General features: G+C 42.8%; 3 protein-coding genes across 3 annotated transcripts; 1 reads left to right on the plus strand and 2 right to left on the minus strand.

Moving 5' to 3' along the window:
• Nucleotides 1–5,285: 5,285 nt before the first annotated feature.
• CFAP91 (cilia and flagella associated protein 91) lies at nucleotides 5,286–38,755 on the plus strand. The gene is made up of 17 exons (XM_061988732.1): nucleotides 5,286–5,428; nucleotides 8,329–8,474; nucleotides 11,185–11,268; nucleotides 12,403–12,459; nucleotides 13,320–13,501; nucleotides 14,201–14,378; nucleotides 14,726–14,883; nucleotides 16,107–16,289; nucleotides 16,402–16,544; nucleotides 22,577–22,693; nucleotides 26,741–26,812; nucleotides 28,693–28,839; nucleotides 31,477–31,698; nucleotides 33,511–33,659; nucleotides 34,871–34,962; nucleotides 38,192–38,469; nucleotides 38,559–38,755. The coding sequence occupies exons 1-16, from the start codon at nucleotides 5,405–5,407 to the stop codon at nucleotides 38,449–38,451; spliced, it is 2,214 nt and encodes a 737-aa protein (XP_061844716.1). The 5' UTR covers nucleotides 5,286–5,404; the 3' UTR covers nucleotides 38,452–38,469; nucleotides 38,559–38,755.
• Nucleotides 38,756–47,500: 8,745 nt separating this feature from the next.
• On the minus strand, nucleotides 47,501–203,358 carry GSK3B (glycogen synthase kinase 3 beta). The gene is made up of 11 exons (XM_062005361.1): nucleotides 201,976–203,358; nucleotides 146,175–146,368; nucleotides 118,589–118,672; nucleotides 102,948–103,058; nucleotides 99,987–100,117; nucleotides 97,906–98,012; nucleotides 88,907–89,004; nucleotides 78,368–78,463; nucleotides 65,117–65,303; nucleotides 59,502–59,600; nucleotides 47,501–52,928 (listed from the first exon to the last, which is right to left on the minus strand). The coding sequence occupies exons 1-11, from the start codon at nucleotides 202,061–202,063 to the stop codon at nucleotides 52,861–52,863; spliced, it is 1,263 nt and encodes a 420-aa protein (XP_061861345.1). The 5' UTR covers nucleotides 202,064–203,358; the 3' UTR covers nucleotides 47,501–52,860.
• Nucleotides 203,359–224,220: 20,862 nt separating this feature from the next.
• GPR156 (G protein-coupled receptor 156) lies at nucleotides 224,221–239,606 on the minus strand. Its single transcript, XM_061988733.1, has 9 exons — nucleotides 239,502–239,606; nucleotides 236,879–237,015; nucleotides 234,413–234,548; nucleotides 233,517–233,627; nucleotides 232,065–232,190; nucleotides 230,981–231,076; nucleotides 227,999–228,235; nucleotides 226,006–226,164; nucleotides 224,221–225,384 (listed from the first exon to the last, which is right to left on the minus strand). Exons 1-9 carry the CDS (start codon nucleotides 239,604–239,606, stop codon nucleotides 224,221–224,223), a joined length of 2,271 nt encoding a protein of 756 aa, XP_061844717.1.
• Between the last annotated feature and the right edge of the window lie 14,818 nt (nucleotides 239,607–254,424).

A 254,424-nucleotide genomic window follows, 5' to 3' on the forward strand; every position in this document is an offset into this window, starting at 1 on the left:
GAGCAAAAAGTCAGTGGTGACTGGAATCCCTTCCACCCCCTGAAACATCTCCCATGCCCCCTCAAGTTCCTCACAGTTACAGCTGCCTCTTGCCTTCCTTTCCTCCCTCCCTTCCTGCACCTGGACTCCCTTTTCCCAGTCAGTAGGTTTTCTCTCTTCCCCCTAGCTCAACAGGCAGCTATGAGCAGATATAGCTGTGAATTCATTTACTTTTAAAACAGACAAACAGAAGATAAGGCTGAGCCAAACCCTCATGAAAAGCAGGCATGGAATCTGATCACAACCCAGCTACAGGCACATCTCTCATCTAGATCTCCACAAGCAAGTAGTTGGATTGCTTTGAAGATACAAGCTCAATCCAACTTCTAAGCCAGAAATAGGGGATGAAATCTTGTCTGTTAAGTCCATGCAATATTCCTCTTCATCAAATTGTTCCCCTGGTTGTACTCTAACTTCTTGTGCTGTGACTAGAATGTATCATCTCCCTAGTGGGAGGAGTGAGAACACTAGGATTTCACTAGTTCCCCAAGGAGTTAAATCCAAGGGCCTTTTCCTACTAAGGTGAGATAACAGCATTCCTGACTTCAGCCTAGCAAATCATCCAAATGTCATCACTGTTCATTAAGAATCTCATCCAAAGCTCATCCAAGTGAAGTTAAGTATATGAATGTCCTTCAGAGGACGCCTGAAGTATTGGTAAACTTGGGGGTTTGTCTCAAATTGGACTTCTCTGAACCATGGGCTGAAAATGCCCTTAATTCTATTTCCTTTTTTTTTTAAAGTCTTGATCAAAACTATTATATAAGCCTTTCAGCAGGCTTTGAAGTGAATCTTTTAACTGTCATCACAAGGTACTATCCTTTCCTTTGAACTCGGACTTTTTACACTATTCTCATCTGTAGATTGCTTTTAGTACAGGAATGTGCCAAGTCATACTAAGAAAAGCAAAGCAAGAGAGAACAGGTCTCTCATAAAGACTTTTATCTGTGTATTGCAGTGGTTGTCTCTCAAGATGCCTCTCTTAGTAAAAACAGCACAAAGAAACCAAAGACTTCACCTTGGCAAAGCTCCATTTACCACAATCTGTACTCCAAGGCCATTTTTACAAAAGATGTCCTAAGTTACAAGTGAGGTGTATGCCACAATGGGTATCATGCCAAAAGCCAGTTCAGAGATAAGGCCTCAATCCACAAACATCAGATTTCACAGCATTTGTCTTCTTACATCTTTTTGAGACTTACCTGTGCTCACTGTTTCTGGTATGAATAGTGACCACATCTTCCTCCTCTCCCTCTCTTCCTCACTGTCCTTCACCATCTATTCTGATGGGCTAGGAGGAAGGCCCTCTTCCTCTGGATTAAGAACCTAGCAACCACAAGGACTGCAGCCTTGTGCTGCTGCTTTCCTATTCCTTCTGAACCCCACAACAGGAAAGAGGAGTTTATTATACACAACTAATAAACTTTGTGAAGATCCGATGGATGAAAATTAGGGCTTACGTCGGATGGGTCCAAGGGCCAAGTTCATTTTAAGTATCATGTCACATTTAATGAAAGCGCTGAACCGGCACCACTCAGGTTTGAGACTCTGAAGGACCATGCATGGAGAAATTGTGACATCCCGTGGCAAGAATGGGAAACGGCACGCTAATGGTTCCTAATTTAAAGGAGATTAATTTCATTTCCTGCCAACAAAGCCTCAGCAGTCCTTTTAATGCTATAACTTTGTTGTCTGTAACTCGGATTTTTTTTTTTAATAACTAGAAAGAAGCCACCACGGAGCATTATGTGCACCCAGCACAACAGGGCTGTCATTTGACAACTGCTAAAGGAGATAAGGAAAGGACTATCTACATAATTAAGGTTAAAGTCAGATGGATGTCACCTTGCCACGTGTTTCACAGATCCTCGTAGACTGCAGAGGGAAAGTTACATTCAAGAAACTCAGTTCCCTCTCAGGCTCTGGAGGACGAAAGGAAGACAGAGCAGATAGACTCATCTTCTTTTTTACTCAACTTCACCTTTGTCTTCCCCAAGTCCTGTCTTTCCACATCCTTCCTCACTTTTCCAGCTTCTCATCGGGGTCTCCCATTTTCTTGTCCAGACCACTTCAGTTCTGCTCCACTGGCTGCTCTCCCCATCTCTCACTCCTCCCCCTGCACACTGGTTCTCTACCACTTCACTCTCCTACTAATTTTGCTTCGCTCAGCTAGCCAAGTTTCACATCTAAAGCCACATTTCCACATCTAATCCATCTCTTTGTCCGGCTGCTATTCTGCCCTCATCTAGTGCCTAATCCTACCCTCCTTGTCTAAATTTTCCACTTCTCTCTGATTTTACAGTTCAAACACATCAGCAAGTCATCACAGCGTAACAAGGCCATCAACAGAGCAGCAGTAATTCATCTCATAGCAAATTACACCATCTTACCTCAAGGTTAATGTGAGGTAAAATGCATTTGGCTAAGCCTCTTTCATGGGCAGCTAAACTGCAATTTTGCAACATTCTAAGCACTAGCACAGAGTTAGTCCACTCAGTCACTGCACAGTAACTCACAAAGGTATGGACAGTTTACTCATACACCTGAGGACTTGGTGTCCCTTCAGAGACAAGTGACTATAAAGAAAAGAAAAACATCAGGTAGACAGCACCCCAGCTCACCTGCACATTTCTGTTCTGGAAAAACACTGAAAAAAACCCAACCAAACAAAAAAAAACAACCTAAAAAAAAATTAATCATACTACGGCCAACAGATCTGAGGAGAAAGCCCATCAGTCAAGTTCTTTGAAAAGTATAGCTAAGAAACAGGAATCTTTTTTGATTGCTTACAGTTTAGTTGCCTTCAGCTCACTTTCACCAGAGCAATAGGATGCAGCCTTGATGTGGACAAACTGACCTGCCAGATAGGCTTTGAATCCTTTTACCAAAGTTCTGGTCAGAGATGAGGTAGCTAGAGTTTATTACCTAGGATCTAACATTTCCTCAAAGCCTTTCATGTTTTGGAATACTTTTATTTGGAAATGGCTGATCTACATTAAAATAAAGACTGATTCAGACCAAATAATCACCTCTTTGACATTGCAGTGTATTCCACAGCACACACCAGCATGCCAGGGGCCCTGGCCAGGTTTCACTCCAGCTGCAGGTCCACAGGAATACGAAAACTTCAGGGAAAGAACATTCTAGATAGTAATAATTGACACACCTTTCAACACTTCCCAGGCTGTTTGCTATCCACAGCTGTAACTCAGAGAGACTTCTCAGAAATGTTATTTAAAAATAAGACAATATTTCACACACACATCCCCAATTTAATCTAAGCAAGCTCTGTGAACCTGAACCTTGAGCTTTTTCAGCTCAGCCACATATACCTGTCACCTCCTATGAGCAAGTACTAGTCTTCAGGCAGCCATGCAACAACTTGAAAACTTTTGTATTTTCTGACAGGTTACTTTTCAGCCCCGTTAGTCTCCTGAGATGGTTCCCCACATAGTCTTTCAGTTGCTAACACCAACACATCAGAGGCAGTGGGGCCAGGCAGCTCATGGTGAGCAAAGAGAGTGCAATTTAATGCAGTTCAAATTAATAATAGGACAGCACCTTTTTGATCTTCTGCAACTTCACATCTATTGGATCATGCCCTAGCATTTTGTTGTAGTCTGTCAAGAACTCATATAATTGTTCCTTCTCTAACTGGGTTCCATCCGATTCCTTTCCACATCAGGAAAACCATGGGCCACCTGTATCCAGCCATCTCTGAAAAGCTCAAAATGGAAAAAATGTGAGAGGGTGGAGCAGACAAAGAATCATATTTTGGCCAATGTACAGTTTACATACTTTTTACCTCAAGGCAGATGTCCAGCATGGAAAAATTTCAGCATGGAAATTAGGGAGTTCAAATTAAAGGAGATTAAAAAAATGGAAAACTGAACTTGATCATAAGAAATGCTGGGTAACTCTACTAAATAGTGACTTTTGCTCCTTCAGTCAGTAATTATAGTAAGGTGTCACTTTGTAAAGCTTTTTAGTAAAATGAGGGCCTTTACAGCCTGCTGGGTATACATTGTGGGAAGCAGCATCCTACAGAGCTCAGTCAGAAACAAAGCTGTGACAGCACTGCTTAGTTTGGACCCACATCCCAGTCTCCAGTTGACCCATTTTGATCAACTACCCCAAGAAAGAAGCTGTTGCTTCAAATGAGAGACAGGCCTTTAAGAAAGTAAACCAGCACTCAAAGTTGAATTCAATGTCTGCATGTAAATTGCCAGAGCCAAGGAATTTGGAACCACAGTCCAAATGTTGCTCTCCGTGATGAAGCTCCAAGGGGCTGATATTTCATGTCAGATGTGCCAAACTGTGAATAATTCTTTGTTATACAAAGTTTTCCATACAAAATAACTAACATAAGGGACCTGATTAGACGTTATAGGGAGAGGAGTGAATTCATTTGCAATTCCACTGCTCCAAAATTCTTGGCAGCATTACCTCCAAATCAACTTAGGTTGACAAAAGCATTAGCCTTTCCTGTTTAACAACATGAAGAAGCTTCCAACTTTGTTCCTTATAGAAGAAGACAGCTACCTCCTTGCAAAAACAGCAATGTTTTGCAAAGTGTAATGTTTATTTGTAACGCTTCGTGCACATCTCCCCAAATGCTTTACAAATGCAAAAACTACCTACAGCCTCTCTCTGCAGTAGATAGATACCAAGCCTATTTTCACTCGTCTACGGCTGCAGAAGTCCTAATCAGTAATGGGCAAAACCAGGAATGAGAATATCCAGGCTTGAATCCAGTCTCCAACTGTAATCACTAGTTTTAAGTGTGGGTCCAGGGCAACCGGAGAGCATCACACCAAACAACTCCAGCAAGAGCTCTTGAAAAGCCAAAACACCTAAACCCTGCTCCCCGCTCCAGTTGATCACTGCCTGTCCTCAAACTACAGACAAGCTGCCTCTACGCCTGTTTCACCGAGCACCCCCTGACACGGGCCCTTCGTGCCTCCTCACTGAGGAGAGAGCCATCACTACTTGGGCAGGGAGTGAAGCTGAACTCGGGGCAGCCGCGGGGACCAGCGGCGGGGAGCGACGAAAGACCTACGTCCTCACACTTCCAGGCGGCAGGAGGAGCCCTGCCCTGCCCTCTCCTCCCCACGGCCGCTGCCCTGCAGCCTGCCCGCCCGCGGCGGCACAACATGGAGGCGGGCAGGCCCCGAGGGCTCTCCGGCAGGCTACGCTCGCGGCGGGAGAGGCAACTCCCGGCCACGGGAATTCGGAGGATGCGGTAGGGGAAATCCCGAGGGCTGGGCCTGTCCCCAGGGAAAGGCCCGAAAAGGCCCGGCTGTGCCCGGGTAACGCCGCGCCGTAGGAGCCAGGAGCTCTCCAGCCCCGCCCGCCGGCCGTCGCCATGGGAACGGCAGCCGGAGGCACCGTGAGTCGTACCTTGAACAGCGCCGCGTGAGCTCCGCTCCTCGGGGATGGCTGCTGCGCCGGCCCAATGGCTCCCGGCTGGACTTTCCGCTGCCTCCACGGTACCGCGCCCCCTGGCCCGCTTGCAGCCACCGGGGCGGCCAGGCAGGCCGCGTCCCGCGGGGCCGGCCGGGCCCGGGGCTTTAGGTGCTGTGGCGGGAGGAGGCTCTGCGGGTCGGGAAGGGGGTGGGCTTACCCGAGCAGGCCTCCCGCCGCTCCCCAGGCTTGCTCTGCCGGAGCGGGAGCCGAGGTGCACAGGCTGAGCTGTCCGAAGAAGTGTCACTGGGCGACCGGCAGCTTGCTAGGCAGGGAAAGTAGGTTCGGACCCGGAGGGCTGGGTACCGGCCCGGGAGCGGTGCAGGGCATAGTGGTTAAAGCATTAGGATAGGCAGCAGTAACGGAGGAGCGAGGAGAGGCCATAAAACATTTGCGAGCTGGAGGAGAGACAGCACTAGCTCTATATCCCAAAGGGATGAGTCCTATACAGTGTGATATTTCCGCCGGTTGCCCTTCCAACCGTGCTTTCTGTATTCTGTTTCATGTCTTTGTTTTCCATTGAAGTTGGAAGTGCTTCCAAAAAAAAAAATGGGGTTTTTTTATTTAGTCATGAGCATGTTCCACAAAACAGTAGTATTTCAGCTCTGAGACTCGTGTATGTGATGGTGGATATGGAGACACGCATTTCCTTTTTTTTCTTTCCTAGTTTGTTTTATACTCCCTTATGGACAAAGAGTCAGGCTCCACATCCCCCTTTTAAAGAGTGGGGTGGAGCCTGGCAAGTCATACTGATTCCTCAAATATGTAGCTAGTTCCATTTACCTTTCAGACCCTCTTGTACACACCGTCAAGTGAGAAGGACCATTCAAAGTCAAATGTCCATGTTCAGCTTGTTGGCGATAAAGTGGTAGGTGTTGGCCAAAGGTAGCTCACATTTACACCTTATATTTCTGGGTGTAGGCATACACATATATAGCAACCATCTCAGTTCTAAACTACTCCCTTAAATTACCTAAAACAGGATTTAACATAGAGATTGCTGATAGCAGCAGCCTAGAAGTGCCCAGTTTCACGTCCTGAGTAATTTCCTTTATTGTATGACAGTATTTTTAATTAGTATCTCCAGATGCTGTTAACAACAGTTTGAATATGTTATTAAGATCTAATAAAAGAACCAGCACTGTTCTTAAAATGTGCTGTTTCACACGGTGCCTTCTCTGTAACCTCTACAGGTAAAGATAGTATGCTTAGACAGTTTAAAACGAACTAGGTAGCAACAATTAAGCAGCTTGAAAAGACTGCAAACCCATCCTAATTCTTCATACTGGGTTAGCACAATTTAACTTCCTAGTTGTGCCCTTAGCCTATGCTAGTTAGCTCTCCCTTGCTATCAGTATTCACTATAGCTAGTATTCAAACCAGCTTGGGCATACCTGTGAGTGCTGCAATCATACCATTAGACAGTAATTGACTGATGGCTGGACAGGCTGTGTATAGGTAGAATGCCAAAAGGGAACAGACAGGGTACAACTGGACACTGATTTGGATCTTAAACAGAGTCCCACTGAAGCTATGTATTTGAGCAAGGCAGATACTCTAAAAGTCCATTGCTGTACAGTGAGGGGAAAATCATCGGGCAGCTTTCCACCAATGGAATCAAGAAACATTTTTTCTGAAGAATGTTTCTGGATGTCTCTTACCCCATTTTCTCAGGCTCTTTCTTCTATCTACATGAAAAAAAAAAAGTGTGTTTGCCTGCCTTTCTGGAAACATTGCCTGTCATCATAAGATCCTTGCAACAATATGGGTGTGTTAACAGTCCAGGCCAGACAAAGGAAGCAGGCATGCTGCCACTAATGTCACATCATAGGTGTAACATTGTGAATGGGATATTATGGTGACAGACTCTGACTTGTTTCAAGTGGAAGCGTAGGAATCAGCAAGTGAGAACTGTGGAATTCAATACAATACAACTTTAAATTCTTAATCTACAGCATCACAAAATGGGGTGTACAGGAGTTGTGATAATAAAGAATTCATATGGTTGGGTTTTTTTCTAAACTCTCAAAAGTTGAATTCCCTTTGAAAACAAGTAAAACAAAAAACGCAGTTTCACACAAAGCAAGCAGCTACTCACAGTAGTCCTTAAGTCTTCATCATCTCAGATTCCCTTACACTCTGTTGAACTAGTGTACTTGAAATATCACCACTACCATACGAAAGGGGCAGTTCACAATTCAAATCTGATTTCAGGCTTTACAAAAGCTTGAGCCAATACCACTACATCACTTACACCTGAGTCCCAGTTGCAAAGACTTATTGGCAACCATAAATTTCAAGATGTAAGGCATATCTACCCAGGGAAATTAGTGCTTAGAAGGAGGAGTGTGGATTTTTAATGCTATCCTTTTTGTGTGCTAAGTCTTGTCAAGGTATTTTTAACACATGCTAAACCTGTACAGTATAAATGAGTGTAACTTTACTCTGGAAGTGGAATATTCATTTCTAGAGCACATGAAATAGGAGGGAGTTACATGGGGTAGTGTTCTAGAAGTTCACATCTACTGCACAGTCACAGTTACTACACAGTAACTTCTTTATGTAATGAAGCATTAGACCCTTCAATTCTAAGTGTAAGTCTAGGTACTGGAAAACAGCCAGAAGACATTTCTGTGCATCTGCTGCTAGTCTGCTGTGCTCCACATCTTGAGAAGTCCCATCTAACCAGCTGACATCATTAGCATACCTATGCCGCCTTCTTTGTGCAGTACTGTAAATCACAGCAAGCCGAAGTTCTGATCTCTTTAATGCTGTTTGGAATCACTAAATCCTTGCTTCTCTTCTTTGTGTCCACACAAACATTAGGTAAAAGCACCGATGTTCAGAAGTACGTTTAATAACTTGATCCATTTCCCGGGCTTGGAGGGTGAAGATCCAGCCCCTCCATTTATTGACAGAAGATGGAGAGGGAGGGCTCAGCAGTGCCTGGAGGCTCTTCAGCAGCTCGCTGTGTAAGTGTTCTATGGTTGGGGAATTTAAAACAAACATGCAAACAAAACCAACAAAAAGCCATGCACACTGGAGATGACTGCAATTTGTTCCTACTTGTGTTTCCCTTGAAATTGAGAGATTGCAGCTGCTGTGGAGTATGGTTGCCCATCTGTTTTTTACAGGGTGGATGTTGCACATTCCTTCATCCTTGTGCTATCTGCTTTACAGCGGTTGCTGGGGAAGAGAAGAGAGTTATTTCAATCTCTTATAGATCAGATAAGTTACAGAGACTTTGAGTGACTCATGTGTGTTACTTCAGCAGGAGCGGTTTCCTTTTGGTCCTGTGAAGCTGCTTGGATTGTTTTTAATGCGCATTCAAGGGTGTATGGGGCCTGAACCAGGCCTGATCACATTTTTAGTGCTGGGCTTTCTTAGTTGAACTTGCCCCTGGTGTCACAATTTGGGCTTCTGATTCTGCAAATACTGAAAAAGAGTTTTCTGTATTTTGCCACTTTTAGATTCTTCTTAAGACTATAGGCATCAGCCTAGGCAGTTGTTTTCAGAAGTTTTTGCTGCATTACCAAGCTGACTTTAGACCATAAACTTTTCAGAGGATGCATGCTCTGGACTTGCTGGTAACCGAGTTTTCCCATGTGCTTGACAGTAGTTAAGAGTGATAACCACAGATTTCACACCTGGTTTTGTTCAGTTTTGCAAGCCCATTCTTCTCATTTCTTGAATAAAATAAGAACATTTTAAAAGGCTCCAAATTTTGTATTATTTTCAGCATTTCAAACTGTCCCCAGCACATAAAAACCAAAATGGTTTCTTGTATTTTGCCTGTTATTTTGTAACACAAACTTACTTGGTGCCTGAGCTGCTTTAAAATGAATTTATGTTTCATCAACATGTATTTGCAAAATGTCTTGCAATTAACAAAAAATGAGAAGCACAGCCCCTGTGTTTCGACCTGCACTGATCGACAATGCTGCTGATACAGAACATAGAATATTTCCCAGCTGTCTTCTCAGTAGTTGCATTGCCTCTGCAAGGTTACCAGGAATAAATGCTCGTTTATTTCAGCAAAGTCAGCAAAAGTAAGTCAAGGACATGCAAGAGGCAGGATCTGTGGAATAAAAGGGCATATTTCAATGGGTCCCCATCGTGCCTATAACTACACCATAATAGGATGAACAGCTTATGCTAATAAAGTTAGATCATAAGAATAAGTGCCCACCTGTGCTGAATGAAACACAAATCCAGCTGGATGGAGCAACAGTCTGATACATAAAAAGTCAGCTAGTGGAACTAGCCATCAGCTCAATTAACTCATTTGAATGACAAACACAACCTCACAATAATAGACTGATTAGTGCTGAGCAAGTATCTCAGGTTACTGCACTGCATCTCCGGAGCTTCCTTCTCTTTTGTTATGTGATATGACCAAAAGCACCGGGAAGAGATAACTTTAAACTTACCTTGACAGTAAATTATATGTCAGGGGAGGTTAACAAAGCATCCCTCTATAGGCTTTGCTTTAGTGGGTGGCTCCTGGAGTTCCACAGCACAGCTCACAGGGCTTATATATGAGGTCTTTGAAGACAAGTGATCTCAATATACAATCCTTTGTTTTGATCCCAGCTGTTGAGCAATGTTATTTATTGTTAATTGCATCTCCCTAAATATACCTCTGTCTTTAAAATTTGGCAGCTGCGACCAACTCCAGCACCCACAGTCCCACATATCTGAGGTCTAGGTTCTTAAAGGTGCCAAAAACAGTCTTGCAAAACACATGACCTTCAGGACTTGCTCTATATATAGCTTAAGGAAATGAGTTACCTTCCTTACCTTAACGGTGTGATACGAGCTTTTTTGTTCTTTTGTGAAGATGTTTCCTTTTTTTAACCACCTGGCAGGATGAGACAAGTAAGACTGGAATGTAAAGTGGTTTTGAAATCAAATAGCAATCCTCATGCATAGCTTCCAAAGGTCTCAGTTCTACCCATTCTCTCACTAACTACCTTGATGAGGTCTACCTCATGGTTTCCCAAGGTTTTAAATTAAAGCTTCAAGATGTTACAATGAAAAATTTAAAGAATCTACCTATTTTAAATTCAAAATGAGGGGAAAAAATGGAGACTGTTCTTGCACAAGATATACTTGTTCCAGCACAGGTTTTGAAACCTGTGGTCATCCTAATTTTTCTCCTTTATTGGAAAATTCAAATTGAAATTGCTGATTCTAAAATTTTCCACATTCCCTCCCAGTCTCTTTAGCTACTTTTGAAAGGTAGAAAGCAGCAGTCTTCTTCTTTGTTCATTCTGCTCCTTTACACATATTTTCTGTTATGGAAAGTTTTTCACTCTTAAGGAAATGAGCTTGCTCCCCTACGCCCAATAAAAGTAGTTTACAAGGTGAAGCATTTACAAATGGCCAATCCTTTTTCATGACAAGCACAAAAGAAAGTTTTATGAAAGGTATTAAACAACTACTTCTTGCCCACACATAGTGGGAAATATACTTAAAATGTCAAACTGGTTTTCTATAGTATGAGTTTGAAAAAAAGCAAAATATAATTGCCTGTGTAAGTGTGGGGGTTTTGTGGAATTTGCAGAGTGCATGTCTGATTCTGCAACCAGAGAAGCAAAGAGAGAGATTGGAAAGAAAAATAAAGAGTATAAGAAAAAAAAAATACACTTCTTAAATGATATCCTGTATTTTGGCTTTTAGAGCTCCATCTTATCTTCAGCTACCTCAAATTGTGTATGAAGATCCCGAAGTCAGTGGAAGGAATCGCTACAAGTATTTTGCACAGTAAGGAATGAACTGATTTGAAACAGAGTTCACAAGCTTGTTTTTGTGCCATTTAAAAAGCACCTGAATAACTGCTAGAGCTTTATTTTTCCTGTCTTTTCTGTCAGTTCTTTGATCTATGGAAAACCTAAATAGTAACCAAATGTTAAACCACAAGGGCTTTCTAAATTCATGCTATGTGAAAATTTTCAGGTAATGAGTTACCAGGTAAGCAAATGTTCCAGGTGTTCTCTACTTAGTAATCATTTGTAGAAAGCTTTGAGCTTCCTACATGTATGAGGAAGATGCTCACAAAGTGACTGTGGTTCTCTAGACTCCTGAAAAGGTACCACTTTAAGAAGGAACCTTTTAACTCCAGGCTTCTGCCAGGAGCAGAAAAGGAGTCCTTAATTAACTTTTCCTCAATGTCATCTACTGCAGGACTGTTCTGCCCCTTCTACAACGACACTGCAGGTCAGCAATGGACTCAAGATCTGAACCAACAACTGGCATACAAACATTCTCAGTTTAGTCACATATACTTTAAATTACACTCACTATTACCATCAGCAGCTATTGGCCAGTGTGTCCACTTTAAATATTTTAAAAATGCCACATTTAGTAAAATTAAGTTCTTTGTGGCTCCTTTAACAGCAATTATAAAAGGACTATGATGATGTTATCTTCTGCAATTTGAAATGAAGCTTTAAAGTCCTTCAAAAGATAAGAGAAATTGGCAGCAAATGACAATATGTAAACTCCAAAAATGCCTAACAAGGCATTAATATGTTGTTAAGCCTCTATCACTTTTTAAAACTCTCTCAGAAGCTTGAAGTGAAAAAATCAACTGAGTAGTGAAACAGACAAAATGTTGTGAGCACACTCAAAAATAATTTTTAATTGTTGTCTTGTTTTGCAGTTCCACTTTCTGCTTTGACAGAAGAATAACACTCAGTCCTACTGGTGAAACTTTCTCTGTTACTCCTTAGCTATGAAAAAAATTATCTGATATTCAGGCACAATTCTTAAACATGCAACTACAGAAGTTGTGTAGAATTGTATCTCCACTGAAATTAGCAGACTGCAGTTTTTCTAAACTGTAATGATCTTTTTTGCTCTTGGCTGATGTCTTACATCTGCATTCTCTCTTTTCAGACCTCTCGTCCCTTCTATTAAGCTGCTTCCACTAAATGTTGCTTACACAATGGCAGAGTAAGTAGTGAGTTCTGGGACATTACTGGTGTAATGGGTGACATCTCACCACAAGAAGACTGAGAAACTGTTTAGCTGATGACCAATAATTTTCATGATGAACCAACAGGAAAACCTTAAGTGGCAGGGGTTTGTTGACCATCCAGAATTCCTGAGGAAACAGGTGACTGGTTCAGAATTTGCTTACAGTAGCTGAGAAGTGTTTTGTGGGCAAAGGACATGTGCCTCTAATGTGTTCTGTGAAACAGAAAACCAAGTGTCTCCGAGCCCTAGAAGAGACACTGATGGAAAGAAGATTCTCCAACACAGCAACATTGTTGGAAAATCTTCTGATGTTTTGTTACAATCTCTGTGATAGTTGCAATACTGTTCAGTGGTGCAGAGCGTCCATGAAGTAGTCTGAGGAGGTTTTCAGTGGGGATCAAATTTAGAGGGGACATAGGAAGATTCAGTTCCTAGCAAAGTCAATGGAAGTTGCACATGCTCACATCAGAATTGAATTTTTGTTCTGGAATTGTTGGAAAGACAAACATGTAGGCTCAATTGAAGCAGTCCTGTTTCATTGTACACTCAAACATTACTTACTTTTGTGCCCATTAAAAACAAAGCTTTAGAATGGATACATAGGGAAGATTTGTATGTAATAACTCCTGGCCGCTGAAGTCAGATTTCTGGATTCAGAGGATACAGCGTGGCCTCAGCCTTCTTTTACTAAAGATAATGAACTTAACATCAATGTTAAGATAAAACAAAACCACACTGGGATATCCTACCTTTGACAAGGTATTGGGTTTCTGGTTTGTATTATTTTTTTTTAAATGAATGTGACAAATATTCTTCCATCTTGTGTCTATTTTTAGGACAGAGCCCTATGTCCATTCAGCTACAGAAGACAGCAATGTCTTTGTTCCCAAGTCAAGAACTTTGGGCACGCAGACAGATTACAGGGATGGTGAAGCCCAGACAGATCCCTATTCCCCTGAATACATAGTTCCCTTTGGCTCAGTCCCTGAACTTCTGACACTTGCTACACTCACTTGGGGTGAGTTGTGAAGTCAAGATAGATCATAATAAACATGTTCAGGAGGTTCTTTTATTCAGTGTCAGGTTTCAAGTCTGTTGCCAGCTTTGGCAGCCCTTTTTAGTTCTCCTTTGGCGTGCATTATTTTGTCTATTTCTAAAATGGGTATGAGATTTTCCTACTTAATAGCACTGTTCTGGGACATTTCATAAAGAGTTTTGAGATCATTCAATGTGAAGAGGTCATGTGTTTTACAAATACAAACTCAGAACAGCTTTTCTATATACTTACTGCTCTGCAGCCACTCAAGAGTTCAATATCAGTGAAAAACCAGTGTGAACACTGCTGCCCTAGAATATAGCTGTGATACTCAACTCCCAGTGTCGCACCCACATTAGTGGTGGACACTGGACATGCCAAAGAAAGTACTTATTCCCAGAAAGTATCGTCTTGGAACAGTTTTTCCTCCTTTGCAGCCTGCAGTAGAGGAATGAAATGCTATTGCTAATGTCAACTAAGCTATAGCAACTGCAGGTCCTACCATTCCTCATACTGTAGAATTTTACTGACTTTAGAAGTGTTTACTTCTGGCTATTGCCAACTCTGCTTGTGTTTAACATATAGGCTTGTGCCCATCCAGCCCTCTAATGCATTATTAGTAGTGGTCATTTGCTGGGTTCACCATTCTTCTAAAGAGCTACTTCTTCTTGCCCTTGTAAGGTCGGGGTCTACCAGCAGGACTAGCTGAAGTGGAGATGATTGAACGTGCCAGAGAAAAACGTGCGTGGGAAGCAACTCTGCCAGCAATGGACGATGCCTCAAAAATCGCCAAGAGGAGGAAAATGATGGATGACATGGAGAGGAAGGAGTGGGCCTTTAGAGAACAGGAAATAGAAAAGTAGGAGTTCAGTTATCCTCTTTCTTTCTTTCATTTATCAGCTGAATAGAGAAGAAGCAGGAAGGTTTAGGGGATTAGCTGAAGACTACAAGCCTTTTATTTCTGTGAAAAATCTCCTGAGTTTGGGAAGGAGTATTTTTGGTTGAATTGGATTTAAGAAACTGCCATCACAAACTTTTCACCAATGGTGAACTCTGGTGTAAAAACTTCATTTTTATAATATAAAATACGAGATATGCAATATGAGCTATGTGTAAAGTAATCAGTTTGTGTGTAGGGCTTTATGATTGCAGCATTACATAGAAAACTGAAGAGTACAGGAGGTTATACCTGGCCTTTCCTTTCAGGTTGCAGGAGATTCGACTGCAAGTCTTTAAGAAGATGCTGCGGAGGCGAGAGGAACATCAAAATGAGCTGGATGCCAAGCGCTTGGATGACCACTGGCAAAATCATCAGAAGGCTAAAGAAGAGAAAATAAAAAAGATTCAGCATGACTATGCACTGAGTAAGTTTGAAAACCAGGGAGAGAGTAGTTCTAGACTCAGTTTTCAGACAAGCCATTCTTACTTTCACACGGTGTCAGTCATTATTAAAACCGAAGTACATTGCATTTGCAATATAGATATGCATGGGCAGCATTTGCTCTGGTCAAACAGGTCAAGGTTTTTATTAACCAGCAAAAGGTCTTGTGAATTTCTGAAGATGGGGCTTTTGTATGTGTCTTGGTTTAGGCCCATCAGAGAGCAAAAGACTACAATTAACCTCAAGTACCAAAGACCTGAGAATTGCCAAAGGGCAGGGAGAGCTTAATTGCCACTTATGGTCCAGGACAAAACAGACCAGGCTACTCGGCTTGGGGAACAAAATAGAAAATAATTTAATGCAACATCAACTAAAACATAACTTTAAACCCCCAAAACATAACCAACACAAAACAACACAGAGTGGTACAACGATGAAGAGTACAACCAGCCCTGTAAGACCACCTTCTCCCCACCCCTCCCCTCTTCCCAGGCTCAGAGCCCTGATCCCGGTGTCTTTATCTCCTCCCCTACTGAATGGCTCAGGGGAGGCAGGGAATGGGGGTTTCAGTCAGTCTATTCTCGATGGTTTCTGCTGTTTGCTCTGCACCAGTCCTCCCTGCACCTCCGCAGGGTCCCTCACACACACAGCAGCTCTGCACAGGCAGTTCCAATGTCCGTTCATCCCAAAAGCTGCAGCTCCTCTTTGCCTCTCGTGTGGGGCTGCTCTGCGGCCCGCAGGCTTTCCAGCACGGCCTGTGCCATGGCTGCATCCCCACACAGTCTCTCGCCCATCTGGGCGAACTCACACGGAGCTGCTGGTAACTCTCAGTCCTGCCATGGCCTTGCATGGGTTGCAGGGGCACAGCCTGCGTTCTCACCACGGCTTGCAGAGGGGGCTCTAGTCTGGTGCTCCTCCTTCCTTCCTCCTTCTCTGACTGTGGGGTCTGAGTGATCACCTCCATCTTGTATCACTCTTACACCTCCTCCCAAGCACTTCAAATTCCTGTCCTTAAATAGTGACAGCAGAGGCGCCAGATTGGCCCAGACGGGCCGGAGGTGGGTCTGAACCCAGGAGCTGGGGGAGAGACCGAGAACTTTACTGGGTCTTCACTGCAGCCTGCTCCCCCTGTTACCAAGCAAAAGCTGCTCCTTGCTAAACCATGACAGTATGTAGAGCCTTCTCTCGTTTGAATTTCTTTTTCAGTGCTCAGGAAATTGATAGCTAAGAGGAAGAACATGATGGGGAAGCTGGAGAGACGAGATATCATCAAAGAGTATACAGACTTTGCATCACAAACGTATGCTCCTTTGTCCAGAATTGGTTGTTTCCCAGACAACCATTCTGAGCGCTATGTGGTAAAAAACTTCTATCTTAACACGTTTGAAGGTAAGGCACTTTGGAAGACTTTGTCTGTATGAGATATTTACTTGAAATCTTAAGAAAACTCAAATTTCTCTCTCCACCACTCCATTACTTAATCGCTGTTTGTGTTTCTTAGGACTCTGTGAACTGGAAGCATCTCTCCCAGATTCTGTCACCCAGGTCAAAGTTAAAGCTCCAAAACCTAAGTACACTATCACTAAGACTGGATTTATTAAACGATCAGCAAGGCTAGAGGTGGAGCTGGCACAGGTTCACCAGGTATGGAGCTTCATCCAGCAACATGTCAGTTCCTCTTAGATTTGAACTGCTCAGGAATGCTATCTGGAAGACACATGTGTAAACTTTCTCCCAATTTCCTGTGCTAAATTCATATTTCCTGAAAGACAACTTCAAGAACAGAATGGATCAGATATTCAGAGTGTTGTAGGTATGACCAGTACTGCTGTGGAACTCAGTCTGTGTGTTTTCCCTCTCTGTTAGATCTGTCCTTCTATTCTAACCCTATAGAAAACAAGCATAGATGCTTCTATCTCCCTACAGATCAGATATTTGGATTGGAACATATGACATCAGATTGAGAAAAATGGCAGAAGAAACTGTCTTTCCCATTTCTCCCTTGCACAGGTGGCAAGCCTACTGGTTATACTGTCAAACTACTAATAGTTAAATAAACCTGCAACCTGACCTAGGTGAACCTACTTTAGCAGGGGTGTTGGACTAGATGATCTCTAGAGATCCCTTCCAACCCCTACCATTCTGTGATTCTGTGATTCAGTGAAACTAGATCTGAATTAATATTCTAAAACTTCTGTACATTTCAAAAAATGGACGTTTTAAAGTATGTAAAAACACCTGCAGCAAAGCATGATTAAAATGACCTCACTCAGAAAATTGGATGAGAGTGGTGGATGCAAATCACTGTTGTTCCCTAACAACAGCATCTGATTTGCAAACATGCTAATAGTGTTTTGCATATCTTAATTTATCACAACTGTTTACACAGAGGAGGTGTCCATAGATGAGATTAACCACAGGTGAAAGAAGTGCCTCATTTACATCTACAATCACAGTATTTGTAAATTACATGTACTTTTAAGTGCACTTCTTGTGATGCTATTGAGTGTGACCTTTTTTTAAAATCAGGCCTGTTCTGGGCTGGCTGCTGTATCTCTGAAAAATATTTAACTTCATTTGTAAAGCTTGGCAACTTTCACTTCTGCTTTCTTTAGTGAAGAAATATTTCATAATTGGAAATTACAGATATATAGCTTTCTTGATTTAGTGTAATTTATTAATACTCTCAACCCAGACAGTAACTTTCTACTAATGAATTTTAAATTGAAAGCTTGTCCTGAAAAATCAATCATATTACCCCAAAGTTAAATTCCACTGGATCTTGTAACAGCTGAAAGATTGCATCTGATTATTATCCAGGAGGAAAAATTTCAAAGAAAATCTTGAGTGCTACAGGAAATGTTCAAGAACTAAGTACATTGATTACAGTTTTAGAGAAGATGACACAGCAGTATTGAAGGGGTTTGAGTTTGGGTGCTTTTTGCATAAAATTCAAGCAGTGACTATATATAATGTGGATCATAACGTGGTTCTCATAGGCAGCAGAGTGTCAGCCCAGGCTTTCAGAGCTGAATTCCAGTTACAGCAGTTGTATTCTCTTATTCAAAATACTTCTCATGGTTTGAAAGACTATGGTGGAGTGTCTGTTATGGAGAAGGGGTATGCCCTAATGTTGTCTGGTCACACAATAATGTGTCTTCAAGGAAGAATTGGTGGGCAAAGGGAGATGGAATGCACAACAAAAGCAGACAATTCTGCACGTTTTCTTTCTTAGATCAGTGTAGGTCACTTGGTCTACTATTTACAGCAATGGAGGAGCAAACATAACTAACACTCATTTCCCTACCACAAGAAGATAAAATGTATGTTCTTTTAAAACCACAAAGCATTTCCTTTGCAGGTAAAGATGGTAAATCTACTCTGTAAAATTTAACTCCTGGTTTTAGATATACAGAAGTAGGTACCAAACAAGTTGGTCCAGACAACCAGAAAGTACCAACACTGTGAAACAGCTTAGCCAGTGTTAGACTTACACAAACTTTCTGTTCAGAGCAATGAGAAATTGCTGCTCTAATTAGTGCTTGAGCTCTGTGATGCTGTTACTGGTCACTTCTATCAGAGGCTTTTGTTTCTGAAGTTTTGTGGTTATAGCATGTTCTGTCTCTGACAGGTCCACCCTCATTAGCTGCTGGAGCTGTCAAGAAGAGGGCAGTAAAGGATGCAAAGTACTTGAGTTAACAGAATCTAGCACTTGAGAGGACAGCTGTCTGACCGCTTGGCATAAGCAGTCTCACTCCTGCCAACAACCTCCATCACACACAGTATGAAAGAGGTTTAAAGCAGGCAATTAGGGATCATCTCAGAAGAGCTCTGTGTTGCTTTGCTTTCTTTCAATGGCTGAGCAGCTAGACCAGTTTTCCCTTCAAAAGCCTCTTCTTAGTGCTGTCCTAGCACACTTAATGTATACCTTTTCTACCATAATCCTAGAAGCAAAACTCTAGACTAAGGTCAGATGGGAGAGTACACTAGTGATCTGGTTCTAGAAAGAGTTGCTTTCGTTTTCATTGCATAATCTGTGGAAGGAGGTGACAGGTAGAGGAGGAATACTATAATTTGGCCTCAGAATGAATTCATTTTAATAAAGGAAGTTTCCAAGTCTTGCTTCTCTGGCCAAGCACGTGGCAAGATAGATTAGTGCTCCTCATTGGTTTGCCGTGTTGAGGGTTTTCCTAAGCTTAAAGCTTGTAAGAAGGAACAAGCAATTATCCAAGAAACTACAAAAAGATTCTGTGTCCTCTTGAGAATAAAACTTGAGTTTCACACCTGAAACTGGGCCAAAAAGAAGTGATTTTTAAAAGCAGACTTTTTGAGGAGCATCCTGAAACCTTTTGCAGGAGTATTATGTACACTCTGTAATTTTTGAATGATTTCCTAAAACAAGAGAACATATCAAGAGATACCCAGGGTTTACAGTAAAAACAATAATCTGTTTCTTAAGTGGATCTGTAAAAGGGCACTAAAAGCTAGTTCCTAGCCAGCACAAGATGACTGTGCTTTAAGGAATGTAAGGGAGCCATTATATAGACAGCCTTGTGTGAAAATCCAAGGGGACAGCATACTGATACAGCTAATTGCTATTCAATAGAAATGCAACTAGGTAACTGAATACCCCAAGGAACAGAGGAGCTGCTAGAAGAAATCCTAGTTCAGAACAACGCATTACTTTAGGCTGGCACTCTTTGCCCTGGTGGCTCGAGATGGGCGAAGCATCAGGTAGTTTCAAAGTGCTGGATCAAGATGATGTCAGAGCAAGGAACCTCTCACCTCTGCATTAAGTGCAACTCTCATCACATCTCTTTTCCTTTATCTGGTTACTGGAAGAAGGTGGAGAAGAACAGAGGCCAAGAATGACTCTGGAGAAAATCTCTGCCAACTGCAAAGCACAGGAAAACCTGTCCAGGCAGTTATTTCATCAAGAACAGATCTCTAGCACGGTGTTAGTTGGCTCATGCTCAGACAAGCTCTAAGAGCTATTTTGTCAGTCATTATCAGCCAAGATGCAGCAGCCATACTGCATTGCAAAGTAGGTAGTCAGTCTGTCCTTGATGATCTCACCTCCTTCATGCACAGGCAAAAAGGAAGAAAGAGAAACATGACTGTATGCTCCGTGCTCTACCTGAAAATAAAATGTACCTAGTGTCTTGTAAAAAGGAGACAATCTAAGAGAAGATAAGGAAGTAATCTAAAGAATGGTTTCTCTGAAGGGAAAATTGTTTCTCGAGCCACTATCCTGTCAAGTGTTCTGCTTCTAGCAAAGAAACTAAGGTGTATAGCCCAAAACATATGTGCTGCTTGTTGTTTGCTGCATTTGCCAGGAAAACGAAATGGAGATGAATTGGGTGGTTCTTCATTGTTCAGTCCAACCAGATTATACCATGTCTCTGAACCTACCGCCTGAAAAAAGTAATGTAGTCTGCCTCAGAAAAATAGAGGGTGATATGTAGGCAGTAACATTTGAACTATGTTGTTCAGAAATCATATAATAATTTCAGTTGGAAAAGACCTTTAAGATCATCAAGTCCAGCCACTGACCTCACTCTGCCAGGTCCATCACTAAACCATGTCCCTCAATATCCCATCTACACAGCTTTTCATTATCTCCAGGGATGACTCCACCAACTCCCTGAGCAGCCCGTGCCAGTGTCTAACAACCTTCTGTCCTATCACTCATTACTTCAGAGAAGAGTCTGACCCTCCACCTTGCTATAACCTCCTCTCAGGCAGTTGTAGAGATAGATCTTGTCTCCTTTCAGTCCCCTCTAGGTTAAACGTCCCCAGCTCCCTCAGCCACTCCCAATCAGATTTGTTCTCCAGGCCCTTCACCAGCTAGTAAACATAGGAGCCACTGTTTTCAAAAGGATCACTATTACTGCAGCTTTTTGCTTTCAGTTTTCTTCCTCATCATGCAAAACACCTTATAAATCATAGCAAGCATAATCTTCGTTCTAGAGAGCTCTAAGGTCATCGAATACAAGAAACAGTTCAGAAAATCTTTCAGCATTTTTGAGCTTTAACCGTTTCACGTGGCTTTTAAGCAGTTTATAGGCTTTGATTCTTGCATTAGTAACATGGTCCATGTCAGAAGTTTTCAGTAATAAAGCGTTTTATCCCCTCCACTTAGAAATCTCTCTCCTTTTCTGGAGCAATTAATTTTCCTGGCCTGAAAGGTCAGTGCCAATATGCAGGAAGAGTTTTGTATAATGACCACTGGAGTTTGAAAGCTTCATAAATTTCACAGTTAAATTCTGTGCAAGTGCCACCAATTTCCTATTCCTGGAGAGAGAAATTCAGCATGGTGGGTTTTTTCTTAAGTTTTTCTTTGGTTTCCTTCCCTCACAAAACACTTGATTTGAACATTTGAAAGAGAGAGAGTGAGAAAAGTGCATGTTTTTTTCCTCACTGGACTATGTCAGTAATGGATACTACAGATCCAACCTGTCCAGTAGGAGGTTTATCATTTTGAAGGAGCTTTAAATGTAGGTACTCTCTTCCTTTTTCTCTGAGAGCCAAAGTGGGATGCCCTACATTGCTGGGCAGTTGGAAATTAATATCTTGAATATCTTGTTCTAAGCAGCTTGTGATGGGGAGTTGTCAGGACTTTGGCTTTCTGAGTAGTTTGAAAATGTTTTGAGAGTTGAGGCTGTGGTGGCATTTTTTACCCCCAGCCAGCTTTGTCTGACAAGGCTTGGCATCTGCTACTAAACAGCTGCAAGCAAGATAAAACCCACTCCCAATGGGCTTGTGGATCCTCTTGGTATAAGGAATTTCTCAGGCAAGTCAGTTTCCCTTTTGCCCTTAGTCCATTTGTACAGTTGCTCTGTGAGTGCTAGCAGGCTGCTGGGCAACTGCAGATGAGCAGATTCATCTTTGAATGAAGGGGAAGGGGAGCTGGATTGTTTGGTTCAACTCAGACACGGTAACAGAGCATCATACAAGGACATTTCATCAAGGAAGGGCCAGAGAACAGTGACAATACACTTTTCAAGTGACTCCCTTCATAAAATCTCCGGACCACCTAACATTTCTAACCTGCAGGGACAAGTATAGTTATAGTTAAAGGCAAAGAATGTTAAGGGTTCTGTAGTGATAGGTAAACTGTAGTTAAATTATGATATTCCTACACGTTTTTCACATTTTGAAAGAATTTAACCTCTACCTTGTAGGAAAAAAATTGTCTTTGTCATTGCATAAGGAAAGTAATGCACACAACTGCCTCTGCCTGCATGTGAATGAGTGTTTAGTTGATTCAATGAGATCCCTATTTTAACATGAAAAAAGCAAATCTGAAATACTTAAGCTTTTACTTAAGAACTCATTTAAGTTCATACCAATATTTGATTCTTTTTAGGTGACACCCTGTGAAATGGCTGATGACTTCTTTGTAAATGTAGTAAAACAATCCTTGAATCCTTCTTACATATAATTTTGAAATTCCCGTCAGTATCTTCTACTGATAACTTCTGGCCTCATCTACTGACCATATTCAGTTTTTCAGTTGATGTGCAGTAAGAAATAGAAGCCACAAGCCTGCAAAGTGCAAAATTCTTTTGGCTTGCTGCAGCCGGTGTGATCAGCAACAGCCAGCATCCAGAGGACTGGCCTTATTGCGTTGTTCTGCCTAGCTCAGTTGTGATTAAATTGTATGTCGATTCCAGGCTCTACTAGAGAAGAAGAATAAAGTCAAGGAGCCAAAGAAGCCCCTCCGTTTCCTTGAGAAAGTAGAAAAGCCTATTCCTCGGCCACCCACTCCAGTCCTGGAAGAACCATTAACTGTAAGTGGGCTGTAAGCACTTTTTTTTGGTGCTGATCCCTAATTGTTTCCCACACAGATGTTGGCCAACATCTGTTGGCCAAAACCTTAACTAAACTTTATTGTATAAAGATACAAATTAGTAGACATGTTGTTCCCTTGGTCTTGAGGAACAAACCCACAGATGATGATGATGATGATTATTATTACTATTATTAAGAGTCTTCCAACCTCCTGGTCTGGCAACACTATCATAATCCAGTAGAGCAATTAAGTTAGTCCCACTGAAACCAGTGAGACTTCGGGTGCTTAGCACTGAGCGGGCGCTTTGTTAAATTGCTGAAGCTCGTCATCATGCAGGATGTAGTCTTTGATGAGCCTGCTCCAGTTCACAGAAAATTATCCTTCTGCAGAAATTGAAATAGCAGTAATGATGTGCTGCGGGGGATGTGATATGCTCTAGGAAATAAACCAGCTTTTTAGGGGAGCTGCAACTTCTTCTGCTTTCTGAAAGTAGCATACTTAAGAGCTGGTTACCCCAGTGGATTGCTTTGTCTGCTTATTGACACTATTTTCATGATGTAGTAAGAATCAAACCAAATTGCCATTTAAACTTTTGAATTTTAAGAGCCACACAACCATGAAAGTGAGAGAAGGTCTTATCAGATCATCCATACAGTCTTCCTTTGATGTCCTGTGTTTTTCGCAGTCTATTATAAGATGACTGAAACAAGAATATGTCCTTGAGAAGAGCTTTTCCCAGCTTTCCTAACTCCCAAGTATCTTTCTATAGTAGCTAGCGACAGGACAAAGGGTAATGGAACACAAAAGCTGGAACACAAAAAGTTCCACTTAAACATAAGAAAAAACTATTTCACTGTTCAGGTGAGGGAGCCCTGGCACAGGCTGCCCAGAGGGGTTGTGGAGTCTCCTTCCCTGGAGGTCTTCAAGACCCACCTGGACATGTTTCTATGCGACCTGATCTAGGTGAACCTGCTTCTGCAGGGGGGTTGGACTAGATGATCTCTAAAGGTCCCTTCCAACCCCTACTATTCTATGATTCTATTGTATTGCAGTAGTGGATTTACACTATTTAGATTTACCAGTTTAGCAGAAATCTTAAGTACTTTCAGGTAACATGGAAATAAATCAGAAATGTTTATCCCTCAGTTGTAGTCTCTCTTCAGTGTGTTTACAGATTATAGGGATTTCTTTTAAGAGTTCCAATATGACAGCATTCCACCTAAAAAAATTCTGTCAATATTTGGTTTATTTTCAAGTGTCTTTATGTGTGAATGTGTAAAAAGAGAGAGGAGCTCTCCAGTGAAGCTCCATTTGTAAAATCAGGCCACTTCAGCCACTGAAAAGCAGCACAAACATCTCCTGCTTGCAGAATCCAAGGTTTCTCTTACCAGCTGGAAGTGGAGCACTGAAAGCAAGGCTCTTCTCTGTTGATAGTGCTCCTCTTGCTGCCATACACACATGTATGTACCAACTGCTAAGTGTACCAGCCTCATCCCGCCAGAGCTGAGGATCTCAAAAGGATAGTGTGCCAGAATGACAGGTGGCTGACATGGACCACAGGTATATTAAAGAAAGTGGACAGGAGACACTACTGCAGGCCTCCTCAACTCCTTTCCCCTGCTCACTTCTTATGCATTTACTAGCCACAACAAGCTCACAGAGTGCCTCTGAATTCTTTCACTGCTTTATCACTTTCTCCCAGCCCCCTCTAATTTGCATTCTGCTTCTAGATCCTTCCATATCCTTAATTCCTTTGGTTTTGGTTTTTTTCCTTTCCCCTGCAGGGTGTGATGGGCTTTCCATCATTCTTTCCTGCTGGTCTGTAGCAGGCATATGAAGTTGATGATTACCCTTGTTAAGGCATCATTTGCAGCACTGAACAACAGAAGTACAGAAAAATGCATCTCACAACAATTCAACCCAAACTGTAATTTAGATAAAACCAAGTGGTTTGGCCTACCTGTCCAGTATATGTGCCATCTCCATTTCCAAAACTCTGTATTGAAGGGCTCCCATGCTGTAGCCAGGTGACGTGGTACAGTTTAGTGCTTTAACTGGACTGGAAATTCATCCCTTCTTTCTGGAGGAAAAGAACATACCTAATGATAAGGCAGTCCTTTGGCTAGTTTTGCTTTGTTCCTCCTTGGTGGTGGTGTGGAAAGGCAGGAATGCTTCCTTTTGCGCTTGGAAAACTTAATCTTCAACACCTAAGAAAAAAACAGATACTAAGATTCAAGCCCACACGGCTTCTCTCATCCCACGCTCTTCCCTGTTTTTCCAGCACTCCTGAAATACCACATTTCAATGCAGACCTCATAGGCTCTTTATTAAAAAAAAAAAAAAAACAAACCAACAAAGCTTACTTGTAATTTTTAGTTTTCTTTTTATCTTTCCCAGGCACCCAATGGGCTTTTTCCTTTAGTCACTGTCAACTCCAGACTAGAAGACACCTCAGCAAGGAAAAATGCTGCCAACTGGGCTTCCTCTATTTAAAACAAGCCTCTTTATTTTCTTTTTCCTCCTATGGTCATGTTCCCTTTCCCACTATGTTCATAGAAGCATAGAATCAGAGAATCAGAGAATGGTAGGGGTTGGAAAGGACCTTTAGAGATCATCTAGTCCAACCCCCCTGCAGAAGCAGGGTCACCTAGATCAGGTCGCATAGGAACATGTCCAGGTGGGTCTTGAAGACCTCCAAGGAAGAAGATTCCACACCCTCCCTGGGCAGCCTGTGCCAGGGCTCCCTCACCTGAACAGTGAAATAGTTTTTTCTTACGTTTAAGTGGAACTTTTTGTGTTCCAGCTTCATCCCATTACCCCTTGTCCTTTGCTAGCTACTATAGAAAAAAGGGATGTCCCAACCTCCTGACACCCACCCTTTAGATATTTGTAAATGTTAATAAGATCTCTCCTCAGACTCCTCCAGACTAAACAGCCCCAGGTCCCGCAGTCTTTCCTCATATGAAAGATGTTCCAGTCCCCTGATCATCTTGGTGGCCCTGCGCTGGACTCTCTCCAGAAGTTCCCTGTCCCTCTTGAACTGGGGAGCCCAGAACTGGACACAGGACTCCAGATGAGGCCTCACCAGGGCAGAGTAGAGGGGGAGCAGAACCTCCCTTGACCTGCTGGCCACACTCTTCTTGATACATCCCAGGATGCCATTGGCCTTCTTGGCCAAGAGGGCACATTGCTGGGTCATGGTTAGTTTATTATAAACCAGCATTTCCAGGTCTCTCTGCAGAGCTGCTCTTCAACAGTTCGACCCCCAGCCTGTACTGGTGCATGGGGTTGTTCCTCCCCAGATGCAGGACTCTGCACTTGTCCTTGTTGAGCCTCATGAGGTTCCTCTCTGCCCAACTCTCAAGCCGGTTGAGATCCCGCTGAATGGCAGCAAAATGTTCAGTCATTCTCCTAAGTTGGTATCAGTCACACAACACTAGGCCAGTGAAGTTCTCAAAGAGAGAAATCACAATGTAATATAATTAAATCTGCTTCCAAACTATCCCTTTCTGTGTTTTATATTCACTGACTTACTCTGATAAAGGTCACCACCAGAATAAATATCAAAAGAAAAATTGTATATGCTCCCTTTTAATGTAATCCCTTTATTCATGGTTAACAGGCCTTTTGCACCTGCTTCAATAATTCCATCCCCTTAGTGTCTTGACCTGTTAAATTACTGTAACTAGTGCTTGATTTGCAAACTCAGATTCAGTCAAGCCACAAATAGTATTTCTAATGCATACAGGAATTTTCTCCATCAACAACTCCTTACTGTTAAATACTCATCTCTACAGCCCCTCTAAAACATCCAGTAGAATCTAACTATACAGCCTTTCTCCCCCATCTCTTGTAAAACATGGCAGTACATATTATTCTGACTCACCTTCCTTTCCCTAGAAATTAGAAGAATGGTGTTCAGGAACAACTGAGAAAAAGGTGGATATGAGTTAGACTTTTTGATAGTTAAATTGATAACCTATTGAAATCTCACTCTCCAAAGAAGTAATTAATTATTGTGTGGATATTTGTTGTGTTTCAGCAGGAGGAAGAGGAAAGAGAGCTGGCAGTGATCTGTCTGCAGAAGTTGCTCCGAGGCAGGGCTATCCAGAACATGGTATCTAAGTCTCTTTGTTCATGTCTCTCATCAGAACGATGGTGGCAGTGATGGAAAGTGTGTTTGCAATCTTTCTTCCACAGTACTAATCAAGGGTAATCAGACCTCTGCAGCCTATCCTCCTGTATGTTATCTGGGGTCCTTCAAGGCTGCTCTCCAGCCCAGATTTCCTACAGGAACTTCTAGGTTCCTACACATGTCCATAAGCGTCTCCCTGTTCCTGCCATTCCCTACACTCAGCTGTTTAGTTAGAGGTTTCATACCAGAATTACTCATATGGCAAATTCTAGACTCAATCTGGACCATCAGTACATTTTGCCTTGATTATGCCAAGATCCCAGGCATAAAAAACCTCCCACATCCCAACAGGGCAACTTGTATTTTTCATACCATCCTCCCAGTTTCCTGTGATGGTGAGCTGAACCTTAGATGAGAAGCAACTGAAGCATACCACCATGATTTCCAGGAAGTGCAGAACCCATCATTCTGCTTTCAGTGGGGAAGTGGTGTATCTAAGTAAAAAATAATTGAGTAGCCATGGCTTGTGGCCTCATGGGCTTTATATTAAGCAAGTCTATCACTTTGGATCAGCCAGTACAGCAGGTTTGTTTTCATGCCTGCTGAGAATATAATTGGTATTCTGTCTTGCACTGATTATATAATATTTGTGAAGTGTGGGACTCTGACCTGAGCTTTAGCAAACAATGCAATACTGTGAAAGTGCCTTGAGGAGGAATACAGACTTCCTAAGTCCTCTCTGGTTCTGTGGCCATCTGTAAGAGGAATGTTTGATGCCATTGCAGGACTGTTGACTTTCATATCATATATTAAATGCCTCAGCATTTTAGGCATCTCCTTCCAGGTGCTACTAGATCAGAAATATATGACACAGTTGGAGAATTATGTGAGCAAGGTTGAGTGATCCTTTGTTGCCACTGGAAGTCCTGTTAGAAGAAAGGGAGAATGACAGAGTCAGGGAAGGGCTGGACCATAACTGCCTGAAAGGAGGTTGTAGTGAGGTGGGTGTTGGCCTCTTCTCCCAAATAACAAGTGATAAGTGAAGAGGAAATCACTTCAAGTTGCGCCAGGGGAGGTTTAGATTGGAGATTAGAAAGAACTTCTCTGAAAGGGCTATTTAACACTGGCACAGGCTGCCCAGGAAGTCACCATCCCTGGAGGCATCAAAAAGCCATGTAGGTGAGGTGCTGAGGGATATGGTTTAGTGGTGAGCTTGGTAGTGTGAGGTTAGTGGTTGAACTTGATGATCTTAAAGGTCTTTTCCAACCAAAATGATTCTATGATTCTACATAAACCTCGTAAGAGCAACAGCGGCAGTTTCAACAACCTCCCTATTTATTGCTTTGAGCTGTTGCTGGACATCCTCAAAACAAAGGTCAGAGAACAGCAGATGTTGAGGCAGGAGACATCTAAGCTTGGAGTGATAAAAATGGGAAATGCTCACCCTGGGAAGCTTTGACATTGAGGCTGATAAAACAGGATATCCAGAAGGCTATTGCCCTTCTCACTGGCCGTTGCCGACTGTCATTCCAGTGGTTTGAGTTCTGGATGAAGCCAAACAGAATAATGTAAAAAAAAAATATTTTAAAGTAAAGTAGCAAGGAATCCTCTGTTCTGCACAGCAGAAGGTCTCAACTTCATCTTCTGTGCAGGAGAGTTTAGGCAAAATTTACCTGACAGCTGTAGTGTTTGTCTAAACGCAGCCACTAATTTGTCACAGCGAACTAGGTCTTGGAAACAGCTGACCTTGGGACTTGGAGAAGAAGGGCGTTCTTTGCTGACAAAACACGTTCTGTATTCTCTGTTCTCTTCTGTTTGTATTCTTTGTTTAATATGCTCAGTTGTTTAACTTTATTTTAAAGATGTTTGAAGGAAAGGAGAAGCGTCTGGAACTGATCCACGAGCTGCGCACCACTCATGCGCTCCAGGAGGAAGAACAGCTGCTCTTGAAGGCAGAGGAGCAAATGACACTGGCCTTACAGCAGCAGCATGACTTGAAAATGCACAAGGTTTGCCTGCATAGATGGAAAGGCTGATTCACAAACAATACTGTCCTGACCAGGCGCTCCGTGCCTTTCATTTCTTTTGTTTTCCTGTTATCCACAGCACAGAAAACACCCCAAGGAACAAAAATGCTCTCCTAGCACAGCCCGAGCGTTGAATGCCTGAAGGGCTAAAATTGCTCTCTCACTGCTACGGGGACTCCGGGGAATCTCAGAAGCAGACTGAGGCGCCCGGGTCGCAGCTGCTACCCAGGCTGCACTTGCTTTGTTTGCAGACAGAGCACTTATTGCTATTTACAGGGCTTTGAACAAATTGCACTGTGAGATGAACCTCAGTTTTCCCACATTTCAATCCATTTGACTAGTGCTGTAACGTGGCATCGCAACACACGCTTGTCACTCACATCTGTCAGATGTTTTACTGAATGTGTGTCACTGCTCTGTCATTTCCCTCTTCCTTTGCTAGCTTCGCACTCTCTCAGGCTCCTCCTCAGTCACAAAATATCACAGAAGATGCCAAAGCAGACTTACTTTGTAAATCCTGCTGGGCTCAAGACTTCTTAAGACCTTAGCAATGGGGTCATAATTGTTGTACTTGCCACTGTTAATGGAGAGCAGAGAAAGTCTGAGCTCCATCCTCTGCCAAGGATCTAGTGACAGCTGAGGATGCAACTTCCCATCCTATTTCCCTGCAGGGCCACAGTCTTCCAGAGCAAAAAAGGCAGATGATGGGCTGAAACAGATCATAAAGAAATTTTATCCAGGCTTTACTGCATCTCAGATACCCACATTGTCCCACATTCCTGCAGGTTTTCCTATGGTTTTTGCTACTCTCCTGTTTTCTGAGTGACCGTGAGGCAATACTGCAGGTTCTGCTTACGATAACAGCATTCGCTGGCCAGCTGGCCTGGTGGACGTGAAACCAGACCACTGCTTCTTGCTGGGTGGGCAGCAACAACATTTCCCCTCAGATCTCAGTAAAAAAATGAGCCAGGTGACTGTGTTTTACTGTTTATAATTTCCAGATGCTCCCTCATACAGAGGGAGCCCAGGTGCGGAATGCAGTTTTTTCCTACTGAGGAATTAGGAGACAAATAAAAGCCTTAGGCATTAGGAACTTGAAATGCTCGTTCTCTTCTGGAAGCACAAGTGAGAATGAAGTAGAAAGCAGTTCAGACACCATAATGAAGCTCATATAAGAGAAGAGAGAGCAAATGGTAAAGATGCTGACCTCTGATGTCAGAATTTCCTTTTGGGAGAGCCACTATCCCCCTCTGCTGGTACCTACCTCCTCTACTCTTGCCTTTTTTAACTATGTCTCTAATGCAGAAAGTCCAAGGCTCAGGTCTTCAAACACTTTGAACTTAAAAACTCTCTGGAATGCATGTGCAGGAGTTTCCTATGCGTGTGGCTATTTTAAGTCACTTATGACACAGTTCTATAGTTTTTAGTAGTCGCAGGATTGGAGTTTTTTCAGGGTTTTTTTACCTTTTCAGTATAAAAAGAAGCATTTTTTGTCAAGAAATGCTTCCTGCAGAAAGTGGATGGCAACTCAAAATAAAATGGTCAAAGATGAGGAGACTGAAAATTTCCAACCTCATATGTAACAAAAGTCTGAGACAAGAGTGTTGCTGGGTCGTTCTCCTCCACATCAGTTTTAGACACATCACCTGGAGCAATAAAGAGGAAGCAGCACATTAGTTCCTTGTTATCCCTCCCTGTGGGGTGCTGCAGTTTACTGCTGTCCTCCATCTTAAACAGACATAGGTTGAAAAAGCTGATTTATTACTACTTGTCTGGGATATTTCAGCTCCATGTTGAGTTTTACTTTCAAGTCTACTCTGTTATTGCCTGTTTATTCCAGCAGAAACACACTGGCATCCCAGCCAGTTCCAGACATTCCCTCCTACCCAGGACTAGTCATAGCCCACACAGGAGATAATGTGCTTACCGTAGATATCCATTTCCAGAGTGCAACCACACATAACCAAGCCCTAAAACATCATGTGCTTGGAAAAAGGAGCAAATGGCACAGGAACACCAAACACCTCTCATGTAGTCTCAGCTCTGTCACAGACTTTTTGATTTGCAACTACCTGGAATTGGGAGGTCTCTTCTACACTTCTGCAAACTCAATAGAATTACTGGTGCTTTGTTAGCCTGGACACGTTCCTGCGTGACCTGATCTAGGTGAACCTGCTTCTGTAGGGGGATTGGACTGGATGATCTCTAGAGATCCTTTGCAACCCCTACCATTCTGTGATTCAGTCGTAACTTGTACAGTTTTAGGTAATAACTCAATACCTAAGACTGTAAGGACGCATGGTTGCTGTATTATCACTTCAGTTGCACCATGAATGTCCATCCAAAGATGTACCATTTCACTGACTCTGAACTGTAACAAACATTTTGTATCCTTAGCAGAGGATACAAATCTGTCAGTACTCACAACTGCAGCTTTCTAAATCCTTACTCAAGCTTCCTTCTCATAAAGATTGAGGGTTTAGTTTCCAAATGCTAGAAAGAAGCTTCACTTGCAACTTTTAAGCCCTGTAGTCCTGGGACTTCCAACAACATTCCTGGGGTTTCTAACACAATTCCTTCCCCTTTTTAATTTATTAATCTCTTTTTTTCCCCCTAAAGCTGTCATCAATGGAAAGCAGCTTGGCCCGCGAGGAGGGAAGGGCGCTGGGGAACATGTTTGATTTCCTGTCCAAAGAGCTGTTGAGGCTGCAGGAGGAACGGAAGATCCACGCTTTTGTCATGCTGGCTGAGAGGCAGAGGCGGATGCGGGAGGCGGAGGAGAGCGGGCGGCGTCAGGTGGAAGAGAGGCGGCGTCAGGCAGAAGATGAGCTTTTCAAACAGGCGAGAGAAGGGGCTTGGCGGGGCTGTGGGCGGCTTGTAGGAACTGCCTCTTGGTGGGGAGGTCCAGATGGGAGGGAGGGGCATCAGCTCTGACTTAAGGAATGGCTGAGTTTTAAAATTGAAGGGAATGAAAGGCTTAGTTGGAGAGAGGATGCTTCCTTCCTAACAGACTCCTGCCCATTAAATGAAGGGTGATCTGAGTGCCGCTACAGACAGTTCTGTTAGGCATATCCCGAATGGATGTAGGTTAATAAAGTCCCACAACAAACACCTGTGAAGAACAGCTGTACCTAGATCACCTTTAGGAATAATGTCCTGTCAGCACATGATCTGTCCAGCAGAACTATTAGGTGCTATCCCAGGAAGGATGTTTTCCTTTAAGGAAGGTTTTTGGAAAGACTTTGCCCCCCCCTCCCCCAAATGGACTGAAAATAATAAAAGGTAATGGTAATGGATGACATAACCTTGAAATCCAGAAACAAAAATCCTGAATTACCACATTCCATAACTATTCTATAGTCCTATTCCCTAGCTCCTGACTGCATGAAGCACATTTCTCCCATTTGAAAGGAATGAGTGGGAGCCTAATTAACTAAGCCAATAATTTTCAAACTTTGTGGGAGGAGGTTAATACCAAGAGAGTTGGGCATCATGTTTATTTTTCTTTTAATTTTAGCTTCTCCTCATATCTTTTCTGCATCTCTGAGCGGGAAGCAAAGAGGGTCAAGGTGCCATAAGCTTATGCCCTTCAGACTAGCAGAAAAAAACACCCAAAAAACACCCATTTCTAGAATCTCTGCTGTACAACCATTATAATGAAACCAGTAATTTAATCTTGGTTTTATTTACGTTTGACTGGCTTGATGGAACCTGTTCCTTCAGAGTTTGCTTGAATAAAAGCTGATTAATTTACTGCAGTTAATACCAATGAGTATTATTTGGCAGCTGTTGCTCAGGGGACTAGGAGGAAGCAACTGGCATTTCATTCACAGAACTAACCTGCTGCAGCAGAAGTTTTTCTTCCACCGCTGGTTCTTAGCTGCACTTGTTTCCATTCAATGAGTTCTCAGAAAGAATTATTAGAAAATAATTTTTACAAAATCACAGAATCACACAGAATAGTGAGGATTGGAAGGGGCTTCTAGAGATCATCCAGCCCAAGCCCCTGCAGAAGCCGGTCCACCTAGTTCGGGTCACACAGGAACATGTCCAGGAGGATTTGAAAAGCTCCAGAGAAGGAGACTCCACACCCTCCCTGAGCAGCCTGTGCCAGGGCTCCCTCACCTGAACAGTAAAAAAGTCTTTCCATGTGTTGAAGTGGAACTTTTTGTGTTCCAGCTTCATCCCGTTACCCCTTGTTCTGTCACTAGACACTACAGAAAAAAGTGGCACCCCATCCTCTTGATATCCATCTTTTAAAGACTTGTGTTAATGTCTCCAGACTAAACAGCCCCAGTTCCCGCAGCCTTTCCTCATATGAAAGATGTTCCAGTCCCCTGATCATCTTGGTGGGCCTGTGCTGGACTCTCTCCAGCACTTCCCTGTCCCTCTTGAGGTGGGGAGCCCAGAACGGGACACAGGACTTCAGATGAGGCCTCACCAGGACAGAGTAGAGGGGGAGAAGAACCTCCCTCGACCTGCTGGCAAGTTTTTCTTCCCAGAAAGCACCTCTGGAACCAAATCTCATGCTGGCCTGCCTGGAATTCAGAATTTAGTGAAAATCTGTTGTTCTTGCATCTTTAGAAATCTGCTTTCACCACCCTCTCAGCACAGCAACAGGCAGAGGAACGATATCTTGATGTTTTCTTCCAGGTGGTGAGAGTGCAGCAGAGCACTATTGACTGCTACTTGGAAGACGTTATCCTCAGCAGCATTGAGAACACAGCTGAAGAACAAGCCAGGGAAGAGATTCAGAGAATGGCCGTAGAAGTCAACAACATTGCTTATGAAATGGAAAGCCGGTAGGTTATTAAGTGGCACACCAGGAGGGGCTGTTTGCAGTAGTTTAGAACCTGCCCCACCACCTTCATCTGTGGTTATGTCTATAACCTAAGACATGGCAAGGGCAGAGCAACACTGTTTGTGATGGCTTGATCATAGGAACCCCGGTGTTAGTACCTGGTACACACATATAAACCCACCAGAGCCTTATTTCTATACAGCACGTGCCAGGTTTCCTTCAGAAGTCTCCCCTGGGACCTGCAAATCGCCCCTTTTAGACCTCTCTGTGCCAACGTGGTGCTGTGACCACACTAAAGCTGGGAACTGCCTAAAGCAAGCCCCATTCATGCTGGCCTTTTCATTTATTTACACTACTGCAGAAAACCCATTTGAAAGAGATGCCAAAAGATTCAGCCCTACAGCAGCCTTTCGTTTGGGGGAGGCTGCTCTTTAAAGAAACCACCAGTTTCCATGGGGGTCGGGTATATTGATGGCTGCCTGACAAGGCACTTTGGGCAGGGTGAGTTGTTTGAGAACACCACAGTCTTGTGTCTGGCTGGGGAATCCGCACTGAATACTTTTTAGGACCTGCCAAACCTCCCCTTGGGTTTCTGGGCTCTTTATTTATTTATTTATTTGAAACTGGAATGGAGCCATAAAAATCCCAATGACACAGTGACTCTCTTATGGTACAGGACAGCAGCTGTGTGTTTTGTAACCAGATGAATACAAACCAGAATGCTGGAATCCTTGGGGAGAAGGAAGCATAGATAATGCATGCAGCCCCTGGGCCAATTGGGAAGCCACCAAACACTGGCATGGAAAAAAAGCACGGGGAGCAGCTAAATGCAGAGTCACAAAGGGGAAGAATTTAGCAGACTCAGCAACGGGCCAAAGACTGAGTTGACAAAGGCACCAATCCTCAGAGGTGTCTATTTGTCACCAGTGAGAACTGGGCTCCTGAATACCCCCTTTGAGGAGAAGGAGGTTAGGCTCATCTTCTCCCCGCAAATGTCGCTCTCCACTGAACACATTGTTCGGTGCAGCACAAAGGGGAATAGCTACACTGTCACCTGTTTGTACGTTAGAGAGAGTCCCAGCTGATGATTACTGCTGTGACAGTACACCCCCTTGGAAAAGAGTGAGGCTATTTCCAAGGGAGTCTTGTGTTTCCAGAGGTGATCTGGAAAGAAAGCTAAAATACTGATACCAGTCTGCATCTGTTCCACAGTCGAACTCGCCTACAGTCAGAAGAGATTGTAGCAGAGCTGGTTTACAATTTCATGATTCCAGAAGCTGAGAAAATGTCCATCAGAGAGAAAGGTAAACAGTAACTTTGTTCTCATCCTGAACTGGTTCACCCTCCTCACTCCAACTCACTGAAAGACACAGTGCCGAGAGCTGCCTCAGTTCTCTGAGGTTCCTCTTTGGCACTCTGTAGGTAGAAAGTGAAGCGCTCTGACCCTTTTTCACCAACCTTTAGGTTTTTTAAATGGTGGCCTAAATTCAGACCTGGTGTACGTTTGATGTACCTGCAACCATAAAACATGAAAAGAAACAGCCCGTTGCACCTTCCAAAACCAACTGGAAAAAGTCTTTAGGTAGCATGGCTGTCATTTGTCTAGTACATGGCAATTTCTAAAAACTGTAGAAGTCTTTAACAGGCAGATTGCTTAAATATATGCCATTTGTGCAAGGAAGATCATATGCTTTCCTATGCTTTCCCCCTCCTCTCCAGCTGGTTGAGAGCTAGAAGCAAAGGTGGGGTTTTAGGGTTGGCTCTAGTGGTATCCTGTTTGAAGTAGACAATCTGGCAGCTGCAAAGGATGCTGCTGTTCAGCCAAAATGAAATAGTATCTATCAAAACACAGAGGGAAAGGCTATGGCAACCTGTGTATTACATTGAGTATCACAAATAAACGGCTGGGATGTTTCCTCTGACCAGCACACTCAGAAGACCATGACTAAACCAGTCATAGACTAAACCAGAGTGTAGAAAGTGGGTAGAACCTCAGCAAAGCAGTTGTATCACAGCAGAGCCCGAGGCAGTCCTTCCTGCAGCACGCTCCTCTGACTCCAGAGCAAAGGCACACACTTCATTGAGCTTTTTTTTTTTGTGGCTTTGTGAGTGAAAACACAAACCCTGCAAACACCTTGTGTGGTCTCTGAATTGTGCTTCCTAGTTTGTGTACTTGTCACAAGAATAGTGTCTGTTCAGCAGCTGGCAGCTCTGCCTAAGCTTAAACCAGCTCCTTTCTCCTTAGCCCTGCTTCTGCAAGCCTGCCAAAGCAGGTGATGTAATTTTAGTCAACGAAGCCTGCAGCTCAGGCACTACAACAAACGGGTTAGCCTGTGTCAGAAAGGAGAGAAAACCTGGAAGTGGCCTGGGATTCTGGACATACAGAGATACCACCAAGGAAGAAAACACATACCGGGCTTAAATGCAACGGCAGCTGATGAGCAAAGCACCTCAGAAGCGCTCCAAAGCAACAGAGGAGAAAAAAGGACTTCAAAATCTGTGACAGCTACAGTGGGTTTGCCTGAAAAGCAGATCCAGACAAAAATGCAAGTGTATCCTGGTGGAAGAGCTAGAGCAATAAGTGGTACAGGAGCTCCTTCAAATTCAATCAGGTGAAATTTGCCAGAAGTCCCTACATCAGCAGACATCAAAGGTCAGAAAGAGGCCTGGCTCATACTGTCTACTGCTACTGCTGAAGGGGGTTGAGGGGACTCCAAACATGTAAGAGAGCTGAATTGTACCAAATGTGCTGTGCTCTGATGAGCACACCCTTCTGTAAACTCCTGCACTGGGATAACTTCAGAGAAGCAGGATCAGTAACTATTCCACACACACCCAAAGGAAATAGTATCAAAGAATGGCCTTAGATCTCACGAGTGCATCAGCGTATTGCCTTTCAGTGTCTGCTTTTGAAGCTTTCCCTGTAGTGAGGCGGATTATTTGTTACAAAACTGTGTTTTAGCAACCTGGCACATGCTTGAGCATTACATCCTCCTTGAGCCTAGCAGGAAGTGATCTGAGAGTGCCTGGCAGAGGAGCAAATCCATTTGTAGAACAAAGATTTGAGGGCTTGCAAGTTCAGTCTTTGCCCACACCTCTTTCCTGTAAATGTCTGTCTTTTGCCATTACTTAGTCTTTTCTTCTCTTTTATTCTCTCCTCTTTCTTTGTCACATACCTATGCAAGAAGCAGGGATTATGCAATGCTGCCTCATCCTGAAACCCCTCTGCACATCACTCCGAAGCCTCCCTCAGTAGAACTGAAGGCGCTGATATGAAAAAAACCTGCTTTTAAAAGGAGAATCACTCACCAATTTGAGATGGCTTTCTGGTAGATGGAATTCACTGTGGCTGGAGGAAGGGACTGCAGCAATACCAAGAGAATATTCCCAGTACATCTGATGCAGTCCTTGCATATGTGGTTGAAACCAAAAATCCCTTGGGTACTGAAAGCTCTCCTGGGAACTGAGAGCTGGCTGGAGAAGCTTAACTTTTCATATGCAAGTGGGATCCAGTTGCATTCTTTGTTGACAAAATGACCCTGGGAGAGGGATAAACATAAAAAGGACAAGTTGGGTTGGTGACAGCACATAGAACTGTGTGACAGCTTGTGAGGCACCAGCGGTTCAGAGTCACAGTTAAGGCACGGCTCAGTCTTACAATGTAAACAGACCAACTGGGAAGTCTTGGGCCTGCACATGTTCCTGTGTGACCTGATCTAGCTGAACCTGCCTTTAGCAGGGGGTTGGACTGGATGATCTCTAGAGGTCCCTTCCAACCCCGACCATTCTGTGATTGACTTCCGCAGGGAAGTGACACGATGAGAGCCTCAGCTCGTTCCTCCAACATTCCCAATACTCCCCTTACAAGCACACAGTATTCCAGCTCCCATGATTGTTTATCAGCATTGTAAGTCTAAAGAGAAAGAGGGAACAAAGAGTAGTGAAGAGGAAGAAAGGGAATTGTAGGGTGAGCTTTGGCTTGGGTAATTGTTTCCCAAGAGGTGGGTTGGCAATGTGCACAAATGAGATCAGATGAAAACTGTAAAATGCAGTAAAGAACCAGGCTGCAGTAGCAAAAGGGAGACGATAAGGCAGGTGACTTACTGTGTCTGTACTGCCTCCACGTCTGTCTTGGAGCTCTGCAAGTTTCTCAGGGCAGGCAAAATGGTACCGCAGGAGAGAGCAGATGTCAGCTCCAGTCTTCAGGGCAAGTGCTGCGATTTTAAAGCCTGGTAACACATCCTAGGCAGTTCTGCCCTAAGCTGGAGAGGAAAACACTTCGGCTATGCTGTCTCCCCACTGTGAGGGCTAATCTTCAAAGGGAAATGCAAAGTTGACTGCTGCTATTAGGTGGCAGTAGAACGCTTTGAGCCAAAGTTAAAGGGCGTGATTTTTCTTCCCCGAGATGGGCTTTTCCCCAGCTGCGGGGAGGCTCAGAGCTGTCCCTCCCTTCTCCCCTCCGGAGGACACTTGGCTGCGAGTTTCCCAGTCAAAGCCTCACCTGTTTGGGGTTTTTTTCCCCTTTATGCACAGTGAGGCAGTCCCAAAGAAAACACATCCGTGCTGCTCATCAGATCATCCAGAGGGGCACAGAGAGGGTAATGGCTGCTCTGGAGCTGAATGGGGACACATCTGCCAGCGAGACAAGGGGAGATGCACCTGCTGGGACAGCCCACAGCACCGCCTCTGCCCCAGCCCCACGCTTGCCACCTGAACTTTTGTCCCAAGAAAGCCCAGGAGAGACAGCAGTCAGCCCTTCTGATGCATCAACCAAGGATCCCACGGCCACCTAGAGACAGAAGATGAGCCAGGTGAGTTTCCCTTCCTGCCCCCCACCCCCAGGACTGGAGCTCGGAGCATGGTGAAGGAGAGGGAAGCACATTATATTTACCTTTTTCAGGGCACTCAGAAGAGAAAATCCTCTCTCTCCCTTGAGCTGACCCTCCTGCTGCCTGCCAGTAGTGTTGTCCTGGAACCATTCTGTATGTATTTTTGTGTGGCAGCCCCAGTCCAGTCCCTTCCACCCCCTCCCCAACCAGCTTTGGACCTCGTGAGCTAATTTTCCTCTTTGAACTATTAAGCTTGAGTGAGAAAGCAGTGTTAGTATTCCTTGCTTGTTTTCTTGGCACAGATCAATAAAGACCTGCACCTGGGCTTTTGATGGTGTTTCTTTGCATCAATAATATTCAGTGAAAAAATACTCCAGCAGTGGGCAATTTTGAGTTGGGACCGTGCAGAGTCTTATCTTGAGCACATCCCACGATTTCCTTAGCGGAGTGAGGCCGACTGGCTTCCTGCATCAGCACTGCTGCTAATAAAGCCTTGAACTTCAATGACAACGAGCAAATATTGCATCATCTTTCCACACAATTAGTCCTGGCATAAAGAAAACGCACCTTTGAGCTCAACAGAGTGGTGCCTGCCAACAGGGCAGCGCTGGGCACTAACAACTAGGGCAGAGTGACACAGCAGGGGTGAGCTGATGTGGCTCACGCAAAGAACCCATTAGCCAGCGCTTATGACTTTGCTAGAAATGTTAGTCTTTGGGCTGACCTCCTATCAGGATTTTTTTATCATCCCAAAGGAGAACAGTTCTGGAAAGAATATTCATTTTCTTAGAACAGTGTTAGTCACTCTGGCTTTCCAGCTCCATGAAGACTGCACGGATCACAAAACCACACAATGGTTGGGGTTAGAAGGGACCTCTAGAGATCATCCAGTCCAGCTCCCTGCTAAAGCAGATCCACCTAGATCAGGTCACACGGGAACATGTCCAGGAGGATTTGAAAAGCTCCAGAGAAGGAGACTCCACATCCTCCCTGGGCAGGCTGTTCCAGGGCTCCCTCATCCGAACAGGAAAGAAGTGTTACCCCGTGTTCAACTGGAACTTTTTGTGTTCCAGCTGATATCCATTACTCCATGTCCTATCAGTGGACACTACAGGAAAAAGTGTCACCTCATCCTCTTGGCAAAAATCCTCAAGGCACTTAAAAGTGTTGACGAGGTCTCCCCTCAGTCTCCTCCAGACTAAACAGCCCCAGTTCCTGCAGCCTTTCCTCATAAGGAAGATGCTCCAGTCCCCATCATCTTGGTGGCCCTGCGCTGGACTCTCTCCAGCACTTCCCTGTCCCTCTTGAGCTGAGGAGCCCAGAACTGGACACAGGACTCCAGATGAGGCCTCACCAGGGCAGAGTAGAGGGGGAGCAGAACCTCCCTCGACCTGCTGGCCACACTCTTCTTGATGCATCCCAGAATGCCATTGGCCTTCTTGGCCAAGAGGGCACATTGCTGGCTCATGGCATCAGGTTTCTGTTTCATGGGTTGGGCTAGGGGGTAAGGCAAGAGAGAGAGGAGGAGAGAGGAGAAAAAGAAGTCTGAATACCCCCATATTCCACTATAAATAAGATCTGGAGAGAGGAAAGCGAGAGCTGCACCAAGAAATCACTGCTAGTCTCTAGGTCCCTGTACCAGGGGCATGAGGTGACTGGTAGAGTCAGGCAGCCTCTGCAAGTACTACACAGTCTGGCAGGAGTCAGAGACGAGAAAGGAGTTTTGGTGAGGCCTTTGTGAGGATGATTCCATTAGAGTTTGGGCATTTGGGAAAATCCTCAGAGTGTATATAGCTACTCAGTGAAAGGGATTTTGGCAAGTGGAAAAACATAGAAAGAAACACTCTGCTCAAGTGTGGGAGGAGAAGCCGGGCAGGGATCAGCTCTTTTGCCTCAGGCCACCTTGAATAAATTTAGCCTGGTTGAAAGAGAGGGGGGGGGGGGAATAACATGAATCACAAGATCCAGTGTCATAAGAGAGACATGGAAAACTTGATGCAGCAGAACAGTGGAGCAGGAAGAAAGACCAAGCGAGGCATTTGCTGTATTTCTGAGACAGTACATCGACATCAACATTCTCCCTGTGGCTCATCGCACAACTGGATGTGGTTCTACAAAGATAAGAGGTGTTCCAACAGGTGTGGGGACAGACACGTAGGTTGCAGCACTCTGCTCCTCTGTGGGGACACAGCCCTGTGCGTGACAACGAGGGGGCAGGGGACTCCAGATGCTATGCACAGGCTGAGCTATAAATGTCTTGGCTTCTGTTATGATCTCGGGGACACTGTCAGGGCAAAGCCATCTTTTCCACATGACACTGCCGAGCCTGTCAACTGAAGGCCATGGCAGGATTCCTGCTGGAAACTCTGCTCTAGAAACTGCTTTCAGTTGTCAGGTACAGGGTTGGGTTTTTGGTTTTGTTCTTTTGTCCAGGGTTTGCAGAATGTGTTTTTAGAGAGAGAGAAAATGAGCACAAGGAGAGGGAATTGGGATCATAAATAAACACAAGAATGAACCGAGTCCCCTCCTAGCAGGAGCCAGAACAGCCCCGGGAAGGAGCTCATACCTGAAACAAACATGGCTTCTGTACCTCCACAGGTGAACCAGCCTCTGGGGCCAGAATCCAGCCAGCCTCTGAGGTCACAGTGCTGTGAGAATGGCAACAAAATCATTCTCTTTGCAGCACGTGAACGGACACAAACTGTCCCAGGTCTTCCCTACCCACACGACTCCTGCAGAGGGGAAGGAGGAAATCCTACTGCAGAAACTACAGTTCAGGCTGGCAAAAATGGCTCTCTACAGGGCTGCTGGAAGCCCACATACCTCTTTTTAGTGGACACTTATTGTACCTATGTTTTTGCCAACGTCAGCACAGAACACACCCACGCTCTCCCATCCCTCCTGCCTCCCTTCACAGCAACGTGCCCGTCACAAAGCTGCTGCTGCAGACATGGCTGCGGTGCTCTTCAGAGAGTTCCCACTGCGTTCTGAGCGCTGCTGTCTCCTCTGCTCTTGGTCTCGCAGGAGCACAGCATCCCCCTGCTACTTTGCTGGGTTCAGTTCAGTCCTCACGTAAGTTTGGGCAGGGGGATAACCCTATGAGGCTGGCCCTCACGTGTCAAAGGCTTTCAACAAGGTACGACTTCACTAACGTCTCCTCCTCCCTGTCTTGTCTCCCTGCGTTCACCCAAATCCCACTCATGCAGCTTTGCTCGTGGTTTCCTGACTGGTGAGTCAGTATCTTCTCAGCACCCAGCAGCCTCCTCACCTCAGTGCCCTTCAGAGTCAGGCCCAGCTTGGAACAGGAGCTGTTGTTTCACACGTGTGCCTTCCACGTGGCCCAGAGAGGCAGCAGCAGTTGTTTTGAACATCTGCCAGGACCACAAATGCCCTGAGACATAATATGCATGCCTGGACTAGTAAATTCAATTTGCTTGGGACCACTCTGGAGCAAGGCCTTCATCTCTCCTCACAGTCACCGCCAGGAGCAGAACTGGCAGGGAAAGCATCTCAACAGACACCGTTCGCATGAGAGGGATGATCCCGGCGGGCCAATGGGAGGGTGTACACTGAAACCCGGGAGGAAGAGGCAGCTCTGGCACTCACTCTGTTCCCATCATGTCTTTCATCCCCTTTTCTCCCACCCATCATGTCAGCCCCACACTCTTCCTCCACCTCCTGTGGCTGGAGCCCAGGCCACATCTCTCAGCCTGTTCTCACGTGTCAACAGCCCACTCCTTCATGTTGTGCTCAGAAAGGATGTCCCGGGCCCTTGTTGGGCTGCTCATCTGTATCCACTTTATACATCAGGCCAGAGCTCTCGCTGGCCAGCCTGGCTCAGCTCACCATCCCCATCATCCCCAAGAGCTGTGGCTTGCTCCTGCAAATGCTATTGCAGCTGGCCACCAGCCTGTGGCTAGTTGGACCCATTGCATAGCCCAGCCCAGCTCGTGCACGGCTGTCTGAGATCTATCACATCGAGTTCCCCCAGTGGGGAGCTTTCGCAGTGACCTGCAGCTCCTGGCTCAGCGCTGGGCGTGGGGACGTTGATCCTGCTCCTCAGGGGAGGCGCTGGGTGCACGTGGCGCTACCTGCAACGCAAATTGCAGTGAGATAATTGCAGCTGCGCAGCGAGGACCCGATGCCGTTGCTCTTGGTGACGACGTCAGCGCCCAGCGTGAGCAACACCAGTGCTCTGAATACAGATGCAGCAAGAAGCCTGAAATATTTAACCGGTGATCTGACGTAGCCCCTCAGCTGAGAGCGCCCTACAGCTCCTCCTGCGCACCCTCCCCAGCCACCACCTTCTCCCTCACCATTTTACACCGCCAGCACTCGGAAAGCAGCTGCTCCCACCAGCATTATGGAGACTGAAAAGCTCCGTTCGCTCCTCTCTCCTTGGGTCGCTGCTGGATCAATCCTAAGAACGGGGCTCTCTTTTGTTTATTGCTGAGGCAGTGACAGCCAGCCCTGCCCTTCTCTTCCCCTGAAACAAATATCTTGAAGGAGGAATGAGGTGTAACTGAGATGGTCAGAAGGCTCCCCAGCTGAATAGTCCTCTTCATTTCCGAGACTGCTAACAAATGACGGCATCCCAAACAACATCATTGATCTCCTTAAGCAAAAATGCCCTCAGACAACCCAGCAATCACCATCCGCCTCCCAAGCACTCTTGCCTGGCAAAGGATTTGGTTATGGGAATGAGCTGCAGAAGGGAGGAGGAGGAGGAGGAGGAGGACAGGCCTGCTCTTGTGCTGTAGGAAACACAGGATCACTTAGGTTGAAAAGGATCTTTAGAAACATCGAGTCCAACTGTTAACCCAGCACTGCCAAGTCTATCACTAAACCATGTTGCATCTACACATCTACCACTACACCCTCAGCACCTCATCTATGTGTCTTTCAAGTATCTCCAGGGACGGTGACTCCACCAGGTCCCTGGGCAGCCTGTGCCAGTGTTGACACTTTCAGTGAAGACATTTTTTCCTAATGTTCAATCTAAACCTCCCCTGGTGCAACCTGAGGCCATTTCCTCTTGTCCTATTGCTTGTTTACTTGGGAGCAGAGACTGACCCTCACCTCACCACAGCCCCCTTTCAGGTAGAGAGTAATAATGGAGCGGCCAACAGGCACATGAGAGGAGGATGAGCACCTCTTGCCTCCTCTCAAGCTCATGTGCCATTCCCAGCAGAGGTGTGACCCTGCCCCACTCCCCACAGCCGCAGCCTCCCTCTGACAAGCCCTGCCAAGGGCTCCTGTGTCAGCAGCAGGCATCTGGACCCTGACAATGCTCACCATGTGGAGGTGTGTAAAGCATAGGGAGCTGAAGCAGCAAGCCAAGACGAACAGTCCCAAACTCCTCAATTCCACTAGTTCTAAAAATCTTTGCTTAGGTAAAAAAGCAAACAAAAACCCCACCCAAACCGCTCTGTCTCACTACTTAACAAGCCATTATGTACCCAGATGCCAAGGCTCTGCCACTGCATGCAGGGCCTGTGGCTCCTCTGCTGGGAAGGGGCTGTGCTCTGCCAGGAGCTGAGGTTTCATCTGCCCGCAGCTGCATTTTCCCACTCTGTGGCAAGTGATAGGACGCTGCACTGCCCCAGGCTGCCCTGCTGCGGCTCTCCTAACCAAGCACCCTGACCACAAATGCTCTGCTGCAGCCACTCTCAGGCCTCCACAAGGGAAGAGGTGGTTCATTCCCCACTTACCTCATGCCAGAGGACCCAGCCTTGCCTCTGGAGAGTGGGAGCAGAGATAGATGATGCAGAGAGCAGGGACTCCCTGAAAGAAAAGGCTTTAACTCCCCTGACTGCAAGGCAGACCCACCTGGCTGCATGCAGATTCTCCAGGGCAGCAGGCCATACCAGGATGGAAACATCTGTGCCAGGACATCAGGTGTTAGCTTGGTGTGCAACAAAATCCAGGACTATGTTCCTGCATCAGCCAAAGGCAGGTGTTTGCTTTGAAAGTCCTGCTCTCCCTTACAGCCCTGACCACTTCCACCTGCAATGAGTTTGTTTGGGGGACGGGTCTCTGCTCCAAAGCCTCAGCAGTCGTATGACGTCCACGCCAAGACACGAGTCTAGGTTACTTACACACCTTATATTCTTACCAGAGCCTGGATTTGGCAGCAGGTTGGGTCTGACCCTGCAGCCTTTGGATGTGACTGGTTTAGCAAAGAGGGAGCAACCCTGCCCTCACTGGGAACGCCACCCCCTAAGGCCAGCAGGGGAAGACAGGTCGATGACCCAGCCAAGCCCTTCCCGCAGCCAAGGGAGAGAAGTGAGGTTGAAAGCTGGCTAATGAGGTTGTGTACCATCTGCTGGGCTCACCGTCTCCAAGCAACTGGACTTGGTGCTTCAGACACAAACCACAGCGCTCCTGCTCTCCCCTCCGCGGTTTATGGCTTCGCTTCCCTCCTCCTTTGTTCTTCTCCCGCAGAAAGCAACTTGGACCTCGCCACCAGCAGCCCGAAAGCTGACACCTTCCAGCTAACAAATGGTGCCTGTAGCCTTGACACTGACTTTTAATTCCAACCCAGATGGCCAGACGATGGGTCAATAGAGACAAAGCGGGGCAGGGGCACAGGCTCCCTTGAGCTCCGATTAGCATTTTAAATCACTCAGAAGCGTCGGGCACTGTGACAACCGAGTAGATTTGAACCCGGCTTACAGGCAGCTCTCTACTGGGGTGTGGTGGTGTATCTTTTAAAAGGGTGACTGGGATGAAAGTATAGAAGCCCCATAGATAACACTGACAGGAAGGAGTGATGGATTAACTGCACAAGTGTAGCCTCCACACAGGAGGGTGAATGCACTCTTCATGTCAGGAGACTGGGTAGAGACACCAGCTGCAAGATGCTCTCTGGTGCCTTTATTTGACACTGGGGAGACTGTTATAAGAAACCTCTGGCTGTTTTCTGTACCCACCCACTGCTTAGAGGGTGTGAAAAAAAATCACAGAGAAAATACAGTTGGAAATTGTATTGTTCTGGTAATTCAGAAGAGAGACCCGAGACTGGAGCAGAGGGTGCATGTGCCAAGACAGCATAGAAAGAGAAGCCCACACCCCACATTTGGTGGCCACAGCAGCTCAGGACAGGGGGCCCCAGTGCACGTGTCTAGAAAAAAAACCAACAATGCCCAAGGCTAATAAACTGCCACTCCCAATTACCGAGGATCATGATGAACGCCCTCCCCAGCACTGGCCAACTTCAAATCAATCACCCGTCAGGGGCATCAGCTGTCCTGTCCTGGGTGTCTGCCCAGGCTGGGGAGCAGGGGACACCATGGTCCGCAGGAAGCACTGCCCTTCAGCCCCTCACACCATCAACACATTGACCAGCTTGGTATCTGTAGCCTCAGAGCCTGGAACATCTTATGAGGAAAGACTGTGGGAAGGGGGGTTGTTTAAGCCTGGAGGAGGTGAGCCTCTAAGGGTTGATCTCGTCATCACTTTTAAGTACCTAAAGGGCGGACGTCAGGACAGGGCAACATGTTTTTTTCTGTTGCCTCCAGTGACAGGACAAGGAGTAATGGGCACAAGTTGGAACAGAAGTTCCACTTAAATACAAGAAGCTTCTTTCCTTTTCAGGTGAGGGAGCCCTGGCACAGGCTGCCTGGGGAGGGTGTGGAATCTCCATTGGAGATTTTCAAGCCTGCCTGGACACTGTGTGACCTGATGGAGGCGAACCTGCTTTAGCAGGGAGTTTGGACTGGATGATCTCTAGAGGCCCCTTCTAACCCCCACCATTCTGTGATTCTCTTCTCCAGTCCCACCTGAATTTGGGCACAGGGGACTTCTCCAGTAAGCCAAAGCCTCTCCTCAGGGCAGCCATGTGCAGGCAGCTGTCCCCACGTGACCCAGGACCAGGCATGGGACACCCTTCCCTTCCCTTCCCCTCCCAGCTCTCCTGGAGCCAAGGGCCCGGCCCAGCGCCTGCCAGAGTAGGTTGCACGGGCACAAGAACAAACCACGAGGAGCCTCTTTGCAATATAAATTTGTTTTTATTGAAGCAGCAGTCACATGACCTTGCATCTAGCCTTTAGGATAGCGACAGAATGGATTCGGCCAGGTCAGCCAGCCAGCCCAAAAAAAAAGGAGTTTTCTTTTTTTTTTTCCTTTTTTTTTCCCCTTTTTTATTTTTTTCCCCCTTTTGCACTAAGAAGAGACATTTCATGTTTAATACAGACATTATCCAGTACCGGAAACCCAACTCAGAGATAGCTACGTGCTGATTTGCTGGAGGAACGGTCCACTGGACGTGGTCTCGACAAACTTTATACAGATCACCACCAAATAACATTACTAATGGGATCAAATGGTTTGAGAAAAGAAAAACAAAAAACCAACCCCAAAAAATTAGGTAAAACAAAAAAAAAAGAGAGAACAACCCAAACAACCATGAGTGCAGGATTCAAAGCCAGCAGTTTACACAGGTTCTTCAGTTCATATCCATAGGTGGACGGTAAAGGGAGATCGGATGGTTTTAAGTTTGCAGTGTTGATGTGTGCCAGGGTTCCTCTCTCCATCAAATCAAACGGTTACTAACCACAGACAAGCTGGCACCTCTTGAAAAACAGTGTGGAAGAAACACAGCCTGTCTAAGAAAACATGCTTATTTCCCCCCGTGGTTTTCCTTATTGTTACAAAGGTTCACATCCACCTACAGTTGCGGAGTGGCAAGAGGCGTGAGGGCAGGGAGGGGAGCAGAAGGGAGGGAGCAGGGGGGGAGGAGGAGGAGGAGGAGAGGAGGAAGGGGCAAGGGGTTTTTTTTTGTTTGTTTGTTTTTTTTGAAATAAAGACCACACACTTGGTATTTTTTTTTCATTTTTTTTTCGTTTTCATTTCCAGGCTAACCTACTTTTTATTTAATGCAAATTACAGTACCAGTTAACTATTTCCGAACCGAGTCACACAGAACAAAACGTATTTACAAGGGGCGAGGTGGGGGGAGGGTGGGGAGGAGGGAGGGAGGGGGGGAGGGGAAATAATAAAACATTAAGCATACTTTCCACAAAAAAAGTTTATATTTAAAATGAAAAAAAAAAAAAATCAGTCACAGAGGCATTCAAGTAGTAATAATGTTATACAGGTTTTGCTTTTTCCTTTAAATCAAGACAGATTTGCACAAGTGTATGCAATAGTTTGTATACAACCCACAGTCCTTAATATATATATATATTTTTTTTTATTCTTTTTTTCTTTTTTAGATTTCTGCTTTTAGGATGGAAGTGGTCAACGCTAATCGGTGTGTACAGGCCCAAGTGATCCATCAGCAACACGGTAATGAACGCAAATTTTACAGGCAAGCAAATTATATATATATAAATATATTTTATATATATATATATTAAAAATAAACTGAGAAAGACCAACACAAGGAAGCTACTTTTTCTCGAGCTAACCCCTTAGGTACTGTTTTCCTTTCCTGTCGTTTTGCCGTTATTGCGGTGTTGCAAAACGAAGCCAACTACCACCAGAACCAGCCGAGAGAGCCCCGTGGGAATCGGCTGCCACCACCCCGGGGGTACCCACTGGCAGGCTCCAAAAGGCAGAGCCCAGAACCAATACCCTAACTGTGCTTCCCCCTGCCCCCCCCCCCCCACCGGCTTTTCCTTTTCATTCTACCCTCCCCCCCCTCCCACCCCGTGGTGGCCGAGGTTCCTACTCACAGGAGCACTGAGTCTGATGGGCTGCTTGGCTTCTACTTTCCCAAGTACTGAAAAACCGGGGCAAGGGGTGGGGTGGGGGTGGGAAACTTTTTAAGTTGCGAGTTGCAGGCACCTGCCGTTATTTTTTAGGTAAAGCTTGGCTTTGAAATAAGGGCAACAAAGCATTTGGGGATCTCCTACCAAACAATTTTCTTCTGCAGGTTATTATTTTTGTTTCTTGGTTTCTATTTTGTTTTTTGTTTCCCCTACCAAGTTGATAAGTTTAACGTTAAAGAACACCAGCATCTTGAGGAGGTGTCCGTCGGGGGAGAGAAAGAGAGAGACTGCGATCGAGGCCGGCTCAGAGACCCACGCCAAGGCAGGGTTGACATCAAGGACAGATCAAGACCAAGACCAGACTTGGTTTAAAAAACAAGCCGGGAAGAGAGTTAAAAGAAGAGAGAGGACAGCTCTGAGCGGACTGTCGCCAAAAGCTTGGCATCACTGACCTTCGTGTCACTAGAAAGAAAGCGCAGCCTCTGCTTCACTGGAATGAACACGAGATGCTTCGAAATAAAACAGCAACCTTTGGTTTGGTAAAGAGTTAAGTGTTTTCCCATTCAAGACAATCTTATGTGGAATACTAACAAGGTAGTAAAACACAAGCAAACTAGTTTTAGAAACAAGGCCTTCGTGCTGGGCACAAGAAATCAAGAGTCATGTTAAAATTATCATCTCAAGAAAACAAAAGTGACATCGGGAAGGGGCGTGGTGGGAGGTGGCAGGGAAAAACAACAAACCAGGGAGAAGAAAGGGAACAGAAAGTCCCCACGGGCAGAAGAAACCACCGCGGCCTCCTCCAGCGACACCCTCATGCCTACCGGCTGCGAGGGCAGCACTCCCGCGGGGTTCCCTCCTGGGGGGACTTCCCGCTCCCCCGGCACAGCCGCAGGGATGCGGGCCAGGGCCCAGAGCCTCCCAGAAGCTGCTGCCGCCCAGACAGGCGTCTGGGCACAGGACTGGGGGGAAGAGACGAGCAAAGTCTAAGTGAGCTGCTTTAGGGCAAGTGTCTGAGCGGGAGGAGGAGGAGGAGAAGGCAGGGCGGGCAACTTGGAGACAAACCAGAACAAAGCCACGGCTCCAATGAAATGAAATGAAATGACGGTGGAGACGGTTTCCTTTCGTTCCGCTACTGATCAGGGTACCATCGAAACCTTACAGCACTCAAAAGAGTTAGAAAGCGGGGCGTGGAGGAGGGGGGAAGCAAAGATGCAGGTTTGGGGTGGGAGACGTCGTTAATAAAGGATGGGGGGTGGGGTAAGGGGAGAAGGGAAATAAAATTCAAAAAATCATGGAAGCGAAGGCACTCCAAACTATATAGATACACTATACATCGCTAGAGTTATTGTTACAATAATACAGGCCGGTACCTACTGTACAGAGTTAAAACTATATGGCTTTAAAAAGCTCGTCTACATTTTGTCTGATTATTAAACAGAATCACTGCCCTGAACGGTAACTTTTTGCTCATTAATAACAGTTCCTGGGTCCACATATTTACATACAAAACAATAAAACTCAAAAAAAAAAAAAACCAACCAAAAATAATAATAATGTACAAAGCTTGAATTTGGTGAGGAGCTTGGTGCTGCTGGGTGGGTTTTTTTTGTTGTCTTTTTTTTTTTTTTGCTTTTTTGTGTGTGGTTTTTTTTCTTTTTTCTTATTTACAAAAAAAGGTTATTCAAAGACCTGGATCTAACTTGTATAAAAGAGTGTGTGATCCTGCCATGATCCTTGAAAAAGAAAAAAACCAAACAAACCCAAAACAAAACAAAAAGAAATAAAACCAGAGGGGTGCCCCTGACCTTCCCCCCAGCCTAAAACATACACACACACACGACACATACAGACGCCAGAACAGTCACAAAAACGGAGAGAAATGCTCCTAACTCCCTCTGCCAGTCTTCCACAAAAATGAATTAAAAAGAAAAAAAAAAAAGAAGAAAAGCCACATTTCCTGGCACAAGCAGCAATTTTTCTTCCATTTTTTAACTACTTTTTTCAAGGCCCGTTCTTTTCTGCCTCCAAATAACAGCGTCTGTTGTGGTCAACGCCTCAGCGGCCTCGCCCGGTGCGGCGGGTCTGTACCCTGCCACTGACCTACTTTGTGAGTCTCCTGCCTCTGTTTGGATCACTGGGTCAAACCAAGCCCCTTCACTTACCTTTTGAGACACTGACTAGCTGAGCTCTCGCATTCAGATGCTCTTGGGCCCTTTCTATTATTGTGGCAACATCAGGATTTGGAAAGCCTGCCGTTTCTAAACATGGGTGTGCTTTCCTTTGCAGCCAGCCAGAACTGAACAATGGCAAAAAACCCCACAACCTAAACCTTTAAAACCTTTCTTCTCCTCTTTTGTTTTTGCCCCTCTGTGTGCCCAAGGGGTATAGCACGAGAGTTTATCGTCACTTCACGGTAGGTGCTCACTCGGCCTCTTAAAACAGCTCCCGTCTCCCCAAAACCCCGCTGCATTGTCAGGCAGGAGGGAGAGGACAGGGCTTTTCATCAGTCAACTCTGGGGCTGCCAAGAAACAGTTTCCAAAAAACCCAAAACCCCCCACATCAACGGCACAAAAGGTTCAAGAGGAAACGCACCGAGCTCGTGAGCAAAACGCCTGCTCTGCTGCCCAGGCCGCGGCGGCTGAGCTTGGCCAGGCCGCAGCGACCGGCCACCCACTCCCGGGGGCCGTGTGAGGGGCCGCGCGCCTTCCCGAAAAGCAATCGCTTGCCTGACAGGTCTGTGGGGTCTGACAACAGCTCGGTAAGCACCAAAGGCGACTGTGGTTTCTCCGAAGGAGGGTTAAGGCCAGGGGCGGGCACCAACTGCGAGCGGAACCTACGCCAGGAGCAGAGGTCTCCTGAGGCCCCTCGTTTTGCTACGCCGCGGCCGCGTCTGGCCGCTCGCCTGACCCTTTCCCGAGGGATATTGCTTTGACTTCAGGAAGAGAGACGCGGGGGGATGGATGCTTCAGGCCACGCGTCGCCGCTGCGGGGAGGGAACCTGGACCCTGAACGGATGGGACGGGGCTACGACGAGCGTTCGCCTCACGCTTCGGTCGGACTGTTTCGAGATTGTAGACAACATAAAAAAAAAGCAGTATTGTATCTATGTATACATGTATATATTTATATAATATATATACACACACACTCAATATATAGCCAGCTTTCCTACAAGTCAGCAGGTACAGAGTACTGTCGAGAGCGCTCGGATGTGTATTTTATTAGTATTCTACCGATGAAAAAACATCACGGCGATGTGGCGACACGCATCAAATAAATAGAGATCGGGGGGAAAAGAAAAAACAAAAGTGAGGGGTTAAAAAAAAAAGAAGATGAAATTAAATACAGATTCTAGCCGTGGATTTAAAATCAGAACTATCGGAGAGAGGGTGGCATCCTGCAAGTTAAAACTGCAGTTAAAAACATTACAAAATAAACCAGTAGACTGTTAACAGTTCACATTATAGACCCCGGTGTCCTTTGCCTGTATGCACCTTGGGAAAGGGAAGCCTGTTCAAACTGAGAGCCCTGGGCTCTGCGCAGGAGGATGGGGTGGGGGAGAGGGAGGGAAAGAAAAAAAAAAGAAATAACTAACCAAACTTTCACAGTGGCCACTTTGCGGAAAGCCCCTCGCCATCCCTAGCCAGGCCCCCCACCCCTCCAAGGGTTTTGTTCATCTGCTCTTCTCTGCTGAAGACGGGAGCCGACCAGCTGCCCCTGCCAGCTGCCTCGCCCTCACCCTGCCCCTGCCTCAGCCCTGGCCTGTGAGGAGGCGTGGGGGACAGGGGCTGCTTGGGCAAAGCTAACCGCTCATATTGGCGTATGTGTGTGTATTATATTATACAGAACCCACTCGGTGCAAGACTTTTCCCATAATGAAGCTGCAGGTTTCTTCATCGCTAGCACTGATTTTTAAAACAAAAGGCTTCCAACTAGCGGTTCAAGCCTTAGACACACGGCAACCCTCCCCCCCCACCCCAGTAAACTATCTTCCTACCACATCACCCACTCCTCACACCGAGCCAGGGCAGCTCTTCAGACAACCTGGGATATGGATTCGCTGACAAGGAACGCTGACCTCTGTTGAATGACCCCTGCCAAGCTCCCGACCAAATTCAAGCTGTGCACTACATCAAAGTCCAAAACTTCACTTAAAAAGAAAATAAAAAAAGAGGTTAAAAAAAAAAAAGAAAAAGAACTTCAGCAGAGAATGAGGTTTGGGGTTTGTTTTGCTTTGTTTTGTTTCCTTCTTTCTGTTGTGGGAGGGGGCATGAGGCAAGAGTCCTGGTTCTGAAGCACACAACAGCAAACTTCCAACATGAAGAGATTGTCGAGGGGAGAGACATTGGTGTGTTGTATTGCTCCGCTTTCCCTCCTCCCCCCACCTAGTCCCCTGCCCCGGACACCCTGCAGAGTGAGAATACAATGAAACTGGTTTGTATTTATAGATATTTTACAAGGTTAAATAAGAACAACAATAATAATAATAAAAAATTGAACACTAAAATGAACAGGTTGGTTTGTTGGGGTTTTTTTTTTGTTTGCCTTTTTTTTTTTTTCCTCTTTTTAATTTTCTTTCCAAATGTGACCAGTGTTGCTGAGCAAGACTCAAATTACTGGTGATTTTTCCTGTGCAGCTGGCTGCTCGGTACCGGTTCAGGTGGAGTTGGAGGCTGATGCTGTAGCTACACTATTGGTCTGAACTCGTTCTCCTGCATTAACATCTGCAAATGACAGGCGAGAGGAAGAGAGAGAGAAAAAAAACACAAACAAACAGCATTACCTCCAAAATACAGACACAACTGGAACAACAGCTACGGCATTCTCCACACAGGGAAACCTGCAACTCCCATCGAGATGCTGTTTGGTCAGGATGCTCTCCTGACTTCAGGGGGTACCGATGGAACACTTTAGTCTGGGTTGAGGGTGGGAAGATGGTCTTTAAGCAGGCCAATGGCAACCTCAAGGGCTGAGGGCTGGCAAGTGAACAAACACCCAGTTGGGCTCTGGCAGATTTTGAGGGTTGTAACGCTACCCATGTAGCGGCAAGGCGCCCACATGACAACCCAGTAACTCTGACTGCCAGGCAAGGCAAAGGCATCAACTATCTGCGGCCGCTAGAAGGTTCCACGTTGGTGCTGAAGGTTCATATCTTTAGGCCTTCTCGTAGCAAGGCTGCCTGTGAATTGTGTGAATGAGCGCAGACAAAGATCGTGACCAGTCTGCTTCCCTGGCAGGAACAGCTTGTGTGTCAATGTCTAATTCGTGCACTCGTTGCCTTGGAAAACATCTTTCAAGTCTACTGCCTTTATGCCATGGTTGCTCAACCAAATGGTCTCCCTCACTTCTCTGAGAGGGATAGAGCTCCACAGAGAGACAAGGCATCGGATCATGGGCATGCCCCAAAGCACATCCCAAGAAAACACAGTGTTTGCAAAGAAACACCACAAGAAAATTCATTGTGTTCTCATAGGCTGCGTGCATCAGGTAAAAAGACTTATTATCTCAGTACAGAAGAGGGCAGACTGGGCAAACTGTACACTTGAAAAGACTCGTGGAAAAAGGCTCATAAGAAGAAAGGATTGATTTCCTGACCTCAGACTGAAGGACAGTATGACTAGCATAAATCATAGGAAATATGAGGAAATAAAATTGGTGGGTGGTGGGGGTGCACTAACACTTCTCCATCCTGGAAGAGCTGTTGAGGCAAAGCAGCCTCACAAGGCTCAACAGTCCCCTGTTAACAAACCCCGCTCCTCTCCTGCTGCACGGACTGGGCCTCAGCTGCAAGTGCAGCCACCAGAAAAGGCAACACCAAAAATGAGAGCCTTGAGGTGGGCAGCACTTACCAAGTGACAAATTAAGTGATGTGCACAGACAATGGCAACAAAAATAGGAAATCAAACAAACAGCAGCACCCAGGAATACAGGGGACAAGTGGGAAGAGAGGATGATGCCTATTTGAACAGGAAATGCTGCAGAGTGTGTGTGGGAAGAAAGGAAAATCCTCCTGTGGGCAGAGGATGCCAGACAACTGCTATGGGAGCTTCTCATTCCCTTTCCTCTTGCCTCAAGCTAATTTGACCACTGTAATGAAGAAATAAAGCTTGTGCAGTTAAAGCACCAAGGCAGCATCATGACAACACCAATGTTATTTGGAAAGCCAGCCTTGCGTGCGAAAGACAACCTCCTACATGGAGAATTTCCCTGAAGGAACAAATCCCACACACATGCAGACCAACAATGACCATGGAAATCAAAAGTGACTCAACCTGGACAGCTAATAGTTTCCACACTTTAAACTCTCACCGTGCCTGACCTAGATTAAATTTCAGGTATGGATAATCTCCAGTTAAGGCAACATCTGCCGTGCCTGATGCGAGTAGTCCAGCTGGAGCCTGTACTGTTGGCAAAGGATTCCTCTGTATATGTACAAAAAGTGCTCGTATTTCATTTGCTGAAATGAAATATGCCTTTTGATCTCCTGTTCCCGAAGACAGATGAGGCCGAAGTCGTTATCATTACACTACTACTGAGCAGACATAACAAAAAAAAAAAGAGGGGAAGGAGCTACCTCATGTAACACATGTAACATATGCTCCTTTTCTACCATTACTCTAGTAGGGGAGTTCCTGAGCAGTACCTATGCCACGCGTTAAAAAGCAAATAACACAGGTGATGCAGCCCAAGACCGTTTACATGGTGCTTTTCACAACAATATATAAAAGCTAATCTGGGCTGGGATAGACTGCAGAGCCTGCTTAAGGCTGTACTGGCTCCAAACCAGCAAGAAAATGCAGTATTTTGATATTCCAGCTTGTTCCTTGACTCTGCAATGACAGGACATTTGGGGCTTGTTCCAGCATCTCTGCTGAAGCACCACAAAAAGAGTACAACTGGAGGATGACGTTCTCTGGACATTCACTTCCCCCTCCTCACTATGAGAAATCAGTATTTGGGCATAAGACAAAAAAATCTAGGCAACACTGCTAAAACATCTGCTTTGCAAAGCAGTGGTCTGTGTCACCATGGACATCCTGCTGGGGAGCAAAGGTAGGAACTGACATGCAGCTTTCTGGTATGGGATAGATGACCACACAGCTACTGTAGATTGAGGCTGGGGTGGCCTCTTAGTACTGAACTACCCCGTCTGACAACCCTGCCTCTGTGGGCAAAGAAACCACATCGGAAGCGGCTGACACTTAAGCCCTAAAAGTTCTTAAAAAGGGCAGAAGTATCTCTCTCCAATCCAGATGAACCTCCTCCAATTCAGCTTTGCCCTCTGAGGAATGCCTCAGCTTTCTTCAAGGGTATATGTCACTCCTTAGAAACACCCCTGAAAGGAAAGATGGGGCTACAGCTCAGAGACAGAGACGCCAGCTCAGTCTGAGAAAGCCCATTAGCACTAATGACAGCATCAGCCGGTTGGATTTGTAACGCTGACAGACCACGCTGCTCATCTGCAAAGACACAGAAACAAAACTGCCACCACCCTGGGAGTCTTCACAGGACAGCCGAGGAGACAGGTGGAAGGAGGAGAAAAGCCTGGTTTTTCCTGTTGTGCCTGCCTGTGGAGGTAGAAATCCAGCGCTCGGAGCAAAACTGGCGAGCATCAAACATCCAAGTTTTCCTCCTCTAACTCTTGTGGGCTCATCCCTGTGCTGAGCTTGCAGAAGCCCGAGAAATAGCCTGCCCTCTCTTCTCCTGGAGCTGGAAGAATTAAAAGTTTTCCAAAATTCCTTCACTGGGAACACCACGAAAGCACTAAATCTTATTTTATAGTGCACTGTGGTCTTTTTCCACTGTCACACACCAGCAGGTAACACCAACTCTAATCTGTTTTGTTGCTGAAAGTTCAGGCACACCATTGCATTTGGGATTACACGGGATCAACACGGCGGGACGCCCAAGACGATGACACAGGTGTCCCTGCTGGCACCACTCCCCTGCAGATGGCAAGGAGGCTCTGCCCATCTTAAGGCTGACTAACAGAAAGGGAACTACTGCTGCTGGCTGATCCATGAAGGAAAACATGTAGTCCCACAAGCAGACATGCATTCAGCTTGGTGTGCACCCCTCTCAGATGCTGTGGCTTCACAGCCATGGAATCCTCCTCCTCCTCCACCTAGATCAAGGCAGTATCCACACAAAGAAAGCTGCACTGTCATTTTTAGTCAATGGCCAACATAATTCACAGAAAGCTAGCACACTGTTTCAAGCTGAGGCAAATAACTCTCACCCTCCTTTTACTCCATTTTGCTTTAGACATGCCACTAATGTCACAGAATTTCTCTTGAACATTTAGGCAAATTTACTAATGCCACTGCAGCAAGGCTTCTTAAGTCTCACTGCAAAGCCCGTGAGCTGTACAGTGAGTCCAGCTTTACATCACAAGGGAACCAGAAACTTACCACAAATGCACTTTCCAAACACTCAGAAATTGCCTACAGTAATTACCCTACCTTGAAGACCATGATCCCAAGACTACCGTTGCACTGGGCTGCTGAAATCAACACCGCGAATCTATCAATTAACAAAAGTTTTGGGTAACTTTTAAAAATGCAGATGTGTGTTACACTCGTTAGCACACGGGTTAGTATTGCAGTCTTGATGAAGCCTGCACTGTTGATGTGGTGTGTTGAACAATCTTTCCATCTCTTAATACCACAGCAGTGCTAAGTGCCCTGGCAAACACTGCTTTGCTAGACTTCGGACAAATAAATCTCCTTTTTCTAGTTGCTCTCTAACTGTGACCCTGCCTCGGTGTGTCATAAAAAGAAGCACTTTACACCTCATAAAAAAGCTGAGATTCTGACATGGCTGCACACCAATATGATAGCTGTGAAAATGGAGTAACTGCTTGCAAGCAGGTAGCAACCACCCACATGGATTATCTACAGAGATAAACTAGGGTGTCACATCGCAGTCTCCGTGCACCTACGCCTCAAGCTTATGGAGCAGGCAACTATGCTGGACCGAACAGTGGACATTCAGCCCTTGGTACCAGTTCCGCTTGCTAAAGGGACACACAAGTTGCACACTAATAACGTGAAATAAGTACAACTTGCTTTGCCCTTTGAATTGCCTTGAGAGCTGTGTTTTCTTGCATCATCACCACTCGAAACAGGAGTTTCTGAACTTGTACTCCTCAGTTGCGCCAGCAAGCGTTGTGCTGAGAAGTCTCCTGCCTACTGGGATGCCATGGGCTAGCTGGGACAGTTGCTCCCATGCCCCTTTAGCAGTTACTGAAGAACTAGAAGTTCACTGCTGTGGGATGTGCAGGTAGTACAGAGAAAGAAAGGACAAAAAAAATCTCTAAGTGTAGCATCAGCATGCAAAGCACAACAGATTAACGTAACCTCATACTGGACCTAATCCTAAAAATCACAACTCTGATGAAATGCCCATCGCCTGCTGCGAGAACCACATGCGAGTAAGGAACTACCAACCAGCTGTGCTGCAGAAACCCAAAGCTGAGAGTTGCTCAATGCTGAACTTCACAATTTCTTTCCAAGCTGTAAGGATTTCTCTGGTTTTCTTTCTGAACTATCAACAAGAGGTCTTACTCCAGCTCGGTGCAGTGGTTGCAAACAGAGGGTTTATAAAAATGTGACATCTATAAAGGTGGGGTTTGGGGTTTTTTTTTGTTTTGGTTGGTATTTTGTTAGGTATTTTCGTTGGTTGGTTGGTTTTGGGCTTGCTTTTTTTTTTAAACATACTTCACATTTAGGACTCAGCCTAAAGCATCTCCCCTACACTTGAATTCTCAGAAAGTCCCGGGTGAAAGCAGGTTTCTTAACCCTATTAATTCCTCAAGACTTTTATCTTGGCAAAAAGAACTCTAACAGGCACAAGAGACATGAAGCAAAACAGTATTTTTCCAAAGGGCTTAAAATAATTTTTCGTGTTTGTATTTTGTAGGGTTTTTAAAATCATTTTTACTACTTCATATGCTTCCCCGCCCCCCACTCGTTGAGCAACAGATGCACATAAAAGGGAAACAGAGAGCACTACTATTTGCAAAATACTGCCAAGCGTCTGAAACAAACACACTAAATTCAAAAACAGCAATTTTGCTTTCTCCTGAATTCAGAGCACATAAATTGCTGTATCTTTTATTTACTTTTACCACATTATCATAGAAGCCTCATCTTTCAAACCTGAGTGCAGCTGTCTGTCCTGGAGTAAGAAAACACTTTGCATACAGCTCCAGCTGGACCAAATGCATCACATTTCAGGTCACTGGCACATCAACCTACAAATGCTTTGCTGCATTTGTTTCAAGAACGCCTTTTTAATTAGGGCTTCTCCTTATCAGCTATCTTGCACTGAGTCAGTGTCCTGCATCTCAAAAGGGGGTCACAGCCCTTGCCAAACGGGACTGACATGCACGCAGGGTACGTATGGAAGCACATCCATTTTACAGCCTGCCTTTGGTTGCCCAAGCCCCAAGACAGCTGCGGTGTGCTGACTCAGGGCTGACTCAGAGGAAAAGTGCATGTACTGCATCACCTCTGCCACATCCTGCAGCACCTGGGATTTTCTTTGGGAGTCTCCTAGCTGATATGACCCAGCTTTTAAGCTTTCACTGGAAACAGAATACACGATGGAGTGGCTACAGGCCAACAGTGAGCTTTTAAAAGGTTTCTGACAGAAACTTGAGAGAGAGCAAGAGAGGTAAAAAAGAAATTCACTCAGTGCTGGCCAAAACCCAAAACCATCTGCCTCATGCCCCAAGATGACACGAGCAAACTCTATAAGAAACAGCTGTAACTGCTTAGATGGGGCACACAGTGAGCACACTGACTGAACTCCCTAACTAGACGTTTAAGTGCTAATGCCTTTGGGGAAAAAAAATCCTCTCCATCCACACTCCACAGAGGCCATGCACTGAGCTAGCTTTTTCTTCTCTTCCCATGCATCACAAACCCATGCTCCAAGTCGGTATGATTTCAGACTGGCTGAGAGCTCAGAAATCAGGTGCAAACCAAGCTGCAAGGATTGCTAAAAAAGCAGGCGAGATCGTGATTTTTTAAACAGTGGAAGTCTGAACCAGAAGGACCAACAAACTTAACAGTCAAACACAGAGTTGAAGCACCCTGGGTTAGGATTTGGGTTGGTGACAGCTAGCACCCAAATGACCACCTACTAGGAAGGAGTTTCAGGTGATACTGGGACAAACTCTTCCTCCCCCTTTACCCCAAGGGCTGAGATGGCTGATGGGGCTCAGCAGAGGGAAGATGCCTGGGCCAGGGGAGCGAGGTCGGGGAGGGAGGCAGGCAGTTGCGTGTTCTCACCTGAGGCCGCTGTAGCGTTTGTAGGGGTTGAAGCAGCTGCTTGGTTCCGGGCATGAGCAGGGATGAGGATCGAAGCCAGAGATGGGTTACTTGACAGTTCTGGAGGGGAGATGGAACAAACAGAGTTAGCTCACTGTCCATGAAGAGCCCCGCATGCAGGTTCGGCTCCTTGGGTCTCCCCCTATAATAGCAACCTTGGGTGAATCGCATGCCCTTAAGCCCAAGGGCACATTACATTTTCTCCTCTGCTGGCCCACAAGAGGAAACCACAAGGACATTTGGCAAGGGAGTCTCCAGAGCAAGACTGTCAAAACTGCAAGTAGTGGTGCAAGGGAACGATTTACTACAGAAAGACAGCAGCTTGGTAGTTAGCAAAGAACCAGTCAAGTCTCTTCCTCATCAACAGCCTGAGAACACCATTTCCTTCTGAGCACTGGAAGGATTCCCCTCACAAACCCACTTGCAATCAGTCTCAAGAAGGTTGGTAACAGTGGTGCTGCTTTGGGTACTGGTTCTGCAGGCAAGCAGCTACCACAGTTGCTCCAAAAGCTTCAAGGACTTTTTGGCTCACTCAAGCATCACTTTCTCAAGGACCCGGGAACTAATCTCTCACAGCAGTCTTCTTGAGCAAGGCCAAGAAGAGGTGACATCTTTAAAAGCACACTGAAAGGCTAAGGGAATTGATCTGCTGGACAATTTAAACAAAATGATATAACCTTTCCTTCGGAAGGCATCAACCAAGGGGAAAATACTTCTGTCTTTTAGGCTCCAAGTCCAATATAGCTTCAGTATGTATCAGAACAAGAAACCGGCATCTCACAACTGTGGGCGGATTAAGGGCAACAGATGACAATCTTCTGGCACCTTTTCAAGAGAACCTAGTGCCTCACAGAAGGTGGGACTGAGCCGAGACAAGACGGGTCCTGTTCGTTTCAGAAACAATAGTGACTGGCTGTCTCTTGAGAAAGCAACATCTGGTGAAAAGGATGTGAACAGTCACCTCATGGAAGGAGACTGATGACTTCTGGAGCTCCAGGAAGTCATCTGGAGGATAAATGAGGACAGATAGTTTTTTATGTAAGACCTCCAGATAGTAAGGGCTGTACAGAAATCTCTCCAAATCATACAATGGGTTCAGTAAGAGGGTGTTGTACACGGTCTAAAATGATTCAGTCTCATTTTTAAGAGTCTATTTTTTTTCTGGGATCAGCAGTCTAGTTGGTCATCTTTTTTTTTTTTTCTCCTTAAGTTACATTAACTTTCTTTACTGCTGGGAGGGCAAGAAGCAGAAGACTCTCACCTGCTTACAAGCCCCTTAATACTACACCTTTTCAGATTGTGTTTCAGCACTTCTGAACACAAGCTCCAATCTAGAACCAAACAGAAGCTGCTTCATAACCTGCAACTCATCCAAGCTATCCTGTAACCCTCCATTCAGGTCCAAGCAGACTTTGCTAGTCCTTCTAGAAAGCCTCAATGCTCACAGCACTTGTGCAAATGCTAACCCTGAAATTCACATGGGAATAATTCTGAATTCATACATTCATAATGTAATCCTGTTATTACTGAGAATCTGCAGTTTCTCTCGCTCTTTTGAAAGCTTCCATCACCCCCACATTATTTTCTGCTCATCGCTGGCAATACAGGACTGTGACCCAGGCAAAAGCAGAGCTAAACCATCAAGGAAGCCAAATGACATTTGCTCCCTTCTGGTGTTAAGCGGTGCCTTGAAGATGCAGCAACTGCAGACTGCCTGCATCACTGCAGCCAAAGAACTAGCTGATCTGACAGAACAACACCCTTGCAATGGCACTTTGACCTTATTCTCATTCTTCCCATACGTTCTCACTACTGCCATTAGAACATCTCCTTTCCCAGTACCGATTACGGCAAGTATACTGGGTTTTGCTGCTGTTAAGGCAAGTGCAACCATTTCTCTGAAGTCACCTTAAAGAACTTGCACAGACACTAGAAGGCTGGTCTCATTCTCTTCTCAAATCCCACATTATCTTCCTTGGTATGAAGTTTCTTACATTAAGAATGCTCTGAACGCCCTAATGCGTCACGTAAGAGAAGCAAGTCAATTCAGACAAGAAATAACCACAATAATTGGAATCCTTTTGGCTGAAGCTTCCTAACACCTTTGCTTGAGGACTTAAATTTTTGTTCTACCATTTTTTACAGCTATCCTGTCTGTAAGAACGAGACACATCAATATCATGGAAAAAGCTTGACCTGTGGCATCTGCAGCCTATAAAGTATTGACTTCTCCGTTCTCAGCGATTTTGAACACGGTTTTTGGACCAGCTGTCAAACTGTGGCCTGTTTATCTAAATCAAACTTGCAATTCAAGGTTGAGTTAATTACAATCAATACTGCTGCAAGAATGGATTGTGATCAAGGCAATCCAGACAAACTTTTCAATACCATGATGTGAACAGCAGCTATTCCAATTAATTTATGAGACAACTCCCATTCACATCAGCTGGGAGAACACTTCTGGCTTTCTCCTGGTCAAATCGTGCCATTTGCAGCCCATTCCTATCTCCAATAAGGAGCAGGAATTAAAATGTCTAGTTTTACTAGAACACCAAATCATCTTCAGTCCCCAAACACAAGAAAATGCTTAGTGTTGGGAAACACTGCAGTGCATTTTTTCAATACAGTTACATTTGATGTATCAACACTCACAGAATCCCTTGGAAAAATTAGTCCTGTATCACATTTGTTTTCCCACAATATCAAATGTTCCGTGTCACTCAAGTTATTCTAGCTGTTTCTCCTCAACTGAGAAGAGTGCTGGCAGTAGCACAAGTTTCATAATTTTCCTTTCTTTTCCCCTCCACATGTACTAAGCAGAAAAAGCAGAAACAACCTGTCTAAAAAAAACCTAGGTGGCACTCAAATGGTCACAACTAAGGACCTCTGGCCACATTGGAACAGTTTGGTTAAAAAGGATGAGTTTTTTTAGAATATATATGTGTAAAAAAATGTTAAAGGTCACAAGCCATGCTCATTTAAGAAAACTTAAAACCACAAAATCCTCACACTTTATCAAAAAAGTCACATGAGATCAGGAAGCACGATAATAATTTCTAAGTGCTGAACTATAGAACAGTTTTAGTCTTTAATGGCCAACACAGATTGATGGTAACAAGTGTGACCCAGCACAATTACCAACATGCCACACGAAATTTAGGAAATGGCAGTAATTTCACAAATTATTTAAAAATTCACCTTCCAAGAGAAAAATTGCCTTCTGTGCTTTCTGTCTCAGAGGTCTAATAGACACTGAACTGCAGACCTTCCTCGGTCATAGTAATTTTTCAAACTTCAGTTAGCATATAACAATTGTTTAAATACTAAGAGAAATTTACGGGCAAGATATTAAGAACAACCAGATAAAGCTCTCCTCGACACATCTCTACAATACCATGTGCACCCACATGCTCCACAACTACTGTTGGCAGCCAAAGACCATGATCTTTCTCTTCCACATACTCTCCTTACTTTTTTTCCTAAACTTTATCTGAGCAGCATCAGTGCCACGATCAGCAGATTCTGTATGACACCAATTGTTTCTGAAATCTGGCCAACAGTTCACTTGACTGATTTTATATTGTTATTTCTATCAGTTTTGCCTTCAAGCCTTCTGCAGGTACCTCCTACTTCATGGGTTTCAGGTAACTGGACATGGCCAAGAAAAGCATTACTTCTGTAACTTAATATTGTCTGTTGAAAGCAAATGCCATTCAAAACAAAAGGATGTCTTTCACTACTTTTAAAATTATCCCAGGTGACTTAACATGAGTCATCAATTGATTTCCAATAACCTGATCTGTTTCCCAGCTGGGATTTCTGCTCTGGGCTAGCCATTCCGGTGGGATGTTGAACAGTCTGGCTGAAGAGCAAGGACTGCACAGCGGTCACAGGAGGAGCAAAACCCTCTTGTGTATATCTTGAGGTCATGATCAGATTGCTGCTACATGAGACTTACTGCTGCACAATTATTGATTACAAAGGTCTTAGAATCACTGTGCTAAGCATTATATTTGTTTATTTTTAAAACCTCTGGTTATTTTTTTTTGTGTTTGGTTGGTCACCTGCAACAGAGCTTATCTGGAAAGGCATTCAGGACCAGTCCCTGTCCTGTCTTTCCTTTTTAGACAGTAAAAACTGTCACCCATTGATGACAGGAACTCATTTTTTTGTATCTTAAAGAAATTGTTCCCACTGGAACTGATGTCTCTTCCCTTTCCCATAAGCCACGGTGCAAGTGCAGAGCATACCTGCTTCTTCGCATGGCAAAAGAAGAGCTTTAAAATTTGCTTGAGCCTTAGAGGTAGCCTACCCAGCTGTTTTCACACTACCTGGGGGCAAACCAGGGACATGTTCCCAATACATACATCTAACTTTCCCCTACAGATTTTTAAAAAGACTCACTAGAGAACTTCCCAACCCTTTACAAAATCCTTGTTTTCAAGTAGTAGATAGGCTCAACCTCAACACCATGAACAAACAATTAAGAAGAAACACTTTAAAAGATACTGGTATCAAAACTATCTTGGCTACTGAAGATGGCCTTAAGAGTGGGATGACAAGAGAAGTCGTTAAGTACTGTAACACGGAAGTATCTGCTACACGACTACTAAATCTCCTAACGACAAATGCAGACATCAGCAGAGACAACAGTGACCTGGAAGCACAAGGTATTTTCTTGAACATTTTAAGCTGTTCCTGTTTTCAAAATACTCTAGAATATTCAATGTATTTACCTTCTGCATGCACACAAGAGTTTGAAAAATTACTTTGATGCTGACTGAGGCAAAAGGTGTTTTAGACTCAACAGAAAGCACACACAGATCTATTCTTGCAGCTAATCACTTTTAAAAAAGTGCTCTGAAATTAATTACTAGCATATTTGTATGCCATGCTTCTCACATCCTCCGTCTTGGCAGGCAAAACCCTTCTAGGGAGGGGATATCAGTTTTATATTTCTGACTTCTGTGGAAAAAAACATTAATGGTTTTAAAATTTGATACCAGTCTGGCTTCAGATAAAAAAGTAGGCTGTCTGTCATTTTTGCAGCTTCTAAATGACTACATCAATGGAGCGCCAGATGAACTTCACAGCCCATAAAATCCGGACACTAAGGCCTGTGTACTCATCTGGCATCCAGAATGAAAATGGGCAGCAATTCTACGATCCTTCCTGCCAAACCTAATATGCCTTACTCCTTGCTATGGCGTTTCAGGTGTGAAGGAGCAGAATCATCTCTGAAATGATAATCTAACCTCCATAATCTGTGACATTCCACAGAAAACCATCAAACATTGAACTGCAAATGCAAGCCTTCTGATGCAATCCAATAGTAACAACTCTTAGTACTCTGCACAAACTTCCAATTGAGGGCACTAGGCACTTGAAAAATCTCATTTTCTCCAAGGCTCTTTCCTCTCTTTTTGACAGGGACAGCTGGTTATGCAATCCCTTCGTATCTTTAGTCCCACTTGGAGGTTTCTTTTAAACTTTTGAGAGTGACACCTGCATTACAACAAACATATATCCCAGGGCTCCTTCCTAAAAAACGGGATCCTTCCACGCTCAAAGGCTACCTTGAGTGGTGAAATTGAAGAGTGCAGGTTTCTCTCGCCCATTTGGTAACTTGACATTTGGGTCCCGTAGTTCATCGAAGAAAGAGTGTGCACAGGCCTCCAGGGGAGTCAGGCGGGCAGTGGGGGTGTACTCCAACAGACGGCTACATAGCGCGATTGCTTCTGGGGGAGTGCGGGGCCGGAAGACCTACAAGAAAAACAAAAACCAAGCAAGGAGAAACAGGGTTGTCTGGGTACGTTTTGTTTCTTTGCTGACCAGAAGCAAGTCAGAGCAATTAAACCTCTCGTTGCCCAACAAGCTGGAACAAACTTGTGCTTTGTGCTAATCGAAATCCTCCAAGTAAGTATGGGAAAATACAGTTCCTGGGGTTGAGAAAGGGTTAATTGCAGCGTCTTGCACTAGAGTGAAGGTGCAATGCCAGCAAGAGACTTCATGAGAGCACACTCAGAAAAAACAACTTTTAAGAACGAAGGGGAAACTCATTCAAAAATCATGACAAACACACACAGGTGCTACCAGCCATGCATATGGGATGGAGTGAAGGTGGGGAAGGAAGGTTCAAATGAGCAGGATTCACAGACTGTAAAAATTGAATAAGGCCCCGCTACAGTTTTGGGTGGGTTTTTTTTTTTTGGCTAGTAAATGAAGTCTTACTAATGTGGACTTTTGCAGGCAGGCAGGTCAGATTGTTGCTATGGAGGCTGCTGCGCAACTTTGGAGAACAACAAGGAAAGCATGGGTGGGGTGCAGGAAATGTCTAGCTCTAATTTGCAAGTTAATCCTTCCGTGACCTTATTCTGGCAAGTTACTCACATAAGTTTATTGGGATAATTCCTGCACATTTGGTATTTGTCAGGACAGCTGACAACTGCGTTAAGAAATCCATTTTACTCTAACACATTTTTACCTTGAGTGATTACAAAAAGGAGTTCTTCACTGCAGCTCTGCTTTAAACCTCTAAGAACAGTTCTACCCATTGCTAAACACACCCCATCCTTCTTTCTCATTACATCAAAAGCAAAATATGAGTTAATCATCTGTGTGACCTGGATGGCCTCCTCAAGCACTTGTCTCTTGCTATGTTGCGGGTGATACGCAGGCTGGGGAAAAGGGAGTGGAGTGGGTGCAAGCGTTAAGTTCTGATGGCAGCATTTTTAGTAAAAATTGAGCTAATCCAAAACTCTTCTGCACCAGGGCAGAAGAGGCAAAGCCACAGGGCACCAAGAAGCAAAAAAAAAAAAAATAAAAAAAAAATTAATCAGTGCATGACATGCTAATTTTATTCTAGGTGAGGAACTTGCACAGGCACTCCTTAAGTAACTTTTAAACCAAAGACATATTCAAAAGAGCATCTTTTGAATTAGGGTCAAACACAAGTGCTAAATTCTCCAGGAACTGTATTTTTATCCCCTTGGTGCACAGCTGGCTCAGGAGCATTCAGGTTTGTGGGCAACAGTGACTTGGGCAGTCAGAGAGCAGGTAGAAAGAGTAGAATTTATTTCTGCTACCAAGTGACTGTGAAACAAAGTAAAATGGTTTTGTACAAGCGTATGACAACAAAAATAAAGGCTTTAGCTTTACATTGCTGGCAGAAAACTTCTGCTGACCACCGTGCCGTGAATGTTCAGTCACGTGGAGCAGCAGCAGAAGCTGCTTCGTGGCTGCTGCCTGCAGAATTCATATTGCCAACCGTAGTGCACAGTGGGTGCAAGTATTGCTCCCAAGTTACAGCCTGACCAGAACAAAATCCAAGATTGTCTCCAATTTAAAAAAAAACCCAAAAAGATAAGACAAAAAAGGAAAAAGAAGAGCTCTTTTTTTACCCATGATAAGTAGCACAAATGAGTGTGTCTTGAAGTAAAAATCCTCAGCTGTGAGGTTGCTTGGTATTTAACATAAGGTAAAACTACTGAGGTGTCCCCTCATGCATCTTTGCACTAAGGTTTAAGGGGCTTGAAACTTCACTCTTAGCTGTGTTTTTCTCTCAGGACATCTCACATACCAGTTACTATACAGATTTTAAAAAAAAAGAAATTCCTTAAGGCAAAGATGACAAACAAATCTTGAGCAAATTAGTAGGCAGTAAGAAATCTGCCTAAAAGAGTACTGTAAAAAGAGTAAAAAGAGTACTCATCTGTCCACTCTTAAACTCCTCATTTTCATGTCAGTGAAACCCTAACATCCATTTCCTAAACGCTGTTGAGAACTACTCAGCCTGCCTTTGGATCTAAAACTAGTCACTTGTGGTAGGCAATCCCCAAAGTCTGCCCTAACTGCTTCAAAGTAAGGAGGGGGAAAACCAAATAAATTAGAAGGCCTCTTGGCCTCCTCCTGCAACAAGCAGTAGCTAACACATGAAGCGAGTTACAGCTCTGTGCCCATCTCATCTCTGTCACCTTGTGTTACAATATTTGCTCAGTTGCTGCCTCAAGGATGCGGTTTGAACTCAAATACTCCACTTCTAACATTTCTCTCCCTTTTTTCCAAGGCTAGGCCTAATAATTTGAAAAAACATTTAAGTACATACCCGTACTCCTGAGGTGAAATGTCCTGTTCCTGACGAGTCCTAAAGATGATAATGCAGTGAAATAATCCAAACAGGGGGAGTCAATCCAAAAGAGAATAGTCCAGCAAGGAAAAATATAGCCAATATTATAAGAAATCCATGGTGTGGGGGACATAGAAAATGTAATTTAAACAATTAGAAACTTTAAACATCAGTCTCCATAGCAGCAAGTCCAACTTCACCACAGTGTATGCCAAAAAAAAATCGGTTGTGCAATGGTGAGGCATAGTATAGAAATATTTCTATATTAAATTTATGTTCCAATGCCAGTGCATTTACTAAAAAAATAAAAAAAATTGAAATCAAAACTCTAACTTGAACTAAAAGGGTAATCGAAATTGCCATCATAAAGAATTTTCAGTCCTCGGTCCTGGATATCAACGTCCACAGACAATGGGGCCAGATTAGTTTGTCCCCAAAGGTGCATCCCACTTGTAAATCTGTCCCAGAGACACAATGTTCAACTTTTGGGCAGTTTTGGTTTTATGTCCAAAAACCCCAAATCCCTAGCAATTTATAATTTTTGCTGAAGAGAAAGTAAAAATCCGAGAACTGTACTTTGAATTTGGATGCTTTTAATTTGTGTGAGCTACGAGTGCCTCAGGCCGCCGCGGATTATTCTCCATTTTGGATTGACTTCCCCCACCACTGGATTTTGTTTGCCGGTGTTATCTCTTTAGGATTCTTCAGGAACTGGACATACCACCTCTGGAGTGCGGGTATGGACTGAATGTCTCTCTATTACGGGTTTATTCCCCCTCATACCCGTCGCACCCATTACTTAAGAAATTTTTCCCCCCACTCAATTTGTTCCCTTCCGTCTCCCCTTTGAGTAATGCCCTAAGAAATAGAAAGCAAAACCCACTGCAGTCTTCTAGCTCTTCCCATTCGACACAGTTCCCCTGGGAATGCTGCCCAATTCACCCACCGAGAACTACACAAGTGACTGCCGCCTGCGGCAATGGGTTACACCAGCACCTCCATGCCATGGGGCGCCGACGCCAAGGCAATGCTGAGCCGGCACTCCGTGGTGGGAAGGGGTGGGAGGATGGACCGACAGTGGGATTCATGAGCTGTGAAGCCCCTCGCGCATACGGCTCAGCAGGAGTTTAAGGTCTCTGTAGTTCTCAGTGAGGGAATTGATTTTAGTCAATAATCCGCGGATTATTTTTTTAGTCTGCGGACTAAAATTTAGTGCACGGACTAAAATCCGGCCCATCGGAGCAAAGTCTGTCTTGGTCTAAGATACATCTGGGTGAAAGCAAAAGAAAAGTATAAAGAAAAAAGAAAGAAAAAAAAAGGAGAAAGGAGGAAAAAAAAAGGAAAAAGCTAATTGCACAAAGTAAAGTGTTTGGGCGGACTAACATTTAGTATGCAGACTAAATATGGCCGGGCAAAAGGCACAGCAAGTCCACAAACAAAAAAAACAAACGAAAAAGAAAAACCACTGACAGGAACTTTTAAAGCAATCAAATACTACCCCACCGGCGCAGCAATTCATTTTTCTAAAATGAAACAAGACCTTGTGCAAGGCTATTTGTCCACAGGAGGGACCGAAGGCTCAAGTTTTCATTTTAAAAAATGAACCTGTTTTGGAGATAAACAAATGCAAAAAAAAAAAAAAAAAAAGGCTTTACATACAATACTCTCCAAGGAAAATTTGCACTTGCATAACTCAAAACCTCTTGCTTCTGCAAAGCAAATGAATTTCAGGCTGAGACCCAGGTCGCTGCTTTTTTGTTTGGTTGGTTGTTTTGGTTTGGTTTTTTTTTTTTTGGCTCTGAATGATCACGTCAAATGGAAATGCGGACTCATCCAAAGCCACAGCTTTTGGTGCTTCTGTTAGTTTTGTTTTGTTGTTGTTTTTTGGTTTTTTTTTTTTTCCCTCTCCCTTCAGATCCAAATAAATCTATACCTCACCAAAAAGCTGAGGGACCAGTGCAAGTTCTTTCTTTGTTCAGGCATGCTGGTGATGCTCAAATGCTGACAGACTGTAACAGCTAGACAGCAAGGCCAGACATGCTTCTCTCCTTTCTAATTTACGCTATCAATGCCATTTTTTTTGATGCTACTCCCTGCAAATTTCTCTGGAACTACCTCGTTGTTCAACAATTCAAAAATGATAACCAGGCTTAAATGCCTCCGGTTCACAGGCAGCTCTCTTCCCTACGCAACTTCAATTTAGATGAAACCTTTGTGTGCTAGCGGAGCAGTGACATTTTATCTTACTAATCTGAAATAGTTCCTACCAGCGTAGCGGAGTTCACACCCCTTCTGAATTTTAGTTTTTTTGCACACATGGAAAGACGAAAGAAAAGAGATGGAAAGCACAGGATTCTTGTATTTCGCTTTGCTTACATCAACATTCAGCTCTCAAATAAAACCACATGAGGCTACAGCTAAGTATTGTTTTAACAGAATGATTGTTCTGACTTTCAGTTCATTGACATTCTTCAAACAGACTTTCCACGCACAACATGGAGCTGCGTTGTCTTGGTCTAATTAAGCCCCAAAGCCAAAACTTCACAGTGTTACACCAAGGTGCTCTTCTAGCCAGTGTGTATTAAAAGACATGACTTCATGCCATCAACCACTGAGTTTTCCATGAAGATTGTGAACACCACTCACATGCTGTGCTCCCTAAGAGAGCAGAGGCTTACGAAAATGACATCTGTTGCTAAGACATCAAGTTTGTGACACCACGGTTAAAAATTTCCTCACCAGCTTCAGAGATTCATACATTTTGCCAAGAACCACCCACACCACAGATTCAGGCTGACAGTCTGTGCACATCTCCTTTCTGTTTGTAAGCACATTTTTGATGGCACATGAACATTAGGTAAGAGAGAAAGCTCCTCCCTTCAACTAAAAGCTTGTACTGTTTACAAGCAAAGTCATGAGATGTAGAACATGACCCTTAAATGAACTTTTTAAAAATGCAATCACACAACACTGTTGCCACAGCTCTATGAAATGAAGTGGTGTTTCAATCACACAAGTTTAATGTAATAAGGCTTATGATAAGCATCACGGTCATAAACAGTAAAGAAGAGGGAAGAGACACACGCAAGACTGCAATGTATGCAGTGAGCTCTACCTGACACAAAGAAACTCAAAGATGCAGCTGAAGCTCTGGCCTTGGGACTGGTCTTGGTCCAAGGGCCCAAGAATTTCCTAACAGGATTCCTGAAATATGCTATTTGGCCATTTTGAAGTGTATAAAACTCCTCTGATACAAATGAAGGTTAAAAAAAAAAGGTCCATGAAAGAGGTGTTGGTGCTGGGAGTTATTTCAAAATATATAAGCCCCTTGACTTCCTTCTCTGATTAAATCCCCCTGTGCTTTTTTTTCTTTTTAAAGCATCTCAGAAATAGTAAATGTCTTATTAATCAAGAATCTCTGTCAGGTAGCACTTGCACAGATAGGGGAAACTGAAGTAAAGACAGAAGGGTTAAATGGCTTACAAATGAGCCAACACAGTGCTGGGAACAGGACCAGGAACCTGTCTCCAAAGCTACTTCCAGTTGAGACCACACACTTGTTACTGGGCTCCTTCCATTGAGGACCTGTCAGAGACAGAACGAGCTAGCATTTATTACGCAGTGCATGTGCTCTGTTTCTATCAAGCTCTACAGGAAAGCAACAAAGCTGAGCAGAATAAACCAGCACCCTTTCTTCTCAGAGAGAATCCCTCCAAAAATATACCTCTGGAAGCACCCTCAGTGTGGGTGGGATAGCTGCTACAAACAGCTGATACAGATGTGTGGCAATGGGATGGCTAAACAGATGGTACACTGCAGAAGACATGTTAAACTTAGCACCTGATCGCCGTAGTTGCACTGATGTAAATTATGTCTTAATGTTACATTAGTACTAGCTCGTTTATTGTCAAGCAGTGCTTTCTTTACTGCATACAAATGGGCAGAGGCAGGGTAATTTAACATCCAACAAACCTGGCTTCTTTTCTTGTGCTTTAGACAGAGATACAAAACTTAAAACTGTCAAAAATCATTTGTCTTACAAAAGGAGCTGGGACACATGAATGTGCCAGGGTTTTTTTTGGTTTTTTTTTTTTTTCATTTAAGTTGGTTTCCAGGAGAGTTGTTTTCACTCTTTACTTGGAAGGTCATTACACACCAAGTGGAAAACAGAACTGTACAGAAAGAGGTCAGGGCACGGTTTCACAACAGGCACAAATTACCTCCACAGTTCACACTGGGAAAGGCAATTCTGCCCTTCTCTTAGCCATGTAAATCTGCCCTGTTCTCTTGCCTCAACACTTGCAGCCGGGGCTGAATGGTCAGGCAGGTAAGAAAGGTGATCCAAATCCTGAACATTAATGTTACTTGAGAGATTTATGTTACTCTACAAACAATAACATGGAAGGGAGGCATCAGTAATATGTCGGTGAGAGGAATTTATACCATTTATGAAACTGCACCAAATGAAACATCTCATCTCCATGTAGCTCTACAAAAGATCTGACCCAATCTCAGAAAGAGGAGTTTGCATTTTCAGCTTTAATTCAAATGCAAGTCCACTTCCAAGATTTCTAACAAAAGAATTTTTTATTTCTTTAGTCATCTGTTATAATCAGAAGTGACAAAACAAGTAGCCTATTTATCCATTTTACTGTTTTTTATTTTTTTCTCAAGTCTACAATATGAGCAGTCACTCTGGAAACACTACAAGCAAAACAATCTACTTAAAAACCAGACAAGAACCAGGAGAGCTGGAGTACAACAGGATGAACATATGAAACTGATTCTGGAAGGTGGTAAAAACATCATCATGAGAGAGATCAGACTCTTGAAGTCCTAGTCCCAAAGCGTGAGGAAGACAACACAACTACCTGCTACAAGCACAGAAAAACTCAACTTTTAAGGTAAAGTGATTAGTATAGTAAAACATAGATAAAAAATACACACACGGATTAAAACATTTGCTACATATTTTATAACATCAACAGAAACTATTTAACAATATAGGCAGAACTATGTATCCCTAAAGTCAATTTATAAAGCTACTCTATAATACAACTTCAGCTGCAGCCAGGAATGGTCAGTTGCTTTAGAAAAGTGCCAAAAGGGATGAGCTAGAGCATGAAGTTTCATCTCAGACATGGTTCTCTTCAGCTGTAATAATTTGGCTTGAAGACAGACTGAAGAGTGCTCTGAACAGTATAAACAAACAAAAAGAAAAGTAAGCCCTTACAAAGTTGTGAGAGGTCCAGCCCCAATCTGCTAATTATTGTGATGGCAAATATCCCCATCTCTGACTGCTGAAGAGTCCTTATGTACTCATCCACAATAGTGCACTGCAGAAGGGCAGGGATGCTCAAAAGCAATCTAGACATGACAGTTTTTTCTCTCTTTTACTGTTAAATAAATTACTCACATCTTTTTCCATTTCAACACTGATTTGGAAATTCAGACACCAGCTAGTTATAGGTTTGGAGATGGCAAATGAACTTGAGTACACTCAAACTTATTTCACCAACTGAAAAGTGCTTGTCTGTGTGTAAACCAACCTTGCACTCTTCTTCAAAACAGGAGAAACAAAGGCCACTAAACTACAGCATATTGAAAACAGGCACTATTCATTTAAAAATGCTATCTGCCATGGAAATGGCATCCATGTCTATACAATGGAGACAAGGCAGAGATTCTGATTTGACTAAAGAAAGCAGCCTGTGCTGACACAAGCTGTTGTGCTGTTCTGCCACCATAAACTATGGGCATGCCCGTAGCTTGGCAGTTAAGTCAGTTCATTATACTGCCATTACCAACAAACATGGGAAAGTATCGCTGGGTGGGAAAAACCATCGGAACGAGTTCTCTCTCCCATGCAGAAGAGGCTTGAACTACATAATTATATTAGCTTTGCTACAATCTTTCTCAAATGACATCCTTTACTAGCTGGGTGCAAGAGGAAAGGCAGGCCGTCACAAATGGGCATTTTCCGTATTTGTGGAAATAATCACAGCACTGTCTTTGTTTTTCACAACCCAAGGGATTTGAGATCTGAAGGTAGCATCTGAGTAATGCTAGGATAAAGGCCAGCTGTAATGGCGCCACAGTAAGCAACGCCTATTTAACACAAGTTTATGGAACTTGTGTTTAGACCTTTCAATCACCTCACTGTCCCTGCCTCCCTCCAAAAGAGCCAAAAGCTTTAGAGGAAGCAAGTTGCCAAATCTGAACTTCAACAGCCCTCCGATATATGGTCTTGCACTTAATCTCAGATCTTATTGCCTTTCCATTCACAGAATTATAAAGTCCAGGTGAAGGTTAGTCAGAAGAAAACAAACAAATATAAAGATTACTGTACTACCAAGAACGCAGCTCAAAGAGTTCAAGTGGCTGATTGACACAGAAGGAAAGTTTTGATCTAGAAAAATCAATATCAACAAAGCCTCCAGAAAGGGTATTGACTTTTATTCGATAAGTTGATACAGTTAGAAAAAACAGACAAGTTTTCCAATGCAAGATAAACTTGAAGACCTGTGTATCCAAAAGTCTATCCATTTTTTTCCTGACTGTATCAGTCGAAAGATATTCTTACTCTGAAAAACCTTCTCTCATAACTTAATCCTACTTACACACAGACCATGGCAGACAAGCAGCAGCATGCACCTCCATGAATAGAAATGTTCTATACTAAATGAAAACAAAGAGAGATCTAGATGAAAAGAATTGCTACATTACTAAGTTAAATACTCTGGTATTCTGAAGTGGATCCTCCCCTTCCCTTTCCCACCAAAGAGACAAAACGTCCCAGACTGTTTCTTTTGGGACTGAGGCTGGGGCTTCTTGTTTTGGAAGAACTGTTCAAAAGATTCCTGGAAAATGCAGATTCTCTTTTACTAGCCAGGGACAATGAACTTCCATTATCACCTGCATTGTGCACGTAACTGCTATAAAAGTATGCACATGCTTGGGCAAGACAGAACTATACTGGAGAGAAGAGAGAGAGGTCTCCATGTTTTATAATGAGAGATTCCAGCTCTTAAATTAAAGAAGCATCTCAATCTCAAATTGTCAACAGATTGAAAAACCAGTCTGAAAGCAGTTTGAATTAAAAACCCACATTACTGCTGCTGCATAGAAAAATATTTTTTAGGGAGTTAACTGCACTTCTCAATCTATGAAAAAAGACCCTTATTAATTTGAGATCTTTCTTCTTAGTACTACGTCACATTAAATATCAATACTGTGTTTGGATGATACCAATCCATTTCTACTGAAAGTTCTAAGACATGTTGATGAAGGAAGACTTCTCATTTACATAAAACTTGTGCTCAAAATTCCAATTTAACCTTGAACCTAAATGAATCTGAGAGTCGATATTCCTTCATGGACTCATCCTTATTCACTCAAACAATTTATCCAGATCTTTAAAAAACACCCATAACCTATTTTATTCTCCTACAGCACCAGCTACCATTGTTCTTCACCTAATAGGGAACAGCAAGTGTAACAGATTACACCACCATGGCAATACTGAGTCAGAATATAACATAGCTATGCCTGTCAGAAATACTTAGAAAGTAGAAGAGAACCGGGTACATCCAACAGAAATCTGCACCACAGAATTTCAGAAAGAAATTTCCAAAGAAAATTTTTAATTGCCCTCTATACATACTTTCGCAGGCCTAGAAAGTTCCCTGAAAACAAGGACAAACCACAGACCTGACTTTTGTACAGATTATTGGCTTGGATACAACGAATTCAAAGCTCCATAGAAGAGGTTAAACATCTAGACAGTAGCTAAACGTGAGCAGCTCCACTGCATAAAATTAACTCCAAGACCTACAAAACCCTCAACTTTGAAAAACACTCATGTTGTATCAAATACTACAAAGTAACAAGAAGAATGCTCTTGTGCCAAAGTGCTTATAGCAGGGAGTGACTATGTTCTCAGTAATTCTCTCTCTAACATGCTGAAAACTAGTTGCCTGGAAGTTCTTTCACACACAAACACAGTTTTAACAAAAAAAAAAAAGTGCTTTTACCTCTTCAGTCATTTCTTTTCTACTCATTAGACAGTTCAGAAGTCCTTTCTCTCCCATACTTTTCAATTCTAAGACACAGAAGCTCCAAGAGGCTGTATATGATGTGCCATCAGATGTAATACAATACAGTTGTGTGAGGAAGACTAATTCTACATAACACTACCACTTAATCTTTCATGGCTCAACATGCTCATAATAATGAAAGGAAAGGATCTTTAGAAGAAATACACTGAGAAGATGAGCATCATTACCAGCATCAGGCTGGATAATCAGTTTTGTTAATTTAGCATTTGTTTAATAAAAAGTACAAGTCTCATATGAAGTTATCAGGTAACCCAATTGTAATAAACCAGATTAAATGCTACTCTACACCCAGTCGATGTCACCAAGCATTGTGTGCAGGATGAACAGAATCAGAATGGCAGGGGTTGTAAGGGACCTCTGGAGATCATCCAGATCAAACCCCCTGCCAAAGCAGGTTCACCTATATGAGGTCACACAGGAACATGTCCAGGCAGGTTTTGAAAACCTCCAGAGAAGGAGACTCCACACTCTCCCTGGGCAGCCTGTGCCAGGGCTCCCTCACCGTCACAATAAAATACTTTTTCCTTATGTTTAAATTGAACTTTTTCTATTCCAGTTTCTTCCCATTACCCCTAATCCTGTCAGTAGATACAAAAGAAAAAAGGAATGCCCCAACCTCCTGACATTCACCGTGTAGATACTGGTAGAAGTTCCCTGTCCCTATTGAGCTGGGGAGCCCAGAACTGGACACAGGACTTCAGATGAGGCCTCACCATGGCAGAGTAGAGGGGGAGAATAATCTCCCTTGACCCGCTGGCCACACTCTTCTTGATGCATCCCAGGATGCCATTGGCCGCCTTAGCCACGAGGGCACATTGCTGGCTCACGGTTAGTTATCAACCCGCACTCCCAGGCCTCTCTCTGTAGAGCTGCTCTCCAGCAGCTCATCCCCAGCCTGCACTGGTGCATGGGGTTTTTTCTCCTGAGATGCAGGACTCTGCACTTGTCCTTGTTGAACTTCATGAGACTCCTGTCTGCCCTGCTCTCCAGCAGCTATGTTGAAAGCACAGCTTTCCAAAACTAACTGTGCTCCAGTGAAAATGCAGATCTCATCTTCTGGCAAGCTCCTCTCAATTCATTGTAATTGACTCAGTTTCACTTGTGATCCTTTAACATGACTGATAAAAACCCACTTCATATAAACAGAAGTTTTTTTCTTGAACTTTCTATTTACCAAAAAAATCTGTTGTGGTCTAACAGACCATCAAGTGCACAAAGGTGATTCTTAACATCATTCAGGCAGATGATAAGTTGCATTGCTAGCTCAGATACTCAACTCTCTGCACTGCTACTCCATTGCATAATAATTTAAGATCCTCCAATGCCTTCACTGCAGGAATTCAGATGCAATCCTAACATTCAGTGCTACAAGGCTTTTGGACTTTTTCTTGCAACTTCTACCATGACACAATTCAATACTGACGAGATCACTTCCAGGGATTTAACTTGCCCTAATTTTCTTCCCTCTTAACATAAGGTATTAAAAAGAATGCTGGATTTATTGACCTCTCATACTAGTATAAATCAACATGCGGAAAGAAACTCTGATGTGGAAATGCAAACCAGGGCTTGATAAGAAAAAGGAAAACTAAAGTGGTGCATAACTCATTGAAGAAACTACCACAAAAACGGAGACTCCTAGTACCTGGCCTGACACATAACTATCAGGTACACAGACAATCAATTAGCTCTAGTTAGTTTATCCAGAGTTTCTACCACCACAGAGCACTTGGTCCAAAAGAGCCTGATCTGGGCACGTACTCAGCTAGGAACGAAACCTTACACACATATACACACACAAACAACTTTCTTAGCAGAACAGCCTGAGCTGTTAAGATACGATGAAAATATACTGCGACTGTTATCAGGTATTTCTCAAGCAGCAAAAAGAAAATGTTTACTACCTAGGCTTCAATTACTTAAGACTTAATATTTAACTTACTCCACACCCAAGAGGTTAATTAAATGATTGTTATCCTGTCCCAAGTCAAATATGCATCATTCCTTCGTATGTGGAAGACAGCTTCATTGTGTAGTAACGCGTATTTGTTTCAATGCTAGGAGTCTCCCCTTTGATCATGTTCTCACATTGTCTGCATGTACTGCAATAGTATCTCCTTGTGAAAGCTAGGTAACAAGAAGTCTTAAGAAGTAACTGCAAAAAACACCCAACCCCCTCCCCCAACAAAACACCTATATAAATATAATAGTATCTATGAGATACCAGTTAATAAAGCGACTGTCAGCCCCTCACCACATTAAGTGCAACATTACAGAAGTATCACACCTGTCACTAGAACATCCTCACTTGTAGGTTGCTTTCGTACATATCAATTTATAGGATGACAGGATTCAGATATATTGCAGTCTCCTATAAACACACACACCATTGTTATAAAAACACCAAACAAACCACCACTTGTAGGCAACCTCAAAAAAATCCCAGATCAACAGATATTATGATGCATTGCTTCAATACCTTCTTGACCTTATCTACAACAAAAGTTACCAGGTCCCCAGCTTAAATGCATCCAGTTTACACAGAAAGCCCCCATGTGTTTGTTATTCAGTTCATATGGACTCACCTTAGTCCATGGATGTGCCTTAATCTGAGGGAATTTGAATTCAGTGTAGTTTGGATTCATTTCTCTAATTTGCTCCCTTGTAGGCGTTCCCAGAACCTAGAAATAGGAAAAATGGCAAATTATTTAAATATGGTTCATATTCATATGGTAATGAAAAGCACAGTGTAACTTATCACATATTGAGACACCTGAAGTTAATCCGTGTAACTAGTAAATTAACATAATGTTGAGAATAAAACAACGGAACTTTTGCAGAATCATTTAAGCTGGAAGGAACCTCCCCACAGAAAACAACTTTACAACATCTCTGGGCAACCTGCTCCAGTCTTGCACCACTTTCTCAGTAAAAGTGTTTCTTATGTTCAAATTAAATTTCACATGTGACGCTGCCTCTTGCGCAGCCAGTGGGCACGACTGGGAAGGGTCTGGCTGTTTCTTCTTCATTCCTTCCCATCAGGTGTTTATACACATTTCCCCACCCTTCCCCGAGCCTTTCTGATTCAGGATTAACAGTCTTAGCTCTTGCAGCCTCTCCTCATAAGTGCTGCTCCTGCCTCTTAATCATCTTTGTGGCTCTTGTTCCAAGTTCAGTCGTCTCTTGCTGGTAACTCAGTTCCATGCTCCAAGTCTAGTGTTAAAAATGTAATTGTCTTCTACATCTTTTTTTCTGCACAAAATTCAAGCATCTTTCTTGAAAAAGATATTCACTTCGTGAAAGATACTCACTTTGTGATATTTCAGTGAAGAAAGTTCATTCTAATTGGACTGTTATGAGACAGTACTGCCGAACACATTCAGGAAGTGCAGCTCACAGCACGTGGCTGATTAAGGATCAGACCAGTAGCACAGACTGTATTTGTTAAGAACAGTAGCTCTCTGATGAACTTAAAAGATCAGCCAGTTACTGCTGAGAGGAGCCAGACAGGTTGCCCCCAATTCTCCAAACTGTGTGGAGTTTGGTGATGGTTCCTCACCCCAATATTTCCACATGGAAGATAAATGGAAATCTAAGCTGGAAGCACCTAAACTGCATATCAGAGTGTGCTTTTACATACAAGCTTGTATTTCTCATTCCCAGAATGCGCACAATGTTATTTATACATGCACATTGTTAGTTGTATGAGAAATAATACACAATCGCACATCTCTCTACAGGAGTGGACAGATTTTGAAACAATTTCAGAAACCCCTTTGAGGAATAAGCTACACAATATGGCATTAGGGCTTTCTGGTCAGTTAGCATCAGGACTAAGAGAGCCATTGCTTTCTGCTGGTACATAAAAACTGCAAAGCACATTCAAGGAATCCCATTGTTTTCTGCTTGCACCCAGTTGCTGGGCACCCTTTTGTTCTGCAGAAAGAAGTGGAGAGAGCAGAAAGCAGAGGACTCAGTTCTCTATGCTGAGCTCAGGTTCACCTTCCCATAGGAATCCCATAGTCATGCTACTCTCCATCTCCTACCCCTCCTCCCTGACAAATCTCTCACCACACGGATCAGGATGTTATCACCTCATCTCATGAACCTACGCTGGTTATCACAAGGAATTATCTACAACATGACATTGGCAATCTACCTTACTGCTTAACAAATTAATATTTAGTTATTTGTTCTGGTATCAGTGAACACTGTCATTCTGTTAAAAATGCAGAAATTATATAAATGCACTTTCAAGAGTCAGGTGAAAGGGTAAAAGAGTAAGTTAATTGTGATTTACTTAATTTGTGCAACAGAGAAATTGCCATCAGGTATTACAAAAGGAACTTGGAATCTCTTTAGCATTTAAAATATACGCTGTAGGACAAGAACTAAAATACCTACTGACAAAGTAATATTTTAAGTAAACAACAGCAGTGGAAATAAACCCTGCAACTTGTTGAGATAGTTGCTTCAATTGGATAGCAGATTTAACCAATAAGTTGTACAAAATGAATAATGACATAACTCCTACATTCCCATTGCTAGCCAGGATTTAAATTGCATCTACTCTAAAAGTCAAGGGCTGACACCCTCAGAACTGACAGATGATTCTTCTATGCATGTCTGAAAACACTGTTTTTGCACAGGTAGTAGGAAAAGAGGGTGTTTGTCACATTTTGTACACTTTGTCCATTTTTCAAAGGGAAAGAGAGTTGACAGGAAAACGTGTCCTTTCTTTCTTAGTTTTCTGTCTAGCTCCTCCAGCGCACCAGTCACCCAGCTGTCAAGAGGCACTGCTCTCAAAGCTTTGATGACTGTTACCCTCAAAGCTTTCCAGTTTTAAAAGATGAGGGGATTTCACACCTCCAAATATTTTTTTCATCCCAATTCAAAATAAAAGCCATTTTCAAATCCTTGGAAGTTTTTTTGATGAGTTAAATTAACTTCCTGAAAAACTATGGATAACTTTGACTGCTCTCCCACCTTTTCTGAAAACTAAGTTTTCAAGCCTCCCTGGCATAAACAGGACTTTAAAAAAAAGCCTGGTTTACCTTCTTTACCCTTCTCTTCCTCCTCCATGAATTCCTTTAATAGCCTTCCTAAGATGAGGCAAAGAGTAGGGTTTTTTTATGTAGCCAAAATTCAGCAAACTGGCTCAGTTACCAAGGCTGCTCAGAAAAAGAGCCTACACAGTGCAAGTATCTTTATTTAAAGACTGCCTATAGCATCAGAGCGAATTCAGATTAGATAGGCAAGGGCAATTTCACGGAAAGACCCACGGAAAACATCTATTCATACATTTCACCAAAAACACAGCTGTAAATCCAGATGACGGGAGGAAGCAGCTCCCTGAGCTCAAGCACGGGCATCTAAGCAACAGCACTTAAGGTCTCATGAATGCTCAGAGAAGAAGGTATTGAAGAGAGATAATGCCAGCTGAAAGAAGGGATTGCCTGACCTTTCAGCTACATAGTGGCCTTTGACTCACGGAATAACTGTACAAAAGGAAAGGTGACTTACTTTATCCACTCACTGTATTTACTTTGTTCTCTCTGTATTGTGAAGCCAGATCGTGCTTTCAATTTGTACTGAAGGCAAATCAAAACAAAAAAAAGCCCCACAAAAAAAACCCACCACAACCAGAAAACAAATTCAAACAAAAAACACAAAAGTAAACAAAAACCTCCAAAAATAAACACAGAGGAAAAGAAAGTAGATCAGATGAAGAACTGAAGTTTTAAAAACTGTATCAAATTCAAATCATAATCCAGAGAAATGTCAGATGAATAAAGTAACAGGCTATAAAATTGTATCACTACTAGATGATCTCTAAGTGTCCCTTCAAAACCCTACCATTCTATGGTACTCAATGTATCTGGAAGAGGCCCTGTAGTGGACTTCTTCCCACTCCCCAATGCACCAATACTGTTTGCTACATGGTTTTGAAATTGTAGCTCCCTAATTCACACTGAGTTTTTGGTATATTAGGAATGAATTCAAGTAACCTCGGTGAGGAACAGTAATAATTTAAGCTATTTTAAATACTGGGAATTTTTTTTTCTTTTAAAAGAAGTCATGTAGATGACTGCTCTTTCCGTTTGAAATGCAAAAGAGAAGCATAAATTACCTTGTATATTTTTGGCAGAACTACTCCATGGAACAGCTGCTCTTGCTATATCAAATCTGAGAATACTATAGAGCAGATGTTCCTTGGAGAAAGGTTTCATAAAACCACAGAATGGCTGAGGCTGGAAGGGAGCTCAGGAGGTCATCTGGTCCAACCTCCCTACACAAGCAGCACCAGCGAAAGCTGGTTGCTCAAGACCATGTGCAGATGGGTACTCAGAATCTGCAAGGACAGAGCCTCCACCTCCTTTCTGGGAAGCATGTTGCAGTGTTTGACTGCACTCACAGTAAAAACCACTTACTTATGTTCAGATTGGAATATGTGTCTTCAATTTTTTTCCCCATTGCCTCTTACCCTGTCACAAGAGAGCAAAGAAAAGAACCTGGCTCTCTATCCTTTGCACCTTCCCTTCAGATACTTTCAGTACTTCCCTTTCAGTACACTGACAAGATCCTCTTGATTTTGCAAAGTACAAAGAGCTTTTAAGAAATACAGGGTCCAATACTGAACTACTCATGTACAGTAGCACAAACTAGTCTACTTTTTGGGGACAGTCTTACGAAAGGTGATATTGTCAAGGAAAAAGTGAGGTATTTTTATTAGACACTTTAATTAAAAAAAAATATACTGTAATAATAGAAGTATGGTTGTATGATGGAATGAACTGCTTCTGAAATGAAAAATAAACTTGTGAAGGAACGAAGAGAGTCTGTATGAGTGAGTCTACAAGGGACCTTCTGCAAGTGAAGACAACAGGTCAACTTGTCTTGCTCTTCATCTCTGTCATCATCATCTCAAGTTAAAATGAGGAAATGTTATCTACTAAGATAAATAAGCAAGAAACATGAGTCAGCTTTGAAATAATACTTCAAGAGGTCTGTGGTAGAAAATAAACTTGCCCATTTTAGACACACTTTCTTTCAAAAAACACTCTCCTTTCAAACCAAATGAAAGCCAACCAAATATAGAGATTTCTTCTATTCACAAACGCAAGAACAGCTATATATCAAAAATAGGAAGAAACCCATTGTCACTGCTGACATGAATATAATTGCTCATCAACTTTTTCACACTGCCTGCCTGCAAGCACTGGAAGTGATAAATTACATGAGGCACAGAAACAGTCAACTTGTAATGTGGGGGAAAAGAAATAAAAAAATGCTAGGAGACTTCCCTTAGGGGCGAGGAGAGAGGGCCCCATGTGAAAGCCCATGTCAGATGCAGGCAGGTCCTCAGCACAGGACCACATCCAATGAAATGAAACATGTTCGCCTACTGCTTATTCTCCCGGAAGAAATGGCTCCTCTCTGCCCATTAGCTACTGCAACTGAATACATTTTATTTCAAAAACTGAGCCTAAAATAGTACCTTGACATTTGAGTATGAGCCATACATTATAATTGCAGTCTATACTTAGCATTAGACTCAGTAAAACTGTCAGAGACCAAAAAGTTACACATGGATAGGATTCCTGATACTATTGAGCTTGTTAATACATTTTTTCCCCAAGCCCACCCCCAACCCAGAGAACCATGGGAAGAAGATTTTATTATTTCTCCTAAATTACCATGAAGTGCCAGGAATAATCACATAGCCCAGCAGGAATGGAAAAAAAAGAAAACCCAAAACAAAGAAAGAAACTCCCCCAGAATCTTTTCTTGCCATTTTCACAAGTTAGTTGATGCATCTCATACATTGCAGCACATGGAAAAAAATATTTCTGGTAAAGACAAAGTAAGGCAGATTGGCAGATGCTGTCCTCCCTGTGTCCTGGGGCTGCTCAGGCAATTATTGCTGCTACATTCTTCTGACAGAAATTGATGATTTTTTTTCCTATTTTTTGAGAGGAGTAGGGGAAAGATACTAAACAGAACCTTTCAGAAGATAGTAATTATCTTAGAAACAAAACCATTACACTTCCGAGATTCCCTACTCACAAGGGAAATAAAGAGTAACCACTCTCTGCAGGAACTGTGGTTGAAGCTGGTTTTTCAGGTGGGGGAGTGTATCCCAGTCAGTTTTCCCTTGATGGTAGGGGGCTGTCAAGAATGTCATCAACCTCTCTAGCTTCCACTGGAGGCACAGCATTCCTGCAGACACTGCTGCAGCCCTGCAAGCTGTGTGTACAAGGTTGGAGATTTATGAAGGTGTCTGCCCTGACTGCTTCAAAAAACTCACTCCTGAGGTCTAAGAGTTCCTTCTTTTGAGCTGTATCCAGAGGTACTCCACTTGCACAGTGGATTTTAAATAAGGAATTGGCAACTGCAACCCTCCTGGGCTGCTGGAAGATGTAGTTTCCTCCCCTCATCAGGGATGGGACTGTATGGCAGCTCTGAGGACCAACATTTACTTGCCCATAATTTCTTTATGTGACCACTGACAAAACCAACACTGCTGCTGAGCACAGCTCTGAAGGAGATATAACTCAAAAGCTGGGTGAAAGGGACATGAATTTGAATGAATGCATCGAGTTACCCATTTGAGACATTTCCAGTGATGGGATAACCTAACATCTGGAATAGCCAGCAAGAGCTAAAAATAAGGTGGAAGAGTCATCATTCAAGATCAAACCTTGGAAAAGCATAGCACATTATTTCTCTCTTGCAACAGTGTAAGTATTCAAGAAAAATGTACTTGGGTTAAATTATTTCTTCAGATGGAGCTCCACGACAATATTTCCCTGTATCAAATGTAATTTTGTCAGGGGTGAGTGGTGACAGATCCACGTCTCCCATACAGATTGAGAACATCTGGAAAGACTGTCTTTAAAAAGACAGGAATAAGAGAAAAAAGCTAAAAAGAAAGGGATTGTCTTGGTTCACATGCACATAATGCTGTGGTTCTAGAGGGGCACAGTTTTTCAGAGCAGTTTACAAATATGCAATAGGCCTGGAGAAACTCCAGGTGCAACTAGATAGAGAAGACTTCGCAAGATTTCTTGAAATGAAAACATGTGAAGACTGCTGAAAGTGATTAAATATCTAACAGAAGTCAAAAAATGCTTCTGCTGCAGCAAGGGACTGAGAATGCTGGGCATATAGTTTTCAGGAAGGACAAGCTGTGCTGACTGACACACCACAGAACTTTCATCTTCATGAATACAGCTATTGAGAGGATGTTATCAGGAACTACATGAGAAGGGAGGACTAGTTTAATATGATGGCAATTTGAAGTCATCCTTCAGCCTTACACAACACCTTCATACTCAGGTGTAGCATCCAATTGCTGTGTTGTGAAATTAACTCTGAATAATCAAAGCTGAATAAGCAACTGAAGAGACAACTGAAAAATTTATCTTGGCTTCAAAAATGCTACAAGAGTGACCGTGACTCAATCATCCTGAACCGACAGAAACCAGCAGAAAAGTTCCTAAGCTGACCACTCTCGCAGTGTAATGAACTGCATTTAAAGGATGAAAGTCAGATGCGTTTTCAAATGTGTGAATAAATATTTTTTACTATAGCCACTTCTGAGAGTTAAAAATACTCAGTTTTCTCTCTCTGTAAGTTTCTGCTAGCTATCTGAAAAGCATGACAGTTAAACAGTAGCTCACAGGTCCCAATCTGCAACCTTCTACAAAGCTCAGTTGTTCCACAACTGGCAGATCATGCAGCTCTGCTTCTCCTACAGCCACAGCTAGCAGAAAAGTAAGTCTGTTACAATTAAAGCTTTAAATTGTAGTATTCTATGGCACTAAACGGAAGAAGAAAATCTGTAAAGATATCTGTAAAAACATTTTTAAAAATTACTCTTATTCTAAATGAAAACTTCTACAACCTGTCCAAGACTTAACATTTCTGGTAAATTTTATGTTGCAGAATTGCATATGTCTTCAACTGTGCTAATGCAGCAGAACCCAAGCTTGCTTAACAAATACAGGTTGCAGTTTTTATTCTAACTTTTCAAATCATCATGCTGTGAGTGGAGAGGCCAAAGGTTTTGTGGCTTCTTTGCAGATCTGAAAACCAAATCTGCTCAATGTGATTAATCGTCCCTTTTAAAGGATTCATATTAGGTAAGAAAGATCCTTGCCAACAGCTGGCAGATGGAAAACTCACTTTCTACATCTTCATCATTCCCAAAAGATGATGAAAAAATACTTGAAATTTGAGGTAAAATTGTTGTTCTCTCTCTACTCCCACTATGAGAAATACCTGTCACTGAGTATGGCATTACAAGGGAATTACCTCATTGCCCAGTTCATGCACTTTCCTAGACAATTGGTCATGGTTTTGATTTTGAATGCAATATTCTCTCTTACTACTCTCTCTGTATTCTCACCTTAGCCTTCTTCCAGGGATTTTCTGAATAGTTTATACAAAACCCCTTGACAGAAGATTCAGAAGACAAAGGCACTGAAAAACAGTCCACTTCTCCAGTTTCCACTCATTTTCTCTTCCTTGAGAATATATGCTGCCTCAGTAACAAATACATAGACAGAAAAATATTCAAGGCACTCACCCATTCAGGCTCATTTTTTCCATCATATTTCCTTAACAATTCAGTCATTCATCCTTTTTTTGTGACAAGTACTATAAGATTTACAGCATTTGTTGTCTCTGACTTTCCTAAAACATACTGTCTCAGTACCGTAAGTTTTTAATTTAAGAGATCAACCTTACTGTAAAAAAGAATTATCCCTACAATTGATGACTTAATTTCTAGGTGTCGGGGCTACATATCTAACAGAAGATGAGAATACTCCAATATGTAACACAGGTGTAGGTGATCATTCAGTATCCTTCTTTCTACATTAAAGAAACAATTCAGAAATTTGGTTCTTTGGAGGTGAAAATCATCATCTCAAGCTATAATTTACTTAAGTTCAAGCCTTTAATCTGGACAATCCTTCGGATGTCATGAGAAATAACATTAGTCTGGCAGTACTATGTATTCAGCTATGAACTGGTCAATAAAAGTTATCACACCACTCATGATAGTGTCATTTAACGAAACCACAGATGGTACATAGGCTATCAGTAATTTTACTAAAACATTCCTCTGCTTCAGTACAACTTAAGTGTAAACAAAGTAAAATCATCAAAACTGCAGCACATGCATGCTATAAAATTATTAGTTCACAGAAGTTTACTTCCAGTACTGCAGAACTGAAAACATCCAACTAATAATAGCTTCTATCAAACTTTGGAACCAAACCACAATCTCTGCTTGGCAAGCATGTCAATAATGAGAGGACATCTATTTCCTCATTATTGTACTTACACATGGTGACAATCAAAAGGAAATGGCAAGGCAGAGCACTATGGTTTTGCTGATAAGGTGTCTCTACTCTCAGATTTCCCATTGAGCCACATAAGGACTTACAGGACTGTCACTGTGATTTGAACAGTTGTATTTACAAAAAAAAATTGTTCGATTCGTTCAGGGTTGCAGACATTAATTAAGAAACAAAATGGGACTTTTTGAAAAAGTCTGAAGGCAAATGTTACTGGTTATTGCACAAACTCTGGAGGAACTCTGGCTATTATCTGGCTAAGTGTTCACAGGGTCCACTTCCATCTCATGAAAGCAGTAGAAAGCAGTGCACTACTCTAAGACACTTCTCAAAAGGAAAAAACTGGCACTCGTGCCATCACCAGCCCAACTTCTGACAGCAACTATAGTTTTCCACTAGTGTTTCCTATGTAAACTAACCCTATTTGGATGTCCTGAGTTTGAAATACACTGGGCAGAAAGGCAATCATTAGAAATCAAGAAAGTTGTAAAGAAGTACATGCAAGCCACGAAGTCTCCAGAAGAAAGTTATAACTGGAGCATTTCCACCAGGACAGACAGAAATCTGCTGCAACAGAACCTAGGTTTACACGGTCAAAGGCTGGAGGAGACACTGGTGAGAACCTAGAAAAGTCAGGGCAGATGTCCCTGAGACTGTAGAGCAGAAACAAGTCTCATCAGTCCATGTCCTCCATGCCAAGGAATGACTACTTGTTGTTTCTTGGTGTCATACGTTGTTAAGACAGGGACAAAAGACACCAGCAGCTCTTGCAGTGAACAACACAGACAAGTAGGAAGTTTTACTCTTCCACCCACACATTTTGGTTTTGAGGGTTTTTTCACATGCACACCACACACATATACATGCATTAAGGTCTCAGTTAAGTGGCAAAACCAAGGAGGAAATTCTCTTAGCAATAGTCTCCTTGCTGGTTATGAAATCAATGAAGCCGAACAGTGTTTGCACACATCCTCTATAATGCTCCCATCTTATTAAGGGTAGATTCTGAGGAAAAATACACTTGCTCTACTTGCGTCACTGTAGAAGTTGAAGGAGGCGGGAGAGACTAGGGTGCTGTGAAGTCAGACTAATATTTTAAGCTATAAGTTCCTCTTCCATACCTCTAATTTGATAATCACAGAATATGCACAGCTTACTAAATGAAATCAATCAAGATGTGTTTGGACATAAGTGATACAAAAATGTTATGTATTCTGAAACATTAGGTCTTTTTCGCTTGAAAAAGACAAGATTCTTCAGGTGGAAGGTACCTTTGCCCTACATTTCACCATTGGCTATCTGCAAAAAGGAGTGTCTCACATTTTACTTTAAAAAGCTGGAAGGAAGGAAGGAAGAAGAGGCTACGTATGTGAAGAATCTGGCACAAAGAAATATAGTAACACTGTTTTCAAATCCAGTTACCAATTGCATGCAACAAAGGAAAAAGAGCCAGATTCTTAAAGAATTAAAATGACACATTAATAAATATTGGCTCAGTATGTAAGCACTATTTCCAAGAAACTGAAAGTGCAACCCTTTAAGAGGAAAAAACCCTATACAATTAAAAGACAATAGAGCATTATGCATGACTACAATCGGGGCAAAAAAACAACATCAAGTTCTCGAAAAAGCATGAGAAGCGTTTTGAAACAGTTTACATGCAACATCCTGCACAATGGTGACAAAATTGTAACAATGCACGTTTCCTGCGGATTCCCAAGGAATAATGCAGTCAAAACAACACTTAAAATTTCATACCTTGATTATTTCCACCAACTGATCCACACCACTGTCACCTGGAAAGATTGGTTGTCCTAGTAACAGTTCAGCCAATACACAGCCTGCTGACCACACATCTAAAGAGGAAGTGGAAGACAGCGAAAAGTATCAGTAAAAGGTACATACTAGGACATTAATGAAAAAAAAGGCAATTTTAAGCTACTTACTTTATTCCTTGTCAAGTTTAAGAGTGTATATAGCACAGCTAAAAGGAAAAAAAAACCCATTCCCCTACTAAATGTTAATCTAGAAAACACAGACACTTGGCATAAAGCAATGGTGGGCAGTCTTCAAAATCAAACCATGAGAAAACAAGGACTGGAAAACACTGTTTAAACACTAAGATATTGTCAATAAAACTTACACACATAGGAAAAAAGATCCAAAAACATTTATCATCTGAAAATAAACAATTTTCCCAAACCTTTGTGTTGTTTTTAAGCCATGTCGACCATGAATCATGCACAGGTATCATCCACCACATAGTTAATGTTTTTATGGTTTCTCAATGTTGAATGGATTAAATTTTTCACTTGTATACTGGAAGAATACATACACCAGCAGATGAACTGGTACTGCAAATATGAAGAGTTTTGAGAGACAGTCTCTCTAACTCAGTCACAAGACGACCTTATCTTTATGCCAGTTCCCTTCCATTTGCAAACTTGGCTTGACAACAGAACTTAAGTCATAGGTCAGGTCAGCAACATCCATAGAAGAAGCCACCAACTAATTTTTATACATATAGCGAAAGCCACAAGTAGTCACTAGCAGCTATTCCTCTACACGAAGAACATTTTCACAATCTATGACAGGTGTATTGTCTTGCACATAAATAAGACAAATACTTCAACAGCAACTTAAGAGTACGTGTAACACAATATAGCATTTTATTTTTGAAACAGTTAATTTGAACAAAAAAATCCAATGAAACAAATGCAGCAAACACTGCATAGCAGATGTTTGTGAGAATATGCTGTAACTGCACACCAAATACTGAAGTTTAAACTGTTTAACGCAGTAAAGGTATTGTGCCTAGGTTCAGAAATAACTGCTGCTAAAAAATTGACTGTAAAGTTTTCTAGAAAAAAAGTAATAATTTCTTCAATGTATATCTGAAAACTTACAAAATCTAACTTCAAACAAGCAATCAGTAACAGAACATATATAAAACCTATAATGCTGTAATGCCTCAAAAAGGAAGGAAACAAAACCAATTCCCCTCCACCCATCTTTTTTTCAACTCTCACCTACTTTTACAAGCCAACTTTCCTGTCCTCCCAGTAACAGTAGTATCACAACTCAAAACCCAGAGAATTTACCTCCTCAGGCCTATTCCAACCAGAGATAATCCATGCTACAACAGAGACCCTTATTGCCCCATGTATTTAAATTATGCCATTGGGAAGCAGGACACAATGCACACAACACAACATTGTCAGTTATGGCTAAAGGTCTGTGTAAGAAAAAGGGCTCTGACAATTCTCTAAACAATGCATTATCACTTTGTCACAGACAGTAGTGACTGATGCAAAAAATAATTTAAAAGCAACTTTCAGGAATTCAATATTGATAACAAAATCTGCCAGATAGCAACAGATTTTCCCTTCTCCTCTTTCTAAACAAAAGAGGGACTGTGCAAAAATACTTCTCCCTCTTCAAGAAAGGTATAGTTCAATTGGAACATAATGGCAGACAAAAAGCACTGCTCATTACTGCAGCTTTTGAAATCATTCACCTGTAAGTTAAACGGATGGTTTTTTATATAATGCCTTAGCAAAAACACCACAGCATCCTTGATCCTAAAAAGTAACTATTTCAAACACAAACAACAACCAGAAATAATCCAAATTTTGAGCCTTGAATCTCAACAAGGAGACAAATTAGATTACGATTTTGATCTTTTAGTCATATGTAATAAAAGCTGATTAAGTCACCAATGTAATAAAAGCTGATATGGCCAAAAAGGTGCTAAAATCCCTTTTGGGCAGCAAATAAAGGAGGCATGGTAAAGAACATTTAATTGCATCCAACTGCTAAAATTCTCTCTCTCCTGCTTTTGGACCAATACACGCAACAAAAAGACGTAAAATAAATAATTCAATAAAAGTTCACTTATGTCATCTCAGCATACTAGATTTGTAGGAAATTACACAACAGTTCCATGGATAGCAGAGATTTCTTCAGTACTAAGAAACAGTATAATGTACTAAGTAGTCAGTGTACTGTAACTTAAAAAGTCTTCTTAAAGGCTTTTGAAAAAGCCAAGTCCTTTACACTGACTACACAAAACAAATGGTACCCCAAAGCTATAACTATTATTTGCACTTTCAATCCTTATTTTGCACTGAAAAAAATCCCAATATATGAGAAGGGAAAGTATTTGACAGAACATACACAAACCAAAGCAACATTCAAAACTCATTTCCTTTTAAAATTTGTAAACTACACGAAAATGAGCTTTTTTTAAAATTAGACTGTGGCTTTTTAAACCTGCTTTAAACAACTTTCAGGTCTGGCTGGTCCACGAAGTTGGCTTTGTGCTGTTTTATCCTTTCCCAGTCTCCTGAAATGCTTTTGCATTCCACCAGCCAATTTCACACAAGTCTGAAAAGGCTCAAGTCTTGAATTCATTACAGAAGTTTTGTAAAAACAGCAGGGAGGGCACGCATCAGTATTGCTGCTGAGTAAAGGAGGACTCTGTCCCTGGACATGTACTGGGCTTGTCCCCACCCTGCCAAGTCACAGCTGCAAGGAAGTCAAAAGATGGGCACGTCCTTGCTCAAGCAAGGAAGCCAAGCAGAAACTGTAGAGGGTATATGAGAAAGCTGAGAACACACCAGAAGGAGAAGAAAAAAAATCCAACCCCACAGGGACGTATGTCATGAGGAAATAGCTGGGGAAGTCTGGGGGAATAATTGCTATATTGGTGATGAGTTTAATCCATCAAACAGAACAAATCCACCAGAAACCTGTGTAGTTGTTCCCCAAGCACTGAAATCTTCCAAACGCCTTGTCTGAAGTCAGTCTAATTTTGTTTGATTTGCCTACCTAACACTTTAAACACACACTGAAATAAGATACAGGCATTAAAAAAAATCATCAGCTGTTTTCCAGGAGTGTAATTTCACCAACTTCCAAATTAGGACTTCATCAGAGTTCCCTGGGCAAGGAAGTGAACAAATCCTTGAAGCATCCTCAACAAAAGCCAGCAAGCAGAGGCTAACTTGAGCAGCTCCAAGCAGGAATGGCAACAAAACACAATTTACATAGGTGTTTCTAAAACTCTGGTGAGCAACATACTATAGGGAAGAAACTGCGCAATTTCAGCTCTGCTGAAACTTGACAAAATTTTATGCTACTGACTTTAACAGGACTAAAAATTGACTCCAGGATAATTTGCCTTTTCTCCTCCGTCTTTGAATCTAGCATTTTAAATTAATCTTCCAAATTTTGATAGTAACATTCTTCTCAAGCCTGAAGTAAACAATGTACTAAATTCTAGATTTAAAGACACGTTACGCAAGAGAAGTGATAATGCTAAAATTAGGTTTTGATAGCTCCTTCCCAGACCCTGTTCTGCCTTCACAGTCACAGCTAAGTATTACGGGTTAATAACGTTTCAGAACAAGCTTGCAGTGTAACTATCCACTCCCATGGGAAGGGAAGCATTTTGTGAATTTTCTTTTTAGTATGTGCAATTTAATGAAGGCAAAGTATGACTACCATTCACATGCTTTAAGCTTGTTTATAAACAGGGTACCATACCATCCTTATGCCAAACTAGTTGAGCTAATGTGAAACCTTAAGACAAAATACTAAAATCTATTAATTTGAAATAGAAGAAACTGAGCAAGGCTACTTTCTTCGTACCTTTGGGAAATGGAATCTAAACAGCATGAACAGTAGATTGGAAACTGTCAATCAAAAGCAACCTTCAAATAAGCTTATTTCAAATAGCTTTCATACAATAGTAGCTAATGCCATACCTTTTGTAGATTGAAGAACACAAATACCTTTATCATGTGAACTACCTGCACTAATTTAAGCACACAAAAATTCATACAGTCTGTTTTACTACAAAACTTTTCTGACATTTCTGCTACTTGACTAATCTTTGCAGTTGTTAGATGGACATAACTTGTGTAATACCCTTGCTTTTGAATGCCTTTTCAACATTAGAGAAGGTAAGAAAATTAAGACTTCTCTTTAGTTAAGGAAGAAGCATGTTCCAAGACAACCCATAATACACTGCTTAGCTTCAATTTAAGTGAGCAATGGCCATTTGCAGTTGTCTGTGACAGAATACCCCATCCAAGAATTTCACTTCTTGATCTCAAAGTCTGCCTTTCCAAGCTGAGTAGCTAGCCCTCTTCACATCACAAGCATTATTCATTGTATTATATTCCAGGTCCTCTAACTTACTATCTTGAGGTCATGAAGGGGGGAGGGGAAGTTGAGCCTACTCTCATCCATTTACTACAAATTAAGAACTTTGCTTTTATCTAACACTTTATGGGGCACATTTACCTTTCTGCAGTCGCCCCCCCCCCCCCCCCCCCCCAATCTATTCATGTCTGTCTCACTATCCCTTGAACTTGATGGAGTTACTCTATTTTGGAGGTAACTCAAATTTGCTGCTCTGGAAACTGTGGAAATAAACTATCAGAGAAGAAACCAGGACTCAGAAAAACACCTCTAGGAAGTCATAAAATCAGCAGCTTCCAGTTGTCATGTGCCAAAGCCCAAAGTACCTTTCATTGCTGCTTGTACAGGACAATTTTTGAAATGCCATAAGAGCAGCAAAAAAAAAAATAATAAAAAAAATCTAGATTTCAGTGTTGTATGTGGGTCCAAGTTTTTCAAATCAAACTACCACAGAGATAGGATAAGGCTAAAACCTGAAAACGGTTGGAAAGTGTTTGTTGTACCAGTATTTGGAACAAAAGGTAAACACACGAACTATATTCTTCTGCGATAAAAAAAAATGAAACTACAATGACAGGTGATAGAACAGTTCAGTAAATGAATGCATTTGATGAGATTCAGCATGCCTCCAGAGGAGTTTCTACTCCAGACTCCTCAGGTGAAATACTCTCTCCCTCTGTCTTAGCACTTGCTAAGAAGTGAATGAATAACTTCATGAGACTTATTTTTGGACACTCCAAGAGCAGCCAGCAATACAGCCACACAGATCAATCTTTCTCTGACAGTGGCTATAAATGTTCCCTCTGGAATGCTCTCCACTCCTACCAGTGCAGAGATGGAGAAAATGTGCCAAGAACAACAGACCCTTGTTATCCAGAACCACCACCACATTCTGGGGAGTCCTCCATTGCCTCATCATCTAACCTAGTGAAAAAAACATTACAGAGGCAAAGCTTAACTGAACAGCGTCTTTTTATATAAGAGGATCACGTGGCAATGGAAACCTCTGCATTCACCTCTGCTCCAGCACCTATGTTTATACCAGGATGTTGTAGGCAATGCGGGCAGCCATCCCACAGTTTTTCACCAGTCAGCAGCACCCATGTGACCAGTGCAGCTGGCACCATGCCAGCAACATATGCTGGGATGGTGTAACACACACAGACCTGCAAGGAAGAAGCTTCAGCCAAAATGCTGTCAAGGGATAGCCAAGGTGCTTGGTTTGCAAAAAAAGCCTCCTGCAAATCAGCTGCAGGAACAAAACTACATGGTATCCCCAGCAAGCCTTAGAGACATGCACATACTTGCAGAATTAATAGTCAAAGGTGCACAAAGGCCTAAACTATACATGCTAGGAAGGCACCCAAGTGGCACAAACACTTGTGCTTGACCGGTGAAAAATCCCTTACACAGCCATTACAGGCCTGGATTTGTAGCTGTTTGGCAACAGGGATTATTTTAAAACTCCAATAGATAATTTCCCAGGTCATTATTTTAACGATAGCCCCAGGTCTCCTGGATGACACATGTACAGGCATTAACTGCAGTAAATGTGTTTTGATGCTTCTCCTGCTATTATGTATATTTAAATAAAACACTACTGCAATACTTTGCAAAAGCACAATAAAATACTATCCCTGCTTGTAAGTTATTTTTAAAGGGACTTTTTGGGTGAGAATTCAAATCATGAACTTTGATGAAATAATCAAGATTCTAGAACTTAACAGCCACTTTACAGCTCTATTGTGACATCCAGGATTAAAAGATATATTCTGAAACCAATTGTAGTTTCTGCTACACTGAAGAGGCAAGTAATGTTGCAAGGACAAATTCATGTGTTAAAAGACAATCTAGACAAAGCCAGACAGCTTAATGCAATTCCTGGCTACAGTGCTAAACAGGATAAATAACTACTGAAATGGTCCTGATGGCTGGGAGGTACTGGGGGTCTTGAGCCACCAGTGTCACAAGGACAAATTCAGCACTTCTAATTGCTATATTGCAGCACATTACAATCATAAACCCTACCGTTAAGATTAGCAAACAACAAAAACCCTTAGGAAAAGAGCAGATAATGTACAAAAAGTTCAGCTTGGAACACTTTATTTCATACTCCTCACTGATTTTTAATGTAGTTTTAAGATAGTATATTTAAACAGAAGAGTGAACACCTCTCCTCTACATGTAAGCTCAGTTTTTGTTACCACGCACACAAGTGGATACTTATATAGAGAAAAAGACTCTCTAGCAGGAAAAAGACTGTCGTGTTAACAACTCAGAAGAAAACAAGAAGTAGAAAACATAAGCATGTCCACATAAAAACAAATTAAAATGCAGCATGACAATATTGAAGCATTTCAGTTACTTCTCCATCCTCAGAGCTATGGATAAAATTGTCAAAATTAAATGTTCCTTCCTCTTCCTCTCTTTTAAGTGAGCTATCTGTGTTTGTTGGTTGGTGTACAAACAATGCTGGTTGAGTTGGATGAGTAATCCTATCTGAAACAGGAAACTCCTGCATATCTAGCAACAGCTAAGGAATATATCCTGGTACTTTTTGTTGCTGAAAACAGCAGCGGGAGAAAAAAATATCCCTAGAATTTCTAACATGCTGTAAAATATTGGAAAACTGCAACCTAAGCTTGTAAAAGCTTTTTATTACTTCTCAGTTTCCAAATGCAAAGATTTTGTTGAGAAGGAAGTGATGGGAAGAAAAGACAGGAAGGAAGGAGTATTTGCTGAACTTCATTTTCATGCTATCCCATGCAAGTTTCAGAGAAATTTGTGGGGACAGGGTTGGAGTGGCACGGGAAAGTATGAGCCATATTTAAAATATTTTATTTGTTAAGTCGAAAATAGACTCTTCACTTTAGAATACTAGTCTTATTAGAACTATTTTAGAGACTGGCAGGTAAGAAAACAAAAAACCTAACTTTAAAAAGGGTGTGCAAAAAATTGCAAGATTAAATTCATTATACAGTTGGAGCAAAACACATTTCACAGGCTTATCTATTAAGCAGTCTCTTCTGGTGACACCTAAAATATTTGTTTTACACAGTTATCCTCCAGAAAAACTTGTCTCTGTGCACTCTGATAACACAGCTGAGCCAATCTATTAGCTCTCAGCTGGCAAAATGATGTCAACCAGGATCAGCTGCTGCCTTCTCCCTCACAAGCTCCCGCCAGTTTGCTTTTACCTGAGTCCTGCTACTTATCCAACTACACCTTAATGCTGATTCAACTCACAAATGTAGCAGAAAGTTAACCTAACCAAAAGCCTCTTGTCAGTTGAGGCTGAATTGTTACATTGAACAGACTGAGAGCTAGGGTACCCAGGGGCAAGAAACAGTAGGGCTGGGGCTGCCACTTTTGGCAACAGCCAATCATAAAGTAAGTTCTGCCCCTTTATCTTCATTATGCCATTACTTTCCCCCACCTTCTTATGGTTTTGTCTCTTTTTTCCTACCATGTAGTTACACAAGTGTTTCCCTAACACAGACAGATGAATAACTAATGGGAGAAAAAAAAAAGTTAGTGAGAGCAGGCAGCTCTTCAGGAATGCTTTTTTCAAAGAACCGCAGAATTGAAACAAGCCAGCCAGCCAGCTAGCCATTGAGTTTAACATTAGTTAGCATATACTAACTTTAAATATACTTTAATGGCTTATAAACATATTCTGCCAAAACTTGATCATGATCTCCAAATCCTTTTGAAGATATTAAACGTTGTCTGAACGGCTCAAGTCCATAAGCATGGCAAAAGCTTAGCACAATACCGGGGAACTCCTTAGCAGTAGCACTTGGAGCCCACTGAATATCTTGACTGAAAAACTGGAGTTCTCCACAATCAGCCAACTTACTGCTGTTAATTTATCTGTTCATTTTTAGGACTCCACTTTAAGAACACCTGGCTATTCCCTGTCCTCTATCAAAACCTCCAGCTTCCCTAACATTTCCATGTCACAAATACATGCCAGGTATCAGAAATCTTATTCATGACTAAAGGATAGCAAAAGTTAACAGAATATGTCGAATCAGAAAGACTGCTGTACACAGTAGAGTTTAAAGCAAATCATTAGGCCATGTTTTGCCTCTCACTACAAACTCTTTACTAAAAAGACAGTTACAGAACTATTTGTGCCTAAATCCCAGCATATCAGAAGTAGCATTTGAGTGTTCTACAGTCATTCTTGGCAAAGTCATCATGATGCCTTTCTGGCTTGAGTTTTCATACCTAAACTAAATGGCAAAACTACCTGGATTTTTTTGTTTGAAATCAGACTTTCACCCATGCATTGGAAAAGCTCCTTAAGTAGTGCAATTGACACCAAAATCTCAAAGGGTACAGAAACCACAGCAGCCATCTACAACATGTGTCTGTTTTGTTAAGAAATAGTACCTGACTACTCACAATAAAATTCTGCCTCTGGGGAAGACAGCTGAGATCTCTAAAAACTTCACTTAAGTACACTTAAGTACACTTAACTACACTTAAGTACAGAATAAAAACTCATGCGGTTGGTACATATTCTAACAAATACACATACTTACCTATACTGGAGGTATAATCGGTGGCTCCAAAGATCAACTCTGGTGCCCTGTAGTACCGAGAGCAGATGTATGAGACATTAGGTTCTCCACGAACCAGCTGTTTTGCACTGAAAAGGAAATAAAATCGTAGTAATATTACAGTGCAGTCCAATAACAAGCTTTGCCACTCTTCACTCACCCCCATTTCCTAAATGCTGAAGTGTTATGTTCTTTCTAAGCAGATGCAAGCCAGAGACTCAGTGATTTACCATGAAATTGGTGCAATCCATCATAAAGCTACCATATACTGGACATAGCAAGGGAAATTCTGACTGCAAGCTAGGTGATAAATAAGGTCAGGCTTTTGGCTGGTAGTTATCTCTTTCTAGGTACAAAGGTTTGTTTACAAAAAAAAAAGAGGACAGATACAGCTCAGTCAAATATAGCTACCTTTTTAAGGTTCAACAGCTCTGGATACTTACGAGTAATGAGATTTCTTTGGTGGGTTTTTTTCATGGGTTTTTTTTAAAATATTTTTTTAATTTCCATCAGAATATTCTGGCTTTTTTCTATTTAAGGGAATGTGAGTTATGAGGAGACAAAGGAAAAAAGATCCTTTGCTGTTGTGGCCATGTCTTAATGGTCCACGACTAACACAAAGGCTTCCCTTAAACTGCAAGAAAACAGCCACAAATCATCCACCCTACAGGATTGCCTCAACCACTGTCTTTAGAAGAATGAAGGAGAATAAAAGAACACGAGAGCACATTACTTTTGGAACATCAAACTATGAACATATTATACTTCTTATTTAATTAACACTGAGTGTTAGACTGAAAATTGAAGATTAGATCTGGAAGGCAAAACTATCCTTTCAAAAACATGACATTCAACTAAGTAGCACCAAACTTAGCAGAATGATAAGCCAGACAAATCCAACATCCAGACTTCCAGACACTCAGTCTCCAAAGAAAATCCCACCATCCATTTAGCCTATTTTATAAACTTTCAGATTTCTGTTTTCTACATAGAAACTACAACTAACACATGCCCACTGTTAATACCAAAGTACAAGTACTACCTTTTAATGCCTTATTACAACTGAGTTTCAGTGTGATTCCTATTTTGCACCAACAGTGGTGAGGTAGAGCTGAGGAGGAGAATCCTGAGCCACGAGGCATGACAATGCACTGCTTGAATAACCACCATCTGACATTCCCACTCACTACAGGCAAGTGAATTTAGCAACAGCAGCTTCCGTGACCTCTTGCACACATGCCCTATTTTAGTTTACAAAGTTATAGCACAATCTAAAGACTGAGCTCTGCTGAAAAGAAATCTATCTCCTTTCTCAGTGTAGATTCCCAGAATTTCTGTACCACTTCTAGGAGGGGGGCTGGACTCTGAAGGTGATTCATTTGAACACATATAGGAAATAAATGTGCTATTGTAAACTAGTATACAGATGTCCACTACGTGCTTCAATTATTAGTGTTGCTTCTGATACCGAGTCTCTATAATATTCCAAATATTAAGTGAATCAGTATACGTATAAGCAGACTAATAAAGCTGCCAAGGGAGAGTGTGGAGTTTCCTTCTCTAGGTTTTGAAAACTCGTCTGGACACATTCCTATGTGATCTGATGTGGTCCTGCTTTAGCAATGAGGTTGGACTGGATGATCTCTAAAGGTCCCTTCCAACCCCAACCATTTTATGATTCTATGAAAGTGTAACATTAGCCTTTTTAGGTTACTATGCTACTGCACCTGTCCTCTCTTCCCCAAGCACATTTCACTCTAATGTCCAGGTTTTTTCCATGGTGCATTTCTCCCCTATGTAACAGCATTTTTTTTCCTAATACCTGCACAAATAACAAGGATAAACTTTAATTCCCTCCCTCTTGATACTCTTTTTCCAGCTCTTTTTTGCCCCTTCTCATAAGAGTTCAATTTAAGAGGCAAACAGAATATTGATAATTTCTCCTTCAAAACTATAAATGAAGACCTCTGAGGAACACAGAGGATTTCTTTGCAAAGTTGTGTGAAGAATCAACTCTGAAGGAAGTCTTTTTTTGCCAGGTTTCAAGCAACAGATGTGCTTACCTTCCGAAGTCACAGAGTTTTAGAACAGCTGTATCAGGGTCCAGCAAGAGGTTCTGTGGTTTTATATCCCGGTGGCAGATCCCAAAGGAATGGATATAGGCTAAACTCCGGAACAGCTGATACATGTATAACTGCAACACAGAAACATTGCATAAGGCATGCTTTCCCAGTCAAAACAGGGTAAATAATTAATTTAGCACAAACTCTTTTTAGAAAAAATACAAAAATCTCCTGAAAAGTGACCGTGAATGCATTTTAGTGCTACAAAGATAAGAAAGGTATTCACATACCTTCCCATCCGCCCTTTGCCATGTACCCATACATGCAGTTCGAATTTGTTCATTTGTCCTTTAAAAAATGAGCACAATTGCAAACAAATAGTTGTGCCAGATTTTCAATATTTTAAAATAATGTTGTTCACAAAAATATGCATAAAATAAAGGTGTTTAAGGCTGCTTTATAAATCAGTCTCTACCAAAAAATCCCACAAGCCCGCCCTACAATTGATGAAGTTGTTAACAACATGTTAAATGTTGTCCAAGGACTATGTGTCAGTCTATCACTTAAGTGAATCTCCCAGTTTCTCTTGGTGAGGGACAGACTCATTTTAATTTCAATCTCTGGGCAAAAGTGAAGGCACATAAAACCATGTGTTCAGAATAATTTTATGCAAGGCATAGGAAACAAGTATGCTGAGGGAGAGTTTCCTCTGTTCCCTTTCCAAGGCTGGCTAACTGCTTAGCAAGGGGGAATAGAAGAAGTGGAAATACTACAAAGCCAAAAGCTTCACATGGCAAGATTATTGGGCAAGAGGATGATGTCCAGCTGCTGGAGCTACACACTTTTGGCTATAAAATAGAGCTGCTGAATACAATTAGGGCTGTATAGCATATATACTCATAAAGGTATGTGAAGGTCTGTTTCAAGGTTGATGAGTCATGTCCCCCCCAGAAGTTCCATTTGAGAATCCAGCTACAGGTAGGACATTATGCTGGAGATGCACCTCCATGCTTTTATTTTTCTAAGCACATTTTCCACAGTTCACCTTTAACAGTCTGTGAAACAGGTGCAATTGACAGATATTGGTATCAGGTCATGTTTGCACTTTCACCACTATCTTTTTCTTCACACTTTCTCTCTTGTTTTTTTGTTTGTTTGGCACAGAAGGTAAGAGTGGGAGGAGAAATGCTTCAACTTTGGCTCTAGGTCTTTAGTTTTCATATTCGTTTCTGAAAACCACAACTCTGCACAAAGAAAAGCAAACAAACATGTTTTCTGAATTGCCTGTTCAAGACATGTGAAGTATGTATTGTGCAAGCATATTGCAAAATAATGCAAAAGATTGCTCTAACTTGAGAATTCAAGTCAACACATGCAGGATTTGGAAAGGATGCCTTTCATCTCCACATAGCAAAACCCACACTTTCAAGAATTTCTAACAGCATGTTAGAAGTCACAAATAAGAATTAACAAAAAGATTACTAGAAAACCTTCCCTGCAGTTATTTAACAGTTTCTTTGTTACCCAGAATCTTTCTGCCTATCTGGGTATCAATCAGAAGTGAACAAATAGGTATGAACTGACCTGTGTGTGACCAAGATGCCTGGAAAATTGCAAAAGCTTTAATGACATCAAGGTAACATGATCCTTTCAAATACAGGATTATGAAAGGCCTGCCTTGACAGAAAAATAAGTTTTCCAGGCTACCTGGAACAGGAAGTCCCAAGCATCCAGCAAAATTAAAAGAGTTGAAGTGGAATTTTCTCTCAAAGTGTAAGTAATTTTTCCACAAGAGTGATTAGGGCAAGGCTACTGATGAAAGACATATAAACAGTTTTTCAAAACCTAAGCTAACAGATTTTAGGGAGCATATAACCTGAAGACATATGTTTCTACTAGCAGACCACAGTGATCTTTCAGTACAACTTGTTACTGCTGGATGACAAAATTCTGTTCTTTCTTGAAAACAGACATCAATGCTGGCTGTTGTGGAGATATACCATTTACAATTTATACAGTTAGGGCACAACACTATATTGTTGGAACTATCACTATTTGTAGCTTTCACTTTTGTAACTTTCACCTTCATTCAAGTAAATTGTTTCTTAAGCCCACCCTCATCTTAAGCATTAAGCATTTGAAGAGAAGTCTAGAGAAATCAATGTGAGTCAGGAATATTTGTTGCTAATTTATCTTTAATATTACCTGGATACCATGTTAACAACTTAATGCCATGTGAAAACATGATCATCCACAAGCATGTGGATTGTGATCACCGCAACACATCAAATGGAACTATTGAGACTTAGATGGGTCCCACGTTTGACAAATACAAGAATCTTTATTAATTTTAATAAAATTTGTAAAAATCTGTAAAAAATGACAGAAGCTGCAGACAACTTAAGTGAGAGGTTTTGGGGCTACAGTGTGCATACAAGTATCTTACCCCATGTAGCTCTTCAAGACAAGAACCAATGAGGTCCACGTGGGGACAAAACCAAGCTTTTGGTGCTCACAACGGCAGCCGACAAACTTACTCATGTGCCAGGAAAAAGGGAAGATACCAGGTAAGAGAACATTATTCTTCCTAACGTCTTCTTTCAGTTCCTGACCTTTGTACTATTGTGTCTTCCTCATCTTAGGAAACTAAAGCTGCTAATCTGGCTGGTGTTAGTCTCAATCTAAGATGTCTCGAAAACAAAACATTCCCCCCACACTTGGACTTCTGCATCTATTCCAAGATTTCTGTGAAGTAACAAATTTTGAGTGCTTGCTTTATGTCACTAGCCTCTACTGTTCCTTTGCCAGAACAAATAGTAATTCTTTTCTTTTTTTCCTCCTTGCCTCAAGGTATCTGTGCTCCTATAAATTTCAGGAAACTACTTGTGTCAGAAAGAAGTATCCACAGAATCTGTTCCTAGAACGTTATTCTTCATCTAAGCACATTTATCAGTTACCTACCTTGACATAAATCATAGGGAGTGTCTGTTTGGCCCGACTATAATGTCTGGCAACTCTGTATACTGTTTCAGGAACATAGTCCAGCACCAAGTTGAGGTACACCTCATCTTTCTGAAAGAGAGAAGAAGAAAAAAAAAATAAGATAAGCAATAGATTTGAAACATCAAGTACAATTAAAGCATTCACAAAAGTCAATGGGATGAGAAAGCTGTGGACATTTTAAGTACTTCTTCAGTGGGAGTGTGAAGTGTCACCCAGCTGTTTTTCCTTCAGGCTTGTGCACTAGTACTTAAACATATGTTTAAGGTCATGTTAATTAACATGGTCTCCAACACAAGTAATTTTCTGATTATTAATAGGAACAAGGATATAATTGTTCTACCCAGTCAGTACTCTCATTAGGACATATTTCAAGGTGACATCTGCATCATTATCTACATAAGTCTATTAACTCAATAATCTTTTACTTGCCAAAACCCACGAAGTGCAAATTTAAAAGTCCCAAACTCACCCTGCTCAACAAGTACATATTAAAGAAAAAAAAATCCTGCATATTTCAGAAATGTTACTTTGCTCTTATTGGATACAAATAGTGAATATGTATTATTAATCCTTTAATAGTTAGGAATTCAGTAAGCCAGTGTTAACGTCTGCAGTCATTATGTTTACACGTATTTTGATGTCCCAGCTATATCCAACTTAAATTTCTGTACTTAACCACAACAGAACAAACCAAAACCAAAGACTCAAACATCATTTTCAATATTTGAGATCAGGTTAAAGGTCCATATGAATGTAAGAGAAATAACAAAAATAGGTTTATAATAAGGTACTTCGCTACAGAATACATTAGCAAAGGAAAGAATGAACAAAGAGGAATTAAAGGACAAAGTACTATAATCACATAGTGTCTAATTGGGGAACTGAGAAATTTCAGCAGTAAAACAAGTCTTAAAAAGACTTCTGATATTTTAATGTAGCCTTCTTTGCAAATGCTATCAGAGCTGCGAATATATTTAATGTTGGGGGGTGGTTATAATTAGCTATATCAACCTGAACAATTATTTTTGAGATACGTGAATTAATCAGAAGCAACCTCATCTGCACTTGCTGTATTTACAGATAGATCTTCCTATAGAGAAAAACACATAGAAACTATGTGGACAGAAAGAGAACAGAATATCAGGTCTTTATGTCCCTTCTCAACAGGTCTACTGCCTATGTATATTAATAACTAAAAGCAAATCTCATTTAGCTATAGCCATTTAGTAACATTACTGTGACCTAACATGTCACTTCAAGCACAGTGTGGTGTGTTACTCTCATAGTGATCTTTCCCTTATTTGTTTCTGTCATGTCTCAACAAAGAGCAGCAGCCTCCAAACAGTAAAGAAATGGTACATGGTAACACGCACAGAAATACACACCTTGAATACTCAACACACAAAAGACTGCTGGTTTTGGCTGTTGTTAAAGACTCAGAATTCAAGATCTCTGATCGTCATTACTTGACAACAACCGCTTCTACTCTCACGACATTTTAATAGTTCTTACTAATACCTCCTAACAGGCCAAGTCACCTTGTGTGGCCCTGCTTACATCACTCTTCTCTATGGAAAGGTACTCTTTTAAATAGCATTGCTTAAACAACAGCAATAACAGCACCAGCACTAAGCAAATGTCAATGGCCCACTGTCTTGCATCTGCTTTATAGTACTTCTGCAACAAACAGAGAGCAGCAGCCTCTGAAACCCTCCCTACACTGGAGTCTTTCCCAGTGCTGTCCCAGGAACTGGGTAACGACACGAAAGAACCTGGAGATCAGTCTGGAGAACAAACTTTAAATGGATAAAGAGGTCAGAGCTTTTAAGATATCAATTATATAATGCAGAAAATCAATGTCCTGAAAAATCAAAGTTAACTTAAGCCTGGTAAGACAACCTGCACAGAGAAAATAGCCTCATTAATGTGAATTCTGTTTGATTCCTTGTAGATACAACCTGATGAATATGCTGAATTCTTGTCTCTTGGGTGAAGGAAACTGCTAACAAGTCACTGCAGAGTACTGTTACTGAGGTTGATTACATTTGTTTGAAGAGTTCACATTCTATATATCAAGAAGAGATTTACACAAAAGACTAGAGTGACAGAATTAAAGGGGTAGGAATAGAAGGATAGTGATTTCATTATCCTTTCATAGTAAAACCAAAAGGAGACACGTAAGGGAGTAATGCATGTGATCACTAAACCCTGTCTATGCTACTTCACAACACTGAGTTGTGAGAATTGCAGAACTCTTTAGTTCATTCCACCTTTGCTTTGCTTTTCTCTCCTTCATGTTTATGTTCTACTGAAAATGGTACTAATCACATGATGACACAAGTACAAAAAACCTCAAGGCATGTGAATCGTAGAGATGGAGGTTCTGCACTTGCCCACCAATGCTTCTGAGGTTTGATGCTATCCACAGGGCTTGAACAAACAACACGGGGTTTACGTGGTACTGCTCCCGCGTAAACGCATTTCACATATCATCACCTAGAACATGAAGGCACACGAACATCGTTGCCCCAGTCAACAAATAAGTTTCCATGTACATTTTGATGTATTCAGATCTTTAATATGCAGCTATGAAGGCAAGACTTATGATGTTGGCTATGCAAGTAGCTGCATATTCCACTCCTGCCACAAGCAACTGATACTTCAGAAGTGCTCTAAATGATTTTTTCATGAACTAAAGATGATTAAAGTGTTCTGACCTACCTCCCTCCTGATGTCACCCTGTGCAAGTCTGACCAAAACCCAGAAAATGGTCTTCAAGAGCCCTCATCCTTCTCTGTGATCATGGACTGGATGAAAATAACATCCAAGTTACCTGGATTCCCCTGAACAAGATTCAGGACAAGCTAGAAAGCGGTCATGGCCTGACAAGCTCTGAGGATGATGTAACCTGGTTTGCCTACCTCATGCATTCCTCCTAAACACATATTTTTCTGGTGACCCAGATGTATCGCAATAGGAAACAGGGTTAGCTCAACAAGCATGCTAAATGAGGGCAACTGCTTGAGGATCAAGCAGGAGGATCAAGGCTTATCTTCCCTTTATAGGAAGCCTTTTTCAAACCTCACCACGTACTCCTCGTGTGACTTGTTCCCACACTGTTGTTTCAAAATTGCTGGGCCATGAACAAAACAAAGGTAACCTAACCATCAGGAGCACCTCTGAAATACCTCTATAGAGAACAGAAAAGTCCGGGGAAGACTATACCATATAAATGACAGAAAGGAAAAACAAGATACCATTAAATAACTCACTTTTCATTACAGACCTTGGGATTGAATAGATTATTAGCTTTCCTCAGCAGATGAAATGTTTATATGTACCCGTGTTCTCCCATGCTTGCTGCTAAGGTTATGACCATGTCCTCTTTAAAATAAAAAAGAGGGAGGGCAGGAAGCCAGATCCTGAAATACAAGACCAATATATTTCACTAGGATTTTGACTTCAGCAATGCAGCTCCTGTACCTGCAAGAGCCTCAAGTGCTAGAAGCTGCATTTTGTTGCTTGGCAGATAAATCATCAGCAGACAAACACTGCTCTGAAACAAGACACGGCAAAACAACCACTGCCTTGCCACTGAACTGCTCTGCATCTCTCAAGAGCTGACAATTCAGGCACCACTTCAGTTTGGATGGAAACACTTCATAGAAGTAAATACTAACGTAGACTATACCATAATAAGAGGCATAAAAAAGACTTGGGCACAAGAGTCAAAACATTCTAGCAACTTAATTTTTTCTTTGTATCGGAAAATGAACATAAACCAGGCTGCAAGTACAACTACGCAAGCATTACATATTACGTGGGTGAACACTGAGTGAAATTAAGAATTTTACCCTATTGACACAGGAAAGACCACGTGAAGGTGCCAAACTCCACTTTTTAAACTCTTCTCTCCTTCACTCCATACAAGTAATATGTTTCAAGCCCTATCCAGTTGATCTTAACTATGACCAAAATAAAGTAACAGCTACTGAATTCAAAGATTCACTCTTCTGAATTGTTCCTTGCAGGTAAAGTAGAAATATTGCTTCTCTTTGATCCCCCCCTGTATCAAACTGCAAATTAATCCTCAGTGGTTTCTATCAGCTTTCAGTATTTTTTTTTCGTATAGTCACACTCTACATTTACAAGATGCGTGTGTAAAAATGCAATCAACATTAGTCAGTCACAGTCCAACTATTTCCCTTATTTATCACTAACACAACAACAGAAGTCAGAGAGGTCATACTTACCAAATGCCAGACTGAGGACAAAAGGAAAACAATAAAATTACAGGGAGTATTCTGGAGAATATGTCAGCATATAGTAAGATGTTACAAATTCTCCTGAACTGCCAGTCCTATCTGGAATCTAAGGAAAATTTCTCCAACTGTTAAATAATAGGACAAAAAGGTTAAGAAACAATTTGCCAGCTCTTTCCTCTAGGATGGCTACATGTATTGGTCTGCAATTGGAGGAAGTGATGAATGTGTTCATTTCAGCTTTCATTTCCTGGCAGATCAACTACAGTTCAGAGATGGTTCTTGTGTGGCTTGCAGGTGGGTTTTTGCCCTTTTTTCTTTTAAATCCCAGATAATTTAATTGTACTAGTTTTCAGATGGACTTCATGTGATCAGCAACTGAAAGGAGATGAACAATACAGGAGTTTCTTGAACTACCTTTGCATTCTGAGAAATAAATATGGAAATTACCTTTGAAGAAACTCAATTTACCTGTCTTTTCAAACTAAGATCACTGAGAGCAGTATGAGCGATAAACCTAAAATTAAGTAACATGCCTCTAGAATGCGTGTCTACTTAATGAAATTATGTCAAGGCATCAGTATTGGGGCTATAAGAGATAAAGAACTCAGTTTACTCAAAGGGATCATGTCTTCTCTACAGCATGTAAATACATGACAGCATCCCATCGATGATGTTTCAGAGGTAGGTGCTAAACATGCAGCTGTTACTGACAGGATGGCAGCTATGCAATGGTTCTGTCAAAAAGTAATGAAGGATTTCATTTGGAGTTGTAAATCAATGAAACAGATTTTAGTGTTTCACATGGATTATACCTTTTTTCACACTGCATTATTTAAATAGTGTCAGCATGAAGTAAGATGCCCTTCACCCTGGCTTAGCCATCTAGATTTAGACAACACACAAGGTTCAAAGTCACACCGTTTCTGTACTAGATTTAAAAAAAAGGCTATTTTATTTTTTTCTTAAAGCTACAACCAGCATGCATTTCACATACCCTTATCAAGCACCATGAGAAACTCAACTTTCCTTCTCTTATCTTGAATGTTGACATAATACAGGAAAGATTCAAAGACCTTGGACCTGCTTTCAAATCAAAGTGAGAATTTGCAGCACTCCTACTCTGACTACTGAGTAGTCACGATACACTGGAAAAATTTGAAGATTAAAAATAAAAATATCTTGTAGCTGACTTTATTTGTATGAAGGAATGGTGACATCCAGTGGCCACATGTGCCTGTTTTTACTTGCAGTTTACAACCAGATCTATTTCAAAACAGAGTTGTGGCTGCCTCCAAAGTGAAGGAATGGTTAAGTCTAGATGTATATCTGTAGTTTCACATAGATGACTCCAGGGGGTAAGAAGAGTTGAAGACTCAACTTCAATGTTAATAAAGGTATGAATACTTTCTATGAGTGATGCACATGTTGGGCAAAATACCACTTTTCCTATTCCCTTGCTGTTCATGACTAAGTTTGAGAACTGAGATCTGTCCTAAGACTTATGTTCATATACCTACTTGTCAAAACTTTTAAATTTTTTCTGTAATGTTCATGTCTGATCTAACACAGATTGATACAGGTAGGAACTGCCAACTAGGCCAGCTCTGATGGGAGTATTAAGGACAGAAATCAATCTCACAACACAGTTCAGATTTAGGAAGTTTCCTGGGTCTTGATATAAGACAGTTGGTTTGCATTGTCACCAAAGGAAGTGACAATAACTGCCACTGAAGTGAAGCATCATTTCCTTGATCATTGAAGTAGCCTAGGTTTTAACCCAAGTTTTAGGTTAAAAAAAAAACCACAAAAAACCCAGAAAAGAGACGTTTTCTGTCATAGTTTTCCCCTCTAAAGATGGACTCTTGTAAGGAAAAAAAAGTCACTTGTGGAGAGAATTTGGAAATTCCTGCTGATTCCTGTTTATTGTATGCTCTGTGAAGTCCTTAAGCTTTTAGCTGTACTTCCAAGGAGAAATAGTTCCATGAAGTTGGAAATGTCCACGAAACATCTAAAAGATGGGACTGATTGACTAGAAATTTCTGAATCAGGATATACATACATACATATATGTGTGTGTTTGTGCACATATATATATGTATGAATAACAGCAAACTAGACAAGATAATATGCCATAACAGTTCAAACTATACATCTGCTTCAGGATAAACAATACAAGCTGCTTTCCTAATGGCCATTCAACATGTGAAGATGACAGCAGTGGCTAGAGCTGGCAGAGGAATGACTTGAGAACAGATGAGACTTACTGGACAGTTCGCTAGTCTAGAGAGAAAACATGGAGCTTCTCATCTCCACTGCATGCACCTACCACATTGAAGATCCAGTCACTGTTGCCTACTTGGCTCTTGCAGAGCCCTACTGCAGGCAGAAAAAACTACTGTTTCTTTTATAAATAACCTACTCAAAACCAGAGACTGCTCATAACTACAACTAAGGAAATTCCCAGTATGTTGTGAGTCCTAACAGCAGTAACTGATAATGATTACCTGATGACTGGTGGTCTTTTTGAAATGAGCTTGGCAGGCCTCAGGCAAGGACTAGAGAGATACTAACATCACAAAACTCCTCATAATTGGCATTAATTACTCCTTTGTTGACAGCACAGCAGACCTGCCAAGGATTAAATGGATTGGAGTAACTAAATTCATCTCTAGTGATGGCCCTTCAGCACATTACTAGGCTTGTGTGAAGCATTTTCAGAGGCTCTGACAATCTGAAATTGTGCTCAAGGCTCTGTTAATTGAACATTTTGTGCAAGAACTCTTTAAAAAAAAAAACCAAACAAACAACAAAAAAACCCCAAAGAAAACAAAAAAACACCTAAAGCAAAACAACTTCCATTAAGAGAGAGGCAGTGCTGAAAGGCAAAGGAGTCCAGGAAGGCTGGACATTCTTCACTAAAGAAACCTTAAAGGCACAGGACTGAGTTGTCCTCATGTGCTGCATAAGAGATAACAGAAGTTTCTATAAATACACTAGCCACAAAAGCAGGGGTACAGAGAATCTTCATTCTTTAATGCATGCAGGGGGAAGAAGGATAATGATCAAGGATAACAAAAAGGCTAAAGTACTTAACGCCTTTTTCACCTCAGTCTGCAACAGTAAGGCCAGCTGTTCTTCAGGTACCCAGTCCCCCGAGTTGGAAGTCAGAGACAAGGAGCAGAATGAAGTCCCCTCAATCCAAGGGGAAATGGTGTGTGACCTGCTGCTCTGCTTCAACACATAAAAGTCAATGCAGCTGGATGGGATCCAACTTAGGGTTCTGAAGGAGCTGACAGAAGTACTGACCCAGCTACTCTCCATCATCTACCAGCAGTCCCGGCTCACCAGGGAGGTCTCAGGGCACTGGAGAATGGTAAATGTGACCCCCATCTACAAGAAGAGCCAGAAGGAAGATCCTGGGAATTACAGACCTGTCAGTCTGACCTCGGTGCCAGGGAAGGTTATGGAACAGATTATCCTGAGTGCCATCCTGAGGCACATACAAGATAACTAAGGGTTCAGGCCTAGCTAACATGGCTTTATGAAGGGCAGATCCTGTCTAACTAACAATCTCCTTCTATAACAAAGTGATGTGCACAGTGGATAAAGGAAAGGCTATGGATGTTGTTTACCTGGACTTTATTATAAAGTCTTTGATACAGTCTCTCACAACATTCTGCTAGAGAAAATGGCTGCCCATGGCTTGGATGGACCTACTCTGTGTTGGGTGTAAAACTGGCTGGATGGCTGGGCCTTGAGAGTGGTGGCGAATGGAGTTAAATCCAGCTGGCAGCCAGTCACCAGCAGAATTCTGTAGGGCTCAGTGCTGGGGCCTGTTCTGTTTAACATCCTTATTATTATCTGGTGAGGAGATCAAGTGCACCCTCAGTAAGTTTGCAAATGACACAAAGTTAGGCAAGAACACAACTGCTCAAAGCTCTTCAGAGGGACCTGAACAGGCTGGAGTGACAGGCTGAGGCCAGTTACGTGATGTTCAATAAGGCCAAATGCCAGGTCCTGCACTTGGGCCACAACAAGCCCATGCAATGCTACAGGCCTGAGGCAGAGTGGCTGGAAAGCTGTTCAACAGGAAAGGACCTGGGGGTGTTGACTGACAGCCAGCTGAACATCAGCCAGCAGTGTGCCCAGGTGGCCAAGAAGGCCAATGGCATCCTGGCCTGTATCACGAGGACCAGGGAAGTGACTATGTCCCTGTACTTGGCACTGTGTTCCGTTTTGTGCCACTCACTGCAAGACAGACACTGAGGTACGTGTCCAGAGAGGGACACCAGAGCTGGTGAAGGGTCTGGAGAACAAGTCTGATGGAGAGTGACTGAGGGAGCTGGGGATGTTTAGCCTGGATAAGGCTGAGGGGAGACTCTATCACTCTCTACAACTACCTGAAAAGAGGTTGTAGCAAGGTGAGTGTTGGTTTCTTCTCCCAAGTAACAATTTATACAACAAGAGGAAATAGCCAATATTTGCCCCAGGGGAGGTTTAGACTGGATATCAAGAAGAACTTTTTCACTCAGAGGGCTGTTAGACGCTGCCATGGGCTTCCCAGGGAGGTGGTGGAGTCACCATCCCTGGAGATATTTAAAAGCTGTGTAGTGGGGTGTTGAGGGATGTGGTTTAGTGATGGGCTTGGCAGTGTGAGATTAGTAGTTGGACTTCATAAAAGGTCTTTTCCAATCAAAACAATTCTATGCTTCCAAGAAACAAAATGGTTCAACTACAAGCACCTCATTTTAACAGGAAACAGAATAGATGGTCGTTACATGAAGACTCATCTTAACGCTCCTGCAAGAAGAGATGGTGATGTCCATGTCTTTTTTTGAAGGTAAAGGATAGGTGCCTTCTTAACAGGGATATGAACCTGAAGAAACACCAAGTCTTCAGCAAAGCCCAAACTTGCAAGTCAGCCAGTTGCAATCTTCTTCTTAATTGCAATTTAATATGCAGCTGCCAAAGCACACATGAAATAGTGAACAGTAGCTCATAGATGCAGCTCAGCCTGCATCTCCTGCACATTTATTTTAAATGACAGTCTAAGCCTAAGAGTAAATTTCCATCCTGAGCCTGCATGCAGTTTTGTCTGCATGCCCTTAACAGCTAAAGCTAAGACTAGAAATCAATTAGAGCATGCAGAAGAGCCAGCTCAGTCTCCAAAAAAAGAGTCAGCATATTGCCTATTTGGAATCTCTGTGCTTCCATGTATGCTTTGACTCCTTTGAATACCAAGCCAGCCTAAACAGAGGTGAGCGCAGAGGAAAGCTACATAACCAGAGAAGCAATTACTCAACAAAAATCGTATTTACTTCACTTTTACATAATTTGATTCAGGAAGAAATCTCTCCAGTGGCTTCCTTTCCTCTTTTGGGCACAGATACGGATCAATTGGACTATTAAACACTAGAAATATCCACACATGAAAACTTGACAGGTATGAAATACGACAAAGAAAGATCTAACCTGGAAATAGAGAGGAGAAAAAAAATAAGAGGATTAGGAACTCATTTCAGGTTTACACAGCTGAGTAATTTTACTCAGTAGTCACTGATTTAAGAAGTTAGGTTGTGCTATAAAATGTGGAAGAATACTCTTCACAAGGGAGCCTGAGGGATTATTTGGTGTATTCATATTCTCCCTCTCCTGGAGCACAGCACAAAAGGTTCTCAGCAAAATTAGGTTGAAAAGGACAGGTAGCAAAAACATCACATCCAGCTTCAGTAAATAAATATTTACATTTATATATCATGCTAAATTGCAAGGCAGTCCTGAAATAAGAAAAATCAAACCAGAAACATACACCTTCCTAACACAGTTTGATCTCCCAGTGGTAAGCTGACAAGCAAGCCAAGCATTTTGTTAAAGACTGTTTTTTAAGGCAGCATGCCAAAACTATCAAAACCAGTAGAATTGGCTAGCCCCATAATCCTGCCCTTTTTCTCCAAGCATTACCTAGAAAATCACAAATCACAGAAACACAGCATGGAAAAGACTCGTGACTACTTCCACCAAGAGAATCTTATACACATACCTCAGTCATTATTTGGTTGTTGTTCTTTCCCTTCTGGTTCATTCCACCAGTTAAAATTACACACTTTGCCCTACTAAAAAGCATGTTAGGGCTACACAAGTCAGAGCCCTTTTATCAGTTACCTCAAACAGCCTCAGAAAAAAACCCAACCATAATCTACTCTGGCAAATTGATTAAGGAAGAGTATTTCAAAAGAACTAAGTTATCCAACAGGTCTGACAAAATGTCTGTCAGTCTACAAAAAGAAAGAACTGAGGAGGGAACAATTTACAGAAGCAACCTGAATGCCAAGTCTGTCAACTGTCATGTATTAATACTGTCATATATTAATATATATTACATGCTCTCTTTGCATTCTCAAACTAGAAATCATTAATCAAACATGACTAACACACAGTACTCTGAACATTTTTTTATACACACACACACATATAAAGGCCTAAGTATGTATATGCATATATATGTCCATATCCATCGTCATATATAGGCTATATCTATATAAAGGCAATACAAATTCAAAGATGCTCAAACAAAAAGAAACCATTCAGTCATTAAAAACAAGGGAGAAGGAATTGGTCAAAGTCCTATTTGATACAAGATGCCCATGCTGCTAGGGCTGGACTGCTTTAGATCAAAGCAGGAAGTAAGTTTAAGCAAAAAAAGAAGACAAAAAGTTCATCACAAGGAAAAAGAAGAGACAGGGAGCTCAAACACTTCAACCAGTTCCACTGATAGCCCCTAGAAAAAGCTATTTAGAGCACTCCAAATCTTTACAACTAGCTTCAACTTTGACGTAGCTAAGGAATAAACTTAGTAGCAAGCGTGATTTAGTATTGTTTTTCTTTATTATATTTTCTGTTGTTTCCAATTTTTTAATCAAGAATTAACCCCCTTGCTTTGCTAGAATAAAGCCAGTTTTAAGATTGCCCAGTGCCTAAAAAATGCCTAACAATTGAAATGAATTAAAGTGGCTATTAGGCACATAGCTTTCAAACAGTGCCAGTCTGTCTGGACTTTGAGAAACGTCTGAGGTACCTCTAAATCAAGAGATATTTCAGGTCCTCAGATATTGGCCAAAAAACAGAGAAGAGTCTCTGGGTTTAGAGACACTGGTGTTAAGCGTCAGGGAGTAAGGGAGAAATCCAAGGAACACTCCAGGTGGAACAAACTGGTAGAGTGATCACAGCAACATGCAAACCTTTAGGCAAGAGAATGCTTGATATGTAGGTATCAAAATTAAGTTCACTGGTGAGCTACTTCAGCAGCATAACAGTTACCTCTGAAATTTTCTCATCACTGCTAGACTTAGTATAAACAGAGTAATGGCAATGGATGGTTAAGTTTGTCTGAAAACAGACAACAATTGCAAGCTTTACTCTTCACAAAGCTACTGCATTTTCTGCCATACATTCATCTTTACATTACTCTTTCCATTGGACTTGGCTTCAAGAGTAATTTTCTATAAAGCTTTGTGCACCTAGCATCTAAATCTGGAATTGCTTCCTGTGTGTCCTTCCTGACAGAACCTTACATTTTCTTCCTTTTTCCTCCACTTCTCAGACACAGCTTGATTATGAGGGTAATATGAAGGAAAAGATGTTACCGCTTCCCAGTCAACAAAAACAAGACAAGAAATATTTTTCTCCCTTCCCAGATAAGCTTCAAACATCAACTTGCTGCTCTCTAGAGCTTTTCCCAAACAGTCAACTCATACACAGTTATTTTCACATGCTAACACCAACATAGAAATACTTAAGATAATTAGGTGTTACTTTGTATTGAACTGCAAAGAGACCTTGGAACCTCAACTGCAACATCACTCTGTTGATGTTCTGCTGTGTGCAGCTTTGCCCTAGGGACTGGTTCACATTTGTCTCATTTTGCAACAGGACAGTGGTGGAAATCTGACAGGCCCAGAGCAGAGGCGTGTAGAGAGAAAAGCAGAAAGGAACATGAAAGAAAATTTCTTAGTGGAACATTAAGATTTGTGGGTCATAGAGACAGACTGCATATTTAAAAACAGAAGTAGTGCTGCCAAAAATCAGACACGTGCAGTTGAAACAGCGAAGTGGAAAATCCAGTCTCAAGCTCCATATCAAGTGAAAGATTTCCAAAAGAATTTCACTCAAGTTACTGTTACACAAAGACTGCTGGAACAGTGTTCTGAAAAGTTTTAACACTTCCACTGTTTGCAGGTTTCTAAAAGTTGTTAGATAAGACAGTTGTGCTCTGCTTGTCTCACAAAATTCTACTTCACTCTAACCAAGTTATAAGCTGGTTCAAAAAAGCAAGTAACCCCAACCCAAAGCCCTCTTTCATAGTATTTCCCTTTTTGTACTCATGCTGCTTGAGAAATTTCTGGTTACATGCTAAATTTGCACAACACAGAATTCATAGAATCGTAGGGGTTGGAAGGGACCTCTAAAGATCATCTAGTGCAACCTCCCTGCAGAAGCAGGTTCACCTAGATCAGGTCGCATAGGAACATGTCCAGTTGGGTCTTGAAGACCTCCAAGGAAGGAGACTCCACAACCCCCTGGGCAGCCTGTGCCACTGCTTCATCACTATCATGGTGAAATAGTTTTTTCTTATGTTTAAGTGGAACTTTTTGTGTTCCAGCTTCATCCCATTACCCCTTGTGCTGTTATTATCTACTATAGAAAAGAGGGATGTCCCAACCTCCTGACACTCACCCTTTAGATATTTATAAATGTAAATAAGATCTCCCCTCAATCTACTCTTCTCCAGATTAAACAGCCCCAGTTCCCGCAACCTTTCCTCGTACGAAAGTCGTTCCCTACCCCTCATCATCTTGGTGGCCCTGCACTGGACTCTCTCCAGCAGTTCCCTGTCCCTCTTGAGCTGGGGAGCCCAGAACTGGACACAGTACTCCAGATGAGGCCTCACCAGGGCAGAGTAGAGGGGGAGAAGAACCTCCCTTGACATGCTGGCCACACTCTTCTTGATGCATCCCAGAATGCCATTGACCTTCTTGGCCACGAGGGCACATTGCTGGCTCATATTTAGTTTATTGTCAATCAGGACTCCCAGGTCTCTCTCTGCAGAGCTGCCCTCCAGCAGTTCGACCCCCAGCCTGTACTGGTGCATGGGGTTGTTCCTCCCCAGATGCAGGACTCTGCACTTGTCCTTGTTGAACCTCATGAGGTTCCTCTCTGCCCAACTCTCAAGCCGGTCGAGATCCCGCTGAATGGCAGCACAGCCTTCTGAGGAATCAGCCAGTCCTCCCAGTTTGGTGTCATCGGGAACTTGCTGAGGGTACACTCTGTCCCCTCATCCAGGTCATTGAAGATGTTGAACAAGACTGGCCCCAGAATCAATCCCTGTGGAACTCCACTGGCCACAGGCCTCCAACTCGACTCTGTGCCATTGATCCCCCTAACCCTAACCCTAACCCTAACCCTCTGGGCTCTGTCATTCAGCCACCTCACCATCCACTCATCTAAGCCACACTGCCTGAATTTTCTGATGAGGATGTTATGGGAGACAGTATCAAAAGCCTTGCTGACGTCAAGGTAGATGACATCCGCTGCTCTCCCTTCATCTAGCCAGTCAGTTATGCACTCATAGAAGGTTATCAGTTTGGTCAAACAGGATTTCCCCTTGGTGAAGCCACGTTGACTCCCCCTGATAACCATGTTCAGTGATAACATTCAGCATGAGTTGTTCCATCACTTTTCCAGGGATGGAAGTGAGGCTGACCGGCCTGTATTTTCCTGGGTTGCCCTTCCTGCCCTTTTTGAAGACTGGCGTGACATTGGCCTTTCTCCAGTCCTCAGGCACCTCACCTGTCCTCCATAATTGTTGAAAAATGAGAGAGGCTTGCTTAGCAATCACATCAGCCAGCTCTCAGCACTCTAGGATGCATCCCATCAGGACCCATTGACTTACGAGCCTTAAGCTTTGCCAACAAGTCTTTAATCTCTTCCTCTTCCATAGTTTAAAAATCTACACCGCACTACCAACGTAACAGTAACAGCCATGTAACACTAGAAACGTCTGCTATCACTAGACAATGGAAATGTAAGAGGTAAGGCTGATTAAAAAAAAAAAAAACAACTCATTTCTCCTTGATTCCTGCAAAGTAGTTCTGCAAGTTTTGCGTAAGGCACAGAGCCAGGTGCCCACCAGGCACCTCTGTGAGAGGAAACAACAGAGCATCTTCTATTATCCCTCTATGCACTGCACAAGATTGCAGTAACCTGCCACCAACAACTTATCCTGGAGATGTCAGATCCTTCTCTAGCTTCAAAGATGATGAATTACGTGGGTTGCCTCACCCATTGACCCATTTTGTGGCAACAGCAGTTTATAGCCTTCCAGTAGCTATCAGCTCTAGTATACAGTTTTTACAGCATTGTGAACCTATATTTATTGGCATCTGAAGACAACTAAATATGTTATCAGCTTTAAAAAAAGCCCTATAACATTTAAATAAATTGTTGTGTATTTCATATAAATATTTGTAACTACATACTTAGGAAAAAAAATAGACCTAGTTCTGAAGATCATCTAGTCTGTTTCCCCACTTCACATCAACTCCCACATGGTCCAGAAGATTTTTTTTTTCGTTCTTGGATGACCCTTCTCTGAGGTTGGACAGATGTCATCTTGAGTTCCATTTCACCCCGAATTTTTCCATGATTCAAAAAATGCTTACATATACACAGAAAAGTAAGCTTTTATAACTTCACACTGACATCAAACCTTATAACCCTCGTTTTATAAAAACTCAAGGAACTTTTATGCCTAGACTGAAAGAAACAAATAGCAGTGTCTACTTCTTGAGATTGATTAAATCCATCTAGTTGCTCCTTCTCAAGCATGCACATTCTCACAAACGCCACAATCAAATTATCCTTTCCTTTGGACTTCGAAACTCAGCCTGTGCACAGAACAAACTCACAAAGAGGTGAGACAGGAACATAACAGAGATCAGGTCTGGCAAAGTGATATTAAGTGCTTTAAATCTAGAGTGCTCAATGCCAAATCCTAGAAAACCTATTTGCACATATGGAAAGGCAGTGCTAGAATGTGCAAATGAAGCCTGGCTGTGCTCCACAATTAAAAAGTGGCGACGAGTATCCAAACGTTACGCTATTGTGCTATACTAGTAACACTATTCCTCATGGAACACATGCTTCTATTTCAAGATCTGCTCCAATATGATCTGTTGGGCACCACAATAGCATTTTCTCAACGTTATCATGTCTACTATCTTCACATAGTAACCCAAATGGTTACTGGAAGGCAGTGTCTTGTTTTTTCAGTCTTACCTTCTCTCCACTAGAGTAGAAGAAGTAACGCAATCGGACAATGTTACAATGATCCAACTTTCTCATAATCTGGAGCTCTCGGTTCTGAAACAAGAGAAAAGTAAACATTTAGAAAAACTCTTTTCTCACTAACAGTACTGTAATACACATCTCAATATACAGATACAAGCAAGAGCTGACAAAAATAAGGAATCAAAGAACAACTGAAGTTGGAATGAGGCAATAGCTTTCAAATGTTTAATACACTTTCCTCCAATCACTTTATCACTTAGAATATCAACATATTTTAGTACATTTCCCCTCTAAAATACAACTCCACGGCAGAATCCAAGAATTACCTACTTACATTACCAAAGTTTCAATGGTAAAAGGCAAGAAGACATTATTTTTATTATCTGAGCTTACAATAACACAACGTATCAGCCAGAACTGCTGTAAGCCCATTCCCCTTGAAGAAAAATGTAAATACCGTAAAAACAAATATAATATTTCCACCAACACACCTGCCCTCCTCCACACTGTACAAGAGGTTTGTAATGGGGTTAATTTCCTGTATTGTTCTCTTTGCTATATAAACATAAAGCACCTGAAATTGAGTAGCCAACTTGGTTCTCACATTTGTTCAAGCAAAGTTTAACTCTGTTTAGGCAGATAGAGGAACAGTGTTATTATCTCATTTTATATCAATCTGAAAAAGCTGTTAATATAAAACCAGTTCATTACATGCATGATAAACTGAAGACTCTACTGCAATATCCATTGTAAGCCCTAAACAAATGAGTCTAACAGATAGAATTAAGTGAAATGCTGAATTGCAGGTATGAATAAAAACAAGCAACATTAGCACAGCCATGTTTATTACACTTCATTCCACAAGCTGTTGTTACAATACTCCTTTCTCCTACAGTTACATTTACACATCACTTTTTCCTTCCTAAATTACTGCACAATCTGCCACTTCAAAAATAGAAGGTATTTCTTACTTGGATCACAGGGCTGCTAATCATACACCCTAACTAGTTAGAAACAATATGCTTGACTATACATTGGTCCTACTGGCATCATTAACTGCCAAAGTTCAGGAATATTTGGGAATAAAGGTATGTAGCTACTTCACATTTTCATACTTAAATGCACAAAGCTAACACACTCTTTCTGAGGCTGAAATAAAGATTTCATAGTCTCTGTATCAGAGGGTCATGTATGGTGCCTATCACTACAACTAAAGCTTAAGGAACTTTGCAAGAACCACTCAGAGCTTCTAATGTGAGTAAGGCTATGAACTCCACTTTTAATTCCTCTAAGCCATGTAGTCTTGAAAAAAAAAAGAGGAGGGGAGGAGGGGGTGTTAGATAAGATGCAGCATCATTAATCCTATCGTCCTTGACACCTGCTGACTGAAAAAATACTTCAGTATTAGCCAGCTCTTTACAAACACGAGTGACATTTCACAGAATTATCAGTTGGCAACTATCGAGGTAGTAGTTAAGGAGAAAGCAAGTCCTTCTCTGAGCCTGCCTAGCTTCTTAAGAGATTAAAGTCTAAGTACATTAGGTGCACACCAAGACAGGCCCGGTCTATCCTGAACAATGAACTGAAAAATTAAGAGAAGGCAGTGAGACAACTTTGAGGCTTTCTATGTATGTTCCCCATGGAATGAATTTGTGAAGAGACGTGGAAGCTTCGTCACATAACCTTGCCAACACACCTCATCTCACAGAAGAGAGTTCTCCTGGCAGGCGCAGAAGCTCAAATATTCTCCGTTTATTCATTCTTTACGGAATGCTATCAAAAATAAGTCCATTTAGAGAGTCATAGTTGAGATTCCTGTGGCACATGGCTCAGTTCAGACTTCAGACCAAGAGAAAGACTTCATGCAAGTTCCACTAACTCAAATTCCACCAGCAATTCATAGCAGAGTCTAAGGCAACTAGTATTTTCCTCCCTTTCTCCCATTGGCTATAAGATGGGAATAACACCTTTTATCTCACAGAATTACTGGAAGAAACATCAATACTGTAAGCATGAATGTGCAAATATTATTTTGGCAGTATCTCTACTAGGTCCTTAAAATACTCATGTATACGCTAAGATTATAGCTTCATGTTCCTTAGATAGCCTGTATATGCTCATTGGATCCACTGGGGGGGGAAAAAAAAAATCAGAAGTTATTGCTAGGCTGGAATTATATTTATACTCTGGTATCTCATCCTAGCACAAGCACAGTCTGTGCCCACTTTGATGCCTTCCACTCAGATCTATCTCCTTCGTCTCTCATCCTGACCATCTGCTGCAGCTGCACAAACAGTGCCTCAAGAGGTGCTAATAACAGGGATAATTCATAAACCAGTTACACAGTAACCTATATCTCACATCCTGTGACTAGACAGATGGAAACAAATTTAAACTGTCATGTTAGTCAAATAGTCACCTCAACCATCTTAAAACCAAGCTGACCTATAGTCAGCACTCCCTGTCGGAATTAAAACTGGAAATACTTCAATAGTTGCAAAGCTCAAATTGGATATGTTGGGGGAACAGCTACTGATGTTCATGTAAGAGACTGAAAAAAAAATGAATAAAGCATCAGTTGGAAACTTCAAGTAGTCTCAATTTACCATGTATTTCTCTGTATACATCTTAAATAAATAACACCCTTTCCACATAATAATGTGGACTATTAAATGCTAGTGCACAAATGCACTGTGGGGGAAAAAGGATTATAAGCAGGGACTTTTAGTGAAATGACAGTAGTCCTAAACATTGTACATAAGAGAAAACACATGTCTAAATATAACGCAAACTAAAACCATTTCAAAACATGCTGATGAGAAAGGCTGACAGTGCACGATCAAAACACAGGGTGGACGAAAAACAAAGCCTTAAGTCATCATTTTTGTCTTCCAAGACACATCGATATAAAGTTAAAAACTCAAAGAAGCTACTCTTCTGTTCTCCCACTCATTCTCATGAGAAGAATGGTTTAGCTTTCTTACTGAATGAGAATGTCAGGTCTGGTAAGCACTGAAGAAAGCAATATACTTTAGTGTCAGCCCCATCACAAGAGAAAACCTTTAAAGACTTTTGCTCACATTGAAACATAGAGCTCCTGCAGTGCATGTTCTTTTGAGAAGCCGCAAACCAACAGGACATTGAACAGATTACTCAGCAAATTTCTGTTGGGTTGATTTCTTTATCTAAAATAGATTTCTTTATCCAGAAGTTAAGAGGCTGCTGACACAATTTCAGATGACTGCTTTATAACCAGGGCATTCAAGCTCTCCACTAACTAATGAAACAAATCCAACATAACAAAATCCTATTAATCACTTAAGACAACTTACCTAGGCCAGACTACCTGCATCCGTTCATTATTTTTAAGAAATCTAGTTGCTCATCAAGATTAAAGATTTGGTTGAAGATCACCAAGGCAACACCAGATTTATAATTTCAAAGCATAGACAACAAAGCTCACGTGCAAAGACTTAGGCTTTCTCTTCAAAGTCACCACTCCAATTCCTCATATCTGTGCTAATGCTGCAGTTGATATAAAACTGCAAGATCATTTCTGCTTCGCTACTTTAATCTGCTATTACAGACTAGGATAACCATCACCCCCTACACACCTATTCCTTTCCCTTCCCATCCAGAGATTTCTCAGCATATACCCAATTAAGTGTAAAAATATCTCCTGGATCCAGTTCAGAAGATAATTCCTCAGAATTTCCTTAGCTCAAGGCATGCTGAGTTTTGCTCCCCGCCTCCCTCTCGCTTTGGAAATTCCCACTGAAAATTTCAACAAGTTTCTTTGAGGATTACATTCAAAGCACACGAAATAGGAGAAACTAGAAATCTGTATTTTTGTATTCTGTCACAACAAGGACATAATCTGGTTCTTGTGAATGGATAAGATTGTGTATACCTTGTCCATTCCAGAGAAGGAATCTTTTTGATGGAAAGGCAGGATAAGCTACCAATGTTTCAACAAGCAACTTCAGCATCAGTCATCTTGCCTAAACTGGATAAGGCCAGCAAATTCTCATTTTTGCATTTTTTGAACTAATTTTTATTATTCTTTGAGTAATACTTTCAAATGCTGAAGCTCAGCATCTTCTGTCCTATCAGGATGGAAATTCAGAAAATGGAGGGTAATTGTGTCATGAACACTGGCACTATAGGTGGATGGAAGTAGGACAGGTAGATGCAAATTTCTCAGTATACACAATCCTCCTTCTCTTGCACATGTCCCATTTACATTGTCCTTCTTTCTCCTGCCTTCACCATAATCTGCTCCATTCTACTACATTTCTTATTCTTCAGCAAAGGTTTTTCCCACAGTGAAGAGCCAGAGCTGAGAGCCAAGGACAAAGCTGGGGAAGGAATTTGTTTTCCAGTGAGAAGCATGAAGACAGTGAAATAGCAGCAGGATTTGCCTTTTTTGCCCCCGTTCCCTTGCTTCCTTCCACTTGAACAGCCTGAATGACTAGTCATATCTGCTAAGCTGAGCACTCACCTGCACTGCTAAGCCTACCTAGAGAACAGGCTTAGGTTGAGACCTTGAGAGACTGAAAGCATTTTCATACAGCACAGAGAAGCCTCTTTATCCTGACCATCTCTCTCACCACAAGAAAAAGGCCGGACTTCAGCTACAAGGCAGCAGGCATATGCTCACAAAAGTCTTTCAGTTTGATCCTAGACAGCTATGCTCCGTGCCTTGCAGAGACAGTTGCTTGCACAATACTTGAGACATATCTCCTAGACACAGCTTGGTAAAATGTACCAAGACAAAACACTCCAGACTACAGAAGAAGTCATCATACTCACCATAAGCTGCCTGAGGTACAGAAATAGCACCTGACAGGTTACCAAGGGGTAGTACAATCATCAAGCTCAGCCTGTTTTCACAAATACCATTAATATGGTTCCAACCCTAGTTTGTCAGCTTTATCCTAAACTTAGTGGGACAGAATGCAAAATAAAAGCAGTAGCACATCATCTGTAAAAAATCCCGAAGCTGTCTGGCCCATTCCTCCAAAGGTGGATTTCAAACACCACCAATTGCAAGGCTACTTTTAACACTGTCCTGATGTCAGTAGCGGTATTAGAGAAATTATTCTATGGCTCACAGAACCCATTGCCTTTCACAGATACATGATAATTCAGGCACTTTAGAGAGTAAGACCTAATCCCTACATTCTTCCGTATCTGTCTCAAGCTAATCAATGAAATAAATCTGTGCTTGGAGGAAAAAAGTGCAAAAGGAGCTTAGGCCCTGTCTGAGAATCTGCTCATGCCAGTTATAGATAACTGGCCACTCATGACAAGTTTATTTAGTAGGCAAGTAGTTTCAGGCAGAGATAAATGTGAACAGGGATCATAGTTTTACTCATTTACATTGAAGTGTGGCTAAAGACAAAGCTTCAGTCTCCTTCTCCTGCCAGCCATGGCATATTTCCAACACCTGCAGATCTAATGGGAAGATCTAAATTTGTGGCATATCTACTAGACTCATACAATCCTTTAATCCAGAAAGACAGGACAATACAAAATAATACTATTTATTAAATATCTGCATCTATGACACACCAAGAACTGTAATGCTACAACAACCACTACCCAGTTAGTGCTGGTCCATTGATGATTGTTAAATACTTGCAGCCCAGCAGGCCTAACACACAGGTCAGAAAATCTAGATATAATTTCCTGCTCCAATGTGTAACACATGAACATGCACAGATGCAGCTCTGAGGGTTAGCTTTTGCAAAAGCACTTCAACTTCTACAATCTAAAAAGTCCTAGAGACATACTTACAATGCTAATTAATATATTGTCAACATTTAGGGCTTCCCTAAGGGGAAGATAAAAAAAAGAATCAGTGATAGCCATCAGCAGCTTACTGCTGCTGCTCTATCACACATATAAAATTGCTCCTTTAAATATCCCCATCCTTTCCTTGCACCTCTTCCTGCTTGCCATCCATAGGAATTCTAATCCTCACACAAGGGAGCACCCAAAAGCTAAGTGTCCATATAACACAAGAACGAGTTCACGTGTATTGTGTCATGCAAGCAGGATGAGCAGAAGCAGCTGACAGAGGGTCCAAGATACAGAATGCTTGTTCATGTGTTTCTGTGCAATCTGGTAAATTGTTGTTGCATCATGCTCTAATTTACTACACAACTGCAAGTAATCAAAGACTCCAAACTCAACTTTGTTTCACTACCACATTCCACAACACTGCCACACTTTCCACTATTTATCCTCATGTAAAAACCTGATAATTAAGATCCTGAAGCAACAAACAAGAGATACACAGCACTGTTACACCACAAAGCATTTCTGAAATGCTGGCCTGCAAACACCCAGGAAGAGTCAGAGGTGCAAAACATGTCCGTCAGCTGTATTTTTGCCAAAATTTATTATTGAGCGACCTTCAACCCTGGCATGAGTACAGATCAGGGCAAAAAGTGTCTGCTTTGCAGGCAGCAGCAGGCAGGACCTGCCTGAAGAGGCCAGTGGGCAGTGTTGTGGGCTGGAGATGAGGCCAGGCCAGGGCAGGCTGAAGGTACAGAGTTCAAGCAAGTGTAGGTGGAGCCACCAGCACACTCCCAACCTGCAAGCCCATGATTTATTACAGCTTAAATGCAATTAAATGACAAGAGGCAGCAAGAGGAAAAAACCATTCTTGAAACTAAAGCCCCAGAATACAGAGTGAAGCAAAAACTCACACAGCCACTGCAAATGTGGGCTAGGCTTCACTAATCCCTGAAAGAACTAGATAGATTTGAATCCCAACCATGCAGTAATGAGTGAGCTGACAAAGGCATACTAGCAGGATGAAAATCTGAGATACCACTACACACCTGGTTTCCACCCTGTTAATTGTTTTATCATATTACAGCCTCCAATAAACTCAGGCATTACATCCCTTCTCATGAAGGTACCACGTGCTTTGAACTTTATAACTCTTCGCCTAGGCATTCCGCAATGCCAAGTGCCACATGCAGGACATAGCCCCTAAGCAGAAAACTTGAGCTTCAACAGCTATTACACAGTTTCCTGCAACTGGAGATAGAAATGGGTTGAGTACTTGAAAGAACCTACAAGACAACCCAGCGTCGTGGGAGAAGAAAAATCCTGATTCTTCTTTAATTTCCTCCCTGTATCTCAGCAGTTCATTTAAGAGTGGAAGCCAAATTCTTTGTTAGCTCTTTGCTGCCTCTTTCAGTGGAATTGGATTTTGAGAGCCTCTCAGAGACTTAACACCATCTCTAAATTCCTGACAGTTCAGGAAGCTCAAGACTAAACTTGGAACATAAATTGATTTCCAGCATTGTGTCACTTCTAGACCACAACCTGAAATTCACTTAATCATTTTCAAGTGGCTGTTTAAAATATTGTGATCTGATGAACAGCTCAGTTCCATATTTCACTTCTACAGAATCTGCTGTGCTCTGCCAGCAGCAAGTCCAGACGAAGCATCCAAGAGAAAAGTTAGAAAAACAGAACTATGTCTGCAACTTGGAGATGGTTCAAGCCCATTATAACACTAAAATAAAGTGCAGGAAGAAGAATAATTGAAAGGAAAAGGTTTTTTTCCCCTAAAAGGTAGCTTTATGCTTTCAAAGATAATAGCTGTTCTTTTTCAGTGGTAGCATAGAGGATCACTATTGAAAAACTCTTACAGTAAAAATAATTTCCTTTTTACAGAAACAGCAGACAGATTCTTTTTTTTTCCCCCTCATGTTTTGATTTTTAACTCTTCCATTAGATAGAAGAAAGTAAGCATAAGAAAGCCTACAACATTGGTCCTCACGGAATCTGCAACATCCAGAGAAACTTACACCTGCAATCGTAACTGGAACAGGTTGCAATTAATCTATTAATCAAATAAGTTTCAATCTCCCACGGGTATAAGACATTTGCCAGGTTGCTAATCACTATGTTATTAAACATTAATGAAATGCTTTATTACTCTTGGCCTTCTCTTCTTACATATGATGCAGCAGATGTTCCATGCAGACAGATTCCAAAGGACTTGCAAAGCAAAAATAATTTCTCCTTTGTTTAGAGAAGAGGTAAGTGCTGTCTCTAATATTTATTTTTCTTTTGTCTCAGGACGATTGCTACATGACATGAAGTTGTCTGACTTTAGCAGTCATTAGGGGCTTTAAATCTAAATGAAAATTTCCAATTCCCTAAGACTTTAAAGGAAAGAGAAACAACAGGTGAAGATTAAGCAGGGAGTAAAGGGGGAGTGGAACTGGCAAGTGGAATTAGCTGCCTGCAGATGATTATTCATCAAGTCGAATTAAATCTTCCACAAGTACAAGTCTTAATAATGAGCTCCCAGATGACCAAGCTTTTAAAAGGTTAAGTATTCCCTGCAGAATTCAGAGGGAGAATGGGCAGCTCCTCCTCTGGGAGTGGGGGGATGGGACAGGAAATTGGCTTAACTCCAGCAGTGAAGTAAATAAGGACTTGGACTCCTTACCTTATGCACGTATACAATGTCTTGTTCCCCAAATTCCTAGTGGGTTCTGCACCCTCCGTATTGGTAAGTTTGTCATGAGCAAATATTAGCATTTTAGTTACTGCTATAATTTAAAACCACCACATGTGCATAGCAGGTCTAAGACAAGCTTAAAATAATAAATATGTTTCCCAATTCCAGATGACAGCCACACATGTGAGAATATATATAAAACTATGAACGACAAGAGTTGAAACAAAGACATAACCTTCTCCAAACACACAACGTTGTATCAAAAAGGCAGCAGAACATGCTTCTAGTAGCTGCTAAACAACTTCAGAAGTTGACCTTTGCTAGTTAAAAAAAAAACAAAAAAAAACCCCAAAAAAAAATCAACTCTATCATGCACATGAAAGGGACAGTCAAATCCACTATTAGAATGAGCACACCAGCTTGATAAAACAGGTTATCTGACTTCTTGGTTTTTTTTCTCCCTTAGTCAGCACTAGTGCTTTTCAAACACTGTCCCACTTTTCAAGAAATCATTTCCTTAGGCTAAAGGGTGTCACAGCACTTGAAATAAAAGATTAAGAAATCTTCACATTCACTGGTAGTCTAAATTACCCCAAAAGAAAGAGTACAGAGAAGAAGAGGAGTAAATGTTAATAACTCTTTGCATAGCAAAGCAGATTTTTAATGACAAGTTTTAAAAGCAGAAATTCAGTACTATGTTTAGGAGTCACCACTTAGTCACACTAAAAGTAAGAGGGATCTCCAAAAGAAAGAAAGGAGCTGAGAGAAACAATTTCCTATGTCTAGTGAGCACTATAAGTTTAAAGTGGCACAGGTTAGCAACATTTCCAAAAGCTACACTACCAACGCACAGGCTTGCAGTCAGTTTCCCAAAGACCAACACAGAGCAGGGCCAACTTAACTTCCATCAAAGTCCAGTCCTTCATTTCTCAGTATCTGCAAGAACTAGGAATACTATGAACTCAGTTGCTCCCATTTCTGATTGGTATAAGACAGCTGTGAATTACCCAGAGTAAGAGTCACAACCAGTGTCTTATAAACATCTCACCATGTCAGCCTCCAGGCCCCAATTAGTGAACAGCAGCAGCTCAAACTTGCAGGACAGATAGTCCTCCATGCCCAGCTGCCCACCCTATTGTTCTCCCAGGTGCTTGCTGTCCCTGCAGCCAGGACACTTGGATGGCTCATCAGACATCACCTGATTCACTGGCTTGCCACTCAAAGCACAGAGCTCAGGATTCAAGTCCAACACATATAATAGGCTGCAAACTGTTGGTTTAACTGCTGGATCTACAGCCACTTCAAAGTTTTTTCTGCAAGGGCAGCAAGTGCACTAGCTCCCCTGCTCTTACATAGCATCAGTGTCACTACAGCCCAAGTTCATAGCAGTAACTTCAGCTCTTTGGTTTTACTTTCCTGAAAACTTGCTGACCTAGCATCAATTCTGCAGATGAGATTAGTAAGATGAGTGCCAGAGCCATCTGCCCACAAGTCCTCTCTCCTGAGCTCTTTTAAGCATTCACTCATCGGACTCTCTGTCAAGATGTCTGGGCACAACTACAGACATCTCTGTAAGAGCAGGGGAGCTTCAGGAGCATCCCAGCTTCCAGAATAAGATGAGAACCTGCATATAATCCTGTAGCAAGCAAACAGAAGGAGAACTGGCAAAACCAAAGGACTGAGGGAAACAAGACTTGACTGATTATCTTGGCACCATATCACCCAACAGTTCAATAGCAATCATTACCAAGTGCTTCCAAGGAAGGCTCAAAAAAGCTTAGTTCCTAGTCATCTATGACACCCGAAGAACATGGATGTTTAGCCTTTCTTACTGAATTCGTTAACAATTTTCAAAAACACATTTGTATAACCTGAGAGATTCAAGGAATACATGATACTACGTGCAAGAAAATCATATAAATTGTGTCAGAAAGCATTTCCTACATCACATACCGCCTTTTCAAAGGACTGTATGTTGTTTTGTGTTTAACACACAGTAAGAGGAGATTCTGCAAGGTTCATGAAAATATCTACTGTTACTAGTAGCATAAGTTGCAAAACCTTTCACTAACCTTACCACATGCTTTTCATCTACAAAATCTTATTTTCCTCAAGTTTCAAGAGGTCTCCCACTGCATAGATCACACAAAACAGACATGCTGTGGGGATGACCAGGAGCCGAGCAATGCAAGGAAATGTAGTTTTAGGACCCTTGCCTCATTAGTGATAAAAAGAGACAAAGTCTGCAGTGGGGTAAGGTGAAAATCTGCAGAAACAGCAGGAATGGCATCAGTCATAGCATTTTATAATGTTGTATCATGGAAAATGGACTTGGATCTACCACTAGTACACAGAATAATCCCCATTAATGCATTTCTCTATGAAGTTATGTCTGTTTTACTCTGCCCATCTCAGTATTCTCAAGAATTCAGTGATTCAGTCATACATGAGAGGGATCAATAAGACACCTGCCAAAAAGCCCAAACTGGTCTATTCCACTTTAGATCCACTACATAAACAGATGGGGAGAAAAAAATCCCCATGTCTGCATTTCAGAAATCACATTAAGAGATAGAATGTGAGACAAACAAGACAGGGCACCTGTCCTGGCCCAAGGTATCTCACAAACACCATGATCAGCAAGATATTGGCTTGTCCAGGCAAGCCAAGAGTCCGCCTGCATTCTGGTCTGTTTCTCACCAGTTGCTCTCCTTGTCCTTCCTAAGTGTGAAGTTTTGTTTACCCCAAATTCAAACTATGCACAATCCGGTAGAAAACATGCAGTTTTGATTAGATAGAAGAATTTGTAAAACATATAATCTCTCTCCTCAAAAAGCTCTCTATATTCATAGGTACATGGATCATGAAAATTGGCGACACCCAGCTGCCAAACAAGCTAGGCCTGTAGTTACCCCCAGATTAAGTTTCTGAAAGACCCTGACTAAACCCATCAAAATGCGCTAAGTTCTCTTAACTACTTGGTAGTTTCCAGTGAAAGCCAAAGGACTCTTACATCACGTTCAAGATCCCAGTGCTCCACAGGAAGAAACAGTGATTCACTCCATAAGGATGCCCTCACTGTCACAGCAATGTTAAGGTATACATTTGACAAAATTTATTCACAAAAGGATGATTTTTAAAGACTAAACATGAAGTTTTTAAACTACTAACCTGTTGCTACCTAAAGCAATCAATATAGTCACAAATAGCAGTTGCCAGACCCAAATACAATAGCATATCTCTATGCGAATGCATCATTCCTCAGGACTAATTAATTCTTACCTCTCTGCTTGATCTGTTCTCTTTCCTGCTCTGATATTGAAGGGTATGAAAACCAGCAAATCCTTTATCTTCCTATCGTTTGCTTGTTTTTTGAGAAACATATGCTAGAACAGTCAAGGCATTAACATTTATAACAACTACACAATTTAGTTTATGTCCCCTTGAAGCAAACAAAACCTACACTCTCACCTTTACGGCATCCTTTGTTGGACTAGAAGTTAGGGTCTACCATGTTCTGCAGCACCTCTTAAAACTAGGGATTACACATTATTTTATACTTCCATGAGAAAATACAGCAAAGGCACTGAATTCATAGAATCGTAGAATGGTAGGGGTTAGAAGGGACCTTTACAGATCATCTAGTCCAACTCCCCTGCAGAAGCAGGTTCACCTGGATCAGGTCGCATAGGAACACGTCCGGTGGGTCTTGAAGACCTCCAAGGAAGGAGACTCCACACCCTCCCTGGGCAGCCTGTGCCAGGGCTCCATCACTCTCATGGTGAAATAGTTTTTTCTTATGTTTAAGTGGAACTTTTTGTGTTCCAGCTTCATCCCCAGCTTGTCCTGTTACCAACCTCCTGACACCCACCCTTTAGACATTCAATTTCAATCAGCACCTCCTGGGAGTTACCTATGGCAAGTCTTTACTGGCTATACAAAATGCTGCGCGTGTTTTCTAAGCAGTACAGAATCAAAGAGGCTGTGCACAAGTTTTTGTGCATTTTCCTAAAAAAAAGCAGCTTAAAACACCTATCCAGGTGAAGTGATGGAACTTGCACACAAGACTCTCATTATATTCTTCTCCTCCTCAGTTCAGGAGTATTTCAGCTTTATTCCACAACCAGAAATAATAATGTAGGGCTGCTGCACAGGAAGGCAAATCCAGTAGATCAAAGCAAACGTGAATCAAGATGGGTTCCAGGCTGTTTCTGAGAAGCTGAAACTTTCCTTGTGTTAAAAAAAGAAAAGTTTCTGGAGAAGTTAACCACAGGTTCTCTTCTGCCTATTTCCATACAGAATGCTTGTTACTGCCAGTTTTATGATCTTGAAAAACTAAACTTGTCCTGTAATATTTCATGTGTATTCCTGAGCATTTTAAAATAAGCTTCTGAACTTTTTCTCTTCAGATTGAAAAAAAATTACAGAATTAGCCTACCATAAATGACTACAGACTGATGGGAAATGGAGGTGCTCTCAATATCCCTTTTAAGTTTTTGTTTATTATATTTTATGGATTATCTCAAATTTTGTATTTTTCAAGTCAGGAACCAAGATATGAAACCCATTATCCTGGTAAGCAATAATTGAATCCAGTTTTAAGCAACTAAAGGTATCTTGTACTTCACAGTCCCTTATGTCATAGGAACTGCAGCTGCTAAAAGTTGAAGCCCAAAAGAGCAGGCTGTAAGAGTCTCTGCTTATCAGAAGCAAAGGGACCAACAAACAAATGCCAGGAGCTTCATCTCTCTAACTACCCAGAGTCAAGTCTCTGGAGATAAAGATTAGTCACAGAAGCAGGGTTTGCAATATTGGTCTTTGCAGTGAGAGTAGACACAGCTTTTACTAGGACAGCTCTCAAGATAGATCCTGCTGACAGGAGCATTAAGCAGCAAAATACTTGTTGTAAATGCTTACAAATATTTTCAGTTGCTTTGTATTTCAACAGAATTGTGCCTTCTGAGTTCATTTCCTTCCTCCATCCCTGACCAGCAAAGAATGTTTTTCCACATCTTATTGAAATCAAACTCTACACAAAGCGTGCTGAGACCCTTTCGCATTCAAAATCTCAACATATGAAATAATGAAGTTACTTCCCACTGAGCACATGGTGCTGCCTGCTTATGTAGGCAACACATTCTAGTGTTTAGTACACACAACATCAGGTTAAGACAGAGATACCATATCTTGAACTATATTCACATTCAGGATAAATAAATAAATAAATGCATTTTCAAAATGTGAATCGATTAAAACTTCCAACAATGTTTAGTTGGGCAACAGAATTCAGAGAGGCCTCAGGTGAATTTAATTCCCTTTGAAAACCTATTTATCTACCCAAGAAGTCATCTACAGATTCATTACCCACAAGCAAATCCAGATCCATGCAGACAAGCCAGTAGGACAGGATGCCACAGCTCAGTGCTCTACCAGGAAGGCACCTTCTATTACCACCTGCACAAAGCACTGTGCATTTGTACTCGGTACAACCTGTTCCCACCAGCAAGGCAGACCCTTTCCAAAAGATAATCATCAGGTTAGCTCTAAACGAGTCCTTGCACTGTTTATTCTTCGTGCTAATTGATGGCCTTCATGCTGCCACAGAAATTGCTCAATAAGTACATTGACATTGTTATACTGCCAACACTCCAGGCAACCCTCAACATGCCCTAGTTTTCCTATGTCTGATACTACTTTCTTGCCCTACCAGATCTGTCATGAAAGTAGATAACCTTTATGCCTGTTATACCCAGTTACAGAAGCAGAGTCATTGCCTATCAGGAAATCTATTATATTACCTGCAAATCATGTCCTTTTTTTGCCCTCTCCCAAGTTATGTTGATTTTTCAGAAGAGAAAAAAAAAGTACACATTGTACCCAGTTCTTGACTATTTGCTCTGGCTCTTCAAATGCTGATTCCAATCACCTACTGTGGTTTCCAGCACACTGGGGAAAGAGTATTTTTATTTCAGATGGTCTCAAGTTGCTGCTTTTGCAGGTTATCTAAAATGACATGGGGATATTGTTAATAATGACAGTGTAATCAAGGAAGGCCAGGTATCTCTGACAGTGCTAGTAAAGGCTACTGTGTTGTTGCGCTACAGAAGTATCTAATCTAGAAAGAATACAGCACTACTTTTTTCTTAAAACTACAGAGCTGCTACTAAAAATTTTCAGCTCTTACCATCTTCTAATTTTCTAAGTCAGAATTGTTCACTAAAGTCTATTCAGCAAAGAATCACAAAAGAGAAACAGTGTTCATCCTTATTTTTAGGAACTCTTCAGAAATCTGTGCTCACCTCAGATCTTCTGTTCTACATCCTGTTACACCCTGACAGACTTATCTGAAATGTGCTCACACAGTTGCTCAATGTCAGAAAGCAAAGCAAGTACATCCATGCAAGACACCTAATCGAATCTTCCTAATGCTTCCCAGCCTTTGCACTACAACAAACTGCAAAGTATTCATTTCCACTCTTGCAGACTTAACTACCAATTCCTAAGTATTAGTAACAATACATTTTCTTTTTAATTCCTTTATTATTTACCAGCAAAACCAAGAGTTTGTGCTAGGACACCTTACTGAGTTCACACATGTAGAGGAGGAAAGAGGAGGAAAGAGGAGGAAAGAGGAGGAAAGAGGAGGAAAGAGGAGGAAAGAGGAGGAAAGAGGAGGAAAGAGGAGGAAAGAGGAGGAAAGAGGAGGAAAGAGGAGGAAAGAGGAGGAAAGAGGAGGAAAGAGGAGGAAAGAGGAGGAAAGAGGAGGAAAGAGGAGGAAAGAGGAGGAAAGAGGAGGAAAGAGGAGGAAAGAGGAGGAAAGAGGAGGAAAGAGGAGGAAAGAGGAGGAAAGAGGAGGAAAGAGGAGGAAAGAGGAGGAAAGAGGAGGAAAGAGGAGGAAAGAGGAGGAAAGAGGAGGAAAGAGGAGGAAAGAGGAGGAAAGAGGAGGAAAGAGGAGGAAAGAGGAGGAAAGAGGAGGAAAGAGGAGGAAAGAGGAGGAAAGAGGAGGAAAGAGGAGGAAAGAGGAGGAAAGAGGAGGAAAGAGGAGGAAAGAGGAGGAAAGAGGAGGAAAGAGGAGGAAAGAGGAGGAAAGAGGAGGAAAGAGGAGGAAAAAGGAGGAAAAAGGAGGAAAGAGGAGGAAAAAGGAGGAAAAAGGAGGAAAAAGGAGGAAAAAGGAGGAAAAAGGAGGAAAAAGGAGGAAAAAGGAGGAAAAAGGAGGAAAAAGGAGGAAAAAGGAGGAAAAAGGAGGAAAAAGGAGGAAAAAGGAGGAAAAAGGAGGAAAAAGGAGGAAAAAGGAGGAAAAAGGAGGAAAAAGGAGGAAAAAGGAGGAAAAAGGAGGAAAAAGGAGGGGGGATCTTTCTTCGTACACTTGCAGTAAGAGCAATACAACTGGTGGATAGCATGGCTTGGAGCTCAGGAAGATGTATGCATGTCCCACCATAACAACCAGATTGGTAGACTGGTTTCACTGTCCTATTTCAGAAACGAAGTGGCCTGCAAGAAATCATTTCCTTTATAATCAACTAACATGCTTGCACTGTTAGTCTCATTGGTATAAGTGAGATGGCTGTTTTAAAGTCCAAAAAGCTTGGTACAACTGTTATGACTCGTGTCTGGTGACATTAAACTCAGATGAATGCACAAGGGCCTGCATCTCAGTTTGATAAGCAGATCCTCAGACAAATCTTCAAGTTAAAAAACAGAAGCAGATGAATATTTACAAAACATCAAGTCAGATATTCTGTCTTCATCCTCATTTGATTTTTTTTTTGGGGGGGGGGGAAACAAGGAGGGAAATATATTCTAGCTCTGTGACAAAGTGTCTTTTTAATTAAAAACATAGGTAATTAAAATTAGATCCAGCTGTTCTTTTACATATGGATTATTATGCTTCAGTGATTCAGATTGGATGTTTGTATTTTGACTAGTTAGCTCAGGACTAAGTGGTTTAATTACCATGACTGGGCTTTCAAACGAACTTCACAAATGAAGAGGTGAAATGAGCATCTTTGCTGGGCCTTTAACAATTAGTCTTGGCTTCAAATTTCAGAACTACAGAATATACAAGCATATAGTTTAGATATTTGCATTATGACACACATAGGAGTCTGGATTACTCATCCCAGTTCACTATACCAGGCACTACATAAACAAAAGTGCACCTTGACAAAAGAAGACTATATTCTACTTTGTTAAACATTTGTGACATATAGTTAAAAACATGATAAACACCACATTTCACCTTAAAGAAGTGTGAGTCCCTCCTTGCTTCTGTCCAAAAACTAATACAAATGCACAACAATCTGTTTTTTTTTTTTTTAACATTCCTGTCTCCACCATCTTTTAAATTCACTTTGGATGCCATGTGTCAAATTTCACTCCACAATGCAGACAGCAAACATGAATAAAGCCAAAACAAGTTTCTCAAAAATGTGAAATGCAAAGTAGCAGAAAGGTAATTCCTTGTATAGTGTAGGCTAAAAATAATTACGTTGGTCACCCACATACCACCTTCTTAGTCATTCCAGGGACCAGGAGATATCCAAGTCACAGGAAAAACTGGTAACGTTGCTAATTCTAGAATATGCCGAGCAGTCTGAAGTGCCTCTGTCTCTACACTACAGACGCTTGACAAAACATTCAAATAGCTTCTATTATTTTCCCATGTCTTGCTACTACTTTCCAAAGCTATGGACAGTGCATATTGCCTTTAGCAGCAATGAAAACAATCATCAATTGGATGGTTCTCAAACTTTGAAAACTTCCCAGACAGAGCATGCCACATGCTTCTAAAATGTCAGGTCTACTCAAGAAAACAAGGTAGCAGTCAAAAATTAGCCCCATTTCCTTAAACCTTCCTCATTTTTTCACTGAATTTGTGTTCCCCTTCTTCAAGGAGCAATCAGGAATAAGCAAGAAAGCTGCTCATTTACAAGGTTTTAAACAAAGCCAATAAGAGTGAAGACACTGCCAGAGGGCACAGCACAGTTGTCTTGGTGACACAAACAAAAAAGATCTGTCCCTCCTCTTTGCTTCAGGATGCCTCCATTGAGCAGCAGGTCGATCTCTTCTGTCCTTCCTGTATCTTGCATTTCATCAGTTATTCCTTCTTTCCCCTCAAGTGTATAATTACCACAGCAGAATATTTGAATAAATAACAAATACTGAATTCAAAAAGGACAGTTTACCATTGCCTGATTTAGCAGTGAAGTATTTTAAAGATAAAAATCTGTGTTCGCTGGCAAAAATGGAAGCAAAACGATCTTAAGACATATTCCAACCATCCTCTGTTAAGAACACACTCCACCAAAGATAATTTAACCAAATAAGAATTAAGAGAGCACATGAGAGCCACAGGTACATAATGTTGCCAGAGGCATAAAGTGTTTATGCTAAATCTTCTGTAGCCAGGCAATCTCATGCTGTGGGACTTTTAGAAAAGAGAATACACAATGGTACAACAAAAAGCCTTGAAGTAAGTGCATGCGCCAAACATCCAAGTAGTCTCAAAAGCACCATTTTTATCTCAGCAAGGATCAGTTAATCTTCTATTTAAACCCTACACAACACTTTTCTCCATAACTGAGAGACAGGTGCAGAAGGTTCCCACTGGGACATCATTTCCACACAACATCTGCTTTAATACCCAAGCTCTATACAGCAGCAGTATGACCTAGCTCTCAAGATCGTTAGATGGGCCTACTCTCTGCCTGTTTGTCTTAACTAGAACTGCAAGATGAAAAAATAAATCTCGCTTAGAATTTATGGACAATCCCATGCAACAACATATCAATAAATCCCTGAGCTTCAGAAGGACTTCAGGAATTGTACTGTGACTTCTCTTTTTAAAGAGTTCAGGCTGCATTCACAAAACAAAGAGCAGCTCTCATTCTCCACTTCCAACCAGCTACACACTTAGACTAATCTATTGTAGCTGTCACTGAATAATTATTTTTTTAATGAGAAAAGCAAAATCTGCTCCACTGTTCTGTAATTAGCGAATCTCACAGATGCATATCCAACATGAGAATATAGTCTTAGGTAAAAGATATACAGTCTTCATGGTAATACTTGTAAAAGGCTGCAACAGATCTTTTGTTCATGTCCACAGTATTCACAATTGCTTTTTAACATCTGCATAGCACCCCAAAAATGAACAAAGTTAAAGATAGCTTCGACCTCAGCTACACGGGCCTATGAATATCTACCATAAACAAGGCTTCCTGTAAGCGTCATCCAAATTTGATTTCCAAATGTGAACAATAAAAAAAGAGGATATTCCTACTGCATGTAAAGTTGCTTTTCTATGCCTGTCCTTCTCAGCTGTTTAGGCAGCAAAGCCAAAAAGCCGAAGGAAAGAGTCTCTTCAAAATGGAACTTAATTTGACCAAGATCATGAATTCTGCAGCATCTTCAATTATGCTCACACATCTACAGTATACTGGCAATACCTGGCAGAGTAACAGTTATTTTTGTGCTTTAAACTACACATTTCCATCACTTAATGGGTTTGCAATTATTTTAAACCATAAGCTTCACTCTGAATGTCATTATATCAGAATAGCATCCCTAAAAATGTTTTTCTTTAACCTCTGTGTCTCAGAGCAGTCTCCAACTTAATTTAGTAATATATACATATGGAATATATATTTCATGGAATATATACACATCTATTTCACAAACATGAAACATATGAAATAATTTCCTTTAGGAGACGTGAGAGACAACAGGAAATAAACCAAAGCATTATTACAGCAGCTATATGAACTACCTGGAACAATGTAGCAAAAGATATTTTACCAATTTAATACGTGTTAAGATTTTTTTTGTTGGTTGGTAGATTCATATAGGACAGGTTTAATTTTAGTCTCAAGTTATGTACTAGAAGTGGATGAGAAGACAGAAAACTGACCTCAAACAGTAACTGTGCTTTTAAAATCCCATCTTTAGTCCTAGTATAGGGAGTGCCACAGAAAAACTCATGGAAATGGAAAAGCATAAAATCCAAAATAAATGCACCACTTGAACTGTGGCATGTTGAGACACCTCATACTAGCACCCAAAAGGTAGGGGAGGGTAAAGTCCTCAACTGCTCTTTTGACTCCTCTGTTTTCAAAGAACACATTCTTACAGCAAGTACTTCCCTACTAACACAGGGGTTTCCACATGGTAACATGTTACCATGTGGAAACACTGTTGTGTACACACACACAGGCAGCCACATCTGCAGACAAAGAATATTTCCATTTCTTCTCCAGACCATTTGCAGCTGGACAATGCTGCAATCCCTAGGCAGCAATTTTCAGTCTACTTCCCACCTAAATATGAAAACTGAAATTGATGTCCTTAATACAAACTCCAGCTCACCTCTACATTCCACAACTAAGACCTACTTTGTGTTAACACCTATCATGCATCCAATTCATCACATCAGAAAACACCTGTAGAAAGTCTTAACACAACTACAAATAATTCCATTGATTAGTATTTTAACATAAAGCAAAGTGAAGAAGATGCTGCTTAGTCCTCTTAGATCTCTTCTAGGCCACAAATGTTTCAGCTGATAAAATAAATGGTACACTGCTTACTTCAAAAACTGCCAAAGCAAGGGTACAAAAAAATTTTGCAAAGCACAGAGTTTTCAAAAATCAGAAAACAAAATTAAATACACAGCTGTGAGTGAGAATTCGGATATCTATCCATCCTCTTTGGTGTGCTGTGAACAGACACACATTGCAACCACAATTATAGCCAAATGACAGAACTGGTTCCAATAGGCTAGCTTTTGGGAGACAGACAGATCAAGTACTGCTATAAGAAATGCTATTATCTTGGTAAACAATGCTGATAATCTGGCTAAACTACCATTTGGACCAGAGCTACACATTTGGCCTATGTAACAGGCACAGACTTGAAGAAACTGTTTGGAACCAAACACAGCCCTCCAGCTCCCTAGAAGATGGAAAAATGTCCTGAACACAAGCCCAGCAATCTCCCATTCCACAAATCACATCTAACAGTCCCAGATTTTAAGAGGGATAGCATTCCCCCAAATGGGGATAGGTAGGACTGGAGAGATAGTTTTCAAAAGGCCTTGAATCAGGCTCAATTAGCTTCCTTCTGATAGTTATACAAATGTTTGCAATACTTGCCAATGTCACTGGAAAAAATATTTTCAGCCTTCCTTCCCCACTTGTGATACAAACACAAGCTATCCTATTAAAGTAGTCTGAAGACAGATCTCTTGATCTGGGTGTTCTTTCTAACTATTTAACAGTGAAATTAAAGCTTCCTTTTAAGAGTCCCACCTCCATAATGGTCTTATGAACAGTGATTCACTATTCCTCAGATCTTCAAAGTAGCTAAGATGTGCACATACTTGAAGATTTAAAAGAATGGTGCTTAAAACTTATTAGTTCTCATCACCATGTCCTTCCTTTGTGACTTTTTATCCCTTGGGTACTTTCAATTCAACTAAGACAGGGTAAATAAAAGAAGACATTATTTTGAGAGGTCTTGCAGATTAATATTTGACTATTCAATGATTTTTATATGGAGATATGAAAGAGCTCAGCTAGCTCTCACACACAGTATATATTAACAAAGGATGTGCCATAGTTCAGTAGAAACTTGTGCAGACAACAGGTCACAGAGAAAGATGATCATGAATACACCAGAGAAGGTCCAACTTCTACATCATATTTGAGACTTAAAATGCTGACTTAAGATGAAGACAGTATTCATGATAAGTCTTTGTGATAACTTCCAATTACTTCTCTAGAAAGAGGCAAAGTACTTCACTCGGACACCGTGTGTTTGAAAGGGTCTACAGCTCAGACACATGTGGACAGAATTCTATGTGGAATGTCAATATTCAATAATAAAAATGGCTTCTTTTTCAATTATACATTTAGCATTCTCATGGCAAAACTACAATACATAGGAGCATGGGAAAAAGACTTAAATGCTAAAATGCAAGATGCTTCTTGCATCCTGTTTGAATTTGGTGAAGGGAGACCAAACCTGTACTGTAGAGACAACGATATTTTTTCCTCAAAGCTTTGCATCTGGATTCCCCAACACTTTCCAAGAGGCTAGGTATCCAATTGTTGTTTCTTTCTCAGTTTATAGACACAACTATCTGCCCCAAAATCTTTAAATCCTTATTTCTGTCAGGTTACTAGGTACATACCTCCTCATAAAAGAATGGGTATACTAACAGTGACCTTAGATTGAAATCCCCTAAAAATGCAATCCTTTTCCAATGTAATGCCACTATCTGCTGTATCTTTAACAGTCAAGAATAATCAAGAACCAAGAAATAAGCCAGGGAGGGTCAGCCAAGAGTGGAACGAATTAAACTCTATTTGAAGTTCGACTCTTAGAGTGGTCTGTTAACCACTGAGATTCAGAGAGCAAAAAATGATACACCTCATTAAGTAACAGGTTCACACTTTTTGTACATGCATGTTTACAGCATGATACCTTCAACCACAGAGACAATTCTCTCAAAATGTTAGCAGAACTGAAGAACTTAAATACCTAACCCTTTTTCAATGGGAATTCTTCTTTACGGTCTTGCATTTTTCATGGGAGCTACAGAGTTGCTGTAATTAAGTTAACATAAATAGCAGATATGGATTACTTTGAAAAAAGGTCTTTTTATACTTAGCAGCTTGATATGTTTGAGGCAGGAACTGAAGGAAAGCTGTTTCTTTCAGAAGCATTTCCAACAGCTCACAAAAGTACACACACCCAACAGAGAAAGAGAAACCAGAACCTCAGCATAGATTTTTCTCCATCCTGCCGATTTATTGGGTTTTTAAGGCTCAGAAGAATACAGAGATTTTACAAATTAAAAAAGACTGTGCAAATAGTCATAACATGTATTCCTCCCATAGCTAAAACCAGGAAAGAGTACTGCCTACTATTCAGTGGTCTCTGCTTTACCAACGCAGGACTTCATGTTTATGGACCATCAGGGCCCCAGTCTGACATCCTCACACACTCCAGAAGATCTGCCTGTTTAAATAATTCAGGCAACTAAGCCTTAAGCACATGCAGTTGGATTGCCGGGGATCTAGGCAGTCCCTGAATGATTTGACAGACTGGAGGGCATGAATGGTTCTCATTAGAGAATTTGGCTTTGTCTTGCTGCACATTTCGGGTCTATGTGAGACATTAACAAGAAATGTGATGCCCAAACTGGATTGTGTGAAAAGGTGCAGGACTATTAAGAACTCTCTTCATCATTTAGATGGTGACACCCTAGAACTAAAGCAGAAACATTAAGCACTGCAATTCAGATGTGAAGAATTTAAGTATTTATTCTCAGTCAGCTGAGAAATATTTCTAGCAGTTCATGCATTCATTTCAACAGGATTTCTTAAGAATGAGCACAGAATAACAGACAAAAACTAGACTAAGAATTTCCTATTTGACTAACATATCTGCTTTCTTCTTATTGCTTTTTGCAGGATTAGACAGTAACATGACTGACTGAAAAATATTCCAATGAATATGCCAACAAAAGCAGTGCAAGAAAAGTTATGCTACCAGTGTTTTCTTTACAAGCCCAACGATTAGGCTGTGTCAGTTAAGGGCCTGCACAGACACAGATGAAAATATTAGTAAATATTATAAACAATTTAAACATATCTATCTTTATTAATGTTTTGCATGAGGACCTATTCTTATGCATCTGTGGGACAGAAGCAGAAACACAATACAGATCTGTGAAAGCTGGGACAGTCTTCAGGAAATTTTGCCATTTGAATGGATTTCAGCTCCAAAAGCTTGTGAATAGCAATCTTACACCATTTTTCAAAGACAATTATCTCTTTCTTAACCTACTTAAGCCTTTAACGTAAAAGAATTGAAAGAAAATATGAACCTCCATTCTGACTAGAGACTAACACAATAGTCTCATAAATGAAAGATAAACAGCAAGCAGTTTGTGAACTACTAAGTATCATGTAATTGTCCAAAATGACATTACTTAAACTCCTCACTCTTAATACAGAGATCTAGCTTAATGAAGGCAGAAGAATTGCAAACCTAAATTAAGCATAAACGTCTATATTTTATTAATTACCCTCCACTACTTGCTTCTATCCCTAGTGCTCTAGGTTACACTGAACTCCAGATATACTCATTTTAAAACCCAGAGTACTTTCAGAGACCCTGTTTAGAACAGTCACATAGGAACCACACCTCTAACCGGAAGAACAACTACACTGCAACAAGGGACTAGAAAGAAATAGGAGCATTGCAAACTATCTTAACCATCACAGAAACAGTAATACTCAACTCTGCAGCAGAGATTTTATACTCACTTCACCCTGACATAGACCAAGGCTCCACTTCAGTGGAGGCTGGCAAGAAATGTGTCATAGTAACAGGAAAGGAAGAAAGACTACCCCCTCTGCTAATTCCAGCTTTCAAGTCAGCTTTTTAACCTGGATAAAAGTACCTTAACTTCCTGACAGAGATCTAAAAACTGGCAGCTGTGTTACATTTTCCAAATCTTCACAATAATTCCCTCCACATTCACAAAATGAAGAAGCAGCCTAGAAGTTACACTCCCTCGGGATTTCCAAAAGTTTCTGAATCATGTCTCCTAAGTGTCAAGACTTACTGCTGACTTCTCTAAGAACATCAAGACCCAAAACATAGCAAAACTATACTCTGTATACCAAGATAAATCTATTAGGATATAGAGATTAGCAGGCACCAGTTTGAAGCATACAGCTGAACATTTTGCTGACAATCTACACTTCAGGAAGGAACTTCCATGCATTACCCTCCTCTTGCTGCTTCTCCACCACTGAGACCAGTTCATGTAAATATTTCTGAAGTGCTCCCTCTCTTCAAGTTGATAAAGTTGATTTAAATGAAAAAAAGCTACTGCCGCCTTTGGCTATTTTCAACAGGGTTGTCCTCATCATTACTGAACCAGAGGTGTACATTAATGGGGGAAGAAGTAGAAGATTTCTTAAGGAATTTGATTCACCAGGGTTTGGACTCTATGTGGGGGTGACAAGAACCCTGGCTGAGCTGCACACAACACAGCTTTGCTCTCTAAACAGAAGAGCTGGTCCGCTCCTGCTACACTGCAGTCAAACTATATGGCCAACAGATATCCAAGTTCCGTATTTAACTGGTAAAGTATCTGGTCCAGCATTTACAACCTAGATCAGACATTCCCAAAGAGTAGCATACCCTAAAGTAATTGTATGCTATTCTTGACATAAGATACTTGTCTCTAGCTTCCAAATCTGTCCAGGCACGGGCTTTCATCCAGGCTGCAGGAATTTACGCCTCCTGCCAACAGAACATACACTTCCAGATCAGAATGTGAAAAGAAAGCAAGGACTAAACCGATGAATGACATGAAAAACTAGAGAGCTGAGACCAAAGGTAGACAATGTTGTGCAGCTAGGACACAGGTTTGGGATAAGAACATAAAAAATGCATAACTTAGTATTATGACAGGTGTGGCCCATGCAAATCATTAATTAAAAAGTATTTTTAAAATGCATACTGTCTCTCTATAAATCTACACATTGACTAACTTTTCGTTCCCTTTAGTTTAGGGGTATTAAAGCCTCCAGGTACTGGGATGTTCTCAGTTTATGTCATCATGACTAGGCAATTAGTTTAGAGTCCCAAGTGGAAATACCCTACTTAGCTTTTTGGTTTAGCTTTTCTCCTTAAACAAAAAAAGAAGTAATATGCAAAAGATGTCACTTTTTTCAAATAATTTAAAGAAACACTACATATCCTACCATTTCAGAGTAAGATAATGCCATTGTACCAAAACAAAAAAAAAAAAAAAAAAATCAAAGACTTACATTTTATTCTACATGCCCAATACAGATTTATGAAAAAATTAAGACATCACAAACTGTTAGTATCTGACAGGCAGGAACTAAACCACTCCAACAAGTTTTCATTTGGACACACTACACAACCTCAAAGTCATGAGACTTAACAAATGAAAGGTTTTGGTCCAAAACCACTAGCTGACATCCATCAAGCATGACATGGTAAGGAAAGTGTCCTGGCCTTCCCCCTAAAACTATGCAATGAGAAGAGATAAAAAACCTCATTTAAGCATGACTAGGTTTAGGGCTTCTGTCATTTCTCTACCTCTTCCATTCTTCTAAAATAATCCACTCTTATATCTCATTGCATGCCTCCCCAGTGTTATTTGCCATTAACACATAACTCAGTCCAGAGAACTCAGATATAAGAACAATGTAAGAGCTTTACACACCTTTCTCAATTAAACAACGCTGCATGATTACATTAATTTAACCATATCTTTTCTATTCCATTCTTCATCTAATGCAACTGTGATATGCCGATGCCTGTGGTGATGACCACATCAATTTCAAGGCTCAAAAGGCATACACCAGCTTTTTCAAAACACTTCAGAAGAAGGACTTTGCTACCAAAACAAGACATCAATTACAAATACTACCAGTAAAGCTAGCTGTGCATGAAGCCTTACCGAAAAAAATTAGGAAGCTGGGAAGCAGATGATAAAAATGTCATCCAATAGCCTTTGGAAGTATTTCTAAAACTAACAGTAAGTATCAAATTGTAAAAAAGAAGTTTTGATTTGCCAGCTTTCCTTAAATATGCTTCACCTTCATATTTTCAAGCTCAGAAGCTTTTCCATCTATGCCAGGCCAACAAGTTTATCTCTGGCACTTTCTCTAATTGTCCTATGATTCTATAGTCATGAAAGCTGTGGCCTTAAGATGCTAAAATCCACACCATTTACTTCAGATGCTTGCGTAAGTCAAGTGGCCTGCAGCTAAACCATAAGGGAAAACAGTCAAGCACACCAAGCAGAGGACTAACAGCAGTGATTAGGCTGCTAATGATCCTTAACTTTTATTTAGTTTAAATATTACCAGATAAAACCACAGAATTTCAGAAGGTTACTCGTTTCTAGAACCACAGAATGGTTTGGGTTGGAAAGAATCTTAAAGATCATCCAGTTCCAACCCCTCACCATGGGCAAGGACATCTTCCATGAGACCAGGATGCTCAAAGACCCATCTAACCTAGCTCTGAACACTGTCGGGGATGGGCATCCACAACCTCTCTGGGCAACCTGTTCCAGTCCCTCAACACCCTTATAAGGAAGAAATCCCTTCCATCTAATCTAAACCTACCCTCTTTTTGTTTAAAGTCAATCCTTTTTATCCTATCCCTACATGCTCTTGTAAAAGTCCCTCTCCAGCCTTCTTGTAGGCTCCCTTTAAGTACTGGAAGGCTGCTGTAAGACCTCTACCCAAACCTTGTCTTCTCCAGGCTGAACAATCCCAACTCTCCCAGCCTGTCTCTACAGGAAAGGTGATCCAGCCTTCTGAATATCTCATGTCCCTCTTCTGGACTCCATCCAAAAGGTCTATGCCCTTCTTATGCTGGGAGCCTGAGAGCTGGATGCAGTACTCTGGGTGGGGTCTCAAAAGAGACTGAAGGAATCACTAGTCTATTAAAACCACAAGAATAGATCACATTTATAAATATCAGATAATGAAGGAAAGTAGCTTGCCTTCAGTCCAAACCACCCCAGCATTCGTTATCTTCCTTGGCCCGAGGACTTCCATTTATTCATCTACAGCTTTCCACTTTGTAGGTGCAACATTCAAGAGCAAAAATCAAAGCCTTCTGCTCCTTCCAGCAGCTTAATTGCTAATGGCTGGAGAAGAGACTATGCTAGAAAAAAAGTAAGTCGAAGACAAGTTTTTCCCATGTTTCCACAGCTCATTGTTTGAAAAATTTAGTATGCAACCTGGAAAGAGCACCACAACATCAAATCAAGATTTTTTGCTTCCTGTTTTGCACTAATCCAAATAATTGTAATAACAGTGACTCACTGGTTTTCAAGTTAAACTATATCCCTTTATCACAAGTCATCTGTGTAATCTTTAGTCCTGGAAAACTTTATGTGCATTTACATGTTCCAATGAAAATAAATTTTATAAAGCAAAAACATTGCCATCAAAAGACAGGGAAAATGAGATAACACTCATGAAAACATTCTGAACTTATACATGGACTCACCTTAAATCGCTTATCCTGCAGGACTTTCTTAATGGCCACGAGCTCTCCTGAATCACAGAGTTTGGCTTGATACACAACACCAAAAGATCCATTGCCAATCACCTTGGTGTCTGTGTAGCTAACTTCTTGTGGTCGGTCTGGACCTTGTCCAGGAGTTGCCACTACTGTAGTCACTTTACTGCCATCTTTGTCTCCTGAGAAGCAAGAGAGAGACAAATAATCAAAACATGCATAAACAAGATAGCCAACAAGACTGAAACAGAAGAGGGTAAGGCAGAGACTTAAATAAGCATGAGTATTTTAGTATTACAATGAAAAATATAAAAGCCCCCGACAAAATGCAAAAAAACCCACTAAGGTTATCTTTTTACAGAGTTGTGCCATTTTTTTCATCTACATTACTGCTAACAAAAATATTCCCTTTCCAGGAACAAATAGCTCAGCAATCAAGTGTGCTGCATGATAAAGACAAGTACTTATTTTCTCTGATTAACATGTGATTAATCTAAGTGGTATTAAACACCATGTTGTTTGTATAAGGAAAATGAGGCATTTTCCCATTTTCTCCTGTAACTGAAGAAACCAAACTGTCAGCATAACCTGCAGAGCACCACTTTGTCTTTACAGGCACGTATCTGGCAACAAACACCAGAAGCACGGACAAACTCAGCTACATGTAAAGCTTCAGCCTGCATGCATTAGGAAGCAAAACCTTTGTCAAAGATAGCTGTGTGCATCTGAAGTGAAACCAATTGTACTGAACAGTGCAGTCCTGCTCCTCCCTCCCATGCCTGAACTTCCTTGCAAAGAAAGAATGCACTTGGTGAAGCCAGAGGAAGAAGGGGAGGATGACAACAGCACACACTTAGCTCGTATCCCAGCATGAACCAAAATGCAAACAAAGACGTGTGCTCAGGATGCAAGACAGTGGATGCTGCACAGGTGAACATGCCTTGGTGCAGATGCAGTAGCTGCAGGTTTCAGCAGTTGCAGTTAACTAGACGTGCACTTGCCCAGCCACTTTGCTGTCAACAGACAAGGTCACTATTACCCACTCTTCCCACCATTGTTATCACCCACGGTGCCTCCCCTTATTCAAAGTCTGACTTTGTAATAGTTTTAGGCATTTTGCAAGCACACACTGGGCATTAACTGCCTTCCAGTTACAATGACTCAAGTTACAGAATCAAATAGGGCTGCAAGAAAAATGAGAATCTACTGCTCCACAGCAGTTACTTGGCAGCTCCATAGAAACTGCACTCAAGAGATGGTTGTCACATCTGCTTATCAAGAAATCTTCCTTTCACAACTTTTACACGGAGACTCTTCCAGTCCTTCACTATTCATGCATTTAGCAAAACTTTTCCATCAAGTAGCCAAAATCACTTTAGGTGAACCACTCCAGCACCCAGAAGGCATGGAAAATGGCACAGTTTGCCCTCCTGCCCTCTATTCCCCCATTACCCCCTTCAGATACATGAGAGGATCTTGCAAAAAGAGTTACCATGATGGAGTTCTTTTTCTTTGCAAGACCTTGCTGCACACTACTAAAAGTCTTTCAGGTAGGGCAGCCAAAACTAGACTCTGTAGAGGAAGCTTATCTCAGCTCTACACAGCATGCTAGTGACTTCTCATGTTCAACTTAAAACACACTTGTTTGTATAGCCCAGTACAATGTTTGCAGCTTGTGCAATGCTGCAACCTGATTGACTCATGACCAGTTAGTGTATCAAACTCTCCTCTGCAGAGCTGCTGCCTGTTCAGTCCTCACCCACTTTTCACTTACACACCTGATTACTCTTACCAAAGCGTAATGTTCTGCATGTCCCAACTGAACAGCATCCAAGGTTACTTAATGCTTTGACAGCATGTCACAACCTTCAAGTACAGAATCACTACCAGAAGACCTGTTTCATGATGCATCTAAGAAATTGGTGCAAAACACTGAATCCTGTGAGATTGTTTAAACTCTAAAAAAAAAAAAACCCAGATATTTCATCCTAATTTTATCTTGAGCCTCTTGTTATATCCAAACAAAATAACTAAACCATTCTGTATGTCTTTCAAGGGATTTTCAGCAGTCCATGGTTTTCCTAGGCTTCCCATGAGAAAATCAGTTTTAAAATTTGAGAGTCAGGATATACATATCTACTACTACTACTTCAGTACCTATGAGATGCAGAGGAAAAGTAGGTTGGCTTGGCATAATTTGCAGCTGAAAACTTCCAACTCATCTCTTAGGTAATGGTTTAAGTTCTTACAAATTGTTTGTTTTTATACATAGAAATGCTAGGTGAGAGAAAATAACAAATTAAAAAGAACTAAAGTGGATTAGTGCTAAGGGTGCCAATTACTTCCCAAGCAATATAGCCCTTCCTGAAACCTTCATGAGAAAGGTGAGACACAGATTTATACATTTGAAGAGAAAATAAAGAAATGACAAAAGGAAAAACTGAAAGAGACATGAATGTCTGCTCAAAGAGAGCAAGTATAAATGGAAGCAGACTAAAGCTTGCGTGGAAAATTCACCCTCCTCTTTGATAACTGTAAGAAATAAATGGAAGAAAGCCAGGAAAAGAAATAAATCCTTGCTTTGGTAAACAACTTGAAAGTGTAATTCTGATGGCAGCCCTGCATTTTATTTGCCCAACTGTTCTATGATTAGTGTTCTTACTCAGCACATATAAATAGGTGACATCTGCTTTACTGTAACAATCCTCATCATTTAAAATGTAATGCCCTACTTCCCCATTTCTGAGGAGTGCTGGTCACAAGGTGAGGATATCATGATTATTGTTAATGATGGTTGTTCACTACTTCCCCCAAAATTAAACTAGGAGTTTAATTATTAGTAGTCTTAGAAGTAAAAAAAATACATCCCTCACAATATTAGTTGATATTTGAAGTACCTGGTATCAAGAGATCTGCTCTAAGGACACTCTTCAGAGCTGCAGTTCGCCTAGGGGTCTTCTCAACCACAAAAGTAAACCCCGAACTTCAGGCCATGTCAGGTGGTTCTTCCCAACACAACACTGCAGTAACCAGGCCAATTTCACTAGAGCTCAACTGAGAAAGCAGGCAGTTTTATGCACTTTCAGTCGATGGAAAAAAAACTAACTGAACTTCAGGGCTTAAAAGTTTGAGTACTGACAATCAGCTACACCAAGAATTACATTGTTTCTTTACCAGAATAACACAGAGCTCCTAGATGTTTCTCTCAGTGGAAGAAAGCCAGGAGAAGAAATAAATCCTTGCTTTGGTAAACAACTCCTAGATGTTTCTCTCAGTTTCCTTCTTTCAGTAATTGGCTTTTGTAAATTCATACACCAAAGACACAAAAAGCCTCTAACCTTTCAAAAGATAAGCCTGTTAAAGAGTGTCAGTTATACTCCATTACAGAATAGTTGAACCTGAGAGACTGTAGGGGAAAAATCCACCTCTGTCAAAGCTGGCAAAGCTACAAGAAGTAGAACATGTCATTGCTTTTCAAAAGTAAACAAATAATGCAGCATCCAAAGGCCCCAAGCCTGTTTTGCCTCTCACACACACAGATGTATGTACTGTTAAGACCAGACATAGTTCAGAATGGTTCTCAGTATTTACTGTCTGCATAGCAAGAGTCGACTTACCAGCAAAACAACATATAAAGGAGTTCACTAAACAGCTCTAGAAAATAGTGGTTTTAGACTCGGTGTGACAAAAGCAGAGAGGAAACACCCTTTTCCAGCAATCTTCAGCACTTCCAAATTGAGACTCCTAATTATACCACAGCAAGCCTTAATGAGAAACCGAGACAGTTTCTTCTTGTCCCTTTCACTTCTTTCGTTTTGGACTGTCAGACTTAGTGGCCTCAAACAACAAGCAATATTCTCAAATACACAACACTCTTGACACCTTCGATTGTAGGTCTAACACAGTAGAACATTACATTGAAAAACTAAGGAAGGAAAGACTGTTTAAAACCATTAAACAGCTCTTGTAGAAGAGCTCACATCAGAAGAATCAGTACTATTTGGCTGCTTTCTAGGGCTAACAGAAATATGACATACTTACTGTAACAAAAAAACAGATTGACGTGACTGCACAACTATCATCTATGCAAACTTTCTTTCTAAAATCCAGAACAGAAGCATAAGTAAAAATTAATAGCTATCACTCTGTAATACACCTGTATTTGCACTTGGTATATTTCATGCAAACTCTTAAAAGCATTTCCCAAGCCATTTTGATGTTTAACATCTATGATGTGGTATTTTGGCACTCATTTTTGATGAAGAAGTTATTCCAGAAGCTGAACTGTGCAACTAAAAGCAGAGACATTTCAATTCCCAAATGCTCAGATCTTTCTAGTTCACTTTCCACCTTTAGCACATCATGACTGTATGGGACAAATTACGAGCGATGTCAGTGGTTTGAAAGCAGAAAATACTCATTGGTTTGCTGTAAGAACATACTCCACTCAGAAGACTATGGTTTATTAGAGCATCAGTTCAAACTCTGTTTTCTAGTATCTTGGTATCACTTTAGAATGGTTCACATCATCATTTTACTCAATGCCAACAGTCACACTTTCAATCTGAGTAATAATTCAATTTTGTGCACTCAGAATTTGAATATATTAAAATCTTTCTTTTGTTTATACAATTCACCAATTAAACAAAAGTTAATATGAATCAGTATTACTTTAATTAAACACTCATATGCATTAGTAACAAGGGTCCTGCATCTCAAGTAAGAATGGTGGCAGATGTTTACCCAGGTGAGACAGGGGTTCTGCTACAAAAATACCTCACCAGCTGCAGACGCCTACTGATAGCTCAAAGCTGACCATTTTACAAGTATATTGCACGAATACTTTTTGCCAGTACCTAAACATAGCTGTCAGTCAATAAAACTCACTTTAGTCCTCAGAGACTATGAAAGATGTCCTTTGCTATTGATCAGAACTCCCTCCACGTCTTCTATTGAATGGGCCTGGATAAAGTCCAAAATGTCTGTCCTACACCCCTTCAGCTGTTTAGCTTCTGAGCAGTATAAACACATGTTAAATGCACACAGTCATAGATCTATGATTCCTTTTTCATTCAACTACATATAGAAGAGGAGGAAGAGGGTGTATATGTTTTGAAGTTGAACAGAAGAAATGGTGAATTAATAGGATGTTTACAGCTGCTTTCTTCCTACTTCAAATGCAAGCTCAGTCCTTTGTGCCATCTATAAACTCTTCCTCTTTCTTTTAACTTTAGGTTTTCTCGTTTCCCTCCTCTACTTGCTCCCCACCTCCCTACTGGCATGTACACAGGTCCTCCCTGCTAGATGTTATTTACATTATTTTTAAGTCCCAAAAACCCCACAGAAATATAACAAGCTCTCCAAAATGTCTGAAGTCATATAGCTGTCTGTCTCTACTTAACTCAGATGTCTTTATTGCTCTGTTTAAATCCCCAGTGCCATTTCCCTATTAAAATATAGCTCAATTTTAAGTACCCAAGTATAAGGCTTCTCCACATTTTGCTCAATATTCAATACAGTCCATAAGTCACTTCCACAGAAACCCTACACTGCTGGATCTAGACTAACAATTTGAACAGATGACATTCACACAATTATCTGTAGTCAATAAACAAGTGACCAGAAGGATATGGAACTCTAGAACTGCATGGGAGCTTTTTCAGTCATAATTGAGAAAGTTACAAGATTTGTATACTCTGTGAAAAAAGTATCTTAGTAGAAAGCACAAGAAAAGTTATCTGCTAGGATCATCTGATGAAAATCATTAGACTACGCTATGAAATAAAGCACCTGGCTTCTTAGTTATCTGTTCAAGGCATGTGAAGGAAGAAGGAGGTCATCAGCTGCTCTAAGAGTCTTCAGTGTGAGGAACATATGCTTGAGGCAATATACCGTCACCAGTAGAAATCACAGCTAGATGACACTAACATTTTAAAAATGTAGTAGGCGAAAATAATTTTTTAATTTCACAAAAAGCTAGCAATTATGATCCAGAATACGGGAGAAAGTATTGCACTTTTAAGCTTTTTTACTAAACAGCTTCCTTTCTTCATCAGTGAACACCATGAATGTTACCTAGTAGGAGACAGTAGAAGATAGACATGAATGTTCAAGGACTAAATAAGATGACTCAGTGAATCGAAGAAAGGAGTCTAACAAAATATAATGTGTTTTGGTTTTTGGAGTAAATTTAAACAAAAGGAATCCCTGAAATTTCAAAAATAGCTCAGGTCAAACACTGACTAAAAACTTTTAAGTGTGCCAATCGTTACCCAGAGAAGGCAGAAGTACTCACTAGTTTGGGGTGTTTTTTTTAGTACACACACACATTCATATGTATACACACACACATGCACTTGTTTTAGCATAGGAAAAGTCATCTGACCTCTTGCAGTAACTAAATACTGCAATAAAAGAGCAGCCATCAGACGTTACTTAAGATCAGAAGAATCTCATGATTTGCATCCAAAGATTTTGGAAGATATAGCGAAGAAGTCTGAGAAGTTATGTTGATTTTTGAAAGGAATTGGAACACTATGAGAATATCAAAGGTGTACAGGATAATCCAGGTGATCCTGAAAGCCTGACAACAATTTCAGATTCAATATCATACCAGCCACTTGGATAATGAATAAAGAAGCAGTAGGGTGGTTTATAGAGACTAGATCGTTGAACTTTTTACTGTTAAAGAGATTATAGGTTCATTTGGAAAAGGCGGGGGGGAGGTGGAAAGCACTGATAGAAAGTACTACAACTTCTGTAAGGTTTCTGACTTGATATCACATCCTGAATTAATGAAGAAACACAAATACAATGGGATTATTAATTATTATAATACACTAGCCCATAAGTTTCTGCATAACTATGATCTAATAAAATACAGTAGGAGATCCCACCAGTGTTAATCTTTGGCCTCATACTTACTGCTTTTACCAGTAATTTGAAGGAAAATTTGGTCTGTCTCAGACACATAAGATTTAGAGATCAATGAGAACGCAGCTGGTCTCCCATCACAACTCAAGCACAAATTAAGCAGAAAGATCCAGGACTCAAGGTGACAGTCCATATTTCCAAATCAAGTAAATCCATCCAAAGAGTGAGGCCATCAATTCTCATTTGCAAGGCATCTTGCCTAAGCACAACATTGCTACTGAGACCTAAAGCAATCCTTAAATGTGTAGGCAGGGGAACATCAGACAGGAAACAAAACCAAAAGAATTCTCTTTCCTATTTGTCATCCATGCAACAATCACTGGAATAGTGCACTCACTCCTGATAGGTACAGTTCAGGAGCAATGATTCAAAACACCAGAGCTTCAGAAAGAAACCACAGAAAAATATATTACTTTGAGTGACACTACAAGAGCTCAAACAATTTATGTCAAAGAGAAAGCTGGCAGATTATAACTAAAAGCTCCCCACTTCAGGACAGATATTTCAGAAAGAGCAGGTGAAGATATTGCACATAACTAGAAATAGAAATTACAAAAGTTTGAGACAGAATTGTGAGTAGACAAAATTAAGGAAATATTCTTTAAAAAAACCTGTAAAAGTTCAGGTTATTTTTGCAACTTTTGCAAAGTTCAGGTTATTTTTAGGAATCCTTTCTAAAGCATACAGTATAGCTGAATTGCAACTGCAAGGCTTTAAATAAGAAAGACTCTCTGGGTCTTAAGACCAGAAAGGTTCAATATCTACCTACAGTGTTTTTTATTATCCAGCATTAATACAATGGCATCATAGCTGAACTAAAAATTTGCAGTTAATTTCAACCAAACCATAGTACAGTGATAAATAATGACAAGACAAAGCATTCATTACTTGATTTTATTGTTAATGATCAAATGATAGTCATAATTAACTATATATCACTTCAGTTCCATCTAAAGGCAAATAATCAGAACAAATTTCAGCTACAACTGCCAAGCCAAAGATTACTAAAGATAACAAGCTTTTAAAACATCCCACCCTGAAATCAATGTTGCCATTGCCTCTACCTGGACACAAAGGAATAAAAAAGAAAATGCTCATTCCATTGGCATCAAATGACAGTAATGATTTTTAGACATCAATCAATTTTAAAACTTCAAAGTCAAAGCCTGTAACCACCAAAAAACCTGTCAGTACCTTTAGAATTTTCTCAACAGCATGTAAAACAGTAATACAAAGTCAAAATTTCTGCTAAATTTATGCAGGAGACAACTGCAAATGAAGGGGAAAAAAAAAATTATACCAGTGACTGACTTCTGTCTAGTAAAACAAACTATACCACTACTACAAGCTAACAGCTCAGAAAGGTAATATAACTTTACTATAAAAATTAAATACTCTGTAACTGAATTGACCTCTGTCTTCATGCCTTTTTGAGGTCAGTATGTCACAAGGAAAAAGAACCCAAATATATTTCCAGGAAAGTGTGACTAGTAATGACACTACTCATATGTCTATATTTGATGCTATAACAGATCAAACTACATAAAGATGCAGGGACTTGTTTAAAAAAAAAAAAAAAAAAAAAAGAAGATAGATCATCTGTTGGGAAAAAATCCACTAAAATTTAACTAAAGGAACAGCATCTAGATTTACTGCATCTCAGTTTAGGCATTCCAAATGCCATTGGAGCTTTAGAGGTAATAATATTTTTTGAGGGGGCATTCAATTCACTTGCTTTGAAAGTTTAATTCTAAAGACTGTAAACAAGCCTTTAAAAAAATGAACAGGGTACTTAACAGGTCCTAGAACATTCACATGATAGGCTTCTGAAGTGTCCACTACAAGGTCACATGAAGCTCTACGGCATTGACTTTCTACAGGACTTCAGACCATAACTAAGGAAGTCAAGGCAAGAATAGCACAACACTGACCAGACAGCTGTGCTAGTCTACCCTAGCATAAGCTTAACTGAACAATTAAAAAAAGCAAACAAAAACAAACAAACCCCAAAAACACAAGAGGAAAAAAGCATGAGAAGAGCCCTGTTGATCTATGTGATGCCTATCACACTGGCTATCATATGATCTTCCCTGGATACAACTGTGGCAGGTGGGATTCCAACAGCCAGTTGCTTAAATCTGCTGTCATGCAATCCCAGCAGGTTACCATCCCACTGACTTAGGAACCATTCAGCTGAATCCAAAAGGGATGCTTACTTACAGTGTTTGAAGATTCATCCTGCTAAAGCCTTCCCTTCCTACCACTGCATAAGGTGGTGCCCACACCTTTGAGGCTTGTGTTAATCATCTCAGTAACACAGCTTGCTTGGAGTGGTCTGTCATGACAAACAGACCAAGTTCTAAGCAAGATTGCTTTCTCAAGCTACAGTTAACACTGAGGTGGAGGAAAAACCCAGTCCTATTACCTGAGGGATCAACAATAAAAGATTTTATTTCCCCCTTGTGACTAAACAAAATATCCACCAGAATGGTTATCCTTAAAAGTTACAATTTAGAAAAAGATACAGCAACATACAATTAAGGTAATCTAAACACCGGCTGCCAGAGGAGTTTCATAAGCACTCTCGTACTCTTTAACAAGTTATTTTTAGTAGGCACTCTTTCTGTTCTCCTCTATCTCCACCCACATGCAGACAAACCGACCCCACAAAAAGTTATTAAGCTATATAAATCAATTTTAAATTTAGATAAGGTGATCCCACAGATTAGAAAGTGAGTACTGAAGCAATCACAACAGCTTTTGTTTTCATAATCTTGGGTCAAATAATTTCTGCCCCAAAGAGTTTACTAATTGCATGTGGCACAAGAGACAAGGACAGAAATAGGAAGTGAGGGGAAATAGTATGACAATATCATTTTAGTATGAAAACACAGACTCAACAGTAACTCCCTTTGCTATATGGCTACCTGAGAAATTCAGCCTATATACTACTAGGATTTCTTATTTAAAGTTTCCTTTAGTCGCTTCTCCCTCTTACATCATCAGGGAACATGATTTAGCAAACATTTGCCAAAGACAACTATAGCAGTTCAGCTGACACGTAATAACTTATAAAACCCCTGTAACTGAGCCCTGACAGGGCACCAGAGAACCCCAAATTACAAACAGATCATATTTACCCATTTGTTCGTGCCATTCAACAGTTGACCCTCAGCAAGTTTATCAGCATCTTCAAGCAAGGCTGCTAGAGTGAATCCATCACTGGGCACCCACTGACATGCCTACTTCAAGAGCACTGTCAGAGACTTCAAATCTTACTCCCCTCTAAGACTAACAAATAATAAACAGCTCATTTGCGGAATTCCTAGAAGGCCTACAATCTTCCCATCCAAAATATCTGGTATGAAGTATAAGACCTTTCACTTCTTTTCTTGTAAATGAATTAAGTAGAATGCTGTCTACTTGCTGCAAACCTCCCGGGCTCAGTTTTTAGCTGTATTTGCTATAGTGTTTGAATCCTGTTAAATGTATGTATGTCACCTAGCCAAGACAATACAGATAATCGCTGTTTTTCTTTTATTCTCTCTGTATCCACTGAGATGTTTCTACTGTACAAGACCATACCACTAACCAAACTCACAGAACAGCCACTTGCAGTAGCTGCAAGTTGTCAAGACCCTCTCTAACACGTAGCTGCACAAATTAAGAATATCTCAATACATCGTAGAGGGAGTCTCCATTCTTCTACTGGGTTAAATAATAAACCTTTCAATAGAGTTTATTACAGCAGTGTTTAAGTATCAAGTGTGAATGAGACCCCACTGTGCTAGGCACAGCACTGGAAATAAGAGACAGCTCCTTCCCCTGCAAGTCTGCAGCCCAGCCTAAAGACCAGACAGATAAAACTAGGCTGAGACAGCACAGTGCACAAAGGAAATGGTATAATGGTCATTTGTTTCAAGTGCCACAGTTACTTGAGGACAGAAGGAAGGAAGAAAGAAAAGACCTAAAAATGGGCTAAAAAAAGAAGAAAGTGAAGGTATGGAACAACAATCAGGGGGAAAAAAATCCCAAAATATCCCACTCCTCAAAAAACAACTCCAAGAACAACATCAGTCATACTAAAAAGAGAAAAAGTGGAGAGAAGCAAGAGCAGAGATTCAAGGAGAGAAGAGAATTTAGAGCAGGACTATTATCAGATTAACACTGGACAGAGCCCCTAAACAAGTTCTTAAAGTGCATGAAGCACTTGCTGTCATCACCACCACAGGCAGCACAGACCAGCAGAGCCTCTGGGTAGTTCTGTGTGCCCTCTGCAAGTTCTGCCAGACTGTGGAGGAAGGAGCAGGTCAAGAAGCATGTACTTTCACATCTGCTGGAGTTTTTTTGGCAGAGTCCCTTCTATTGCACTTCTGCAGTTATTCACCACAGTCTCTGGCCCTTGTCGTAATGGTGCACTCTCATTTTGGTGTATATCTTTTTTTTTTTTTTTCTGGAAAAAGTGCAATATTTTTATTTATCACTATCATAAGTGGTCTTAAAAACCTAGGTGCAACAAACAGTAACACCTACTTGAACCTGCTGGGTTTCCCTGAGAGGGCAGAGGACCAAGGTGTCTCCTTAGCCAGAGCCCTGAGTTTCAATACATTTTTCTACTTTCCAGGACAGTTTTTTGTTTTGCAATTTCTCCTTTCTGTCAAGTATCCCAGAATTCATTTCTGCCCTACTAGGCCTTGATATCTCTTCTTACTCTCCAACTCCACTGAACAGAAACACAGCATGTCCTTGCCACATTATTCCTCTAAGAGAGGGAAACAGTATCACAGACCCAGAGTCCAACCTAGAGAGTGAATTATACCAAGTGAGAAATCACAGCGAGAAACAGCTTGTCTGAAATCTGATATAGCAGCCAAAATCCAAATAGAAAGACAGATGAAGCTAGTTACAAAAAGGCATTCGTTTGATGCCTACCTTTTAACACTGGAGGAGGAGTAAGAAAATTGCCAGCTGCTCAGAAGCAACATCTACTTTGGGTGGGAAGTACAGTGGAAAAAAAAAAATAGTCCACAAGTGACTAGCTGCTAATCTGAATCCCTATGATGAGCCTTGAACTGTGGTTGAACACCATTTTAAGAATGAAAGGGGTGCTGTAGCCAGTTGTACAGACAGTAAAATCAAGTTGTGCTATACTGTTCAATTCATGCTGCAGAACACTGATCAGCTCTAAAAGGCTATACAGTCTCCATCCCAAGTTATTGCTTTAGATTATGCCACAGAACTGCACTAAAACTGATCAAGACAGTTTAGGCTAAAGATGCCTTTGAGTTCAAGGAGACCATCTCAATTAACATTAAGAAACTGCAGGCAGGCCATCAGTGCAATGCAGATTCTCTGTGGCAGGAACAGCTATCTTGGTGAAGAAACTCTTACTACAGATTAGGTAGCATTTTAGAAGCTAGATGCAAGAGCTTTTCACCACTGGCAAGTCTTGGTTTTTTATTTATCTTTAAAGTAATAAAAATAGCAGGGCAAGAAGAGCAGGAAAATGATGATGGACATTTTTAAGGCAAACAGAGGAACTACAGATTTTTTTTTTTTTAACTATAATCTCAAAGCAAGGGCTACTGCCAAAAAGGATGGTCTTATTTCCCACCTTCATATGCTCCTGCCATCACAAACCTGGCAATCTTGCAGCCTAAGGATGAGTCAATTTAACTTACTGATCTGACAAACTAATCCATCTCCAAAGTAAAACACAACTCAAATCAGCAAGCTGAATCAACTCACCTTGAGGACAGGCAGTTGTTAGATTTGACACAGGGAAAAACAGACAATAAGGCTGTTCTTACTGCCTATACTCCCAGATAAGCCATGCTAAGTGTAATGCAAAACCTCATCCTTTGACTCAACATCACAGTAAAGCTGCAGCCTGCAAAGGGCAGTGCTGGTCCTTCCATCCCTCCTTCTGCCCTGACACAGCTTTACACTGGTACCAGGTTTCAAACAGTTGCTGGAGGCAAGCTGGATCACAACTGCTTCTGGAGGAGCAAAACTCCCTGCCCTGATTCACTCCACATCCACCCGAGCTGCTCGGGCTGGCAGAGGAAGGAGACAGAAGCAGGCAATAAGGTCTGAGCCGCTCATTGTGATGACAGCCTGTGTTGGCGGGGGCTGAAGCAGTCAAACTGCCAGTTTGGGTAAACCACAGGGATAACACCTGGGCACCACACCCACTGTATTCCCAAAGCAAAACACAAGCTCTTGACTGTCAAACAACTGAATATACTCCAACTATCAGAGAATCTCAAGGGTTGGAAGGGACCTCAAAAAATCATCTAGTCCAAACCCCCTGCCAGAGCAGGACCACCTAGAATAGGTCATATATGAACTCATCCAGGTGGGTTTTGAATGTCTTCAAAGAAGACTCAGCAACCCATCTGAACAGCTAGTTCCAGTGCTCCACCACCCTCACAGTGAAAAAATTCTTCCTTGTGTTTCTTTGGAATCTCTTATGTTCCAGCTTGCACCCATTTGCCCCTTGTCCTATCATTGATTATCATTGGAAAGAGCCTGGCTCCATCCTCCTGACACCTGCTCCTTACATATTTGTAAGCATTAATGAGGTCAGTCTCCTCCAAGCTAAAGAGTCTCAGCTCCCTCAGCCTTTCCTCATAGAGGAGATGCTCCACTCCATCTTTGTGGCCCTTCGCTGTACTCTCTCCAGCAGCTCACATGAAAATACAGGCATTTATACTGGATAGGAACTCTCTCACTTTAAAATGCATACTTCAATTCATAGAAAGTTATTTTATCTTAAGGTTTCTTAAATGTGTTAAAAAGTTTATTTTGCACCTCTGGAAAAAAAAATATACTTCAGTAAGATTTCTGCCCCACTATCCTTCACTGTAAGGGCAATAAAGTAACTCAAACTACAGAAAATGTTTCCAAATATTTTCTTTCCATATACAGATTTAACTAAACCAAAATCTTACACAATGGGAATTAGTTTTCTCCACAAAGAAAAACATGAAAAAAGGAGTATTTCTACTCATAAGAATGAGCCCAGACATCTGGGGATTCAATTCCATTCTGCCAGGACATTAGTAGACTGAGGCTTTCAGAGACAATCTCTACATATACAGCTGAAATTCTCAAAACTGTTCCTGTAATTGTTTGTTAAGGAATACAGCTGGAGCTTGAAATCCTAAAATAGACAGGTATCTGGAAACAGGGAGGGGAAAGAAGCACTGTCTTAGCAAAATTTCCACTCAATTATGCAGGCAAGAAGAAAAATAACTTGCAAAGATACTTTTCCCAAATTCTGCCATTTTTCATGCCAAACAGATTATGACAAAGTAGAAAATAAGTGACACTAAGTACAAGATAAGACAAAATAACACAAGAGCAAATTTTGATAAACTGAACACATATATGTCTGTAAAAGTTAAATACCTATGCAGAAGTGGAGCTTCTTCAAGAGCCATTGTGTCAAATCTAGGTTTTGAAAGCACCTGAGGCTTTCTTGCCAGCAGTGCAACAAGTTTTATTAATTAGAAGCCTGACTGACGGAAGAGAAAATAGATTGATGTCCCAACACTTCCTTCTCTGATATATACCCTCGTATTAGGAATCTCAACTCAAGCAAGATAAACCAGGCATTATGAAGCCAAGACTCTGGGTACATGCGAAAGATTTCCATTTCTAGAAGGAGATAGTAAAGCCTATTATTTCCCTACTGCTTCTGTGACTGGAGAATAATGGCAGTGCTTTATCTTGGTCAAGGCAAGGATAATTGTATTATTCAACACAATAATACAGACATATATCTCAGAGGTGAGTAAAGACAGAGGAGCAGCCTAATGTTCTTCTGAAGACAAGGGCTTATTTACCTGGCTCAGGAGACAGTAACAAACACAGCACTGCGCAGAACACAATTCCTTTATTACAAAGGCTCTGCTAGAGGAAAGATACTCAAATATGATTTTTATCAAGATAAAAGAAGCTCATAAGAGAAAGCACAGGTTCCCATTTTCCCATCTCTTACAGCAGCAAATTGTTTAAGGAAGAGTATAAAACAGGATGAGCTTGCAGGGAACACTATCCCAACACACTCTCCCAGCCTACAGCAGGGCAGTACCTCTGGATTTTTTTCCCGACTTTGCAAACCCAGGCCAAGATCTGAAGATACTACATGCAGTAAGACAACCAATCATTTCTGAAAAAGTCAAAAGAAGAAGTAACATTTCTAAAGCATATCAGTGTCAGGACTATCTTGTAGAAAGCTGAACTCCAATCTCAACATCTTCAGCAACATGTCATAGCAATTATTTGACTCTACTCAAAGTCCAGGATTGCTAAGGCATGTCCATGCTAGGCAGCATCCAGGCACTTTTTACTATGCAGGATTTGTCTTGACCTTTGTCAAAAGTCATCTTTCAGCTTGGGGTTGGACAGACACACTATAATATAAAATTAATCGATGTCTTTAAACAGACTAAGTAAGATCAGAAACACTTAGCATGCGCTTGGGAATAGAAAAAAATAACAACAAGGTAAGATAAGGATCAAGTAGTGTTGACTTGAAAGTTGAAAATAAAGTAATTCTTGAAAAGGAATACACAGAATATGCTTGAATCCTTGTATTTTGGCTGAGACAGGAAGTCTTGAACAGAAGTTTTTTTCCACAGCAGCAGTCACTCATCCACAAACCCACAGTGAAGTTATATTAAGACATTGCAGCCTGGCACTGTAGCAGAGATAATGAATGCATAAATCTAACTTATAACAGAAGGATTTGGGCAAAGGCAAGATGAGACACATCATCTTAAAATGCTATGGCACAAACCAAGAAAAAAAGGAAAATTTGATCATGGTTCAGTTTGAAGTTATTACAAAATATACTTTTTTCTTCCTTTAGTAAAAATACTCTTCCAAATAAACATATCTTTCTAACATTCAAATCAGTTGCTCTCCTTGAGCTGCCAAGAAATGAACCCAAGATTGTGTTTTCCCTTTACACTTGCATATAAGAAAACTTCTAATATTTCACTTTAGATCCTTGATAAAATCAAACAGTGCTACAGTTCAATAGGCAAATAAGAAGAAACAGTTCTTTCCCCAGTATTTCCCTTGAAAGTAGTATGCAAATGAGCTGGTATACAAATTTTGAATTAGTGATCATTTTTTCTAAATACTTATTTCATTTGTAAGACGACGTGAAAACACAATCTACTTTTTAATCTAATTATTGCCTCTTTCAGTGTTTCACATCTGAAGAGTTTGACAGCTGATACAGCAGATGTGAACTGCTGGAAGTAACGCATGCTGTCTGCATCACAGATGAACAGAGAAAAATCTTCATTTATAGCTCTCAGAGGAGGCTAATGGTGGGTTCATCAAAATTGACGACTGGGAAATATTCAAAATGAAATTCATGCCCTTCCCAACACCAAAGATTATGGCAATACTGACATGACTCAAAGACAGGTCTTTTAGCTTTATGATTGATAGTCATCTGTCCCAAAAACGCATCTTCATCTATCATTACTCTTTGCTCATCTGTCAAGGCAGCAGAAGTACTCCTCAGAAAGTTAGGACCAGATGAAGAAATGCATGGAAGGTAGCACACCTGCAGAAGATGAATTGCAGACTGGTTTCCTCCATAACTCCAAATATGTTAGAGGGTCTCTTCATCACTAAAGAACCTAGACACAAAATTAACCCTCAAGAGTGGAAAGCTGCAGCACTTTATTACAGCATAAGAAATTATAGCCTAAAGACAAAATGCTCTTGGTCATTACAGGGAGTTGTTTTCTTTAAGACCTAGAAGCAGAAAGTTGCTTACACAACAAAAGAAAACTGTCAAATAAACCATACTGTCATTTCTTGAAAAAGTTCATCATTTCCTTGATATATCAAAACAGAAATATCAACAACTAAGACAAGAAGACATTCCTCAGATACAGGCTTTGCAAATTGACTGAACAAAGCCATGAAGGGTCTTAGCACTTACCTCAGAAGTATCACTAGATGAAAAAAAAAAAAAAAAGTCACTAGAACTAACAAGGTTAGCATTCGCAGGTTTTCACACACTTACAAAAGGCATCTTGAGAATACCATTTCAGTGGTTTTAAACATAAATTATGTACACATTGGATTGAAATAATTGTGAATTACTCCTTTTAATTTCACAATCCATCTTGCTCCCATTTGCCCCATCAGATATAGAAGCCTCCACAGAAGCAACTCAGGACAGACCACTTTAACGTTGACTTCAAAATATACTGAGATTAAGAGAAAAAAATCTGTAGCCACGTTCAACAAAATACTAACTCAAACAATCTACTTTTCAAGAAAACATTCCAAGAGAGCCCAGTTAGGAGAAACAAAACGTTTAACAAGATTTTTCCTTTACAATAAGAACTGTTTTATCTATAGATGCCTGTAAACTTCCAAAAGCCAAACTGAGCTCCAGGGTTTTACAGCCATCATTATCATCCCCAACATCATGGCTTTGCTTCAGCACTAGAACATCCTTTGCAAGTATGTAGTTACAAGCTGGTTCAACACATTTCAATTTTTTACAAGTACATATTCTTTTACTTTCCATTATTCCAATTTTAGCATGAACAGGGACAATCTGAATGTGATGTAAAGGTTATATCAAGCAGAAAAGCAATTTGCTGTCTTCTGTATTTCCTATCAGGACTCAATAATGACTTGCTGTCACCAACACAAGTCTTTCTAGATCAAAGTAATACTACAGGAGTTCAATTACTAAAAGCTATGGCCCCACATTTACTGTATATCGCAAATTTGTACCTAAACAATGACATTGTAGCAAAAAAGGCAACAGTGAATTTCACGAAAGTAATATCACAGTCATCGCAGCAGCCACAACTGCAAATTATTTTTGTATTAAAAATACAACTAAGACTCCTAACTTAGTAACTTTTATGTACAGCTGACTGTGTATATTTGCACATTGCTTTTCTCTGGTGGCTAAGTCAGACTAAGAAGTCTCCCACATACCACAAAACAGCTTATTCCTCTCCTTACTACCATAATTCATCATGCACTAAATCATCATGATGAAACTGTTTGTGTGGCTATGCTATAAACATCAATGAAGTAATATGGGAAGGAAATCAAGCTATGTTTTTTAATAAAAAACATACACTTGCATGTCTGGATCATCTCACTGATTAGGTTCACAGCACAGCTGTGCAAGAAACTAGCACAGAGACCTGAACAGCTCAGGGTCAGGCAGGAAAATGAAACCAGCCCTCCCACTAGGAAAAAATAATGTAAATCTGTACTAAAAAAACGCAGCAGGGAGTAAAGAGGTTTGCCAGTCTTAACACAGGTAACTGCCTCTATCAGAACAGGCTTACTCTTAACCCAAGTGCTAGGAATAGATCAATGTTTGCTTTTTTAAAAAAAAAATGCAGTATGAACTTAATAGAACTGTGAGTCACATACACATTTGTATGAAGTCATGTGCCTAACCTGCATCTACTATGCCATATAACATAGGCACAGTTAAAATCTGCAAAACTGCTCCAGCTACAACTGACTTTAGACTTCACACTAGTCAAACCCATGCTTTTGGGCATACTGTGTCAGGATATGAAACTTCTCATTCTTGTGGGTCTCTTTCAAGTTCTTCAATGATTGCTCTGGTGAGCTCTCCAAAAAAAAAAAAAAAAAAAACCCACAAAAAAACCACCAAACTAAAAAAAACCCTCAAAACAACAAACCAACTAAAAAACACCAAACTAAATGTCCAGTGGGAATCTTAAAAAGCTACAGAATGGTAAATGCCCCATCAGGAAATCTTGAAAGCTACAGAATGTCCCATCCATGACAAGACTGCAGATATAAGGGCGTAGCAACCAACCTGCTGGGATAAGTTGAATATAGCTTTGGCAAAGAGAAACTCTGATGGTACTCAAAGCAAACAGGTAGAAGAGATCCAATGAAAACACAGACTTTCAAAAAGCCCAGGCTGCTTCTTTAACAGTCTACAGCAAGAAGTCAAATTGCCTGGTTATAGGAAAAGGTCCATCTACGGTCAAGAAAGATGGCTAAAGACTAAGAAGCAAATGTAAGACTTAATAGTTAACCTTCCACTACAGAGAACAGTCAATAATGGAGATAACCTGGCAATACTGCAAGGATGCATTCTATTCAACATCTTCAATGACTTGATGAGAAGTGCACAATTAAATTCTCAAAGTCTGCAGACAAGGTCAAGTTTTTTTCAGTTCAGTCAGCTGCAATGCCAACGACTATGAACTCTGGAAGGACTTCATTGAACTGAATAAGTGAAGTGAGCATCAGTACAAACAGATCTATGACTATGCATGCGAGCGGAAAAAACATAGGTTGTGCTCCCATGTTGATTTACAGCTGGAATTCACAATTCAAAAAAGTGATCTTGGAGTAGTCATTGACAGTCCTCTGAAATTACTGGCTCAATGTGCAACACTCACTGAAAATGACATTAGATACTGGACATCAAGAAGAAGGAACTGAAAAAAAGGCAAAAAGTAATTTTGCTGCTATGTAAATACTTAGTGCACTGCAATTATAACAACCAAGATGTAGAGAAAAAGAATAGCAGACAAGCAAGACAGATCAGAACTCAAATAGGTATAGAAAAGGATAATTAAAGGATTAAAGCATAGAGCAGCTGCCTCATGAGAAAAGACTGAAGAGGTTGGGGGTCTTCAATTTGGATGCAGAATAACAACGGGTGAAATGGTGTAACATATTCAAAGCTTAAAGAAATCTCATGAAAGTAGGTAAGATCAACATTGCTGACTTCCCAAAGGAACTTTGGGAATCTATTACCTCAGGACTATGAATAGATACTAATGAGAATAGACAAGGATGTATCCTCTAATGCTGCCACTGAAAACCAGATGCTAGAACAGCAGGATAACAGCAAGTTAAAGTGTCCATGCACACATATTCTCCCTAAACATTACTACCACTGTTGAAGACCACACATGTAGCTACATAAACTAATGGCCTTATCCAATATGGCATTTCCTACCTTCCAAATCAAAACTGGAGAGAAAAAACGTTAATCTGAAACATTTCAACCTGATTTGATAGCAGGAAAATGTCTTAAAATACAGTTTAACAATCTAATGTCCATTATACTCTTACAAGGAGAATCACTTCAGAGAAGTGATGCCAAGTGAGATGAGGCAAACAGGTTGGCTTTCAGGATGGAGAATGAACAAGAAGACGACAAGCTTAGCTATCTTAATTAATACATTACTCTGGTCACTTAGAGTCAAGAAATTTTGCTTTCAAAATAGTTACACACCTTTGTGCCACCAATTCCATCTCTGAAAGCTTCCATTTCAGCAAAGACAGCCTAGGCTAGAAATGGGCTGCCTGTTCCAGCCGCATGGCCAACTCTAGTTACGAATCATTGATGTAATCTCAAGATGATTCCATCCAGATTAAAACACACCTTTAAAAGGCAACATCTATTTTTCCACAAAGGTCCATGTCACCACTCAGTATCTCAGCTGCTGGAATTTCTTCAAAAGAGACAAGGCCACATTAAGCGTTTGTACATGGCTGGTTTCAAATAGCAGCAAACGCAGCAGTCTCTCTGGTATTCCTCCCTGCCTTGGAAACATCATGGAAACAGGCAGCTAGTGAAGTTTTCATGACTTCTGCTGCTGAACAGCTCTACAGCCTGCTCCTCTGACCCAGATGTCTTGAGTACCTAAGACATAGCTGGCTTTCTTACTTCCCCTGTTTTCCTCAAAGCAGTCACCTGCTCTGATGTATTGCTTCCTACCCTAGTTCCTACCCTAGTGGATGGCAGAACACAATCACGTAGAGACGAGCTCTGAAAACACTAAGACTGACACTGGATATCCCTAGAAAAGCATCTTAAGGTGATGAGACATGTTCTATTACTGGGTCCTCCACAGCTGGGCAGAGCTGTCTCGTCCTTGGGCTGAGCTTCCAGGCAGTGACGGTGTATGTCTCAGTAGAGGGCCAGAACTCCTGAGAATATATCTTAATATTGTTTTGGGCTCTTGTTCTCTACAAGATGGTATGGAAACAGTTTTCGATACTATGTGAAATTCTGACGGACAACTTGTAAGACAGCTCACACAACCTTTTCTTACCCTGAGACAGGACAGCAGAGAATAAAGCTTTTATCTACTGCTCAGAGTCTGAATCACAGTTGAGGCAAAACAGTTCCTAAGTTCTGGACTGAGTTGAGACCTGGCAACACAAACAGACTCTGTACTAGTATCTGCTCCAATCAGCCATACTGGATGTGAAAACAGCAGTGCATGTAGGATCAAGGGATCCAGTGCAATTCTTGTCTTGGATCATCACCCCAAACCCCACTGCTCAGTAACACCTTTGATGGTCCTGATAGGCTATGGGAAGATCAAACCAACCACCAGCAGAACCTGTTCCAAGCCCCTTTGTAAGACCATGTCCTTTCTCCCTCCATTTGCAGGCTGTCAGAAACTAGCAACCATGGCAACAATAAAGAAACTGTAAGGAAAATTATTTTGGGCCTTTCCATATCTTCAGATCCCAGTGAAAGAAAATGACCCATTTAAGTGGCAACAAAGAGAAGAACCCAGCCTGAAGCACTTTAACCATAAAGAAACACCGTAACCAAAAAGAAACACCTGAAGGATGCTTATGCACAACAACACTTGATCAATCATGTATGCAGTATTGTGCATACACTAAGCACTACAAAAGCACTAAAAAGATCAATGGCTTCATTCCCACTTAAATATTTCAATTGTCATTTTAAGTAGTTAAGAACACATCCACACAGTTTGCAACAAGCATATAAAAAAGCAACAAGGTTCAGTTTACTAACAAATTAAATTTAAGAAGATAAATTTAAATATTAGTTTCTGTCCATGTATTTATACTAAGGTATCTTGAAAGTCAAGACTTCTCAAATATCACACTTCATATAACTAAGACAAATATACTTTTATACTTTCATACTTGATGGGGGGGGGGGAGGTGGTGGGGTGGTGGAAATCAAACACCAAAAAAAATAAAAAAAAAACAAACAAACCAGAACAAACCACCAAGTAAAAATAAAAGTGAAGCTGACCCTATAAAAGAAGAATTGTAAACGACACTTGTCTAAAATTAATACACACTAAATGGTATAGTTTTGCTTGTTGTGTCTCAACACTCATGCAAAATTTAGATTTAAAGCTTTCTGGAGGAGTACTTCAAATCCAAGGACAACAAGAATATAGTCATCTAGTTATTAAATGCATAGAATTTAAATCTTTATCACCAATCACAATAACAGTACCATTTTAAAAAGTATGTATTTTTGTTTGCTCTATAAGTTACATGGTTCTTCAGATTCATGGGACATTAAAGATCTCGATATGGTGGTGGATGAATGTTCACAACAATGTTAAAGCCACGTTTTCTGTAGTACATCTTAGTCATTTCAAGTATATAACAGTATTACATTAGCATAGAATTCTCCACATACTAACACTAATTTCTGACTTGTTAATGCTTTATTACACCTGCTGCACACTTTTGTTCTCAAAATGAAAGCAGTTTTCTGAAAATAACATTTACAATAACACAATACCAAAGTCATCAAACCTATTCCCAGAGGCCACCTACATCTTATGCTTGCATGACTTCAGCTCATTCCATTTTGTCATGTGGTTCTTATGCAGACCACATGCCTTTAAATAGTTTAACAGCATAATTTTTTCCACATATCTGCAAATTTAAATCAAGTACTTTTTCTAATAAATTGAGATGAAGGATCAAAAAATATTACAAGTCCAAAAGAAACAGTAGTTTGTTTATCACGAGACACCAAAAGTGGTCTTCCAGCAAACATAAAGCAGTAAGACAACCTATCTTTACATTATTTTTAATCTTCACACATTCAGCTGAAGAAACTGGGAAGAAAGTTTCCATGGTTGTTTTAGTTGTATGGCAGTCTATCTATTGAGTCCTTATTTTAGTAATGTTTACTGTATTGTTTGGAGAACTTTTGGAACCAGAAGTTTGAGGGCTTTTCCAAACAGAAATCAAAGCAACAAAAATAGTAAATGAAACACTAAGAATTACTTCTTATTGTATTGGGCAGAGACAACAGAACAGCAGAGAAGTCCAAGAAGTAATATGAGCATTGAATTTCTGTCAATTAACTAGCACAGCTAAGTAAAAGAATAAAATCCCTCAAAGTTAAAAAGGCTACAAGTCGTATGTTTAATACTACTACCTTGAATAGGTAAATAATCTTGTTTTTATAGAGTTTGGTGTCACTTGACCATCCAAAGAGACTTAGCTCTCCCTAAAAGCAACCTACATTTCTCAAGTTAAGCAAGAGCCCTGACTGATATGAAGCAGCATTAACTCTGAGGACAAAAACTTATTTCTACCAGCTCAAGCCAGGGGAGTGTCAATTCTTCATAGCATGTTTGTGAACAGTTGACAACTACAAAATTAGGTACAACAGGTAGTTTTTCTTTGGTTTAATGCAAAATATAGTCAACAAAAGCTCAGCACATTTCGGTTCACTCAGAGGGCAAGCACAAGTTCAAACTGCTAGAAAACCACACTATACATTTTCTTCACAAATCTGGTACTAAACAAATAAGAAAAAAAAATTTATATGTATTTCCTGTGTACAGGTAATTCCTACAAAATGCACAACCAAATGCTGGTCTACTTAATGTTTATCCAGCAGCTGGGAAAGAATCTACCACAGCTCATATTCCTCCACCTCTGCATACACATATGCAAGCTGTGTGATCCTTTTCCTAGAAGAGTTGCTGAAGATGTACCCCACTCTACTAAAAATTCATCAAGTAAATCACAAATAACCTGTGGTATGAAGATACCTATTATCCATCTTAGAGAACACCAATCACTCACCTTGGCCTTTAAGTTTTCCCACCTAAGGGCTGGGGTGTGGAAACCATTCCCAAACTGCAGAGTGCTACAGAGGAAAAATGAAAGGGTGCCTGAAGAGCCTCCAAGCACTGACTATCCCAAATGGCTGAGCAAGCCCTGGTAATAAAAACTGCATCACTCACACGCCACCCTGATAACAGCTCAGCCTGGAATACATATACAGAGAGGTGCACATCTCCTCACCCAGTCTGCCACTTCTGAAACAAGAGACAGAGGTAACAAACCATGTCTGCAGTAACTGCAGGACTGGACAGAGGGCGGTCAGCTATCAAGCTAGGAACTGCTTCCATAAAGCTAATTATTAGTCTGATGTTACATTCAAATCTAAGTCAACTAAAAAGAGACAGACTCTATTTTAGTCTCTGCCTTCAAGTCTTGGAAGGACCTTTTAAAAAGTAGCCAAAGAACCTGACAGCCAACAACCCATTCATACCTGTGAGATTGGTGTCCTCTTCAAATGTTAGTATCTCCAGGTACAACATCCACTTTAGTATTTGCACATGTTTACTGCTCAAAAGAATACATTTTTTCTGCAATGTATTCTTCCTTCAGAGGTTGAGCAAGTGCTTGCAAAGTTTCTTGAACCCATAAGGCACTTAAACTCCTAATCCAAGTTTATGGAAGCAATTACAGCAGCTTTCAAGCGTCATTTTGATTGCCTTCAGCATATATGCTTTTAGAAAGGATGGACTAGAAAGCATTGAGTAAACTATTTCTCTACATAAGCAGCACACTGAAAGCAACTCAAAACACTTCTTATTCTTTTATAGTATAACATTTAATCTTCTCCCAAAAGGTATACTACATTTTAGAACTACTTACCTGAAGAACATCTGTACTTATACTCCCTTTTCACTTTACGCTGGAATTGAAGTGGCTGTTTAAAACATCTTTATAATACAGGTAAGTTTTTAGAAGAAGACAGGTTCAAACACCACACCATCATAACGCAACTGCAGATCTACTTTCCAGTCATCACATTGTTCAAAATTATGAAAAATACACAAACAAGCATTTTACATCTCTAAGAGTATTAAGATAATGTATTTTAAAGGCTTTTTTAAACTATTTAGGTGGGAGTAGAAACTAGCACAGCGTGAGGGGAAAGCTCAGACTAGTTGGTGCACAAAGAGTGCAGAGACCTTGGTAAAGTCAACTGATTTCACAATGGAAGTTTTATGCAGGAAGCAGCAAGAAACTGATAAGAAACCTGCATTAAGTATATTGTTAAGTATTACCCTGCATTGACAAACTCTCCACTCTCTACATACTAACACAGAACAAACACTACTACTTACAGAAAAAAAAGAAACCATTAACTTTCATGCCTGTCTCTAAACTAAGACAGCTTCACACTTTTAATTGGATTCCCACATCTCCAAATGCCAATTTGGAACAGAGAAGCTGTTTGTTTCAATGACGGCAAACAGCAGAACTGATTGTGCATAATTTTTGGAACTGCTTGTTTAATTTCATAAATCAGCTTCTTTTGACTGATTTTTACAAGATGAGTGTGGTTGCAAGAAACACTAGAAGACTACTAGCACAAGCTGAAGAATATGAGCTTTAAGAAAGGGAGGCTTCCCAATTCCATCCTTTAAGCACAAGTTTCAGAAGATGAAGTGAACCTCTTATGTGCAATTACCCTAAATATTAACTTACAACAGAACTCCACTAGGCTAGATGTCCACCTTGCAAAGGAAAAAAGCTGAAGATGAGATATCTTTTAGGAAAAATATTTTCCTCCACAGACACTACTCCCATTAATTATTTGCACTGTTATAAAAAGCATTAACTTAATGTTGTTGCACCAGTAGTCCGTCAGACTTCAAAATGCTGTTAATTTTGTCTTTAAACTATATACAAAATATGAACCTTATCTTTTTCTCACATCATACATACAGACAGTAGTATCTGACTAGACATCGTGTCTGTATTTAGGACAATCCGTAAACACAAAACCTGAGCATAACTTTCTGCACTTAACAAGTCAACTGGTATACTAGAATAGCTCTTCTTCCAAGAAGACTCCAGGTACAAGTAACCAGCTGCCAAGCACAGCTCCTCACATACCAGGGCTTGTCTGAAGCTTGTTTACCTATATCATGATCTTAAAAAGCAGTGGTGAGGCCAAGGAAAATCTTTAAGTACTGCCAGAATTTCTTCAGCAGGTAAGTTCACTTCCCATCCCCCTCTTTTCCTTATATTTGACATAGTATGCAATGCGATCACAAGCTTCACAAGTACCTGAGACAAACACCTCACCCTTTATGGCTTTTTGTTTGACTGTTGGTGGTACTGAACTAAATCAAAGCCTTGCCGTTTTCCAGTTATAACTATACACACAAAAAAACCCATCTTTGCTGTCTCTTTTTCCCATTAACTGTCAATACCAATGCAATAGTGAAAACTTGTTCCAGTGATCATGACAGTGGCTGGAAACACCAGTTCTAAGAGTAAAATTTTCAACCTACTCTCTTCACTTTCTGACGAGTCATCTGCACACCGACCTGTATCTGACAATCTGACTGCAGGTTTCATCTAAGGAAGGAAACTGCTACTCAAGGAAGGATGTCTGCTAGCACATGCCAGTGCCTTTAGTCTCTAACTATGTTGTTATGGGTGTGGTTATACATAGCTACTAAGGTGACCTCATACTTCACTGTCATCGTAAGAGACACTCCTTTCTGCGCCCCCCTCTCCCCTCAGTCATATAGTCCATCCCATCCCTTGTCATTGTAACTACAAAATTAAGCCAATTCAACTCACTACCCTGGCAGAAAACACGTTAACTTTCCAACGAACAAGCCAGTTCAACCAGCTTACCGTGTGGTCCTTCAAGCTCCAGTGAGAGTACATATTGGATGTAGTAGGAACAGGGCTAGTAGTGGAATCTCATCTTGATAGCAAAAAAGACAATCCTGCTGGACCAACTACTAAATGCACTCTAAAGTTATGTTAAAATAAATAATATTCAAAGAAGCATCAAATTATAGTACAATCTAAGACTTTCATGCAAAAATGAAGGCCTTACCAAATGTAGTTATGTGTATGCACAGAAACTATACAAGGGTGCAAATATATATATAAATATACTTCAAAAAGCACCTAAGGGTAACGCTTAAACTCATGTACAAGTTACTGATACTATTTGTTGCTGATGAAAAAAATCATTAAACAGAAAGTGAGGAAGGTGATTCAATATTCGTTACAGAAATTCATTCATTTAGAAAACTTACTTTTAGGGGCAAACTCAAATAAGCCATGACCTCAGTACTTCTATTAGAAAAGTAATTTTGAGATCTAAAATATACCAGGTGTGAACTCCATATGAGTAGAAAAATATTAAGGCAACACAGTCTTCTAAATCCAATGCCCTCTTGATGGTCATTTGGTCAACACTTTTCAAAAAAAAGAAATCCTGAGAATAACCTGCTAGCTCTCTCATCTTGTGAGAAAGGTGCTGACAGAGAGAAGTAGTTAATTATTTTGTTGTTGTAACTTATTTCATTATCACTCACTGATTCCTGTGGGATCTGTCTCATCAAAACTGACTATCCAAAGTTTTGCATCAGGTGTTTTGTTACAGATACTATGACCAAAATTCATTAGTTCAAGTGATGAAAAACTGTCTTGAAGTTAAGTGTGAATATGACTCATCCTCCAGTCTGGGTAGACACCATTTCTCATAATCTTTATTTGCAGTGGTAAACAAGTAGTGACAAAAACAGAAATTAGAGCCAATATATCACAAAACAGACTGTCCTGAAAGAGTGGCATCCCACATACTTTACAAATAGAAACAAGAAAGGAAACTTAATTAGTATCAACATAACCTGATGTGCAAGATGACAAGTCAACAAGGGAAAATTGAGTAGCCACACGATACCCAAAGAGTGATACTGAATAAAGGAAAGTGCTATCCGCCCTGAGATGGAAAGAAGAGCGTGTTCTGTGGAAGACAGGCAGAGAACAACGAAGCAAAACAAAGACAGCACATGCACCAAAACAAAAAATGAAAGCATGTTTGCAAAAGGTAAACGGAGAAAAAAAAGTCACATCCTTCAGAGTTTTAAAATACATAAACGAAACTACTTCCAATCAACTGTTAAAAAAGGGTCCTTTAGACAAGAAGTGCATCTCAGTGAAATAGGAAGACAAAAAGCTGTATGATCCCATCTTTTGGAGAATCTGATTGATTGATGGGTTTTTGCATGCTGTAGTTTCTGGGATTTTGATTACTATAAAGGACCCTCCTGCCTTGAGGGGGGAAAAACCCCCAAAAAATCACCACTGTGTTTAGCAAGACTGAAAATATGGAACAGACTAAAGGGACTGAGCAGGACACTTTGAGTTCAGATGCTTTCTATTGGCAAATCTGAGCAGACAGGACCTCTGGCTTCAAAGATCACCCAAACTTCTGAGAAGTAGACTCAAAAGATGTCTTCTCTCCCATAAACACATTGAAACTAATAAATGTGCTACAGAGGAGGGGAGGAGGCTACAAATACAGAATATAAATTGTACTCAGCAGGGATTCAGGAGGGGGAGGAAGAGGATGTTTAGTTAGTACCTTCCAGAAGTACTGAAATAAAAGCTGCCCTACCTCTTCCTACCTAAATTACTTCAAACTTGTATAAAACAATGCATATTGGGTTACAGTGCCTCACTATTTAATGAGACAGACCAAAACTAATTTTTTTTACCACATTCATATTATTTATGAACTATTTTCCAGCTACATAATGACTTTTAGAAAAAGTATATGTGTATATATTTTTAAGCAACCCTTAGTTGCATCCTCCTGGCCGTAGAGAAGTTCTGTAGAGTTACGCATGTTGCAACCAACACCTCTGCACTCAAGGGGAGGAAATGGAGCGTAGGCCCAGAAACACCGGTAGTTTGGGACTGTCCTCTTGCCTAAGAGAGCCCTCCCTCCCCCTACACCTGTTACTACTGAAACTGGGTCCTTATGTATAACATGCTTGTAAGCTACTGTTACTCCCTTCCTTTGTAAGGCTTTAGCAAAGGAAATCTCAGGCAAACCATGGCTCTGTCCCTCAGAACATGGACACACGAACAAGCCACTGTGTGGAAAAATATGTGTTTGAACTAGCTTACTATGAAATAATTACTATGCAACAGCTTTTCATCTGCAGTCACCCTGAGGTTGTTTCAGTGTAGTTCATTTTCTTTGTATAGGCTCTGAATGAACACAGAGCTATCAGAAAGCAGTTTCACCCAGTTGACCTGCTATAATTATTCACATGTCCTTAGCCTTAAGTCCCTATTACTGTAGTACACAAGGGCTTCATAATAATCTCTAGCAGCTCTCACAATATCCGATAAAATGGGAAAAGGTCATTAATCACATTTTTGAGCTGGGGTATTGCACAAGGCAGTATTTGCTTACATCAGACAACAGCATTGACTGAACAGTAAAACCCCAACCATGGGCACAATCATGAGGTTATAAAAGGCATTTACACACTGGTATAACTGTATCCACATGGAATAAGAATTGCATGTCATGCTTTAAAATTTCTCTACACTGGCATAATGTGACCACATCAAAGCTTTCAACAGCATAACCACTGCTTCTTAAAAACTGAGAGCTACCAAGATAGCAGCGAGGCATACACAGCTTGCCTGAGGTCTCAAGACAGCAGAGGAGGTCGCAACTCAACGAGCTCCCACATTTCCTTCATCTCCAACATCCTGCTGATGCCCTTAACTTTGTTCTGTTCTGTACTGACAGAAAAAAAGCCTGCCAGGGTTCTGTAACTACGTGCTTGTTTTGAGTTCACTTGACACAAGGCATCATAATATACAAGTACTACAACTTCTCTCCACAATTAAAGAAAAACTGTCTTGTGACTACAGAAGTTTAGCAAGACTAAAAAATGGGATAGACCTGGGGATGGAAATCAAAGCCTCATATAGTGGCCAAGTCTTTCTGGAGGACAGTTTTTTCAGAAAGTGATGTTCTATGAAAGGTTCATTAGACGATGTTTGCAAGGCACTTGGTGTAATGACATGGATTAGAAGATTACTTGCAAATTAATATCCTGGGTAAAAAAAAAATTAAACTTTTGCCTAAAGGAACAGATTATGAGTGAAGTTCATCTCTACTTCTGTTTTGTATTCTAGTCTGTTTCCTCTGTACATTCTCTATCTTGACTATAACTGCTTTTAAATTAGCTCCCTGTGCGAGTTAAGCTTATGTGGTCACTGTTTTGCCTCTCTGTTTTTCCTTTCTACCACCAAAAGACTTTGACCTCCTTATCCATTATCAGTCTACTCTGAAAAAACAGACCTCAGAGACATTTCAGACCTGTGTCAAACCAGCAAATCACGTAATGCTCCACCAGCCCTTTCACACTTGTTGGCAGTAGGAAGCCAACTGACCAGCAAACACATACCAGGCACCAGCAAAAACATGCACTGCTCCAGATGAGCCAAAATTCATGTTCTCTCCGCAGGTGAGAGGAGGAAACCAAGGTCGCTGACTTACAACACATTCATAATAATAGGTCAAATTGTTAAGAAAAGAGGTATCACTAGTTTTACTGCCTAGAAGTCTGTGCCACACACATCCATAAACTTCTCAATCCTTGCTTTAAAGCATTTCAGGACTTTGCTTCCACCTACATTTGACTTTATTTCTTTAAAGAAATGAGTCTTCCTGCTTTAAAATCTTGACAACATACCCTCAGGAATCTTGTAACAGCAAAAGCTGCATCTTTTGGAGTATGGTCACTCTGTGGTTATACCTATGAATTTTTTGCACAAAGTAGATGCTTCATTTGTACTACAGATATTCAAACTGCAAACTGAATCATGATCACTAAACACATGCGCTTTTGTTATACCGGTGGGCATCTGTGCCATCAACCATTACCTACATAGAATCTATGGAGGCCAGGCCATAATGCAGTAACAATAGATAAAAATATTTACAGCTTTAGAAGGTTTTGTAATAAGGCCACAAGGTTTTATTAACAGGCAGAATATTTCTTCCAGAGGCCAAAGGTGCAAGGTAAATGTAATTCTAACAGAACAATTTCTTCCCAAACCATAGCCTGTAACATGGTGTGGTAATCTTTGCCCTTCAAAACGTTTTGGTTTTTTTTTTTTTTTTTTTGGTCAAAAACCTAGTAACAGCTTAAAGCAGACTTATGAGATACATGACAAGTCTAACAAAACTCTGTATCCCATGGAGAATTCAAAACTCAGCTGCTGAGGGCTGTTTACAATTTTCTTAATGTTACTGTCATCAACAGCAAAGCCACTAACCCACCAAAGTCCACGCTTTTCTAGGAGAAGCACTTCAGAGACAGGCAGGGACCAACCTACACAAGGCACAGAAAATTCACATTCACACAGTCTAGCCGAATGCCAGTAGACAGGAAACAGTCTTGAGGGGAAGAAAAATATTTAGCAACAAGTCTCCAAAAAAAAGTAAATTTCTCCTAATCAAGAGGACAGCTAGCAGAACAAGTAAATTCCTAACCTTTACATTTAGAACAGGCTGCTGCTTTAGGCACACAAAAGCTAATCCAACATGTTCTAAAATGTTGAAGATCTACAGAACTGACAATTTGGTTTTCTATTTCTGTCTGATTACCCTGCTGCTCCTGCCTGTAAACATTTTGTAGGAGGACATGAAATTCAACAGAGGGGACTTTGAACTACGAATGACTTGACAGTGGCACAGTCTTAGAAGTGCGTGGTGGTGCCTATGAGCTCACTCACACACTAACATCACTCGGCAGGGTCAATTCAAGGCAGCTACAGCTCTGTACCATCACAACTGAATGTCAGTGCATTAACGTGAAAGTGCCCTTCCTCTACCACTCCACCCCACCTTTTCCCACCAAAGGTAAAATGAAGACAGAAAAGAAAAAAAAAAGAAAAATATGTCAATGTCTTAGGGAAATTAGGTTAACAGGACACCTGGTAATATCTTCAGTTCTTTGCTGGTCTTTTAACTTCTAGTAAAAACATGCACTGAACACTGACTTCTATCTCATTAGGCCTAAGCATTTAGTTTACCTCACTCATTTTGTCCAACTTGATGGCTTGAAAACCTCTGTATACACTGCATAATTTACTCTGAATGCTTCCATTCTAGACTACTCAACTTGCGAGGCTCCTGTGCAATAGGTATGACAGCCTGTCCCATTCACTCCTTGGTCTCTACCAACACTATAACTAAGAACCTGAGCTAGTTAAAGATAATTGAGAAAAAAAAAAATCTAAGGTCTTATCTACACAGAGCTGAGGAAAGAGTAAATTAAGACTGAAGCAAGACATCTCACACACAGGTATTCTTACTTCAAATTAGGCATGCGTAACTCTAATATACCTTGACCTGGTCAACCAAGGTCAATGCAACTGCTTTATCTCCACAACAAGGAAAAGGTTGACTTTATAATCACAGTTAAAAGAAAGAACCTGTTTTAATAGTTGAGCAGAACACTGTTCAAACATATCCTAACTACTTATTTCATAAACACATTGTTAGAACCACTCATTGCTTCTTCAAAGTCTTAGTTGATTCGGCTACTTAGCTATATCGTATCTATAAACTTGCATCAGAAGAACCTACTATACATGACATACCATGTCATAAAATGTCTGAGGAAAAAAAATAATGTAGGTTTCTCCACCACCATGGTTTTCCATCAGCTAGACAATGTACAGGGCTGCCTGTCACAGAATGCAAACTGTAATAACAAGGGGCCTGGATCCTCAATATCCAAAAAGGTGGTAAAAATGTATTTTCTGTTTTTATAGAAGCACATGTGAACAGATGGAGGAAAAAAGTTTATTTTAAAGCAAAAAAAGGAACCAACACCTACCTTTATTTAAAGATGCAGTTCTAACCAACATGTTGCAGTTCAAAATCAATTAAAGCAGGAAAAAAAAAAAACCAGACCATCACCTCATCTTTTTAATTCTAAATGCAGTGGTTGCAAGAACTTCAGTATGCCCTGAGGTTGGGAGAAGACATACACACCCCACATCTTTGCTATACCATCTCTATAAAAACATACACCACATAGTACGAAAAGACAAAACGCAGTATAAAACACAGCACCTCAGAAAACCTTGCTGCCTCTTGCTCATCAGAAACATATGTGGTCAGACAGGGAAGCTGAAAACTCCAATGTTCCCCATCTAGAAAATGAAACTGAGTTAGAATACATGAGAAGTTATCACACCACCACAAGGTGATTTTACCACAAACTTAGACAAACCACTGGATAGTGGTACCCACCATTACCACTAGGAAAAAATTATTAACTGTGCAGAGGTTTACTGGAGCTGAAACCTTCCCCATGTACAGTGCTCTGCCTACCACAGATCAATCCATCTAGTGACCCAAATCCATTTTGTTTAGACTAAATACCTCCATGCCCACCACTTTGCCTGTAGAAGGGCTTGACCCAAACAAAGTAACACTGCCACTGCTGAAGTAAAGCACATTTATATGCAATAAATGCACGAGACCAGAGTATCTTCAAAAGAGAGTACTTTCCACTACTTATTCTTAAGATGTTTGATGTCCACACAACTTCTAACTTTTCTAAACTCTAAGGCTACCTTCAGTCAAAAGAGAGCACATTCCCACCACCTCCATGGCAGAGAGCAACGCATCTGACTCAAGCACCATCTGAAGATTTGTCACTCCTGTACAGCAACCCTAGAGATGAAAACTAACTTTTGCATTGAAGACTCATCATGCTACAGGACAACTCTTTGAAGAAGTTACATATTTTAACTTCTTTTGACCTCAAGACGTCCACATATAGAGAACTAAATCACAAGACTCAGTCAAAACAGCACAAACTTGAATGAAAGTCAAGATTTTTATCAATCCTTAGGGTTTGGTATGTAGGTTGCCATACAGAGGCTCAAAGAAAATTGTGCAATACTCTGGCAACTCCAGAGGCAACACCTTTACAGCTGTTTACCACAAAGCAAGAAACAACTCTTAAACTTTCACAACTCTTTCCTTTGTAGGAAACTAAATGCATCGTTATTTCAATATTCCAAACATAACAGAAATGCACCATGTTTACTGCTGGAATAAAGCTTCCTAAGGACAAGCTAAATATACGGAAGATATTTTTAGAGAAACAGCTTTCGTTATTCCACACGTTTAAGTATATAGTCATATTTTTACTGTTAAAACAAGGATTCAATCACTCCACTGTCTAAATAAACTAGTGCTGCCTCCATAAATTAACAGTGGTTTTCCCTAACTAAACTGCATGTTCTGAGAACTTTTAAGTGGATATATCGTACATATGAAAGCAAGATAGTCCTCCAAGAGCCCTCAAAAAGCTTAATACTACACATCAGCCAGAGATCCCAACTATCTTGGCTCTTGAAGATAGTTTCTAAGGGTCAAATATACTTATGTTCCTTACTAGTTACACTAAAAGACCTGAAATTCTTCACATTCTCAGAGCAGTAACTACAGACATAATTTTAGACATCAATATTGCTAGCAAAAAAATCTCTTTATAGGGCACTCTGTAGATAATTATTGATTCAAAATTACTGGCTTTCGCATTAAAGTAAAATCTACCATGAAGATGAATGCAAAGGACAAGATCAGCACACAGCACCTGATGGCAATCTAACTGCACTTCCTTTGGAAAGTGAGACACTTTGAAAGCAGGCCCTTTTAAGTACAATAAAAGCTTGACATTCCAAACAATGCACGACAGCCACACTATATTTCAAGGAATTCTATGTAGGAAAAAAATTTAATTTTTCTGCAAAGCAATAAATTCTGAGCCCTGGATTACAGCCAAAAATAACAATTGTAACTGGGATGTGTACTGGGGAAAGTATGGAGGCAAAACAGAAGAGTCTGAACACACACGAAGAAATACAAAAGCCAAGATCTGAAGGTAGAATAACATATGGTCCACGTGCTCTGTACTGTTTCCAGCTCTTACCATAAATCTTTTTTTTTAATAATATTTTAGATTTTAAAATATCAATCAATAATATTAGGGTTTATAAATTATTTTTTTTTTTACATAGAAATTGGATCAAGAGCCCAGTGTGTCAGTAAATAAAGGGCAAAGCCTATTCACCAAAATTAGGTCAAAACAAAATATTTCCACTTCTAGAGTGCAGATGAACATTTAATTTGAGTTCACATGTTGAAGGCAGATACAGGTGAAACAAGTTGAATTCCTCTTTCTCATCCACCAGCAGGAAATGTGCTAGTGGCCAGAAGAAAGTAAGGAATGCCACGGTTGGCCACACACAAAATTCACATGCAACATTTTATACCTTCAATTTTACACCTAAAACAACTGTGGTTATTTTATGGCCTCACTACACATTAGAATATCACCCTCAGATATACACAATAACTTACATGTCTCAGCACCTCAGAATCCACCTGTAGGTTTGGTGAACTAACTCATACTCAAGTTCAAATGGTTTTACATTCAAAAGTACAAGTGTTTTGGTTTCACAAAAAAAAAAAAAAAACCAAAAAAAAAACCAAAAACAAGACAAGAAAACAACTCCACAACAGACAAACCATCTTTAAGCCAGGATTTAGAAATTCAAGTCTATTTACAGCCAGATGTAAACTGTATGTATGTGACAGGATTGCAAGAGCCTGACATCTCATAGTCGGAACACATGACTGCCAGGCTTTCAAGAAGCTGTCCGCCAAGACTTGAGCCCACTTCTTACAAACCCTTAAATGATCAAGCTAGCAAATGGTCATTTAGAGTAGCTTCTTCACTAAGTGCTTATTCTGTAAATACAGTTCATTTCACTAATTATTGCATTAAAAATTCACAATAACCAAGAGCAGCTGAAAAAACCTCAAAGAGCATATTAAACCGGTATTTCATTATTATATATCATAATTTCTTTTTATCTGCTACAAAAAAGTGCACCCATGCTCTGGACCACTTGATAAGAGCAAGAAAGCACATTATTTTCATGGAACATCAGACACACATCTTCAGCAAGAGTTCAATGGGCTGATGGTAGGTCTTCCCAATGCTGTTTATATGCTAGCATCACGTAGGATCAGAGACATGCCTCTGTTTCAGCAACAAGCAACAGTCAGATTGGTTAAGCAATGAAGCTCCACTGTCCAAGGACAATACTCTACATGTTACTGAAGAAACATAACCGCAACAAAAAGAAAACTCTCCATAATGATTTCTTTAAAGCTATGCTGCTTCATCTAAGACTTGTCGCTTGAACAAAACAAAACAAAGAGTTTAGCCAAAATGTTCTGTCATGGTGGTTCTGCATTAAAGAGCCAACAAGGAGAAGAAAAAAAAAAAAGATTAAAAACACCCCAGAAAAGCAAAAAAACATGACACACCTCAACAGTACATCAGACATTTAAATAGAAACATGATAAGCAGACACTTGCATGCACTTTTATCAAAGCTCAACAGGATTTAAAATAAATGTTTGGAAAGCCATGACCCAAATAAAAGCTCACCAAGGCTACTCATCCTTGGAAACATAGCACAAGTGGAACTAATACTTTACTACTTGATTAGATTTAACTCCCTGTCTAAATTAACAGGGTTCGATCTTGTTTGGGCATACACGATGCTGAACCTCCTCACTTGCCAAAGAATTCGGAACCAAAATTTTCACAACCAAATCATATTCAACACTAATAGTCAACTTGTCCATGATTTGTGCCTTATGTCTTGAAATAAAAAGCTTTTAAGAAAAGGTATTGCTGTGTCAGGGACTTGAGAACAGCAAGTGGAAATAGGTGTAGCATTCTGACCAACACCAGTTTTGCCTTCAGTGTTCTTTTTTCTTCATAAAATTTTTTGAGAAAAGAGCTCGAAAGAGTCAAGAGAAATAACTCTTCCATTCACACCTAAAATACAGTGGTTTCACTAAAACTGAATTTAAAAAAACAAATGAAAGGGAAAACTGTATGGAGAGCTATAACTGCACATCAATACAACTCAAGTAAGTTTATCTAGCTGCCTTCGTAACAAGTCTTAAAATTTTGTTAAGGATCTTCTGTGGAAAACCCAATGCATATTTTCTCCCTATAAAAAAACCAAACTAAATATTATTTTATGTAGTTCTCCCACATTATTCTCCAAAATATTGTATTGATATATAAATACCTTAACGACATAATTTAAATATCCACCTACACTGGTGGCTTACAAAAGACTGTTCAAACAGTATAATCCCATTCTTCAAGAACTCTACAGAACTGAATCGTACCTTAATAAACTTAAGGTAAGACACCTCTACAGTATTTTCAAATCCTCTTAAGTTTCTGCTACCTCATAACATGCAGTACTAGCTAGTACATTCTCTCATGTCAGATACTATAACCCAGCTCCCCCCTAAACATAAAATAATCAAACTTCAAATCAGGCTGCACAAATGGTGACAGATAAAAGCAATTTAAACTTCAAGTGAGACACAGTTCATTGTATAATACTCATTCAGTCCCTAAACTTGTATTACAACCACTGGTAGTTATGGACTTCAAAATGAGACAGGGATTCCCCTAAATAATCCATTCCTAATATGCTAGAGGCAACAACAGAAAATATTAATGTCTCTTAAAGAATGGCAGAAAACTTGGACAAATTCAATACAGGGTGAAGTTTCTTTTATTTCTCCTCATAGAAAACATTCAGTAAAAAAATAAGTTGACATTATTACATTGACAAAAAGAGTGTTTTTGTACCAGACTCCAATCTTAAACAGGCATGAAACTGGAAAACAAGTCTGCTGGTATGGAAAGTTCCTAAACTCAATGCAAGTCAAGACAACTCAACATCTGATAAAGCTACATGGCTACTTATTACTAGCCACAAAGAAACACTCCACACACATTAATGAACAATTAAGTTAGTATGTTTCTATTTATTCATTTTAGCCCTATTCCAGTCATTTTAGTGGTCTGGACAAAGGCATACAAATATTCTATTACAACAGCAACCAAGCCTTTCTCTTCAAACCACAACAAAGGACTTCTCCCTATATGCCAGAACAGTCCCCTCGACGTGGCTGAAGGTGGTTTTTTTTGAGGGTTTTATTGGTAGCATTTTAAAACCATGAAAGCTTCTCAGCTTTAGCTTCTCAAATGTATCTTAAAATAAGAAAAAAAAAAAACCCCAATCAGAAAGAATCTTTTAAGTTCAATTTTTTCTACTAAAGGAAACTACATTGTATAGCCCTGAGTATGTACTCAAGTGAAGTAAGTGAAGTTTAAGGTGCTTGCCTTTTCTTGAGGAAAGATATTCTAGAAGTATCTCTTTTTTTTGGGTGGAGAAAAAACAAAACAAAAGATATTTAAGGCCAAAAAAAAATTACATCCTTGTATAACTTCAGCGTACTTGTTTTTACACAAGCATTGTACTGGAGGGAAATAAAAGCAGTAATTAAACTAATGTTTGCTCACTCTGCCCTCAAAGTATTTACAGAAGAAAAAAACCACACTCAACAGCCTCTCTCACTATTTTCCTAAAGTAAAGACAAATAGCATCAGTTTCACTTCCCCATTCGCCTTTCCCCTGATAATCCTGGATTGCACTTCAGACTGAATTGCCCTTTTGTAGAGTCTAAGTGATCAGGCAGGCGTGCACCACTCCACACATGGCCTCAGCAGTAGCAACTAGGGCTCCATTTCCCTGTCTCCACTACAGTATACTACCCAGAATCACTAAGACCATGTTGGATGCGGCTTCAAGCAACCTGGCCTAGCAGAAGATGCCCTTGCCCACGGCAAGGGGGTAGAAAAAAAGTCCCTTCCAATCCAAACCATTCTATAGTGTTATGATTCGTGGCTACATTGTTTAGATGACCCAGGCATACTGCTATCCTTGTGCAAAACCTTGTCCATGCATGTTTTCAAATTGTAAGCTTTTAACACGAGCTCTCCATGTTACAGCATGAGAATTTCTAAGACATGTGTATTCATGGTAATCCAGTACATTACTGTACTCTCATATTACTGAAAGTAAGAATTTGCCCCATGTTAAAGAATATTTCAGAATAGAAACAGCAAGAAGCACTAAGAGTGTAAGTTTTATTGGTGTTACTCAAATTTTCTTGAGTGACTTTAGACTTTACATTCACTTCCCACTGGCAGAAGTTTGAAAGGTAGTACAATTAAGTACTTCCCCTTCTCCCTTATAACCAAACAGTGATTTTGGATATATAACATGACTTAACTAGTATGCTTCACTTAAAACTTCCCAGTTGGATCCACCAATATGCACATCAGTTTAAGTTCATATCGAGAAACTTAGCCGATTTACATACACTTCTAACACCACAGCTCCAAAAGTCAGTATCAAAAATGTTCTGAAACATTAAAAAAAACCACCATATTTAAGACATTAGTAGGATGTGAAACTTCAATATGTTGGACTAAAAAAGAAAGCAATTGTAATTTGATGTGTTCTTTCAACCAGACTCATTTCAAAGCTTGCCATTCCACTTCCTCTTTTCTGTCAGAAAAGATTTTTATGGTTGTAAAGCGTATCTGCATAAAAGTGAAACCCACAAAAGAAAAACAACCAGTAGTATCACCTAAACTCTGGCATTGCAAAGAATAAACACAATGATTTCCAGAGATAACTCATTGGAGGGTTGTGGTTCCACACAGTTTCAAACACAAATACTGACTACAACAAAGCTAAAGGAGCAAGAAAGTGCAATGTGACCATTTATATCAGAACAGTCTTCGCATGTCAAGAGTAGTTACTAATATTTTGACAAATACGAAGAGAAGGAATGAGTACTCCTCTAACTTTTCTTCTCCATGAGAAGGTTACTTCAACAGGAAGAACTGCATTAATTTACAATTTTAGTAAGTGTATCAACTTTCTGATACTCACGTAATGCATCCTGAACTCATAACCAAGCTCAGGGAACAGAGGGTATTTTTGTTGTTGTTATTTATTTTAAAGCATTACGCATTTTCTGAAAACTCAATTAACCTGAATGACTCCAGTAAGTCAAGAAGACCACTTGGTTAGGCCCCACCTTACTTCTTTTCTAGCAGTTATTTCTGATGCCAGGTTGTTCTGTTGACTTCTTGTCACAATCACAGCATTGAAGCTGAAGAATGTCAACAAAAGTGCTGCAGTCTCTCATAGCTATCAACAGGAAAGAGGAACAAGTTTTCAACAGTATCTAAGTTGTGAACTCTTCCATCATTCAGATGATGACAGCTGCAGATAAAAAGAAGAAAACTGTACACCCCAAGAGTCTAAGCCACCTAAGAGATCGTTCTGTGCATGTCAAAGTCAAAGCAAACACTAAGCAGAGCCTTAAACAAAGCACTGTCTAGAAATGAAGCATGACAGTCTCCAGCAAGAGCATCTCTTACAGCTAACATTCTAATCCTTTTATCAGCCAAAGATTTAAAAGGGAAAAAAATAAAGGGCATTCTGGACTATCTTGTAACTTAGAGCGACTTTGGCATAAGGCTTCACAGTTATAATTTCTTCTCAACCATTTGAGCAAATGAGAAGAAAAAAAATTCAACATCTGTATTTTTGTTTATTTAAAAATCAGTTGGAATGGAAGCAAGACACCACTAGAATTTTACAAAATCTTTTTTTTTTTTTTTTTTTTAAGTTACTAACAGTAGTTCAGGATTCCAGACTTCCACAGTAACCTCACATGCACACTATAGCTTGGAGAGTCACAGAAAAAGAAGCATTTGCTTAGTTCTAGTCAAAGTTTCCACACTGAATGGGAAACCACATACCAGTACAGATGATCATTTTAGCTCTAAAGTATCTTTCTAATTTCTGATTTGAGAACTCTAGACTTGACAGTTTCACACATCCCTCTTACACCTAGCTTCTGACATACAAGTAAGTCAATTAAAATTCCTAAAAAATGTGGAGAATAAAGAAGTGACAAAAAGCAATGCTTCAACTTTCAAGTTCCACATAAAGTCATTGACCTTTAAACTAGAGCCCTCATAAAATAAGGAAAGTATGTTCATCTGCGCTTCACAGATATACAAGACCAAGAACAACTTTTTTCCCTTGGCTCACGTTCTATACAACATTAGTTTCTATGCACAATTTTTAGATGCTTGCCTATTTATTAAATAAAAACTAAGGTGTCTACTGTTAATACACAGTTACGTATCATGGGATGATTATTTTTCATGCACTACCATTATACATCAGAATATTTTACTCTCACTGTGAGGTTTTTTGGGCTGATATCCACTATGATAAGCTTGGTACTTTCATAGCTATAGTAATATGGTCCTGGTCTATGCTTGAAGCTCTGAGCAGTCCCTTGACTTGTGATGGATTCTTTTGTGTTGAAGTATGAATCTGAGGATCAAAATTTGAAGGAAATAATTGGTTTTTTTTCAGGACACATATGAAGGAAACTCTAGTTCCCCCACAAAAGTCTGTGATTTCAACTACAACAAAGGACTACCAAACTAGACTAGGTTTTCATTTGAACAGCACTTAATGTCAAAAAAGCAAAAATATGGGTTTGTTTAAACCTCTAACAAAGCATATGGGCTCCTCAACCATATTAAGTTCTTCCAAATACGGTATACTTACATGAATTCCAAGGATAAGGAAGATCTTTCAGACTAGATAGATGGAAGATTTGGGGTTTTTTTGTTTTTTGTTTTTTTTTTTTTTTACTATGAGGGTGGAAAGGCACCAGAACAGGTTGCTCAGAGAAGTGGTAGATTCCCGTAACCATTCAAGGGCCAGATCAGATGGGGCTCTGAGCAACCTGGTCTAGTTGGAAGATGCCCCTGCTCACTACAAGGGGGCTGGGTGAGATGACCTTTAAGACTCCTTCTAAACCAAACTATTCTATGATTCTTTCAAAATTCTTGGCTATATGCCAAGGCTAGGACAAGCCATTGCATATTCAAAAATTCCAGACTGATGCTAATCTCAGTAAGATTATAATCTAGCCTTTCAGTGTTAAAGTTGTGGCCAGATTCACAGATCTTCATCTTCACATCCAGTAACTGTCAGCAAGCTGCCAATAGCACGAGGCTACTTCATCCCAAGGGGGGGAAAAAGAACAGTATCAGTGCTCTATAAATGAAATTTATCCCAAGACCAGACAAAAATAACCAGAATGACAGAAAATAATACCATGAGGGACCACAGGCTGCCTTAATTAAAATTTCTCCAAACTTCTATATATAAACTACCTGGCAAACATCTTCATATTTAAAACAACCACCACTGAGAATCTGACAGTCTTCCTAATCTATGCCAGTGCTCCCATTATTCTTAAAAGTTGACTCAACTAACTTAAAGCATGTCTGCTGTAGTTTAAGTCCATAAATTTTTCCATCTGTACTGGACAACAGCTTAGTCTTTTCTTTCCAGCTATCTTTATTGGATTTAGAGAACATTATCAAAAGAAATCTCCTTTCTTTGGAAGTCATCCAAAGTGTTTTCAGCTTTTGCTTAGAGTACATTTTCTAAATCTCTGACTACTTCTTTTTGCTTGCAACTTTTCTTCTCCCAGTACAATACCGAAACTAGGTGCTGCACTTTAACTTAGGCTTATTAGCATGCCAAGAAGTGAGAAGGCTAACTTCACATATTTTATACAACGTTCATGTTAATACATCCAGTAAAGTGTTCGCTAGTTCTGCAACATCAGTTGATTCACGGTCACTGTGAAAACATCTAACTTCAGAGTCTCCTCTGTAGACCTCCTGTCTTCCAAGTTATCCTCCACTCTGTTAACCACACAGCTAAGCTTTTTTAACTACTACATTTAAGAAAACTCTGCAGAACTCCCTTGATTCATTCTTCCAGTTTTACCATGAGTCCTGACTAACTTCAAAGGAACATTTATTTTGTAATGACTGCAGACCCTTTTTAGATAAATAGAAGCCTGATTTTCTGTCAGTATATATAAAATAGGTATCAGTGTGAAAGTGGGCAACATGAGTACTCCTTATTTCTAAGAACAGACATACTGGATCAGATCAAGGCGTTGCCTAATCCACTTCTCTGTCTTTGAGAGCAACCATAAGCAAATACCCAAAGAATAACACCATAGCAATTCACAGGAGGTATGCACACACACATACACCTGAAACTATACACACATATATTTTAAGCACTGTAGCTTTACCTAACAATAAAATACACTGTTCTCCAGAACTGCATCTTGTTCCCCATATCATCAGTTCATGGGAACAAACAGCTCCTAGCTACATTAAAAAAAAAAAAAAAAAAAAAAAAGAAAACGATGCTGTAACTGAATTACTGGAGGAAAATATTAACAGTATTCTATGAAACTACATATTTGAAGTTTTTAGTGGATGATGCTTGTTTTCTTTTTTTTTTAACAAATACTTTCATGCCACATAGTTGACTCCATTTACCAGCACGTTCCACAGCTGACCTCCTTTAAAGATGTTTTAGTTACATGCTCTACATATCCTTTTATTCAAAGAATAGCCATGGGGTAGGTCACTTTGTAAGAATCTGAAGAGTACCATATTTTTATTTAAAAGGGCAGTTTCAAATAACTTCTAGAAGATTACAGTTATTCCTTTTAGTAGCACAAAGCAATTTTTTTTCTCAATACTATAATGAGAAGCAGCAAAAGTGATTCATAACTACACGAGCCTACTTGCTCGCATTCTACAGAAGAAAATACACTCTTCAACTTTCAGTAGCAGCACTGACTCAAGTCAGATTGTCCAACTTTCAATACGTCACTACAGTTCAGCTCCATTTTTCACACCATTTGAACAGTTCCACATTATATAGTCTATCTCAGGATATCTAAAGACGTATAAATCTGGTAGAATGCTAGCATTATTGTATCAGCTCTTTGTTTTCTTTTAAAGAATGGGGGAAGGGTACTACGAGGTAGTTACGTATTTAATGACTTCCACACAAGCACAAAAACTAGTAACAAATATGGCAGAGACAATTCCACACACAGGATAATCCCATACAGTAGGGTTGAAGAAAGTGGTAAGAAACAACAGTCAAGTAATCACCATCTGTCTTACTGTGTGTTTTTTAAGTATGTTTCATATCAATACAGACAGAATGAGAAATCAACACAAAACAGCACAAGAGATGCCCAGAGCAATTCAAGGGATTTCAGAAAACAAACCTCCAAGAGTTCAGTAACATCACTCTCAAGTGTCACGTGAAAACTTGTCATTCCTCTTCATCTGCAAGCAAATACCCCATCCCTTTATTAACTATTTTTTCCTGACAAAATCTTGGACGTGATCTGAACTTTTACAAATACTTGCCTTTGTTCTCTACTACACTTTAAAATAAGAGGTCTTTCAAATATGCTACTCGTTAAAAACTTGCATGTGTAGTCTCAAAAGTGAAACTGGAACACCTTACGTACACCAGTCTTCTATGAAGTCTAGTCCTCAGTGCAGACGCTTTTTTTGCCATACTGCATGAACACCCTGAATCAGTACAATTTTACTAGCTACCAATATATTTTCCACATGCTGCTTCCTCATATTTCCTAGAAAAATATTTGGCACACTAGCACACCAGAGAGATATCACTCCTAATAGCCTTTATTTTCCCTACCAGAACTGCTTACTCCACTCACATAGACTCAAAGTGTACCTACTAGGTGAAGATTGCTCACCTATGCAGCTAAATCCTTACACCAGCAAAGCCATGACTTTGGGACTTCACAGGAAGCACAGATGTACACAAGAATGCTGGAACAGGTGAAAACGCAATAGTACAGAAGACACTGGGCTGCACAGTAAGTGCGAATAGCCAAAACAAGCAAATTAAAGCCTACCTGTTACCAGTCTTCCCAGATACTCAAACACGAATACCATGAGCAAATACAAACTTTTGTACTCCTACATTGAAGTGCAAAATCAACTTACTCAAAATTTAGAACAAGAAAACATCACAAGTTCGCAGCATTTGTGACAGAATTTGCTACCTTAGCAGAAACCTAGCTTGAAATATCAACATTTTTAAATCCTCATATTTTTGCCATATACTAGTCATAGCAACACTACAGTGAGAATGGTTCAATGTAATGCTTGAATCACCTCTCAAAAAAGTGAGAGACCATAATTTCTTTTTTTAAAAGACAGGTGTACATCTGCTACAGGTTTAGGGTTATAACTGGTTTAGGGCTTTTGGTTTTGCTTTGGGGTTTTTTTGCTTTTGCAATATCATCCTGGAAAATCCATGGATATTGAATACCACTGTTCAGTAAGTAGGGCTGCAAATACACCACATTTGTCTCTCAATCCTTCCTCTACACCAATAACTTTTAAACTCTTTGAACAAAAATAAAGTACTATTTTAAAGTCACATAGCAACTATGTCCTTACCCGAAAACTAACATCTTACAAGTTCAAAAAATACTAAACTTTATAGCCACATAAACTGTCAAGATTTTTGTTTCTATCAAAGTCAGAAATCCTGTTTCCTACCTTACCAGTATGTTCTTTTAACAATTGTCTTCCTGACCATCTAAACACAAAATCTGCAACCAGAAGTGAAGTCTCACTAGTCCCTCAAAGGACAAAGGGCATTCAGAAGACAGCGTGTTACGTTGCAATGCAGCTTCTTTCAGAGCTAACTTAGCAGCATCAAAATTAAATGTTAATGCCAGGCGGACATTAACAAGTCATAAAACTTATGTGAAGTCAAATGAGAAACAAGTTTTCTATTTCTGACAGAATAATTATTGTTCAAGTATTACTCTCAAGTTTGGTCTGCAGAAATGTAATTAGTAAACCCAGATTTGGCAGAACCTTTTAAAGCAGTCTGTAAAGGCTTTAAAGTAGAAGCTCCAAAGAAAAGCCTTTGCACATGGTCTAGGTTTAAATTCCAGATGTCAGAAAACTAGATAATCTCTTCCCCTCCAGATAATATTTCTGACAATGCATATATGTGTCTCTTTACGCTCATGAATATATGTTAAAAAGTAATAAAGCATCTACTAGAAAACAATGTATTATGATTTGTTCTCATTTGTAATCTACTGAATTTGACCTGATCTGCCAGAAAGACCTTAACTGATTACAGCTGCTCTTCAGAAAAAAAAACACAACAAAAAAACCCAAACCAAATACCATGCCCACACTTACCTAAATAAAAAAACACCTACGTAAAACAATGCCCCAATAGTGTCCAAATAAACTAAAAAGCATATGTAGCTACTATATATTTTAAAGTAACTCCAGAAGAATATTACATTTTGTAATCATACCACTGAGTAAGAATGAAAACTAGACTTTCACCAGACACATTGAAAAGAAGGCATTGTCATTGTCTCAATATGAGTATTTCTAAAGTATCATAATTACGAGAAGTTACAGACATAGCATAAACATTTCTGCACTACCCACTTTTAGAGTTGGTCCCCTATAATAAAGACTTACAATAAATCATGAATTGCTCAAAGATTACCAGTGAAATAATAATCATGTATTAAAAAAAAAATCCGCAAGTTCTTGCATAAAGCCAAAGCACTGACACCACACACAAAGTGTTGTTTCTTGCCTCATGAATATCTATACTGATCTGCAAAATTCCACAGGCATTTCAATTGTGCCACCTGAGAGTATATTGTTTTTTCTGTCACAGATTTCTGCAATGCCCTGTCAGCTTCAATGGACTCTGAAAGAGAGTAACTCCAGCCAAAGAGAAGCTTCAGTCCATTGAAGTTGAGTCTACCATGAAATAGAAGAGATTTGAAGATTTGGTAGTACCCATTACCCTACAAAGATCTTCTATCAAGCTAACTACATTTCTAAAGCATGCGCTAATGGAACAACATTCAGAGAATTTGCAGGCAAACTAAAGAGTCCAATAACCATACTCAACTGTGATATCCGTGTCACTTGCATAAGGAAAAGTCTATACACAACCTCAAACTCACTTATGCCTCTACTCTACTGTTCAAGGAAGTGCAAGCTCAAAGTCAAGCCCAATCTGAAAATCTCAGCACCTGCCCTTCTGGGAGATGCAATCAAAGCTCTCCCTGCCCTCCCATTGACAAATACTACCCAAAGTTTGGGCCCAAAATTTAAAGAAGAGTAAAGTTTTCCTATTTTGCATAAACCCTCACGCTTTTGTCTCTAGTACATTCACTAGGTGATCCACTAGAAGTGAAGAACAGACAAAGAAAAAAACCACCTAGCCTTTAAAGGGTTTCCCCAAGGCTCAAATCTACTCTGCAGTCCATTGTGTTTACTAAAACACATAATCCAAAATTATCATGTTTTGAAAACCTCTTTCAAAGGTCCCAAAACTGAAATTTGATTAGTAAGGGTTCTCCATTCTGATGAATGCAGAAAAAAAATGGTAACTTCAGACTACTACATATGTGTGGCTCCCGAGCCAGTACATGCAGCCATGAGTAAGTCTGCAAGATTAGAAGTGAAATGGTCAACAGATACGATCTTCAAGGTCAACATTATTTTCCGCTTCTTTAAGTTTCAATTGAGCAACTGAATATATAAAAAAAACCATTCCAGAAGCCTTACATCTACTCACCTGCAAAAAAGTATGCCTTGACAAAAGGCTTTTATTCTCTGAGCAAGGCACAAAACATTCTTTCTGATGCTGATACTCAACCTCCCACAAATGTGGGGAAATTTATTTATGCCTATGGACTTCATTCACAGGGATACAGATCTGTGCCAAATGATTCAAGTTTACTTGGCCAACAACCAAATTTTCTGTTTATTTAGGCTGATGAATTTATGTCCCCTTCCTCCCTCAGGGAAACCCACTCATACAGGTCAATTCAAAGTGCTGTCTGTTTTTTTTAATAGATGCTTAAAACAAATGAAGCATATGAGAGATGGGATGCAAATAATAACACAGGTTCCATGTAACTGTTTGCAGCAAGAAAACCAAACAGATTGGTGCTATCAACTGCAACCAAATAGTCTTTCCTCTTTCTACACTGAAAAAAAAAAATCCTTCTTTGCAGCAACAGTGACATTTGAGTTTATCTTTCTGCAAAACATATTCTTTGCCTGTCAGAAAATTAAACAATTTCATGAATTCCTGGCAAAAGAAACTCCTTTGAACTACAGAGCTTGTAGTCAACAAGAATTATATTCCTACTAAAAAAGTCAAAATAGATGATCTTCTACAGTATGGCTGTAAGACGTCTGCCTTGGTTGGAAAAATTCAGCTGTCCTTCCCTTCTGGTTATAACTTCAGAGTCAACACCCAACTTCTTTCCTCCTAAGTTGCTCTGATTCAAAAGTCCATGACAACTCTTGCTGTTATACTCACTTCATGTAAGCCGAGCAGCATAGTGTTATGAAGCCCCATATACACTCCACAGCACTACTTATCCAGTGGTATCAGCCAAGAACATCTCCCCTTTGTCTTCTGATCAGCAGGTCTCATGATCATCTACTGTCAGGCAGCTGCACTACTAACGGGTTCCTTCAAATCCACCCAACTACCAGAAGAGATACATTGAACCATACCTCTACATGTTCCTGTAGCCTTTCCAGACTCAAAATCAACAGAAGCTAACTAAAGAAAGGAAAATTAATAGCAGCTGTCTCTAAAGAATTTTACTCAATCATATCATGATACTAACATAAGTTATTCATGACTTTCAACGTGACTACATTGGTCATTATAACCTGCAATGCAAGAAATACTTGGCCTTATTCAAGCCCATTACAAAGTCATGAAACTATTTTAAGTTCTTATAAGCAAGCACGCTACAGTGAATTTCCTACAGCAGGGAGCAAGGCCTTCTGCAACTCCACAGCCCCATTCCTTCAGCTAAATCAGCTCCACATTACTGATGCAGAAACCTGCAAGTCATCAGGAAATTAATCACATGGAAGATACTTGGCAACTCACTTTCACCCAGTTAATAACTCACTAGTCAAGTGCATGTGCAGGAAGAAGAACCGGTCCTGATACCAAGTTAACAGTCCCTCAGTTGATGAGGCTAAGCCATAAAATACTAGGTTCACTGCTATGAAGAAGCAGCAATACTCTTGGCAAGGACTGGTACCATCACAGAGAGCTATTACTGAATGGTTTTTTTGCTAAAAAAAAAAAAAAACAAAACAAAACAAAAACAAAAAAACAGCAAACAAACAAAAAAACCCACCAACCCTCAGTGCCTGACACTGACAAGCTACCTTACCACTTTCCTTTCTTCCATCATAAGATAGACTAGGTGAGAACATAAATTGCTTTAAATGCTTAGGTCTACTTCCCGTCTGCAAGAGATAAAAGCACAGAAACGAACTGCTTTGCTTTATTTCCTTTTCTGAACAGACAGGTCATCTGTGGCAAGAGTGCCTAATGAAAAGATTCTTTGATAGCATTGATCAAACAAGAAAAAAAAAAATCACTGTCCGCTTCTTTCAGAGGTACATGACTATGACTTCTGGGCATCCACCATTTTTGATAGCTCTCACAGGACGACATATGAATGCTTTCAGGAAAGTCTCCAACACTGATTTGTTCAAATTACCTCATCTATTCTACTGCAGACGTAACACATGAGCAGTGTCAGAGCACACAGGACTGAGTCAAACAGGTACTGTCTCATGGACTACACCAAGATCCTCTTTCTATGCCATGATAAGCTGGTACAATGGGAGCATGATGGATTCTGAAGATTTGGTGAAAGCAGTTCTGTCTACCTATAGGGATTATCTGAATCTGTCTTGCAAAAGCTTCAGGTAGAGAGCTTCATTTCAGGCTTCTGTTTAATGAGACAGAGAAGCTCATATAGCTATTTCTCCCAAAGATGTCTCTTGCTACCACATCTCACACCTTTCTCACCTTAAGACCAGATTGCTGCGACGCGCTCTATAAATGGCTACACTTTAAACCAATTCAAAAATATGAAGTGGTATATATCATCATATCTCCAAGTTGACATCTTCCCTAGTGGCAGTATGCACCACTTTGGCAACAATCTCCATCAGATGAGGAATGCCAAAGGGGTTCCTGGTTTTGCAGCTAAAGAGAGGACATCACTCTTGAACCCTTCTATAAGGGAGCATCTTTTTTGCCACATTGTAAAAGCTGTAACTAGCACTTATTTCCAACATATGTAAATAAAAACATGTATTTATGTGGCTTTTTAAAGGAAGAGCTGACAAAATTTTTTATTTTACTTTGACTTAGGTAAAAAAAAAAAAAAGAGGAGATGTTTTGAGAGGCATTTAAACTTTCAATTAGCTCCTATTCATAGTTGCTTGACTAAAAAAGTTTTCCTCATCTTTCAAGGATGCACTGGGTGGATGCTCATTAAATTTAGAAAGCTGCCAAGTAACTCCACCAGCCATAGAGCTTCTGCAGGAGACAGCCACTTTAGCACTTCCCACACTAGATATGGGCGACAAAGTCCTCAGAGTAAAGTTTGGGTTGCTTTTTTTTTTTTTTAAAGAAAAACAAAAAGGACAGAACTCCGGAAAAATATGTTTAAGTCTATGGAAATTTCTGGAAACTCAAAGGTAACACACCTGGCACTTTAAGATGGGACTCATGAAGTCATTCAAAACAAAGACACTTCAACAGTCTGAATCAAAAGGCTGCTCGTGTTCTCCAACCATCTTGCATATTATTAGCTAATGTGTTCAAATAACTAAGGGGTTTAGCATTAATTCATTTCAGAAAACGCTCGAGTGGGTCAGAGCACAAAGCTTTAACTGCAGGTATTTCCCAGACACATACATCCTACAGGCTTTCAGAATCTTCTTCACATCACACATTCATCCAGTTCAAGAAAGAACAAAGGAATGAGAGAAGAGCAATATCCAATATCCCACAGATTTGTATCATTATGAAGATCCATGATGAACAAACTGGACACCAATACTGGAAAAGATGGGAAAGGAAAGGCAAAAACCTTTATCTTCTACCTAAAACAGCGCTTAAAGATAAAACACAACATTTAAAAACTCTTTGATCAGTAGTGGGAAACCCTTCAGCCTGTGGTGTGGTGTTCAGATCAGGGTACACAAACCCCTATTGCTTTGTGATACCTACAAGAGCCTATCATGTTAATGGGTGAAGTGATACAATAACATCCAGAGGCAGGATGCATACAGGTAAGGAACACAGGCCATAAGCCATATGGATTTCCACAGTTGTGTGAAAAGGTGAACAAGATGGTTGAAATGCTGCTAAGAAATACAAAGAGTCATACAATAGGGGATCACCTCCGGGAAGCACTGTACAAAGGAGGAAACATGCCAAACAGAACAGCATGGAACAACAAGAAAAGGTTCAGGAGAAACTCCAATATGTCCTACAATACAAAAAAACAACCAAACCACCAACCTGCAAAAATAAGACATGAGGGGGACAGTAGAATAATTAGTCAAATTAACATTTGACAGGTTCCACGGGCAGGCCTCACTTTTTTATTAATTATTTTTCTGTTCAATCACCCCTAATGACACGAATGAACAGAAAATCATATGGCACTGTTAGAATTAAGTATAGCACACAGCTGTTTTACTTCTTTTCAGACTGCAATGCATGACTCTGGTGTACTGTAGCACAAGACACTTTTCACTGCAGCTTACGCACTCATTAACTGACCCCGTTGGTGCAATTTGTTCAAGTTTAGGCATGAGGAAAGCTGTTCACTCAGCAGCAGTCAAAGCTGGACAGGGCTAGGATCAGCAACAGCCAGACACATATCTCTCAGCAGGCTTCTGGAAGGGAGTGATCTTCCTCTCTCCAGCAAGGAGAGTGGGATGGGCGGCTTCCAGTTTCAGAAACCAATTAGGCAGAAACTGCTATCAAAGCAATAGAGAGGGCCCTACCCTAACTGGGTTGAGAAACAAGAAGGTGGCATTATCTCAATCGGTCTGACAGTTTCAACAGCCCTACTCATTCCTTCTCACTGAAGATGACCAGGGTGCTCTCCTCCAAAGCTTTTCCTACACATCTACCTGGATATCACAAAATATTAAACTGTCACATCAACACCACATGCTACCTAAAAAGTAGTCACTTTTACATCCTGTGCTTGTGGCTTGCGACCGGCAGCTAAGAGAGCAACAAATTCCCAGGCTTTATTCCTTCATGAATCACTTTTTAAAGAGCCATTACACTAACAAAAGATGGCACCAGGCTCAAATGCCAGCAGTAGTACCATGTGTGAACAGTACACTGCAACATAGGTTTACCAAGCTATTGTGCTTTCAGGAAATTTTAGAGTAGAAAAATCAGGGAATCTGAGAAGAAAAACTTTTAACAAAAAAGAAGTTTGGAACCACTGTAACATTCTTCCAGAGTCCAAAATTAATTATTACAAGACTGTCCTTTAGATTTTGCAACCAAGAGTATGTGTACAACATCAGAATTAACTAAAGCAAACAAAATTGCCTTCCTCACCCTCCAAGTTAACAAATTCTGCATAAACAATTACAGAACCATGACATTCGCACATGGGGCAAAAAAAAAATCATGGCAAGTCTTAACCATGATATTTTTTTACTGCAGACCAACAAGATTAGCTTCAGTTACGCTAAGTGCTGCTGTCTTACAAGGACTTGGTGTTACTTGAAACACTTATTTTCCAGAAGCTCAGGGAAGGGAAGGGGGGGAAAAAAAAAAAAAAAAATCAATTCCACAGTCATAAGATGAAAATTTTTAAACTGCAAGCTTCAAGCCTTCTATTTTTATACAGATATTTTTGGTCACATGTTGCATGATTATCCTTTATATTTCAGGATTATTTTTGTCCCATATGGGAAACAATGTACATCTGGAAGCAATGCAAGAACAACTAGGTGAAGAACAAAAGAAAGCTTCAAGCTTGTATCTCTTCCCTTGTACTATAACCAGCAGGCTGATAATATCAGCCAGTGGAAAACTGGAAGCTCAGTTCCCTCCTGTTGAAAGGAGAGGCTCAACACAAGGAGCACATGCACTTTTTTTGTGTGTGGGGAAAGCCTACAAAGCCAGCAACACAGACCTGCATGAAGAATAACCTACTTGAGAATTATTTCAATGTAGAAATCCATATGGTGGGGTGAAAAGAATGGTGGAATGATTTCAAAACGACCAAAAATATTAATAGAGAAACAAAAATAGATTTCAGAAAGCACTCGATGCTATTATGGCTTGAAAGAGATATAAGGAGGACACAGGGTTCCTACTCTTGCAGAGATGTAAAACCCCTTGTAATATCTACTACAAAGCAACGAGAGCAGCATGCATGAGAAGTCATCTTTCTCAGAGCAGAAGCAGCTGTTGGCAATCTCCCATGCTTTCATCCAAGGCTCAGGCTCTCTTACCAACATCCGAGAACAAAGTCTCATAATAAGTCTAACAAATTAAGCATAGAAGAGATGAAAAAGTCCTTGCTCACTCTCCCCCATTTACTCTGGGGAGAAGAGCAATCACTATATGGTTCTAGTACTATTCCTCCCAGGTAACACTGGATCAGTTAGCTCTTCTCCACTACTTTACCATTCTTCTCTTCATCACTTGGATCTATCCTTCCTAAATAATTGTTGTAGTGCAGCAGAGACAGAGTGACTTCATAATTTTAATTTTACTTCAGGCTTACAAATATAAGCAAAAAGGTTGACATAAAAATCCATGTTTTGCTCCCTGATGACCTGGAAAAGACCTGAGTCTACCTCAGAAGATACCAATCCACCCGTTTTCACCTATCTCACAAGGACTCTTTTGTCCCAGCTTTCACTCAAGGGGGCTCAATGTAACTACCTATCAGTCTGCAAACATAAAGCAAAGAGTCCAGCAATCTTTGTTCACTTCACAAGTGATTTCCCCCCCACCTAAGCATTCAACCTTGGCAATATTTAACTTGCTACATCATGCCATAAGATGCTACCGAAACTCACAAGAATTAGAAAAATAAAACCTGTTCTGACACCCATGAATTTTTCTCTTACAAAGCAGAAAAAAAAACCAAAAAAAACAACCTTCTTTCCCTAGACTGTCTTACATGGATGAATTAACTGAAAATATGAACTGCATTTCCCACAGAGTCCTTGTAAGTGGTTTTCTTGCTTTGTTCTTATATTTTTTTCCAGACAGCAGAAGGACCAGGAGCACATGACTAAAGCGACTGTGGGGGTTATCACAAGTGCATGTGCTTTATGCTACGGCCTTTGTTTCTCCCTCAGTGTTATACACTTGGGATTGAATCATATTTGCAAACTTGTTAGTCTGCATCAGTTAGCACCCTCTTCACAGGCAAGCATCTGTCTGTAGTCTTTGACCTCAAATGAACGGGAAAGGAGCATCAATGACCTTTCAAGAATTGAGCTGCAGAGCTTGAATAAGACAAATTTAGTTGCTTAGCATGACAGGTCTAGGTCTTGTTTGGTTTAGACAGCAACCTGCAGAAATACTGATCAAGAAGATCTGCCTCCTATTCTGTATGCGCATAAAGTAAATCAATAAATTAAAATGGAGTCACTCACAGTTTTCCTCCATACAAGCCAAGAATCATTAATAAGTGCTAATGTTGGACCTCAAACATACCCTTTTATGCTGCTAATACAGGTTAACTGCACCCATGTTTTTTTAAGTGGTGCAGGCATGCTGATCATGCAGATGCGAGGTAGACTACGGATCCCGAGCCAAATACTCTCTTCAAGGCTTCAACCGCAGCGGAAGACATTTCAGTGCAGAAAAACGTCAGAATTCCTCATCTGTCAAAAAGCTCACAATCTTACGGCACTTAGGCATGAAATGCATATAACAATGTGATATATGTGCACATAGGCACACACAGAGCCATGTCAGATGTGGCTGTACGCAAGTATCAAATAGATCAATTGAACGGTAACGCATATCAAGCATTCCTTGTCCCATAAAAGATGCCATCCTGCATTTCCATAAGAAAAATGCAAATTGCTTTGAACAATATGTTATTAATATGAAGCCAGAAAAACAATTTAGTTGTTAAAACGAATATATTCAAATCAAGACTTCAGAAATTCCCTATTATAAACGCAGAGATAATACTTAGAGACTCAGAACGGGGCCTTTTTCCATTCACGTTGGACATGTGTTCAGATATAACACATTTTTAATTCACATAAAGCAGCTAATCCCACAAGCTAGAATATGAAGGATGGGCACATATTAATCACAATTATCAACACGTCTGTCCAGAATAAAGCAAAGGCCTCAACCTTAAAAATACTCTTCTGATCAGAAAATTCGCAAAAAAGGCATATCGAGCTTGAACTAACTATTCCATGGGCTCACACGTCAAAATAATTAATTTTTCCCGTCTATTAAGCATTTTATCAGAGCCTAGAGGATACCAGAGAGACACCTTTTGCAAGCTCCCCTCCCCCTCCTTTTTTTTTTTTTAATGGGCTGGACTAAAAGGTGCTCACACCCGATCTACGGGTGCATGGAAAAATCTTCCAAGCTCTTTCCTTCAGAGCCGCGAGTGCTTAAAAACATATAATGAACGTTAATGTCACGGCCATACCTGCGTGCTCAAAATTCGTTTCCCTCTTTCGAGGGGAAAATAAAAAGGAAATACAGGCAGAGCTGCCAATCCGTTTCACAACGGGGAGAAAGAAAAGAAAATGGGGTTTTTTTGTGAGCCAGAGGCCGCTTACAACGCTGGCAGCGATCAGACGCTAAGGAAGAGGACAAACGAGCCGGCGTTTTTTGTCCAACAGGCCCTAAACGAAGCGGCGGCGTGCGCCTATTCAAGGTTAAGGCGCGGGGGGGGGGGGGGGGTGGGGAAGGAGAGAGAAAGGGAGCTGCCTCAGCCGGGGCTGGGGCCGCTCGCTCAACCCCCAGCCGAGCTCCCGCCCGTCGCCGTACCGCCTCGGCGAAGGCAGGAGGGGAAAAAAGCCCGACCGGGCCAGACAGACAGAATCCCCCCCTATCCCCGCGCCCGGCGGCAGGATACTCACGGCTAACTTTCATGCTGCCGAAGGCCGAGGGCTGCTGCACCGGCTTGCAGCTCTCCGCGAAGGAGGTGGTCCTGGGCCGCCCGGACATGGTCTCCTGCTCCTGCTCTGCCCCGATCACCTCTCTCTTCCTGCCTTCCCCCTCCGCCTTGCCTCGGCGGCTCGGCGGGCCCGCCTGCCGCTCCCTCGCTCGCTCAGCTGGAGGAGACGGGCGGGTCGCGCCACATGAAACGCCGGGCCCCCCCCTTCCCCCCCCTGGGGAAGCCCCCTCCCCTCTCGGTCTCTGTCGCGCTCTTCGCCCGGCTGCTTCTTCTTCTTCCTCCTCTTCACGCCGCACGTTTCTCACAAAACCATCCTTCCTGGCAGCGCCGGTGGGTCCGAGAGCCGCCTCCGCCCAGTTCGCAGCCCCCCCGGCGCCGCTCCCGCTTCTGCTCCCGGCCGCGAGCGAGGGGGGTTTGCTAGGCCTCGCTGCCCCCACCCTGGGCGCCAGTCACATGGGGCGGAGGCTCACGGCCCGGCTCCTCTGATCCCGTCTCCGGGTTTCTCTTGTCTTCTTTCTCTTTTTTTCTTCCTTTTCTTCTTCCTCCTCTTTCTTCCCCTTCCCCTCTCCTTTCTTGCCCCCTCGCCTCTGAGGGAGGCGGCAGGGAAAGGGACTATTTTTTCTACGGCGGAGGGATCTCGGGGCTCCCGGATCCGCCGACAGGAGGTGATGCGTCCCCTCGCAAAGGGATCCGGCAGGGGCGGCGGGATCCGCGGCGGGCGGCGTAGGGGTGAAGCGGCCCGGGCGGCCTCGCTCGCTCGCTAAGGCTTCTTCTCAGTGCGGCGCTGAGGCGGCGGCTCCCGCGCGTCTCCTCATTGCGCCCGCAGGGGCAGCTGGCGACGGCTCAGGCTGAGAACGCTGCACTGCGGGCGGTGGCCGGCGACGGCGGCGCAGGCCATGACGGCGACGGCTCCCCGACTCTTCCTCAACCGGCTTCAGAGCGCTGGCGGCGGTGGTTGGTGCTGTTGCTTCCCCGGGCGCCCAAGGCACGTGGGACTCGCCCGCCCGGCTGAAGCCTCCTGCCGCTCCCTCCCCGGCGCCGGCCGCCTCCTGCCGGGCCCCCCTCCCCGTTCCTGCCGATCAGTCCCTTTGTCCCCGCTGCTGCCTCCGCTGCGTGCCGGGCTCCTGCTGGTGCACTCTGCGTGTGCGCCAAAGCCGCGCAGCCGCCTATGGCCGTTGCCGCCCTACGCTGCGGAACGACCCTAAGCGCGTTCTGTGAATACCCAGCCGAGGAGCCAGACGCACTCAATAGCCCCCAGCCCCGAGGCCGTTACGGAAATGGCCGAACCTCCTCGGGACCAATCCCCAGGTCGTTACGGAAAAGCCTCTAACGGCTCCTGACCAATCACGGAATCATCACGGGCACAGCCGAGTCTCCCCGAAGCGAAAGGGAGGCCCAATGGGCAAGCGCTGCCGCCGCCCTAGCAGCGCGGTCGGGCAGCCAATAGGAAGGAGCCCCCTCTTCCGGCTATCGCCGGGCCAACCCGAAGAGAGCCGAAACGGGAGAGCCAATCGAAGGGCGGCCAGCCTCTTGTCACACAGCCCTGGGACGGTTTTCGAGCCGCAGCCCGAGGCGTAGAGCGGGCGCGGGCCGCGATTGGCTCGAGGCGATGAGGCGGCCCGAAGACGCAACCCAGGTCTCGGCCGCGGACCAATCGCGGAGGGCGGCGCCGCGGGCAGCACCCGCTCCCGTTGGGGCACGGCCGCTCACCTTTATGACCTCACGGGGGGCGCGCAGGGCGAGGGCGGGCCCGGGAGGGAGCGAGTGAACGAGCGCAGGGGAGCGGAGCGCGCATGCGCATTGCCGGCTGCGGGGCGCGGCGCCGCGTGCGCTGGCGCCAGCCCCTAGCGCCTGAGGGGAGCTCCCTGCCCCCGGCCCTGCCGTTGCCACTGAGGCCTGTGCTGTCCTCCGCATGTGGGCCGCGGGGCCTCTCCCACAGACACCCGGGAGAACGGGGTTTGTGCCTTAAACAACTGCTCGGGGACTTGAGGCCCAGCAGGCCTGCCCTCATTGAGCGCGGAAGACTGCGATGTGGAACCAGGCTGTTCCCATCGGGTGGAGCGCTGTTGTCTGTGGGCCTCGGTTGCGGTTGGTGGGAAGAGACTTGGCGGCTGTGGGAGAGGGATGACAGCGTGGGGAGATGGCTCCTCTAAAGAAGTGTGACAGCAATATGCTAGAGGTCACAGAGGTGGCTCCTGAAGGGATTGCAAACCCATCTTGCCTAAACCCGACTGAATGACAGGGAAAGATGAAGACTCAGAGCCCTCCTGAGTCAGCCGTCACCAGCAAGAGCATCTTATAGGATGTACACTTTGTATTCAGAGCCACCAGGCCTCTGTGCCACCATGAGTAGGTTGAGCTGGCCTGGCTGGAGCCCCAGGGGCTGTTCTGGAAGGGCTCTGGAGTGTCCCCCAGGGGCACTGGTTCCCACTCCCTGCCGTGACCTCAGTAAAATTACTTGGCAGACCTCAGCAAAAAAATTGAGCACTGCTTGCTTATGCTATTAGGAAGGAAAAAAAACCCAAAAGTGTCCTTGCCAGAACAGTTTATACCACAAACAAAATAACTTGGACTAGCAGAATCACTTTTTGCCAGCATTAATAACTAAGGGCTGCTGTTTTCTTTAAAGCATCAAAATATTGCCAGATTTACTTTTTTTTAACTTTTATTCCAATCCCGTTGTGAACAACATTGCTATGTGAACAAACAAAAGACCTGGCCAAAGGCAACTAAAATCTGTCCTTTAAGAGAGCTGTTTTACAAAGCAGAAAACCAACCCAAACTCAAAATGGCCCTGTTCAGCAGTTTGCTCACCCCAGGGTGCTCAGTTTGCTGGAAACCTTTTTTCCTTCCTGATAAATGATGAATGGATTTACCTATTACAAAGGCCCTGGGATTGTTTCAAAGTTTGATTCTTCATCTGTGCAGCTCTGTGCAGCTGGAAACCTGACAGCTGAGAGTGATGTGCCCTAACAAGGGCTAAGAGGCACAGTATTGGAGTGGTACTGCAGCCACCCCAAACCACCTTACTGTACTCATTTTTTTTCCAGCCCCACATCTGAGACACCACTGTATGAAACACTGCTGAGACACAGTCTCAATAAACAGCCAACCATGAAAATTATGTTTTCTCTCCCATTTTGGTAAAGTTGTTGACCCCAGCCACAACTCTTTGTCAAAAATCAGGACTACAGATTGGATTAATTCTCTTAGAGAGCAATCTGACATAAAAAGACAAAGTAAATACACAACTAGGCAGCGTTCAGCCCTCCTCTACCTGAAATACACCACCAGACATTCCAGTCATGAATCTGTAATTATTTTTTTGGCCTTGAGCACTAAAATGCCAATAGAAATCACATTTTCTTATTTTCTGACAAAGTTCTTTCAAAAGACTACATAAACAGGAGAAGCAACTTCAGACAGACATCATGTTTTGCTACTTGAAAAAGTTGGTCTGAAAAGTAGCAGGTAGAAGAGGGTGAGCTCTTTACATTTGCTGTTGCTTATAAAAGTGGCAAAAATCCACCAGACCAATGCCCTTTTTATACCATCGATGTCTGTTTGAAAAATATCCCTTAAAGATTTATAATGTTTATGATCTCATATTAAAAATAGGAAATAAACTTCATTCACTTAGAGAGAACAAGGCTACCTCAGGAAAACAACTTCATGTTCGTCATCCTGTATATAGTATAACCCTTACCTAAAATCACGCAGTCTCCCTTTCAGTACCAAAGCAGTCCATATCAAACCCAAAACTCCTGGTTACTGATAGTGTTGCTTTTCTGAATACAAAGCCTATCCATCCACTTGAGGAACACGCATGACAAAAACCCCAGCTGCTATATTTCCTATTAGGCAATACTGCTCACATTTGCAAGTAATAATTAACCAAGCAGCTCTCCAAAGCCTGTCCATTCAAGACCTAGCATCTCCTCGACTGGGAAACCACACAAGTGTGCTTAAAAGAGGATTATTGGGTATTTGAAGGGACAAGAAGCTATAAAACACCTCGAATTTCTGTTAGTGGTTTCCCAGACTTTTTGTCCAGCTAAGACTACTCAGAAAAACCTTAAGCACGTGATAAGGGCATCTGTTAAACTTCCATCCTCCATTTCAAAAATGGACTGACAAAATCATTTGGGAAGAGTCATGAGTGAGCTGGTTGCTTTTTTAGACTGAAAGATTCTCTTTTGACAACATTGCAAAGTTCAGATTTATTTTTGGCCCCTTAGCTGATGAAATGACCTCCCTTTAGAATCTGCAAATATAAATAGAATGGACGTTTTAATGATCAGTTTTCATGAGCAAGTATAATCCAGAATCTCAGGCATTAATATTGTTCCAAATCTGGATGCGAGGGGCACTTTTACAGCTGCTGTTTCTGTAACATCCAAATTCCCAGGGAGGCTGCCTGAAAATACTAAGCGTCAGATAGAAATGACTGAAGTGTTATCTCTCTGAAATGCCATAAGGTGGCAGCGAATTGGAAAATTAGTACTATTTCTGGGTAGAACAAAGCTTTAAGGAGCTCAGCAGAAGAGGTGGAGAGAGGTTGGTTTGTTTAGTGCTTTTCATATGTTTACATTTCAGATATCCTCACAAATCCAGCCATCCTAAGCAGATGCTGAATAGGTCTGCTCCAACATGCACCAAGGGACATGTTCTTGCATGGGGGACTTTTGCTTTCTCTTTATCCATTGCTTCCCTTTTAGGTGATCAGCATGAAGATTTTCTGTTTGCTTACCTTGCAGCTCTTGCTGGGTCATTCCATCAGAAGTAACAGTGACAGAACTAACTCCCTTAGCCTGGTATGATGGGATAATTCAAGGCTGTTGGGAACTTTGTTGCACTAGTGAATCAAAGTGGTATGGATGGATCTACCAGTCTTGCATCTAATTCCCTAATATTGCCAAGGAAATTATCCGTGGGACAATTTGCTGAGATATTGTAAAATGGCTCATCTCTTGTTTGATCAACAAACTCAATGATTATGGTTGAACTTCAACTTTTATTTTGTCCAGTGGAAAATCAGAGGTTGTAACAGTAACAAGTTTACTGACTGCCCAGATCTTAATGATTAGACAGTAAATCCTGAAAAGCAGCTTTGATTTTTGTCCCAGAACAAAATCCAAATAAATCTATGTTTTGAACCTACCACTTGCATTTATTTTCATGAGCAGGACAGAAGTTTTTAATCCTGAGAACCCAGCATTTTGCAATGATTTCCTGTCACAAAATATGTCATCACCAACAATTGCTTCAGAGAACAGATGATGTTTTGCTGATCTGGATGTGCGTGGGCGTACCTCAGCCTTGCAAGACTCCAGGTAACTTTGCCAAAACCAATAGAATAGAGCTAAGTGGTCCAAAGAGTTTAATGTAACAAGAGCTATGGACAACTTCCGCTTCCCAATTTTTCAGTGCAGTGGAACAAGCAGAGACACTGACTACAAGCTCATGGCAATGTTGCGACACACGGAAAACATAAGTGACTCACTAAAGCAGGCAAATGCCCTCTTCCCTGGAAGTCCTCCTTGCTGATGTTTTGCACAGGTTTAAGGTTGGTCTCATCACTGGCTCTTGAAAGAGGCATCAGGTTTCCCACTGCTTCAGGAAAACATCTGGTTCAGTTGGACAGTTTCCCTTGCTCCAGCATTTGTCTGACCACACCTTCTTCATAAATAGCTCTGGAAAACCACAATGTCCAGAAACAGCGAAGATGACAAGTCTTCCACAGATTTGTTTTCTGGAAAGCAAAAATTACACCCATTCACTCAGGAGTTTGGAAGGGTTCAGATCTAGGAAATTTTTGGGCTCTTCTGTGTGTATCATCAAACTCACATTAGATTTCAGTCAAGCAGCCCAAGTCTGATATCTGTTTCCTTTCTATTTGTATTTTTCTGAGCTTTCAGAGGGTCTGTCTGTTTCTTTAAAGGGGACACCAAGGAGCAGATGGGTCTTTCTTACAACAGAAAATTAAGCCAACCCCATGCCTCAGAGTTTACTGGGGCTCTCTCCAAGCTGCAGTATTGGTGGAAGGGCCCATGAGTGTCCCATGTTCACTATCTCTCCACCTCCCCAGTCAACTTCCAAACTGGCTGTTGAGGAGACTTTCAAAATGAAGAGAGCTAAAGCAAGCCTGATCCTTGAGGCCTTCAGTCCATCCAAGAAAAACTTGTAGGGCTAGGAAGCCCTAGCTTGAGACAGGAGTTTAAGACTACTCTTTGGCTGGATCTTGGTAGGCATATGGGAGATGCATGGGGAAGAAAACCTAGACTGGATTTCCAAGCCATCACTGTGACCTAGAAGTTGTACTGGGAGCCAAGCACAACAGCCAACAAAAGGAGATTTTCCTCCGCTTCCTCCCTCAGACAGCTGGAGGAAATTGCACCAGGGTGATGAGGTTCTCTCTGCCTTCTCACAAACATAGGATGAGGATTCACTAGTTCCTATTTAAATGGTTTCCAGAAAGAAAGCATAGGGTGCAAGGTGCCAACAGAAGGAGAAAAGGCCATTAAGAATAGATGCCTGCATCTCTAAAGAAGCAAAGAAAGCAGTAATGCACATGGTGGCCCCTGCCTGGGATGCTGTCCTTGCCACGAGTGCTCCCTGCAGACTGGAATTACCATCAGCTGCAATGAAGTGTTCATCCAGCTCTTGCTGTTGCAGCTGCTTTTACCCTGTCTGAATATAACTACCTGGGTATGGGTCCCCCCAGGACAGCCAGCTCTTGGGGAGGGGAGAAAGGGGATGATAGTGCCTGGTGGATTAGATATTTACAAGGCAAACTGTGAGAAGTATAATACACTCATGTCTGCAGAGAAGAATGATTGCTCTGCAATACACAACGTGAAGCAAAATGGTGGAATAGAGATGTGAAACCTTGGTCATTGTGCATACATCAGCCACAGTAGCTAACTTACACTTATGTCTTACTTATGAACTGGGAATCTTTAGTTTGCAGTTTAGAATTAAAGGTGGCAATTCTCTTCAGAACCTGAGAGAAAATGCACAGTTGATGATGAAGTAGCCAAAAATGCAACAGTGTTTTAATTTTGTTCATTGAGTTTTTGCCAAGCACTCAAATTGATTTAATGATCCCGGTCCCTGGCTGCTCACTAATCAGCACCACACACTACTTCCTTGTCTTTGGCTTGCAAGTGGTTACTAATTGTTTCTGCATCTTGCTTGCATTGTACATCTGGTGTTGACAGCTGTCCTTGCCCTGAGATGGGGGAGACAGCTGGTTTTAAAAGGAGAGCTTTCTCCCACATCTCTAAAACATCTGAGAAAATGTGACATTGAAACTGAGCTAACAAATATAAAAAATTAGTAAATATGTGGACAGGCCAGAGGGTCTGCAAAACACAAAGCTTAAAAGCAAGCACAGGAATCGGAACACAAAAGACTCGTTGCTGTATCTAAAACACAGGTCCTCGGTGTTTCCCATACAAAATGCCCGTTTCTCCTAACTCTCTGTGCACTGCTTGGCATGGCAAAATCTTCTACACTCTGCACAACAGAGCACACTTCTTAATTTGATCAGGCTGTTGCTTTTGCTTCGGCCTGTTGGATATAATTCAAAAGCCTTTCTACAGGGCAGGATTTAGAATCAGGCAGCAAGATATAACTGGCTGGAGGCAAGAAACCAGTAGCATGAAAGGACCAAAAAGACCTAGAAATCAACAGAAACAATTGTATTCCTTAAAAAAATAAAAATCTTTTCCAGAATCTCATTTCCTCCTGAACATTGTGTGACCATGGTTGTTACAAGCAACCTATTTTTTCCCTCCCTGTTTATTTTGTGTATTTAACAGCACTGAGTGTACAGTCCATTGTTTTGCTAATGGGCAACAAAGCTTATCTCCAGATCTCACCCAGCCTCTATCGCTCACAGGCTGTTTTGCAAGACGCAGATGAGCACTCCTTTCAGACATTGGGAGAGGCTGCAAGTCAGCAGCCAGAGCAAAACTGAACTCCACAGGCATGTAAGGACACAAGAAAGGAAACGGGTGAGCTTCAACAAGGTCAGTGTGATTGGAGAAGCAGTCACTCCAAATGACCCCTAAGAAAAGAGCCTGGTAGGGTTAAACATGCCTTTTTATAAAAGGAGTCATTTCAGGACATCTGACTTAAGGGAAGTGTTACGTTTATTTATTTTTAATTGGACTGGATTTAAGCCATATCAAGCTGATAATGCCGAGTTCAAAAGGATATTCCCTTTGGCTCAGAGCATGGGAGCAAAGGGACAAGGCAATTAATGGGAAAGGTGGTACAACCAAAAGCAGTGGAAGGATTTTTAAATTAAGCAGTTATCATACGTGTCAGGTACTTAAAGCGGGAGTTTCTGTCTAGTCACTGGAAGGTGAGAGACTTCTCCAGGAGACGATTCTAGTTCTCAAATGAGGTTGCTCTTAAACTTCACCTAGAGCAGCCTCTCCCTTCTCCACACCTATGGAAGGACCTTAGAAAGACCTGCCTTGTAAGTGGGCTTTGGGGTGAGACGCTTCCTACTAGGGGACAGGAGGACAGTTTTATTTCCAACTGGACTCTGAAAGTTACTGGTGCAGGATATCACTGATGGGCAAGTACCTGGATAATACTGATCCCTGAAATAGGTAGTACTAAAACTCCTTTTGGTAAGTGGTATGAAACGTGCTGTTTGAATTCAAATCACTAAGTGTGGAAGTATGGGGAGGTTTATAAAACACGTTGAAACAGCTTGCCTTGAACACAATCAGGAACAAGATGTTAGACTAGAAATGAGGGCTGTGCTGTTTGATAATCAAGGATCATCTCCTTGAACCTCAAGAGTGGTTCAGCCTGACAAGAAGAAAGTCGAGCAAAAGTGTTAGGAGGCGTGGATGAACAAGGAACTCCTGACTAAAGTCTGACATCTAAAGAGGAAATGTGCAAAAGGTAGAAGCAGGAGTAGGTGACCCAGGAGGATACCTTACTCATGAGAGTGACCTTCAGCAATCCCAGGCGAGAGCGAGAGGCCCTAGAGTGCTGAGGAGCTGGTTAATTGCTGGTTAATTGCAAGGCTACTCTTTGAAAGATTCTGTCAATCAGGAGAGATTCCCGAGGCCTGGAAGAAAGCAAATATCACTCCTGTCTACGAGAAAGGCAAGAAGGAGGATTTGGGAAACCCGAGTCTGGTTGGCTTCACCTCAATTTCCAAAAAGGCAATGGAGCAAGAAATGATGGAAACCATTTCCAGGCACATGAAGAACAAGGAGGTGGTCAAGCACAGTCAGCATGGATTTACAAAGGGCAAATTGTGCTTAACCAACCTGACAGCCTTCCACAGCGAAATGACTGGTTTGGTGATTGAGATGAAAGCACAGGATGTTGTTGCCTTGACTTTAGTAAGGCGTTGGGTACTGTCTCCCATAACGCCCCCATAGACAAGCTGACAAAGTATGGGTTACAAAAGCAGACATTGAGGCAGATAAAAAAGTGGCTGAGTGGCCAGATGCAGAGCATCATGACCATGATCAGTGGCACAAAGTCCAGCTAGAGGCCAGTCACTAGTGGTATATCCTGTTACTAGCTCTTATACTGTTTAACATCTTCATTAATGATCTGGATGATGGGGCAGAGTACATCTTTGGCAAATTTACAGATTATACAATGCTGTGAGGAGCTTGTGCACCAGATGGTGCATTGCTGTCCAGAGCAAGCTGGACATGCTGGGGAATTAGGCAGAGAGGAATCACATTAAGTTCTACAAAGGGAAATGTAAAGTCCTGCACCTGGGGAGGAATAACACCATGCACCAGCACATGCTCTACAGAGAAGGACCTGAGAGGTTCTGATGGTCATTAAGCTGGCCATGAGCCAGCAGCATGCCCTTGCAGCAAAGACAGCCAGCAGCATCCTGGGCTGCATTAGAAAAAGCCTAGCCAGCATATCAAGAGAAGTGATCTTTCCCCTCTACTCAGCAGTGGTGAGGCCACACCTGGAGTCCTGGGCTCCCTCATACAAGAAAGACATAGACTTACTGGAATGAGTCCAGCAAAGCACCACGGAGATGATTAAGGGACTGGAGTGTCTCTCATATGAGGGAAGACACAGAGAGCTGGGGCTGTTCAGCCTAGAGAAGAAGAGGCTCAGGGTGAAATCTCGTGTATAAATACCTGATGGGAGGTGGGAGATGACTGCTTACTGACAGGACAAGGAGCAGGAAGTGCTTTTTAAAACGCATGAAACTCCGCCTGAACAAAACAAACCACTCCTTTTACTGTGGGGGTGATCAAAGACTGGAGCAGGTTGGCCAGAGAGGTTATAGAGTCTCCATCTCTGGAAATATACAAAACATGACTGGATGAAGTTCTGGGTAAGTGGCTCTAGCTGACCCTCCTTGAGCAAGGGGGGTTGGACTGGATGATCTGCAGAGATCCCTTCTCTCCTCCAGAACCCTGTCATAATTCTCTAATCCACTACAGCAGTTCTTGGTCATCTGTATGCTGTCAGTTCTTATGCATTTTGCTGATTTTTTTTTTCCTGAGGTAATTATAGACGTTACTGGTGTAATTAATTGCAGTGAATGCATATACCTCTGAGGATGAGGTGATGTGGAGAAACCTGAACTTAAAAAACAGTCAGAGGAACTGTCCACAAGGTAAATACAGGAACTGGGAATTATCGTTCATAGCTGTGAGGTTCTGTACACATGCTTTCAGCAGAATAAGCAAGGTGTGGGGAGATGGAGTCTGACAGAGTGCACAGGGCAGGGTCAGATGAGAAGTGGGAGATGAGTGGCTTGTGACAGCCACTGCTGAGCACAATGCACAAGAATTTCAGTTCTATTCCCAGTCTGTGGCTATCAATGCAACATGGGCTGAGCTGTTTGTGTGGTGGTGATAAAATTAAAGCCCTAACACTGTATCAAAACAGGGCACCAAGCATGGATAATTAAACCAGAGATAATGTTTTCAAGCTGAGCACTCAGCAAATTGAGAAAACACAATTAATGACCACCTGGGAGAAGTTTGATTTAAATGACCACCCAGGAACAGGGAAGTAGAGGCAGTTCTCCAGGATGGCAGTCTGCAAGCTGAACCATGAGCCTATGCTTTCTCCAGCTGTGTTTCCAGCCTTGCCCACAGCATAGTCCTGATATATTTTATGCAGCTAGGCAGGATTCCGTTAAGGAAAAGTATGCAATCACGTCACAGAATCGCAGAATCTTAAAGGGTTGGAAGGGACCTTGAAAGATCATCTAGTCCAATCTCCCTGCCATTAATGTCTGTCTCGCAAGTGAAGAACAGAGAATGGTCCAGCCTCGAGGGGAAGAGATGAACTAGAGTCCCCAAATGGCTCCTTGAGGTCCCTTCCAGGCCTGTTTTTCACAAAGTCATACACACGAACATAAAGCCAAATCATGTTTGCACAAGTTATCTTAATTCCAGCCTTCCCTAACTTCTGCATGCTTGATTTCAGAGCCTTTTATCGCTCAAATTACAGTACGGTGCTTTTTAGGGTCCTGCTTGGTTTGTTTTAAAGCCAACTCACCTTAGCAAGAATGCCACGATATACAGATCCACGACGTTCATTAACAACCTTGTAACAGATCCACCACAGAGCCTTCTTACAGGGCCTCATGCAGGCAACCCAGGTGTCTGTGCCCTCTCCAAATAATGAAGATAAGGGAGGCAGTAGGAAGAGATTCTGTGCTGCTGGCCAGCATCAGATACCCACCTTTCGAAACCACATGCTGGCAGTAGATGCGAGTTTCAGGACAACTAGGTTCCCTCTCAGTCTCTGGAGAGACATGTGTGCAACCAGGAGCTTTTTGCTGGTTTCCATCCATGTTCTTTCCAGTCCTGTTTTTTCCAGACCATTGAAAACAAACAGCTCTTTTGCTACTTTCTCTGCTCCTTGCACCACCCATGTCAACTCAGAGGCTCTCCCTCATATTGCCTTCACTAATTGCATCCCTCTTCAAGTCACGCCCATACCCTACCCCGTCTCACTCCCTCTCTTAGTCACCTGGCTTCTCCTGCCATTTTTTTCACCTCTCCTCTTTCCCCTACTCTCTTGCCGTGTTTTTTTTTTCCCCAATAGCTATTTCTAGTCCCTGAATCCTTGGTGGCTTAAGCCTTCTCTCTATCCTCATTCCTTGTCATTCTTGATTCAGAAAAGGAAGCTCTCCATTCCCTCCTCTGCCCCAGTCACACCATCTTTCTCCTTTCCACTCCCACCTCCTCCTCCTCCAGCTATTCCAGCCCCAGCTACAACAGGTTCTTCAGATTTACCCCTTTCCTCCTACAACTAGCTTTCACAACCACTTCTGCCGTGCTGCTTCATTACCAGCTTGGTGGTCATCACTTTCATGAGAGAAACCTCACTCTGCTCTCAGCTCAGGGCACCCTCCCACAATGGTAACTGCATCAACGCACAGGTGAGGTGGGCTTGGGACAGCCCAGGTATGAGCTGCTCTAGCAGCTGCAAGGACAAGGATCATACTCAGCCAGAGTGGAGTCTCCAGGGATGATTCTGGGATTACTTTTTGCCTGATAAATGCTAAGAAGCCTCCACACATCTAGGTGACCTGTCATTTTTCAAAGTCATAATACCTGGTCCAGTTTGGATGGGTTTTGTCAATGATCTAGATTTTCAGTTTGTATGATATGAGGGAGATAGTGTTTTGTGGGACAAGTGCATTTTTGTTAACCTTTCTCTTGGAAATGTCCTGAATCACTTCCATTATGACTTTCCAGCACACTCAGCATGAGAATTTTGGTGTAATGCTTAAAAATATCTTGCTTACAATTTTCTTAATGAGAAATGCTGTGTAACTTCATTATGCAGGGGCTATAGTGCATCCTGATGCACAGGGACGTTAACTGTTAGATAATGCAATCATAAAGTAGTTAACTTACTCTTACTTCCATTTTTCTCGTTTCCATTCTCACCAATTATAAAAATCTGCTAATTGCTGCATATTCTGGGCCTCTAACATTTTACTCTTCATTAGAGACCTTTTTGCTGCAGGACAAACTCCTCATTATCCAGAGCATCCCCTGCTTTTATTTATTCCATTGGTTACTGCAGAGTCAAAAATAGTGGTATTAAACTGGGGACTTAAGTCTTAAAGGAGGAATCTGCTTGAGCAGATGAATTATTAGGAATAACATCCTTCCCAGTGTCATGGACTTCTCTTATACTGATGGCTTTGTTTTGCAAAGATGATGTCCAGATTTCTGAAACAAACTGATGTTATCCTGAGCTTGGGAATGTTTGCTGAGTTGCTGAAAAATGCCACAAGGTTTATTTTAAAGGTGGAAGTCACCGTGGTGTTTCCAACGATCACAGGCATTAGTGGGACAGCTGGTGCTGCCCAAGTGGCATGAGCAAACCAGTGTCTTATATCTGGTTTGGTCAGCCCAGCACTTCTTTTATAGTCTACAGGTAGGTTGCAAACTTGCATAACCCAACGAGACTGTGGAAATTTCCCTGTAATGAAAGCATGTCTCTTAACACTTCCAGGCATGTTGCAGCAGAACAAAGCTGTGACCTGTTCTTTCATCTGCCACCCTAAGGGTAGGAAGATCCTTAAAAGTCAATGTCTCGTTTATGACTGTGCTTTAGAACAGCCTAAACTGGTCATGGAGGGAAATGATTTTATAGTAATCCTGTAAAAGGAGAGACAAAATCTTTGTTGCTCAGCTGTTAGCTGCACAGAGCTTGGCACCAATTTTGAAACCCAATGAATAATGTTTGAAACCATATTGTTCCTAGATTTCCAGCTGTACTGGAAGGTAGGTGGTCAGCGCAAAACCTACCTTACCTCCTGCTGCTGCTGCAAGATTGATGTTGTCTGGATCAGGGGGAAGGTAGCCCAGTTCTGCAAAATAAATAGGCTCCTGCTGTGTCCAGCATAGAGGTGGTGTCTCTCCTTGTAGGATTGTGCCCCCCCCCCCCCCCTGCAGCCCAGGTCTGATTGTGTAGCAGAGCACTCATTTGTCCCAGGAGAAAGATGCAAGAGGTTTTTTTTTTTAATTTAAGTGATTTACCAGATGTATCTCACATGATTGTGGGGTTGTTTCCAAAGCTGTTATTATCTAGAAAAATCTTTACTTAGTGGTAGGAATCTCATAGCTGCTTCAGCAGGTGCTTGGATTGCTGATGGGGAGGAGGGTTCTTGACTCCTTCTAATCTCTGATTGTCAAATCCCAATTATTCCAGATGATGGAGTGATCCTGGGAAAGTGGCATGTCTCCTTTTTGTGTAAGGACACAAATGTATGCATGAACACAGACAGAAGTCTCCTTTGATTCACTAATCCCATCTGTTGTGAACAAACCATCTACATACAGCAATTACTGATTACTCAACAGCAAAATCTTTGGTCTCCACTGTTTATTTCCTGGCGTATTGCCTGATCTCCTTCTCCGCCTTCCCTGGTCTCTCACTCACTTTTTCCAGAGGATGTTTGGGATTCTCACTGAGGTCCAAGACTTGCTGGCTGAGGAAATTAACCAGGGCCCAGCTAGGGGGACATTAGCTCTCGTTTTCCTGTTCTTTGATGGGTCAGCCTCTCTCTTGGGCCTTCCTGGTGAAGCACCCAAAGCCTTTTTTGAAAAAATGTACTGAAGAAGCCTTGATGCATCTCAGGAATTCACTTGAATGAGAAGTGCCAGAGAGAGCAAAGAGACTGTGGCTTTTTCCTTTCTCAGAAGAGTACAATGGCCAGTAGAAGAGACAAAGCTCTTGGCTCCTGAGTCTTCTCCTTGAGTAAATTAGACCCCACGTCACCCCCAGGTACTCTTTGTTGTTGTTGAGTTTGCCTGCTATAAAGGCTGAATTCAGATGTTCTCAAGCAGCCATTGCTGAAGGCAGTGGAGGCTAAGAGCTTTTTCCCATCAGAGGGTAGAATTTAGCCCAAAGGTGTGGTCATATGACACAGATAGCCAGGCTTCCAGGAACAGGAGAGCTTGCCTCTAATGTTGACTGCAGCGTGCTGAAATCAGGTATTAGGAGACCTAGGAAAAAGACCTCACCATTGGACAGTTGTGAACAATGGATTGCAGGAGCAAGAAAGCACTAAATGTGTTTTCGTTACTGGTATGAAAAAGGCTGTAATGTCGAGAAAATGTGCTGGCATTTGCAAACGTGTAATTCACCATCAAATGAAAGATCCACCTGTCAGGGGAAAGGAAGTCTTTATCCAGCACCTGTATTTGAGGGACTGTTTTTGAAAAAAGCAGCCAAAAAAAAAAAAAAAAAAAAAAAAAAGAGCTGCTTTCAAACAAGGACTTGAATTTGCTGCAATCATGTACAGAGAATCCCACTGTTCATGGATCTGCCTACCACTGCTGCAAATTCAAGGTATGATTGCATCAGCCGGTATCATTCCTGCAGTTCTCTTTGGTTTGAAGTATCCCCCGACTCATTGGAGTTAGATATGAGATGTAATTCGCTGGAAACCAGGACACAGAAGAGTGTCCTACTAGTTATACTCACCTTGTCCAGTAAAACATCTGTGCCATTCCTGTGTTAGACCATGGCATCAGGACACTGTGCAGGATGTGCCTTCACTTTCCCCTCATGTGCACCCCTTGAGAGGTACCAGAGCTTCCTAAGAAACCCAGGTCCTTACTGATTTCCTAAGCCATGGGGATCTCAAAGAAGCAGAAGCTCTTCAGGGTTTCTGCACCTGTCAGGCACATATGCACCTCTCAGCACTTACAGGAGGTGTGTTGGGAGGAAACACAGATGAGCAGGCCTTACTCTGCAAGTATATTCAATCATTGCTGTTAAACCCAGCATCCCACGCGTGCTGGGAACCCCATGTCCACTGCAGAGAAAATGCCATGTTCCTGCTGGCCCACAGAAAGTTTGCCTGCCTTTCTGATGCCCTGACTATCAATGAATATTTCTTTTGCACATTGCAAAAACTGAGCATGATCCTGTTCTAGCACCTTGCCAAGTTCTTTACAGGCTCCCCTGCAGCTGGAGGCAGGAAGCAGTATATATAGCCATCCTCACATTGCTGGTAGCGATGAAACCAGGGCTCTCCCTCAATGCCTCCCTGCAGACTGAGAGAGGGGCAGGTGTAAAGCTGCTAGAGAGAATTAAAAATAGACAGTCTGTTCTCCAAGTAGACCAGGGAACCTGGGAAGAAAAGGCCACATTCTTCAAAAGCATGTAAGAGAGTAGGTTAGAGAATGAGAAGGAAGAACAGCTACTAACTAGAAGACAGCATTGGCATGAGAACAAGTTGATAAAAATAGGCTATGAAAAATGTGGGCTGCAAATCAGAAACAAGTTTCCTTCTGTCAGAGTGAGGTTCTGGAATAACCTGCCAAGAAAATTCCCAATGACTGTTAAGATGGACTATGATAAATTAACAAGAGGGACCTTATGACTCAGTGCTTGTCATAGCTGGGGAATAAAATGATGACTAGGAGATCCATTCTAGCCCCACATTCCTGTTGGTATGATAAGAGAGGAATCTGAGTAGGGTGCAGTAAATGCTGAGTCACTGAGTACTTTATATAGCTGCCTGGCAGGACAAAGTCCCTCGCACCCATCCTGTCTGCAAGAACCTCTGGGTTAAAAAAAAGTTAAATAAATCCCTACATAAATGATTGTGCTCTGGCAGCACAAACCGTAAAGCTACAGATGCCTGAGTGAGAAGAAAACCTGAGCTGAGCTACAGGCTCCTTTAAACAGGGGAAAGGCAGTGGTGTGGCCATGAAAGCAAGAAACCTCACCATAAAGGCTGAGAGGTACACCATCTGGAGCAAAGGCACTCCAGCAGCTTTACCACACAAACTTTACTGCAGGACAGAAACTGGGTGCTCAGAACTGTGTGGAGGTATCCCATGCACTTGACCAGCCAGGCACGTACAAGGACCATTTCCTCAGGGCATGATCATATAATGTAGCTGAAAGTTCCTGCAATTAACATCAGCTGCTAAAACATCCACAGTTCTCCTGCCACCCCAGGATCCACAACTCTTTTAATGCTGTCTTTTCCTGTCTCCTAAGGGTCCTCCCAAAGAATGAGATCATTTTCTGCAGTACAAGGCCAACAATCAGGGCGCAGCTTATGCTGAGCTTGATGCCTTACAACTGGATACCTATAGCTTTGCTGCTGTGGCTCTGAGAGGGTAACAGCAGCAGCTGCAGTTTCATTACTACGTAGCTAGAGGTAGAGGCTAAGAAGGCACTCTCTCTACCATAGCTAACAAAGCTTTCTTCTCCCCCTCCCCCCCACTTTTTCTTTTTTTAAACCAGGCAGCTGAATCACAATCAAGTTCAGATTATTTCCTAAACAGTCACAAGGTGACAGGATAACAGAGGCTGACTGAACGATGGCAGGCAGTTGTGGCATAAGAGCCTCAAGGCTTCCTGCCTTCCTGGCTCTTGCCAAGGCCCAGCAAGCAGGCATACAGAGACGCCAGCACTGATGTGACCCTTCCTGAACAGCTGTTAGCAAGGAAAGGGAATAGAGGTGTTGATGGAGTCGATGGAGTCGGAGGAGTGACTGGAGCCCATAGAGCTTTTAGACAGACAAGCAGCACCTGTAAGTGTGCCTGTGGTCAGGGAAAGGCTCTGCTCTGCCTTTCCCTCTCAACTCCTATTGCACTGTGCATAGCAATACTCAGGGATGCTGGCTGAGGTGGATTCATCATCTACTCCTATGGTTTGCAGACAGCAGCAGGAGTCACCAAGCAGAGCTGCACAGCTAGTAGGGAAAGGATGGCTTGGAAACACAGCTTGGGAAGCTAAAACCACTGAAAGGACCTCATCAGCATTAACTCCTATGTCTGCTCCATGTGTCACTCAGAGAGGCAACCTCTCTGCTGGTAGATACTGCTTGGATGGGAACATGGTGCCAGGATAAAGTGTATGGGATTGCCAAGGGCTACTCTGTAGCTTCTGGGTAGCAGTAGCTTCTCACACACCCTGAAGTACCGTTAGCACATTTGTAGGGACAGTGAGTTCAGCACTCACCTGGGAAGCAGGTGGGGGACCTCCTTCCAGCCACCTCTCATTTCAGTTTCTGTAAGATCAGTTTCTGCCTTGAGCTGCAAAGAGGCACAGACTCTCCCAAGAGAAACAGATTTAGGCAGTAGATACGTGGGAGAAGGAATTGCTCACAAGCGATATGGATACTACAGACGCCCTGGGTGACAGACAGCTCTTTTCAGGCTATATCTGGCATCAGTAGCAAGAAAGAATCAGTTATAGTCAGCTGAGGGCACTCACATTTCTGCTGCCACAAGCCTTCCTCTCAGCTCTCAGAGTCTTCCTCTTCACCTTTGCAGAACAGGTGCTGCTGCCCCTACAGCTGCTCAGAAACCTTGGATTCAGGGCAAAGCGCTAATTAAGATTCTTTGAATGTCTTAATGGGGAGAGCCAGGTTCCTCCAAAGACTGTACAAAGAGCCACAGGGGAACTAAGAGCCAAAACCAGGTGCCTAAAGTTAAGTGGCATGGAGGCTCCTCTGTCTGCCCATGAACCGCCTGAGGCAAATATCCCATAATGCAAATAGCAATGGAAAGCAGACCACCACCTTGCTCTCTCCTTTCTTACATGCAGGCAGCCTGATACACCACACAGTGCTTTGACTCTTCCCCATCTGCCTCAAACGAGTATTCCTTGCTAGGTATGGGGATGGATAGAGTTGGGAAACATCAAAAGCACCACTGGGTTTTTGATGTGTGCATAAGCCCATGTGAATAGCATCAGCCCTCTGTGGGCATGTAGAAAGTAGAATAATAGAATCATTTAGGCTGGAAAAGATCTTTTAGGATCATCAAGTCCAACCATTAACCCAGCACTGCCACATCCATCACCAAACCACACACCCCTGTACCAAACCACATACCACATCTTTTAAATATTTCCAGGGATGGGGACTCAAGCACCTCACCGTTCCAATGCTTGACAACCCTTTTGGTGAAAAAAAACCTATATCCAATGCAAATCTCTTCCTTCGCAACTTGAGGCCTTTTCCTCTTGTCCTATCACTTGTGACTAGGGAGAAGGGACTGACATCCACCTTACCACAGACTCCTTTCAGGTAGCTGTAGAGAGTGATTATGTCTCCTCTCAGCCTCCTCTTCTCTAGGCTAAACATCCCCAGTTCCCTCAGTCATTCCCCATCAGACTTGTTCTCCAGACCGTTCACTAGCATCATTGCTTGTCTCTGGACATGGATCCAGCACTTTGTTGTAGCAAGGGGCCGAAAACTTAATACAGCACTTGAGGTGCAGCCTCACCAGCACCAAGTACAGGGGCACAGTCGTTTCCCTGGTCTTGCTGGCCACGTTATTTCTGATACAAGCCAGAATGCTGTAGTTAGTAGGTGCATTCACATGATGTTCAGTATTCAGTTGGTGGCTGCTGATCACCAGACAGAAAAGCAACATCCCCAGCTTCCAGCGATGAGTTTCCAAACAAGCCATAGGTTCAAAGTCCTCTGGAGGACTTTTCTGCGCTCACTAGTGGATTTTAAGTTAATTTTTATATCAGCTCATTCCAGGTGGTTCCATGGTTGATCATTTCCTACGACTGTGCTGCAACATTCTCTAGCCTTAGAGCAAAGTGCTACTGCGAACGTCCTTGGGGGTGGGGAGAAGTCATTCTCTTTTTGGAAAAGTGGCTCTGCCCCATATTTAACAGGGTCCTTTGAGCACACCAGCCACCTCCCTGAGCCAGCCGTTGTCCCAGTGTGGGGCTTCCGTGGGACAAGCTGCGTGGGGAGCTGGAGGTTTCGCTCCAGCACCCGACGTGGCAGCAGCAGCCCCTGCTGCGAGCGCTGCAAAACTGCAGGCGGGTGTTCCCCAGCCCCGGGGCAAGGAGACCGAAGGGAAAGAGCCACTGAGCTCCTCATGCTGGAACCCTCCCCTACCCCCTCTACTGTCCTGGGCTCAGCCTGGGAAAAGGCAGACCGAGATCCCCATAAAACATGGGCCTCTTCATGCTTACAGGGTGCTCCTGCTCCTTGGGCCAGGCGGCACAGCCCTTTCTGCCTCTACATGGCTCTCCCCAGCAGGACCAGGGAAGTGATTGTGCCCCCATACTCTGCACCAGTGAAGCCACAACTTGAGTCCTGTGTCCTTGAGTCCTGAGGCCCCTCACTACAAGAAGGACACGGAGGTGCTGGAGCATGTCCAGAGACAGACAACAAAGCTGGGGAAGAGTCTGGAGCATAAGTCTGATGGGGAGTGGCTGAGGGAGCTGGGATATTTAGTACGGAGGAGACTGGGGAGAGATGTGATCACTCTCTACAACTACCTGAAATAAGTAGTGAGGGGGTTGTCAGTCTCTTCTCCCAAGTCACAGGTGATAGGACAAGAGGAAATGGTTTGAAGTTGCCCCAGGGAAAGTTTAGATTAGATATCAGGAACAATTTCTTCAGCAAAAGGGTTGTCAAGCCTTGGAACGGGCTGTGCAGGGAAGTGGTTGAGTCACCATCCCTGGAGGTCCTTGAAAGACGTGTAGACGTGTCACTTTGGAACATGGTTTAGCTGCGGCCATGGCAGTGATAAATTATCAGATCTAAACTATGATCTTAAAGGTCTTTTCCAATGTATATGGTTATGTGACTCTGAGCTCTCTGCAGCTTTGGTGTGGCACAAGGCGTATTCAGATAAAAACTGCTTTTTTTTGGGGTGCCAAAGAAAGTGGTGTGGAGGGCCATGCTGTGTCATGCTTTTCTAATCCCACTCTGCCCTGCTCCTGCCCACACCCTGCCTGAGCTTCTCAGTCTCTGGCCCCCACTGCAGATTTCCCCCACTGACAGAGACAGGGAACCCTCAATCAATGCATTCCACCTAGGTCAGAGATGTAAGTGCTCAGATAGCTATGAAAGAAAAATATGAGGGAGAGTGGCTACTGTCAGCAAAAGGTGGCCAAAAAATAACTGGGATGACCTTCTGGAGTGTTTCCATTTTAGAGGCAAAGAGGGGCTATGGTAATATTATTCCCCATGAGATTTATAGGTTTGGCAATTTGCCCTAGAAATTTGGCAAGTTTGGAAAACCACAGACGCGATGGGGGGAAAAATGGTGACACTCATGAAGGGACGCAGCAGTGAGGGATTTCACTATCCCAAACAGAGAGGGCAGTGCTAACCTCTGTTGTTCAAAACAGGGTTTGGGATTCCTCTGTCAGCCAGGGTTCTTCATTCACTGAGCATCAGGTTTGAGCAACCTGAACTTCTCCTGTAGAGGTAACGATACACTGAAATGTCTTCACAAATATCCCCCAAAAAGCAGGCACACCAGATTTAGTGTTCTTTATATTTCTAAGATAACAATTAAACAGACATATTAATTTAAACAAACCTCATTCCAGACTACATCATCCCTACAAAGACATATAGAGGGGAGCAAGCTCCAGAAAAACAAGGCAAAAAAAAAAAAAAACCCAAAAGAAAACCCTATTTGGATCCTCTTTTAAGATTGCTAGCTTGTCTTTCCCTTCAGCTCTGACCCACATCTCACCTACGACCGTGCAACTGAACTACACAAAATGCAAAGACCTCCAGGGATGTCACCTCTGGGCTCCATTGTCTCATTCAGATGCTACCAAAACAAAAAAACCCCAAACCCCCAAAAGTTTCCTGCACACATCCCACTCCCAGGTCTTTGCTTTGCCTAGGAGCAGCATGCCCCAGGCAAGAAGCAGCCGACAACTGCTTCTGGTGTCCATCCATCTCCCACCTCCAGTGGGTGTGATGCGGGCGGGAGGCTCTGTTCCTACAGCCTCAGGGGAGGGAGTCCTTTGTCTGTCTGCTGCGTGCAAGAAACCACGCGTGTTTCTGGGATGCAGTGCTGCTCCCCACAGGTGCAAACCACCCAGCTTTTGCAGGGAAAGCCCTCTGATACGATGAAATTTGGGCAGGCCACCAGCTCATCTTTCTGCTGCCAGCACCAAGAAGGACAAATGTGCTGAGTGTCTGTGAGGCACAGTCAGCTGCCCAGAGCAGCTGGAACAAAACCACTGCCACCTCCCTGAGTGCTGACAACCACTTCTCAGCCAACCACGGCCTGCAGTCACTGCTGACCAGGCTGGGGCTGACCCTGCAACCCACAGCAGGACAGGGTTTATTCCCGACTCCCAGATGCCAGAACAAGACACATTCCTCAGAGAGACGTGTGGCTTTAGCATTACTGAACACATGCAGTGTTTTGGGGGCGGGAGGGCACTTGCCTTTGAGGCTGGGTGCTCCCAGTCACACAAAGGTGGGTTTCAGATCTTCTTTGAAATTAACCACAGGCTGGGGCCCGCTGTGGTGCTCTGTCCAGTGGCCCACGCAGCCACCGGGTTCAGTGTCCGTGTCTGTGCTACTGCTGCTCAGGGAACCGCGTGGGCTCTGGAAGCAGACCTCGCAGCAGGGCCGACGGCAACCGTGGAACATCTCCTCAGAGCTGCTGCTGCTGGAGTCAGAGTCCGGGTAATAGTACAAGGAGCGCAGGGAAGGCTCAGCAGGTCCCCTTGGGGCATCCTGCTGCCATCGCTGCTCCCACGGGACGCATGGCGAAGTGCCTTGGGACTCTGGCCGGCCCTCCGGCTGGAGGCAGACCTCCCCAGGGACGGCTGGAGGGGATGGCGCTGGCAGGTGAAGGAGCTCTCCAGCAGCCCTCTCCCTTTCCCTCGCCAGGGAGATACGTGCTGACTCTCCACAGCCCCAGCCGCTCGTTTCCTTCACCCCGTGGCTGGCACGAGTGGGCACGTGTCCAGGGAAGCGGCTGGAAGTAGGGGACAACAGGGTCCTCCGCCGCCGCCTCGCCAGGCTGAGGTGCGTACGGATGTCTGGGTAGTCCCTCTGGGCCCCCCACGTTCCTCCTTGCTCACCTGGGGGGCCCTGGCTGCTACGCAGTGATCCCCCAGGTAAAGCTGGGCTGTAGGTTTTTCCATCCAGGCTCAGCTCTTGCAAGATTTCCCGCAGCTTCTCGCTGCTCACGTAGCTGAATTTGGGGGACTCCCAGGCCACGCTAGCTGTGATGTCCAGGCTGGACAGCTGCTCCGGAGGCTGTCCCTGCCCCTCGTGCGTCCCACACTCCCGGATGTCTTTCAGGCCGCGTTCAATGTAGTCCCCCGTGTCAAAAAGCAGCACCCGAGAGCAAACAGGCTCATGGCTCCCATGTTTCCGGAGATCCTCAGCATTGCTGCAAAGAGGTGGCGTATCCAGCAAGGTGGGAGGCTGCCACCCATCCTGCTCCAAAGCCGGAGGGCCACAGTCCGCCGGCGCATCCCCACTCTGCCCCGAGCTCTGGGTGGGGGGAGCCGGCGGCAGTGCACGGGGGTCGCGGCTGCTCTCTGCAGACATCAGCCTCATCAGCTTCTCCTTGGCGCTGCTCACTTGCTCCTGCAGGCTCTCAATCACGGCGTTTTTCTGCATCAAACAAACACGTCTGTCACACACAGGGTGGGTGGGAGGGGGCATGAAAACACTGCCCGTTTGGACACGGGCGCTGCCAGGAAATGAACTGCCGCTCTCTGCACGGAGAGGTGCTCTGAGACAGCATGGCAGCAACCCAGCAAGAGCCACACCGGCACTGTGGGTGACCTCCTCCTCCCCTGGAGCTTTCCCCCCAGGATGTGAGTGTGGGATGGGGGGCACTGGGGCAGACAGCAATCCAAGCCAGGGTGCTCCTGCCCCCTCAGTGCAGGTGAGGGAGCAGGAGGCTGGGGGCTTTCCTGAGATGGAGCATCTCCTTTCTCTAAATTAACCGTGCTGGACTGGGCTGTGAGAACCAGGCTCTCCTGCTCTTCTGCCTAAAGGGTTTGTTTTTTAAAACCCTCCAGCTTATACCTAAATTTTGGCACTGCAGTGTGCAGAGCGATGTGACGAAACAAAGCAGTTCTTCCCCTCAGGAGGGAAGAGACTGGAGGGGGAGCACCAGGTGTAAAGAAGAGTGTAAAAGGAAGGGCTTCCCACCCTGCAAAGCCTTCAGCCCACCAAAGGGAAGAGGAGAAGCCGGTGTGGCCGAGGGGGGCCGGCAGAGCCCTGTACCTCGGTGAGCAGCCGCTTCATGGAGTTTTTCTCCCCTATCAGCTGGTAGAGCTGCTCCTCGCTGTACACCGAGCGGCAGCTCCTGCTTGGGCTGGTGAAGTATTTTGCCATGTGGCTCACGGTTTGGCTTTCTTCTTCAAAGGCTTTCCACTGCTTGAGCTGGGGAGCAGAAGAGGGCATTACTAGCGCGGCACATACGGCCCCTGCTGCCGCGGCGAGAGGCTGGCGCAGCTCCAGCACGACTGAGACAAAGGGAGGGAGAGAGGGAGACAAAGGCAGGGTGTGATGGAGGAGCAGAGACGGTGGCGAGATGGCTGGGCCAGGGGCTGCAGTGGCACTCCCACCTATCTGAGCCCTACCCTGTCCCTGGCTCCAGCTTTTATCACAGAGAGGGTCGGTGTCTGCCTGTACTGCAACCTCTAAGCAGTGCTGCAAAAGCCCCCTCCCTTTTCTCCCCTCCTCTCTGACTCCGTGACAGACAAAGACAGTGTCACGCATGCCTCCTCATCCCCAAATCACTGTTGACAAGCTGAAAACCAGCAACACTTAGTATCCGTTTTCTCATCTAGTGCCTGCGTGGAAGCATCGCGCAGCCCAGCTCCAGCTGCTTATCGATCTCGAGTGAGCTATAGAAGAGCAAGCCCGTTAGGAAAAACAAGCTGATGAATTAAAAGATCCAAGTTAAATAAAATGTTCAAGGCCCCCAGGCTACAGCAGGAAAATGGTACAGGCAAGAGCGCAGGTACAGCTCATCAGCTCCTCCACCCTCACTCCAAGAGACCTCATGCTTGGCAGAGCATGGCCAGCGGGCTTGATGCTTGTCAGAGGAGGTTTGCACCCTGCTCCCAAGGGCTGCTCATCTAGTGGGTTGGGACTCTGCATCAACTGAGGTAGGAGGAGACCTCTGGAAATCATCTAGTCTAACCACCTTGCTTAGTTAAGGTCAGCTGGAGCAGGCTGCCCAGCACCATGTTCAGCTGGGTCTTGAATATCTCCAGGGATGCAGGCTCCACAATCTCTCTGGGCAACCTACTCCAGTGCTTTAAAACTTCCACAGAAATTTAAAAAAAACCTCTTTTTCTGATGCTTAAATAGAACTTCCTGTGTTTCAGTTTGTGCTCATTGTCCCCTCTCCTGCCAGGGGACAGCCCTGAGAAGAGCCTGGTTCTCTCTTCCCTACTCCACCCCCATTGGTGTTTATACACATTGGTGAGATCCCCTGAGCCTTCTCTTGCACAGATGTGCTCTTTCTTCAGCTTCACCTCTTCCTGCCTTTCTCACCTCATTTCCTTGAGCCCAAACATCCCTCCAAACACTAAACTGAGTAAACAACTGTTTCCTCTCCCTGTAACAATGGAAGCATTTTTCCCAGTAACATCATGGCCAGGCCACCAGGTTGCTCCTGGAGGACACGGGAAGCAGAAGGGCTTTGCCTCACCACAAAAGGCTTCCTTCAAACATCTCCTCCTCCTCCTCCTCATGTGCAGCAAAGCCCAGCTTCCTTCTCCAAGAGCACAGAGAAGGACAGCCTTCCCTGGGGACCACCAGCAGGCCCGTGAGCCTGGCAAGGCCATCTGGATGGCCAGAGCCTGGCTTCATCCCTGCCACAGGCAGAAACCCTCGTTGGGAGTGGGCATCGAGGACAGGACAACTGCACGAAGGCCTGATCCCACCAGCCACAGGGAGGAGGAGCAGGGCAGCAGCCACCTCGCCTGCACACGTGCCCTCTGCGTGGCTGCCACCCATGGCATGCTCTTGCAGGAGGCTTTCTGAGCAGCTGCTCTGATATGTGCCTGCACTCCCTGGAGACTTGGGGCACCTGCCTGAGGAAGCAGAGCTGCTGGGGCCTTGGAGAATGAACTGTGCAGGTGAGCCTGAACTTTTGGAGAAAGAAGAAGGAAAATAAAGTGCTTTGGCCCGCACAGCTGGTGTTGTTAAACTCTGAAAATGTGCCTATTTTCAGCCAGGTGGTGAGACCAAGGTGGCAGCATACCTGGGGGACAAAGATGAAGCAATTGATAGTGGTTGTACACACAAAGATGCCTCCAGAGGTAAAACCAAACAGCAAGTTATGCCACGTGTGGAAGAAACGGTGAACTAAGCAGACAGTGCCAGCAGCCAGGAAAACGAGGTTGACCCCCACAATGAGTGTCAAGGATTGGTTGACTGGCGGGGAGCTGATGTTGTCGGTCAGACCGGCCAAGTAGGTCCCATACAGCAGGAGGATACTCTGGAAGCAGAAAAAAGAGATTTCCAGAGTGTGGAAAATTACAGCCCGATGTAATGTGTCAGCCCCCACCTCAGACCGAGCCCAGTGAGCTCAGATAGACTCAGCACCATCCTAATTAATGCTCTTTGATGTATAATGCAGACCTTGAGCGTGCGGTGGTGACGCTGCAGCGAGCTGCCACGGGCCAGGAGCAGGGCTGTGGAGGGGGCAGGGGCTGCGGGGCCCTGGGGAGCCTGAGGAGCTGAAGGTGATGGTGGCAGGTGATGCCACGGAGCAGGGCACGGCTGGGAGAGGCGAGATATCTAAATCTCCCCCTGGGCAGCCCAGAGCAGGAGCAGCAAAGACAGATGGACAAGAGATGGAGGTCCCTGCGGGGATGCAGCAGTGGGGTGCCATCAAGGAGCAATTACACACCTCTGAAGGACCAAGGGGATTTGGAAGGACATTCAGAAGGAAAAAGCAAGGTAGAAGAAGTGGAGGCTTAGACTGGAGAAAAGAGGATGTACTTGGTGCCTCTTTAAATAGAAATCCAGGAAACTACCGGGTGCAATTCTTCTCCCTTCCCTTCCCCATTTCCTGCCTGACTCTAGCAGTGGTGAACGGTGCTAGAGAAGTGCTCTGTATACAGAGGCTCTCCCTCCCCTGGAGTAGGTTTCAGAGCAGACTTCTTCATCACACTGCCCCTCAAGTGTCCCACTTGCACATCTTTCCACTGTGCTCAGGATTAAACTACCCATCAGGCTGAATCCCTCCTTCCCTAGAGCACACTGGCAGGAAACACCCTGTATTTTTTGCCTGCCTTTGTAGTGCAGGGAACTGTCTGCCTTCAGGATCATTTAGAAATCCCCTCTAACAAAATTCGTGCTCCTGCAAGGACGCGGAACATCAGGAACATGATGCCTATGCTATTTCTGTCCTATCCAGTAAGTGCAATTGTTGGCCTTTTACTAAGAGACACTAAGAAGTGCTTTGTGGCCTGTGGTGCAGATATTCTGTAGGCAGTTCAGTTCAGACATGCTGTGTCTGTTTGACAACTGTGATGGCCACTGCCAGGGTTAGAGTCTGAAGGGACACTGTTACAGGCAAGAGAGGTTCACATCTACGGTCTTTGGTGAGACTGCCAGCTTCAGAGCACCATGAATTCTCAAGAGGGTGGGGAGGCTGTAACAGTGAGACCCGACTCGCTGGGAACTAGGCTGACACCCAACCCTCCTTCATAGGATCTGCACTGGATCATAACCACATTGGCCACACGGCACCTCCAAATACAGAGCCCAAGGGCAAGCCAACTCCTATTTCCCAAGCAAGAAAAAAACGCAGCACCAAAGTCCCATTTTGAATTTGTATAGTTCTGGGACGCAGACCACAGCACTGCCTTCTAGTAAACTTTTGGTAAGCACAGGACTAAGTTTGTTTGTTTGTTTGTTTTAATCTTGAGCAAAGGACTTTGCTCCTGATTCCAGGCATGTCCTTGGCAAGTCACTTCTGTCCATTGATCTGTGCCAGTAAAACTAGGATAATACACTCAGTGGCTTCACAAAGGGCTGAGCATATTAATGCTGTGGAAGATAAGAAGTGCTACGTGCATGCAGAGATAGCACCTACTCTCACATTAGCGTAAATCCAGATTAGCTCCAGCAAAACCACTAAAGAAATAACTCCATGACTCCCAGCAGGTAGAATAGGACCAGGGTCGGGTTCAAGGCAACACTGACAAAGAGCACCTGGGACTGGCAATGGTTTTATTCCAAAAGCAGTTTGTAGGCATAAGCCTTACCTATCTAAACCCTAACACTAATTGGACAAAATCAGAAGCAGAGACGCAGCACTGAAAGCCCAGGGAACGCCTGCAATCCCTAGCACCAAAGGACTTCTAAGGACAGGCTGGACTAATGCCTTTTAAAATGAAGTGTAGTGGGGAGGAGGACTTGGTTGTGTGGTGAGGTCTCTTTCTTCTCTTTTTCCTGTGATTTTGGGTGGATGGTCAAGGAGTACTGTATGACAGTGAGTCAGAAAGCAACTGCCTGTACTGCACACAGAGATGGAGCCATTCCCAAAGAAAGGCTGTGATCTCACAAGCGTCACCAACATCAGCTTTCTGAAATGCGTCCAGCCTCTGCCAACCCAGAGACACATGAGACCAGATAATTACAGTGATAATTATACCTACATAGTTACATCAGTTTAACTAACTCTTCTGGAATAAGAACAGCCATGTTCAAAGCTACATCAGTGAAAGTGTACCTCAGTGCTATAATTAAGCTGATACACATCCTGTAAAGGTAGGCACCAAGCACTTGTCATCAGCACCTCCTTGATTTGGAGTCAGAGGGCTCAGAGGCTGAACCACATAGTGCATCACTGCAGTGGACAGTCATCTGGGGCTTTATGGAAGAAGCAGGATTTAGGAAACAGCAAGATGCAAGCTTTAAGAAGGGAGATAGCTGACGTGTGGGGAGTTGCAGGGAGAGAACTAGAGAGGCAGCATGTGCACGGTATACATAAAAGAGATGGTGAAGCAGGGAAAAAGGGGCTAACAGGGCTTTTACAAGGGAATGCAAGAAAATACCAAGACGGGAAGGACTGGGGATGAGAGAGCTTTTGAGATCAACAGGAGTAGCCAGCATTTGCAATAAGCAGGTAGCTTGGGAGGGCAGGGAAACTACAAATGCTGCCCAACAGTTTAGGCTGTGAGACTGAGAGGAGGCGAGATACAACACAAGAACCAATAAGGAGGTTACGTACCTTAAACCCCAAAATGAGAACGAGCCAAAGATCGGAATAGAGAGAGGCGCAGGACTGCACCCGGCTCACTGAGCAGCTCATGCCCTTCTCTGTCGCCTAGGAGGCAAGAGGGAGGCAGAAGTGAGGGCTGCTGCCCCGGCCTGCGAGCAGGCACAGACCAACAGGCAGGCAAGTGTAAATTCCTACAGGGAAAGGCCAAAGCTGGTGCTGTCGTGGACAGAAGGTTAAAGTGAGGGAGATTTTGGCACTTTGCTGCCAATAGGGCTGGTTAAGCCTTTCTCTAAAGCATCTGCAGGTGCCACAGACCTCTCCTGTGTCACTCAGGTGACCTGCACAGACCTGGAAATATTAGAATCATTTATTTTGGCTGGAAAAGACCTTTAAGATTATTGAGTCCAACCACTAACCTCACACTGCCAGGCCCATCACTAAACTAAACCATGTCCCTCAGCACCTCATCTTATGCATCTTTTAAATATCTCCAGGGATGGTGACTCCACCACCTCCCTGGGCAGCCCATTCCAATGCTTAATAACCCTCCCGGTGAGAAAGTTTTGCCTAATGTCCAACCTAAACCTCTCCCGGCACAATTTGAGCCCTTTTCACCTTGTCCTATCATTCATTACTGGAAAGAAGAGACTGACCCCCAGCTTGCTACAACCCCCTTTCAAGTAGTTTTAGAGAGTGATCTTGCCTCCTCTCAGCTTCCTCTTCTTCAGGATAAACCACCCCAGTCCCCTCAGCTGCTCCCCATCAGACTTGTGCTCCAGACCCTGCACCACCTTCATTCCTCGTCACTTCCAGCACCTCAGTGTCCTTCTTGTAGTGAGGGGCCCAGAACTGAACACAGTATTTGAGGTACGGCCTCACCAGTGCTGAGTACAGGGGGAAACAGCAGATACTATAATCTCTAATAGACCAGACATGAACCCAACCCATTGTGCCTAGAAGGCTTTCTGGCTTGTTTTTCTATTTTTTTTTGTAATATCATCTCCAAATATCTGATCATCCACCAACTAACATTGTCTACAGAGATCAGACAGGACATGGCACAACCCTTCACCCTCCCTCCTCATTCCTTTACCCGCAGTGAGACGCTGAGGCTTCGGAAGCACTGGACTGGATCAGAGAATACCCACGTCAAGAGCAGCACAGTGTCCGCCAGCACCAAGGCTGCCACCATCGCCAGCAACTGGAGGTCTTTGATAATCTGAAAATAGAGATTATTAAAGAAGTCAGCGTTATCGGAGGGGGCAAATGGACACCAACGACCTCTGTCCCTTTGGGCCTCTTTCTGGTCGTTTCTTCCAAAGGACATGTCCATCCTTCATTCCCCCAAAATGGTGTCTATCCGCTCACCTACATCCAAGTAGGCGTCAAGATCTATGTCTCCAGCTCACAAAATCTTGGACATCTAATCAGGTGTGGGGCCAGATATAAACTCGCCCCAATGGCGTCGCAGGCTGGTAAATGCTATGACAGAGAGCAGCTCTTCCAAAACAAGAGCATCATCAGGAGGATGGAGCCAGGCTCTTCTCATTGATGTCCAAAGATAGGACAAGGGGCAATGGGTACAAGTTGGAACATAAGAGGTTCCAAAGAAACACAAGGAAAAACTTTTTCTCTGTTTAGGTGAGGGAGCACTGGCACAGGCTGCCCAGATGGGTTGTTTTGTCTCCTTCTCTGGAGATATTCAAAACCCACCTGGGTGAGTTCCTGTGTGACCTTCTCTAGGTGGTCCTGCTCTGGTAGGGGAATTGGACTGGATGATCTTTCAAGGTCCCTTTCAGCCCTTGAGATTCTGTGATTCTGTGATCATCCCTTATGCCCACATCACAAGCAGAGACAGAAAGGGTGGGAGGGGAAAAAAAAAAGCCGGTGGGATTATTTTTTTCAAGTTTAACACATGGTCCTGGTGCCTCGGGAATAGGAGTCTTTGCTGCTACCCAGATCCCCTGCAAACCCTCTCATCTCACCTTTCACCCGACACCTACTTTTTTTGCCATTGGAAAGGGGCCACTGAAAGTTGTAAGTGCACAAATTTATATAGGTGCATTTGTGCATTTTACATGCACAAATTTATATAGGTGGCTCCCATTTCCCTCCCAGCTGCTGTTTCTCCTTCCTTCACTGCCGCAGAGGAGTACACAGCACTTTGTCCAAAAGGTGATCAGATGCATCTGGGAACAGCCCTACATTAGATTCCCTTGAGCATACCTGGTTTATTTTCATCCCACAAAAACAAGCAGTCCAGACCTGAATACAAACACCAGTGTGCAGTGTAATGAAGGCCTGTGGTGATGGGGGTGGGACTCCACCAGAGAACAGGCAGCCTGGCAAGGCACCTGTTTGCCTCTAGAGTAGAAAAGCTCTTGCCTCGTTGTGCAGGAATAGCTGAGGAGCGCACGCATCTTTGTCATGTGCTAGTTTTATCTGTGATTCCACACTGTTTCGGGACTTGCTGGTGCTTGACTCCCTCAGGGAGTTTGGCTTCCCTCTACCCTCCACCAGCCCCCACCGGGTGCTGTGTACTCACCACTCGCTTGTCTGGCACCCGCTGGGTGAACACCTTGTAGAGCCTCCAGCTTTTCCCCAGGATGGGGCCAAACACCAGGGAGGTCCCCACACACAGCAGGCAGAGCCGCACCTGCCCAGGGCACAGAGTGAGGTGGGTGAAGGGACAGCCGTGAGGCTCAGGGACCTGCACCCTCCCACCCAGGGTGCAATAAATATGAGTGAGGATGTGGCTCCTGAAGGGTCATAATGGATACTAGAAAGCTGACTGCAGGGTGAAGTACACTAAAAGGCATGTAATCCTCTGCAGGCATGCCTGCTGCCTGCCTTTTCCTCCCCAGCCTGAGAGAAGCAGGCAGGGAGAGTCAGGCAGCTTGCGAGCGGCAGGGGCACAGAGGGTCCCTGCACCAATAAATCACTCACTGGCACCTCCGTTAATTATCCTCGGGCTGGTGGCTGAGCAGGATGGCAGAGTGTGCTCCCTCCCACCCGGGTGCATGCCCAGTGACATCTGTCAGGGCAGCTCAGGACACTGGCCTTGACCACACAGGTTAATGCTTTGCAACCTCGTGACACCTGTGCCACATCAGGCAGTGGCTGTGCGGAGGATCCCACCTACCTTCAGCCTCCCCTCTCCCTGTTGCCCTTTTTCAGGCCCAGCAGGATGGCTGGCTGCAGGGCAGCTCTCACCAGCACTGCCCTCTCCTCTGGGACCCACCTCGCATCTCCATCCCTGCGGCTGTGGTTTGCACAAACACCGAAGGCCGCTCAGACAGAAAGCCTCTGGTTGCAGCTTGTGGGATGTAGAAACCACAGCCCAGATGAATGCAGCTAGCAGTGAGGTGTGACAGACTGCATCTGAGAGACAGTACATGCAAACACGCATGCTTACATACACAGAGCAAACCCTCTGCTCACCTGGATGAGCTTTTCCACCCAGTCTCCGGACGGCAGGCTCTGCTCCTGAATCCCAAAGAGGTAAGCACTACTGTAAGTCAAGCCGCTGCCCAGCAAGGTCACGATGTTCAGATTGGGGCTGGACATCTTCACGATCCTCCAGGAAACAAAGCAGGGAAGGCGGTGACAGTTACTGATCTGGCAGCACAGGGACAAGGTCCCCTTACAGGAATGATGATGGCCATGAGGGATGCTGATACAATGTCCCCACTCTAACCTCTACTTTTCTCAGCTCCTCCTAAAGCTCAGCCATTGTTCCATGGTGCATACCTCATCTCTTCCCTGTATTGCTGTGATGTTTCACTATCCTTAAAATATTCATTTTGCCTTACTCCAACACTCCCGTGGGACAGCAAGATCTTCTCTCCCCAAAGGAGATGGGCACTAGGCTTGCCTTGTGGCACCTCTACCCACTGCTTGGATCTGCAGCACAGAAAAGCATCTCTGAGGCAGCTTCAGGCAGCATCTTTATGGACAAAACTGTGGGAAGCCATGGGCTTTTATCAGCAAAGTTGCCAGGGCCACCAGAGCCAGGTGTCTCTGCTACCAGTGCCTGTGCCAGGCACACAAAGCTGTGCTGCAGCCGCACAGAGCCAGGGCAAGCAATGCCCCACGCTCACACAGCTAGCATGCAGCACAGTGCCCCCCTGCTTCAAGGCAAAGATCTTCCTCCATTGCCCTCTGCTGTAAAGGGGCAGAAGAGGGAAACCTCTCCAACACGGCCCAGGGCGACTGTCTACAGCTTTAAGCTTCGCGTACAGCAGCTATAAAGGCCTCTGGGAACAGGCTCTTCCCACTGCTCCTTCCTCTGAGGAGACACCTCCACCCTTAGCACAGTCTCAACTTCAGGAAGCTGCCAGCAACGTTCAGGTTACAGCTTCCCCTCTGTAATTTCACTCCATCACTCATAATCCTGTAACTGTATTCAGAGAGGGGAGAATGAACCCACGGATCTCTCTCAACCTGTCACCCTTCTCCAACAAGGCCATCAAGAAAGAGCTCTGGTACCTGCCATCCCCTCCGAGTAGCTCTGTCCCTCTGGTCTGCTGCTAAGTCATTGCATTTCTCTACCCTTGAGCTCCTTCCTGGCTTGCTGCCTCACAGAAACAAAACTTGGGATTCAACCTGGCTCTCTCCCTCCCTGCTTTCCTCACCATGCCTAGGCACCTGGGGGAAGATATTCATCAGCTCACTCTCTCAGCTGCAGGCTGAATAAGGCCTCCTTTGCCCTCCCAGGTTCAGTAGACAAACCGGAATTTATTTGCTGTGGTGCAAATAAATAACACACATTCATTACAGCTTGCTCTGAGACTATCTTCTGGGGCCTAAATAATTTGGCAATCAATTAAGGTGGCCACCGAAATAAACACCACACTGCTTCAGTAAATCAAGTGCTTGAGGCCAGGATGCACGGCGTGCAGCTGCTGCACCAGGCACAGGGCTCAATATAAACCCTTACAAGCCCTCCCGACTGCTTGGTGGCTATAAAAAGCATCCAGCTCTTTAAGACACCCAGAAGCACCCTGAAACAGAAGCAGCTCAGGCTGCACCTCTGTGTGCAAAACAACAGCATATGGAGCACAAAGGCTTTGCCAGGTGAAGCCTGGGAGAAGGGTGTCTCTTGGTGATGGGCATGGAAGCGAGAGACCAACGAAGATGAGGAGAAGGTGGCAAGGAAGCAGGTGAGCCACGTAAAATTGCCGAGGAAGGCTAAGTGCTGGCTGAGACAGTTTGAGCTGCAAGGAACTGTTGAACCTTCTGCTTGATTTATGCTGCATTTAGGGGAGCAGGACTTTTTACATCCTTTGTGAAGGCTCAGCAACACCAAGCCTGTACCTCACCACCAGCTTCTCCCACCAATTAGGACGACGTTTCCCACCAGTATGGACAACCACCCAAATAAAAAACAATGTCAGCAGTATCATCGAACTACGAGTGGCCCAACAGCAGGAAAGAGATGTGGACACTGTGGAGACCATGATGGCTCTGCTCATGGAGCTGTGTTGCTCAAAGTTTCACTCTTAAGACTGTGGAGGGAAGAAGACCAGCTCTCTGCTCATTCTCATTGAGAACTGTATTGAGTGACACCTTGGGGATGAGCCTACTGCCTGTGACACGCTGGAGGAGCACCTGTGCCTTGTTCACAGTTCCCTGCCTTGAGGAGGAAGGGAGAAGCCCAAGCGGGGCAGTCTCCACCAGTGATCAAGTGTGACGGAGAAAGCTGCGATATCCCTGGCATTGCACTTACTTGCCCCCATGCTGCTCCTTCAGGCTTGTACCCTCCCGACTCAACTGGACCCAATGACCTTAAAGGTCTTCTCAAGCCTAAACAATTCTGGTCATCAGCTCAGGGCCCAGTCCTGAAGAAGCCCATTCTCACTGCTACAGCCCAGGTTAACACTCTTAGCAGGAGAGGGAAGCCCTTACCTGTTTTTCCTGAAGCGAATTGTGAAGACAAGAAAGAAGAGAGCCAGCAAGACTCCTCCAGTCAGGAACGTCCACACAACTCCAAGGAGAGCAGCAGAGAAGGACAGAGAGCTCTTCCCACTGCGGTCTGAAGATGTCTGCAAGAGGCAAAAGGGGTGAGGAGGCAGGGGACATTGCTGGGGCTTCCAGTAAAGGAGGTCCCACGGGTGCTCCCGCTCAGCCAGAAACTACATCTCCCAAATCCCTCCTCATGAGCAGACATCCTGGCACCAGACCAAGACCCACAGGCAGGGCTTAGAGAGATGTGTGTAGGCAGACATGTACTCTGCCACTTGATGACTGCACAGGAGGAGTGGGCAGTCCAGCCCTCATCTTACAGCCAGCTCACCAAATACATAATGAAGCCATACAAGTGACTCATAAACCTCAGGTAGGCCTGGATGTGGGAGAGGGGAAAATGAGCAATGGTCGCCCATTGGCCCTCTCTGGCAAGAAACCGCTGAAGAAAGACCTTGTGGTACCCTGGTTTGTAGCACGCTTCTTTGGAAAGCTGTGTGGGGCATCCTTGGTTCCCACCCTTACCCCAGCACGCTGCAGATAAGCAGGTGACATGCTTGGGAGCCAGCAGCAGGGCTGCCACTCGGTGCAGAAAACATAGCAAAGGGAGTGGGACAGCATTTCTGAGAAGGAGTTAGGCAGTGACACACCGAGCCGGGCTCCACCTGTCTCCCAGCAGGATGGAAACCAACTCTGTCCAAGGCAGACATCAGCTGAGAACTGGCTTTTGAGGGCCACTCCCACAGTAGGGGATACGATGGAGGCACCACTTTCCTTGCACACAGCCAGCCCTATGGTTTTTAGTCTCCATTTACAAATATTCTCTGCTTTCTCCGTGTTCACATAGGATGGAGAAAATCATCCTGCATAAAACAAAAGAAAACCTGTTTCCTCTGCAGACCTAAAATACTGCAGCATTTTTACCAGGCTGTGCATGTGTGTGTCCACTCACACATACTATGCTTGCATGTTGCTGACATCTTTAGTTTTTCTTTAAAAAAACATTATTTTTACTTAACTGATGGTTAATGCTGGTGCATCTCCTTTAAGGGGAAGGAGGAGGAGGAGGAGGAGGAGACTGAGCTGGGATTGCACTCTCTGTCACTAACTTCTCTGTTTCAAGCCTCTTCCCCCCTTGGGCTTTGTCTCCTCTGGGCCATCAATAACAAGGCACAGCTTGGGAGAATTCAAACCAATATGTAATTCCTATAACAAAAATGTGTCACCGCCACTCGATCGTGGCTGATTTGTGGGCTTCTGGCAGCTCAGGTGCTGCTGCCACGCTGGCTGCAGGGCTGCTGGGTGAGGCAGACCTCTGGCTAGGAGAGGCAGAGCCAGCCAAGAGCCGCCGCTGCTGATACATTACGATAGGGTACAGCTGCACATATGGCTCAGCCTCACTTTGCAAACACACAGAGGGATCCCTGGGGAGATACTGCTCTTCCCTCTCCCCATCCTCTGGCGGGTCTTTTGGCTCTGTGGGAAACGAAGACCACACCAGAACGTGGAGATGACCAGATAGGTCTGTTCCTTTACCATTATGCCATGACTCGTGGTGCAAAAACCCCATCATTCAGCATCAATCAAGGCCATCTTCCCACCTGCTTGGAGCTGGTGGAAGCTGTAACACCATCCTATTTCTTCATCCTTCCTGCTCGAGCCCGAGAATAACACCTGGCTTTTGCCAGTAACGTGAGCAGGGCAGACTCAGCATCCTGGGTCTCCTACACTTCACCCCCAGCTGCATCCACCAGCAGTATCTTTCCACCTCTGGCTGCTGCCAAAAGTGTTACTGCACCCTCTTCCTAGCAACCACCCAGGGATCAGAAACACCTCTATGGTCCCCATCTTTCCTTTCCCAACACATATTCCCCTAGCCTGACTGTTCTTTCCCTGGATGTTGATGCTACTTGAAGTTGATGGAGTGCTTTGTTTGCCACTGAGCAGAGTAAATCCTGGCCCTAGCGGGGGGAATATTAATTGTGAGGCAGCTGCCAGAGCCAGAGGAGCCAAACAGCTTATGGTCTTCTAATTAAAGGCCTGTGCGGTTGTGCAGGACATGGTGGAGAGCAGAGAGGGCCAAGCCTCACTGGTCCATCTCGCAGCCTCATGGAGAGCTGACTGCAACTAAGGGCATCCCGGTGTCACTTCTACTGGCTTAGTGGTGGGGGGGAGGTACCATTTATTATGGATGATGACATTTAATTAAATCCTGCTCTATTCATATTTGAAAAGCACTTTGAAGTTCCAGGAGATGGGAAAAGCCAAGGGCAGAGGAGGACATTCCAGGGCACTCCTAAGTGGCTGTAACACCAGGCAACACACAGGAGGGCTGCCTGACACGACATGGCTGTCGTGGCTGCCTCCTCACCTTCTGCCTAACTGCTGGGTGTCACCTAGGTGGGTCCTGTCTCAGAGGCCATCCCAGAGGTGACAGCACGCAGCCTCTGTCTGTGCCAGGATTGCTCGGCAGCTGTGCCCAAGCCCCCTTTCCATCCTTCCACCCAAACCCACTTCTGTGGAGCAAATCTTACGCCTCAGCGTGCTCCTCTGCCTCCATACGTACCACTGTGACAGTGCAGAGCTCCTGCAGCGCCCGCTGCTGCTGCTCCTGGCTGCCAAAACTGGAGCTGCCATCGCAGAGCTCAGAGCAGTTGAATCCTGGCTCCATAGCACATCCTCAGCCGTCATTCAGCTATACCTTCGCTCCTGCCAGAAGGATGAGGGTTGGCTTTCTCCAGTGAGAAGCCGCCTTCAGCATACACCAGATCTCCGCCTGTCAGGATGGCATAGGGAAAGGGTCTGGCAGCCAAAGGCTGAGCTTACCCAAAGCGATGTGGTGCACATCCAGAGCCAGGATGGGGAACACCAACCTCTCAGTGAGTCTCAGGGTGTCCTCTGCAGCAAGGCGAGTCAGCACGGGGCACGGGTCTCTGTGGAGCACAGTGGCATCCTGAGCTCTGCTATATCATCCTGCAAACTAACACATGCTGGCGTTAGGGCTGCCCCCAGCACCTACACCTCATTTGCAGAGTCAAAACTGGGTGCTGTAGCCATCTGAGCCGGAGCTCACCACAAACTTCCTCTGCCAATGTGTTTTCTGACAGCAGTGCAATTTCAGGGTGAATCTCCGCAGCTTCCCTGCCCCAGCAGCCACCACCAGTTTCCTGGCATAGTCCCTCCTTCTAGCAAAGAACCAGCAAGAGGAGACAACAACAAACATCAACAAATGTTGCCATCACCTAATGGGACCTAAACCCTGGCCCAGGCAAGCAGGGGAGGGACATGCTTGAATGACACACAGAGAGAAGTGTATTGGCTGGCTGGGCCCAAGCAGCGGCCTGGCTAGCTAAGGAGAGGGCTGTTCATTAAGGAGATTTCAAAGCGTTTCACCTCTGTGCTCCCACATGCCTCTCAGCACTCTGGCTGCCAGGTATTGTCCCTGCCTGCGCTTGCTCCGCTTGCACCACCTTTGCCTCTGTTCCCTTTCTCATTTCTCTTTTTTTTTGGCGGGGATTTTAATAGGCCTCATTACCATTTGAGACATGAGGTCATACTTATCCCCAAGCATCCTTACTCAGTTACTATTGTCACCGGTTTTAATTAGTTTCCAGCGCACGACCATAAGCAACTCTCCCTGTCATTAGCAGCTGGGGAGGAGGTGCAATAGCTCACTCCCTATGTGCTCCTAAGAACAGGTAGGGCGAAGGAGAAACATCATCCTTATATTGTGCTCCTTGGGGCTGCTCCCTGGCTGAGCATCCCCTGCACCTGGCTAGTGCTCCATCCTTCCTTGATGCTGCTCCCGATACTTTGATCCCCTCTCCTCAGAAGTATTTTCTTTGCAGAAACTCACGTCATTACACAAGCAAAGAAAGTATAAATTAAAATGAAGCGCGGTCACTAGGACCTGGTCTGAAACTTGCTGTTCTTTACAGGGCATAATCAAGATTCAAACAGCAGAAAAGCTACAGGCATCCTTCTCAGCTTGTGCAGAATGACTTTCAGCTTTAGAGAAATGCTTATCATTCATAGCCCAAAAACATCAGGGATCAGCGGGTCACTTGTCCAAAATTAAGCACAATTCTCCCACTGGCAGAAGCCCCAACGTACTGTGGGTCTGGACACTGTCCCACCTGCATCACGACTGGTTTGCCATGTTCTGCAAACACAGTATCACACATTAGCCAGGCTTACAATGTCACAGGCACAACAGAGGGTTTTTTCCCAGAGCACTGGTGCATGCCAGCTCATCAAGCCTCCCTCTCTCCTCTAGCTTGTAGCACACAGGCTGCCCAGATGGGTCATTGAGTTTCCTTCTCTGGAGACACTCAAAACCCACCGGGGTGAGTTCCTGTGTGACCTACTCTAGGTGGTCCTGCTCTGGCGGGGGGGTTGGAGTAGATGATCTTTCAACATCCCGTCCAACCCTCAAGATTCTGTGACGGCCCTCACTGCAGGACCACCCTCTGGAGGTTTCTGTGCCCTTCGTTGCTCAGGCTGTGTGGTCAGACAGGGCATACGGCTGCAGCAGGTACCCAGCTGCTGCAGTGAACATCAGGTATCACAGTGATAGCAAAAGGGCAGTGGAGAGGAGGAGACAGGCTCCAAGCGAACAGTTCGGTGATAACACTGGTAAATGAATTAAGACATGGAGGGGATGTGTGCAGCACCTGGGGATGGACATAGGAGAGGGAATGCTGAGAGGACATGAAGGCTCGATCCTCCCTCCATGCCCTCAGGTGTGTTAAAGGTCAAGGAGTCTCCCCAGGGAAGTCACCCCTCAGGGGAGGGCAGAAGCCCCTTAGGGCCCCCTAAGCCCTGACCCCACTGTTCCACGAAGGGCTCCCACCCGATGTTGATATCAAGCTGAGGTCAATTAGCACTCATTAGCATGCAACAAAGCAAGCACTAGTGTGGTTGTCACTGAAAGGCAACTGGCATTTCCAGCCCAGCTCCTGCCTCTCCTGAGAGCAGGTGGGAACGTGCTGTGAAGGGTCACTGCCCTTCAGGATGAGGTTGAGAAGTAGTTGGGGAGATAGGCAGCACCACGGGTAAGAAATCACATCCTTACAATGTGAGGGTCTCTTGAGGGCAGAGGCTTGTGAGGGCTGGTTTAGGATTTTGTTAAGGCCAAAATACCAAACAATTCCGGTGGATCACTTCCAGAGCAGAATCACAACATGGTTTGAGTTGGAAGGGATTTTGAAAGGCCACCTAGCCCAACCAGCCTGCTGTGGACAGGGATATCTTTCACTAGATCGGGTTGCTCAAAGCCCCATCCAACTGGTCCTTGAACGCTCCTAGGGATGGGGCATCCACAACTTCTCTGTGAAAACTGTTCCAGTACCTCACCACTCTCATCATAAAAAAAATATTCCTTATGTCCAACCCAAATCTACCCTCTTCTCGGTTTAAAATGGTTACCTCTTGTCATGTCACTACAGGCCTTAGGAAAAAGCCTTTCTCTGTCTTTCTGATAAACCCAAACCCCCTTTAGGTAATGAAAGGCAACAATAAGGTCTCCCCAGAGCCCTTTCTTCTACAGGCTGAACAACCTCAACTCCCTCAACCTTTCTGCACAGCAGAAGGGCTCCATTTTTGTGGCTTTCCTCTGGACTCTCTCCAACAGGTCCCTGTCTTTCCCATGCTGGGGACCTCAGAGCTGGACACAGTACTGCAGATGGGCTCTGACACGCACAGAGGTGCAGAACCACCTCCCTCACCTGCTGGCCAGTTGGGATATGGTGGATGTAGCCAGCTGGCATATGGGCTGCTCTTAATCTTTTCATCATCCAAAAAGATTTAGTTCTCATTTTCTGTGTTTGTCAGTCCAGAAACATTAGTCTCCCATTTGGGTAATTTCAGACGAAAATTCATCTCCTAGAAAGAGGAAGGGAATGGCTGAGAGCACTAACACCTCATTGTACTCCAGTTAGCTTGAACCTCACAGAGTGAAAAGAGAAGCCAGAGAATGATGCTGACTGTAAATGGAATTTACTATCATTTGATTTTCAAACAACAGATGTGAGAGAATACCATGAGAGCAGTTTTTGACAGCCTGCACACCCTGTGGAAGCAGTCACAGCATCAGGTGGAGTAAAGTCCTTGCTCAGCCCACCAGTTCTGCTTGTGCTGTCCTCCTCCCCTTGCCGTTCTCAGTCTCTGTGGTATTACATCTGCTGGCTGGTTGGGTCATGGTGGCTAGTGTTTGGCCACAGCTGAGCATCGGTGTGCACGTGGAGATGATCCAACAAGCCTGAAGCTGACAGGAAACAATTGACTAGACCACATGAAAAACATCAGCACCCTCATCTTCTAGTGTAAAAAGGAAGCACCGACTGCTGAAAACAATATTCAGATAAAACCAGTTTGTGGTCATCTCAATGGTTGATCTACAGGGCTGAAAAACCTGTTTCTTTAGATCCTTCAGGACCCAAGGTTATTTATCTACCAATGCTGAACAACAGCAGACTAATGCATATCCCTCAAAAAAGATGCAGGTGATGACAACTAAACATACATCTTGAATCTCAAAGTTTCTTCTTCCCTACAGAACTTTTCTTTTGATAAAGCCCAAAACTTAAAGAAGTTGGAAAACTGATACAGTATGTATGGGCCCAGAGGAGGTTCCTTTTGATGTAGCATTGAAAGAGAGAGTTCTTCCCAAAGAACAAGGTGATGTCACGGCTCAGGGAATGAAAAGGTGGAAAACTGAAGATGTCGAATCGCAGACAACGGAACAATCGTGTTCAGAAATGCGCCAGCTCGCACGAGCCCTGCAATGCCATCCAGCCGTATCAGCCCCAGCAGAGAAACTGTATGTGCCCACCTCTGAAAGGGAAGAGCAGAGCACATCTGGAGAAGCACATCTGTTGGAAAGAACCTCTTGGGAAGACAGAGAAGATGAGAGAAGAGCAAGCGAGGGGAAGGAGAGATGCGCAGAGAGCAGAAACACGCCTGCTGCCTTGAGAGGGGAGCAGGAGGCCCTTGGCTCACTCAGCACACGTTTGTGCTGTGACTGCCACTGCTGATGGAGGTCTGCTGGTGGGGACTAGCCCTGTGAGGCTACACAGGACACCTGGCTGCTCACTTAAAATAGCAAGTTGCCCAGATAACTGTTCCAGCAAGATGAACGGCACGAAATGGGGTTTTACAATTCAGAAAAATCCTGGTGCTTCTGAGACAGGCTCCTGCTTTTCCCTTCTGTTCTTCTTGTCCAACAAGATCCCTTCTTGTTTGACCTGAGAAACCTGCAATATTTCCAACCCCAAGGCGATCCAAAAAATCACAAGCTAGACTTACAGCAACATGTCCCCAGTGGAGCTAGTTAAGGATCCTCAGTTAAGATGCACAGTGTATCTGAAGCTTGTTTTTAATTTATATTCAAAACTTCAGCATCTAAGTTTTCACACTTCCCCCTGTAAACACAAAAGGAAGGGAAAAAGAAAAAAAAAAAGAAAAAGAGAGAAAAAACTCTGCTCATCACATACTCCTAAAATCTGCCTTATAAAGCCTCAATCCCCACGAACACTGGGGAGCTGCAAAGCCATCACTCTGCATCTCAGGGCCTGTGCTGCGCTCTTGGTCCATCCCACTCTTTCCCCATGAGATTTTCAGAGGCAATCTCCTGGTGTCTCAGGTATCTGCATCCCTGACAGACAGAAAGGCAGCTAGCTGGCTGTGCAGCCACGCAATGGGTCACATCACAGGGTCATCTTCCCACCCAAGCACTGACTCTGGCCATGCTCCCTCTCTGTGTGACATGTGATGGGTGATAACTAGCAGGAGCTGCAGGACTTTGCTACACACAGAGGCAGGAGATGTAGGGCAAGCTGCTTCTGTCTCCCAATCCAAAGGGATCTCACTGGGTGACTCTGAAACTCTGTGATGACTGTAGCTAGTTGTAATTTTGAAGCCCCTCATCCATTCCTGATAGTACCTCCCACCATCATGAAGGCAATCACTCCTGAATGCCAACCTTACCAATCACTACGTGTCTGTCCACTGTTGGTTTCTCAGCTCAGCAGGATGGCATCAGGCTGGCACATTTCACTCTGTGACTAGTCTTTCTAACTTTTTAAATGCAGGTTAAACACCTGCCCAGCTCTTTTCAGTTCTGCGGTTTATGATTTGTATTTAAGAAAAAGAAACCTTCATGCAAAAAAAACCCCACCCAAAACCAAAACAACTAAAAAGTCATGACTCTTTGGAACTACCACGAAGCCCTGCAAAGAGCCAACTCCTCAATCTCTCACCAGGGAGCTGATAAGGCTTTTAACTCTTTAATTGCTATACAATGATAGGCATGGGAGCAAGAGAGACAGATTAGATCAGAGATGCTCAAAGGGAGGAAAACTGGGAGGAAACACTGGGAGCTGGCACAAGGGAGGTGGCTGCAGATGAGACCAACATGATCAGAGCTGATAGGGAGGTGAGCTGAATGCCTGGAGCTGCTGCTGAGAAATCCCATGCCAGGCAAAGAAGCAAGCCCTCCCTCGTGCCCAGTTGTAGCAGCAGCTGAGCAGCATGCAGATGAAATGAGTGTAAACCTCCATGTTTCTACCTCTCTGAAGCAGATGGAAGCCTAGAAGTTGGTGCCCCACTTCCCATCATGCTGAGTCCATCCTTACTTGCGCTAGGCAGCTTGCAGGGCTCCCCATGCAGAGCCCAGCCACAGCAGGGAACAGCCAGAAACCCCTTGGAAAGCTCCTTCCCAACAAATTTAAGTGACACTGTTGGTACCATCAGGTTGAAGTGGTCAGTGAGAGAGGTGGAGGGATCTCCAGGGCAAGACACCAGCTTCACCGTTCGGGGCTAAGCCTGGTGCAGCTCACCCAACACAAACTGGGCAGGGGACATGTCAGAAGCACAGGTCTGAGAAAACACCATACTGCTCCTCAGCCCTTCTCACGACCAAGCTTCTGTCCCATGGCTGGAGGTTGCAGCGCATAACACCCCAGCAACCACCCTGCATGAGCAATGAAGCTCTGAGCATGTGGTGGATGACCTGACAGTGGAGTGGCAGGAGCTGCCTCTCCAGAAACAGATTGCCATTCCCACTCTGAACCACACTTCCATCTGAAACATCTGGCTGAAACACTTGGGTCTGGTTCCAGGGCCAAACTGTGTGGCCACCATGCCCTGTGTGCACAGAAACACAGCTCCTGCACACCACGCTACTGGGTGCACACAAGGAGAAGAAGTCTTGGAGGTATGCAAAAATCTCCAAGCATCTGCTTTGTTGTCCCTGCAGCCCTGGTAGTTGCTGCAGGGCAAGCAGCAAGGCCCTTGATGTAGGGGCTGGTCAATCCTGGATCCCTTGCAGGGAATCACTCCCACATCCCTGCCCCAGGGAGCCTGGCACCTTGACACAGGGTGCTGCAGGACACCCCATTGCAGCTGTTGCTGCTTGCACTTGCCCATCATGACACTGATTCGAGGCACCGTGACAGCATTCCAATGCAGCAGACAGGTCTCAGTGCTCAGAGCCTGGGGGTCCCTGCCCATCCACGTCGCCTACATGGTCCTTTCCCGCTTCTACCTGCCAACAGATGTGGCCTCCTTAAGAAAACTGCCTTTTCCCAGGCCATTCCCATCAAATACAGCTACCTTCTGTTTTGTGCATGCACCCAAATATGCTGCTCTGAGGCATGGCTCAGCCCTGAGCCCTGCTGTTGGCAGCTCCAGCATCCCTCACGGCCATCAGCTTCCTCCGACTTCGGGGCATTTGCACCGGTCTGACAAACTGCAGCTCGCTAAACGGCTTTACAGAAGCTGTGGCTTGCATGCTTTTCCCCTCTTAACTGTACCATCTGTAGAGAGCTGACAAGAGTAAGAGGCAAAAAAGCCTGATGATTTAGTATTTTGATTTACAAGAGAGATCTGCCTTGTGGTTCAGGTGTGTATGACTTAATTAAAAAGCAGAGGCTCGCCCCACTAAAGCTGTTCGCTGCTATCAAACGCGGAGGAGGAAGAGGCCACAGTGGGAATATTTTCCTGAAATTACATTTCAGATGGAGCCTATGCCCTCAAGAGTTCTCCCTTTCCAAAGCTGGCAGAAAGCTACAGCCGCTTCTTTGTGCAATCAGACACCTTGGCTGTGTTCTCACAAGCAGGGCTGGGATGGCTGGCTTGCAAAGCTGCCTGGCCACAAACAAGAGGACAGTTGCTAACCCTAACAAGGTCGGCATGTTTTTTCTTTTTTCTCCCTTTTAAATATGGCAGGATCTTGGAAATTAAGAGTATCCCCAAAAGAGGAGGGGGAATGGAGCACCGCAGCCTTTTTGCCTTGCCCCTTCTGACCGAGCAGCAGGGAGTATTTCCCTCTGGGAGACAGATTTGACCCAAGGCTCTGAAAGCCAATGATGTCTACAACACACCTAGCTCACCTCCCTGTACTGCAGGATCCCAGACTGAACCCAACGGTCTCCTGCTCAGTCTTCTCATCCTTTTACTGGGCGAAACAACCATCCCACCAAGGGACAGGGCTACGTCAAGGTTTCCACAAGGTCCCCCAGTCAGGGCTCCCTGCAGACGGCAGCAAGGTTTGCTTGGGGTTTGAGAGGTACAGTTCTAGAATTGAAGGTACGACCAAATCTGTGTGGAAAGTGCAACTTGTACACTGTGCAAGCACAGAGGTCTGCAATAGGAGAGGTGTATATGACACCCTGGCACCAGGCCGGTCAGGTGGTGTGGCAGATACATCAAGGATGCATAACAAACGCCAGCTGCAACTCAACACTGACAGCTCCTGGTTACCAGGGATCCGGTTTCCTTGGCCTCCTCCCTGCCCCTCTCAGGCTGCAGAGCACCTGTGGGGCAGTGGAAAATCCACGTCTGGGTGAGGGTTCCACGAATCACCCTCCCGGAGACGTGACCGAGCCCCTGGGTGCTGCATGATGCTCAACTCCAGCTGCCGAGGGAGCAAACATGCTGGATCCAGAGTGCTTTCCGGGGGGTTCTCACCCCCAGTAAGTATGGGCAGGACCGAGGATCCATCACAGAAAGAGCACACGGGTCCCTCTCCCCGCAGCAGGCAGCTGACAGTGGGGTTGGTCGCAACTTTTCTTCTCCCCAAATTAACCTCCGCAACGGACCCAGGCTGGCCCAGGTAGCACAGCTCAGCCAGAACAAACTAACCGGGGCTGCAACTTCACATCTTCACGTCCCTTTCCAATCGCAAAGCGCCGGCGGGCTCCCGCTCCCACAGCCTCCATCCACGGCGCTGCGTGGAGCGTTTCGGGATGATGTTGTCCAGAGAGCGGCGAAACACCGGCACGAGCCCGCCCCCATCTCTTGCTCAGGGGTGCGTTCGGCGCACCGGCGAAGGGCTGCGTCCACCCCGAAACACCCCAAAGCGTTGCTTCATCCCCAACGTGCGAGCCCAAACCTGGCCTGTGGAACACCGCCGACCAACACCCCACCGCGGGGTGGGAGCGCTGTGGGGACCGCCCGGCCCGACCCACGGCTGCGGGGCGGCCGGTCTCGCAGATCCCCCGGCGTGAGCAGAACGCTCCAAAGCAAAGAGCTGCGGGGCAGAAATGCAACTCGGGAGCTACACAGTACCTCTCAACCTTGCAACCGGCGCGGCAACCGGCGGGAGCGACGCAGCCCCATCCCTTCCTGCCGGCACCCCCCTCCTGTTCACACCTCCCCCCTCCGGAGACCCCGACCCACCTGCGGGGACGGCGGCGGGGCCGGCTGCAAGCGGCGCGGGCGGGCTGGCGAGCGCTCAGCGGCCGGGCCGTGCCGCGCCTGGGCGGGGCGGGCCGGGGAGGAGCCCCTGCCGCCGGGGGACGCGGAGCTCCGCGCCGGCTGCCGCCCCTCCGCGCCCCGGCCCGGCCCGGAGGAGGAGGAGGAGGCGGGGAGGGGCCGTAGAAGCCGCGCTGCTCCCGCCCGAGAGGTAGCTCCGCGCCCCCTTCTTCCCTCTGGCCCGGGACGAAACTTTTCCGCAACGGGGAACAAGCGCGGGGCGGACCGGGGCTTCTTCTGCTTCGTACAAGTGGGGTGTCACCCCCTCCCCGAAACACTCCCCGTGCCGGGGCCGGGACCCCGCCGCCCCCCGCGGCGATGCCCATCTCCCGCGCCGCGGGTGGGGACGCGGCCCGGCCGGCCATGAGCCGTCCCGCTCGGGCCCTGCCTGCAGCTGAGGCAGCACATACACACATACACAGATGAAAAAAAACACCCAGGTCTGTGGCAAAACCGGCCGGAGAAGGTGAGTAAATGTGAGGGCGGCCAGCCTGCGCTCCACGACCTGCTCATGCAGCCCCGTGGCTAATGGTAGCCAACGTGACTACTGCAAGAGCTATGCCTACCGGAGCCAACACTCAGTGTCATGTGGACAGACCCACCACCTCTCTCAGCAGCCCCGTGCTGCCCATTTGCCCCTCCTGCCTCCCACAGTCCTGACACCACCACCCTTGTTAACTTCTTCCTCTCTCCCTTCGAGACAGTCACTCTGTTTTAGCAGATTTTCTTCCCCAGCTCTGGGCACCAAAAGCCCTGTTACAGCACCCAAGCTTCTCTCCCAGCCTGCAGCAAAGCGCCAGCTGTTACTGGAAAGAGTTGTCTGCAGAAAGGTAGAAGGCAGTGCAGGTTTTCTTCTCTTTATATGCTTCTGTTTAACTCATTACCTGACTCTGCCAGGCCTCAGCATGAACAGTGCTAATTTTTTCACGCCTGCCCATTTCCAAACCCGCAGAGCCTTGATCCAAGCAGCAGCAGAGAGGTTTGTGGAGCCCTGTTAGGCACGTTGTGCCATGTGGCACTGGCATGAACACAAAGGCCCGTTAGTTCATCAGCCCAGCAAAAGCATCCCATTTGTGGCCACCACTTCTGACAACAGCTCCCACCTCCTTCTACTAGATTTGGCTGATGTCCCAGGCAAGAAAGTGGGGAAGCTGCAGTAGGACCGCTCCGCTCTGCATCCTGCTCTGAGGGAAAGCACAGGGATGTTCCCTTCCCCAGGAAGTCTAATACATCACCCTCCAGAAAGGGTTTTCCAGCCTGGGCACCAATGAATGATGGAGACAGGCGTGCTGGGGAGCTGTCCTCAATCTGGAGATGCTTGTGTGGCAGGTGGTTCCATCCAGAGCAGGTGAAGGAGATAGGAACTTTCTTACTGCTACATCCAAAGGAGAATGAAGCAGCTGCTCAGCAAGCCTTGAGAGACCAAGGTTCTACCCTGGTGGCCAGCAGCCTGAAAGCTGGAGGCCTTAACATGGATTAATTCTGTATTTTGGCACTGAAAGCAGCACCCAGATTTACAGAGGCACAGAGCATCTTCAGCTGACAGTGGCTGTGACAAAGGTTGCCCGTATCTCTGCAAATCTGTTCTCTTTGAAAACACGCAAGCTCTTAGGCAGGATCTATCCCTCTGCTCTCCGCTTCTGTAAAACCAGGATCATAAACCACAATGTCTCGCAGCAGGGAAGAAGGAGAGAGGAGCAGGAATCTGAATGCACACACAGAAATGGGAGCCAGGTGCCTTATTGCTGGTTCCTCCTGATGCTAACACAGAGCGCTCATGTTGCTTCGCTGACTCATGCTTATTGCTAATCTCCTTGTAAACAGCGATAACAAGAAATCACGCTCTGTGCGTGCGTTGGTTTGGCTCCTGGCTTTAGCCCTCAACAACAAAAAATATCAAAGCTCCAGGGGGTATTGCCATTTCCACAGCAACTGCTGTGCGCGCAGAGCCCGTCACCCAGCAGAAGCAGGCCCGTGGCCTCTATCCTGGTGAGCTCTGCAGCCCTTCCAGGGCTGGGGCAGCCTTCTGGTGCACACTTGGCTTTGTCAAACAATATGAAGCTGCAGATAAGGTGTGAGGGATTTGAGGTGAGGGAGGAGGAAATGTCTGGGTGTTTTGCCTGGAGGCAGAAAAGCGTGTGCCAGGGCTATGTGCTGAGGAAGGATTTGTACTGCTGGGCAGGCTGGAGCAAGGGTCTCAAGAGACCATTGTTAAGGTGAGCTGTGTTACTATCCCTCCAGGGACAAGGCTCCTTTCATCTTGCTGTACTTAGAGAGCAGTCAGTAATGCTGTGTTGGGAACACGTTACCTCACATCAGTGTATAACTGGAGCCCGACACCAGCCTGGCACAGCCCAAGCTGGGTCCTAGGAAGAGAATGCAAAAGCTGAACTCAGTTCACGTGGCCAGGGTTGGTGGGATAGGGTTTTTCCCATCCATTTTCCATGTCTCGGCTCAGTCCCTGCTCTTTTTAAGCACTTCATTGCAAAGTCAGACTGCAGAGCTACCCAGTGTCCATCAGGATAGACAATCTCTCTCCTCTGGCTCTTCATCCCCTGCACCTCATTCATGATAGTTCCTCCTTTGGAGTTGTGTCTGCCCAAGATACAGCAATTCCTTTTGGAGGTATGGCCCGTGTCACTTGCTCCAAGGGACACACAACGATTTTATATTTACTTCAAGTTCACTGTCAGAAAAAAGTGGGCTTGGAGCAGATTTTTGTGGAATGAGCCCCATTACTTGCCAGTCATTAGCAGTAATACCTCTCTTCTAGGGTCTGGCAAGTAGCAGGGTTTCAGCCTGTTTAACACATACGTGTTGTCCATCATCAAGAGTTCCCATTCAACCAGAGCATCACACACACAGAGCAACCTCAAAACCTGCTTCTGTGTTTAACTATGGCTTTTGTTCATCTGCTGAACTCTTCTTAAGCAACTCACTTTTCAGTCAAATTTCACTACACTTGTCCAAGTCTTCTTCAGGACAAAGTGCAATTTGTATTTTCTTCAGTTCAGGGAAAATCAGTCTCTTGGAAAATCCAGTTTTCACACGTGACTATCTGTGATTGTCCTGACGTTGCTCACGTTGATTGTAATGAGGTGACTAACTGCTGGTAGCTCACTCTTCTTTACCCATCGCCATGAATCTGAAAGGGAGACAGCCCTTCCTGAGTGGATGCATCCTCTGCTGGGAAATTATCATCCAGCACACTCAGAAACTCTCATGAGACTTGGCTGTGACCTGCAGGCAATCTCCACAGATGTGTCCTGGAATTAAATTGTCTATGCAAATACAGTTTTCTTTTCACACATTGCAAATAAGCCTGCAGAGACCTTGGTCCCGGGCCTCCTTTGATGAGACAGTCAGTTATACACACAGGCGTGCACAGAGTACTCCCTCTTGGGCTTTCCTCTTTAGCAAGTTGATCTACATACAGTCTGCTCCAAATTACCTCTTGTTCTAAAACAGGTAATGTTGCCATTAGCATAAAGCACCACCCTTATCTCTTTCACTCGCTATCTTGTTTCTCAGCAGGCAGCAGCTGTAACGTCCCCGCTAAAGGAAGCATCTGACTGCACTCAGGCACTGTCAGTTTTGTCCAATTCATCCTTAAAAGTGTAACTTTTCCAATGTTTCCTCTTATTGACAGAGTTGCTTAGTCAATGACTGACTATTTTCTTCTTTTCACGTACCTGCTTAGTCTGTGCTCCCTTGAGTTGAAGCTATTGCCTGTTTCAAGACTTCCCTTGCAAGGTTCATTGAAAACATCCTACCTTTTACAGCCTGTTCCTAAGTTGTGAGGCTGGGTGCTGGGCTTTGGACAGGCAGGGCACCCTGTAGCTCCATCCCCATGGGCCAGGGCTGAGTGCAACACACAACACATCCTCTCAGCAACCACCAGCCACCTCTTTGACCTCCAGAAGCTTCTGTCCTCTCCTGCAGCTTGCAGGAACAGGACCTTTGAGACAACCACCTGCACTTCCTTCTACTTTTCTGAGATTGCTGAAGTCTTGAATAACCTCTTGCTATTCCAGCAGCATCCTGTTGGCTTTGTGATCCTTCCTGAGTGATCTCTTAACTCCTCTCCATTCTCCTTAACAGAAGCTGCCCATTATAATTGCTTGCCTTGTTAAGACAACTGGGGACATGTGTGGGCCATTCTTGCAAATTGAGTCAAAGAGTTACATTCAGGGAGGCTCCTTCTGCTTGCTCCTTTCCTCCCACTGCATCTTAGAAGGCTCTCCATTCGAGTGATGAAATGTCTGGCAGGAGAAATTAGATGCAGCTGACTGAATGTGTACCATGTCATGTTCCCTTTCAAGCCTCTTTTCTCTGCTTCTGTAAACTTTTTTCATTTCTGCCACAGCAAATTATTAGGCCATCTAGTGCTGCTCCATCCAGGGCAAGGAAAAAAACCAACCCTTTCTTTCTAACATGCAGCCCTATGTCTCTCCAGGTTTGAAATACTCTTGTCAGAAAGATATGACAGCCTGTGTAGGGTGGATGTGAGGCCCCCTGTGTTGGTGGGTGGACAAGCCAAGATCTTAGGCGTGAAGCAGGTGAGGACAGGAGCAGGATAAAGTGGGGAGAACCAGAGGAATCCAAGGGAAGACTTTATGGTGAATGAAAAGCAGCTACTAGTGGCTTGAGACCCGTGTCCCCTTGTAAGTGAAAACTATAGCACTTAGATCAGGAACATCAACTCCAGTGTAGTTTCCACTGAGCTTAGAACTGCAGCTCACTCCATCCAGTGAAAACTGGTTTGCTAGCAACATCCTACTTACTCTGCCTGCCTCTTATGCAATATAAGGGTAATCTGAGATTCACCTGACAAGGGGGTCAGGTCAGAAAGTCATAGAAGGCTTGGGCCTGAGACACGACCTCCTTCCAGCTACTGCTTGGCCAGTTCCCTGTGAGAAATGAGCAGCTGCTCGCTGCTGGCGGAAAGGATGGTCTACTTGTACTCTCCCCCATCCTTTCTGCTCCACCTGTGAAGCAGATCCATGGGGTGTTGAAAACTCTGTGTGAAAAATTCCTGCACCCTGCCACTGGCAATGCTGGATGAGGATTAGCCCACCTACAGATGGTGAGGATGGGGGCTGGATCTGCTGCGGGAGCCTGGATGGAGCAAATCCTCTGTTGGATGTGGGAGAGAGGCTGCCAACCTCTTGTAAGTTGGTTTCCCACACGCTTTGTAATTACTATTATTTTGGAGAGTGGTATCAAGAGGAAAACATGAGGTTATGAATCAGGTACTGTGTCAGGCAAAAGGGAGCCAGGGTAGTGTTTCTGAGGAAGTAGCAGACTGGCCCTGCACCGCAATGTGTTGCCAGACTGTGAGGGAAACAAAGGAAGCTGCAACCAAGCTTTCTGGTGGAGGAGGCCCCAAGCACTTATTTGATTCTGCCAAGCGAGAATGTACATACAGATTTGGTCCCAGGACTTTGAGACAAATGATTGCCTCATCTTTCATGAGATCCTCTCCAACCAGTTAGGACCGTTCCCAGTCTTGGAGTGACATCTTATACGAGAACAAGGCTTATTCGGTGCACGCCTTTGTCCAGCATCTCCTCTTCACCAACAGTTTTTAAACCACCTGGCAAATTGCAACAAATTTAACAGCAGGCTGAGAACTGCACAGAATCATAGAGTGGTCTGGGTAGAAGGGACCTCTAGAGATCCCTCAGTCGAACCCCCCTGCTAAAGCAGGCTCACCTTGATCAGGTCACAAAAGA

The sequence above is a fragment of the Colius striatus genome, chromosome 1 (assembly GCF_028858725.1).
Source record: "Colius striatus isolate bColStr4 chromosome 1, bColStr4.1.hap1, whole genome shotgun sequence".
NCBI lineage: Eukaryota > Metazoa > Chordata > Aves > Coliiformes > Coliidae > Colius > Colius striatus.

Bases quoted from the DNA above. Each gene is read 5' to 3' on its own strand.
- CFAP91 (XM_061988732.1), top strand. From the start codon at position 5,405: ATGGGAACGGCAGCCGGAGGCACC. The intron at 26,813-28,692 runs GTATCTAAGTCT...TTTATTTTAAAG, and splicing joins GCAGGGCTATCCAGAACATG to ATGTTTGAAGGAAAGGAGAA. The intron at 31,699-33,510 runs GCGAGAGAAGGG...GTTTTCTTCCAG, and splicing joins AAGATGAGCTTTTCAAACAG to GTGGTGAGAGTGCAGCAGAG.
- GSK3B (XM_062005361.1), bottom strand. From the start codon at position 202,063: ATGTCCGGGCGGCCCAGGACCACCTCCTTCGCGGAGAGCTGCAAGCCG. The intron at 146,369-201,975 runs GTGAGTATCCTG...CTTGCTTCTCAG, and splicing joins CGGCAGCATGAAAGTTAGCC to GAGACAAAGATGGCAGTAAA. The intron at 98,013-99,986 runs GTAAGCACATCT...TTTCCTTTTCAG, and splicing joins AAACTCTGTGACTTCGGAAG to TGCAAAACAGCTGGTTCGTG.
- GPR156 (XM_061988733.1), bottom strand. From the start codon at position 239,606: ATGGAGCCAGGATTCAACTGCTCTGAGCTCTGCGATGGCAGCTCCAGT. The intron at 226,165-227,998 runs GTATGCTGCCAC...TCTGCTCCCCAG, and splicing joins GCTTCATCTTTGTCCCCCAG to CTCAAGCAGTGGAAAGCCTT. The intron at 225,385-226,005 runs GTACAGGGCTCT...TGTTTGATGCAG, and splicing joins TGAAGCGGCTGCTCACCGAG to AAAAACGCCGTGATTGAGAG.